Below are 288358 nucleotides of genomic sequence, written 5' to 3' on the forward strand. Positions count from 1 at the left end.
CGATACCCAGCCGCGGCGGCCGCATTTTGATGGGGGCGAATGAATGCAAAAGCGCTCTTGCACTTATATTATTGCGATAGCAATTATATGGACACTCCGGGCTAACTTCTGGTGTCGCCGTCGCCGTGAGGTTCTGTATAAAGTCCAAATGCGATAAGATCTCGGCCGCGCGAGGGGAAATACGAGGGAAAGCATGCGAAGAAGGCTCTAATGCGAGAGAAAGCATGCGAGGGTAAGTCGAGAAGGATGGTGGCTTGGGGGGAGGGGCAACACCTCTCCAGAGGGTCTTGGCTTGGGGCAGCGGCTTCTTCTCTCACTCGCAATGGGGGAAGGTGGGAAGGGAGTGCGCCGACTTTTCGCGCGCGCAAGGGGGCAATGGAGGGAGGGGGCTGCGCTTCTCTGCTTACGGCCGCGCATGGCGTGGCCGCGCGCCTCTCGGAGGCAATATGCGGTGGGCTCGAAGGCTGGCTGACCTGAGATAACTGATGACGTCGTGTGCGCTGTGTTCTCGCGCGCCTAGTCAGTTCGCGTTGAAGCGAGAGACAGCGCGAAAGGGAATTCGTTCGCCGCTATTGCCGATCTTCAGCGCTCCAGCGCTCTGACATGTCAGCGCGTGGCTGCGGTTATCGAGTGCGATGTGCTCGTGTTTGCCTGTGTGCGCGTGACAGCGTGTTCTTTAATTTAGTTAGTAAGCGAACGTTTGCAGTAGTTTACGCAGCTAATAGAACTACTAACCTTACTTCGTATAGCTGTCAAATCGCTTGCTATCGCACTCAATGCTTCGCCTTTCCGTCGAAACTGCGACTTCTTTAGGTGCACGTTAAACAACACCAGGTGATCAAGTTAATGAGGAGCATTCTATACGGCGTGCCTCATAACCCCATGGTTGTTTTGAGAAATAAGACGTTAAGGCCCATGAAGCAGTCAAGTCAATCGTTTAAGCAGCTTCGGCATTGATATTGCTGACTGCTGCAGCAAATGATATACTTCTTTAAAATGTGAGCGTGTGACTGTATGCGAGTTTTAAGCCACGTTCACCTCGACTTGCATGCACTTCGCCTTATGTGTTCAGCGCGCATTTCCGTCCAGTCTCCCCAAAACATCTCATCATGGAGAAAACTCTTTCCACCGAAATGTTGTTGACGTTGAGGTTGAAAACCATCCACCGGCACAGCCTGCTTTTCCCTCACCGTGCCGACTGCTCGTTCGATATAGCCCTTGCAAGCGGTTTTCCGATTGTCCCTGCATCTTCATATTATATTAGGCATCGCAAGCGCTTTTTCGGGCGTTCACACGCAACAGACGACTGAATTTTCGCTAAGGAATTCATTCCTAATTCTTAAAACTTTCGTTAATTTATTAAGTCATTGAGTATTTTTTGTTTGTAGTCAATCGATATACGCCGTTACGAATGGTTTGCAAGAACAGTGGGGATATTTTGAAGTTCTACTAATTGTATATAAGGGTTTTTACAAATTTCAATCAGGAAAAGATTTTACTTGGCCTTTACTATATAAACCTCATCTAGTCAAAATGAAGTTTAGTCCGGCTCGCGGACCGGTCTGTTTACGGACTTTCGGGCCTCGCTGAGCCCCTTTGCGCAATACGAACATTTAATCACCACGTGGTTGTCCGCATCGCGCCTTAAAAGAAATGTGGTATCAGAGAGCGCCAAGAGAAAGAAAACGATAATCAGCTTTGTGAACGCAGTATAGCAGTAACTTTCAAACGAAAGACGTAACGCAATATGCTTTGCAAGTGCACTTGTATACCTGTAGCACTTATTCAAAACTACAATACCGGGGCCGGACGCTTACCCGTCACGGCATTTTGTTGCTGTCAGATGGCTGCTGGTCAGATGGCATTTCACTATTCACAGATTTATCTCGCTTCCTTTTGTATCCCCATGGGTGTGTTTATGTTTTACTACGGTTGATAGCAGCATGCGAAGCCGACGAAACTAACGAAACGACGTTTACATCACCGTGCACAACAGCCGCGGCTTTGCGTAGAGCGCGCGGTGTGCGCTTGGGCAACAATATAATAACTGCATATGGCTCCCAAAGGTGGCATATACAGTACCTATAGGCAACAACTGGCAGCGATGCCGGAAGGACTCTCCAGGTATGGCCTCGGAAATCGGGTGGCGTGCACCTCTTAATCTTGGAGGCCATGTTCTGGGATCTAGTCGGATATGCTCAGCCACGCTCCTTCACGCCGCTTTGATGCTTCAGGCGTCGTGACTGCGAGGCGCAAGCAGCCCGCTACGCTGTCTTTCCGTAGTTTCTTGCTTTTTTTTTTTGTGAAGCTTGCCTTGCGGCATAGATGTTTATTTGAATAAAAGCATGGATGCCCTTATCATGCAAAAATCGTCCACTTATCGTCCACGAGCCGACACCTATGAGTGTATGTCTGATGCGTTTGTAGCTTGGCAGCTCGAAGTATCATTTCACGACTAGCCCCGACTTGCCGTTGTTGCGGAGCGCGTTTATTATATGACATATTCAATTGGTCGTGCCCCAGCACTTAGCTGCCCTGCAAGAGTCCGCGCAAATTAGCAACAATTATCAGGCCTTTCTTTCTTTTCTCTCGTTTTCTGTTTTTTAGAGCGCACCTCTTAGGAGCCTGTTCCTGCGGCGAGCGTCAGCGGCATAACCTAAAGCCCGTGCGTAGATGCAGGGGCTTTAGCATAACCGAGCGAACGAGCACAATAGCGAAGGACGAAAAGAGCGAACGCAGAGCGCAGCGGGGAGTGAAAGGCGGTGATAGTGAAGAGAGCGCGAGGAGGAAAGTGAAGGAGGAGGGTGCGGCGAAAGCGTGAGAAGCGTAGTGTGGCGCGCAAGACGTGTTCCGGGATCACTACGAGCCAGAGTATACCGCGCGTTGTCTGTTCACTTAATCTTTCTTCGATCACTGATTTAATGCCGCACATTGTCCACTTTATCTATCTTCGGTCGCTGCTTTTCACCGGCTAACAAATGTTAAACGTTATCCCTCGACCACGGAGCAAGAAATATTTAGGAGTGGAAACTCCGCTGTTTGCGGCAACCAGTAAAGGTCACACGCCCGCGGATATATTTTCATGCTGGCGGCACCTGGCGGCATGGGAAGAAATTACCGCCGTTTCGGTTGCCAGGGCAACCGGTTGAGCGTGTTGCTCCCGTTCGGCCGCGCGCGCCTGACTTCTACCACGGAGTGGCCGGAGCTGCCGGAGCCGCCGAGCCGCCTGCCGGGCGCTGCTTTTTTTTTTTTTTTTTCCGCTGCGGCTTCTACGACGCGCCGCATGGTGCCGCCACTGCATACGGTAGCGTCGGCGCATGTAACAATTGTGACAAGGTCGATTCAAATAGGTCGCGAAGCTTCGGGCGAAAAGCGGTTCAGTACAGATTGTCACCGACATCAGCATGGGGGGTTATGGGAGCAGCGATTGAAGCGCGACTATGTTTGGAGGGAACAAACATTGGGAAAGAAAAACGCGTTTTTGAATTCAAAAGAGACACAGTTATATTCATTCAACGAAAATAAAATTCCTAGTCATCTTTATATATTCGTGACGAGTTAAGAAAATACAAGTTTAATTTTATTATTATTAATAAATGCATTTCTTTTCAGCGCCCATCGCTACAGGGGGCGTTGACGCCACTATCACTCGCAATGCAATGCACGTCTTGAAATGGGCAGAAAGGCGCACTCGTAAAGTTCACCTGTTGAAATACGCCCCCCTCACAGTTTGTGTTTTCTTGCTTGTCGAAGTTTGTCTGAATTTGGTGACGCGGGTAGCTTCATCGCTTCTTAATCTGTTCAGTCAAAAGGAGTGGGTTACGACCGCCAGATAATTGTGTAGTTGTTTTCGTGAGACTGCGCTGGCCGACGGGCTTGGCATCCGACAATTGGATCATCACTCTACACCTAAAGCTTTCGTCGACCTCCAAAGAAAGTATGTTCTGTGCAGGGATGCGATTTCGACAACCGTACGGCTGGCCTCTTCCTGCATCGCTTTCCACGCTGAAAGCTCGAAACGCCCATCAAGTCGAATGGCGGGGCATTTGAATATATAGCTCCAAAGGAAGGACAACAAAACAAATTTCGCGCCTTCGAAAACAAAATGACGTCACTTCTGCTTTTAACGGACATGGCGTCACATTATTTTTTCTTCCGCCGGAAGTGTTCCCACCACATACAGATGGCGCTAAGCCCCATGAACCGCCAATGGACCACCATGTTTTGAACGTATGGGCTCCTATGAAAGCTTCGCTACCAGGTATATTTACCTTGATTGTGACTTTATCTGGTCGCCCGCGCTCGCTCGCGCTGACGGGAGTTTCACCTCCTATATGTCTTACTCCGTGCCCTCGACGCACGATGTATGTTGTATGTATCAGAACTTTCTCGGATGTCATCGATAGTTCTATCCGTTGGCTGTCGTCACCAAAGCTTTTTGTAATCTGATTGCAGGCGCCACGCGAATTCTGTATAGTACCTTTTGGAAGCCACGCGGACACAAGCGATTACGCTGGAACCTTCGACGAGTCATCTATGAAAGCCGACGCGCTTGACCTGTACATCAAATTTTCGACGATCGCCGTCTCTGCTCGCCGCTATGGTTGTGCTGGAGTTTTACTTGTTCTTCTGGGCACAAGTTCGCCCAATAAACAGTTAAATTTGTAACTCACATTATGGACGCTGTGCTTTCTTCACTGCTACGTGACAATATAATCATAACACAAAATAGTGTCAGCCAGTTTTGTTTCTGAACAATGAGCGACGCAACCAGCTGAATTGCTTCGGCTGCCACAGCTGCTAACCCCGAACAGAGGCCCAGCGCCGCCGCCGAGAGGACACTGTCGTTCGGCATCAATTTCTTTGCCACAATTTATCGCGAATTCAAAGCACCTGAACAACTGCGCCCAAAATTCGCATTAGGGAGTATCGTAATCGTCGGTGAATTTTTTTTTAACTAAAGTTATTTTATTATACCATATAATCAAGCCTGTAATAACTACGTTTAGAGACAGTTTATGCTCGAACTACAATTTGATTGCCGCATCAAGTTTTACCGCTGCCGAGGTGCTCTAAAACGACCGGAAAAAGATGCCAAGTATGCTGTCCCGAGGTAACTTGTGCTGTGAACTGCGCTTGCGGATCACGGCAAAGGTTAAGCAGCGAGTGCTAAACTCCAAAACAAATATTTCACTTCTTAAATCTTAAATGATTAAAAATATTTCATCTTTGAACTGAATATCCTTTTTCGGCGTGATTATGCTTTACTCTTCACCCAAGCGAGTGATTTCTTTAAAACATTCAGACAATCCAAGTGCGTTTGCAATGAGGTTTTTACCACCCATGCAACATAAACCAGCTTGGCGGGACATCACATTTCTCCCAGCTTTTCATTTTCCCAGCATCATTGAGACGGATCACTGCCCTCTCCAATGGCTGCAGACCATCTCTCCCAAAAATGGCCGCCTCCTGCGCTGGAGCCTCGCTTTGCAACAATATTCCTTTGAGGTGCGTTACAAAAAGGGGAGTCTCAACGGTAACGCCGATGGCTTAAGTCGAAGCCCCTAACGTAGGAATCAGCCTCAAAATTGTTTGTTACTGATGTTTTTCTTCCTGAGGCAGGATTTTTTTTAACATATTGCTTTTGTTTAGTGTTTCAAAGTGATGACATGCTTTCTAGTGCAATTTTCCAATTTGTGGACGCGTTCTGAGTGCTGCTAGACTACTGTAAGGAACTAGGCAGTGGTATAAAAGGGGAAAGAGCCTGGCAGGGCTTAGTGAGGGTTGTGCCGTGCTTGCTGACTGAGCGGTTGAGTTTCAGCGTAGTTCTAACGCTTGCCGGGAACGAGAACAAAAATGTGAACTCTCCCGAAGTCACTTTGCAGTGTCCTGTGCGAACCTGAACGAGAGAACGAGGCCTTCTCTGTGCGCTGCGCTAAAGAAACGTCGAGGGACGCCCGACTTCGGTTATGAGCATCATCGAGCGACATCCCTCCGGACAGCGGATGCAGTCCCCTGACCATCGGGATCTCCTTCCCCCGGCGGGGCGGTCTGTTACGTTTCGCCTACGACGCGCGGTTTAGCCGGCGCGGCTGCAACAAAGCGGCAGACATTTTGGCCTGTTCGGCGCCGCCGCTACGCCTCCCCGCCAAGCGCGTCCAGGCATGTTCCGATGCCACGTGTCTTCATGTGCGTGTGTGAGTGTATGTGCATATTGGTGCCCACGCTTGTCGAAGCGCGGCAAGCGTGGGCAGTTGTTGGGAGAGGAGCTCCCAACAACTGTGAAGCAAGGGGGTCTGAGCGGCGCCGACACGACGGCTGCTCCTCCTTCTCTTCCCATTGTGCCCACGCTTGTCGAAGCGCGGCAGCCGGGGAGAGGAGCTCCCAACAACTGTGAAGCAAGGGGGTCCGAGCGGCGCCGACACGACGGCTGCTCCTCCTTCTCTTCCCATTGTGCCCACGCTTGTCGAAGCGCGGCAGCCGCGGAGAGGAGCTCCCAACAACTGTGAAGCAAGGGGGTCCGAGCGGCGCCGACACGACGGCTGCTCCTCCTTCTCTTCCCATTGTGCCCACGCTTGTCGAAGCGCGGCAGCCGGGGAGAGGAGCTCCCAACAACTGTGAAGCAAGGGGGGTCCGAGTGGCGCCGACACGACGCTGCGTCACCTTATCCCATTGTTCCCGAGCGGCACCGTCACGTGCTCGTCTATAGAGGGGTTCCTTCTTGCCCTCAACTGCGAGAGTATAAAAGCAGCTGCCCCCGGACGCCAAAGGGCGGCTCCGATTTCTTCTGTTGAGTAAAGTGCACTCCCGTCTCTCTACTTCGGTCAACCTGACCGCCAACTCTTTGCGATGTTAGAATAAACAAGTTGTTTTGTTGTTACCAGTCGACTCATGCTTTGCCGGGACCTTCGGATGCTTCCAGTTGTACCCCAGGCCGCCAGGCCAACGCTACCCTTGGGGCTTGCGACCCAGGTGCAACAACGGGCGTCAGCGCTGAGTTTCCAACAACTGTCTGCCAGCGGTGAGATCGCGACAACGGAGGCCAGCAGCGAAGATATGCAGTTGACTGTATGCTGAGCAGCACAACGACCATCCGGGAGCAGTGCAACGAGCCCTGTGTGATGACTGGTTGCCTGCAGCGGAACGACTGCGCTGAATTCTTGGCTGCGAGGTTTGGTGAGTGCGGGACTTTCTTCTTCTGAGTTTTGCCAGGCTTTTGTTAGTGTCAGAAACAGAGCTGGTAATTGTGGTTGTCGTTGCTGCCGGGTTAGTTTGCGGCAAGACAACAATAGGCAGTAGAGAAAGCAGCATTCAGAGCAGCCATGGATTTGAAGTCGTTGCGCAAACCGAAATTGCTGGAGCTTGCAAGAGAGTTGGGTCTGGATGTCTCAGACAAACTCAGAAAACCAGAACTGCTAAGGGCTATTCTTGAGTTAGAAGCTGAGGATGACGAGCTGTCGGAATGCCTTGAGACCATTGAGGAGAGGGAGACGGCAAAAAGACAGGAGAGCGAACTTAAAGAACAAAAAGAGCGAGAGCAACAAGAGAAAAAAGAAGAGCGCGACCGTCAACACGCGTTGGAAATGAAGCGTCTCGAGATTGAGATGGAACGCGCTCGTAATGGAAGTCAGGCACACGGTGCAGGAGAACGAGTATTGTTCAAAATGACTGACCTGATGCGGCCGTTTAAGCTTGGAGAGGACATTGGTTTGTTCCTGGTTAACTTCGAGCGAACGTGCGAGAAGCAGGGGTTCTCTCGGGAAACGTGGCCACAGCGCTTGCTCACTTTGTTACCCGGCGAGGCGGCCGACGTAGTCGCTCGCTTGGATAGAGAGGAGGCAGAGGATTTCGACAAAGTGAAATCGAGTCTGCTAAAAAAGTACAGGCTGTCAGCGGAGGCGTTCCGTCGGAAGTTTCGGGAAATGAAAATGAGAAAGGTAGAAGTGAGTCATATACGGAGTTTGCGTACAAGCTTATGTCAAACATGCAGGAGTGGCTCAAAGAAGAGTGTTACGTTTCGCCTACGACGCGCGGTTTAGCCGGCGCGACTGCAACAAAGCGGCAGACATTTTGGCCCATTCGGCGTCGCCGCTACGCTCCCCGCCAAGCGCGTCCAGGCATGTTCCGATGCCACGTGTCTTCATGTGCGTGTGTGAGTGTATGTGCCATTGTACCCGACCGGAGGCGCTACGAGAGTAGAAGTCACCTTCTCCTCCCAGCCATTGTGCCCGACCGAAGGCGCTACGAGAGTAGAAGTCTCCTTCTCCTCCCAGCCATTGTGCCCGACCGAAGGCGCTACGAGAGTAGAAGTCTCCTTCTCCTCCCAGCCATTGTGCCCGACCGAAGGCGCTACGAGAGTAGGAGTTACCTTCTCCTCCCAGTCTTTGTGCCCGACCGGCGGCGCTACGACAGTATGCGTCACCTTATCTCATTGTACAATCACGTGCTCATCTATTGAGGGGTTCCTTCTTGCCCTCAACTGCGAGAGTATAAAAGCAGCTGCCCCCGGACGCCAAAGGAGGGCTCCGATTTCTTCTGTTGAGTAAAGTGCTCTCCCGTCTCTCTACTTCGGTCAACCTGACCGCCAACTCTTTGCGATGTTAAAATAAACAAGTTGTTTTGTTGTTACCAGTCGACTCGTGCTTTGCCGGGACCTTCGGATGCTTCCAGTTGTACCCCAGGCCGCCAGGCCAACGCTACCCTTGGGGCTTGCGACCCAGGTGCAACAACGGGCGTCAGCGCCGAGTTCCCAACAACTCGCGCCAGCGCTGCGACCACAACAACCGTTGCCATCGGTGGGATTCAAACAACTGTCTGCCAGCGGTGAGATCGCGACAACGGAGGCCAGCTGCGAAGAGATGCAGTTGACTGTATGCTGATCAGCTCAACGACGATCAGGGAGCAGTGCAACGAGCCCTGTGTGATGACTGGTTGCCTGCAGCGGAACGACTGCGCTGAATTCCTGCCTGCGAGGTTTGGTGAGTGCGGGACTTTCTTCTTCTGAGCTTTGCCAGGCTTTTGTTAGTGTCAGAAACAGAGCTGGTAATTGTGGTTGTCGTTGCTGCCGGGTTAGTTTGCGGCAAGACAATAGTAAGCAGTAGAGAAAGCAGCATTCAGAGCAGCCATGGATTTGAAGTCGTTGCGCAAACCGAAATTGCTGGAGCTTGCAAGAGAGTTGGGTCTGGATGTCTCAGACAAACTCAGAAAACCTGAACTGCTAAAGGCTATTCTGGAGTTAGAGGCTGAGGATGACGAGCTGTCGGAATGCCTTGAGACCATTGAGGAGAGGGAGACTGCAAAAAGACAGGAGCGCGAACTTAAAGAGCAAAAAGAAAAAGATGAGCGTGAACGAAAAGAACAGAAAGAAAGAGAAGAGCGTGAACGTAAAGAACAGAAAGAGCGAGAGCAACAAGAGCGTGACCGTCAACACGCTTTGGAAATGAAGCGTCTCGAGATAGAGATCGAACGCGCTCGTAATGGAAGTCAGGCACACGGTGCAGGAGAACGCGTATTGTTCAAAATGACTGACCTGATGCGGCCGTTTAAGCTTGGAGAGGACATTGGTTTGTTCCTGGTTAACTTTGAGCGAACGTGCGAGAAGCAGGGGTTCTCTCGGGAAACGTGGCCACAGCGCTTGCTCACTTTGTTACCCGGCGAGGCGGCCGACGTAGTCGCTCGCTTGGATAGAGAGGAGGCAGAGGATTTCGACAAAGTGAAATCGAGTCTGCTAAAAAAGTACAGGCTGTCAGCGGAGGCGTTCCGTCGGAAGTTTCGGGAAAATGAGAAAGGCAAAAGTGAGTCATATACAGAGTTTGCGTACAGGCTTATGTCAAACATGCAGGAGTGGCTCAAAGAAGAGAAAGCGTTTGGTGACCACGATAAAGTTCTGCAGTGTTTCGGGCTAGAACAGTTTTATAGTCGGTTACCTGAGAACGTGCGGTACTGGGTCTTGGATAGGCCAGACGTTTGTACGGTGGCTAAAGCCGCTGAGCTAGCCGAGGAGTTTGTGACGCGTCGGGCTCGCGGAGCTAAGGACGGTCAAAAGGGTGAATTTGGCTCGAAGTTTGAGAGGCCGAAGTTCACACCCATGAGAGAAAAGGGGAACACGCGTAGTGAGGATGCGAGCGAAAGCAGTCCGACCAAACGTAAACAGACGGCGGCAGCCGAAGCCGAACGCAGAAAGCGGTTCGAGATGAGGCAAGCGCGCGTTTGTTATACGTGCCAGAAGCCGGGTCACTTTTCGGCGCAGTGTCCGGAAACAACACCAAAAGTTGTGTTTTTTTTCATTAGGCAGCACTGACGAGAACATGAAGCTTCTCGAGCCTTACATGCGAGACCTCCTCGTGAACGGGAAAGAGTGCCGTGTGCTTCGCGATTCCGCAGCTACAATGGATGTAGTTCACCCCTCTTACGTAGAACCCCATATGTTCACGGGCGAGTGCGCATGGATCAAGCAAGCCGTGGAAGCTCATAGCGTGTGTCTGCCAGTAGCAAAGGTGCTTATTGAAGGACCTTTCGGAGCGCTTGAGACGGAGGCGGCAGTGTCATCTATGCTGCCCCCCCAGTACCCGTACCTATTTTCGAACAGGTCCGATCACCTCCTGCGCGAGAAGGGGCTTTTCTTTGGTGAGGCTAGCGTTCAGGCCTTAACCAGGTCGAAGGTTCGGGAGCTCGCTGCAAAGGCGGTAGTTGCGGGGCCGTCGTTATCGAACAATGAAAAAGGGTCAGAGGTGCAGCAAGCTGACGAACTGAATAAAATTGAGCCTGTAGCGTTGAAGGCGCCAGATACTGGAGAGGAAATGCCCGACACGGGAAAGTTAGAAGAGCTATCTACTGATTTGCTCATCGCGCCTACGTCAGACGGACTTGATAGGTTGCTAAAAGTCAGCCGGTCGGCTTTGATAGCCGAGCAAAAGAAGGATGGTAGCCTAGAAAACATACGCTGCAATGTCAAGGAAGGTATCGCCAGCAAAAATGCGCGTTTTGTGGAAAGAGGTGGAGTCCTGTACCGGAAGTATCTAGACCGCAGAGGAGTGGAGTTCGATCAGCTGATCGTTCCTCAATGCTATCGTCAGGATCTGTTGCACTTGTCGCATGGGGGTTCGTGGTCCGGACACCTAGGAGTTAAGAAAACTAAGGACCGTCTCTTGCAAGAGTACTATTGGCCAGGGTGTTTTCGGGACGCAGACCACTTCGTGAGGTCATGTGACACCTGTCAGCGGGTGGGCAAACCAGGGGACAAATCAAGGGCGCCGTTGAAATTGGTACCTATCATTACGGAGCCTTTTAGACGGCTCGTTATTGATACAGTGGGACCTCTGCCGGTAACAGCCACGGGGTACAGACACATTTTGACTGTGATCTGCCCAGCGACAAAGTTCCCTGAAGCAGTGCCGCTTAAAGAACTCAGCTCAGTTGAGATAGTCAATGCACTACTGTCCATATTTGCGCGAGTTGGTTTTCCTGCGGAAATCCAATCAGATCAGGGCACAGTGTTTACTAGCGCTTTGACGACAACTTTTCTCGAAAGGTGTGGGGTAAAGCTGCTACACAGCTCAGTGTACCACCCACAGTCGAATTCCGTTGAGAAGCTCCACTCCGTCATGAAGCGCGTGTTGAGAGCATTGTGTTTTGAACATCGAACTGACTGGGAGCTGTGTCTGCCTGGGGTGATGTTTGCATTAAGAACCGCGCCGCATGCGGCTACGGGGTTTTCGCCAGCTGAACTGGTGTACGGTCGCTCGCTTCGATCTCCGCTTCGCATGCTTCGAGAATCGTGGGAAGGCAGGGGCGACGACCCAGTCGTGGTGGAGTACGTGCTTAAGCTCCTCGAACGCTTAAGAAGGGCACAGGAGTTGTCAGGTGAAGCAATGGCAAAGGCCCAGCAGAGGGCCAAGGTTTATTATGATCGGACAGCCAGGGCCCGTCGTTTTGAGGTGGGCGATGAGGTCATGATATTGCGCACATCGCTAAACAACAAACTAGACGTGCAGTGGGAGGGCCCAGCACGAATTGTTCAGAAACTGTCGGACGTTAACTACGTGGTAAGTCTGCCAGGAAAGCGGAAAGCACAGCAAGTTTACCACTGTAATCTGCTCAAACCTTATAGACAAAGGGAAGCAGTGGTGTGCATGATGGTAAACGTTCCTGAAGAGCTTCCGGTCGAGCTTCCGGGACTAGGCTCAGTGACGAACAGGGAAGACACCGGTCAAGTCATTAGTGACTTAGTCAGTGGAGCATCGCTGTCGCGTGAACAGAAAACCGAACTACACCAGCTCTTACAAGAGTTTCAAGGTCTGTTCTCTGAGAGGCCTGGTAGGACTTCTGTACTTACTCATGACATAGAACTTACCTCCCCAGAGCCAGTACGATCCAAGGCGTATCGGGTGTCACCCCGCCAGAACGATATTATGGAGGCTGAGGTAAAGAAAATGCTACAGCTCGGTGTTATTGAGGCAGGTGAGAGTGATTATACCTCCCCTTTGATTTTAGTTGAGGTACCGGGCAAGGAACCTCGTCCTTGCGTCGACTACCGCAGGCTTAATTCCATCACTAAGGATCAAATTTATCCGATCCCTAACATCGAGGAGCGCCTTGAGAAAGTTAGTAGCGCTCAGTTTATTTCCACCCTAGATCTTGTCAGGGGTTATTGGCAGGTTCCACTTACAGAAGAGGCTAGTAGGTATGCGGCGTTCATTTCCCCAATGGGAACATTCCGTCCTAAAGTGTTGAGTTTTGGTTTGAAGAACGCACCATACTGCTTTTCAAGCCTCATGGATAAAGTGTTGCGGGGACAGCAAGAATTCGCTTTACTGTATCTAGACGACGTAGCGATATTCTCCGCATCCTGGTCTGAGCGTATGGCACACTTGCGGGCAGTGCTAACCCGCCTGCGCGAAGCGGGCTTGACAGTCAAGGCTCCTAAGTGCCAGTTAGCACAGGCCGAGGTTGTCTACCTCGGTCACGTGATTGGTCAGGGTCGTCGCCGCCCCTCTGAAATAAAAGTGGCCGCTGTGCGAGACTTTCCGCAACCGCGCACAAAGACCGATATTCGGTCGTTCTTAGGTGTCGCCGGCTACTATCAGAGGTACATCCCCAGGTACTCTGATATCGCGGCTCCCCTGACGGATGCTCTAAGAAAAACAGAGCCTCAAACAGTCGTCTGGGACGAGACAAAGGAAAGAGCTTTTAGCGCCCTAAAGAGTGGCCTAACAAGCCAGCCTGTGCTACGATCGCCAGACTATACAAAAGGGTTCGTTGTTCAGTGCGATGCTAGTGAGCGAGGCATGGGCGTTGTACTGTGCCAACGGGAAAATGGAGAAGTAGAACACCCCGTCCTGTATGCTAGTCGTAAGCTGACCAGTCGTGAGCAGGCGTATAGCGCCACCGAGAAAGAGTGTGCATGTCTCGTGTGGGCCGTTCAGAAATTGTCATGCTATCTAGCCGGCTCGAGGTTTATCATTGAGACGGATCACTGCCCTCTCCAATGGCTGCAGACCATCTCTCCCAAAAATGGCCGCCTCCTGCGCTGGAGCCTCGCTTTGCAACAATATTCCTTTGAGGTGCGTTACAAAAAAGGGAGTCTCAACGGTAACGCCGATGGCTTAAGTCGAAGCCCCTAACGTAGGAATCAGCCTCAAAATTGTTTGTTACTGATGTTTTTCTTCCTGAGGCAGGATTTTTTTTAACATATTGCTTTTGTTTAGTGTTTCAAAGTGATGATATGCTTTCTAGTGCAATTTTCCAATTTGTGGACGCGTGCTGAGTGATGCTAGACTACTGTAAGGAACTAGGCAGTGGTATAAAAGGGGAAAGAGCCTGGCAGGGCTTAGTGAGGGTTGTGCCGTGCTTGCTGACTGAGCGGTTGAGTTTCAGCGTAGTTCTAACGCTTGCCGGGAACGAGAACAAGAATGTGAACTCTCCCGAAGTCACTTTGCAGTGTCCTGTGCGAACCTGAACGAGAGAACGAGGCCTTCTCTGTGCGCTGCGCTCAAGAAACGTCGAGGGACGCCCGACTTCGGTTATGAGCATCATCGAGCGACATCCCTCCGGACAGCGGATGCAGTCCCCTGTCCATCGGGATCTCCTTCCCCCGGCGGGGCGGTCTGTTACGTTTCGCCTACGACGCGCGGTTTAGCCGGCGCGACTGCAACAAAGCGGCAGACATTTTGGCCCATTCGGCGTCGCCGCTACGCTCCCCGCCAAGCGCGTCCAGGCATGTTCCGATGCCACGTGTCTTCATGTGCGTGTGTGAGTGTATGTGCCATTGTACCCGACCGGAGGCGCTACGAGAGTAGAAGTCACCTTCTCCTCCCAGCCATTGTGCCCGACCGAAGGCGCTACGAGAGTAGAAGTCTCCTTCTCCTCCCAGCCATTGTGCCCGACCGAAGGCGCTACGAGAGTAGAAGTCTCCTTCTCCTCCCAGCCATTGTGCCCGACCGAAGGCGCTACGAGAGTAGGAGTTACCTTCTCCTCCCAGTCTTTGTGCCCGACCGGCGGCGCTACGACAGTATGCGTCACCTTATCTCATTGTACAATCACGTGCTCATCTATTGAGGGGTTCCTTCTTGCCCTCAACTGCGAGAGTATAAAAGCAGCTGCCCCCGGACGCCAAAGGAGGGCTCCGATTTCTTCTGTTGAGTAAAGTGCTCTCCCGTCTCTCTACTTCGGTCAACCTGACCGCCAACTCTTTGCGATGTTAAAATAAACAAGTTGTTTTGTTGTTACCAGTCGACTCGTGCTTTGCCGGGACCTTCGGATGCTTCCAGTTGTACCCCAGGCCGCCAGGCCAACGCTACCCTTGGGGCTTGCGACCCAGGTGCAACAACGGGCGTCAGCGCCGAGTTCCCAACAACTCGCGCCAGCGCTGCGACCACAACAACCGTTGCCATCGGTGGGATTCAAACAAGAGAAAGCGTTTGGTGACCACGAGAAAGTTCTGCAGTGTTTCGGGCTAGAACAGTTTTATAGTCGGTTACCTGAGAACGTGCGGTACTGGGTCTTGGATAGGCCAGACGTTTGTACGGTGGCTAAAGCCGCTGAGCTAGCCGAGGAGTTTGTGACGCGTCGGGCTCGCGGAGCTAAGGACGGTCAAAAGGGTGAATTTGGCTCGAAGTTTGAGAGGCCGAAGTTCACACCCATGAGAGCAAAAGGGGACACACGTAGTGCGGATGCGAGTGAAAGCAGTCCGACAGAACGTAGGGAGACGGCGGCAGCCGAAGCCGAACGCAGAAAACGGTTCGAGATGAGGCAAGCGCGCTTGTGTTATACGTGCCAGAAGCCGGGTCACTTTTCGGCGCAGTGTCCGGAAACAAAACCAAAAGTTGTGTTTTTGTCAATATGCAGCACTGACGAGAACATGAAGCTTCTCGAGCCTTACATGCGAGACCTCCTCGTGAACGGGAAACAGTGCCGAGTGCTTCGCGATTCCGCAGCTACGATGGATGTAGTTCACCCCTCTTACGTAGAACCCCATATGTTCACGGGCGAGTGCGCATGGATCAAGCAAGCCGTGGAAGCTCATAGCGTGTGTCTGCCGGTAGCAAAAGTGCTTATTGAAGGACCTTTCGGAGCGCTTGAGACGGAGGCGGCAGTGACATCTATGCTGCCCCCCCAGTACCCGTACCTATTTTCGAACAGGTCCGATCACCTCCTGCGCGAGAAGGGGCTTTTGTTTGGTGAGGCTAGCGTCCAGGCCTTAACCAGATCGAAGGTTCGGGAGCTCGCTGCAAAGGCGGTAGTTGCGGGGCCGACGTTATCGAACAATGAGAAAGGGTCAGAGGCGCAGCAAGCTGATATTCAGAGCACGCCCGAACTGAATAAAATTGAGCCTGTAGCGTTGAAGGCGCCAGATACTGGAGAGGAAATGACCGATAAGGGAAAGTTAGAAGAGCTATCTGCAGATTTGCTCATCGCACCTACGTCAGACGGACTTGATAGGTTGCTAAAAGTCAGCCGGTCGGCTTTGATAGCCGAGCAAAAGAAGGATGGCAGCCTAGAAAACATACGCTGCATTATCAAGGAAGGTATCGCCAAGAAAAATGCTCGCTTTGTGGAAAGAGGTGGAGTCCTGTACCGGAAGTATCTAGACCGCAGAGGAGTGGAGTTCGATCAGCTGATCGTGCCTCAATGCTATCGTCAGGATCTGTTGCGCTTGTCGCACGGGGGTTCGTGGTCCGGACACCTAGGAGTTAAGAAAACTAAGGACCGTCTCTTGCAAGAGTACTATTGGCCAGGGTGTTTTCGGGACGCAGACCATTTCGTGAGGACATGTGACACCTGTCAGCGGGTGGGCAAACCAGGGGACAAATCGAGGGCGCCGTTGAGATTGGTACCTATCATTACGGAGCCTTTTAGACGGCTCGTTATTGATACAGTGGGACCTCTGCCGGTAACAGCCACGGGGTACAGACACATTTTGACTGTGATCTGCCCAGCGACAAAGTTCCCTGAAGCAGTGCCGCTTAAAGAACTCAGCTCAGTTGAGATAGTCACTGCACTACTGTCCATATTTGCGCGAGTTGGTTTTCCTGCGGAAATCCAATCAGATCAGGGCACAGTGTTTACTAGCGCTTTGACGACAACTTTTCTCGAAAGGTGTGGGGTAAAGCTGTTACACAGCTCAGTGTACCACCCACAGTCGAATTCCGTTGAGAAGCTCCACTCCGTCATGAAGCGCGTGTTGAGCGCCTTGTGTTTTGAACATCAAACTGACTGGGAGCTGTGTCTGCCTGGGGTGATGTTTGCATTACGGACCGCGCCGCATGCGGCTACGGGGTTTTCGCCAGCTGAACTGGTGTACGGTCGCTCGCTGCGATCTCCGCTTCGCATGCTTCGAGAATCATGGGAAGGCAGGGGCGACGACCCAGTCGTGGTGGAGTACGTGCTTAAGCTCCTCGAACGCTTAAGAAGGGCACAGGAGTTGTCAGGTGAAGCAATGGCAAAGGCCCAGCAGAGGGCCAAGGTTTATTATGATCGGACCGCCAGGGCCCGTCGTTTTGAGGTGGGCGATGAGGTCATGATATTGCGCACATCGCTAAACAACAAACTAGACGTGCAGTGGGAGGGCCCAGCACGAATTGTTCAGAAACTGTCGGACGTTAACTACGTGGTGAGTCTGCCAGGAAAGCGGAAAGCACAGCAAGTTTACCACTGTAATCTGCTCAAACCTTATAGACAAAGGGAAGCAGTAGTGTGCATGATGGTAAACGTTCCTGAAGAGCTTCCGGTCGAGCTTCCGGGACTAGGCTCAGTGACGAACAGGGAAGACACCGATCAAGTCATTAGTGACTTAGTCAGTGGATCACCGCTGTCGCCTGAGCAGAAAACCGAACTACACCAGCTCTTACAAGAGTTTCAAGGTCTGTTCTCTGAGAGGCCTGGTAGGACTTCTGTACTTACTCATGATATAGAACTTACCTCCCCAGAGCCAGTACGATCCAAGGCGTATCGGGTGTCACCCCGCCAGAGCGTGATTATGGAGGCTGAGGTAAAGAAAATGCTACAGCTCGGTGTTATTGAGGCAGGTGAGAGTGATTATACCTCCCCTTTGATTTTAGTTGAGGTACCGGGCAAGGAACCTCGTCCTTGCGTCGACTACCGCAGGCTTAATTCCATCACTAAGGATCAAATTTATCCGATCCCTAACATCGAGGAGCGCCTTGAGAAAGTTAGTAGCGCTCAGTTTATTTCCACCCTAGATCTTGTCAGGGGTTATTGGCAGGTTCCACTTACAGAAGAGGCTAGTAGGTATGCGGCGTTCATTTCACCAATGGGAACATTCCGTCCTAAAGTGTTGAGTTTTGGTTTGAAGAACGCGCCATACTGTTTTTCAAGCCTCATGGATAAAGTGTTGCGGGGACAGCAAGAATTCGCTTTACCGTATCTAGACGACGTAGCGATATTCTCCGCATCCTGGTCTGAGCATATGGCCCACTTGCGGGCAGTGCTAACCCGCCTGCGCGAAGCGGGCTTGACAATCAAGGCTCCCAAGTGCCAGTTAGCACAGGCCGAGGTTGTCTACCTCGGTCACGTGATTGGTCAGGGTCGTCGCCGCCCCTCTGAAATAAAGGTGGCCGCTGTGCGAGACTTCCCGCAACCGCGCACGAAGACCGATATTCGGTCATTCTTAGGTGTCGCCGGCTACTATCAGAGGTACATCCCCAGGTACTCTGATATCGCGGCTCCCCTGACGGATGCTCTAAGAAAGACAGAGCCCCAAACAGTCGTCTGGGACGAGACAAAGGAAAGAGCTTTTAGCGCCCTAAAGAGCGCCCTAACAAGCCAGCCTGTGCTACGATCGCCAGACTACACAAAAGGGTTCGTAGTTCAGTGCGATGCTAGTGAGCGAGGCATGGGCGTTGTACTGTGCCAACGGGAAAATGGAGAAGTAGAACACCCCGTCCTGTATGCTAGTCGTAAGCTGACCAGTCGTGAGCAGGCGTATAGCGCCACCGAGAAAGAGTGTGCGTGTCTCGTGTGGGCCGTTCAGAAATTGTCATGCTATCTAGCCGGCTCGAGGTTTATCATTGAGACGGATCACTGCCCTCTCCAATGGCTGCAGACCATCTCTCCCAAAAATGGCCGCCTCCTGCGCTGGAGCCTCGCTTTGCAACAATATTCCTTTGAGGTGCGTTACAAAAAGGGGAGTGTCAACGGTAACGCCGATGGCTTAAGTCGAAGCCCCTAACGTAGGAATCAGCCTCAAAATTGTTTGTTACTGATGTTTTTCTTCCTGAGGCAGGATTTTTAACATATTGCTTTTGTTTAGTGTTTCAAAGTGATGACATGCTTTCTAGTGCAATTTTCCAATTTGTGGACGCGTTCTGAGTGCTGCTAGACTACTGTAAGGAACTAGGCAGTGGTATAAAAGGGGAAAGAGCCTGGCAGGGCTTAGTGAGGGTTGTGCCGTGCTTGCTGACTGAGCGGTTGAGTTTCAGCGTAGTTCTAACGCTTGCCGGGAACGAGAACAGAAATGTGAACTCTCCCGAAGTCACTTTGCAGTGTCCTGTGCGAACCTGAACGAGAGAACGAGGCCTTCTCTGTGCGCTGCGCTAAAGAAACGTCGAGGGACGCCCGACTTCGGCTATGAGCATCATCGAGCGACATCCCTCCGGACAGCGGATGCAGTCCCCTGACCATCGGGATCTCCTTCCCCCGGCGGGGCGGTCTGTTACGTTTCGCCTACGACGCGCGGTTTAGCCGGCGCGGCTGCAACAAAGCGGCAGACATTTTGGCCTGTTCGGCGCCGCCGCAACGCCCCCCCGCCAAGCGCGTCCAGGCATGTTCCGATGCCACGTGTCTGCATGTGCGTGTGTGAGTGTATGTGCATATTGGTGCCCACGCTTGTCGAAGCGCGGCAGCCGGGGAGAGGAGCTCCCAACAACTGTGAAGCAAGGGGGTCCGAGCGGCGCCGACACGACGGCTGCTCCTCCTTCTCTTCCCATTGTGCCCACGCTTGTCGAAGCGCGGCAGCCGGGGAGAGGAGCTCCCAACAACTGTGAAGCAAGGGGGTCCGAGCGGCGCCGACACGACGGCTGCTCCTCCTTCTCTTCCCATTGTGCCCACGCTTGTCGAAGCGCGGCAGCCGGGGAGAGGAGCTCCCAACAACTGTGAAGCAAGGGGGGTCCGAGTGGCGCCGACACGACGCTGCGTCACCTTATCCCATTGTTCCCGAGCGGCACCGTCACGTGCTCGTCTATAGAGGGGTTCCTTCTTGCCCTCAACTGCGAGAGTATAAAAGCAGCTGCCCCCGGACGCCAAAGGAGGGCTCCGATTTCTTCTGTTGAGTAAAGTGCACTCCCGTCTCTCTACTTCGGTCAACCTGACCGCCAACTCTTTGCGATGTTAGAATAAACAAGTTGTTTTGTTGTTACCAGTCGACTCATGCTTTGCCGGGACCTTCGGATGCTTCCAGTTGTACCCCAGGCCGCCAGGCCAACGCTACCCTTGGGGCTTGCGACCCAGGTGCAACAACGGGCGTCAGCGCCGAGTTCCCAACAACTCGCGCCAGCGGTGCGATTCAAACAGCCCCTCCTCCAGCAATACCGAGCACAGGCAGGAGAAGTCGATCCTCTTTTCGACGAATCCAGGGAGAAGGTCGGGTGAATGACCTCTCCGGCGCCGTAGGGTCCGGCAAAGAGAAGGTGAAGGGGATGAGGTAAGCACACACGATGCCACGACCATGAGAGGAGGGGAAGGGGATGAGGTCGCCCGTGGGCTCCGGCTCAGAGGGTAGGGTGAATGACCTCTCCGGCCCCGTGGGGTCCGGCCGAGAAGGTGAAGGGGATGAGGTCACCCGTGGGCTCCGGCTCAGAGGGTAGGGTGAATGACCTGTCGCCGCGTGGTGTCAGACGCCAACCCTAACAAAGTCCACAACACTGCGGCATCTCTAAAGCCGTGCGTATAGCCCGGTGACTTGTAGAAAGGCTATAATTGCACGTGTAATCAAGGTTGTGCTGTTTGCTTTGGACCAAAAGAAACTCGTCTGTTAGCGGCCTGTTATCAACGGGTGCAATGGAAGAGACCATTTTCTGTCGTTATTGCACGTAGGCGGGACGCAGGCAAAATATGTGAGCGTTTCCGGCACCTGACAGTGTTCATAACTTTGGCTAGTATCATTACAACCTATGGGGCATCTATAACGCCTGGTGAACGTGAACTTGCTGCAAAGTAATAACAGCCTGAAACACTTTGAGTTCAGGGTGATTCACAATATTTTCGGCCATAATTCTAAAATTTCGTGCTATTGAAAGCATTCGTTTCACTTATTTATTTTCCTTTTTTTATTGAGTCTCTAGAGGCGTCGACCAAAATGAATTTTTGCAGGTCGATAAACGATGGCGGCTATCCAAAATGACGCATGAGGATAAAGAGGATGGTGCTGCAGTTGGGCGAGAAAAAAAAATGGGGTGTCCCGGTGACTAAGCGCAGAGCAGCTAGTCTTCCTGCCCTAGTTTGCGATGTTTCATCCTAAAGGAACGAATTGCGCCAGTGACTAACGGAGGTGCTTAAGACGTACTGGTGGGCTAGTTGGTTAGTCATGATGGAATATATGGCAGCGCACTTCGAAACAAGGACGTAACACAGAATAAAGATTAATACAGAATAGCACAAAATAACAGCGCTCGTGGTTGAGTCTGTGTTAGGTCCTTGTTTCAAAGTGCGCTGCTATATATTCCATCATAACAGAGGTGAATGCACGAACAACATTTCATTTCCCTACACGCAGGAAAGCGACTAGCAATTACGGCTAGCTAAGCTTTCTTTTCTGTAGCTGACGTACGGCGGCCTGCGGAAGTAATAGGGGAACGAAGAAAATAATAATAAATAAATAAACAGTCCCGACAAATAAGCTGACAGATCTTAGCAGCATCATAGTAGGAGGTGTGCCCATACGACGGAAACCTTCTTCCTATATATATAATGCTATCAACCGTAATTTTCTTTTTGTTTTCGTGCCATTCTTTGCATTGCCGTGTGCAACTTCGCGCGTCACCGCTTCTTGTTTAATAATTCCGAGTGTCACGTCGTCTGGCGCTCTGGCTCATCACTATGACTGGCAAGTACAACTAACCTAGTTGTAGAGCCACAACCTCTCTCTTGCAAACTACGGCAGCCGCTGGGTCGCGCGCGCCGTCTGTGTGGGGATGTAGTCATCGGCGCGCGCGCGCGAATCCGGCCTTTCGTTGGAGTCTCCGTGCGTAACGCCATGGCGCATGCGCACTTGCGCGTCATGTCATGACGTCACCGAAAGAGATGACGTAGCGGGGTAGTTCTCTTCGCAGTCTCCTCCTCACTTCCCCTGCGTTCTTGAGTGTCGGCGGCGGAGGCTCACGCTGGCCTCTACACGTGGAGAGAGAGAGAGAGAAAGGTGAGTGCGCGTTTGTGCGTGGAAAACTGCGGACTGACTGGCCGAGTAGAGGAGAGACGGCGCCGCCGCTGCCGCCGGAGTTCCCGTGTTCGGCCGACCGACTCACCACCGTCGTTTCGCCGGGCGTAGGCGCCTGCTTCGCACGCGGACACGGTAGCAGAGCCAACTGAGCGCGCGCCTTCGAACAACGCAACTCTAACCCGCAGCTGAACAAGTGGTTGTCAACAGGTGGTCGTCGGCGCATCCCGTGTGCCGGAGGAAATTTGCGGATCGGCGACTCCGACGCTGTGTTTTCGTGACCGGCTTCCGCGGCCGGCGACTGTGCGGGGAAAAACAGGTCATTCCTTCGGCTGTGTTCACGATGGCAGCAGCGCGGCGGTGGACGGTGCTCCTCTTGTGTGCCTGTTTGCGTGCGATTTCGGCGAGCAATTTGGATACGATGCACCCGAAAGTGTTCAGAGGCGCTGCCGGTTCGCACTTCGGCTACACCGTGGAGCTCATCATTAACCGGGACGGAGAGTTGTAAGTCATATATGCCGTTCTTTGTTATACCTTGTTGAACACCGAGCTTCGCTTGTTAATATTTCGTAGGCATTAGGCAGAGTGCATTCCAGTTGCAGATACGTTGGGCGTATTTTTTCGTCGCGTTGATAAATAGATCAGTTCGTGCACGGCGTTGACAGGCGACATATTGTCGAAACAGATAAGTTGTTTGCAAGTGCTCGGTACATAGAAATGTAACCAGGTTTAAAATGCCTGCAAGGGATCATCGGTCGCTTCGAGTTTCGTTTTGAGAGCACATTCGCAACCACGCGCGACGTGCGTGCCAGTGTAAACTAGCACAATTGTGCCGTGTGCTGCGCTCCCACCACTTCGCTGTCTTTTTTAACACTGCAGGTGGTGAACAGGTGTTCTTTTGCGGCCGTTGACTGCTGTGGCGCTTAAGATCATGTTTTTCTAAGCGTCAGAATCGTATAGGGTATCAAAGGAACGCAAAAACACGCACGCGCAAGGCTCACGAAGTGCAGAAGACACCGCGGCCTTCGCGTTTTCAAAACTTTTCTCCTGGTGACCTTGTCGCGGGCAGGCGCCCGCCCGCCCAAGGAGAATATTTACAACCGTCCTGAGTGCGCACGCTTGCTTGCCCGGAAAGTTCTGTAACTGCGAGAACTGATAAGATATGCCTCCTAGCGTCGGCATAAGTACTGCCTGTGCGTTGCCTAACAGTTGTGTTGCTATGTTGAAGTCTTCCTAGTGATTACAGTGTTACAATCCGCTTCCAGAATGAGCACGTTTGTTTTGCGTGGGAAGTTTCCTTTAACAACGTTTTCGCAGCCTTGTGTGTACAAAGTCCGAAGCGTATCGAGGATTTCGTGTGTTGATTCCATATCGGGAAGGGATTGGCCACTACGCTAATAGTGCCTCATGCCATTGTCTCGAAACGCTTGCCGTATAGAGCTTCTATAATTTCCACCGCGGCGTGATGGGATTATTCGCATACTTTTGAGGAGTCGCTATTGTTTCCAGTGACTTATTTTGTTAAAAAAGCACGGTGAAGCAGTGGTCGGCGTTGCCAAACTCCCTGTCGTGTGTGTAAGATGCTCCCCCGTATTGCAAGAAAAAAAAAATTTTCTGAAGCTGTCATGTGCCAGCGGTATCGTGTGGCGTTCCCTGCCACCTGCCCGTTCCAGCAATTCTACTTTGGAAAACGCCGCGTTCTCCACGAGAGAGAGAGAGAAAAAAAAAAAGAAAGAGAAATCGAGGCGTGCTCCCAGGATCTGTAATTACGGCCGTCGATTTGGGCCGTAACCGTGTCGGCCACGCCCCTCTTCGGTGCACGCCGGAGTTCTTTTCAGATCAGCCGCCGTTCTCTCAACGTACCGCGCTCACCCATGATAAGCGCCGAAGCAACAGCTATACGGAGAGAGCGTCGCCATGTGTCAAAGAGTGACCTCTAAGAAGTGCGGCATGGGAAGATGAGCAAAGCAGGCTGTATGGTGGCCATTTGAAGAGATAAGCAGAACGTTACCGCCTGAACCAACCTGGCCAAGCAAACAGTCGGGCGACGCTTACAAAAATGCACGATATATGCTTTATAAAATAACACATTAAAGTTATTTGGAAGCATGTGTGGCTGTTGCTGATTAAGCTTATCGTAGCCTCGTACAATAGCTGGTTGGGTCGCTAGTTTTCGCACGTCGCATTGTTTGTCGTGTGTACTTGAAGGCATGTCTGTGTTGGTTTTCCTTCCGACCTCACTCAACTGTCCCGCCCCAAATTGCTCGCGATAAAATTTGTAGATTCGTTTACGCATCTTCAAACTTCCAGACCTGCAATTAGGCCTGTTATAAGCTGCTGTCAGATTCTCAGTTTGAGCGAACTGGCGAGTCATACTTAAGAAAATCAGCTGCGCAAAACAGACGCGGACAAAGAACACACATGACATGACGGGCGATGATCGTGCTTATTGTTAACTATGCTTAGAGATTCTTCCTTTTTGTCTTTTTTTCTGAATAAACTTAAATTGGAAGTTGGCGTCCGTCCAGTGGTGCACGTGTTCTTCGTCCGCGTCTTTCTTGCACCGTGGATTTCTTGAAGAAGACAGATGGCAGACGCGGCATCACTCTCATTTCTCGCTGTCTCGCAAAATTTCAGCGGAAGGAAACGCAATCACAAGCTTTGGACGATGCATTTATCATACACAGAGTCGTTGTGAACGCCGTCATATGCGCTTAGTCATTCACGCGAGACCAGTTGAACCCTGTTAGACGGCCGATTAGATAGTATATCCGCCCTTGTGCTGTACTCGCAGTAAAATCCTGCGAAGCTCGCCAAAGCAAAAAAGGAGAAACGCAAGTGGCTCGCGGCGCCCTGTGGTCCTCCCGAGTCTGTTTTGTTGCCGCTTCCGCGAGAGACAGCCCACAGATTTGCGTTTAGCTGCACTTCGCGTCGACCCGTCATCGCGTCACGACGCTCCAGATCTCCGCCTCACGAGTCAAGCTCGCCCAGCGGGCTCGAGTGTCTGCGAGCGTGACGGAAGATCCGCGGTTGAAGAGCGGGTTCGCGAGACACGCTTCGCTTCGCTCAAGCCTACATGCGCCCGCGTACGTCATTTTGTATGCATGTATTCAGAGTTCGTGCGGTTTTCTTTTCTTCTGTGCCGTGCGTGGCCGCCGCATTCTCCCACGTCTTCGCCGCGGCTGACGTAGCCGTCGGCGTCCGTGTGAAGAGTTGCTCGCCTTTTTGGCGTTCTTGTTTTCCCATCCGTCAGGAGACGCTCTCGGGCCGCGGAAGGAATTCGCTAAATATGCATGCCGAGACACAACGCGGAGCGCGCATTCGGGCCGTCCTATGACTTTACTCGGGTATTTCCGCTTTGCGCAGGGTGCAACACCGTAGTTCGCTCGTGAGCGTATAAGCGTAACATCGATTCCACGGAAGGGTATTGCGGAAGCTTCCGTACTTCCTCCCCCCCCCCCCCCCTTTGTGCACGCTCTTTGGTCTTTGCCGCTCTGGTGATTTCTCCGTTGCCTGGACCACGTGCACGACTTGTCCCGGAAAGCGCACACACCGGACAGCCGCTAATGCTAATGAAGGCGCGAATGGGGTGCAGTGGTAATTATAATGCAAAGTGTCGAATCACAGTGGACTCCCCTTGACAAATGTTTTAGGGGACCAAGGAAAACGAACGCGTCGTCCGGGAAGACATGACACCCGATAACGCTTGCTACAGCACTGTACAAAAGAAACAGAAAGCTAATGTGACACAAAACAAGCGGGAAGCTGATGCACATGACCCTATACGTATATGGGAACTGAACAAGACTGGTGTTTCAGAGCGTAATGGTCGTGAAAACTTAAACAGGAACGTGTCAGCGAGTTTATACTGTACTACGTTAGTAGAGAAAAATCGCTTAGGTATATAGTGACGTTACCGTTACCGAAAATTGCTGAAACGGCCCTGGCCTGATTTATAAAGTTAATCCTTTCAGGGTAAATCCCATTAAATTGTAAGGTTAAACAACAATGCCGTGGTCTCGTTCCTGTGCGAAAGTTAAAATTTGACAAGTCGATTTCGAATACTTCTCATTGACGAGGCAATCCGCTACCTGTCGCGGCTTTAGGCGTTTTTCTGCCCAGAAGGCTTCAGGCTCCATCGCCGGCTGCACGAGCTCGGGTGCTCCAATCTAACTAAATGCATGTAAAAGGAGAATTCGTTTTTCTCGGCAACGACTCCACCAAACCTGAAGTTTGTTGCATTTAAAAGAAAACCTTAAAATCCAGTGACTGTTCGTTTCGAATTTTCCATTTAGGTCGTCAATATTTACTAAAAATTGGCAAAAATAGCAAATTTTTAGAAAACGAAACTATCAAACTTAGAACTCAGAAAGCATATCACAGTTCTGTGAATTGCATCTAATAGTACATATAAAGCGGGTAAAATTGATATTATGATAAAAGTTAGTAATATGGACATACAGCTTTTGCAGAACCGCTGTACACAACGTAAAAAATTCATGTAATATATAAATTTACATACTGAATTTGTTCGCTTTGATTTATCTAATAGACGCCGTTTAGAGAATCGTGATATCTGTACATGATGGATAGCTATTAATTTGTAATTTATCTCTCAGATGCAACAAATTTCATTAAAATCGGTCCAGGGGTTATCTTAGAAAACCGTTCTTGCGTTTTACATGTTTTACAGGAATTTCTAACTAAATTTCAAACCACGCATACCTACCACTCTTCTACCACCAGAGTTACTCATACCTTGCCTTTCATTCTTTACAAAGTGATTCCTCGAAATTTCGAGAACGGCAACCCAGAAACAAATGTAATAATAATAATAAAAAAAAAACGACAGCGCATATCTTTTATGTTAGCTCGTCTCAGACTGAAATATTAAAAGTGCAAAACAATAACAGGAGATCGACCACACAAGAGCCCGCGTTTCTACCTTCGTGCGTAGCGTTCGCCGCCAGCATTTCCCGATAAACGTTACGGTTACATACGTTGCAGTTGCCGAGAAGCATGAAAAGCAGTCAAAGGTCCTTGAATGGTATCGCCTTCCACTCTTAAAAGGTGATGTTTAAGCGTCCTCCAACTTTTTCGATTTAGGCCAGAGTGCGAAAATTCCACTGCACTGAAGCGCAACGAAGGTGGTATTAGAGAGGTTTAGATTAGGAGACTCAAGCGGCTTGCGTCTGGGTCTATGCATGCGCAGTACCGCTGCGTGCGCGAGCCGCGCCCCTAATCTAAAACTCTCTATTAGTAGTCTTCCTCCGCGACGCTGGCCTGAACGAGATGATCTCGATGCGTCTTAACCTTGTGTATCCTTGTGCTTGTTACTTGGGCGTGCTTTGCGTGCGTGTACTGTCTATGAGTGGATCTTTTCATGCATCACCGATCTCCCCTGGAGTGGCGAGCTAGGCGTATGGCCAGGCAGACCAACAATCATTAACGTCTTTCCGTCTCTTTGGGCCAATTTTGATTAAAACGAGCATCAAAACCGTCTTAAGGCCTCCCTGCAATTTTACGCACGCGCCCGAGCAAGGTTTAAATGTAATCAGCTGCATCGCTTTCAAGGATCGTTGCCGCGGAGCCGTGTAAAACCGCGGCAATCATTCTCGCGCGGTCAGCCGCTGAAAACGGTCCAAGCGTGCGGAGGATTCAAATGTCCATCGGGAACGTAACTGATTATCCTCCACGTCTAGACAAGATGCCTAAGAAAGACAGAAAAATGCGATGCACCAAGTACGTCTCAAGGCTTCCTTCGACGAAAAAAAAAAAAAAAAGAGAGATAGAGAATATTCCAGGAATGTTAAATCTGCGACCGTGGCTAAACGGTAGGGAGGGACGGTCCCCCCGCGTTGGGAAGAGAACTGCGGAGGGGGCCACCATTCGAGCGAGCACGTCGACGAAGCGCAGGTGAGGCGGTGGGGAGCCGCTTCTGCCCGGGCCCGAAAAGAAAACAACATCCAAGACAAGCAGCGGGTGTGCAGGCGGCGCCGACGTTCCGTGCGGTTCGAGCGAAACCTGTTGTGTTTGCCTGTACGGGCGCAGCGGATGACCTCGCTTTCCTTCTCTTGGCTTCTCAATCCATGGCAAGGAGTCTCCGAGAGGGGTGTTGTGGTTCTCGTTTAGCTCGCGCTGGCGCGTTCACAGGTCTGAGCGTCCTGATGGAAGCGCAGCTGCTTCGCTGTGTGTGTGTGTGTGTGTGTGTGTGTGTGTGTGTGTGTGTGTGTGTGTGTGTGTGTGCACGTGCACGTGGAGGAGAGCAGACGACACGGCGAGACTGAACCGTACTGCGCTGTAAAGATGCAGAACTAAATGAGCACATACGGTACAGCGAGCAAGTGTTGGAACTTGGGCGAGTTGGTAACGGTTCATTTTGATGGTGTTCGCAGCGCACACATGCGAAGTGTATGAAAGGACATGGAAAGAGTGAAATAGCTGTGGTTCAGCTTTTTCACTCTTCGGTTGTTCTCTATTTCCTTAGCAAGTGCGCGCTGTGAAAACAGTCGAAATGGTCACGAGACGCAGCATAGAGCAGCGGGCGACTGACTGAGCCGGACTGCGCTACCCACGACAACAAGCAGTGTATGAGCACACGACACAGCGGCCGCCATCGTCTTGCTCCTCGTTAGTTCTTTTTCTTGTCGATAGCGCCATTTTGTTTAACTTTTATCATGTACCAATAGCCCGATTCAACACAGTCTGCCTGATAGCAAAAGCTGCCTGTGCTGATGTTATCACGTTGTTTTTTTGTCTCCGTTTCGGACTGGACGCTATGAGACCTGTAAAAAGGGAGAAGAAAAAGAGAAGGCTAGGACGTATCTCGTCTGTGGCTTTCCAGCGACCAGACTATGCGCTTGTTACCTCGTATCGTCGTATATCGATGTATACGGTTGAAATTAAGCCGAAGTCCCCACTACGCTGTGATGTGTGGTTCTGGTAGGTAAAACTGCCATGATTTAGTTTATTTACTAAACAGGTATGTCATGGAATATGAGAAGGTTTCATAAAAATATAAAAGAAAATGAAAAGCGTCGCAAAGATGTCGCGAGCAGGGCCATACCCAGGGCATTTTTTTCGGGTAGTGAAAGGAGGTGGGGGGGGGGGGGCATGTTGGCGGGAGACAACGGCGGCCATCTTGAAAGCTTTATGTTGTCTTATTTTCGCGTTAAATCAAGCGTACCGCTAACATTTCACAATTATAAATGTGTTTTTAAGGAAATCATGCTTTTTTTGCGGAGCAACTATAGTTGTGCGAAGCAGTATGTCGCCGCAGCGATACATTTCGGAAGGGCATCGGAATCCTCTATTTGCTCCCCCTCCCTCCCGTATTCTGGTACGGCCCTGGTCGCGATGAACGTTCGTCATCGGCGCAACCGTTTCATCGTCTCCAGCTGTGCTGAAGAGAGGAGACCCTTTGCTCGGAGGACAGCGAACAGTCATGAGCTTAAAGGCGGAACGCAACCCGACAGGACGGCGACAAAAACTGCGCCGCTCCGAACGTACGTTAGGCGTGGCTCCGACGGAAAAAGCGCGGGTGCGCCATAGCGACGGACTTCTTTCAGGAAAAAAAAAATGGAAGGAAAGGTGTTGGGGCGCGATAACGCCCTCTTTTCATTCTCTTTGGTCGCTCATGGTGACGACGACTCGCCATCCGGCTTTTGAGCGAGGCTGTACTGTACTGGGTCCAAAGGTCGGCCTCCGGCGGCGCGGTATAATATGTGCGCGACGTGCTGGTACCGTTGTCTGCCGGTCGTGCGATCGGTGCGACTCCGTTCTCGCCGCGACGAGTGATCGGGCTATGGAGCAGCGCCGGTCGAATGGCTGCGCTTGCTCGTTTATATGCGAAGTGGACGGCCGCCGGTCAACGATCCGCAGTCGTCGGACAATTCAAGGTTAATCGCAGCTCGTAGTACAGTGCGCGTTGCTTTACAGATGCAGTGTACACGGTCCGTCCGTATTTTGTAACGTTCCATTTTCGCTCTACGTTATTCTTATAAGTGCGGTCGCGCCGAGTGGCCCATCTGGGTGATGGCGGCAGCGCGGTCGCGTCCCAGCAGCTGACGCAGGGTGGAAACAATGAAGTGTTTAAATTGTTAATCGGAAAACGCGGAAAATGGATGGCCAACTTGGCGCATCCGTCCGACGGACTTTATTTTACTGTTATTATTAATCTACAGCGGAAAGTCTTGTGGTTCTCCTATACCACTATACGCGATGCCAAAAAACCTATCACCCTCACGTCATGGACAATAAAGTAAACAAATGCACTACTAACACTCAGGGAGGCACCGCGTATAGATTCCTACCGAACTCACGAGCCTGGCTGCCGCTTCGTTTCTTGCATGTAAAGCCTCCTTATACAATGTCGGCGCCAACGTCGAGCTTGGCACACTTTGCGAGGCACGAGATGCGCCATTTTAATATGTACCCTGTCACCCTCTTTTGAGCCCTGTTGATACGCAACGCAAGAGTGCCGAATAACTCCGAAGTGACTCCCCTCAGTGCGGACTCCAGAAAGTGGGCGTAGGCAGAATCGTACGTCCGTCACAGCATTTTGCCTGTTTATGTTTTTCCCCCTGCTCTCAATATCCGCCAGCTGAGGCAGACCACAACCGGCTGCCCACCATCGGAGTGCAGAGGATTGGGATCAATCAAGGCGCGCCAGTTCCTTGAAGCGTCTGGCCTGAAAAGGTCGAGGCTTCAGACCGGCTCGCCCGCAGCGACGAACCCGAGATTGGACGCAGATGCCCGTTGCCTGTCCCACCGAATCGAATGGCGTTCGCTATTGCTGTGCGCCGCGGGAATGTTCGCAGGGTCCGTCGGCGCGCAGCCGTTTCGGTCGGATCCGTGGAGTGGATCGAAGGCGCGCACCGCGTCTATTTGGAGAGCGTATCGCGACCGCCTTATCTCGTCGAGGGTCGCAGTGAGGGTCCGCAGAACGCGTCGTCGCCTTATCTATGCGCATAGCAGCAAACGCCTGCACGCGGCACCATTCCTTTGCGGCCCTTCTTTGGGCGTGGCTCCTCGTGCTACACTTGCGGCTTGAACGGGCAGACGCGCGCTCCCGACGGTCTCTGCATGGGGTAGCTCAAACCGCGGTTGCACTTCAGGAATGACGTGTCTCTCTCGGGGTGACGGTCGTGTTCATATTGTCTTTACAACGTCCGATACAGAAATTTAAGAGGCGCCTAACTATTGGACCAATGAAACTTGGGTTAAAGCAGACGCCATTCGAGAAGTTCAATATCATAAGCAAATGAACACGTGTTTCATATTCCCCTCGTGCACTAACACCCTCGCACGCGCAGGTATACGAGTAAAACATGGCTCGTGTTGCGCTGCAATGTAAATACTGCGGAGGGATATGTGTCATTTAGAGAAGGGGGCGGGTATTGGAGATCATGGCACCTTTTTTTTAGGTGCGATGCGGCTCTGTGCAGATTGAACACTTATACCTAGTCGATTCCTGCTATCTCGTTTCATCTTCAGCTCCGCACCCGCCTTTCGTTCATACAACCGCCGTAGGAGTTATACCGAGCCTGAATACTGCGCTTCTGGCGGCCCATGTTTAGTATAAGAAAAACGTCGGACTAATCTAAACTGTGCATTGTATATTGTTTTTGAAGATGCCTAGCAGCACCTGAATGAGAAGCGAAACGACTCGTGTAAGACGTGTGCGTGTTGCCTCAAAACGGCGACAGTACATACCATGTCACCGTAGGAAACGTCGACCCATCCTTTCCTTTGGAGTTGTCTTTCCTTTTCTCAGGCGCTTCGGATTTCATTGTGCAGTTTCATTCTGCTGGCGCTCACTCGTGAGTCGTATAAATCTGGCGTGCGTATTGGCGTGTGTGCACACGCGAGAACGCCTGAAAGTAGGGACCCATGCGCGAGTTCAGAATGGCCTTGACGGGATACTTATGATTTTAATATAAATATCATCCCAATAATGTGAGCCTCGCTAGTTGGAACACCCTCGTTATCCCCAATATCCCAATTAGGTCAAGGTACTCATGCCGACTGCTGAGCGCACGATCTTAGTTGGCTATGTTAAGAAACCGAAGGTACGCTTACACGAACTCGACAAAGTCGGCGCGAGTCGTCTTGTCGGGTTAGTGAAAACGCTAGCTGGTCGGAACGAGGAAGCATGTAAAAGCCGACTCACCCGACTTCTGATTCGACCCTCTCGCGTCTAGTTCATGTATAAACGAAGCTTTGACGAGGGAAGCCGCCAGAGCGTAAACAAACAGGTGACTGAAAGCTGACGGCCACCGTTTTTTTTTTTTTTTTTCTGGGGGGTGGGGGTTGGGGAGGGGACCCGAATGAAGGAGCAACGCGCGTCACTGGCGGCGTTTATTTCTGCCAGCGGAGCCGTTCGCGTGGGCAGTGCAGTCAGGGAATGGTGCAGTATCCTTTCAAGGCAGGTCGCGGCAGAGCCTGCACAGCGACGCACTGCTATATCGGAGACAGGAACCCTCGGGCTGCACACGCTCGCTCGCGAGACGAAGGAGCGGGAAGGCGCTTGTCGGGCGGACGACGTAACAGCTGGCATCACCTTCGTCCGCAGAGCTCCCGGCGGCCGCGGTCACAGACCTCATTTCGTCATCGTTGTTGTTGCGCGCAGCAAACAGCCGAGGCTGCGGAGCTGTTGTTGCGTGCACGTTGCGTGAGCGCCCGGCCTTGCCCGCTCCCTGGCATTGACCGCCCGACAAAAGGGGGCAAGCGAGGCGTCTCGTCGTCACGGCGCCGACCGGTGGCGAAGTGTGCGTGCTCCCGACTCTCCCTCCCTCTGGAACCGGCGGAGTCCTAGCTGGAGTGACGACCGAAGCGTCGCTGTATAGAAGGCTACCTGATCGACGTGACAGCGGACGGTGGGAGCAGGTTGAAGAGGAAAGAGAGAGAAGGCGGTACAGCGGTGATGCGTGGTCCTTCGCGACTAGTCGACTTGCACCGTAGAAGCTTGGAGGACTCTATTTGCTTCCTCGCGGATTGGGCGAGTCATCCGACCCGTTTGAATAAAGTATAACGGCTGAGTTTGCCACCGCATTCGTCGTAATGACTGTGCAGTATTCGAGGACAACAACATCATCAAAAGAAACGAAAGATTGAATGGCATTAAAAACGCACGATTGAACTGAAGTTGATGGAAACTGTGTATTCTCTAAATTACAAACAAGCCCCCTCCGCCTACTTCCATCCCACCCCCCTCCTTTTCTCGTCTCTATTCTTGCGTTACTATCCTACCATCCTTCATACCGAAATCTCGCGAACAAGCGCCGCATTAAGGCGCGTTCACAGTGGCGGGAAAACGCGCAACGCAGAACGTTTTCCGCGCGCCGCTTCCCGCACAATCCGGTTTTTCTCCCGCAGACAGGCTGCTGTGCCGTCCCGCAGAGCGATGGGTCCGGTAGCTATTTTTCCCGCGCCGCTGACGAGAACAGCCAATGGGGGCCGACCGTGAACTGTGACCTCGGTCCCAGTTCAGTGACCCCGTCGGCGGAGGCTGCGCTCGTGCCGCGGGACACTCGGTAGTTGCTTTGCCAGCATGAACATGCGACTTGAGGCGACGGTGCAGAAGCAGCGAACAAGCAAGTATGAGTACGTTTACCGTAGCCAACAGCTCATCGTTCGAACCAGCCATCCTCGTGACAAAAAGGGCGACGGGAGGAGAGCTAGCAGACGATCAAGACGACGACGCGGGAAAAGAGCGCGCTTTCCAGTCCTCTCTGGTGTCACGTGACTATCCCCTTCTCTCTCTGCTCGTTAGGGTCCTCCCTCAACGCCTCCTCTCTCTACATTCCAAGACAACCGCAGTGAGAAAACGCGCGCAGTGTGAGCGTCATTCGGAGGAGCTGCGACGCAGCGTTGGCGTTGACGCTGTGCCGCTGCGGGAAGTCTCCCGCTTGTGTGAGCGCACCTTTACGGTTGTCGCGGAAGCGCTGCTTTAATTGAGCTTATCCAGCGAGTAGCCAGGCGGTGTCACATTTAATAACCCATAAATTATCAGCAGGACTTATCAGCAATGCTCGTTAAGTTTCCTTTCCCCGTCGTGTTGCACTTTTCGTCTATCGGGGAGCCCTTTGCTCAGCTGCAAAATTCCAGACGGCAAAAACAGGCAATAAACTAAAGTGCGCGGGGCACGTCTGCTGCAAATCCTTATCTCGAGTTTCCAGTTAGAGTGAAGCTGGTGTTGGTGGGGAGAGATGAAGAGGTTTACTTGTTCGGGAAGTTCATTCCCGTTACTCTACGAGACTTGCTTGCATTTATGGGGCCCCGAAATCGGTAATGCAATTTGGAAAATGCGGGTGCGTTTGACTTTGCTTTAAACAGTTACGCACAATTTTTCACACGCATCATACCTTGGTTGTGAAGCAGCGCACTGACAAGGACAAGGCGGAGACACAAGAATACACGACACTCGCTGCTTCCGTTATGCTTGTGTGTCTCCGCCTCGTCCTTGTCAGCGCGCTGCTTCACCACCAAGGTACGATGATTAATCACCAACTAGTCCAACTTTCCACATTAGTGAACTTTTTTACACGCAGTTTCGCGAATTTCAAGACTGTTAGACACTACTGCAAATATTGTTTGCCGATCGTTATACGAGACAAAGTGGCGTCTGCTTCACACACACACACACACACACACACACACACACACACACACACACACACACACACACACACACACACACACACACACACACACACACACACACACACACACACACACACACACACACACACACACACAAAGAAGAAGAAATTGATATACCTCCTCAGCCCACCTCAGAACTCGTTCGTGTAGGGTGGGATCGGAGCTGCGCAGGGCAGTCTCCCACAACTCCTCGCGACTAATTAATGGTTTGAGCGTGCGGGGGGAGTTTTGATGGGGCATTGCCACATTATATGGGACAGATCTGCTATCTGGAGAGGGCCAAAGCGACACTCGGGTGTCGGGTATGTGGCGGGAAAGAATAAGTGCAAAGTGCGCGGGGTAAGGAAAGTGCGAGTTTGTAGTTGGCGCCACAGTATTTCTCTCTGGCGCGTTCTAGGCACATAGAGAGGTGGATACATTAGGCGTTGGTGTCTGCAATTTGTGCAAATGTCATTGAATGTGATGAGTGTCTTCATTGGTGTGTTGTTGGGAGTCATTGGGTTCTAGAGTTAGGCCCATATTTGCGGCCACTCGCTCCGTGAATCCTCGAGCAGCTGCATGAGCCATTTAGTTAACGTGGAGTCCTTGATGTGCTGGAGTCCATACGAGAGCGATGTCGTTTTCTGGTGGGTGAGCGACAAGTAGAGAGTGCGAGAGGTTGTTAATGTAGCCGTTACAGAAGTTCCGGATAACAGTCTAATACCCGTGTCACACGGGCGTTTGGAAGGCCTTCCAACCGATTGTCAGTTGACTCAAAGGTCAAGTTCGAGCTGCTACACGGGCGGTTTCGAAGGCCGCCGAGTCAATAGTCTATCGAGTCAACGGAGCACCCTACAACTCTATCGAAATCTCGATGGCCTTTGAGCAACGGAAGCGGAAACAGCACGAACATGCCCTCTCGTTCACAGTGTGCTCGCACTCACGTTTAGAAAGAACAAATCAAATCAAATCAAATGCTCTAACAATACTATATATGAGTGTTATTCATTACTCAATAAAGTGTTTTTGCCACTTGACATGTGCGAACACACACCAAAACGGCAGCCGCATCGAGCGGCGCAAACGTTGCCGCAGTTTCGCTACTCAACAACTTAAAAACTAAGCGTATATGTATGGCAATGTATAAACAAATTTTTTAATGTATAAACAAACATAAAAGAAATTATAGTGTTTTTAAATGGTTTTAATGTTCTTTAACTTTTCGTGACATGAAAACGATAATAAAGATCCGCAGCGCCACACAATTTTGCGAGAAACGCCTGGACCACTCAACGGCCTTTCAAAAGTGCCGTGTAGCAGCGCGACAACTCCTTTGAGTCGATAGAGTTGTGGCGTTTCAAAGGCCGTTGATTGGAAGGCCTTCCAAATATGCCCGTGTGACACAGGTATACACCCCTGTCAAACGGGAAGATTTAATGTCATTCGAATCGAATGGCATTCGATGCATCGAATGCCATTCGGTCTCTTGCGGTGGTACACAGTAATATATAATGTCATTCGCAAATGACGGCAATGACGATCTGGAACAAAATTTGTGAAATCCAAAGAAATTTTGTGCCTATTAAACGTGTTTCGGAACTTTTGCGAGTAATTTTAAGACGGGCGAAAACATTTTGGCGCCAATTATTCACAACTAGAAGCACTTCGATCAACACATCCAATATGGCCGACCGCCGCAACAGACTCACGATGCAAAGAGCAATAGCGCTTGAGCACAGCCCGTGGTGAAAATATCATCGCGGCAAAAATAATTATTCCTTTTTATAAGTCTAAAAAATATCTTCTGACTTTGCTGATGCACGCATTATTTTTTAGCGTTGCGTGTCGCTGTTGTCTATCTGGTGTCAAGAGTATACATTCGGTCATTCGATGGCAAATGTCATTCCATTCGAATGACATTTCTCATTCGAATGACAGGATCTCACGCCCAGCTTCAGTGGTGGTGAGTTTGTGGTATTGCGGTATTCTTGAAGGGTATTTAGTGAGGCCGTGGCCGTCACCCTTTGTGTGGATGCTCGAATTGGAACACCAAGAGGGACTTTGTCTATTTTGCGGATCAAGCAATTCACACTATCCTCTTCCTGCCTAGAGAGTGAGAGATACGGTAGTGCGAAGGTGATTTTGCTTAAGACAAAAGCCTTGATTAGCTGAATTAGCTCCTTCTCTCGAAGCCCTCCGTGTTTGTTGGAAACCCTTTGTTGCGTTTCGCCTGCGACACGTGGTTTTGCCGGCGCGACTGCGGCGGGGCGGCAGACATTTTGGCCCGATCGTCGTCGCCGCAACACTCATCGCCAGGTGTTTCCAGGCGCGTCTGCGGCGATGCGACCGCCTAGGGATCCTCCTCGCATTCCAGTCATTGTGCCCGAAACAGGCGATGCCAAAGCAGGGATCTCATTCCAGTTATTGGGCCCGAAACAGGCGATGCCAAAGCAGGGATCTCGTTCCAGTCATTGTGCCCGAAACAGGCGATGCCAAAGCAGGGATCTCGTTCCAGTCATTGTGCCCGAAACAGGCGATGCCAAAGCAGGGACCAGCCTCTCATTACAGTCATTGTGTCCGACCGGCAGCGCCACGACAGGGTGCTACGAGATCGTGCGCAGCGCCACGACAGAGTGCTACGAGATCGTGCGCAGCGCCACGACAGGGTGCTACGAGATCGTGCGCAGCGCCACGACAGGGTGCTACGAGATCGTGCGCAGCGCCACGACAGTGTGCGTCACCATTAGCCCATTGTACATTCACGTGCTCGTCTTTTGAGGGGTTCCTTCTTGCCCTCAACTGCGAGAGTATAAAAACAGCTGCCCCCGGACGCCAAAGAGGAGGGCTCCGATTTCTTCTGTTGAGTGAAGTGCTCTCCCGTCTCTCTACTACGGTCAAACCTGACCACCAACTCTTTGCGATGTTAAAATAAACAAGTTGTTTCGTTGTTACCAGTCGACTCATGCTTTGCCGGGACCTTCGGATGCTTCCAGTTGTACCCCAGGCCGCCAGGCCAACGCTACCCTTGGGGCTTGCGACCCAGGTACAACCACGGGCGTCAGCGCCGAGTTCCCAACAGATCATACCAGCAGTCCGATCCCAAACACCTTCCTATCAGGCGGAGCGTATTATCTACCGTTGTTTGTAGCGCTTGCAAGGTATGCTGATTTACTCGGTTGCGTTGGAGGTGTAATCCTAGGACCCTTATCCTGTCTACTTGGGGCATAGGGTGCCCTTAAATCGTGAGTTGGATATTCGGGGGTGAAGTCCTGAAGCGTCTTGTGGGGCGCAGAAGGAGAAGCTGTGATTTGGTGGGGGAGCACGTGAGATTCAACTCGTGACCTACTTGTTCGACCTGAGAAATTGCTGCTTGGAGGGTGTCTTGGATGTGCCCGTCAGAACCTCCGGTCATCTACAGCGTAATATCGTCCGCGTACAGTGTAAATCGGAGGTCAGGAATCTTCTTGAGAGTGAAAGCCAAAGGTCGCATAGCCAAATTGAAGAGGAGGACGGAAAGTACTGCACTTTGGGACGTGCCAATGCTTCCTAAACTTATTTGGCCAGATTGTTCTCTACCTAATTGTAGCGTCGCAGTGCGCTTCGTGAGGAAGCTGCGTATACAGCGGTAGATTCGCTCACCGCAGTTTATACTACTAAGTTCACGTAGTGTGGCCAAGTGGGACACGTTATTGAAGGCGCCCTTGAGGTCGAGGCCGAGCAACGCTTGTGTGTCACGTGCGTCGCTCGGTTCGATGTCTTCTTTGAGCCTTAGCATGACATCCTGACAAGAAGGAGATTTGCGAAAGCAAGTCATTTCCAAAGGGAATAAGTGATTAGGTTCAAAGTATTTGGAGGGGCGTAGGTGGATTACGTGCTCCAAGATCTTCCCTATGCATTGGACGGAGGTTATCAATATGAATTGGCTTATTCGGCTTTGGAATGAAGATCACTTTGGCTGCTTTTCATTGTTGGGGTATCTCCCCCTCTTCGAGACAGTGGTTTTAATACTCGGTGAGTGCGTATGGATTGCTCATCGAGGTTGCGAAGCGTTTTGTTGGTCACAGAGTCTGGGCCTAGTGCCATGGTGGTTCGCACTTGGTTGAGGTCATGTCGAACCTCCACTTCTGTGATGGGACTGCAGAGCTCCTCATTGGGTTCACCAGCATAGTCGGGTATGGGTATGAAGCGACCATTACATCCTCGAGCTCCGTGTAGATATTAAGCACATACCGCTAGCCACGAAACCACTAAGGATTACCAATTGGACGGAATTCAGGTAATCTTGCTGCAACACTAACGAAGAAACCATTACCGACATTGAGCAATAGGCGAACGCCTTGCAGGCAGACGTAGAGACCCATAGCACCACCCTCCGGCTAGACACACTCTTGGCCACAATTGATTCCAAGCCCCTACACATGTGGGAAACGAAGCAAGCTTTACTTAGGAAATGGCTAACAGCACGTTACAATCACAAACTCCGAATCAGAATCGCCAAATTATACTCTCAGATCCAACAATACGCTATCAAATTGGCGGCACAGCAATGGGCTCAGGTTTGTGAAGGAGCGTATGGTAATCTCAGCACTAAAAAGACCTGGCAATTGCTCCGGCACCTGCTCGACCCAACCACGTCTAGGATGCACAATAACCACCAGATGAATAAACTGCTGCATGAACATTCAGCTGACCTGCCGACCATGTTCAGCAACCTGGCCTCCAAACATATGCCCCCTCCTACGAAAATACCCATGCCCGACTACGCTGGTGAACCCAGTGAGGAGCTTTGCAGTCCCATCACGCTAGATGGACTCCCATCAGACGAGAAACATGAGCGCACAATAGATATAATTGACGTGCATTAGGCAGCATAAGGGTAAATGTAGGGTGTACGAATGCACTAACTTTAGGAGCTACCGCAGTAAACAAGGAATTACTGGCAGATGATTGTCATAAGACACTGCGCGAGCGGTCGTTGTTGCGCGTACTAAATAATGAATAGGTTTCTTTCTACTGCAAAGTAATAAGATGAGAAGACTGCAAGACACAGTTGAAGCCTGCCGTTACAGCCTGCCGCTAGTGGACGCACGAGGGGAAATAGGAGGGTCGTATTTATGAAGAAACAATACGATCATCTAACTTTCTTATCCTTGTAAACTGTGATCGTTATGGCGTCTTGTGTTGCTGTTTACTAAAATGTATTCCCTCAGCTCTGACACTTCGTGCGCATTTTTAAGTACTGGCGAGCCGCCCTTCCGTCGAAGCTGGTTTGCCTCGGTGGATGTATCTGCGATTGCTTCTAGGCGGGGGGGTGGGTTGACAGCGAGGTCACCTAGGTATAATTCGTATGCGCGGTAGTACACGTCGTACGAGGCAGTTATCGCATCGCGTTTCCGCACGCGGTGCAGGAAAAGGCTATCAGTTCGACTCACGTGCTCTCGGGATTGCACGCTCGAGTGAAGACGATATTCAGGCATGCCAGGAGGTGGTCGCCGCTAGCAACTGCGAGCACGTAAGCAGCGGATGACCTTTGCCGGATTTGGATTCGCCGGTTCCGGCGAGTGTGAATGTATGCGAGCTACACGCTTGTCGTCGTGCATAGGTGGATTGTACGTTTCTCTGGAGCGCTCCCACTTGGCCGCGTACACAAACCTTTATGTCGTGCATTCTTCATTCTATATATATATATATATATATATATATATATATATATATATATATATATATATATATATATATATATATATATATATATATTTCCTAGCGCGTCGCGCTTGCACTCGTCGACGTTGTTCCATAAGCGTGAAAAACCGAGATGCTTTATTTTCCCTTTTCTATAATTTAAATGAAGGCAAAAGAGAAGGTACAAGAAGGCAAATTTACCTTACAGTGGCGACAGCCGTTTGTTTTCACATAGTAGCAATAAATACACGTGTTAATGTCAGAATGGAAGATACATCATTCCTTCAGAAAATTATGCGCTAACAGTGCTGGGGAGAGCAAACAGGGTCCAGATGTAGTCCAAGGTACTATATAAAAGGTATGATAAAAAAAGATATTATATCATATGTCGGCTGTTTCTATAAGAAGACATTAAGGAATATTTAAAAATAGCCGTTCTAAAATAAGAGGATGTTATCTTCCGAGGCCTGCCGTTCAGGGGTGGCGATCACAGAGTGACGAGTGATACGCAGTAACTAGTCGCTCATTAGCAAAGATACGTTGGTTAACTTTTAAACCTTTATTTTCAGTGGGCTCATCGTAATGGGGAAATTCAAGCGAGTTTTCCGTACAGGCGATATCAACTTTTGGATCTGGAAAAATGCGATTACCCGTAGTACGACGGATTTTGGCTATCAGAGCACGCGAAAAACCGAAACTGTGAGGCTGCAGCGAGTGCTAAGCCGCGCCCCTCTAGGCGACGTTCTGCTTACGTCATCTGGACATTCCCCCTGGATCCGCGCATGGTCATACATGTACAGTTCTAACTTGACTAACACGTAGCTAAGCCACAAACGTATACTATATGCACCAAGAAAATGTGCTGTTCATATGATTGGAATCGCTGTGTGGTGCAAACGCCGGGAAACGTTAAATGAGTTACGACCAGGTTCGACGTTCTGCACGATTCATTTCGAATGGAACGAGGACGCCGTCTGGTACGTCATGCGGCTGCCGTTAACTATATATATAGGCCACTGAACTCCTGGAACCCCGGAAATTTCCGCAGCTGCGGGCGTGGCATCGCACTCGGGCAAGTCCACTGGGCCAGGCTGTGTGTGTTGCGGTATGGGCTGGCATGTATAGCTGCGCGAAGGTTTTGCGCGGTGTACTTCCTGGCATTGCAGCGCAGAACGAGGAAGAAGAAAATGACTCGAATGACTAAGCGCGCGGGATCCCCAGGCGTATAGTGCTCGTGCTGGCCAATAGAAAGAAGACGTCAGCGAACGAATAGGTGCAGGCAGTCGGCCGATCTGTCCTTTCTGAATCTTCAGCTACCTCATGGAAGGCAGAGTCAAGTGGAAGAAAGGAGGTCGCGAAGGAGACCCTTACGTCTTCGCGCGAGACGACCGGCGTCCAGCTTCGTTCGAAGTCCTGACGGGTTCCTTGACCTCTCGCACGGAGCGAGCCGGCTGCTTTCAACCCAAGCTTAGGCCTAACGATCCCGGTGATGCCAGCGGCCGTTATAGTGGCTGCGACGGCATCGCTGGACTACGTCAAAGATCCACGCAGTTCCGCAAGCTGGCCCAACAACATTTCCGCGAAGTTAGCACATGCCTGTCTAGAGATTTCGGCGCTTGCAGCCCACGCAGGAAAAGCCTAGTCTGGGGGCCGGTAGTGTGGTATCCAGTGCGCATGCCGTGCAGCATTCACATCAGTGGCGTGGCCCAGGCTGCTCACGGGATTTGGATGTGCTTGCTTCTTCAGACATACCTGAAAACACCTACGAGGCAACCTCGTCGCGACAGGCGGCGTCGCAGCGCGACCACAGATGTCGGACCTCCCACTATGCCAGCTGCCTACAACGATCCCGACGAACACAAGAACGTCGCCCAGGGACTGCTCACCTTCTGAGCCTTGGAGATTTTGCCAGTGCCTCCTGGACTGGGCCGAGCCATGCGTTGTGTGAAGTTTTCAATCGCGTAGGCCCGTATAAGCGCGCAGCGTGTGTACAGTGCGTTGACCAAGTGCCCATTCAACTTGCCCAGCCACGCTCAACCACCGCGAACGGGCGTAGCTAAAGCCGGATGGAAGATAGCAGAATGAGAAAGCCACAGCGCACAACAGTAGAGCGTGGTCGGCTGAGACTTCAAGCGCTGCTACTCGTATAGCCTCCACTTCGGCATGTAGGAGTAAGTGCTGTGTGAGCCAACTGCAGAAAGACCCCGAAATGTGCAGGATTGACACTGGCAAGAAAACTGAAGTATGTATAACAATACTGGCACATCGTACTTGAAGGAACTGTGTACTGACGTAAACATGCGGGCTTCCTCATAACTTTGTTTTATGTGGTATGAAATTTTGGCACTTGGTTCCCGGGTTCTATTGATATACTATGTCGCGTCCCTTTTCTTTTGGAACATGGACGATTGTAGTTTAGGAGCCGCCGCTTTGCTGTTGTACGTGTCGGCGAAAATATACCTGCACTTCCACCAACACCATTTTGTTTTGACGTGGCGCCTGTTGCAAGGGCGGACGCAGCACGAGAACGCCCGCAAAGCTCACCATTCAGCTATAGGCAGTTATTCATGCTTTAACGTGAATAATTGCTCTTGCAGCGTCGGACGCTTCGACGCAATTGCTCTCGCAGCGTGAAATGCTCCGAAGCAACGACTAGCGGCATAGAAGAGGACGTCCCTCGAGCGAGATTATGGCGGGGCAGTTGAAGGTGAATTTGTGGTGTGTATATATATATATATATATATATATATATATATATATATATATATATATATATATATATATATATATATATATAAATATAAATAAAGGGAGGGGGTGGCGCTTTGCGTTTGGCCTTTATGGCTGTGGCCTTTATAATACAATTTAACAAGAAAAAAAGAAAGATGCAAGACCGATGAACGATCGAGAAAAAAAAAGAAAAACATGTGGGTACATGGAAAGGGGTAAGGTAGACGATAACAGACACCGAACATTGCCATAGTTTGCAACGCAATAACCCTTTAGAAATGCGAAAACACCCGTTTACTTAGATTTAGGTGCACGTTAGTTTCGACCCAGGGGGTCGAAATTTCCGGAGTCCTCCACTACGGCGTGCCTCATAATCCGAAAGTGGTTATGACACGTAAAACCCCATAATTAAAAAAAACAAATAACCCTTTAGTTCTCGCGATCGCCACATGCAGTCTACAAGTGGTGCAAAAGTATGGATATATTGATTTTATGATCGTCCTCGACTTTGAAAGGGGGTGTTGGCTTTTGAATTGTCAACGCCCTCCGATTTGACACGCGCAGTGGAAATGAGTGCTGTCAACTACTTTTGCGAATGCAGTTGTGCTTATCTCACATTTAATTTTTGTGAAGAAAGGGGGCTAACCGAGGGGCCCGATTTTTATTAATCATATCACGAGAAGCCCAACAAACAAAGACACAAAGGAAAACATAGGGGAAATTACTCGTACTTGCTGATTGAATTGCTGATTGATTGATTGAATGATAAATTAATGGCAATGAAAGGGGATGAAAAAACAACTTGCCGCAGCTAGGGAACGATCCCACGTCTTCGCATTACGCGTGCGATGCTCTAACCAATTGAGCTACCGCGGCGCCGTTTCTCCCATCCTCTTTCTTGGGTATTTATGTGCTTCTACTACACTCTAACAACAGTTTACACCCTTTGGCGTGCCCCTTCTGCCACACAAAAATAATCGTCATCTGCCTTGATGCGTTTCCTTTCTTTATCGCTGCAATCCCGGAACTAATTTCCAGTGACGAACGGCACGCGTGTTATCAGAAGGGGCACTCCAAAGGGTGTAAACTGTTCTATGCTGATAACGCGCGTGCCATTCGTTACTGGAAAGTTCTGGGCTCGCAGCGATAAAGAAAGGAAACGCATCAAGGCAGATGACGATTATTTTTGTGTGGCAGAAGGGGCAAGCCAAAGGGTGTAAACTGTTCTTATGTAGAACTAACCTTAGTAGTGTTAACCAGCGCCACCACTCACAAACCTTGGCGGCATGTGGTGCATCCTTTCTGCCGCAGGCGTCACGAGTACGTGATCTTTCTGTATCATTTTTGTATAATTCTCGTGCATGCACTGATACCCTCTGATTGCGTACAAGTTGAGTATACACATTCCAAGATGGAAGCAGTCCCGTGCGCAAAAAAAAAAAAAAGAATACAAGGAAAGTATCTGCCACACTTAACTGCTTCTAAAGCTTAGTCGCCATGACGGCGCATTGCAACAACGGCTATAATACATTATGACGGCTGCTATGTTTGTTTGTCGGGAAGACGTGTCGCGATGTTGTCAACGCTGTATAGCAGATTTAAAGTGTTAAGACAACAACAAATTAGTCAACAAAAAAAAAAGCTAGGGCAACTATATATTGCTTGTGAGTTTCCGCACAATTGGAGGTCGCGTGAATTCTCTGTAATATTTCCTCCTTTCTCACCCTTGCTTCCCCTCCCACCCCGCAGAGCAGCGACCTCTGTAACTGGCTAGTCTGCCTTTTATGCATTCTCACTATTTCGTGCCCCGTCGTCGTCTGCCTTGACCTCACGTTCGTTGTCGTAATCATTCTGCAACAAATCGCTGTTCGCCACTCGTTGTTTCGGCGCTACGAAGTTCGGAGTATAGAAGTACTGGCCTTTGTAGTACTACATATGCCGCGGTCGCGTTAGCCGCGGCAGCTCTCGAGCACCGAGCGGGCAGGCGGCAGCGGATGAAAAGGCCCCGCCACAAGCATCGGCCGAGTTCTTGGGCGATGCCAGGTTATTGCGCTGTCAAAGCTGATGGAGGGCGCCCTTCTCGCGTCCTGTTCGCGGGTCACTTCCGCTCAGCGGGCTCGCGTGCCATCCTCCTGTTCGCCGCCATGCCAACCGCCCCATTTATGCCTCGCCCTCATCGCGCGTCGTCGCTCCTCGTTATATTTTTGACAGTGAGTGCATCGAAACTACAAGGATATAGAAGCGCTCCTGCGCTGGTGACGTGCGTGCGTTTAATGCGTGTTATTCGATTGCGACTCCTCTCTTCACAGGAGACGTTTTACTGGCATCACATAGCCAGCTTACGCCGTCTGCGTGGCTGTGGACGGGATGAAATAGAGAATATAAGAGGCTTATATAATTGTACAGGGCTCGTACGCGTAGACGACGTGTGTGCGTGCGCGTCAGTCGATGTACTTTAGATAACTTTAGAAATAGCGGTCAGGAAGTTAGCGGAGGTTCTCGGCCTTGTTAGTGCACTCTGAAGAATCGGCAACTATAGGTTTTTGCGCAGGCGCAGTGCAATTTAATCTGTTCATCGCGTGAGCTAAGACGCCTTGCGCTATATGGCCCGCGTTTAACTGTGTCTGAACGCCTCGTGCTTGCAGTTGGCAGTCTCACCCCCGTATTCACAAACGCTCCTTGACTCGACCCTCCACTTGAAACGCTCCTTGAGGATCGTTTTTCATTTCACAAATCGCCCTCGACTTGAAACGCTCCTCAAGTGAAGGAAATCCCGAGCGCTTTCCTCGAGAATCTCAAGGTAGCATCGAGGCTACCTTGGGCAGCTCCTTCACTCGAGTGTTATGGCGGACTACGCTTCGTTCGTCGATTATGTTCTCCGTGTCGACGAGCTATTCGGCGTCGTCATGGACGACAGCGATATTGCAGACGTACCACGACAGAGGCTGAGGGACCGCCTGAATCCCGTGGAACACTTCACCAACAGCGAATTTCTCGCACGCTATCGGTTCACGAAGTGTACCGTGAAGAAGCTGCTTGACTGCCTGCCTCTTGAACAGAGCGCCAGCAACCGTGGCCACCCTCTGCCACCAATGCTTCAAGTTCTTCTCGCTTTACGCTTTTATGGAGCGGGCACATTTCAAGTTGTGACAGGTGACCTAGTGAACGTGTCGCAACCGACAGTGAGCCGCGTCGTCGAACGTGTCTCACGACTAATTGCTGCGCACTTGTTCCCGGTCGTCGTGAAGTTTCCTAGCACAGATGGCGAGTTCCGTGCGACGATGGTGGATTTCTACCACATTGCCAAGTTTCCTGAGGTGACGGGGTGCATAGACTGCACCCACATCCGCATCAAGGCACCGGGTGGGCCGAATGGCGAAGTTTACCGCAATCGGAAGGGTTACTTCTCCATAAATGTACAGGTAAATTGCTACCTCTTTTCTCTATATGAGCGCAGCATTAATTCTTAAAGAGACAGTCATGTGTTAATGTCTACAAGCTTCAATAAACAGTATACTGGCTAATTGGATCAGTCATGGTAGAAATCAATTTACTCCATTCCGATCCTTTTCCTGCTCCAGATAATGACATAGCGCATTTCGTGATAATGCGCGGTGATATGGCCGAGTAAATTAAGATTGGCGTGGCAATAGTGCTAGACGTTTTATATTAGAAGACTATCGTACATATTGGGGCTCTTTGAATGTCTTTAGATCACCAAAAGGGAAGTATGGCCTTGCAATTCTAAAAAGCAGTGGCTGCTTCTACTCAGAAAAAGACTATCGTGTATGTGTGAATTGCGCGGCTTACATTCACTTCAGCCGGAAAAAAAATGACAATCGATTCTTCTTTTTTTCATTAGGTCATTGCAGGGCCGCAGCTGCAATTTTACGACGTCGTGTCTAACTGGCCCGGATCCGTGCATGACAGTCGAATCTTCGACAACAGTCGTGCACGTGTTCTCTACGAGACAAAACGAATGCCTGGACTTCTACTTGGCGATGCTGGCTATGCATGCATGCCCTTTCTAATGACCCCACTAGCTTCCTCCGGACGTCCGAACAGCCCCGAGAGCAAGTAAGTACCGCTGCATAAAGCAAAAAGCACAATAATCCTTATGTAATGACGTACAGTTTCTTGCGTTTGAAGGTTTCATTAGAGTAAGCGTGATCGATATTTTAGTAGTAATGACGTAATTTTGCAAAATATAGCTTTGTATTATTACGTTCATGTATTTCATGCAATCTGTTCTTGCTACACCGAATATAAGACGCAATACAATTAACATATTAGCTGCAAGAGCTTTGACGACTAACCTGCTTATGATGCCAAGGTATAAAGTACGTCTCAGAGTAGTTAGCATAAGTGTAAACTAACATTGTCTGTTTTGCACAGGTATCAAGCGGCTCACATCCGCACCCGCAACGCTGTAGAGAGAGCGTTCGGTGTGTGGAAGCGTCGCTTCCCATGTTTGGACATGGGGCTTCAGCACTTGATGGAGCGTTCTGCGGTCATTACGACAGCCTGTGCTGCCCTGCATAACCTGGCAGTCCTGAGGCAGGACCCGGAACCTCCAGCTGTGGTGATCCCACAACACTTGAGGCGGCAGCAGCCTGATGTGGCGAGGCAAACTGACACACTGCATGGATCGCAATGTCGAATGAGGCTTATTGCTCGAACATTTAACTAAAACATCATAAAAGTGAATTTGCACCTACGTTAATCCAGATTTCAAAACGAGTACATCTTGGAAACTCCAATTATGTGCAAGTTAAGATAAGGAATGCCATCAAAGTGCAAGCACACTTTACTGCTCAGGACACTCCTTTAGTACTTCTTTCATATGTATATTTTGGTGCTTTTTTCCTGTATTGTGTATATTATTGCTTATTCGCACCAGTAGTTTCAATCATTAACCACAGTTGCAGATGTATCATACTCCTTACATATTAAAGCATAGACGTGTGTGAAAATATAATGAAACATTTAGTTTTATGCCTGCTGGCTTTATCCAAGTTGCTGCTTCTTTGCCTCTAATTCAAGAGACAGCATCTGGCGCTCCACGTCGTCGCGCCACTTTTGCTGCTCCAGCTGCTGTTGCCGCAATTGCACTTCGATTTGGTGCAGTTCCTGCTTCCGTTGTGCGTCCATCCTGTGACGTTGTCGTTGCTGGAGGAGCTGCTGCCGACGCAAGCGCATCTCTACAGAGTGCAGTTCTGCTTTGCGCTCCTCATCTTTCTGAAGCGCCTTCAGTCGGGCAGCTCCTTCAGGTGCGAGCACCCGCTCTATCGCAGCTGTGCGGCCTCGTGCTGGTCTCAGTTGCTGAGGTGTGTCAATGAGAGCCGCAGCGTCTGAAGCTTCCAGTCGAGCAGGTGGCATGTGGCGTGGTCTCAGTCGTCGATAGCGGCACGGTACTGGGACCTGCCAAGACAGCACTTTCCTGAGCCGGCAGTGGTGCCTGAACTGGATTATCTGCACACATAAAACAAACATTAACTTAGAGCCTAGGACACACTGCAGTTGAAAACTCATTTTTGTAAGCAGTGTCAATTCATAGTTTGAACATCTTATGAATACAAATACACATACATGCAGGCACACTAATCAGACAGTCACAAGTAATCAGTCACACACGAAATGGAAAGCGCCAGGGGCTCTAAACTGTAACCCAGGCGAGCAAGTGAAAAGAAAAAGTAAGCAGCTTATCCATATGATGCCCTCCAAGTGTGTTAGTCACAGAAATAAATAGGAAAAGTGTGTTCCAGTCTAGACTCAGTGTTGCCGTAACAACAGACTAAAGTTTCACTACTAAATAGTGGCGCCTGAGTAGCATGTAATTTGAAATAGCAATAGATACAACTTCACTCTGTGATGTTTCTGACAGATGTTAGTTGCACAAATATGCTGTCAAAGGAGGCTCAATTCCACACAGGTTCCAGTGCTGCTGGATAAGCACGCTATTTAGTTTCACTGCTGGCTGGATGCGTCTCAGCTGTAGCATGAAATTTAAGATAACAGGAGAAACAACTTATCTGATGATGCCTGCTACATGTTAGTCACAGAAATCAGCTGCAAAGAAGGCATGTCGCCAGGAGCCGGTGCTGCTGGAGGAGCATGAGCGTTAGGACCGAAGGCGCCCGAGCTGTAGAAGGCAACATGCCCGTTGCTTCTGACAGAGCGCAGACTTCCGAAGCTGGCTGTGGTACCACAGGGGTAGGGCCTGAAAATACACAGGAAGCAGAACTAGTGCCCCACAGGCAGTTGGTGCAATCAAAAGAGCATTCATACATTGCAACTCCACTGTAGAGGCACTTTTGTTTGTGTGCATGCACACTTATTTTTGCACATGTACACACAGAAACCACAATGAATGTCTTCATGTTGTCAGCATTAAAATTGGATAACAGGTTGCAGGGGGCACATTGCTGGCACTATGCAAACACAGAGGCACCTCGAAAAGAACGAGAGATGGAGACAGCTCGTACAAGTGCATGCTAATTTTGCAAGACACAAATTAGAAAAAAGAGGCTGTCCTTCACGAACAGGGGCTTCAACAGCCGCCAAATGTAGAGTTGACTGGCGGAGTGAAGCATTTCAGCCATGGCAGGTGAAAGTTACCGGTTCATTGACAGGCCAGCTATTTCCTGCGCTGGAAGTAGTGCTATGGAAGAGAGGATCTGCACATAGAAAACAACCAGGTTCAATTACAGCTCTAAAGGGATGCAAGCCTATCAAACTAGCCTTGATCTTCGTGTTTACTATGACCCACAAAGACACCTTAAGGTTAATAAATATACTTGACCATGACAATAATTTAGTAAAGTAACAGCAAGATGCTGGCACAACATGGCGTATTGCTGATAGATAGTAATGACAGAAACGTAAATTTTAGTGAAACAGACACACAAGCCATGTGAACACCTGCGCCAGCTGCGTTACTCACAACAATAAACGACACAGAATATCTCAGAAACAGTATACATGCATGCAGTCACATCACAACACAACGGCAGCAACATGCCAATTAACAGTTTTTGCCAAATCTGGCTTCACCAAGCCACTCGTCCATGCTGTCTTGAGTTCCAGATACCATAGCCTCAAAGATGTGCGCAGGTGGCAGAGACAGTACTGGCTGGTTGGTATGGGCTCCGTCGCTGTCGTAGGGGTTTGGGAGCCGTGTTCCAATGTGAGAGGCAGCCGCCCCGACAAGCGCCAATGATGGGCTCATTGGCCGGCAGGTAGGTGGTCCACCCCCTGACGTAAAAAAGTGTATATGCATGTGCACATTCAAAATTACATGTTACAAAACAACGCACAAGCATAAACGCGACGAGCAGCTTATCGAACTGTAACGTCAACATATGCTATAATACATACAGATACTAGCTACGCTTTCTGATTATGCCGATAAGTATTCGCGTGCGCATAACGTGCGCAGAATATTTGTCGTTAACTTGAAACCAGCAAAAGCATTTTTTGCACTTTGCATTACCATTATTGATAAAATTGTGCAGCAGCTCGGGGATACGCAGCGTATACTAGAAGGGGGGCGGGCGGTGGGTTGAGTGGTTCAATGATGCTGAGGCTGCATACAATTATTTTACACCGTAGTTTCACCGTAGTCTTCAGACCTCTGCGGTGCTTAATTTTGCCAAGCAAATGTAAGGTGAAGTTCTCACCTGTTGCGTACAAATCCCGCTTTTCTTCGGAATCTTTCTTCTTCCATTTCGATTTTTCGTTGTCCCACAGCTTCCGCAGCTGCATCACCGTAACGCGACGAATGCCTGGTTGGCTGTTATATTCTTCGGCCAGCTTCTCCCAGGCACTGTCCTTTGCGCGCTTCGATACATTATCAGTTTGGCGGTTTTCTCTAACCGCTCTGTGCCTCACCACTAGGTTACGGAGCAGTTCCCGTTCCTCATGCGTGTAGACGAACCTCGACACGCCGGTCTTATCGCCACGACGATTAACGCAGTTGTCGCTATTGATGCTCATTTTAAACATAAAAACGCGCACAGAACACGGCAGAAAAAGCTGACAGGAGGAGCAGCAGCCGGCAACAGAAGCATGCGAACCTTCTGATTTTTACGGATTCTGCTCTGGCACGGCTTGGCGAAGCTTGGCTATAGCCAGTTTTGGCTACATCAACGTTTGATTGACCAAATATTATGTTGCAAGTGTAATAAATTCACAGATACATTGAAGAAAACTTCATCAATTACAATAAAAAACATGTCGTAAACGTTTAAAGTGTTTTTCGCTCTTTTTATTGCAATATTTGGCCACATACTCTCGTTATCAGGGGCGCTTTCCGGAAGTCGCCCACCGTTCAAGTGAAGGCCGGTTTCTCAAGCAGTCCCTTGACGGAGTAGTGCTCAAGTAGTGTTCACGAAACGCAACGACGCCTTGAGTGAAGGAAAGCGCGTCACCTCGACTTGGCGAAGTCAAGGTGAGGCGCCAAGTGAAGGCGCGTTTAAGAATACGGGGGTCAGTCTGCCACTCGTCAGTCAAGCCGCTGTCAGCATGTGTCTCAGGCTAAGCCCGAGGGCGCGGGATTGAATCCCGGCAACGGCAGCCGCATCTCGATGGGGGCGAAATGCAAAAACGCCCATGTACCGTGCATTGAGTGCACGTTAAAGAAACCCAGGCGGTGAAAACTAATCCGGACCCGGCGTGGTTGTTCAGTGGCTATGGTGCTGGGCTGCTGAGCACGAGGTCGCGGGATCGAATCCCGGCCACGGCGGCCGCATTTCGATGGGGGCGAAAAACGCCCGCGTACTTAGATTTAGGTGCACGTTAAAGAACCGCAGGAGGTCAGGAGTCCTCCACTACGGCGTGCTTCATAATCGTATCGTGGTTTTGGCGCGTAAATCCCAGAATCAAAAGAAAAAGTTAATGCGTCTCGTTACTGGTCGCAGGTTCAGTGAGAGACGCTAATGATGATGCACAGAACTCTAATGCACCGCGTTTTCGGCGCGAAATCGTCCGATTGAGGTTGACGGTGCAATAATTATGATTCTGTTCTGCGACAAAAGAGTGGCCCGCGTAGAGAGGGAGAGAGAAAAAAATTCAGAGCCCTTCCCTATGTAAAAATGGAAGACCGCTGAAGCTGTATTGCTCAATAGCTATATTAAGTTCTGTATGCATGTTTATGCTATATTGGTTGAATAAAGGCACAAACACAAGTTCGTTGGTTGTTTCGTCTTTCTGTATTTTTCTGTTCTTTTTAACATTTTTTTTTACTTTATCGATATACACAGTCGTTTCGATACGCATCGTCATAGACTGGCTGACGACGCTCGAGCGATTCCTCAGGATGGCAGTTCTTCGCTCAATGGAGCCAGCTGAAGAAGACCAACGCGCGAGCAGTGGCACTAGCACGTTTGCACAGTTGGCGCCGAGAATTTTTTAACAGTCCTTTTTGAAAAAAATTGTGCAAAACGTTTTTTTCAAAAACATCTGTTCTTACCCTCGCGCCTGGGACCTCTTTGGGTCCCACGTGTGACAAGGGTAGCTCAAGGGCGCGTTACAGGTCCCCGAGACCACAGGGGTATGTGCCATTGAGCTCGGACCTTTTCTGCACTATCACCAGGACCGGCCCACATGATGATTTGTTTTAGTCAACATCTCGGACAGATTTTTTTCCAGATCCTAGCCATATACAGCTTCGCTGCAAAATGATGTTGCTTCATGCTTATTGCAGAATGCACAAGAACAAATTTTGCGTGACCGATAATTCAAACCGGTCAGCCAGCTGGTTGTCGAAAGATATTTCCGCGTGTTTTCCGTAAGGATTCATGCCGCATACATTGGCCCCGAGGTAGCTGTGCAGCGTCTGATAAGCCTCCTTCGCTACTAGCTCCGCTTTCTAAGCGCCGAATGACTCCGCGAGCCCGGTTTCTTTGCACGGGAGAGACCGTGTACGCGAAGCCGCCTTTTTGTGACCGCCGGGAGTCCCCCGCGGAGTCCTACCGTTAACGGGGCCCCATGACTAAGCAAGCCTGTCTTACGGCTGCTCTTCGTGCAGCTGTTGGCGGCGGCGGCCGCGAGGCTTCCCCGCGTCCTCCGCTGCGCCGTCGTGTAGCAACACGATGTTTCCTAGTTGTTGCCGTCTCTTCGTCGTGGGCCGGTATATCGCTGCCCTGACACGCGCCTAGCGGCGTCGTAAACAATGCAAGAGTACACGGCGGCGGCGTGACTCATTTGGCGAGCCTATACGCGGATCCCGCTTCCTCCTCTACCCCGTTTCTTTTCCATGCATGCCTTCTCGCGACCGCACTCCTTACCCCTCTCTCTTCTTCCAGCACGCGTCGCGGAGTTGACGCCGGCGAGTGGGCGTAGTAGCTGCTAGCGATCGCCGCCGTAGCGGATGTGAGCTCATTCCCATAAAAGTGGGGTGGGGTGCTAGAGGGCGGGAGGGGGGAGGTCTAGGTGTCATGGACGCACAGCAGCGCAAACGTCCCGTACATATTTCGACGCGGCGACTCTGTAGCGCCCCGTCCTGCTACCGAGACCGCGCTGCGTCACTCGTCGGGCTGGGGTCGCCGCCGCGATTTATGGCGCGACCACGAATGTCCCTCATCGTTGTCGCGCTCTCTGGGCCTGCTCTAAATGCAGTAGGCGCATGCTTAGTGGTCTTTCAGCGGCGTCATTTCGCCCGCTTGTGGCGATGCACCCGATTTTGTGGCATGACATGATTTTGGAAGGGCGAGTGCCGCGTCTTTCGAGCCGCCTGTCGTGCATTTTTAAACTCGCGCTGATCGAACGTGTTTATCTCTGCCCGTTATATTTTCTTTTGCCTCGCCCAGGAATCTTTCGAGCCCCGGAAAGGGCGCGTAAACGGGCAGAGTACGGATGGAATGTAGGCATTCCGTACTTTGTTCCGAGGCAGCGTTTTTCTTGACCGACATGGTTTCCTTTTTTTTTTTTTTTTTGCAGCGAAGCTGTTTATGACTATGGTTCTGTGAAATTGTCATGTGTGCGAGCAAAAACTATCGTCAACAGTAATGGCTCGTGTCACTGCTCGCGCCTCCGTCTTCTTCCAAAGCCGGCTCCGTTGCCGCTCATCATGCCAGCGTTCCCATACCGCCCCCCCCCTGTGCGAAGGCGCTGACGGCACTGGCTCATTGCCAGTCGGTGCGGTAATTTCCGCCTCAAAGTGTGTGGCTCAGTACATCGCTAAAGGAAAACACGAATGTATATAATGAATGTGCATAACGAACGTATAACACGAATGAACGCGAATGTATAAAAATGTTTGTACGTTCCTTTCGTCACGATGACCGTAAGACGATAAGTGTGTTCGTACCTTTGTTCAAAATTCGGTGTCATCTCTTTGTCGTGTGTTACACAACTTCGCTTGTCATCCACCGTAACAGAGGGGAGTGGCTCATGATTATTTACTTATTTTTTCTTAATTTTCTGTTTTTTGCGACTCTTGAGAGTTCATGGGCTTTTTTTGTTTTCTGCTTTATTACTTACGTTTGTTCTTTCTTTTCTTTACTGAACGGCTTTGTGATGTTGAGGCGTCATTTACCATAATACCAGTCCCTAACCAGGTTCTACCGTGGCAGTAGAAAAAAAAGGGAGAAAAAGAAGGTATAAGAAACATAGTTAGTAATCAGGCAACACCTACTACTTTTTCCGCTGCTGAGTACTATCTCAAGGCCTCCTGTTGAATCATGTAGGATCGCATGTTTTACTATTTCAGTGTGAAGCGACGTTTTCTTATAGGAAGGCTGCGTCACTTTTAGGGTTGTATCAGCCATGCTGATATCGAGTGAATAATCTCTGTCTGTGCTACTTGGACTAGCAGTTAAGTGTAGTGGACGAAACGAAAGCATCTAGCGAGCATTGATTATCACATGCGATGCCGTTATCAGCGACGAATAGCAAAAACACGATACATAGCACATGTTTCCAGTAACATTGCTAAAGGTCGTGGTATTTAGAAAGCGCGCGAGAGAGAAACAGCACCGGAGATGCGCAGGGAAAATTCGTGCGCGATCAAGTCGTCTGGGATATTCGCCCCTTCGGCTGTGTATAATGAATAGTGAGTGAGCGTTGGAAGGACTTATTCATTGTGCCTTTTCCTTTTCTTTTTTTGGTTCAGTGACTGACAGGCGTGCAGCAAGAGCTGCATTTGCTTGTCTCTCAGGCTGCGCTTATTGCACAGTGTTTGCTGCTTCCGAATTTACCGGCCACTGGTGGCTTATTGGCGCTCAAATCTCCCATGAAAAATTGCACCTGCTAGTTTACGGTGCCGTGCACACTTCGTCCAGCAGCATCGGAAAACCAGTCTCATGTACGTTTGAAAAAGGCAAATGTGGACTGGCGGCATTGCTATCGGTTGGCGAGCTCTGCATGCCAGCGCTGTTTTGTTTGTTACCTGCTTCATTTGCTTGACGAGAAACGCGTATGAGCTGCAGAGCCTCGTTATTCTCATTGACGGCATGTTGACCGTGTTTATCTGGGGCTCATGAACTCGCTCCGCCCTTGATGCAGAAACAAACCGTGTACGAAGACACTACCGAAAATAGAACATGTGTTAAGGCAAAAAAAAAAAAAAGGAAGCAAAGCACACGCATGGGTTCTTTGGGGCCTCTATGTTGGGCTTCAGCAACGGGAACGTTTGCATCGCCATTCATAACTTCTTTCGTGATGCGAGAAGGTTGGCTTGTTGACTTCCGAAAATTTTCTTTTCACAAGTCTTGGTTCTTATAGAGATCATATTAAATTCCGCACTATCATTAAAAATTTTTTTTGCAAGTCGTACGTTTTACTTTAATATGACCACTTACTCTGTAAGTAGCAGCTTTTCTTTATAACTTGTGTTACTTCAGCTTTTTCCATTCCCGCCGTGCCTTGAATAGACTGGATGACGGGCCATTTACAGAGGCAAAGATCTTGGCAGCCTGGCCTCACAGTTCATTAGCCCAGAAAGTAGTTCGAGCGCTTCTTCACTACCTGAAGGCAACAGGCTGGAGTGCCCGGCTATAGACATCCTACACCTAACCTAGTGCATGTGAAAGTGCGATATATACTCATGCTCTCTCTCTCTCTTCATTCCCGCTGTGAACATCTCTGCCAACTTTTGCAGTCGTGCGCGGCCCGTGGAGCTCGCAAGCGGAGCGCGAAGTCACCTTTCTCTCCAGCGCTCACTTTTCAACAGAAGCCTGCTCCTCACTCTTTTCTGTGCGCTTCATTTCGTCATGTATCAGATTGCCATACGCAGCTGCTATTGGCCAATAGCTTAAATCAATCAAGAAGGGTGTTTACATCAGTACGATTCTTCCTACTGTTACTGTTTATATTTATTGACGAAGTCGGTGGTCAAAAATTTATCCAGGCCCCTCTACTACGACGTTCCTCATAATCCACTGTGCAGATTCCGGACGTTATCAACCCTACAATTTAATTAAGTACGTAGCATCTGTTTTATATCGATTGAAGCACCATGATATGCCAGTTTGGAATTTCTGGTAATCATGAAGCCAACGTGAAACGCGTCAGACTCTTATAGCTTGTGCTGTAAAGTGCTAGGTGTTTAGCATGGCGTGATAAAATGCTGACGAAATTGATCAAAATGCCTTCGTTCTGCCACTTTCGGCTCCCTTGCTTTGCTTTGTCGTGGCGGCAGAGAAAATAACCGTGGTCCCGTCGTGGAGAAGGTTAAGCGCGAGTCAGACATGTGCGCACACTTACGCAGACTTCCGGCGTCTGTCTCAGTGGTGTGCAATTTTCCTCAGCTGGTATTTTCTTGCTCGTGGCAGCTACCGCACTAAAAATACGCGCATCACGGAGGGCGTAAGCGTCTAGACCGTGCGGCTTCGTTATTTGCATCGTCCTCGTGTTGGAAAGTACGCTCGGCGCGGAGCGAAGCGCGCAGAACGCCCTGCGCAGACGGGTTTGTTGGAAGGTTGTTGCGCAACATGTTTTGCGCTTATCGGTAAGTATGGGCGCAGTAGTTGATGCTATGTTCGGACCTCGTCTGTGATCAGTCTTTCTGCAGCCCCGAACGCGACACCTCGCTTACGCATTCGCACAGTTCGCCCGCGCAGCTTGCAACGCTCGTGTTGGTGTTGGCAGTGCGCGCTTCACGGTCCAGTTCCAAACATCCTGCATGCGAGAGGTTTTTAATGTGAACTTGTACGCTAGCAGCAGGTGTTGGCGTTGTCTCTCGCGGCTTTCCGGTATAGCGCTTCGTCGTCGCTGGACATCCGGTGTAAAATAAGTAACGCATACGCCATAACAAGTTCGTATACCGATTGATTCTCGGCACCATTCACATTTTTATCGCTCAGCATGATATGAGATCAGTTTTCGAACATGGAATTAGGTATATGTTGCCGGTGCTGACTTTGCACGCAATTGTCGCTTCATCTTAGGTTTCGCCTTTGCCTTTGTACTCGGAATTCCTATTGCGGTCGAAGTTTTACATGAGTATAATGTGACTAAATGTATCCAGAAGGTGCTTTTAGGTTTATTATGTTGTTCTTCTAACGCCATTATAAGCGAGCGAGCCTCACGATTCATTTCACATCATCATGGGTTCACCTAACGCGACCCAGCGCCGGGATGGTGTTGTGTGGCAGAGCAGCTGTCCATCACGATAGCAATCTTAAATGTCATACTCTTATAGTTTCGGCTGTAAACTGCTAGGTGTTTAGCATGACGTGATAAAATGCTGTCGCAATTGATCAAAATGTTTTCGTTCTGACACTTTCGGTTCCCTTGCTTTACTCTGTCGCATCGCCCTTATCAAATTTTGCAACCAGTCTTGCTAGAAATCCGTCATCAGACCGGACTTGCATGTTGCCAACGCCAAGTTACAACAAAAGAGATTGCGCGGGCGCCTTGAAAAGCCCAAAATGTGATCAGGGACGCGTACATTACTTCGTGAAACAGGTAAATACTCTATGGGGTTATTCGTTACTGTGGCGTTCACAGCAATTGTACAGTTACAAAGCTGGGCAGGCCATATTGTCTCCTCTCTCGTACAGGTCATTTCGTAGTAAAATCGTTCGTTGTAAGGACGTTCGGCTGTACTTGGGCCGGCTGGTGCATAGCTGTACCTAGGGCTTGACGGCGCATTGACTGGGTACAGCAACAGCACTACGTGCTGGCAAGCGTTTGGTTTTAGTGCCTAAAAAGAAAAAAAAAAGGACACTAGACTTCAGCGAATACTTTGGCTGCGAGATCTGCTGCGACAGCAGCATCCTTCACTGTGGAGACTGCCATATTTATTTATTTATTTATTTATTTATTTATTGCTCGCTTGTTCCTCAAATTGCGCTCACCCACTTAAGAACGAAATGACCAAAAGCCTGCGGTTATACGGGCGCATTTTACATTGCGGATATGCTTCATGTTCAAGGGTCTTAGTCATCATCATTGTCACGTACGCCTCTTTTGTGCCCTCGATGCTGTTTTCAGCAGTACGCAAACGCACCGCCATCTTGTCAAGAACAACTTCTATGCGATGTGCTTACATAATGCCACCCCCCTTCGTTGTTGTATTGCCTGTTCAGACCTGCGAGATGCGCAGGCGCCACCGCTCTCGGAGTCTGTTTGGAGCGCAAGACCCTTGCACTATAATGCCATGCGCTGTTGCCGTACGACTGTAAACGCGCTTAGCACACCACAATAAGCACTGCCTCACAAGGCAGCGTTCGTGGTGCGCGCTGTACGATCAATGAGAAAACAGCTGTAGCAGAGGTGCAATGACGTGAAAAGGCAGGTCGATGGAGGGAAAACTGGAGGAAGTTTGCCATGGCCGCTTCACAAAGCAAATTTGTTCGCGGGCGCCACTGGCAATTGTTTTGTGCAACCTATACTGCGCGAAACATAAGCGAGTCTTTAGACGGTTTTAGCAATGTTAGCAGCTTTAGCTTGTCGCTCACGCCGCTTACACTCGCGTATCCTGACAATCTTCACCGGTTGCTCAGGCGGAACGCAAGTGCGCATGCGCACAAGCAGCGTTCGTGCGGGCAACGCAATTGCCGCCTTCGCTCCGCTGACGAGACGATTGAACGGGGCGAAACGATGTGTCCACTTCTTGCCGCCTTTGTCGTTTTGCAAGTAAACTGATGGTGCATCGCTGGCGTCTCTGAGAGACGCGCTTATCGAAAGCACAGATTAACGAAGCTCTGTGCAGCGCCTGAGTGCGCGAAATGCAAGTGGAAATGACCGCAAGCGGCACTCAGCTAAAGCTGTTTGATAACGGTCCTCGATAATAGACGTTTCTTTGGCTGAGCTAGCGTCGCCCACGGTTCGCTCCGTTCACATTTCAGGCGCCGACGCACTGCAGAGAACTGCATTGATTTCGCATTGTTGATAAGCGCGTCAGCGTGTAGAAAGTAGACAGTCAGGAGAGATAATTGTCCTGCACGTATGCGCGACACAGGCGCAAAGCAATTGAAGCCAGACGTATCGGCACAGCACGTGATCTTCATGTCAGAGCGCGCGGTAGGTTTCCAAATAGGTGGTGTCCAAACCGAACATTTGTAACAGTGTTTCCGGCTACCGAAATCGTATTCAACCATCAAAAGCATAGCGGCCTTTAAGATCCGCATTTTAAATCCAGAGGGTGCCACCCTATGAGGCGCAGGCAAGGAGCTTGGGCGTGGGTTTGGACATCACATTACCAAAATTGCCGCGTGACTGGCCGCTCGAGGCACTTTGCGTGTATTCGCGGGCTTCTTTCACGCTCGGAAAAAGAAAATTGATCTAACACGTAGTGAGCAGCAGAAACCTGTATCGGGAGTGTTTCATGTTGCTCTACAATTTCCTCATTGACACTTTTCATCTAATTATAATATTTGAGAAGTTGATTAATTAATTAAGACGCAACGAAAGAAATCTGAGTATCTCCAAGCGACGGCAAACAGCATTCCCTTTGTTCTGTCCAGCTAAATGACATTTGTATATTTTTAATGTTTGGCTCAAGTTACATGGGACACCCCGTATAGTCCAAGGTATTTGCAGTGCGCTGGATCGGAAAGAAAGTTATTTTTAGTAGAATAAGGAAAAACCGAGGGCTTTTCTTTAATATTAATTTCATGAAGACGGTTTTGTGATAGGTAATTGACATATGCCATTGTTCACACCAAGTAACTATTTTTGCGAAGTTCTCATTTCATATAATCCGATCATTAGAGAAATTGACTTCTTTTTATATCACACGGTCTCCGCAAAAAGTTTTATTTTTACTGAGACATTTCTATCTGGTTATATGAACAGCATAAATAATAGAGAGTTTAAGGATGGACCCCTCGGGAACACCGTAATAAACAGGAACAATATGGGAAAAATACTGGTTAATCGTAACGAATTGACGTCGTTTAGAAAGATAGTCCTGCAACCATTTTAATAACTGACTATTCTTAAGTATACATCCTGATATATGAAGTAGCTTGTTATGGGAAACCTTGTCGAAAGCTTTACTGAAATCCATAAATATAGCGTCGCATTTTTAAAATTATTGATTGTATTAGGACAAAGTCGTGTAACGTTTTAACTAACCGAGCAGTGGGTATTTCTTACACCGTGCTCGAAAAGCCGGGCCTGCAGATCCATGGCGAGCGTTTTTCAACACTTCTTTTCATCAGGAAAACTACTTATATGCTTATGAATTATGTGTTGTCGTATTTTACACGTTCTTGAAATGAGGGAAGGGGAATATTGTCATCCAACCAACAGTAGCACGAATCTGCAAAGGAAACCCCATACGGATTTATCGGAAAGAAAGCTTCGCACTTGATTCGTCCTGGTCCGCGATTCGAAGCCCGGACCAACGCCTCAGCGGGCGGTCGCTCTACCATCTGAGCCAACCAGAAGGCTAACAGATGGCAGAGCGAGGATGAATTAACAGACAACTCGAATCACTGGGACAATGAATATGGCGAAGAAATTCTGCAGAAACTCGCGAATTGGATGAAAGTTAATGAAAGGGCAAAATTGTCATGCACCCGACAGTAGCACGAAGCTACAAAGGAAACCCCGTACGGGTTTACCACGAAGAAAGCTTTGCAGTTGAAGAAAAATCCGTCCTGGTCTGGGGGATAAAACTGGAGTAAGATATGAAATAAGAGAAATAGGGCGGCAATTTTGAATGGAAGTGTTCCACTTCACCCGGCCATGTTTCTTGGTAACGAACCGCTTTTTAACACCAAAGCAGTCCTCGGTTTCTTGAATGTTGTTGTCCTACATGCTATTAGTCACGTACATCCGTAGCGCTTCCTCTCTTCAGAGGATGCCGCTGCGATAGCATTATTGTATAGCACATGCCTTCAGGCCCTTGTGTTTCAAGGGCTCTGATGAGGCAGTAGTGCTGTGGCTAATCTTGGCATCTGACATGTTTTGTATATCATATCATCTTTCGCAATGCTCTTTAAGGCTCACAGTACACGTCATTAGACATCGCCATAATCTTATTGCTCGTAATTTTACACACTGTATATCATATCATTTTTCGCAATGCACTTTAAGGCTCACAGTACACGTCATTAGACATCGCCATAATCTTATTGCTCGTAATTTTACACACTTTAAAGAGACTATTTTAGGCCCCTTTTGCAGCCACGTCACATCAACTTCATAGAACCCATCAATCCACTGCGAAGTCACTAACACTGGCATGGAGCTCTTTGGCCATCCCTGGCCATTGCGCCACTAAAAACCACACATTCATTCGTTCATTGTATGGTAGTGTTATTCCCTTATTTATGCAACGGTTGTATTCTGACAGTTTTCTGGTGATGGCTGTAGCATATATTCAAACAATTTTTCAATAAGGTTCATAAATATGTTGAGCTCCACTCGGCTTAACGTTTTAGAAATGCATTTGGGATATCATCGGGACCTGGGGATTTTTCAACATCAATTTGTAGTAACAAGTTAAAGGTACCAGGTTCTGAAACATCATCAGAAATGAGGGGGAAGTCTAGTTGAAAGTGAGGCAAGCGACCATTGTCTCTTGTGAATACACTCTTGAAGTGATTGTTGAATGCAGAAGAAATTACATATTCTTTATTATACAGTTGTCACTTGTAACAAATGTATCAGGGAAAGAAGAAGACAAAGCGAATCTCTCGGGAGAAAACTAGGAAGATGCGTGTTCTAGTATACATGCTCACCTTTTTTTAATCATTTCTTTTAATTTTATTGATGCATGCCATTTGGAACTGTTCACTGTTTTTGTACGTTTCTTCAGCCATTTCAGCTTTCGCTGATGTAACGTCTTCTGAGAAATCCATGGAATCCTATGAACCGACTTTTTTTTTTTCAATTCTCGGAACAAAGCACTCTGTATGCTCGACGACAACGTTTTTAACATAAATCTCCTATGCTACAAGTGTTGTTCCTGAATTTATCATAATGAAATTGCGGAGTCAAAGGGGGTTTCAATGCAGTTTGTAACGCGGATCTATATCCTGGACGCAGTGCATATCAAAGGCCTGGGCCGACTGCGATCCTGGTAATGCTTATGTATATGATAACGTATTATAGTTGCTCAGGTGTAGCATCTGGAATTAGCTTCTCGGCCTCTTTTACCAGGTTTGGCGTCGGTGTCTCGCCGTGTAGGCGTAGGGGTGGTTCTTTTTTCACACCGTTGAGACGCGAAGAGGCATAACGCGATGAGCTTTGGACTGAAATAACTTGAACTACGAACTGAGCTTTTTGTTAAATAACTTGAACTACGCATTTTTTGTTTTCTCACACTATTTTTATGATACAGGCGTTGTCTAATTGATTTACGTTATGCTTTGTATACTTTGTCTTGTATTTCAATGTCCGTTTGGGTGTCAATCTTTTATTGCAATGTATATCTTCGTTTGTTAGCTTATTCCTAATTACTTGCTCCATCCCATCCTTCTATGGAAGGATGTGTGTTTTACCTTTCTTTTGCCTTCTGTTTTCCACTGCACTTTACTGCATCCTTCTTCTGTGCGCGCTCTGTACTTGTAACCTGGTTGATTCATTGTTATATAGCATTCGCTCCTTTATATGTTATTTCAATAATGTTTCTCCCTCCCCCCCGCTTATGTAATGCCCTGTTAAGGGTCCTTAAGGGTTAATAAATGATTATGGTGATGATGATGGTAGTATGGAGAGGAATCTTTGAGCAGGGGCGCTGATTTAGACGTGGCAAATTGAATTAGAATGTTTCAGTGTTAGCCTAAAGGGCATTTACCAACCTCTTCATTGGGAAGTCCAGTTTATAACGTCTTTGTAAGGGGTGTAGACGCCTTAAACGTCAATCGTCACTGTTTCTTCTTCTCAGTTCAGGTGGTAACAACTTTATTGAGACTCTGCTCAGTTATGATCTGGCAGGCCCGAGTCCTAGGATGGCCCCTCACGAGGAGCGACCCTTTCGGCCAAGGCAACGAGGGCTTTTTGTAGTTTTTGATCCGGCGTTCTGAGCAGCTCCTCCCACGTCTGATGTGAGGGAGCTGGCAGGGGCTACCTGGGAAGGGAGTAAGCCCTCGCAACCCCAAAGAATGTGATTTTGAGTAGCCAATGTTTGATTTGTGCAGTTCATACACGTGTACTGCGAGACCAACAGCGTGTCGCTATTGAGCGTGGTGAATGCCGTCGGGAAGCTTCGTGTCTGTAAATTCCCCGGGAGTGTGCGTGGGATTCGCGTAATTATTTGTTTTGTCATTCTCCGTGGGACTTTAAGGTTTGCTCAAACTGTGTTACGAATGTAAGTCAGCGGGAATGTGAAACATGGCGAATAATATATTAAAATAAGGGAAACATGACAGAAGAGAAATGAACACTCGGCGACACTATATATGCGTGTATAAGTGAGTGTACACGACCCACAACGAGGTACATTGAGAGATGCAACTGCGGGATGCCTCGTCGGTTTCGCCATTGGGCTTTCATCGTGGCACGAGCCACGCGGCACTCGAGGTGAGCGTCATCAGCGGGCGTTCAGTCACCGCTGGCACGCGCGAAGGACACACGACCGAGGCGCCCCGCAATCACCAGCTCGCACGCACGTAGTAGTATACGCCGCCCTTCGGGGCTGCCGAGAAGAAAACTGTCGCGCCCGGAAGCGGGGTCTGTTCGAGAGCCGGCACAGGATGTCCTGACTGGCGCCCGCAGGTCGCGAGGATGCAATGCACAGGAGTTGCATAGACAGATGACAGTGCGCTTATGTGTCCGCTTTCACTTCTAGGAAAAGTGAAAATTGCGCTCTTTTGCCGCTTTCGAGCAAGTTTGTGTCGTGCGAGGCGCGCATTTGCATGAACCGCATCACGCACAGTATGATTAACCGCCCTCTCGTGGAGAGAAATGTTCTTTTTTTCTTTTTCTTATTTCATCGATTATTTGTTATCATAGTGCCACAGCAACCTCAATTTTTCCGTGTCGCAAGACGTACTATACTATACTGTCACTATACATGTGTATGTCGGCTCTGATGATTCGAAAATAAAACTTAGGGCAGCGGTCATCATTACTTCGAGTTGGTTATTTAAGAATGCTTTAGCATATAGCATTATATTGCTATCGTCCAAATTTTCAATCAATCAATCAATCAATCAATCAATCAATCAATCAATCAATCAATCAATCAATCAATCAATCAATCAATCAATCAATCAATGCTTATTGTACAAATAAAAAATACATAGGTAAGTTTTACAGAAGGAGGTCCCGGAGCACAAGGCTGCATGGAGATCTCCTTGTAAGGCGCTAGTTCGAGATGACCCGACAACGCCCGTGAGCCCGTCTCGGGCGTCTTTTTTCGCGGGTCGGGCCGGCTTCACAATACGTTCACATTGGGAGGCTCAGGTTATACGCACGAAATTCGGCTTCATCCCTGCAGTGACGTGCAAATTGTTCGCGCACCGCTGCGAATGTTTACAGCACGTAGCATATCTCCTCTTGCGATTAGAAGCTGGGTGGGTGAGGAGGAGGGTGCACGAGGTACGACTCCTCGCGTTGACGACACCATCGCTTGTCTGATGCCCCTGAACTCGCCTTCGTTTTGCCAGTGCTGTAGGTTCGGCGTGACCGACACATCGCAAGAGTTATAAGGAGCGGGGTCTTGCAAACTTCTTCGCGACGACAGTCTCGCTCCTGTGACGCACCACTGTCAAAGATGACCCGTCCTCTTGTCAGAAGCGACGAGCCGACGAAGGAAATGCGTGATAAGTTCACGTCCAACACGCGTACTCTTCATCACCCAAGCTTTGTCGTTACTGCGTAGACAGAGTACCCTCAGCCTGAGGCCCCGGCCGCGGCGCCTGCATTTCGATGGGGGCGAAATGTAGAAACGTTCGTGGGGGTGGGTACATACATTTAGTTGCACGTTAAAGGCCGTCAGAATTGTTCCGGACTTCCCCCACTATAAGGCGTGCCTCATAATCAAATCGTGGTTGTGACATTGCTTCGGTATAGAAACTATTCTTAGCACTCTCATCTTATATTATTCGCACTGTCAGTTTTACGGGAGAAGCGGCTGTTCTGCTCTGTCCATCTTGCTAAATCGAGACGAGGCGATACGATCACTCTTGGCGGCCGTTCGCAGCTCCTCCTCGCGTCGTGAGTAATTCGGGCAAAGATCTTGTCCCGAGATTCACGACGGCCCAAGATGGACCAGCAAACAGGCCCGGCATTCGCGGCTGCTCCAGCGCCCTACAACTGGGAGAAACGCGGAGTGCCCTCGCCACGGCCGTCCGCGAGGTTCCTTGTCTCGGCTCCGTGTCATTCCCCTCGCGCCGTGGCAGCGGTGATAAAGCCATCGTGGGCTTCTTTTTGTTTTTGTCTTCATTCCTCGGTCGGCTTGACAGAGCCAGCGTCTGGAGATAGCGCGCAGGACGTGGCTGCTCCCTTTAGCTGCGCTCACCTGTCGTCATCCCAGCAACTATGCGGTGTGCGGACGAGGTCTAGATTTTACAGGCACCACACTTGGAGATCATTTTCAGTGCAGGATGCTGATGGTACGCAAAGATGACATGCGATAAGCGCGTATGCACTTCGCGACGAAACAGGCGAAATGCGCGTGAGGTTATATCTCTGCGCGGATCTTCGATGTCAGCCAGAAGAGGAAAAAAAAAAAAACATTCGAAATGGCCTTGCAATACCCTTCGTCTGTAACTTCGTTCGTACTGCCTTGCGTGTTTCCCTGTAGCTTCAAGTTTATCTGGGAGTATACAGTGGCGAACTTACGGGGAGAGTGTAGTTGTAACCATTTCACCAGACAAAAATGCTGGCTGCGCTAATAAGTGGATACGCTTGCTTTGGCCTCTGTTGCACGTGACCTGTTATTTATAATACTCTAAAGCGTTTTCTATTCACGCAAAACGCTACTGTGCTATGGTTTGTATATCTATAACTTGTCAGCATCGGATCTCGGCGGATATGGCGTTGCGGTTGGGCGTATAAGTCGCGGTAAAATTCTCAGAAGTCCGTGTTACGAATTTCGAGGACACACCTTTGCCAACCACAGAGTAAATGTTTAACAAATTGGGCCCGTTCAGCAAGTGACGTTCTCCTTGGGTCATGACTCACTCCGCGGTGTTCGTACACTTTCCCGACGCGGCTTCGTCAGCGTTCGAAGTGCGTCTGGCATTTCCGTGGTCGGGTGAATACCGGGACCTATGGCGAACTAAAGATCGACCGACGCTTCCGGCTCGGACGCGTGGAGACACCTACTTATCGCTGGGTGGCCACCATGGGTGGCACAGGGATGTCTTGGGGCAAGCTACTCCTTTACTTATTTGTTTCACTTCCAGTTCTTGCTTCTGTCTGGCCGCTTATTGCAGACCTTGCTAGTAGCGGAAACACTCGTTGCCGTTTAGCTGCCGCCTGGCGACCCGACTTGAGCAGCAAGTACCTCAAGAAGTTCGGAAAAAAAATACAGAAAGAAAGAATGAAGCAAAATCGCGGGCGCTCTGGCTCGTCTGCAAAAAGAAATGGAGGTATGCGAGCGCGTTGTTTCATCATAAGGAGCCGGAGGGGAGTCGGCACTAAAGCGATACAGCTGTGGTCAGGTGCAGCGGCCGAGCGCCCACTCGTGGACGTCAGGGCGCTGGGGTTGCACAACCTCGTGCAAACGTTGCGGAAGGAATAGGGGGCCCTATCGAGTGGAGCGAGAAAGCAGATGGCTGCCCAAATGTCGTGAGCGATGCGGGACAGGCGGCGGTGCGTCCTCAGGGTGAATAAAAAAACTTGACCGGGCGGGCCTCGAATTTCTTTTCTTTCTTTCTTTCTTTCCCCCCCCCCCTTTTTTTTTTTTTTGCTTTCGCTTCTCTCGTTCAGCGGTTGCGGTCGAGCGCGGTGACCTCAATCGCGGCGAGGGCAGCTCTTCGCTACCGCGCGGCCTGTAGCGTGGTGCACGCCCGATGCTCCACCGTGTGTCCTCCGCCTTTCTTCGTGGGCGAGTCTTGGCGTGAATCAGCCGGCTGCGAGGCGCACCATGGCGCACGCCGGCCGTGCGGCGGCGGATGACTACGCAGTCCGGGAATTCGAGTCTCCGACTGCTCCGCGCGGGGATAAATACGTGGCTGAGCGCGATTATCTTGACCACAGAGTTTTCGGACCGCGTTCGTCGGCGCGCGCAGAAAAGGTTGTTACTACTGTTATGGAACCTTACGGCACGCTCACTTCCGTTTTTGAGAACCTGTAGGCCGCGCGGGCACAGGCTTGCTGCCGCCGCCGCTGGCGTGCGTCGAATATTCTGGACCACTGTCTCGGATACCTCCGCGAGCACTGTTATGTTTTGCCTAAATTATGTGACGTGGCATAATTATTCGTGCGCACTTATACATGGTGGGAGTTTCTGCGTCAACAATGGACGGAATTATAGCGACATTCATGTCAGAACTTAGGTTTTCAAGGATTGACTGACGGGGTAGTCGGTTTGCGAGAATGATGATGGTGATGCATGTAAGAAAGCGAGAGAGAGAGAGAGAGAGAGAAGAAAATTATAAATGAAAGGAAGGGAGGTTAACCAGGGATGATGTATGTATGTGTGTGTGGAGAGAAGGTAGGGGTAACGTACACAGCTAAGCGCCTCTACAACGAACGCCTCTACAACGAAATTACCTCTATAACGAAGAAATAATTCCTTCCTGGTTCTATTCTGACCTGTGCGGCGCGCGACCGTTACAACGAAGTGTCCTCTATACCGAATGATTTCGGAGGCCGCAAGCACTTTGTTATAAATGCGTCGACTGTAGTTCTTTGTGGTGTTTGTACTTTTTGGTTTGTGCATAACCTTTGAATGGGCATTCTTGTTTTTTAAGGAGCTCGATTGTTTCGACCATCTTTGGGGGGACTTTGCAACCACACGTAGCACAGAGAGTAAGTTGCAAAGGGATACGTGCTGCGTGGCCCCCGCACGCGGCTTACACAGCTCAAAATCAAGTGTCTACAGAGACGTTCGGAGGTCGCAAGATTGATGAAGTAGCCGCGACTTATGCTTGATTGCGTCACTGGAAAGCCGAGGGCCCTCGAGATAACGTTATCAGCCATGATAGGAAGGAAACTGATCAGATCGCGTCGGTAGCTCTTGATATCACGACGTCCTTTTCTGTTTGCTCGTTTGGATCGGGTGCATCATTTACTCAGCGGGAAAACAGCGTGCGGCGAACGAGTACCGGTTGCGTGTCTCGTCCATTGTTCGCAGCCTGACCTCGTGCGCGACGCTGGTTGAGAGGGACGGATCACGCAACGATTACCGGCGAGCGATGCGAAATCACTTTCCTCGCGCGCTCCTCCGAGAGGTTCAGGACGATCTGGTTCCCAGTTGGCTGACTCGACCGATGAATCTGCAGTTCTGCGCGATGTCACCGTGAATTGCTGCGCCCTTGATACTCGCCAGCGTGTCCATGGCGTGCGACAAAAATATAATATGCAGTAGCATGTTAATCGGTCACTTTATTAGCGATGGAAATAGGTAGGAAAGCAATTCCTGCTGACCGCATCGTGAACTGACTAGCGGGGCTGCTAACACCTGAGTGGCAGGGAGTGGAGAGACGGTACGGGAGGCGATACCTCAAAAATTGAAAATGCTATTTACCACTATAACAAGTACGCGTCCGAGCTCACGTTCGAGTGTCATGTCACTGAGCACACCGAGGAGAGGGCCGTGTTGTCCTACCAGTCGACCATTTACCTACTATCATTATATAGCTCCTTGACCGTAAGCGCGGATAATTTCGGTGATTGTAAACGAATAAACCTTCACAGCTGGAAGTGTGAGGTCTTCGCCAAAGAGAGTGTGCGCACGTGTATTTTATACGCGGCTGAAATTACCATTGCTCAATAAAAGAAGAAAATACTTTACCCGTGAGAAGGAGAAGGGAAAGGGTATAGATCAACCAGACGCACGTCCGGTTGACGACCCTGGGAGTAAACGGAAGGCACAGATGTAGTATCTTACGCTCGCCCCGTCCGTGCGCTGTTCACATACATTTATGTTTAGCCGTATATAATACATATGTTCCGACCAGCTCGATTCGGCACTCTTCTAAGGTAATTTCGGATACATAGGACCTCATTTTAGCATTTTTGTTGCTTCGTTCGTTTTCCGGTTTACGTAGCGCTTCGTCTGTGCCGCCCTTGAGTCTCACCCCCAGCCCTGTTTCTCCCGGCTAGCTCTCCCTCTCTACTTAGCTACGATCGCCTCTTGTTAATTGGGCAGCGAAACCGGTGGCCCCCTGCCATCCAACGCTGCGCGAGCCGTGTGGGCCAATGCTAATCGGGGTGTCGAGCCTGGGCGCAGGTCAGCGCGCGTTCGGCGACGGCACACGTGTGCACGTACCGCACCTGTGTGCTGCGCGCACCGTTGGCGGCGGACTCGCGCGTCCTGCCCGAAACCCCTTCTCCGCCGTGCTGAAGAAACCCGACACCGGCGCGTTCCTCGCCGCCCGGAAGTCGCGTGGCGGGCGCGCGCAGATTGCAACGCCGCTGTGTCGCGGCGGCTACCGCCGTCGAAGTGCCCTTGCCTTCTCCGCGCCTGCGCGGAAGTGCTGATTCCGAGGGTTCATTATTATTTTTTTTTATTTGAGGGCCCACGATGGAAGCACGGATTGCTTCTAGACGGCGGGTCTGCGACGGTCTTCACGAACAGTCCGTCAGAATATGCACGTTCCACGCGTGCCCGCGTGAAGACGCTTACCTCGGCATGATTGTTGCCTTCTTGCCAGACGCGGCAAATGTACACGTTATGGGAACTGCTGTGCCCGAAGGTACCGGAAGAAGCAGCCGAAGGCGAGGCCGAGACAGAGCGCCGAGCGCGCGGGTAGGAGGCGAACGAGCAGAAGTTGCCAACGGACATGAGAGTGAGAGTTTAATACGATCGCCCATTGGTTTAAATATAGGCTCGCTGAAATCATAGAACCCTTGACAGTGATAGCATGTGATAGTTGTACAGTGCTCACTCGGTGAATTCAAACGCGATGATCGGCCCGCATGGCGGCCGGCGTCTTTTGGTGGGCACCGGGGACACCGAGCTCACGCATTGCGGTATACATTGAAAGCGAGGGCATTTGTGACGCACCCCAAGCTATCACTCGGCGATCCCCCAGCGTTCACTGGTGGCGCAAGCAGCGCCGGACGCCTATGGCCGCCATGCGGGGCCGATCATCGCATTTGAATCACTGAGCACTTTACAATTCCCAGATCACAGATGAGCTGGGTACGCAACTCGAAACCTTATACAGTACAGCAGGAACACTTTATACTTTTAAGGTCTAAATAGAATGTGTGTATAAAAAAAAAAGATTGCAGGAATTATCGATGATAATTTTAAACTTAAGCAAATAGCCGAACTCTTTTAAAAATTGTTCACAATTAAAGGAACGATGTCCTTGACGGTTTACATTTGTTGTAGCCAGGATATGTAGGTAGCACTCATCATTTCACTTGATAGTTTCGTACAGAATAGAGCCGTCAAGTTGCACATCTGTAGTGGTATATATACATGGCAAGCTCGTCTCTATGAACGCGCTCGGTTGCGCAAGAGCATGCGCCCTTTGCGTTGACACGTTTGTATCGACGAAAGCCATTCACTTCAACAAATTTTCAGATAAATAAATGAAAGTCAGTTTTGTGCGAAGTTTCGTCCGAACTTCATTTCCTTCCTCGATACGGTTGCAAGCATTAACACAGTGTTACAGTGTTGTTGCATCAATTCATTGTAGAATACGTAAACTCGCATAAAATGCAGGTAATGATGATAACAATAGATTGCAAGAAAGAACAGAACACCTAAAATCACTAAGGAATGGCTGTGCCGTAGCCCTTGATGACTGGTTGCTGGAAGCTCCAAGTAACTTAAAGCACGTGAAGTGGCCCTATTGCGAAACAATAACATTTAGAACGCATTGATATACTTTCGCAGTTCGCTAATCGTAGGAAAAAGAATGCTTATCAGCTAGCTAGGTAGCTATATTTTTAAAGGGGCACTAAAGAGAACAAATGATTTGAACTGTGTCGGTAAATTACGATACAGTACAAAATAAAAATAAATAAAAATGCTAGTCTCACCGTTAAATCTTTGGCAAGCCAAAGAGATGCTAAAGTGAAAAACGGGTGTTAACGCTGCTTTGCGAAGTTTTCGCACCAGCTTGACAGGACCTCATGAATTTTGACGGCTTCTGCCTTGGCCTAGTTAATTCTTTATTGGTAAAGATGGAGTACATTGTATTTTAAGAAAGCCAAAGACAATCTGGCAAGGCTCAAGACAATTAACTGAGCCACGAGATTGCAACATCGTGGTACGTCACAGTGACGATGGTGCCAGTGCTGGAGCTCCAGAGCGAAATTTATAAAATAAAGCCTGTTACCGCGAAATTAACGAAAATTGAGTTTTCAAATAATAATTTATCAAGATAAGCTAGTTTAGTGCTCGTTTAAGCTACGTGCAGTTAAGTCGCAGTAAAAGTTACATACTGACTGTAAGGAGAAAGTAGAGAAACAGGGAGCATATGCACTCTCCTCCAGCGTAGGCTACCGGACCACTTCCTGCCTTTCTCCTTTATTTTGTGTATCTCTCTCGCATACTGATTATAACTCCGGTTCCAACCTGAATTCAGAGGCTCTCTTAGCAGTTTTAGGAACTTCGGAACTGCGGCTTTTGTGGTTTTTTTGATGGGCTGACCCGCGGGCTTTTTTTAGTTGACAGCATTGATTTGGACCTTGGCCTGTTAGTCAAACGTTGCTAGTACACCTAGTAGTCGCTAGACAGCGGCTGGCCTTCCTGACCAATGGTGCTATTCTGGACCCTCACATTTCGCCATGTCGAATTCCACCGTGCTTGCATGTTGAGCCAGTTCGAGAGGGCGTACCCGGCTTATGAGTCAGTCCGAGCTGACAAGGTGCAATTTGTCCAGTTCATTTGTCGAAAGCAGACGTCCAATGTTAATAATAGTAATGATGATGTAAGGCACGCGTCTTCAGCGCTGTTGTATTGTGTCGGACGTGAGGCACATTAACATGAGGCAAAAGTTCAGAAAACGGCATGTGGCGATAACCTCTCTAGAAAAATTCACAAAGCAGAACGAACCCTCCCTCCTTTGAATGTCTGGCCGTATGAACTCAACGGCATTTTCTCTGTTCCCGGAAAGCACATGTCGCGCTCAGTCCTTCCTGTATCATGCATGATGCAGTCGCGATAACAATAGGATACTACTATTGCCCGAATATAATGGTGAATCCCCGGATAAATGGTATGCTTGACGAAAACTTTCTTTTTTTTTTCCCCCGCAGAGCCCTGGTGTCGGCCATCAAGGACAACTCGACCACTTTGGGAAACGAAGTTCACCAGCCCGGCGTCCTGTTCAAGTGCAGGCCGCGTGTAGACGACTCGCCGTGTACCGAAGTGCGTGTTGATACCTCGGGTGAGCTGACCGACATTTCTGGGCCATTGTGTCATCTTTGGTGAGCAGTCTGATGGGATCGATCTCGCCTTAATCGTAGCAGGCCGACGCCTTTGCCGCTTCGGTGGCGACGTCCACGTGTGTACGTGCATTGTACGCGCTGCGTGTGTATACCGTATGTCGCGGAGACGGCGCGTTGCGAAATATAGGGAACATGAACAGAACAAAGTGAAAATAGGAGGAAATGAGGGAGAGGAACAGCAGTCTTCAACTTTTTCTTCCGCTTTGAACTCCTTTACCGCAGCAGCACCATTCTCCCACAGCGAAGACCTTATTGTTTTGCTTGCTTCTGAAGTAATTGCGCTTAACCGCGGTGAGAGAATGGCCAAGAAGGCGGCGGCTGTAGAGGTGTTGGTTTGGGGATGGGAGGGGATGCGAATGAAGAATAATATATATAAGTTTATTGTTCAAAATTGAAAAAATAAAGAATATTGCAAATAACATTAAAATGATTCTAAATATTGTGATAGTTTTGTTTAGCTTGAAAAGTGGCTGTTTTACCGGTTGAGGGATACATTGACAAGTGATGGCAAAGTTTAGCGTTGCGATTGCACCCTTTCATTTGGGGTCTCTGGAATTAAGGCAAAGGGATGTTCGTCTGTAGTCAAGAATAGTCCAACCGAGTACCCGCTTAAATTTGTGGTTTTATTTGTGCGCGTGTGTCCTTTTCAACGAATGATTATTTATTTTTTGTACTGTTATCGCTTTCATTTTAACATGTAATTTCATCTTTCAATAGCACTTACCCTTACCCCGAAATTGCGGTTATAACATGGAATAATCCACCCATTCCTTAACCAACAGTGGACATGAGCCATGAGTTGGATGGGCAGCAGCAACAACGGATTCCCGAACAATGTTCAAACTATACGCGGGCGCGATACACAGGGTGATACTTGTTAAGTTATACGGAATTTTTAAAACGTCGCCTGTGACAGATAGGATTTTTCGCTTCCTTGAGCAGCATTATGCGAAGAGGCGGACATTACAAGCACGAAAAATCAAAACACACACTCAACTAATGAACAAATATTCCCTAATTAACTTCTTAATTAATTACTTTGCGGCACATATTGCAGTTTACGAATTGTAGCAGGTGAGTTTGCAAGGCATATCCACTTGGAATGAATTTCCAGAATGACACCAGTTTGGAGACATGCGTCCTCAAACTCGCAGTAAAAGTTCTCTGTTCCACTTGCTTTTCAAGCGACGCTTGTATTGCCTCACTCGTGCCGGCGGCGGTGTTGCCGTACGAAAAAAAATTGACTGCGGCTAAGCTCAACTAACCCTGGATAGGCAAAGCGAAAGCTTTGTTTAGCCTGGTTAAGTCTTGGTTTGCTTTGGTTAACCTTTGATTTAGCTGTAATTGTTATACTTAGGTATATAATCATCGTCAAGCATGACGGCTGTGCCTAGGTCGGTGGCTAGGCATGACTATGATTTAAAGCCCCTTAAACTTCGTAAAGTAGTGCCACGCTTTGAAGAATGCCGCCTCCTCCTCGCGCGCTCTGGCCGAGTCCGACGCCGCGTCGCTATTGGCCTAATAGCATCACGTGGGCCCTCGCGCCGTGCACCAGCACCATTTTTGCTCGAGAAGCGTCTACGGAGTAGCGAGGGGCACATGTTAGCGCCGTTGCTACGCTCGAGCAGTGTAGGTGGCGCCACGGTCGAGGAGGGAGCGTGAAAGATAGGATAAACGAGGAGGAGTGAAGGCGGACGAGGAGTGTCGCTACTTTGCGAAGTTTAAGGGGCTTTACTATGATTAGGCTTGGGTAGACACGTATCGGTCGATGGTGCGACGCCTGTTGTGCTACAGGGAAATCGCAAGTGCTAGACACCCAGAGACGCCGCGAACATGCACAGCGTTGAAGCACAAACGGACGGGGCGCGAACGCGGTCGCTACATTATTGATCTCGACGGTGCGACGCCTGTTGCATTCCGGACCCTCTCCAGAAGCAGTTCGCCGGGCGATATCCGCGGGATGGTTAGACGCCGCTCGGCGACGACGGCTCGAAGCCTCCCCCGCTCAACGCTCAGAGAAGACGGCCCGGCCTCGCTCTCGAGACGTTCATTTGAGGGATCGCCAGCCGTTTGTGTGCAGGCGAGAGCGGGAGCGAGAGAAAATCTGGGGGCTTTTGCTCCTTGATTATGCGTTTGTCCCTAGGCCTGCCGGCATCGCGTAGTGGGGTCGAGTTTGTTTACTTCTCGGACGCTGGCGTCCGGCGCTGTAGAATAGGTGAAGCAGCGGGCACTGACGCCCAATTTGGCGACCTCTGTGTCGGACAGACTGTGTTGCCCCTGTGGCGCTCGTGCTAAGTCAGTCGTGGCGGATCATAGCTTTCTCGCACCTTACGGCGATGTACCTTGTAAATAACATCACAGATGTTTCTGTGGGAGCAGTAGCGACCGTACTAGAGTCCGGGTGGCATATATTGAAAGAAGTCGCGGGGCGCGGTAGTGCTGCACTTAGCGCCACAAGTTGACGGCTGGACGTAATACAGTTATGCAATCGTGTTTTTTACTATTTGTAACAACGCGTCATTATTTCGCTTAATTGGCGGCGCCTCCAGGACACCAAAGCGGCAACGGGGACGCCAAAGATAGAAACCGAACTGGTCCGTGGGTTGGAGCTCGCCGAGGCCTGCGCGTGCCAGGGATGTATAAATCGGCTGTCCGCGACAGCGGACAGCCATTTTTTTTTTTTTTTAGTGCGAACACCCCCTGGCACGCTTCGGCCTCCGCGGCCCAACCCGCGGGCCGCCCTGTTTCCAGCTTTGATCCCCGCGCTACCCCTTGGATGTCATGGAGATCCTGCGCCACCTGCTTCTTATAAGCTCAGGTGCTCTCTTGAGGCCTCCGTTTGCCGGTTACATGTGCCTTACTGGAGCAGTGCTTGTAAAAAATCCAATCTATCGTCGCGACGAAAAAAGCGACCCGCGACTTATACAACACCAGTCAGAACATTGCCCCTTCAGACACAGCGATCAGCAAGGGGCGTCCACGCCCACTGCCTCACGGCGCGGGCAGCCAGCGGCTGAGCGTAAACAAACTCGACCGCACTCCGCAATGACTGCATGTCTGGGCACAAACGAATACAACGCGCTCTAAGAAACTTCTTCTGTAGTGCCTAGACAGAGTCATATATTCAAGAAGTTAAAGCCACCAGATATGCTCTCTCGCGGCGCTCAAACGGCTTTCGATCGCTCAAATGAACGCCTCGTCGCATCCATGGCCAAGCTCGCACCATAGAATAAAGAACCACTCGCACTGACTAGGCGAGCGCGGCGCTCCTCTTAGCCAGGCGCGCCAACGTTACTATTGTAGACTATTTAAGTACATATATTATAATAGCGATGAGGTGCGCGGCGAGTCACGTGGTCAGGCGGCGACCAGCTGCGAGAGCGCATGCGCCAAGCCGGCGGTGGTGCTCGCCGCGGCGCGTTGCCAAGGCTACGGCACAGCTGCCGTCAAATTAAGGTCAAATTGCTGGCGACGGCGAAATTCGGCTCAACGAGGTTAGTAAAGCTTTCATTTAAAACTCAAGCCGCGTGCAAATAAAAATTGCTTGTCAGTCGGCGGATTCGAACCAGCGACCTCCAGGTTGCGAGACCAACACGCTAAGATTCAACCACTGTCGCTTTTTTTCTTTATTTTCTTTCATTTTTATAATATACGCGCCCTTTAAAGCGGTGTTTTGTTTACATGAAATAGTAGACGCAGCTCAATGCGCGGGCCAATCACAAGCGTCCCCTCCGTCCGGAAGAGGGAAAGGGTGTGTCGCGTGTTCAGGCGTGTTCGCTCGTCTCCCCGCCATTTTCCGCCAGTTCAGACCCGGCAGTCAGATGGGAAGGCCGCGTTTGGTTCGTTCTGCCGAAGCAGCAGGCTGCGTTGAAGGAACGGCAGCGGGAGCGGACCGCGCGTCGTGAGTTCGGCCGTAGAACAGATGGTGTTTCATGAGCGCCGCCGGGAACTCGCCCGAGAAAGGGCCCGTAGTCAACAATGAACAACAGCAACCATGTCTCTTTGATGCGTCTCAAACGTTAAAAAAAAAAAAAAGGAAATAAACTAGCCAGCTTCTCCCCTAGGGCTGCACAAGTTTCGTGTGCACCCCTGTCCCTAGTAGGGGAGGGGTTATATTTTTTGAACAGAATGCTCGCTCATGCATTGAAGCACAAAAGTAACTGCAACGCCCATGTATTTCGTCCGTCACGTTGCAAATATCTCAAACTGGTGTCTCCTTGGAAATTCATTCTAAGTGACTACGTCTTGCAAGCTCACCGGCTACAATTTGTCAATTGCCATTTGTCTGGTAAAGCAATTAAGAAGTTAATTAATAAATCTTTGTTGCTTAGTTGAATGTGTTTCAATTTGTCTTGCAAGCAATGTCCACCTCTGTGAATAATCCAGCTCAAGGACTAGAATTATGTTACTTACCACAAGGCGTTTCTAAAAATTTTTTAAAACTTAAACTTGGTCACCCATATTCATGCGACGCAGCATGCAAGGCAACCCCTGCTGGGCAGATGGAGCCCTTGCAGCTACGAAATATATCTTGCATGCAGGAAATTCTTAAGGATGTTCTATTCCACCTGCTGAGGCAAGCGTCGTTGCCCAATTATGAGTGTATTGGGCTTCTGCGGTAGAGTTCCTTTGTTTGAATTCGGCATTCAGACAATATTATATATGTGCGCAACACAACGGCGATGTCGAAAACTCGCCTGGAGTCTCCGTACATACCTCCCTGTGTGAGAGACGCCCACTGCGCGCTGACGTGCATCCTGCAGGACATTTCATCAAGTTTATCCAATCCAATCTCCGTATACCGTGAAATATCAGTGATACGATCACACTTGATACGGATTTCTGGATGATACAAATTTTTCAGAACTCCCGGCCCTAGTTCATTAGTTTACAATGTGCTCAATTTCAAATGTTGCGAATCGCTCTTTGCGCCGTGGTGGGTTATACGAACCGTAAAGCTGCCGCACGAACCCCGGCGGAGTCGGCGAGAGGGCCAAGTGCCAGTAACGCCAGGTACTGGCTGTTGTCAGGCCGGCAGAGTGGCCGCTCCAATGCGCCGGTCGCATTTCTGCTGCCAGGCAATCTATGTCACTACGTAGGCCCCTCCCCTCCCCCCCCTCTAAAAAACATCTTTATATAGTATTATGGAACTTGTTGGCCGTTTTCAAACACCTTGCAAATTTATCAGGAGTCGGCAATCACACGCGACCCATTCTTGACGTGTCAGCCAGCTCGGCGGCATTCGTTTCCATGGGTAACCCTATTTGTGTATTCCACGCCTTTTGGCGTCTTCGACGCCCCATGACAATTTGAAACTTTTCTACCTTTGCACCCGTAGATCGTGTGATACGAAGTCGCTTCGCCGCCGCAAAGTGAAGATTTCCTTATTTTGCAAATCATGTTCTTATCGCCAGTGGGCAGCAGCTAGGATGCAGCAATGAAAGAAGCTCAAGATAACCACGCACATTTTGAAATGTCGGCTTCGAAACACGCGAAGTGCACAGCTGGCTACTGCTAAAATGCACCCGAAACAAGCGCGCCAGCTATTCCGCGTGATCGCAGTAACGAATTGCGATGATAGTTTTTCCTTTTCACGCTCGCTTTGTTGCCTTAATTTATGCATGAAGAAGTACAGCGCTGCGGCTATCCGAATATTCCATCTTCCCAGTGAAAACACTTCGTCCATAGGGCATCCGAACTAGCGGGGTAAAGGCCCTAGTCAGGAGGTTTATGCCTTCCGTTTGCCTTACCTTGCGGGCAAACCTTGTATTTGTTTTGCCCACATAAAAAAACTTGCAATGTCCCTATGTCGACGCACCATTTCAGAGAGAAATAGGACATCTGCGAGATGTCTAGTTTCGGATATCCTACTACGGATGTCCCAAGGTTATCCCATATAGACCTGTTTTGGCATACATGTGAATATTTTCCTTCCAATTGAGGCTTTTTCTTTGAGTTTCCTCGTAACATAATTATGTTTTCTCGCACGTTGTAATTACAAATAGAAGCTGTTGTGTCTGCATCACATTTTCTCATCCAATTCTTTAACAAAGACTAGCCTTGCGTTGGCGTTGCCTATGCCTATAGTATAAAGAAGTTACTCACTTGGAACCACAGATGACCGCTAGGCTTGGACATTTCATCAACTTTAGTCCACAAAGAAGGGCAATTTACTTCGAAAAATTCAGTTAGTTCAATAAGCCGCTTGCGCTTGGCGGAAGCTCTGAAATAATGAGGAGTATGCTGCACATCTGCACACGTGCGTCTGCACGTAACGTGTACATGAAATGTATCTGTTCTTAAAGGGACACTAAAGGCTAATACTAAGTCGACATGGACTGTTTAAATACCATTACAGAAACCTCGCAACGCTTGTTTCATGCCAAGAAAAGACTTAGTTTACAAGAAAATTGCACCTGAAGGGTCTAGACACCTTTTTCGTAATTCAAATCTCCCGCTGCCCAACCGGGGGAGTAGTGATGTTGCATACGCCATCACTGCCCTTTGTTGCCGTGGGAGAGTAAATCGGCGCCCAACAGGCGGCGGCACCGAGCCAAGACAGATAAAGTCAGGGCGGCGGATTCGCCTTTGCAGCTGCTTTTTGGCCAAGTGGCGTAGACCGTTCGGGCATTCCGCAACATCATATGGAAGTTAAATTCTCTGCTACTTGCAGTTTGCGTGAGTTTCGCGAGCCAGCAAAACCAGCGCAGCACTGCGCGATAACTACTGAAACGTGAAAGTGTGGGCGTCGCCGAGTCGAGAAAAAACGAAACTGTTCGACCGTCCGCGTCATTGTCAAGGGTAATTTCATTGAGTTCTTTTGTCTAAACATGAAACAGAACTGGAGAAGTAGCAGTTTATTTCGTCTTATAGTAAAATGCAAGGATGTTTTGCATAATGAGTGGTTGCGTATTAGTGTCATAATTTCACTGAGGAGTGCTTTCGTCATCGGGCAAGTACTTGAATTTCCCGGGGGAGTCTCTGATCATGTCCTGTATTTACCTCAATTTCTCAATTATTAAGGCTCTGTTTGTATTAATATTGACGCCTTAGAGATTCCCGAGCACTAATCTATCACTTTAGCTTGCCTTAATATTTTCCTTTAGTGTCCCTTTAATACGTGGGTGCTCTGCCCGTTGCATCTGTCACCCGCAAACGTAATATGCATAATGGCAAGAACTGCAAAAACTGCAGGCCCTGACAATTGTTCGTAAAATGTATGCAGCATGTCCCTATCATGTCCCTCGCAGACATGCAAGGGATGTCCTCAAAACATGGAAAGTACAACAAAATGGTCAGGTGAGATCTGCAGAATGTATTTGACATCCGTGTCCAGGCAGTGGATGTTCACAGGGTATCCATAAGACGTCATTGTTGTCACTGCGTGGCAACTACGCAGTTTTGAAGGCACGCGGTCCATGCACGAACCAAGTGGACAGCAATGGGACATCAATGACGTGTTATGGATATCTTATTGACATCCACTGCCAGGACATGGATATCCTAGGGATATTCGAATATGTCTTCCGTATGTCCCTCGCATGACCGTTTGGCCACATTTCCCGTATCCTGCAGATATTCCTTGCATGTGCGCTAGGCACATTATGGGGACATGCTGCGTACATTTTACGGACACATTCCAGATTTTTTTGCACTGTGTTCACCACATTGTCTACTATTATGCATGGTCACAGCAGGCGTTGCTTCACAGATGCGACGGGCAGAGCGAGCAAATACATCTTGTGCACACGTTACGCACGTGTGCAGGAGGGCAGCATACTCCCAATTTTTCTACAGTCGGATACAACTTAAGTCTGCAGTGAAGCTCCACCCACGCCCTTATAACTGCCAACCACTGTTCCTCCGTTAGGCTGCAAAGAGTTCGTACTTCAAACTTTCCCTGTTACCTAAATAAGGTGGTAACCACAAAAATGAAATTAAAGAGCGTAATTTTATACGTTTTCACTCATCTATTACAGCAAAATGGTGAAAGCCTAATTCTTTATTGAACTGAAATAAAACGCTTGCTTCGCTGCAACTTACTGGTAAGTTTCACTTCAGTTGGCAGTGAAGTTTAATGAATAAAATGGGTTCAGCAGTGAAATGAACTGTACTGCAGACTTCTCAGGCTCCATACACTTTATCCATGTCTACTGCATACCTCATCGCTTTCGTCGATGAAAAAACTCAAGAAGAGCAGACGCTCGGGAGGTATCAAGTATGACGCTATTTCGAAAAGGTTGCAGGACGACGATTGTGTTTGCATCTGTGATTGGCTGGCTGAGTAACACAATCCTGCACGGTCCGTGTGCCTTGTTTGTCAACTGCTGTTTTTTTTTTATTTGTATCCTACTATAGGCCTCCCGCAAAGTGCAAGTGGCTTAATGAACTAACTGAAGTTTTCAAAATAAATTGCTCCTGGGAAGTTGTAAGGCATCAAGTACATATGAGCTGTAGACATGATAGCTTCGGATTGTTATTCGAACATGTTAGAAACATAATTCTATTTGGAGGAAACTCAAAGGCAAAGCCTCAATTGGAGGACAAATATTCACATGTATGCCAAAAAAGGTCCATACTGGATAACCCTGGGGCATCTGTGGTAGGATATCCGAAACTGTATGTCCGGCGGATGTCCTATTTGTCTCCGAAATGGTGCGAGGACATTGGGAGATGATTCACATGTGTTACACACGAAGTGTTTTCGCTGTGTGCTGTTTGCCGCAGCCACTGTGGACGAAACCGCTGTCACTATAGATGCGATCATGGATGGCAACTGCGCAGTTATGAATGCACACGGTGTTATGCGCAACGGTAAAGGCAAGAATAAGTGCCTTACAGGAACAAATGGAGATGACGCTGTAATTCGCGTACGATTGCCGCTGATAAATGTGGCGATTCGGACTCCGCCGCTTCATTTCGATTATGCTTTCGGTTGAATGCCGTTATTGCACATTTGCGGCACTCTGCGCTTGCCACTTCACGAGAGTTGCCCAAATTAATCAATGTGCGGCCAAATGCGCCCGAATTAAAGATAGTTTGATTGCATTAAATAACGCATACACCTGCCGGGACTACAGGATGTGTCCAAATTAGCCTGTTTTCCGAATTAACGAAGGTCGAATTAACAAAGTTTTACTGTGCGTCACTAGTTCTTTCGTTTTATCTCATTGTCTAAGTCTCATCAAGCCTGCAAACCATATCCATCTGGGCAAGTGGCAGACCGCAGGGCATAGCGTCATCCTCAGAAAAGATATTGCACATGTAGAAACAACTTCTCATTACTGTTTGGCTGTGTCAAATGGCATGAATTATGCACCAAACTGTTTGCTGCGCTGCATAGTTCAGCTAATGTGATCTTATGATAGCCCTATATTTATTTATGTGGTAAATAAACTTATTTCTTATGTTTACCACAGGAATTTGTGTTTATTAGATGTGTGTGTTTTTGTTCTAACAGACAAAGGTGAAGTAGAGAATGAAGATGGAGAACTCTTCCATGACCTGCTTGACAATATGCACCTTGGGATGTCAATGGTCATTCAGCCTGGTCCCGACGGAAGGGTTATTGTAAGTTTTATTTTGAGCTTGGTGCTCGTGTAATATTGAAAACTTTCATTTTAGGCTTCAATTACTGTTGCACCTATATTACCTCTTTCATGTAGTGAGGTTTGTGTCTGTGAGAATACTGAATACTACTTTTTTAAGGGTAGGAGAGATTAACAAAACACTAGTACCTAATAAAACAAATATAATTTTTTTATAGGATCTAAAAAAGCCGAAGTAAAACACCCACATATCTACTATGCTGGAATGATTCCATAAACTTTCAGTAGAGATGTGAAAAACAGTTTTTATGTTTTCTCAAATGGAGAGCAATATTGTAAACTTATATGCATTCACTTGTTATTGATTATCCATATTTTAAAGCAAAGCTTTCTTTGCTGACTTCTCCAGGGTTTGGATTGTCATGTGCATCACTGACTAAACTGAACCAGTCCCAGAGACAGTGAACTGGTAAATTGGGCTGGTCCTGGAAGTGTGGTGGTAGTCAGTGATGGTCCCGTCCTGGGTACTGTGTAAGCAAAGTTAGCGACTTGAAGTACGGATCCTGATAGCAGCATTTGATATATTTCCTTGCCAAGGTTTTAATATTGTTTGTAATGCACGCTGACACTGAAGGCAGTGCAATCGGACATGTGGGTGGGCCGATCATGATAATGCAATTGCATTACAGTCACTCAGGTGTAGCATGTAGACCTAGCTTTTTTGAATTAGTGTCTCGCTGATTAGATGTAGCGAGGAGTGTGCCTGACACCTGAGGCTCGGAGAAGGAAAGCACTTAGAACAACTGTGTAGTTACCGTCAAGCTTGGGTAGAAGTGCTGGTTTATATGCCACAAACGATGTTCATATAGTTCAGTGCAACCCTAAAAGATGTGTACCAACATCATGATTGGAAGGTGTAATTGACCATGTTTTTGCAAGGGGTGTGGATGTGTTAAACACCAAGCATTACATCTCATACTTGTTGGTACGAGCACCTATACTTTCAATGATACTCCCGCCATAAAACCAACAGTATCTTGGTAATGAGAGGGCGATGGAAGCTGCCAAGAAGCCTCACATTCACTGGTTCTCGCAGCGTCTGAGACACGAATAATATTTTTTTTTCTGAGGTATTTTGCTTAATCTAAGAAGTGGTAAAATGAGGGAATTACTGATATTCTTCATAAAGTGGAACTTTAGCATTGCTTGCTTAGGTCTACAGCAGCCACTTTGATAGAAAAAAGAAAACAGAAATAAGTGTTGTGTTGCTAGGCGGTGTGTTTACAGCAGAAGCTCGCTAATATGTTCTACAAAAGCAAAGAAAAACAAAGGAAAATCAAAAAAAAATATATATATTGTCTGGAAAGTGCATGATCTGAATTAAAATGTTAAAATAGGTATACATTGAATGTTCTCCAGCATGGAGAACTGGCAAATCATATCAGTCAGGATTGTATGAGCAATGCTTTTGTATACAGGGTGTCCCACATAACTTGGGCTAATAATTTAAAAATGAAAGGCACATCGGAATTGAATTGAATCAAACGCATACCATTTGCAATGGCCCATAGTAACTTGCACAATTTTCTTGTTTTCCCCATAACTCACTAATTAATTAAATTTAATTACCCAACTTATTAATTATTGGCTGAGGACCCCAAGTATGATACTCAGATTTGTGGAGCACCTTCAGAAATGTTTCCATTACGACATGCCTCACGTAGTCCTTTTTTTCGGGTTGCAAAGAAAGCCCACGAAATATGAAAAAAAAAGCCACGTGATGGAGCGTTTGCGCAGTGGTATTGTGCTGCTCTCAAGCATGCATTTGGTGAACAAGGTCAGCTGCATCGTGACTGGTGAAGCGGCAGGGTGTTCTTCATCTCATCGGCAGCGCTCAGCCAGCAGCATGCATTTTCGCCGTCATCTGATGGTAGCCGACCTTGTTCACTGAACGCACGCTTGAGAGCAGAACTATACCACTGTGCAAGCGCTCTGTCACGTAGCTTTTTTTTCATATTTCGTGGGCTTTCTTTGCAACCCAGAAAAAAGGACTACGTGAGACGTGTCGTAAAGGAAACAACTCGATCGGTGGTTTCTGAAGGTGCTCTGCAAATCTGCCTATCATACTTGGGGTCCTCAGCCAACAATTAAAGAGTTGGGTAATTAAACTTAATTATTTAGTGAGTTATGGGGAAAACAAGAAGTTGTCGAGTTACTATAGGATATTGCAACTAGTATGCGTTCCGTTCAATTTGCTTCCGACGTGCCTTTCATTTTTAAATTCTTGGCTCAAGTTATGCGGGACATCCTGCATATACTGCGGAAGAGCACATCATATTCCTCAAATGACATAGCATTGCTGACCATTCACTCCTTGAAATAGTACTCAATAAAATTTGGTACTACAACAGTTTTTCTTTTTCTTTCAGGTATGTGCCCCAAAGTGGAAAAACCAGCTCTATAAGAGTACAATGTACATGCTTAATGGAATTTGCTATGTTCTCAGCCATGATTTGGATCGCAGTGAGCCACTGCGCCCACTTCTCAGAAGACGTAAGTCACTTGTAACTTCTTATGATCTGTCATACTGAAGAACGGCAGCCTGCTTTATCTGTGAAGAAATATATTTACTAAGGGTGCAAAGGGGCAGCCAGAAATGTTTCTGGTCTTAAACAAAACAGGCTAGTGAGCTACAAATGTTGCGAAATTATATTTAAATTTTAAATGTACTTATCATTGCATCTGCAGGATATAATAACAGAAAAATTTGATATGGTCGAACAGCAGAAATAAAATGCAGGCATAAAGAATGAGCCTTAGCCCAATATCACATATTCTGCCAAATCACCTAATGAAGTACTGTGCTCAATGTTAAAGGAATTGTATCTTTAACGCCAATCAATCTTCTAGACATATTAGTTCATCTTGTATTTTAGTATTACTGCTCCATAAGAAAAGATGTTGTGCAATTGAAATCACATTGATTATTGCTGTTGCCTTCTTTTATTTCGAGCTGGATGAAACTTTTGGAATTGAGTGAATTACCTGGGGAGTTGAAATAAAGGAACAGGCAGAGGAAATTTCCCAACACATTGCTGCTTTTTTTTTTTCAGCGGCATTACCACATTCTAAAGCAACCCCCATATCTAATGCAAACCCAGTTTTTATGTGTTTGAACTAGAAAACAATGGGTGCTCAAATCTAATGCACACTCATTCTTATCAGAAAAATGTAACATGCTATTGATTCTGGCACTCAGAAAAAGGTGAAACCTGCAGAGTTTAACTTTACAGAATGATGAGCATGTGTCTTGACAAGTCAAGTCTAAAGTATCCAGAGGGCCAATTCTGGATTTAAATAACTAAAGTCATGGTTCATATAAATGTGTGAGCACCAAACATGGCATTGTCAGGATCGCACGAACCAAACTTAATTTATTCGAATTTTTCAAGTTGCACTGATTTCATGTTGCTTTAAGTACTACCAGTAATTTAAAAGTTGAAAATCCAAATGTTAGGCACTTCTTACTTTTACGAACTGAGTGCGGTGGGTCATCTGTTTTCAAGCTTTAAATGTTGTGTATTGTTTGTTTGTGAAGGCTTCTCTGTTGCCATTTCATTAGCTATGCAAACCATGATATGCAACCCACGCTTACGTTTTTCATTTCTTGTTAACCTTGTCTGAATTTGCAGTTCAACAAGTGAGGCCGCCAAACTCTCAGCAGCCAGACAGCTACTACTATGCCGTAGCAGAGTTTGGTTTCTCAGCAGACATCTCTGCTGTAAGTGTCATTCAAGGTGTGATATAACATCTGATGTCAGAATAATGATAAAAGAATGATTGGGTATTTTCCAGTGCTAGACTGCTTATGACGAAATGTTGCCCGACAATTAAAACTGCAAATGACCTGTCATATTGTCGGCAGTTTTTAAGCCGAATGGAGTGACTTTGCTTTTTTACAAGCTGCTATATTATCTAGTTGTCTTGTTAAAAATGTGGTGATGTAGATGATACAATAACCCATGCTCTCCAAGTTGCTGCATGTTGTTTCAATGATTGTTCATCATATTTCTCTGACTGCACAAATCGTCTGGCAACTCTAAAATTTCCCTGCACACTGTAACTTACATTCCAACTCATATAATTTAATGAAAATATCAGCTACCTGCTACAGCTCATAAATATTTCCACATTGCAATTTGGGCAGGGCATCTGTGGCATTCTGTTTCGGGACTGACTGAGCAAGTGTGACTGATTGTCTGCTCCTTCTTACTGCAGAATAACGAATTTCTTGCGGGAACTCCAGGAATTGTTGACTGGACAGGTAATGTTCTTACTGGCTCCCCTCTGTATGCCTCGCTACAGCACATTTTATTAAAATATGTTCAAAATCATGTTGGATGTCCTACATGTGTGATTCAGTGTAAGGCTCCCTTTTGTCCTGTGGCCCTATAATGTAAAACAATTCCAAAATGTTTTTGTTCCAACGTCCTGACGTCAAATTTGCGAAACCGCCGACGCAAGCATCAGGCGGTCACCCGCAAGCTTGTATGAACAGACCAATCAAACGCTCTCCTCATTCATAGGAGGTCCCTTTTATTTGCTTCAAAAATGAATAACATTGCCTATGCTGAGCGGCTGGTCTTAGCTGATTGGCTGACAAGAGGCTAGGAGCACGCTCAAGTGGAGAGGGATTTGATGGGGCCAAGCCACTTCAGAGAAAATCGATAACCAGACGAAGAGGGTGGTGCCAGCGTCTGCGATTGGTCTGCTTTCCCTTATTTAACTCGCGGTGGCTGGTCGAAAATCGCGGCGGCATGCAACTGAAGGTTAAGAATGCCGCTAAAATGGTTCCTTTGCAAAGAAGAGTTGGCAAAACGAGGTTGTAAATATGCTGAAGGGGCTCGAAAACGTTATGTGGCCACACAAAAAGTTTTTTTATATGCAAATAAACCCATGCTTTCCGGTAGGTGCGAGTAGCCAGTGCCTGAGCAATCAGCGGCAGCCATCTTTTATTCCTTTCGGAACGGGGCAGCCTGCGGCTATTCAGAAGAAAACTCAGTTTTGTTCGGCATATTAATGCATCTTTAATGCGTACACGTCACTTTGACGCGGTGAGTTTTTGTGGTTTTGTGACTTTGCTTGACAGGCAGGTGAAGTGGGTGCAGCATGAAAGCCTTTGACCAATAGCCGAGGGATAATGGCGAAAATGCGTCGAATCAGTAATAACAATTTTGCTTTTGTTCGGTCAAATCATGCATAATCAGTGTGCACACGTCATATCAGATGGGGAGCTATCATGGTTTTCGTGACATCCCGTGACAGCTAGGCAAAGTTGGGGTGGTCCAAAAAGTTTTCAACCAATCGCGTAGGGCTGATTTCAGAATTGGAATAGAAAAGTTTGGAATAGTTTTACGTTATAGTGCCCCTGATCACAGAAATCCATTTATGCCATATTTTCACTTTTCAGAATGTGTCTTTTGATTCTTCAGCCTGTTTTATGCCTTTATGATGATGCAAATCTTCATAAATAAATGAAGTGGAACTAGTTTTGAGTATAATTCGATTAGATTGAAGCGAAACTGCAAGGGATTGCTTAGTTAATATTTTCACTTTTCAGAATGCGTCTTCTTTTTTCAGCCTGTTTTATGCCCTTATGACGATGCAAACCATCATAAATTAGCTGTAACTAGTTTTTAGTATAACTTGGTTATATTGAAGCAGAACTGCGAGGGATTGCTTAGGTTACATTTGAATATTGAGTGCCAAGGATGTAAATCACTTGTACTTATTGAAACCAGTGCTTATTTTAGTTAGCTTATTATTGCGTATAGTTTTTAATGACAGTAGTGATAAAGTTTCCTTTGGGAAGTTGCATATTTTTTTTTTGTGTGTAACATTGGGAGAAGGTGTAGTACTATATGGTAGATGCACCAAAGTAGGCATATATAGACATAAGGTACTTTAAGCTACACATACTTTTGCTGCTGGGAACCAGCATATGTTATGTAGAAGGGTAGACACTTAACTTTCAAAAAGGTTAGATGTCTACCCTTCTAGAATAGTAATCTGGCCAAGTTGGTATGGTCGTGTTGTAGGAACCAACACACTGACAACACAGACCAAGAGAAGGAAGACGTGACACCTATTATGCGATTAGTTTGGATCTGGCATGAAAGAAAAGAGAAAAAAAAGAGGGTCATTAGACCAGACAATAGGAGCACAGTATGTGTATAGCCATGCCACAGCACCTGTGCGATGCACTTTGTTGATAATCTAAAAAAAAAAGTGACTTTGATGTTCTCTTTTGCAATCTACAGGCTCACTGATTAAATACACTATACCTAGCAATGCATCTCAGAGCTTGAGTCTCAAACTTCGGGGCATCTTGGATGCCAGCAATATTCCGAGAACTCAACAGTATATTGGTGAGTGCTGAAAATGTTTTCATAAAATGGGCTAGTTTGGCACAATAATTGACATTTAGCATGTCACAGTGCTCCAGTAACAGTTGCTGCTCTGAGTTTCTCAATGATGCTCTTGTTGTTTCAGGTTATAGTGTAACATCTGGCCGCTTCTTTGAAAGCATGGGTCCTTCAATGGTTGCCGGAGCTCCAAGAGAAACTGAGGACCGTAAAGGAGCTGTGAGTGCAGCTGAAACACTGAATATACAAGACGAAATGTTGAACGCCAAAAAGAAGTGATGGAATGTGTCGCGTAACCTGAGAATGTGATAAAATGTGATGTGCCACAAGAGTTCCTAAGGGACACTGATTAAATGCTGCTGCTGACAGTAAAGTTGTGGATTTAATTGCCAGCTCTGGTTGCCGTGTTCCAGTGAGGGTGGAAATCAATATTACTCGCATACAACATGTTATAGCTGCACATTTAAGAACGCCAAGTGGTTGAAATTAGTCGGGAAAGCCTTACTATAGCTTCTTTCATAGCCTGAGAGTTGCACTTTGGTATGTTACACCCCAAACTTAAATTAATATATTTATTGTAAAGTGCCTGCACACTGTAATCTGTGCCTGCTGTCTTGTGAGTGTCATCTCAGAGAGGCACATATCCACTTTAGGCTCAGCCTGTTTTATGTAGCGTGCTAGGTGTCGTATAGACAAGCTACAGAGCACAAGGTCATCACGGTAGGAGCCATTAATTAGCTTTTGTGCTATTAATTTCAGTTTACGCAAAAGAGGTAGCCTTCCCCGCTTACAGTCTAATTAGCACAGTAGACCATTTTCATAATTCACAAATGCACTTCTCTGCCTTGCACATGTACCGAACTAATAGTGGAATTGGCATTGTTCAATTGACGGAGTGCTAGCTACACATGCTGGGGCTTGTCTTTTGTGCATGGCTTCACCACAAGAGCCACGCTTAGATTTTCCAGGTCCATAATATAATTTTATTTTCCATAATACAAGCAAATTGTGCTTGTACATTCTGTTTGCAAAGATGTCTATACAGCCATTGGTTTGGCAAACAGCCTCGCAGGAAAGTTATACTGGAATGATCATTAGGGAGAAAGCTGTTAAGAATTTTCTGCCAGAAATTATGGTTCAATGTGATAATGAATAGCTGAATAGCTTGCTCTTTATTTATGTGCACTCTTTCCCACTACGCCTCACAGCAACCTCATTGGTTGGAAACATGCAGCTTGTCAGGAGGTAATCTTCAAGTTTTGACCTTGCATTGCATGCAAGATCAAAGCTCGGGGATTACCTAATTGCATGCATTGGTGCATGCATGCATAATAATTCACTGCATGGCAAGAAAGTTTCTGCCATTCTATGTGCCGTCTGTTGTGGCACCGCAACATTGAAGTGGTCAGGCTTTGGTGGAATACATGCACATTGTTTACAACTTATTATATCATTAGTTACGTATAAGTTATGCATTGCATTTTCGGAATCTTTCTTTCTTTTTCAGGTGTATTTCTTCGCCCAGGAAAACCCAACTTCAGGTAGCCTTAGGGTGCAGATGAAGAAAGAAGGTGAACAGGTCAGTTTCGGATGTCACAATGTGGTGACAATATTGTCATGTGCTTCTTACTACAAGGCTGAACAGACAAACAAATTTTTATGAAAGAAAATTAAGCAGTTTGCATACTGGATTAAACCTATAAGATAAAAATGAGCTTTTCCTTTATTTCTACCATAACTTTAATTTTCATTTATGAAACCACATGTCAGTATCTAAATGTAAGGTCTATGTTGACTGAGCGTTGGAAAATCCATTCGCTTTAAAGGGACCCTCAAACGATTTTGATGATTTTTTCACAAGCATACTGAATTGTTAGGGTAGGTCTTTCTAGTTATTAAGTGACACATTGAAGCGTTCCGCGTAATGTAATGCATGTAATTTATTATAATGTTTAAAAAATATGCATTGCTACCGATTACAGCAGTGCTGTTCCCCCGAGTTTTCAGCCACACCATGACCTGCTACGAAGAGGGGGTGGGGTACATGACATCAGTCTGGCGAGCTATCCAATTGGCTACTCGCATTATATCATCGGCAATTTCTCTAACTTCATGGCAAACAAATGTTGTTCATAATAGGCATATTGGTTGAATTGTTTGACAAAAAGAAAGTAACAGAAAGTGAATACACTACAAGAGTTTATCACTACACTCAAGCACTTCTAGCACACAGCAAGTGTCGTCTGCCTGTGCTAAAACGGGCTCTGTGATGACATGAGCTGCACAGTCAGCTTTGGTCTCGGAAGTTTATTTTCGCAAGCACTGTGAATCTCCCTTATTGCGTTGTGGGCCGCAGATCTTGCAATTAGCGACATGTCAAGCTGCAACATTGTGTTAATATATAAGGCAACAGGTGAGTAGAGTGGCAGCAGTGCATCTGGCTGTAGGTATCTGGTCAGCACGAGGACCTACACGTTTGCGGCCATCACTTCACATGGCAGAATTACTACCCTACATACTGTGCTCATGCAGTGATTGGGTGCTGCCACAGAATGCTAGCAATGCACGCTTCTTTGATAGCTCTCACTGAAGGGGATCAACGAGCGGGTAGTTAGCAGAGAGGCCGGAGAGGCTCTGCATGCTGACTACAAGACACCGGAAGTTGACGACATGACATCACATCATGACGTAAAACCATTGAAGGCAGAGCTTAGCCACAGTTGCTCAGCGAATGGGTTGAGGAGGAAAGGCATGGCTAGGGAGGAGGGTAACTTGTAATCACCCATGGATCTCTTAATATGAGGTGCTTCATTTAAATTATGGTGTGAATGTTTTACTGTAGCTGTACCCTACGTGCCTACAAAATTTCGTCAAACTGTTTCAAACTGTCAAACCCTTTGATGCAAAACATTCATTATGTAGGTTGCTGTTGCATCTAGACTGACATTGTAATAACGACACTGTGGCAACTCTCTTTCTAATTCTCATACAATAATTTGAGGATTCATTATACTCTTCCCATTCATACAAAGTACAAGCAAAATACTTTCTGGATGCATTACATTAGTATACACGTCCCTGAAGCATGTTGCATTGAAATGAATTATGATGTTCTAATGTTTTGGAAAGTGAATTAATGATCTCTACCTTGTGCAAAGCCCCTCACGGCAGAGAGCAAAACATTTGAAAAGAAAAGGATATCAACGAGACCAGTTCAACAGATTAATGTTAGCATTTGAGAGAGTGCATACTCCTTTCTATTTTATTTTGTGGCTTCTCGCAACACGCATGTGATGTTCAAGCAGCAACCACGTGCACACAATATTCAAGCGACAAGCGATACAACAGGCAGACCCTTTTTCACTGTTGCGTCATGCTGTGGAGCAACCAGGTGGACACAACACCATGAAAAAAAGTAGTGACAAATTTACATTGTTGTCCAAATAAATACAATCACGTGCCCATAAAAAATAGCAAGTGTACTATAAGGCCAATGTTTTAACAACGGTGCATTGGATCTAGCTTTAATACGGTATGCTGTCATCGCCAGTGAAAATCCGTTCAATGCAGCCAGTGTGAAATGGCATGGCACCATCTGGTGAGCAACATTCAAAACATTTTCATGGCTCTTGGCGGCGTCTCGGGTCTAACAGCATCAGAACAAAACTGATCTCAATAATAACGACAAGACAATGCCAATACTTTGACCTCAGCTTGAGATGAGATGAAGTGCTATTTTTTCTGCCATGGCAGAGAGCAACTTGCAAGAGCAAATTCAGATTGAAGTGGACAGACCAGGGTGGAATGGTTGCTGGCATGTTGTTGTGCAATCATGCTGACAGAAGTCACCATGTGGACTTCCAGGAGACAAACAAAATTTCCTGGCTGGCCAAAAACCAGCGACAAGCGACAGCAATGGATCACCCTCTGTGATGGCAAAACCTATGACTCATTGCTGTCACTTATCACCGTCTCTTTGAATAATTAAATAAAGATTTGTGTGCAATTAACAAAAGTAATTATGAGAGGATACTTTATCAGTCTAGGCTGATTCAGTGTTCCTCTTTAGTGCCATTTTAACACTATGCACAATAGGTCTGCATTGCATGTGAGAACCGGAAACCCTTCAGTGTAGTAGGCATGTTAGCCTAGTACTTGTGTTTCTTTTTTTCTTTTTTCTTGCAAATGTTGGTGCCTCATAATAAAAAAAAAAGGGAGGAGAACGAGTGAGTTGCAAATAACTTAGCAGGCAATTGCAAGTTACCGTCAAGACGTAGTCCTGAGTTAGAGAACACTGGTTTGTGAATGTATTTAAAGATACCTGTCAAGTTGTGCACAACAGTACTAAAGATTCAAGCTATGTACAAGAATGACAGCTACATGTTTCTTTCCTTCAGATGGGCTCATACTTTGGTGCTGCAGTACTGGCTCTTGACTTAAACAATGACAGCTACTCCGACTTGATTGTTGGTGCTCCTTTCTACTCTGTTAAAGAAACTACTGGGGATGAGGGAAAGGCATACATCTACATTAGCAATGGAGCAGTAAGTATGAAGTTCTTGCGCCTCCTTTTTTTCTTGCTTCAAAAGTGATCTGTCCACTAGCTGTTAGATATGAGGCCTCAGTCACCCCAGAATGTGACAAATAGTTAACGCCTTAGCTTCACTGTGTGGTTTCTTGGGTCCTTAGTGATGTCGGGGTGGGTGCAGCCAATGATTATTCAAGCTGAAATTTAGCCAAGCTGTTACCAGTGCATCTTGGTAGACAGTGGAACTAAACACATGACAAGGAAGAAAAAAGAAACAATATACACTGGTACCAGTGTGTGTCATTTTTTTGCTTGTTCTGCATTCTGTGTTGCACTGTTTTTGCCAAAAGTGATCATGTAGAATCATAGTATTTGCTTTGCATAGTTCGATTATTTAGAGCAGACAAGCACATTTTTGCATGCTCTACTGCAGATCATGACATTACTGATGGCATTTGATTTGGTTGCAGTAGGTGCCAGCATCAAAAATATTTCACTTCCGCAGACAGTTTCTTTTTTTAAGGAATTGATTTTCTTTCACCTTGAGTGGAAAAATATTGGCAAAGATCTCCACTGCCTGTCCTTCCACAGTTGAGGATGAACAAGCTGGCATAAAATTTGCAAAGTTGATGCTGTAAGCAGCACGTTGAGAACTGAATTGATTTATGGTAGGCAAAGGAAAAGCCTTGGACCATTTTGTCTTGTTTGGATAGAGAACCGAAGGCACTTTTGTGCTATCAAGGGCGATTAGCCTGTGTGAATGCTTTTGACTGCATGGTGTCATCTGCATGCCTGCGGAAATTCAGTGTGTGCGATTGTGGCCTAATGCTTTGAGAACTGAAGAAGTGCAGGGTCTGAAGGCATTCAGCACAGTCTTGAAGAATAACATGTTTGCATATGATGGAAATGAAGTAAATTCCAACACAGCTGAGCATGTGGCTGCGACATTTCAGCACCACCCTGAGGCTTATTGTCAACTTATTTTAACCACTGTAAGGCAAAGCTTTCCTGTGTCTGAAAGTTTCCTAATCTCATTGCACCACTGAATCTACTGTCATCCTCAAGTATGTTTTTCTTCCCTTTGTGTTATGTTTATCTTGATTTTGTGGAGTTTATGGTAACATATTAAAAAATTGCTTTTGTGGTGGTACTGGTTGGTAAAAGTCCATGTGTATATGCGTATATTTTGCGTGCATGTGTGCATGCATGCGTGCGGTTTTGTGTGCGGTTTTGTGTGTGTCATCTGTAGTGCAGTATCTGACATGGTAGTGATATGAGAGGAGCATATTTGTTCGTTGAGGGCCATGTCACTTTCCTGGAACAAACAAGCAGCGTCGCTTTAGCTGAAGTATTAATTTGGACCGTTATCACATAAATTTTGTCACGCTATACTTGGGACCATTACTACTTGAAACAAATGTGTCAAGACACAAGCTACTCAGTTTTTAATAATCCCATATCTCTACCGTGGTCACTGGATGGAGACATATAGAAAGGCACAGAAGGAATCTTTTATACTTTCACCCTTAACACTGCACATCGAGTTTTCGTTCTTATGCCACATCTCTCTTCATTAATTGGCAACTTTTTTTCCTTGCAAGGTCAAGGCAGTACTGACATTATGTTTTGCTGCCGTCTGTTAATTGTTTAGACCTGTGCAGTGTCTACGAGTTTTGCTATGCATTAGCAGTTGTACACAACACACAGCTTAAAAGAAAGTGACATGTTTTGAAATCGAATACGTACTATTTTGTTTTAGCCAGAATAAAAAATTCTGCAGAACCTTAGATAAAAAACGAATTATTCTAATTGCATCACCCTAATGCAACTTCAGAGTCTGTCCCTACAATCTGGCCACCTCATGGGCTCATCTGTGCCTGGAGCTCGATTTGGTACTACTATTGTCAACATTGGTGACCTGAACTTGGATGGATACCCAGGTAATAGGTTTATCATCACTGTTTTGATAGCTTCAAGGTTACTCTTGTCATTAGCACAGATGAAATGCTGATTAATATTGAATGCTACAACCATGTAAATGTCCCAGACTTCATGCTGTGGCTCATCCATTCCCTTAACTTATTTACTGCAAACAGCAATTTTGAGCATCTGGCTCCTTGACACATTTAGACAATCCTATGTGGCCACTCAGTACTCCTGGAAGATTCTGTGAAAGCTTGTGGAAGTACACGCAAGATGCAGAGGTGTTCTTGTAAGGCAAGTGCTGAACTGATTAGAATGGAATTGCTGCATTTAAGAAAGATCCAGTGGCTTTGAGAAGCAGAATTTTGATTTAGGGCGTCAGGTATTTTACAAGCACTGCAAGAAACCAGCAAATTTTAACAATACAGAAGCATCAAGTTTGCAACTCCGTAACTCTAAACGAAAAGCGAATAATGCTATTCTGCACAATTTATCCAACAGCACTTGAAGTAGGCAAATATTACATATTTGTTAATAGCTTAGTGAAATTGTTACTTATGTGAGTGGTGCATAATTGTTGGGGTGATACAAGCCTTGTCTTCTTTGAATGACCTTATTGATGCAGTTTTAACTGTAAATTATTTCTGTTTTCATATTGCAGAGTCAGAGCTGCAAGTGTGATGCTTTTTATTTTCCAAATTTCAGCGGTTTCTGCAAAAAACATTTGAATGCATAAATAGGCAATTTGCTCCCACTAGTCAGCAAATAAGTTTGGCTTCCTTTCTTAAATGCAAAAAACATAATGAAAATTGATTCACTGTGCACCAGGCAATACAATATTTTTGTTTTAATTTATATTTATGACCTGTTATGGTAAAGTTTTCTCTACATTTCACACAGGACCAGGTGTATAAAACCAGAAAGCATATAGTAATGCAATCATTCCTTTAGTATCATAGGGGCAAGAGTTTAGGAGTACTGTGACTGGGAAAAAATATCAACAAGGACTGTGTCATAGGGGTCCTGCCTTATTTCTGCAGTTTTTCTTCCATACAAGTGGTATTCGTGGAAGAAAACCCTGCCTAGTTAATACGGAGTGCTTGCTAGAGTGAATTAAAAAGGCTGGCGTCCTCTTCACAGCATCAACTTGGTCCAATTTTTTGGGGTGATACAGTAATAAATCTTTTGATATTGATCCACTTTGGCAATGGGCGCTAAACTAAGAGTGCCTCAAGCTGCAATTGCTTTGGATAATGTGAAGTGCGTGCTTGTTTCTTGCGATTCTTTCATTTATTTATGTTAACAACAATCTCTAACTATTAAACTGTTGCACAATAATTTCAGATGTAGCTATCGGTGCTCCTTATGAAAATGGCTACGGTGCTGTGTACATCTACAATGGCGGGAGATATGGTCTAAAAACCACTTTTAGCCAGGTAAGGCAATGTATATGTTTAAAATGATTATTTACATATTTCTTGCTTTAGCATCATCCTGATTGCATGTCAGGGTCTGTAGCCAGTACACAATACCTTATCAGCAGTTTGTTGTTTTCTCCCATATGGTAGCGCATTGAAGCCAGATTGCAGAGAACTCTGCCGCGGGGCTTTGGCATCAGCATTTCCAAGGCATTGGATATTGATAACAATGAGTACCCAGGTAAACATATATATATGTATTCATATAGTACATTGCAAGCATGTAGTTTGTACTGGCGCATTTGTTCCAGCTCGCTCGACTGTCTTCCTATTCATGTACAGTTAAGCAGAACCTCGTTGATACATTCCCATTACACACATTTTCCCGGCACCAATGTTTGCTTTCGAGAACACACACACAAAAAAATTGACCCAATAGAGGTGCACTCATTTTTTACCGGTTCATACATTCCCAAACAACACTATTTTTTGGCACCAACGTTCAGTACGTCACTAAACTCTGATGGTATGATATGTTTTCAGGCCACTAGATACCACGTAAACAAGAAAATGCACGAGGCGCGCGCGACCAAGAATAATATATAGCTGCCTGCTGTGGCAGCTTCACCACAATACTCGCCTGCCCGTGTCACTTGAAAACACCGGTGTGCACTCAGTTTCTTATTTCAGTACCAGCCAATCTTCTCCGAGGTCATTGCACGTGGCATTCACAGCTGTCACCAGCAATCGTATTGCAATAAGCATTTTCGCCTCTCTGTTTCACTTCGCATATTGCAGTCAGAAATGTAGAGCACAATTTTAATAGGCAATAACCTAAACTCGCTGCTGTTCCCCACTGAGGTGGTGCAAAACATGGGCACCACGTTTTGCTTCAGCATCATCCCCCCACCAGCTCGATTTCGTTTCGGCTTCCCGTCGGCCTCCTAAAACACCACGCAATAGGAAAACTACGAAATGCGTCTCGGGCCGCCAGAGCACCACCAACTCTACGCGCGTTGGCATCTCGTGCCGCAACGACCTGCACGACACTTCGAATTACGTAGATGTCAACTATAATTGAGTGTCAAATATTTTTAGTTACTTCGGATCAGATATATTCCCAGTGAGTACATTTTTTCCCATGGTTTTTTTCCAGAACGTATGAACGAGGTTCTACTGTGTTGTATATTCTGGATTCCATGCCAGATATGCATTGTATATGATGAATGGTTGTAAGCATGTTCTGTGATGAAACTGGCATTGCATTGCAGGAGCTTTTGTTGTTCATCATGCAATGAATGCTTTTCTATTATGGCTTTTAATAATAGTATTGTTCCACTATATCCCTTAGCTTAAAGTGGGCCTATTTCAGGCCTGTATTGCTTTAACTTATTGCTTTCTTTTATTACAGATATCGTGATAGGAGCTTATGAGTCAGACTCGGCTTACCTCTTTAGGTATACAGATATTATTTCTTTCTTTGTTCTGTTATGCTCAAGGGTATGATGACATATCTTGTCATCTTGTAATGCCGACATCTTTGTGGGGCACTGAAGTAAATTCAATGTCATATGTCTTACTTTTTCAGGGCTTCTCCTATTGTACATGCAAAGGCCTGGATTGAAATTCCCATCGAGCACATGTCCAGCAAAACCCCAAAATGCAACAGGAACAATGTTTACTATTACTGCCTTGAAGTGTTAGCGTGCATCACTTTCACTGGAAAATTCATCCCTGAGGAACTAGGTTGGTTTTGAATGCATGGACTCTCAAAGTAGGCACTTGAGCGTGCTGAAATCTGCAAAGCTGCTTGTTTTTTGTTAATTGCTGGTCCACAGCAGTGCCAAATGTTATGTAAATAGTAGAGGTGCCAGTGTGTATGCTTCTTCAGATGAATATAATGGCTGGCTTCTTTGCACTCAGATTTCACTCAGAGGTGGCATTTGGCAGGGAACAAAAAATGTAGATTCTGCAGGAACAGAACAGTAGCGTCACCTCTCATTGTAATGGCAAAATATGGTACATTTCACCTTTGCATTCAAGGGCTCTTCTAAGGCAGTAGTGCTTCTTGTAAACTTTTATCACTGACACATTTTGGTATATTATATCATCCCTTTGCAATGTATCTTTCATGTTCCTAGTACATCTCATTAATCATTGCCATAATATGATTGCCTAGACATTTTACGCACTTTGCTACAACAGTTTTTAGGCCCCTTTATGGCCATGTTACATCTACTCCATATAATTCATTGCTCCGTTGCCAACTCATTAATACTGGCCTGGCGTTCTTTGACCATACTTGGCCCTTGTGCCAAAGAACTCCAAATTCATCATCATCAGCATGACACTTTGTACCGCCTTGACAATGAGAGGCATCAGCACGAGGTTTTACATACCTTCTCTCACATTTTGTCGAATGACATGTACTTGTGATTCATTCTGGACAAAACGGGAAAGTAACGCACCCAGACATAGCGTCAAACTGCATGCCCTGCGAGACACCATCTCTGTACAAAATTTGAGTGCAGTTGACTCTGTGTCATGCGTACCTGGTGCTCCTAATTACGCAACATTCAGCATTTCCACTCTTTGACGTGCAAAGAAGCACTAGCTGTGCAGTCATACAAAAAGAAACTGCACTAGATGTTGTGTATGCAGCAGCTACAACAACAATGAAAGATAAGGTTTCCTGCAGGAAGTCCCTGCTTGCAAATTGTGAGTAACCACATTCTTGTGACTGAGAACTTGCCCAGGTTGTTTCACTCGCTGTTGTAACTCAGTGGCTATGGCGTTATGCTGTTGTGCCTGAGGCCAGAGGTTTGATCCTCACAGTGGCCGCATTTTGATGAGGGCAAAAAAGCAACAACGCTTGTGTACTTAGGTTCAGGTGCTCATTAAAGAATTTCAACCGGTCAAGATTAACTTGGAGTCTCCTGCTACAGCGTGCCTCATAATTGGACCAGGGTTTTGTCATAAAAAAACCCTAGAATTATTTTTATTCCTGGGCTGTGCATATTCTGTTCTGCTTATGAGTAGTTAGTTAAATACAAACGGGCAGTCAAATGAGTGTAGAGCATTGCTAGAACGTAGACACAATTAAAAGCAATGTTAAGTTTAATTACAACTTCTAAAAAGGGAGGAGAGACAATTTATTTACAGGAAGGCTAGGGGCCCGCGGTATTCCTTGCCTTGGCCTGCTAATATGCATTGGGAAAGAGGGACAAACAGAGTGAGGATTATGAACAGGAAGAAGTACATATGTTCAGGTGCACCACATTTCAGCATCTCTAAAGCCATGTGTTCATTGCAGTGCTTACGTCCAGATAAGAGAGTTGCCTCTCTACGATTACAGTTTCAAACTCCCCTTAAAGCAGTTGCAGTCCGAGCTATGCTGTTTAATAAGTTAGTGACAATTAGTTCTTAACTATTGAGCGCAGACTTTGAGAACTTTATCGATGAACTTCCTGAACCCAATATAGTTACAGGAGATTTTAACGTACATAGCACCCTGTGGGGAGATTCTCCTTGTGGTGCAAGAGGTGCCTAATAGAAAATTTCCTGTTCTCCTCAGGTGCCTGCTTACTTAACAATAGGGAACCTACTTTCTACTGCATTGCACACAAAACATTTTCCTCAATAGATCTTACCATAGCGTCGAGTGCGCTTATATCATATCGGGAGTGGAGTGTTATTAGGAACCCAAATGGAAGCAGCCATTTCCCAATTGTTTTAAATTGTATAAAATGGGATGAATGCCATCTACATGTTACCGGGTAGAAGGTTGACTCAGCCGACTGGAGGCAATACAGAGAGCTTCCTATGAGGACTTGAATTGGGATGATATCTGCACACTTAATATTAGTGACGCTGTGGCACATCTAACAGCATTTCTAGTCGATGCAGCATCAGTATGTATCCCAGAAACGAATGGGTCGCCTTCAAAATGTTGTGTTGCCCTGGTAGAATGATGAGGGCAAGGAAGTGCGCAGAAAGCAAAATAAGGTTTGGAGTCGCCTTCAGGACTCGCCAACTACAGAGAACCTTATCACATTTAAGGAGATAAAGTCTCAGGGTAGAAGAATGCACCACCATGCCAAAAGAGACAGTTGGCAAAAATACATCTCTAGTATACATAAGTTTGTATGCAGATGAGAGGAAAGCCTTGAACAGAGTCAATAAATTAAAGGCTGGCAATCTCAACCTCTACCTTTAGTAAATACCCAGAGAGATGCACTCAAAGAACAAGCTGATACTCTAGATGCATATTTCAAATATACTTCTAGTTCTTCCCACTACTCTGAGGCATTCTTAGGATATCAGTGACATGCAGAATGGCTGCCTCTGGATCGAAAAAGCAGGCAGGCTGAACCATTCAGTCATCCATTCAACATGGCGGAGTTTCAGGCTTCACTGAACTGCTGCAATGATTTGTCTCCACAAATCAACCGAGTACTTTATGACATGATCAAACACTTAAACCCTGAAACTGACAGAACACTTATATCACTTTTTAACTCCGTATTCTGTGGTGGCTACATCCCGGCTGCCTGGAAAGAAGCAGTAATAATTCCTATTCCCAAAGAGAGCAAGGACATTACTTCAGCCAGCAGTTGCAAATGCCAACTCTTTGAGAAATGACTAACTAGCACCGATCCATTTTCTTGAAAGCAACAAAACACTAGATCCGTTACAGTGCAGTTTCAGGGTAGGTAGATCCACAACAGATCACCTTGTCCACATCGAGACAAATATACCTGATCCCTTTGTGCATAAACAGTTTTCTTTTATCAGTATCTTTAGATATGGAGAAAGCATATGAGACACCACTTGTTGTTTTGGAATCCTTCGAGATCTGGCTGGAATGGGCGTTCAAGGCAACTTGCTGAACATGACTCAAAGTTATCTCTTGAACTGCACATTCCGTGTTCGAGTTGGTAATGTTCTAGCTCGCCCATTTACGCAGGAGATTGGTGCACCACAAGGTGGTTTGCTGAGCTGTATTTTATTTGTTGTGAAAATGAGCTCTCTCCACGCTGTCATACCATGCACAGTGTTGTATTCTGTGCATGTGGATGGTGTGCAAATCGGTTACAAATATTGTAATCTTGCTATCGGCTAGTGACGGGTACAGTTCGGCCTAAACAAACTGTCTAAGTGGGCGGACGTGAATGGATTTGACTAAACCCTTGAAAAAGCATGTGCATCTTCTCGAAAAAAAGAGGTGTACAGCCGGACTCTGTGATAGATCTCAATGGAGAATGACCATCTATGAGCTGTGAACATAAATTTTTAGGTATCGTCTTAGACTGCAAGTTAACTTTTGTTTCACACATGAAGTATCTGAAAATGAAGTGCCGGAAGGCTACAAATTTGCTTAAGCTCTTGTCATGCACATCACGGGGAAGCGACCGGAAATTCCTCTGTAGCTTTACAAAAGCCTTGTATAGTCGAGCCTTGACTATGGAGCCATAGTTTATAACTATGCTACACCTAGTGCTTTAAAGATGTTAAACCCTGTTCACCATCTGGGTATCCGGCTTGCTACAGGTGCCTTCTGGACTAGCCCTGCAGGAAGTCTGTATGCTGAGTCGGATGAATATTCCCTGCATCTCCAAAGAACATATTTAAGTTCATCCTACTCCCTAAAAGTAAAGGCAGATATAGAACACCTATGTCATTCCACTATAAGAGCCACATCATCTGCCAGGCTTTATCAAAACCGCCCGTCTATGAGGACTCCTTTGTCCCTGCGTTTAGAAGCGTTGGCTGAAGAAACAGGCAGGCTACTTCAAGAGAATGTCCTAACGGATCCCAGTTGGCTTCCACTGCCTTGAGAATGGCAGACTATTGAGTGCGATGGTCTCTTTTACAGAAATTTCCAAATGTGCACTTGAGACTCATACACATTCACACTTTCTAGAACTTTAGGCAAAGTACTCATGTGCGGAATTTTACACGGATGCTCCTGAATTTCTTACCGGTGTTGGTTATGCAGCTCTGGGACTGTCTTTTTTCATGTCTGGTGCACTAAATCTGCATACAAGCATTTCTACAGTGGAAGCATACATGATCTTCTTAGCAGTTAAACACATAAAGCTAATAATGAATGTTACGAAAGCAGTTGTGTTCACAGACTTGTTGAGCATTGTTAGTGCTCTAATGAGTCTACAAAAACACAAGAATTCTGTTTTTAACGAACAGTGCAGCTCGTTATGCTCAGCTTATATGGGCAACCAAGTCATCATAGTATGTTTGTACCTGGCCATTGAGGCTTAAAAGGCTTGTAGCTGCAGATGAAAGTGCTACATCAGGAGTTTTTGAACATACAGATGCAAACATAGCTATCCTTCCCACAGATCTGAAGCCTTTCGTGCACCATGAGTTGCAAAAATATTGGCAAAGGCAGTGGGATACTGAAGTGTCAAATAAGCTACGTATAATCAAACCACGAATACGGAAATGGACATATGAGAAAACAAGATGCAAGGAAGTGCTCCTTTGCAGGTTAAGGATAGGATATACCTAGGGAACACACTCTCACCTCCTTATTGGAAGTTATCGTCTGACATGTGATATATGTGGCGACATCTTAAAATCTTCCATATTCTTGTCCAGTGCCCTGAAATAGAAGCCCAGCATAAAAAATACTTTTATCCCAAAATCATGAGCACATTCCTCTTCACCCAGCATTCTTTCTGAGCCATGAGCCACTTTCTGATTTTAAAACAGTCTTAAAATTTTTAGCAGGCGTAAAAACTGTACAGATCATCTGGCCAGGCTATCTGTCACGCAGCCTTGCCTCGCAAGCTGCACCTGCAGTGCAAAAAGTTTTCACGGCATGGGCCTCTCAGCCCTTGACTTCAAGGACCCTCTTGAGGCACTAGTGCTATTGTATACATTTTACTATATCATCTCTTTCTAACTGAACTTTTATGTTCATAGTTCACGTCATCAGTAATTTTGTCATTACTTTCATATTCATATATTTTGTGCAATCTATAGTGACTTGTTTTTAGGCCTTCCTACAGCCACGTTACACCCACCATTTGCAACTCATTGTCCACTCCATTCATAATAAATTGAGAACCTATCACCATATGTCATGGCGCTTTTTGGCTATATCTCGTCCTTGTGCCAATAAAAACCACATGTTATCAGTCCAGTGCTTGAAAAAAGGTTAGGGCTGTTCCTATAATAATGGATAGGCTGTTTGCATCAGACTGAAGACCCAGAACAAAGTTTATTTCTAACACATTAAATAAATGTAATGCTTTTGTGTCCCTCAGCGGCATGAAATCATAATGAGTAGAACATTGATAATTTGTGTAGCACTTATATGGCTTTGTACTATTGCATTGGTGTACAGATACTGCAGTGTCTTTAAAATCAATATTTGCGAGGAAATAACTGTGGTTTGATCTTCTGTGCAGCACATGTCTTTTGTTCATAAATTCAACTTTGTACTGCACAGGGTTTTCCTACGAGTTAGAAATCGACAGCAAGAAGGCGGAGATGCAGTCACCCAGGGGCGGCTTTGAGCTGCCTAACGGAATAATTGCCACAAGTATCTCTCTTGAAAAAACTCTTCGAATGGGTGTCGAGAACTGCTTCTCAGAGACAGCCCTGATAGACGTAAGTGTTTGTGTTGCCACACTACAGAAGCAATTTCTGCTTTTTAATATCTTCGATGTCCGTGGGCTGTTCAGTATTGCTGTCTGTGGGGTAACGGGTATTGCTGTTCACCTCTTGCATATATCGTGCACACCAATAGTGTAGCTTGAGGTCATCTCATTCAAGCTGACAAAATTATCAGGTGCTATAGTAAAAGATTTGTCACCTCCTTTCTTTGAGGGACTTGGATCAACAGTGTCGCATCTAGTATTATTTATATGGTATATAGTGTCTCTAAATGCTGAAGATGTCATTAACAACTTTTTTCGCAAGTGAAGACACTTTTACCGATAATCAGAATGGGGTGCATGCATAATGTGACCAGACTCCTCTTGGACCCCAAAGCCAGATGACAGGGATGGCTGGGTGGATGGGGGGAGGCATTGAAAATAGAAACAATATTCAGTATTTGTTTCAAGTTTTGTTTATGTGTAGGGAGACTCTTTTCCAAACTATAAAGTGAATTTGCATTTGTGTTTTGGCATTATTCTACACGCTTCCGATACCACATGCATGGCAAGAAAGACGGCATGATAACGGTATGGTCAAGTGTGCTTTGACTTGGCTAAGGCTCTTTAGCCGACAGATTGAGAAATCCACTGTAGCTGAGTCAAGAACAGGTACAAGCCATAAGCAGTAATTTATTCTAGGAGGGGTGCAATCTAATAACTTTTCAGAGAGATAAGCGTTTGCTTGCGCTTTTGCTCATGCTTTCATGAGCAAAAGCGCCATTCGGACTAATCATGCAAGGGCAAGGTAATGGTTCACTTTCTGAATTGTTATAAAATTGCAGTTGCTGCTGCCTCACTTCGGGAAGTGTTGTGCTTTGCTGACTGCCTCTTGAATCATTTTGAACATGACGCCACCGCACCAGAGAGTGCGAACAGCTAGCTGATTTGACACCAGAGGGCAGGCATCTTGGGACAACTCGGGTCTGGGGAGGCCAAAGCAGGACAAAACACCGACCCATGGGTGAACCGTGGGACAGCCGAATGGACCACAGTGGTAAATGTGGACGTGTCCCACCTAAATTGCGACGTCTGATCACCTTATGCATGCATGGCATTTAAGAGTGCTGCTCATAGTGGCAGCCAGTGATATAGTTAAATGACTGGTGCATTACAGCTTTCACGCCAGTGCAAAATGCTGCTGTGGAAGGAAAGTGCAAAGACTGAAAAAAGAGGAAGATAAATCAAACTTTTCTCTCTTTGTCATGTAACATGGCTACTGAATATCACAGTCAATGCAGTAATGCTCTTACATGTTTCATTTATTTGCCATGATTCCTGTCCTTGTCAGAAGTGTGCCTAACATTTTAGTAATAGCACTTGGTGTTTTCTCTCTCCCCTCTCTGGGCAGGGAAATGTCACTGATTTACTGACTCCATTTGAGTTTCGCTTGTCATTCAACTTGACGAAGGATCTGAAAAGGGACAAGCGTGAAAGCTTTTGCTCTGATTGTCCCATCTTGGACCCAAGTACGGTACAAGTGGTCACTAATAGAGTAAGTCAACTGAGCACTGTCTATAGTAAGATGTTGGTGTCGCTTCGCGAAGAGCCAACATCTCTTCGCGGTTGCAGCAGCGCTGCCGAGCATTGCATTCCAAATGCCACACACAGTAGTCAACAGTAGACCCATGTCACGTGCCAGCGCTGACTTCTTCGTGTCACGTTCGATAGCACGAACGGTGTCTAATTTTTCTTCAATGCTGAGCACTCGGCAGCTTTTTTTTATCCGAGCTTCGGCAATAATGCGAGTTCTTGCTTGCACGACACCACAATACTCTTGGCATGGCGCTGAAATGATGTTGATGTGCCTTCACGCACAAACACACAGGGCTCTTGGGGGCCGTTCTGATCTCTGAGGCTTGTTGTTCTGCCAGGCTGCCCGATGGAGACGACGTACCACCGCATTTGCGCGATGAAATGTTTTAACCAATGCGTACGCAATAAGCTGGTATGGTTTATGCGGATACAAAACACATTATGTTCAATGGCCGCTGAGTCGGAAATTTGACTTTACTACTTTTAAAATGAAACTTCTGTTTAAGCGGGTACGGTTTAACAAGGTTTTACTGTACGCTGTTGTCTGGTATTAGTGGTGAAATGAAGCCAGCTTAAGTAATAAATGCAAAGGTTGTTCTATTAACCTTCTGACAAACACAGAAGACATTAGCATACAGAGTCCACAACTTTTTCTGTGGTAGACTCGTCTTTCAAATGTTGCACATCAAGAGCTCACACATGTGTGGCGCATACATTGATTGTGGCAGGTGCCGGTAGGTGGCGGTGTATGCAACCAAACCAAAATGAAGGGCTTGAAAGCATGCGTGGGGATTTATTTTAAGTCCATAGTATGGCTAACTCTGGCATCCATCAGGCATTGGGAAAGGACGCCCCCTCTTATAGCAGAGTAAAGAAGTGGACTGCCACAGTTAAGCAAAGGTAGACAAATATCAAGGACGACTCACGTTGCGGAAGGCCTACTGAAGTTGGGAAGCTAACATGACCTGTGTATACACCGCGTGTCCCACATAAATTGTGGCAACATTTAAAGATATGTAAGTGTCACATAACCAACATAATGTCGTTTGCAGTTACTTGGAGCAAGTTGGACTATTTTTTGTATTTTGCCTAATTACATAACTTATTATTATTTAATCAGCTTGTCAAATATAATCAGAGCAAAGGTGTTAATGAGAATATTGGAGACTATCATCAAAAATTCACAATCCAGCTTTCTGTTGCAATACGTGCTACATAAAATTTTTTTGTGAGCCTGAAAGAAAGCCCATGAAACACTAAAATGCGGGTATGTTACGCGGGCTTTCTTGGTTTCTTGATTATAGCAAACCAGTTCTGCAGAAATACGCAAAGTGGAAGGAAGTTCATAAAGTGAAAAATTATAGTCCGCCTGTAAGTATTGTGAAGCTAATGCAAATTAAACAGAAATGGATTTCTCAAATCCAAGGCTTCACAGTTTGAGAATAAGTTGTCCTGGTTTGAGGATAGAATCTGGGGTGACTGCCTTTTCAGGGCAGTCACTTTACCATCTCAACTAACGGGCAGGTTCGGTGAGTCCAAATTAATCGATAGTTCGAAATGCAGGGGCACTGAATATAGCAAACTGGTTCTGGATTTCATTTCATGATTGATTTGTTTTGTTAGAGAGTTCTAAGCTATGCTTGGATGCTGTGACCGTGTTTAATTAAGACATGGTGCATAAAGCTGTGCCCTTTTGCATGTTGCAGACTGCTTTCCAAGTGGCATGTGGCCCCGACAACGTGTGCAATGCAGACTTGGAATTGAAGGCTAGCATCGAAGGCCATGAGTAAGTCTTATAATTAGCTTTAAAAGGACACTAAAGAGAAAAATTAGATGAGCTGTTATTGTAAATTAGCCTTTTCCAATACCACTAAAGCCACTCTTACCGCAAAAAAGGACTTCGTAAGCGAGAAAAGATCAGGTGGCAACTCCATCTTGAAGTTCCCACACCAGCTTGCCATGACATCATGTATTTTGACGGCGGCTGTTCATGTACAGTTAATATTTTATCAGCAAGCATGGACTACATTGTGTTCCAAAGGGTGTTCCAAAGGAGCTATAGACTGAACTCTGCAAGTTTCGATAACTTTTGCCAAGCTACACTACGAAAAAACCCTTTGAAATATGTGACATCACACTGACTTATTGGCATTGGGGTGTTTAGCAAGAAATGCAAAAAATTAGAACTTTGACCTTTGTTTCCTTTGTTTTTATAATCAACACCTTACTGTGAAATTAACAAAAATAATGTTTTAAAAGAATAATTTATCAGTTTAAACTGGTTGCATTACTCTTTAGTGGGCCTTTAAGACTTTGCCATGGCACTTCTCATAGTATATAAAACCATCACAAACAGAAAGTTAGCCTAGTGCTTTCATTTGAGAACAGGCAGTTCATTGGCATAAAGGCATTAACATACATATATTTCAAACAATTCAACGTAATAGAATAAAATAGGGGAGAGAAAGAAAAACTAAGTGTTTCTAATGATCTAGGCAACTGCACTTGTCATGCTGAAAATGATCTGTGTCTTGTATTGTTGTACCTGTGATTGCTGTTGCTCTGCAAAACTGCTGGTACTTTTCATTACATACTTAATTATTCCAAAACATTGCATTTATCAATTTATAGCTTATAACTTGCATAGTCAATAATAGAGGACACGAAACAATATCTACTGCTTGATTCTAAATGCTCACTGAATACAAGAAACCGGAAGGCATATTTCTTCATGGGCAACCTGTTTTTATGGCACTTTGCTGTGACTTGTTGCTATGAAGGTCAATTGCCTTTAGTCACCTGTAGAGATAATAAAAGACATAATTTTCATAATTTTAGTAATAATGTCAGCTTTGGTAAATTTTTTGCCATTACAATATTTAGTCAAATTCAAGTGTAGACATTTATTCAGAATGGGCAGCACAAAGTTCCTAGGTCAGTTTACGTTTGGAAATAGATCAAGAGCTGTGGGTACTGTCAAGTCATACTATTACAAGCAGCCGTCACAAGCCAGAAGACTTGCTTCACTTAAAAGCAATAGCTACTGTGTGCTATGCGATTGCTGAAATTCCTGGAAAAGAAGGCAGCATGCAGTAGGTTGCTGGTGAATGAGAAAGATTTAACCTACGTTGTCAACCCAGTGCGCAGCTCAAAACAAGTTGAGGAGGCAACTGTCATTAACGGGGGCACTGAGGTTCTGTTTCCTGCACCCTTAATAATTTTTTACTGGACTGGCTCTAAACAGTATGTGTGCTATGGTTAGTTTGCCCTTCTAGGTCATTGTCTTATAACATTCATTATACAGTCATTGCATTCGATTCAGTTGGATACGAATATTCGAATCGAATCCAATATATTACTGGCTGCGCATGAGCAAACATGGTTCTTAACGTTTGTTTCTATCGTATCTAAGAATATTGGGGCAATATTGTGCTGAATTTTGTGATTTCGGGATGCTAGCGAAATTTTGCTTGTAAAGCACACTTACCCACTAGACATTTAAACTGTGTGGGAAAGCCAAGGGGGCCAAACCAAGGGGGCGTGGGTTTACAAACAAACAGCAAAGGTGCTTTTTTAAAAATTATTATTATTGCTTGCCAGCGAGTGTGTGGAGTGACGACTGGCACAGGGTCAAATGCCTCTGATTTTACGGGCATTTGATGTGGTATAATAAGGTGCAGATTGGCAAGGACAGCTAGTGGGAATTATTAAATCTTCCAAGTTAACATGATCCAAATACACAATATTTTTGTATAACGGCTTACTAGCCTAGTTTTTAACATTGCCAATGTAATTGCAATTTTCCAAAATAACAAATTAGCCCAGCTTGCTGATAAATGCGTGTGCATATCATTATTCAATATTTTATTCGATATTTTAAGCTATGTATTTGTATTCGATTCATATTCAAAAATTTTGAAATTCATACACCCCTAATTAATATCACTCTTGAGTACCATCACTTTGAAGTCGCCTGTTGGTGTCTCACTTCGATAACTTATATGATGATGATACTGCTTAGAATGTCAAATATAACCTGCCTTGTGGTAATGTTGATAACAAGTTCAAAGAAATCCTTCTTTACTAAAATAGTTTTTTAAATCTCTACTGTTAGTCCTTTGAGATTGTTAGAAGTTTTGAAGAAATAGTTAGACAACTTCATGCAGATACCATAGCCATGGAGATTGTGTAGAAAGCTAGTTCTGTGGCACAATACACAGGGAGGCTTACAAACATTTCGAAGGCCGAATGCTCATAGCATATACTATTGGGAATCGTGCAGCTTTTTTCCAGAATTGTGCATGTCCAATCAAGTGTGATACACATCTGAATGTGTGGCTTTATGCGGATTATCTAGAACATTGCTTTTCTGACAGGAACAACTCGCCTCTGGTCGTAGGCAGAGACAACTCGGTCACCCTGAACATCATCGTGAAAAACCGCGAGGCTGAGCCTGCCTACCTCGCTGAAGTTGAGATTAACCTACCTGAAAATGTGGACATTGTAAACATCGGCAGTTGTGTGAAAAAGAACAGCTCGACCCTAATGTGTGACGTTGGAAATCCTTTGAACAGCAATGCGGAGGTAAGCATACATTATGGTTTATAGGCTCGTATTGTTGGTGTCAATGTGTTTTCTGTGTCTGCAGTTTATTTCACTAATATTAAAGAATTATTAAATAACATGAAATATAATTACATGGTCATATTTAGTTAGATACAACATGGTGGCAAAAAGGACCTTAGTGTCAGGAAAATGCAATTGGCTTAATTTGCCTTGGTGATACCCTATCTGCATGAACTCAGATATGGCAGTAGAGGTCTGCTTTTTATACTTGGAAAAGAGACTTAATGACAAAGATTATTGATATTTATTGTTTTATTCTCTCTTGTTTTCAGACTCAATTCGCTGTGAAGTTGGGCCTTATGAAGCTCGAAAAGAAACTTGAAATCAAAGTCGTTGCAAGAACGCTTAGTTTGGATGTTGACCAGAGCAACGATCATGTTCTTATTGCCCTGCCACTTATCCATCGTGGTGACATTGCACTTCAAGGGTCAGTTCACACTTCTTTGCTTTCTGAAATGTACCATAATGTGTACAGTGAGACCGCGTTAAACCGTAGTTGACTGGAACTTAGAAAAAGTACGTACTAAACAGTAGTACTGCTTAACCGAAACAGCGTGACATCGCCCACTTACTTGTCAAAGATGGAACACTGAGAAAGTGTGATGGAAAGGCAAAAAACATGCAGTATTTATTCTTCTTGCACGAGAAAAGTCTGTTATTTTTGTTTGATGCCGCGGCAGCCTAGCTGAGATGACAGTGGCCTCAAACTCCTTTAAGCTGCACGCCAGCTTTTCTGCCAGCCCCTCCTTTTCAGCAAATGCCCGCATGATGCTGACATAACATGCAGCTTCTGCTACTGTCAGGCCTGGCTCGCCTGTGCTGTCACTTTCCATGTTGTCCTCGTCACTGTCGTTAGGCGACACTTCAGCAATAACAGAGGCAACAATGGCGAAAAGACGAACCTCGAAAAGTTGAACCTCGTAGCTGACATCTTTTTCTGGTCCCAGCAGCACTGCCGAGCATCTTCTACTTTGCATTCCAAATGCCACACTGCAGTCAATGGTAGATCCCTCTCACATGCCAGTGCCGACTTCATGCCACAGTCGAGCAGCCGGTTTTTGTCCGAGCATCAGTATGACGTGAGTCCTAGCTTGCATGACACCACAAGACAGGCCACCACTAGCCAGCCACAACGCTCTCTGGTTCAGCGCCAAAATGATGTTGATATTATTATGGCTTCACCCTTCCAAGCACCCTCTGCATTTGCGCTTAGAGGCCGTTCTGATCTCTGAGGCTTGTTCTTCTGCCTGGCTGACTTACTGCCGTGATTGCGCTATGAAAAGTGCAAACACTGCTTGCTAACCGATATGTATGCAATAAGCTGTCACGGGTTATCCGGATACAAAACATATTATGTTCAATGGCCGCTGATGCAGGGAATAGACTTTGCTACTTTTAATATGAAACTACTGTTTAGGCGGGTACAGTTTAATGAGGTTTTACTATACTTTCATTCCTGAGTGTATGTACTGAAAGTGTTTAATTGAGTCTGTACAACTAGGTATGATTACTAATACATTGTGTTCGTGTGCAGGTCTGCTTCTGTAAGCCAGCTAATCTACAACAAGTCTACAGATATCGTTCCTGTGGTTCACACCTTTACGGTGAGTGGAGGAATATGAACATTGCCATAACAAACTGAAAATTATAGAAGTCCATTGTGACAAAGCAAAACTTGACCTTACAGATGCTAACCCCTCCAGGTACCATTAGGTTTTCTCTTTCTCTCTCCCTTGTAAGGTGTTAAATATTTTAATTATGAGCTTCTTTCTGGGAACTAAAGCATACTTAAAGTCATCTTGCACACATATTTCTTTGTGCTGCAATATAACTTCATTGAAAGTATGTTACAGAATTTATTTTCTTTACCATGGCATCAAAAATTGGTGTCTCATGTATATCTGTATGTTCTTGATCTTTTTAATTAAAGCACGATGCATGCAGTAGCTGTATTCCTTGCTTTAGGTGCACAATGTTTGCTCGCTAGACTTAGCTAGGTGGTGACTGTTCCTTTTGGAGACATGTATTCACTCATGTTGGATTTTTTTTTTTCTTCCAGATGGTGAAGTATTATGACAGTCCAATTGACAAAGTTGCTATTACAATATCTGTACCACTCAGGATTGTAGGGCAGAAGGCCAATTTTATGACCCTTCTCAGTGTGACGGTGAGTTTTTTTTTAAGTTATTGATAGTCTGCTCACTTGCTTACCTGCTTGTGCAATAGCTATTTGTTGCTACATGTCTTAATTGTACATTCAGGATTAATTGTGCACTAGCTTTGTGTAAAAAGCAGTGCCTCGCATGATGGTCAATATTGTGCTAGTAGCCTTGTAGAGCATGTTTTGAAGGAGCTGGCAGGTACACTAAAGTCCACCTTTAAAGGGAACGCTAAGCCAGCAGTAAAGCCAATAGAACTGAAACATCTCTTTACCTTTATCAGAAACCAGCGGCTGATTTTATCTATCAGACATACATTTGTACATAAAGTGTCATTCTGTGGGCCTCTATGCCGTGTCTCGGTGATAATCGAAGGCAGAATACTATTAAGTCTGTGTTCCCTTTAACAGTGGAACATACTGGTGCACAATGATCTGTGGGACTGATTAGCTGTGATCGCAGTGTGTCGTTTTCTGCAGTATAGAGCTATTGCTGCCTTTGTACAGGACAGTGTTTGGTGATGGCTCCAGCACCACATTCTCTGTCATTGTGTTGAGCAGTCTGCTGCCACTGTTGGCAGTATGACATGCTTCATTCGCTTCTCTTAACATATGTATATGAAAGCTGTAAACCTTTTATTCCCAGAATTTCAATTAAAAGGTGCAAGGAATTGTTTGTGTGCATTCTGGCTTTCTTTTAGCATGTGTGAATTGAATGGATTTATTAATATACTTTGTAACAAATTTAGTACACATGGAAAATTTTTGTTTACTGCATATTTGCAATGTCTGTAGCTTAAGCTCAGATGTTTGGTGACAGAAGCTGTACTAACAAAAACGTTTCATGTGGCATTGGAAAAAAAAAAAAAATTGGGTTGCACAGCTCAAGCAAAAAAAAAAACAATTTTTTTGTTAGGTTCTTAACATGTAATAGTATGATTCTTCTGTGTAGTCTTATGACTGGTGAAACTATTTAATGCATTTTGCGTTCTTATGTAAACGTAAATGTGCAGGGCTATAAGGACCTGCAAGGAAACAAAATAACACCTTGATAATGTCCATTCCACTATAACTTCAACATTTATTTTCCTAAAAAAAGAAACAGAAAACAAATGAGCAGACACCCTGCTGTGCATATATTTGTTAGTGAAAAGCTATTCTGGAAATCCCTATGCCAAATTTAAGCTGTTATAAGAGTGCTAGCATGTGGGGCAGAAACTTGGAGGTTGTCAAAGAAACTCGAGAACAAATAGAGGACCGTGTAAAGAGTGCTGCGATGAAAAATGTTAGGCGTAACGCTAAGAGATGGAAAGAGAGCAGTGTGGATCAGAGAGCAAACAGGGATAACCGATATTCTGATTTACATTCAGAGAAAGAAATGGAGCTGGGCGGGCCATGTAATGCGCAGGATGGATAACCAGTGAACCATTAGAGTTACAGAATGGGTACCAAGTGCCGAGGACGGCAGAAAACTAGGTGGGGGGACAAAATTAGGAAATTCGCAGGCAAAAGTTGGAATCGGTGCAGGACAGGGGTAATTGGAGGTCGCAGGGAGAGGTCTTCGTCCGGCAGTGGGGAAAAAACAACTGATGATTATGATAATGATGAGTACGAATACTAACGAGAATGTTGCCCTCAGGCTGAACAATGCTGTACCCATGCTGCATGGATGGAAGTGGAGTAAAATAAGAGTAAGAGTTGCATAGAGATTTTCTGCAATTAATGCAGCATTTAACCAATATTTGACTACACACTATCTACGCCTGGAGGAGGATGTGGCCTACATGTCTCATGACTGTTGAGTATTTTACACGACCTTTCAATTGAGTTCAGTCTTTTACTTTGATCCAGGCTGATGATGGGAGTCGAACTAAAGTTGGCGGCAGCTGCAACAGCTCAGTGGCAAGCCTACGCAAGCGCTCCTCATCCACCACAGAGCCACCTACCACAAGGCAGCGCAGGGAAGCAAAGCCTATTGCAATTCTAGGGAGTCCCTTTCCAGTGGCTCAAATCAAGACACTGACGCTGGTGAGCATATTGTGTTGATCTTTCTTGGTCCCCTCTAATACTTTGTGATTGTGTATGGTGTATTTTAATTAGGCTAATTTAAATTAAGTGCATGAAAAACATTACAAACTCCTGATAGATCTTCACGAAGATTATGTTCAGTGGACGTAGACTTACTGAATTAGCAAAATTGAATGTGGCTGAATGGACTAAGCATGCTTGTAGGCTGGCATATTTGAGAATTATTTTTGAGGCTGCATTAATTAATTAATTCATTCATTCATTCATTTAGCTACGTGCAGTGCTTTTGTTGGCACTTATCTAGGGACAGCAATAGTAGTACGATACACTTGCATAATGTAGTGGTCTGGGATAACATAACTTCTGTGTACTGTGCATTGGGGGCACATTAAGGGGAGACGTGGGTCGAAAAATCGCAGTTTTCCTCTGGTGGTCATAATTAACCCGGAGTCCCCCACTACATCATGCCTCATAGCCAAATCATGCTTTTGGCACGTAAAACCCCACAATTCATTCATTCATAACATAACCTCACAGCTATAGCATCCATTACCAGTCTCGTAATGCCACTAATTCACTGACCTCACCAATTAGTTGACACACTATGACGTTTTGTTGGACCAGCCAGTATTGTGGAACTACACGCATGTTGCAAATGACATTGCCACTGTTCTTTAAGTAGATAGTGTGTGTAGCTGGAGGGCATGTTGCACAGTACTTCAGTATGGGCATATACTTTCTTTCTTCAATGCCATGCACTATGCCACACTGTAAAATTTGACACCTCTTTGTACAACAAAACTGATATGAGATCCACAAATTTGTTGTATCAGATCCACGAATTTTACAGCAAGAAGTGGCTGTTGCTGCACCAAGATACCAATGTTGTCTGTCTGCCTCAAAACTGTACTCCATTCACCCTCGCGTTCATTGAAGTTCATGCAGTGCTCACTTATTTACCGAAGTTAAAGAAGTGCAGAACAGTTCTCTCTCCTGCACCATAGTGTATGGGGCAGTCATAAACCATGAGGAGGTGAAGGAAGTGATACTGGCAGCTATTAAGAAATTAAGGAAAGCATGTGAGTGAGTGGATTCGCTTTTTCTGCAGGACTGCTCGGGTGCTGAGTGCAAGAGCTTCACCTGCCAGATGGGCCCATTCGCCGATAAGAACAAGGTGGCTAAAATTGAACTGAACATGATCATTAATGTCACCCGAATTATGGAGCAAGTGGTGAGTAGAACTACGCTTTTGTGTTCTCTTTTGCATTGCTTTATGTGCTTTACGGGCTGGCCTTGTGTGTGTGTGCATGTGCGTACACGTATGTTAGTTCTAACTGAAACAAAACCAACATGAACAAGAATGAGCTTCCTGGACTTGTGGTGCATTTAGCTGGTTACTGCTGGGCTCCAACATGGTTTGCAATGTTGTTAGTGCCTGTAGATTAGAGCCAAAGGAAGGCCTGCTGGAGCAGAAAATTGGGCTGCTGGTAGATCAATCAGAGCAACCACGTCACTGGAATTCTGTCGGACCTCATTCACGCTTCCAGCTATAAAGAGGGCACCTCTGAGAGCTCTGAGCGGGAGCGTGGTGCTCTGAATAAACCAGACGAATGTGTTCCGAGCACTCGATTTCTACATGCCAAATGTACAATTAAGTGCTTGGTGCAAGCTTATTGAGCTGGCTCTGAGGAATGTTTAGTTTGCAGTATATGTACACTGCACAGCATGAATCTGTGCGCGAGTTATTGCTAATCAAAGTGGCCAGGACTACCTGCTGATAATCATGTAAATGTGAAGTCCAGATAATTGCATGTTTAGTTTCGGTGAGCTGGCCAGAGCTAAGTAGCTTACTATGATTTATTTATTTATTTATTTATTTATTTTAAGACAGTGAGCCTGGTTGCTAGGTGTTATAAAAATCAAAGTTATTAATGGCGGTCAAGTTTTTATGTGCACTGCCCAGGTATTTTTATTTTATTTTTTTGCAATTCTTGCATAGGCTAGTTTACTGTAGGATGAGGAAAAGGGGTCAGACATGTGTCATGTACATTTTTTGTCAGGTTACCTTGATTTACTCTGGCAAAATTGACATGTGAATTATTTTACATAAAAAATTTATCTGTTTAAGACAGATTTTGACTGTTATGATAATTGTTTTGTTTCGTGTCATATTTTTAACAGGGAATTCCAGACACCATAGACATTATCTCAGATGGTTCCCTAACCATCTTGGATGAAACAGAGTTTACACACTATGTCAAGCAGCAACCCAAGCAAGCAATGGTATGCTGAACTGTCATTGTTGTCTTGCATGAACATTTTTTTATCGACTTGTTGCCACATGATCTGTGAACAGGTGCAAATTACCTTTCACTGAGCATTATATGTTAAAATCTCCTCACTGCTAAAAAGAATGTTTTTATCATTGAATCAATGTGCTACTAAAATCTTGGAAACAAAGGCCCTGCCTAGTATTGAACATAGTAATGCTACGACATGACATAGAAGCAGTAGCTTAGTTCCTAAGAGCTTTGACACCACATCTTTTTACAAGACTACTCATCTTAATTGATTGAGGGGCAATGAAAGTAATATAACTTTGTGTTTTAATAATGACTATGTGCACGAACAAATGCACACTAAAATATAGTTTTAATTTATGGAACGCTATGGTTATGTGTTTATAACATTATGCAGATTCACTGCCAAGGAATTTCAGTTTTATGTACCATGCAGTGTACCTTATCACTTATGTATCATCTGCTAACTGCTTTTGGCTTGTTCTTCTCTATATTTTCATTATTTGTGCAGATTGTCACCTCACTCGTCAAAGAAGGCCCACCTGCAACGCCCTCCTTGGCTTGGTGGATCTACCTTCTCATAGTGCTGGGAGGCTTGCTTCTGCTCTTGGTCATCATTTATGTTCTCTACAAGGTCAGTACATGCACTCTTCATCTCTTGCTTCTAAAACACAGAAGGTTGTACAGTGTGCCCGGAAAACCATGCCTATCTTAAGGACTTCAGAAATGGTCCATTGTTTCAGTAATAAAAGCCTTACACTATGGACGAGAAGGACGTCATAATTTTTTTGCCATGCAGGTAGCGGCACCATTCTAAGCTGAGTGCAGACTCCCAAAATGAGACTACACCTTGCCGTATGAAAACATGTTCTCCTAGCTTCCCGGTACAGAGCATTGCTGTCATGATTTGTCATCTAGTGACTTCCTTTGTGGGAAGAAATGGGAACAGACAGTCTTGATTATTGCTACTAACAACCATATGATAGCCTACACACGATGAAGCCAAGGGAAGCATAGCAGTAATTGACAGTTTTTTTTTTTTCAATCTAATCTTTCTTCACGTTTGACCGAACTTTGTGAGTGCTGACTGCTGTGTTGCACAATGGGTCATGAAGCGTCAAGGCTCTGCTGGCCACTGTCTTGCATGGAAAGGTCACAAAGAGTCGGAGCTTAATCCATCTTTATTGGTTATGCTGTAGTAGTAGTTATCAGGTTGACTTGTTTCGTTGAAGGGTTTTAGAACTTGTTGTTTACAATGTGAGTGCATGCGGGCTCAAGAATGCAACGAGGAGCAGCATTTAGTCGCAGTGATGAGCACTGAGGAGACTGTTAGAATATTTTTAGCAGAAACTCGAAGTGGAGCAGAGCGAATAGCAAAGAATGGCTTCGAATACGAGTGCACACTCGCTCATAACAAAGCTGAGTGGTGTCGATACATAGAGACAAGACAGCAGCACAATTAGACTGTTTTGTTCACAGGTGCAAACAAGTATGTTGAGAAACACATTGTGCAGAACAAGTTTGGTGTGGTGTGTAGTGTGCGCAATTAACTCTAGTTTCTGTCAGGTATGTCTAGGGTGTTGGAGGGTCACAAGTTTAGTTTATGCTAAGCAAGTTGCTTCCTGGTGAGAACTTGTCCAAATTCGTTGTGTGATTTATACTTAATCTCGTCAATTTCATTCAATTGTGCCCCTCTCAGTGGCAGTTGTCAGCTTTATCCCTCCCTGTTTCCTTTGTGTACTTGTATGTTTTCATATCTAATAATAATAATAATGGTTGCTGAACAAGAACAGCATTCCATGTAAACACCAAAGAATGCTTTGCTTTAACTGGTTATTGACAGCATGTAGAATCCACATAACTACTTTTTCTATGACACATACAAATAATTACGGATGAAGAATAACTTTGTCATAAAGCTAGACATGTCTTATAAATAAAGTATAGAGAAATGACAACAGAAGGAATGACAACTTGCCACCAAAAGGAACTGTGTCCCTATTTGGCTTAATTGTCTGTTGGCCTTCATATGGATTCCTTGTGAGGCAGGGGGAAGGAACAAATGAGTTTTAGAGAACCAATGCATAAGCCCTGCATCCATAAGACAAAGAAATTGTAGATGGCCCCCTAGCTACCTTAAAGATGTGCATTAGCAGTTTCTGCAAAAATTTGTGGATGATACACCAAAACGTTAGTACAGACCTCGCTACAACATTGGGTCCTGAATAAATTTTAAGGATGACAAAAACCTCTCCACTTTTGTGATGCAAGATAATACTGGCTTCATTAATAATGACCCATAACTATTTTGTTAACTCTTGTGAACACCCCGTGTAGCACAGCATGTTTAACTACCCTGCAAATGTACTTCAGTGTTACTGCAGCAACATTTCATTTCTACCTAAAGATGAGAGTACTGTGCCTGTAGGATTGAGGTACAGTTAGCAAAATGTACGTGTTGTAGAGATGGGGTCTGCATGGGGCGGCTAGGCAAGGGCACAATGCTCCTCCACTTCGTAATGTACAGAGGCTCAACTGCAGGGTTCGTCGATTCTCCAACACAGTGAAGGGAAGGCTCTGGTATGGGAACACCAACAAAGACAGTTTATTAACCCAAAATACACTACAGTGTGAGAGTCACCGTGTTCACGGGCAAAGGCTCACTGCAAAATGTACTACTGTCCACTGTGCTAGGGCTTTCCGGGTAGCGGTCCACTGAGCACGAGACTGAGAAGTCAGGGGAGCCAAGGGCTCATGTAACCAACTTATGGACCTCAGCATCTGTTGCGACATGAAGCGCTCAATGGAAGAGAGCTTTGATGGAGGGGCCGCCACTCGGGCAGCCAATCGGGGTGCATCCTGGTGATGTGTGCTCGCATTGTGCCTTGATACTGGGAGAGAGAAGCACAGTTTGCATGGGAAAGTAGCTCCAGCACACTATTCATGTCTGCCATGTTACCACCAAGGCAGCAGTTCCTGGAGATCAAGCTATGCACCACGCATGAGCTGGGGGATGAGGTGTGTGAAGGGCATCTGAATCCCCACAGTATAGCAGTGCAATGCAAGCTCTTTTGCAGTAACACAAACTTAGGCAGCTACTAAGGTTTGTAGAGTTGATTGCCAGTTTACCTGGCAAAGCAGAGTCACATTGGTAGTGCAGAAATGACACAGGACAAAAAGAGGAGGGAAACACAGGAGGTCCTTTTTGGTTCTGTTATAATTGTCCTACATCATCTCTATGCTACCATATTATACAGAAAATTTTTAGCTGTTATGTTGCTAACACAAGTGTGTGCTATCATGTTTCATTTCATAAATCACTGTATGCATAGTTCTTGCTGCCAGTGAGAGGCAACTGAGGTTGCACTTCTCGTGCTGATTATGCCACGCTCGCTCATATTACAGTATGCTATGGACATTGCTAGCATTCTCCTGGCATAGCGGAGTTTGCTATATTGTGTACTCAGTTCTGCTAGTTGCAAAGTGCCTGAATAATAAAGAAAAAGAGGACGTGCATTGTTCTTTTTCCATGCAGTCACTGTGAATTAAATGTCTTCACATGCATCGTTCAACTTTTGCTTCTGTGGTGCTGGTTATCCATTCACTCAGCAAAAACACATTGGCATGCCAATACTTCACCTCACTAGTAGCAAAAGCTATGAGCCATGTCGGTCAACCAAGAACGAAAAGCAGAAGAGAGGACTGTCAATTGTTGGGCTCTAATTGCTCTGTGCGTGACTTTGGTTGAATCAAACAGTTAGCAGCTTGCTATCGGCAAACCCTTGCCCACATCCTGCAACATGCATTTAGTTTGCATTTTTGATTTGCTGACACGGCTCATATCATTCACTGTACGGAATTAAATTGACGAGATGAAGTGTTATTATTGCCACTTTAGGAATGTTGTATGAACTTCCTTTCTCTATGTGCAACTTTTTGCTGCAGTGTGGCTTCTTCAGGAGAGAAGCCAAAGAAGAACTGGAACGCTCGAAACGGGAGTCCTTAGCAGCTAGCAGTGCACCGCATTCACCCACAACAGAGGCTCTGCCCAGCATTCCATCAGATGACCCCGAAGCCCGTACAAGTCTCCTCAGCTCGGAAAACCCCTGAGACAAGCCTAGCTGGTGGTTTGCCATTCCTAAGCATGCTCAAGCATTGCATCTGTGCTAGTCACATTGTCGTCATGTTGCCTGGGGAACTTCACCTGTGGTATCTAGCTATGTTGTCTGCCTCCTAACGCACTGTTCTGTGCTCTGCTTTGACATGTTGCCCTTAGCACACAGTACAGCCTTGTTTTAGGATCTTGGACAAAGCTGACAATCTGCATTAAATTAGGACCATTAGAAGTCAGAGCAATAGGATAGTTCTTCTGACATTCCAGTTGGTTGTACATGGTTTTCTTGGGGAATATTTTCTTTGGTTGTGTAAGACAGATGATGGTGTAAAATCGGTAACACGGAAGTAAGGGTACAACATTAAAACACAAATGGCTATGTTTGGAAGAGCTTCTTGCATTTTGTGTTGCTGCTGTTTGATACATGCAATTTTGCTTGAAATAACAGCTTTGGAGTGCTCCAGAGCATTTGAAACACTGCCAGATTCTCCTATTGTCACTTCTTTATAGCAACAACTGCCTGAATATATAGCATCTGCAGGCCCTTAGGTATCGAATGGTAAAGTAATTGGAGCAATCAAAGAGAATATTTGATTAGCATGGCTCAGGGCATTTCAATATTTTATGGCACATCTAATGGATGCATCATGTAATATATGTCAAGGTATCTATTTTATGAGGTCTTTATGAAGAAGCAGAAATTCAAACCCGAACGTAGGTGCACCGCTGGTCTGTGCATGCATTTAACTCTTGCTTGTAGAATAGCTGAACAAATGCTTTTGAGCTGTCTGATGCTTTAAAAGGGCCCTGAACCACCCCTCGAGCTTGGTATAATAACATAGTCTGCAGGTCGCATGTGCTGCTGTGAACATCTCAGCCAAGTTTTGCTGTCGTACACGGTGCATGGAGCTCGCAAGTGGATCGCGACATCACGTTTCTCTCAAACGCTCTCGTTTCAGCAGAAGGCCCTGTCCTCACTCTCTTCTGGACACTTTATTTTGTCATCGGATGCTTTATTTTGTCATTCCTTTAGACCGCTGTTATTGGCTGATAGCTGACATCAAGCTGCGGTTGGCTACATGGCGTAGATATGGCGGCCGCTGCAGGGTGCCGCCACGAGTCCACTGGCTAAGTGCACTGCGGCTCGCTGAGGACAACCGCGTTCGGATTATGTTTTTCGCGTCGTAGGCACCAAAGGCGGAGGTCGTGGCGTCTACGTTAACATCCAAAATAAAATTTGAACTGTGCACTCCGGTGACATATAGAAGGTGACATATAGAAGGTGGGCACGCCCAACTGCGCCATAGCCTTCGCAGTGCAAGGCATTGAAGAAGGAACAGGAGCACAGCAGAGGCCGTATTTGATTTCCAATAACTCCGCGTCTGCTTGACACATTGAAGTACTTTTTGCGGCAAAGTATTTCTGAAATAGCCTATTTTCACTTCAGCTGCCTTTCTCCACTTCAATAGAAAGTGGTTCAGGGTCCCTTTAAATCTGCTACTGTGTATCTGCCATCCATCCATAGTTGCTACAGTTGCTAATGAAGCTTGTCTTTCTTGGATGAACACAAATGCAACAAAGTACTTTATGCACGTAGCAACTTGCGGTCACAGATATACATCAAGAGATGGTTTATGTAGTACATTGTATTGCTTGGTTTCATAGGGATCACATTGTAGTAGTATTTCTACAAACGAGGTTATTTCTAGTTCTGTGGGAAATAAGGTTACATTGTTGTACAGTATGTAGTTATTTCCATTGTTCCATGGGGACATCTTTGTTTTGTTCCATTCACAAAACTAGCCTTGACTATGTTCATTTGCAGTGCATGGTGTACATAGGGTATGGATACAGAAAGTGCCATGTCTGGTTGTATTCAGTCTAGCATGACTGCATCTGAGGCCTTTGATCAGCATCATCTTGAATAGAGGCACACCTGTGTTGCATGCTCGATTAGCGTAGTTTTATGATGTGGCTACTTCTTCAGTCGTTCCTTGTAGAATCAAGTCTATCACTGCCAACAGTGAACTGAAGCCTTTGACACATGCGCAACTATGGCTGATTGCTAGAACAAGGTTGTGTATGGTTGTACTGGTGTTTGTGGTTTCGTGATGATATCCTGTGATCTCTACTTAAATAGCTGATACCACAATTGTGCCTTATAGAAAACTTCTTGATGAGCATATGTGCTAGAGGTGCTGGCTGTATTTGGGACCTGGGCTGGAATGTTTCTTTTTCTTAACAGTTCCGTTTCACAAATTTCAAGGTCGCTTAGTTTGTTTTCTGCTGAGCTGCTGTTGTATGCATGCGTGCAGGACTGTAAACATACCAACCACTTGTCATGGCAAATATAATGAAAGTTAATGCTTCCTCAGAAAAAATGTCATTCCAGCCCTAGTCCTCTCATTACGCTTTGTTTTATTTTTTTTTAGTTTGACCTGCATGGCATGCAGCAACCTAAATTTTTTGGCTCATATTGTACAGAATATATTTATCATGAAAATTATGATACGGCTGCTTAAAAACACTTTGTTAACAGCTGTGTAAAGGGGTCTTCTATATTGTCCTAATGCGGCAGGCATACTTGGAGCTGCTGTGTTCTTGTGTCCTTCTATTGTTGCTGCGAGTTAAGTTCCTTGAGAAGGGTGCTATGTTTTGGCTTTTTAAGAAGCTTTGTGTGAATGATATTATTATTCACTATTGTGTCCTTCTACATTTAAGCAGATAAAGATGTATATAGATCTTGTAGAAGAAACTGGTGTATAGATTACAAAAAAGAAAGAAGAAAAACTCACGGGTGAGTATGAAAACCATAGCCATGTTGATACACTCGACATTTTGAGAGATAGGCTTGATACAAAAGAGAACACTTAGTCAAAGCTTTCTTAAACTTCATGGTTTAAGAAATGGCAGTGGTAATCATGGTCTGTGGTGCTGGACACTGTTGATTTGCTGCAGCAAAGAGTGGTGGTGTGAGAAATGGGCTGTACTGAAGACTTATCCAGAGAAGCAAACATGTGTGAAGTTATGGACTGGAAACTCTACAGACTGCCTCAATAAAAAGCATCTTAAGTGCCCCACAAAACACATACTCATTCGTGCCGTATAATCATGTGAGATTTTACATAAATGCTTCTATATTCTCTCACGCGGTCATATGGGATTGTTAGGTGTCTAACCTATGGTGTGCATATGTTTTTTCAGTAAGGTGTCGGGACTGTATAAGCAAATCTCATGCATAAGTGAAAGCAATCCAAAGGTTGTAAAAGTTGAGTGAAAGACAGTCAGAAGTAAAGAAAGGTAACTGAAGGCATTGTGGCTAGGTGCACAAAGTTTCCACAAGCTGTCAGGTATTCCCCTTCTATTCTGTCACATGTAAGTGCGAGGAATATATTTATTTTACAACAATTGTGAACAACAATGTGCACCAAGAATGGGCTCCATGTATGCAGCAATGGTATTCAGCAAAGAATTAGTAATCAAATATTACTTATGTTAACTTTACCTCACTGTCATGTGAATCTGTGTGCTACATCTGGTAGCAGTATCAACATGGCTCTGTTAGTGTCAAACTTCACCTCATGTTTTATCATTTTAAGATATTGCAATTCCTCTGATGCTACACACCTTTTTCTGATACTTCTGTGTAGTTTGATACGTTATTAACTGTAGTAACAGAGAATAGCTATGTGGTACAGTTGCTTTTATAAGATATTTAGGTGTTTAGCTAGTTTTTGAGGCAGATGTCCAAGTTTTTTGTTTCACATCTTCAGGGATCAAGTGGCATAGCTTAGGAGATTTTCGAGACTAATATTATTCCTTTTCCTTGTTCTAATAGGTCATGTAGTAGATTTATTGCTGTCTGCATTTTGTGGTTGCTGTTTTTTCTAATTTTGGACAAGGGTCTGGTATATCAGTGATTATGCCCAACATCATGTAATCATGCATGTACACAAAACCATGCATGCAGCCATTGTGCTGCTGAGTTATGACTTAAAATTCATGGATCATATATGTGGGGACAAGTGTACAGGGTGATTGATCATCTGTTATTTATGACAGTTCATACGATTGTCAGTGTGTTTCTTGTGTTCATTGCTCATCATGTATTGATTTCATTCTCATTGCAGCCAGAATATGTTGCCTTGTAGTTGAGCGCTGTATCAGGCTTCTCAAATTTGCCATCATGCATAGATTTCATGTAGCAAAGTTCAACATGAAAATATTGCAGTTAGGTCTTTCTACAATGCTGTTATATTCACACACCTTTTTGTAAGAGTATTAGAGAGCCAGAATAAAGTCTACTGTTTTATTAAGAAAATTTTGTCATGTTTGTTTTGGCAGTCTACAAGAGTGCAGTACATTAATGGACTGATTTTGTTTTTAGTGTTGTGTTCATTACAGTGACATAAATTCACTGCGATAAGCAGTCAAGTCCTATGAAACTGGTTTGGTCTCTAAGTAACATCCTGCTGATTGCACCAAAGTTCAGTGGTTGTCACCAGCAAACGGGAAGATGTACAGAAAGTTTGGAATACAAAGATTCGAGATGGGGGGGGGGGGTGAAAATAAGAATTGTAAAATTTCAAAGGCGTGAGACAGTCCTAACTGGTGCAATTAAGTGCCAAAATGTAGTAATTGAAGTTGAAGGTTAGCTGAAGAAGAAGATTGTACTACAGAAGCTATGACTGAAAATCAGTGCTCAATGAGTGAACATTCAGAGAACACCTGGGTGAGGACCAAACCCTTGCAGAAGCAGTGAGTGAAGTGGAGTGAGTGATGAGAACTTCAGGTCAACTGCTTATTGCGGTAAATGACTCAAGTCTGTGAAGAACCTTGAGACTATTGGTATTTTTTTATTTGAAGTAACGCGTAGACATTATACCTGTAACAGCAACAATTTTGATGCTGCAACATTATCTCATAACTTTTGTGCCCGACTAAAATAGACCTGAGGTTGATAGTGCTATTAATGTTATGATTTACTACCCCTAAATGAAAGTCATTTTAGCTCAATTAAAGATTCGTGTCACACTGTGTCTCAGACCTCATTTTACCTGGAGGAGCAAATGCTGCAAAATATAGGTGGCCTAGTCAAGTGATTTGTAACTTTATTTACATATCCACAAACAGCTGGTTCGCCCTCTTTCTTGTGAACAGTTGCGCAATTTGCAACTAGTTCCAATTGCATTGAATGGTTGTTGTGAACATACCATCACAAAGTGCATGCACAAGTGGCAGCTCAAAACCAGTTGGAGCATCCAGGGGAATCTTCAGGTTCTCTAGAATGAAAAGACTACTGCACCACTCTTCTGTAACTTGTATTAGATTATCACTAGCAGGACATGGTATGAATGTGACATTCATGTTGTGGGCCATGTGAAGGTGGCACTAGAACAGGGTAATAAATATCTGTAATCATCATGCAAAGTTGAATCTGAAGTTCACATTGGTGGTTTGCATGATTGCTTTCTTAAGGCATAAATGACTCATTACATGGGCAACATAAGTAAGCTAACAGGACATCACAGAACAGGCACAAGACATGTTTAGTGTGTTAAAAAAAATTGTGAAATACAAATCACAAAGTTAGCACAGCAAGAAAAGATGACCATTGCTCTTGAATAAAGCTGTGCGCACACATCACAGATACAGTGCAATCCTGTTCAGCATATCACCACTCACTCTAGTTATGGGGAAATGTGAAAACATGAAGATCCATAAAGATGACTTCTGATACAAACTTGCAATTGTAACAGAAAACAAAATAATGTGGAATGCTTCCAAAGGCTGTTAACATGGTCTATTGTTTGGGGTATGCATGGTTATAAAGCATTGCTTGGTGTTAAAAAATATGACACTGTTGTAAGGGTAAAAAAAAAAAAAAACTATGACCACCTAGCATGTCTTAATACTGTAAATAGCACTAGTGTCTTGCCTCAAATGACACACAGTGTTGTCTTCTACTTGTGATGAAATTGGCACATAGCACATATTTATTCAAGCGAGTCTGTTATGGCAACGTTGATTTGGTGCTGTATGATTCACCAAACTTTTGCTAGCAGTGGTAAATTTTCTGAATTATGACCCAATGATCATTCTATGGGCACTCAAAGAGCAGGTACTTTGGCTTTTCCCACTTGCAGATAACACTACTGTTAGTATATAATTCTCGCAGGACTAGTTACTATGGAACGCATTCAACTAGACTTTGCATATAGAATGAACAAGGAAAGACCATTACTTGTTGCAATCAGTACATGACCACATACAATACATGAGCATGTTCGTGTATATTATATATACTATGCAAATAAATATTACTATCATTAACTATTTAATGCTTAGTAAAATGAGACCACTGCAGTAATACAGACTATAAGTACACAGCATGAATCATCACCCATCCTTTCATTAATTATGTACTGCCTGAAGTCAAGTGTGTTCATCAACTGATTAGTTGTGGATCCACAATCCTTGCTTGACTTATAATGGAATTATTATGCACAAACCACATATTCTGTTACACATAGCAAAGGCATTCACTCATACCTGCATACAGGGTGTCCCAGCTAATATTAGCCAAGATGCTTAACAAAAAAAAATATTCAGAGGACACAGTGCGAGATAATATTGTAAGACCTGCAGTGTTCAGTTGTTAGACCTGTGACTGCCAAATACCGTAGCCCTTTTAATTGTATCTTGCACCGTGTTTTTTAAGTAGCTTTCTTCATTGAGCAGCATGGATAACATTAGCAGGGACATATGGTATAATGAATTGCAATACGCACAAGGGTTGTGTTGATAGTGTCTTGATATTGGTGAAGCCTATTCAATAAATTTTGGTTTATAATTCACCACGTGAGCACCACGTGAGCAAGTGCCACACTCGCACGTCAAAAGGGGCACACCATATATTGCAACAGCATGTTGACTGCCAATTTTATCCTTGCACAGCTACCAAGCACAGCTCCTGCTTCTTTAAGGAATTAAGCGGCACCGTATGTGAACATAATGAAATATTACTTCCAGTAGAAAAGCTAAAATAAATTGACTTTATGCTCATGGAACAGCAGAATTTTGCACATGAAGTGCATGGAAATAAAGGAAATTAAATTTTCTCACAAACTGCCTCAAAATTATTTTTGGCTGCCTTTAGCATTTGCTACCTGTCAGTATGTGTTTGTTAGGCTACTGCATATGCGCACAATCACGTATGGATTGCAGGCAAAAGGAAGATAAAACTAATCATGTTGTCATTCAAGGCCTTGAGAGTGTTAAGCACTCATGAACTAATGAAATCACTGCTGGCAAGCACTAAGTATTGATAGTGGCATTCTTCCTTCTGCATGCCATATATCTGATATCAAGCTTGGTATGAGTAGTTGAATTACGTTAATGCTTCAATCATTTGTCCTTGCACTTTTATAATAAGGCTGAGAAGTAGAAAGTGTTTATATGTGCTACTGGTTCACCATATCTCGTTCTGCACTACAGTTGTACTGTTTCAACATGCAAGACTGGTAGACTAACAAATATTTTAGCCATAGACTATGGAAAATTATTCTTAAGTATAGGTACACGTTCATAGTGTGTTCAGGTCACTGTTACCAAGGTTTTCCATACAAACTGGCAATGTACAGTTGAAACTTGCAAAAATCACAATGTGGATCTGCAGGCTTGAAGAGACATGCATCTTGTCAGTAATGAGCACTTTGGGCTATTTTGAACCGTGGAAGCATTTTATATCCATTAATTTGTATACTGCAATGTACCTTTTACTCTTATGCTGAGCTCGCATTGAGGCCAACAGGAAAGCACTCCGTCAGAGTAATGTTCTGCACTGTCATGACCTAGATTAAATATTTTACAGCACGTTCCTCTTATAGTTCTGCATCTGTCTTGTTTTTTTTTTTTTTTACTTTCCAAAGCAATGGGCACAGAGCAAGAAGAAAGGAAAGAGTAAGTCCAACAGAACATTGTCACCACAAATCGTACAGGTAGCAAGCACACCACTGAGCTTGGTGCAGTCTCCTGTGTGCATCGCAGGGAATAGTCTCAAATGAGAGGCGCAAGGTGTCCCAGAACCGTCGCCGCTGGACGACGAAAAGTTTAGAGGTCACACTTTGCACTTCACTTGTTGCCATATTAATACAACATGTGCTGAATCGTTCAAGGCCTTGATGTGCCGCTTTTCAACCAGCAGTTATGCTAGTCATGCTCAGCCAAGATCCTTGACATCTTCGGTACTGCCTTCTATCTGTTCCTGGAGCACTTTCAGGTCGGCGGCACCCATCATCATGCTCTTGCGGAAAAACTCCTTCTCAGCCTCCACGTCGGCTTTCGTAACAGTGAACTCGTTCCACTCATTGTCGTTCTCCTCCTGCAGAAGCTTCTCCAGCGCCTCGCGCTGTCGCCGGCGGAAGAAGCCCAACTGCAGGGAAATGAGATGTACAGAACATTTTGAGCCTTTCACTGCGTGCAAAATGCGATCTCTGAGGCTGCCAAGCAAGTACTATGTACCTGTGAAGTTGTAAAAAAATACAGAGGTTTACTTGGTATTCACTGAAGTGATTTTGATAAATTTTATTGTTTAGAGGGCCTCTTACCATGATTAAGCATTGCCAACAGACAGAGCGCAGTGGTAGAGCATGCATGCTCACGATCGTGTCTGTAAAATATCAAACTGCTGCACGGCGTGAAAACAGCTGAAAATTTTCAAACGAAAAATCCCATGTAGAATAACTGTCAGTTAGATGTGTTGGTTCATGATGGAAAAGCGCTGCTAAAATGAAGGCTTAGGAAAAACACAGGACAAAGCGTTTTTCTTAGCAAAGTGTTATTAACAGATGGAAAAGGGCCCTTTGTACTAGAAAAAAAAAATCATTTAGAATAGCTGTCAGTTGGGCGTGTTGGAAAACGTTCATGATGGAAAAGCGCTGCTAAAATGGAGCCTTGGGAGTGCTTTGTGAAAGTGGATCATCCACTTCCATATCAATTAATTTATCACTTCGTTAGTTCAATTAATAAGTACAAGGAATTTCCCCTGTGTTGTTCTTTGTGTCTTTGTTGGCTTCTTATGATATGATTAATAAAGTCGGGCCCCTTGGTTAATCCCCTTGTTTCTTGTTCGTTACATAACGAGGGTCTCAAATCTGGCAAGATTGACGACTTCAGGTAGCATGTGTCGGTTTATCGACCAATTGCTTTCACCCAAGAAGATAACGTACTTGTGACGCCTGCAGCAGAAAGAATGTTCCACATCCGCCGCCAAAGTTTACGAGTGGTGGCGCTGGCTTACACTCTCAGGGTTAGTTCTAGTAGTAAGACATAAAAAACCCAGAAAAAGGATGGAAAATGGCGCCTCGGTAGCTCGTAAGTGAAGACGAGAAATCACTCCCCACCTGCGGCAAGTTGTTTTCGTAAGTTGTTTTCGTAAGTTGTTTTCGTTTTCATTTCCATCAATTTATCATTTCTTTAATTTAATAAGTACAGTGTCCCCTATGTTGTCCTTGGTGTCTTTGTTCATTAACTTCTGATGATATGATTAATAAAAATCGGGCCTCTCGGTGAACCTCCTTTCTTCTCGTTCATATATATATATATATATATATATATATATATATATATATATATATATATATATATATATATATATATATATATATATATATATATATATATAAAGAGGCGAGGCATTTTCGTCTCTTGTAGGGGTTCAAAACATGAATGTTCATTAAAACACTTCATTGAAAACAACCAACAAACCCGACAAAAAGTCATTGTAAAAGCTGTAAAAGCTGAAGTAGCAGGGTACTTGGTGCATCTTGCGAATCTGGAAAGCTTTCGGTCGCGTACGTGTGTTAGGCACCCACCTACATTACCAAGAAAAAGAAATGCAACTTTGTCCCACAGTAAAACATTGGTAATTTGAAAGAAACACACCACGTGCTTCGGGCTCGTATGTTTAGCAGTTCTTGTTTCTTTCGTATTAAAATTTACCCATAAAGCTATGATGTAACTGTGCAGAAAGCTTCTGTTCGTTATTTGTTAAATTTAACCGGGTGTTCCGAGGGTTTTTAACAGTGTAAACATTAAAGGTATCAATACCAGTTATTGCTGGTATGTTGATGTCGAAGCTCATTCAGGTTAGTATATACATACGTGAACCAGTCCAGCAATAATCAGAGAGAAGAGGATGAGGCCAGAGAAAGCGCTTGCTGCGATGATCCAAGTGGCCACCTTTTCCGCCGGTGGAGGGCCTTCCTTCTGGAAGACAGTTGCCACCTGACAGAAGAAAACAAACAAATGTGGTTTTATTTTATTTCAGCAAAACACTGCTTATGCCACCGCATCACAGGCTCGCAAGTGTTTTCGAGGTGTGGGAATGCGTCTGCCCGCAAGATATCATCTGCAAACTTTATATGGTGGTGGTGATGCAGCGCACATACAAGGACAATGTGAAGACACACTAGAAAACATGACACTACAAAATAAAAATAAAAGAAGCAGCGAGTGTTGTGTTTTCTTTTGTCTTTGTCAGTGTGCTGCTTCACCACCAAAGCTCATCATTAGCCGCAACAATCAATATAGCTAGCTGCTATATGGCCTCCGAAATTTCTGGCGTGGCGTGTTGCTCCACGCCGGAGATCACGGTGGTCCATGATTATGCTGAGTAGTGCCACACTGTCACCAGGTCGCTACATGCACTAAGGTCCCTAATTATAAAACACACTACCTCTCACCAGGCGGCCGAGCACATAATAATTCAAGCCATATGTCACCGTTTTAGTGGTAGCTTTTAGGAATTAAAGGGGATGAAACAAGCCAAGGGACAATAGGTGAAATTCAGTGAGTGGAGGACATTTGAGGCCCAGTGTGTTAATTTTGTTCAAAGTATGCACAGATATGCGTAAGTTTCGTTTTTTATTTCTTTTTTGACATTGACACGTGCATGTGCAGTTCCTGCTGTACAGAGCTTACGAGACCACATTGCCACGTAGTTAGGCATAATGCATCGCAACAAGTGGTTTAGTTTAGGAGGGAACAGGGGAGTCATCTGAAGATAGTGTTCCTGTATATATTACGTGGAAGTTACTATATGCACGCCTATCTGTGTTATACCCAGTAGCACTCACTCGAAAGTATGCGAACAGATGTGCAAAGACATGTACAGGTGCACATAATAATAATAATAATAATAATAATAATAATAATAATAATAATAATAATAATAATAATAATAATAATAATAATAATAATAATAATGGGGTTTTAAGATGGCAGAACAGCATTTGATTGTGAGGTATGCTGTAGGGGGAGAGGACTCCAGATTAATTTTGACCACCTGGGGCACTTTAAGGTGCACGAGCGTTTTTGCATTTCGCGCCCGTCTGAAAGCGGCTGCCGCGGCCGCGTGCGAACCCGCGACATCCCCCATTCTCAGCAACGCACCGCCATAGTCACTGGGCTATCTCGATGGGTCACCTATAATAGATTTAGCGCATAGCGATGGTATACTAGTGTATATATGCGACATAAGCAGAGCTGGTGATGAGATCTTGAGACGCTGAAGCTGTCAATGGCACTGAATGCGGACACCATAATTACGTATCAGCATGGTGTCATGCGCCATAGACAATGCCTTGCCACATGCGTGTGCTTACACGTCATACTTCATAAAACCTGACTAAACCTGGCTAAATAGGTATCGAACCTGGCGAGAAGAATAAGCCGCTCTTTTGTAACTCTCTACGTTTGTTCAGTGAGGAAACCTGAGTCAACACATCAGAGAAGCGTAGCAGTAGACACCTGCTTACGTAGCCAACATCTCTTTCTCACATGCTATCCGCTGGCTGTGTGCCGTAATTTAGTGACATACTGCAGATTTTGTGAATGATAATTCTTGTTTTATAAAAAGAGCAGCCCTACTCCATCGCATGGCAAGACATTGCGAGGTTTAATTCAAGATTATTTACAAATTAGCCATTAAAAACAACCATAAAGTGTTGGTCATTCGCTGAAATATCAGTGACTTCACCGAATTTTCTTTGTTATAGCGGTGTCGTCACCTTAGCTGTCAGATTATCGTTGCTTTCCTCATTGTAGCACAGATCGATGAATGTAACATGCACTCAGAAGTTTGAGCTTGACCTTGACTAATTGAAACAATTGCACTTATTTCAATCAAACAATTTCAAAACAGAGTAATTTAATCACACGGATTGACAAATGGTGCGCTCCATGACACGAATTGTGTCCGACCACTGCGTATCAAAATTTGTGACGAAACTGAGACAAGTAAACAGCGCATAGTGTTGAAGCCTAGGAAGCTGCCTTTGTCTTTGCTTACAAATGTACACAAAATTATCTCAATAATCACAGAATATTTAGCAAAACAATTTGACATACTGACGAGCCCAGCATTCAGTACTTTTAAAGCAACATGACTTACACGAATCTCCTTGCGGGATTGCGGGTCAGTCAAGAAGGTTGTGTTGTCCAGGATCTTCAGGTAACCTTCAGAGCCAACACTGAACGCATACCAGGAGCCCTTAAAGTAGCAAATGAAAGGCAGGTGGCTAATTATTACATATAAAACATCAGCGTCGTGTGACATTGAGAGGCTCGTAACCAGGTAGAGGGTTTTCAAGCACCAAATTTGTTGGGTGACACTAACTTTCGCGCACTGCTCTCTCTCTCTCTCTCTCTCTCTCTATATATATATATATATATATATATATATATATATATATATATATATATATATATTTTCCTGTCGTTCATGCGGAGGCACGCGTGATCGCTTATGTTATACAGTGCATACTGACAACGATAGAATTAAACAAGAGAGGAGGTTCGGTTTGTGCATACACCACTTTGATTAAATGTTAAACCCACTACACAGAGTGCGGGCAAGGGATGAGAACACGACCGCGTGATTCAATCATGGTTAACTGTTAGACGTCTGTTGTTGGTTTCCTGTCGATTATGGGCGCATTTTCTGTGAACGAAACAAATGGCATGCTGACACATGCTGTGCCAGCCAAACGATCATCCGACCTGTTGCCACTGTTGTGCTTGGCCAGTTTGCATCTGAAGTGTGTAAGAACGCCAGCATGTATAAGACATCGTGCGAAGTTTAAAGTTGTATTTTCTCATTTGCCTAGACGCCCAGTGGTAAAGTCAAATGCATGTAACATGGGCGAAGCGCATGAATCCCGCGGCCACCGTCTCATGCTGTCAAAGAGAGTTATGATGATGATGATGACGCCGTGAGTATTCCTTTCGAAATCGGGCGCTGGTACATGTCCTCAAGTCAATTCCTTTAATATTTATGGTGTATTTAAAGATTTAAATACTTTGGGTCCTGCAGAACAACAGTGCCCTCAGACGTACTGCAAATGAACCATACCGATTCCTGGTCTGACCCAGCAGCCCTACCGTATCGAGAGGACGTCGATTACGCTGATGGTCATTGAAGTCCGTACAGTCGGTATTTTAGCGTGACGTGAGAGTTGGAATAGACTCAGTTGAAAAAAATAAAACAAAGAAAGTTTCACCTGGTTTCTCCACAATGCTTAATTTCCCAAAGTACAGGAGTTGCGATATTATAATTTCACCGTTGTTAAAATTATGACCCGGTTGCTTTCTCGTTCAGTGCGCTTCTGTGTAGCATTGACCGACTGACCAACCGGCCGATCGAATGAGTGAATAAATGAATCTTTCAGTTTGCCATTGTCCATGAGACAAAATTAATCATTATATGAGGTTAGTGGTGATCATGTTGAGTGGTATCGCGTGCTGCCAATATAGTGATTGTCCTTTTGCTTTGTTCTGATTGCCTGGTATTTCAGAGCATGGAGATCGCTTGGAACGAATTAGTAATAATGATTGATCGTTTGTTTACTAGAAAATTAGAAACTGAGGCTGCTAACGCCTCAGCAGCGGCTAGCGTAGGGAGGAAGGGGTATGGGAATAATGGACAGGGAAAGAGGATAGCCGAAATGATGCTATAAAGGAGGCCAACCTTTGCGTGTTAAACATCGTATCCGCTTTCCAATACGAAAAAAAAAAAGACTAGAACGGTAGCTTGGTGGGGCAGTCTAAATTTGCTTGCAGCAACGGTCTGTAATACCAAGGAATTATAAAAATATAAAAAATGCGTTGAACCACCCACGGTGACCGCGAACAACACCATTCCTATGGCCCACACAGATCGTGAGAGTATTGTTGGAAACATCGGCTCAAGTTACGTACTACTCCCTGCATAAACGTTCAGTGAATGCGATATGTGTCTATGGGTATCAAGTGATGTTTGTATTTCACCGCGAGTATCCTGAAGTGTATTAAACCGAGAATGTAGGTAAAAAAATTATGGGCTTTTACGTGCTAAAACCACAAGATGAATATGAGGCACGCCGTAGTGGGGGACTCCGGAAATTTGGACCACCCGGATTTCTTTAAAAGGCCCCTCACTAGGCCCCATAGCAAATTTTGGTTATACGCTGGAAGTTGTTACATGTCCTCAGCGTTCTGCCACAAAAATTTTTCAAATCGGCTCCCCCCCCCCCCCCCCATTAATAGCCGAGATATAAATATTTCAGTGCCGCGAACCCATAATTTCAGCAGGCGGGCTCCACTGCCAAGCAAGACGCTCTCTCCCCTCACCCCGTCTAGCCTCCACAAGCGCAATTCCTTCCCTGCGTTCTCCCATACCGGACCTCGAGGATCGCGTGACGCATATGTCACAGGCCTCGCCTTCATTCTTTTTTCTCCTCGATTTTTTTTTCCTGCGCTACGCATTTCCGCTGACCACGCCGCGCACGAGCTCTTGCCTCGTCCACGCAGCGCACGAGTTTGCGCACTGTGCACAAGGAAACATGACTAGTGGTATAAGTCAGTGCTACACGAATACTGAGACAGAATAAGCGGATCGCAGAGCCTGATCACGCGCTGGAACACGGTAGAAAATTGCATAGTTTCGGTACCTGCGCACGTGACCGTGCCGTGACCGTATCTGCGCACGTGACGGCTGGATCGGCGCGCCGACGGCGAGCCCTTTCACGGGCGAGTTCTCGCTGCCGCTCGCCCAGCGCTGCCCGTTCCTAGGGGGAACGCAGAATGCGTGGCCGTCCCAGCCGTTTTCCGAGACTGAACTGAACGGAAACGAAGCCGGCACAGCGCGCGCGACACCCTGTCCTGCCCTTTCCCTACTCGGTTGAAGGGAAACGGCTCTGAGTGGTTGCGCGCGTGGCGTGAGCGCGCGCCTATGCAGCTGGAATCCTTACTAATGACTCACACTCCGGCGCCGGCGCGGCTGTCAACTAATCAAAACGCCCTTTCCCACACCTGCTCTGCTCTAGGAGCAACTGGGTTTTTGCGTGACTACAACAACGCCACCTGTGAACCAATAATAGATGCTTCGCTTGAAAAGTGATAGCAAGCCATGGTATATCAGCCGACTGAACGAAAAACACGAGACCTAAGCTTATACTCACAGCTTGTCTCGTGAACTCTTCCATGTTGACGACAACAGACAGTATTATCTGGGCAATCTTCTGTCTGGTGAGAAACGGCCCGAAGTTGCATCTGATTTCGTGACAGAGTGAAGTCTTGCAGTTCTGCAAGGAGAGAAAGCTCGATCATGTTACCCAAAGGATGTTCGATACATGTGCAGCGCGTTTTCCTCCCGGACGACTGTCTCAGTTCAATAAAAATACGGAATGCGAGAAAAAAAAAGAAATGTTGATATTTAGAGACTGTGCTTCTAGCAGTGGCGGAGTTCGAAATTTAAGCGATAATCGTCAGAATCAATGTTAGTTAACAGTATTCTGCTGATTAACTTTTCATGTAATTACTTAAAGAGGCATTTTATGTACCTGTAACTTATTTTAGACAATGTGGATCAATCTTAATTTCCTCTGCTGGTAATCTTTTCTATCCATAATTTCTTATCTGTATAAAACACGGTGGAATTACTGAAGCAGAAACACTATCTCATTTAAAAATTCCAGCAAAAGCCAGTTCTTTGAATTTGTTTATTTATCGCTGCAAAGAAGAAAACCACCTTTGAGTGAAGTTTGAAATGGTGAGGTTGTCTGTAGTCAGTGGTACGCTAAGACCGCAGTGGCCAATACATCACTGTCAAACTAATCTAAAAAAGAAGGTATGAATGCGCCAGCCATGCATTTACGTTTGCTTATTTCCGTGACGTCATGTCAGAAACCTCCTTTAATGATACCAAAAGAAGAAATAAGTTCACAGGAAACTGCAGGCATGAAGTGACGAGCAGTAGTTCAACAAGGAATGTCGCTAAAGTCAACATATAGACTTGTTGAAACGTTGACTTCAGCGACATTCCGCCAGCTAAACTCGACGTTTCTTACCAGAGGCGGCACGTTCTGGTAGAGCAGAGCGGTGAGTTTTTCGGAGTGCGGTGACTCGGGTTCAGGCACCGACCGCTGGACGCGGCCGCCCAGGCTGCCGTTCCGCGTGGCGAGCACGTCGGGCCGCGAATCGTCGTCGCTCTTTCGTCCGGCCTGGTCGCCCTCGATGCTCTTGACCACTCCCTCCATGTTGCGGCAAGTGCCGGGCACGAACAGGTCACCCTGCAACACCTGCACAGCACAAGAAGAATGGGACCAGCGCTATCAATCAATCAATCAATCAATCAATCAATCAATCAATCAATCAATCAATCACACACACACACACACACACACACACACACACACACACACACACACACACACACACACACACACACACACACACACACACACACACACACACCGTAATCAGTATTAAAGCCCCTTAAACTTCGTAAAGTAGCGACACTCTCCTCTTCCGCCTTCACTCCTCCTCGTTTCTCCTCTCTTTCACGCTCCCTCCTCGACGGTGGCGCCACATACACTGCTCGAGCGTAGCAAAGGCGCTAACATGCGCTCGCTCCTCGCCACTCCGTAGACGCTTTTCGAGCAAAAATGGCGCTGAAGCAAGGCGCGAAGGCCCACGTGATGCTATTGGGCCAATAGCGACGCGGCGGCGACCTCGACCAGAGCGCGCGAGGAGGAGGCGGCATTCTTCAAAGCATGGCACTACTTTATGAAGTTTAAAGGGCTTTAATCAGTACATCTAAGCAGCGCTTCCTGTCGTCGCTTGAATTCAGTATATTGTCTCACACGATTGCAAACGTTGACGGAGAATCGCCTGGTCAGGGTAGAATATCAACTCTTGGCTTTGCCATTGAGAGTGTAGGAGAGGGGGCCCACTGGCTGTGACACCTATTAGCTTTTTGCTAAGCGTTTTGCCGAAGTGAAAGATGGAAAGGGTGTAAAGTTGTCTAAGAGTGCAAACTGCACCCTAAAAAGAGTTGAACTCTTTGGGGTGTATATTTGTCACGCAGCGATAATCGTCTTCAGTCTTGCGCCCGCATTTCCTTTCTTTAACGCTGCGAACCTGGTACTTCCAAGTCACGAACGGCAAGTGCATTATCAGCATGACATAGCATTCTCGACAGGATAGTAGCGAGCACAGCGTTTTCAAGAAAAAAAAAAACGCAGCAAGACAGATGAAGATTATTGCTGTGTGGCAAATATACACCTCAAAGGGTGTACATTTGTTTAAGAGTGCAGTCGAAGTGAAGCATTTTCATCTCAATGAACTGTCAGGCATGCTGGCCACTTATCAAGGGCAGCATCTTTCAAAAACATTCAGGCTCGTTAGACCTTCTGGCATATATATATATATATATATATATATATATATATATATATATATATATATATATATATATATATATATATATATATATATATATGAATCCTGAGTAAGCTCACTGAAACAACCAAACAACCGACATCGATGGAGCTAAAGTTAAACTGATGAATTGCATTAAAAAGGAAAGTAACACTTAAGGATGTGGCAACTATAGTTACCTGTGGCTTTTCTCTTTTTGTGTGAAGGAATGATCACATGAATAGATCGGCGCTTAACAGAATATGCCGTAGAATACCGTATATATTACGAAGGCTTCCGAATTTTAGCACGTTAAATTTGCTTCTTGTATTACATTCAGGTACTAAGGTTCGCAAAAGATTTTATAAATGTTTCTCGTTTCTCTTAAATCAGCAAAAATAAAGTGTTCAATATAGTCTTATTAGGTGTGGATAACAATATTCTTTGCCTATTTAACAGCTCCGAAATTGTATGTTATAAGCTAAGTTTAGTATTATATGCGACACTTTAAGGCAGATGGCGATATACTCTTCTTTTAAGTATGTGGTAGCCGTAAATACCCTAATTTGCTTGACGAAGGCGATGGGTTTCTCCAATTCGCTGAAAACGTAGGGCACACGGACAGATAGCTGAACTTGCTGTATTGGACTTGCGTACAGCTTGGCGAGCTGGAAGAGAAAGAAAAGGAGACATGAATGGGTCAACTCTGTGTTATTTCTTCTTTGTGTGAAATACAGAAGTGCTGTCATTATCAATAATAAGTAAGTAAGTCAGGTAAACAAAGGTAAGCTAAAGTAAGTAAAATGAGGTAAGGTAAGTAAGTAAGGTAAGAGAAAGTAGCGTCAGTAAGTACAGTAATGTAAGTAAGTAAAGTAAGGTAAGGTAAAGTAAGTAAGGTAAGTAAGTTAATAAATGGAACCTTATTATCAAGGACACAAAAGTGCATACAAAATTATTTGGACAGATAGCCTAATGTGGTTCGTGGCCTGCCCAATAGAATATACAACAAAATATGTGCAAGTCAGCTAAGAGGGGGCGAAAAATATGCCACTACCGAGTCGACCTGAATAAAAACAGTTGAATTTAAAAGGGACCTTAACCATCCCTCGAGCTTGGTGAAATAACATAGTCTGCGGGCAGCATACGCTGCTGTGAACATGTCGGCCAAGTTTTGCTGTCGTGCGCGGTGCGCGGAGCTCGCAAGCGGATCGCAAAGTCACCGTTCTCACCGTTCAATAGAAGCCCCTGTCCTCACTCTACTGGACGCTTTATTTCGTCATTCCCTTAGACAGCTGCTATTGGCCGATTGTTGTATTCATATAGGAGGTATTCATATATGGGCATGGGCAGGACATGTAATGAGGGAAGGGAAGCGTAGCAGGGGACGGCGGGAAGTTAGTTGGGCGGATGAGATTAAGAAGTTTGCAGGGACAACATGGCATGGGAGCATGGGAGAGGCCTTTGCGCTGCAGTGGGCGTAACCAGGCTGATGATGATACTTATTATTGGCCGATAGCCGACATCAAGCTGCGGTCGGCTACATGGCGTGGATACCGCGGCCGTGGCGGGGTGCTGCCACGAGTCCACTGGCTAAGCGCACTGCGGCCCGCTGAGGACAACCGCATTTGGCTTATGTTTAGCGCGTCGTAGGCACAAAAGGTGGAAGTCATGGCTTCTACATTAACGTCCAAAATAAAATCTGAACTGCGCGCCACGGTGACATTTAGAAGGCGGAGCGCTGGGAGCACGCGCCACTTCACAGTGCAAGGCATTGAAGAAGGAACGGAATCACAGCTGAGGCTGTGTTCGATTGCCAATAACTTCGCTTCTGCTGAACGCATCGTAGTACTTTTTGCGGCAAGGTATTTCTGAAATAGCCTGTTTTCACTTCAGCTGCCTTTCTCCGCTTCGACAAAAAGTGGTGCAGGGCCGCTATAAGAGGTAGTACAAATGCAAGTGACAGTTGGCGGCAGATTTAAAAAGAAAGGGGGCAGTTTGTAGCATACTCTAAATGTTACAAAAAAATCCCAGGCTGAATACATGTCTGAAAAAATTTAACTACGCCTAAACTTCGTACTTCCGCATCAAAAGCAGATATCACAACCTTGTCAACTGCATGTACTCTTAAGTGGACAAATGAGATGCATTAGTTTACAGTTTACGTAAGATGGTTACTTTGCTAACAAATTTTTGGACATTTCCAATTTACAATATATTGGTAAATTTGAGAGCGAATTGTATGCCCCTTCGGTCAGTGTTAGACCGCGTTAGACGCTCTGCAATATAAACATTATTATATTTAATATATACCGTTATTGCGGACTGATACAGCCGGTAACCCGACGTATCACATCGAGAAATTTTTTTATTTTTGGCAAAAATCGAAAGTCGCCATGCGGATTTTAAATCTCTTATAAATGACAGAAATTTTATTCAGAACATCTCAGCGGTGTCCAAATCAGAACGTTTTTGTGTTTTCCATGTCGAGCCAGAATAGTAAAAACTATTAGTAAGCGCAAGCGCTATGCAGAGTAACAAAGGTGCCAAGGACACCGATAAAAAGGATACTTACGACAAAACCATGTTCCAGTTGAATAGCCTTTGTTTGTGCATTGAAAGTGACTACTTCGGGCTTGGCTTTCCTGCGTAAGCACGGCGAAAATTTGCTTTAGTAGTTGGAGCGGTTGGATCTGAAAGCATGCTTGCATGGTGGTACAGTTAACAGTGAGTGCATTAGACGAAATAAAAATTCTTAGTTTACAAGGACGAAGAAAGCAAGCAAGATAAAATTTATACCCTACATTTCTATGCAAGCTTGCACATGTACAAAGGTTTCCAGCGAGGACATTATGCAATTATTAAAGCAATGCAATAAAGAGGTAATTTTCTTGGCAACATAATATCATGTGTGCGGAAATAAAAAAAAATTGTGATACATGTACCCCAATAGCAATTCAAGCAAACGGCTAATTAACATTTTGATTATCTAGGCCCTATGACGGAACTGGGGAATAAATCCGGTTAATGTTCAGTGCGCGTACACTTAGTATAGGAATCGTGAGAGAGCACCAATTTTTATGTACAAGTATCCATGCCCAAGCTCACGACGAAATATATTGGTGTTCCAGTTGTTTTTCTAAATAGAGCCTTTGTTACGCATTGCATGTAATAACGCCGCACATTGTGGTAGGCATTATGGTCGAGTGATAGCCTCAGAATATCCAATAAATGGGCCTACTGCAAGCACTCGCCGGCTTTAGCACAGCGAAACTTTCACAGGCGTGCTAGCATGCGACTCGAGAACAAAATAGGTCGCGGGGGCAGTGCCTTCAAAAGCGTTGACAAAGGCGGCATTTCTAACTGAACGTCCTTTCATTAGCTTGAAACATACGTCTTGCAGACACAAATGCAAGACGCCCTAAAGGCGTCTACACTGCATCAGTTCCATTTAGCCCTAGCTGGGTCTACTTTAGCCAAGCTTTATCAAACTGGCTATAGTAGCCAGTTTGCACTTCACGTGCGTAGCTCACTGGCCGACTCACCCCAGCATGGAGATGTCTGCCTGGTGTACGAAGGGCAGTGTGATCACGACCTTGTTGTCGTTCGGTGTTGCTTCCTCACTGGTCGTCGTAGCTTCGGCGGTTAGGTTGAAGGTGTCCTCAACTTGACTCATATCAAGTTTCAGCAAGAAGAAAGCCTGCAGTAACGCATGCAGCAAGTAGAAAGAGCATAGCTGTAGTACGCACTGCCACATGACGATCTTGCCTAACGATTGCGCCAATATATAGCCGTCCTTGCGGCTCAGTTTCATCATACCTTTAAAATGGGCTCGTAGAAAGTCATCATCATCGTCAGCCTGGTTACGCCCACTGCAGGGCAAAGGCCTCTCCCATACTTCACCAACTACCCCGGTCATGTACTAATTGTGGCCATGTTGTCCCTGCAAACTTCTTAATCTCATCCGCCCACCTAACTTTCTGCCCTCCCCTGCTACGCTTCCCTTCCCTTGGAATCCAGTCCGTAACCCTTAATGGCCATCGGTTATCTTCCCTCCTCATTACATGTCCTGCCCGTGCCCCCATTTCTTTTTCTTGATTTCAACTAAGACGTCATTAATTCGCGTTTGTTCCCTCACCCAATCTGCTCTTTTCTTATCCCTTAACGTTACACCTATCATTCTTCTTTCCATAGCTCATTGCGTCGTTCTCAATTTAAGTAGAACCCTTCTCGTAAGCCTCCAGGTTTCTGCCCCGTACATGAGTACTGGTAAGACACAGCTGTTATACACTTTTCTCTTGAGGGATAATGACAACCCGCTGTTCATGATCTGAGAATGCCTGTCAAACGCACCCCAGCCCATTCTTATTCTTCCGATTATTTCCGTCTCATGATCCGGATCCGTCGTCACTACCTGCCCTAAGTAGATGTATTCCCTTACCACTTCCAGTGCCTCGCTACATATCGGAAACTGCTGTTATCTTCCGAGACTGTTAAGCATTACTTTAGTTTTCCGTAGATTAATTTTTAGACCCACCATTCTGTTTTGCCTCTCCAGGTCAGTGAGCATGCGTTGCAATTGGTGCCCTGAGTTGCTAAGCAAGGCAATATCATCAGCGAATCGCAAGTTACCCAGGTATTCTTCATTAACTCTTATCTCCAATTCTTCCCAATCCAGGTCTCTGAATACCTCCTCTAAACACGCTGTGAATAGCATTGGAGATATCGTATCTCCCTGCCTGACGTCCTCCTTTATTGGGATTTTGCTGCTTTCTTTATGGAGGACTACGGTGGCTGTGGAGCCGCTATAGATACCTTTCAGTATTTTTACATACGGATCGTCTACACCCTGATTCCGTAATGCCTCTTATCTCTTATCGTAATGACTCTTATCAGCCCTTATCAATCTAGATGTCCAGCGAAGCTGCTGCAAAACCACCACTACAATTGCTGAGGGGGGTATGCAATGCTTTGTTAATGGTTCGGATGCTTGTTTTGATCTTGTATACTTTATTGAAACGTAAACTGTTCTGTCTGTTGTATAGATTATTTCAATGAATGTATGCACCATTCGCTTTACTTTTCTGACCGCCTGTAGCCTCTGCCTTACGTAGGTATGAGTCACTGTTTACGGGGGGTATGAACCATTGCATTCGTCTTAGGTGACGGGCGGACAAATTTCTCGTTGGGCAGGCATAGAAATGCTTACGCATTAAAAAAAATGACAGAAGGTGACTCTATCGGGTGTAAATAGTGACAACACTAGTTGTAATTTCACGAAGGTAGGCGGGGCGCCACCTGGCGTCGGCGTGTTCATTTCATACGTCACCGCGGGGTAACCATGCTGTTTTTATGGCAAATTGGTGTGTCATAGCGCATAAAATTTCCTCTTAAAACTTTTGCATAAAGTTATGCCATGTGGCATCTGCTTGCGCCACTAACCACGTCGAACACACTTTGACCGGGACAGCGCCGCGGTTATCGCGCAGAGTAATTAGAGACGCGCCGATTCCGGGCAACGAGGAAAATGCGTTGTATAAAGCGTGATTCCGGGCAACGCGGCAGGGCCAGCTTTCCAGCTTGTCTGGAATACGCACGTTTCTCGAAGGTCGGAGCGGGTTCCCAGCATCGCAGACGATGAGCGACCTCCGGTGGGCCGGGTCCTGCTGGACACTGCAGCGGTCCTTGTTGACCACTCGCACGCGGTCCGGTAGAGTGACCAGCACGCGAGCCAGATACGCAGGGTCCGTGGCGCCGGCGTTTTCGAGAAAAAGTGACACCGAGAGATCCCGACGCTCGCCGACCATTAGCGGGGATCCACTGGGCAGTCGAGGTGGTAACGGAAACGTGCAGGCATTTATAGAACCGTTCTCTGGCCAGTCCCGCACTGCCTAACACGATACGACACGACCATTTTATTTACCCAAGTGTATACAGAACACACTTTCCTATGAAACTGCTGAAAGCGTAATATGCCGGACATATAGATCCGGTCCCTACACGATTGTTCTTCATTGACAAAGAACGTCATGAATTACACCGATGAGTGTCAAGAAACGTGAGGAAATTTTGACAAAATTACGAGAGAGATAGATAGATAGATAGATAGAGAGAGAGAGAGAGAGAGAGAGAGAGAGAGAGAGAGAGAGAGAGAGAGAGAGAGAGAGAGAGAGAGAGATGAGATTCGAGGTAACGAAAGGCTGTTGAACTATCATGATATAGGTAGGCACCAAAAAAGAAAAAAAGTGAGCTCCGCCAAAATATTGTATTTCTTAGAACACCTACAAAACGCTGTCGCCGGTAAAATGAAAATCACAATTACACTGAACGAGTATTAGCCCCTGGTTATTATCACTGCGCACCGAATCGCCTCCCTCGGCGCATAGTTTCCCCAGCTTTTCTGATTTCACGGTATACTTACTCGTAGCCGATGATATTGAGGTCCAGCTTCAAGTCCGCCCGACAAACTTCATCCGACCCACAGCCATGCTGATACGGAATCTGCATACACAGACACGACGGCAGCGCGTGTTCAATAGGAAATACAATTCAATGTATTTCGTCTCTATGTTGGTTTGGTGTGTGTCATCTTGCTAGGTAATAGAATGAAAGGACGAACGACTCACCGCTTTTGTGACGGCAAGCGGAAACCCCCTGTCGGGAACTGGGCAAGTGGGGCACCAGCGCTGGTCACCGGTGTCACGCAGCCGGTACTCCATCCGCACGGCGAACGGTATGAGCGGATCGACGAAGGTCTCCTGTGTAACCACGGAAATGGAATTGAACGAATGCTCGGCGGTTGCGTGTAAATTTCGCCTTCATTATGTGCCTGCTTATCCCTCCTGATGATACAATTTTTCGATTTTATTCAAGTATAGTAGTAGGTAGTGATAACGGTGGCAGCAGTCATATAATTGAGCCGAGCTTGTTCGCTTCAGTGAATGTTGATGCCTATCTGCGATGATAAACGGGCCAACTTTCTAAAGCCACTGCTTATCGGGTGGCTACAGGTTGCCTTTAATACACTCAGCAAATTTTTAGAGCTCCTTTCGTTTTATCGCGCTGTTGATTGTGCCACGGTAACGTTCAGCGGCTGTGCCGCTGAACCTTACCGCGTATATATGTGTGGCACATAGGTATATATTTAAAAACTTCAGCGTCGAAGCGAACTGAGTCACATGCGATAACATTCCGACCAATCAGCTTGTCTTTGTCAGCGCTGTATTTTCTCGCGCTGAATTAGTTGAGCCAACGCCGCCTACACGAACTAGTCTAGGTGGTGTCGGTTAATTCCGCTTGCTGACGAGTTGGTACCAATAACGGATTCCGCAGATTGTTCAGTTTTTTTCACTCTCACTTTTTCAGCCTCTCGTGTTCACCTTCATACCGTGCGTGCCCTGGAATACTTGTAGACGGGAAGCAAAACTTACGTCTAGATAGACGAGCCTGCTTTCGCATGTCGTGTGTCCTTTCCTCGCCTGCACCAGAGAGCTGTACTTGTCGACGCGGTCTTGGTCGCGGAACATGAATCCCCGCACGGGACGGCTATCCGCCTTGCGGTTCACGTCCAGCGTCAACTCCGCCTCCACGTCTGCGAGAGAGCAGAACAAACACAGCGTACCAAGTCAGAACTGGAAGTAATATTTTCGAAGGCTCTGGTGTGTCACTGTTAGCGCAACATGATATTAGAACAGGACGTTTTATTTTCGGTTAACCTCCCTGCCTTTCCTCTGTCTTTACCTTTCTCCAAAACAGTCTCATCATCGCGTGCCGTTTTCCTTACGGTTTCCACTGTAACGTGACCTTTTCTTGTTTCATGACTTCCCTGAAACAAGTGCACTGCGATATTCCTCAACTATACGAGTAACCTTCCTGATTCAGAACTTTTGCTGTTTTGTTTTAATTTGTTTTCATGTCACAGATTGGGAAAAAGCCGTCATACAATATCTTAGCGTTTTTTCTTGGAGGCTTTCTTTTTTGAAGCAGCAGCAACCGAGAAGTTGCAGTGGCAAAGGAATCGCAGGAGAAACGAAAATGCTACAGGAATTCTGAGAATTGTCTATACTGATGAGTAAGCATTCTTTGGCTAGGCTGCTGCTTCGCTTTTGCTTACTTATTTAGCTAGCTTATGCACGTCTACAGATCGCTACCAATCTGCTATTACACTATTATAATGATTAAATGCGCTAAACTGACGAATTATGCATTTATAATGCAGATAGACGGCATCACGAGGCGGACATATCTTGCAGGGGTACTCGCCAATGAATTCTCACGCATTAAAATATAGAAAGCCCACATTTCGAAGACCGAGCGGACTTAACAATTCGACATCACTAGCTTAAACAGTAGAAGTTTCGCAAGAACACACACATTTTCTTCACACTCTTCGCTTCGCTTAAGCCCTTGTAATGCTAGGCACTTAATATATTTATATGAAATAAGCAGAAAAATGTGACGATCGCATCTGTACGAATCGCGCCTGCAGCTATCTGAACATACACTGTGCACGCTAGCCCTCGCGATAACTTCAAAAGGCAAATTTGCCTCGTACTTTTAGGGTTGCAGGAAGACTGTGCAGCAATGCACGATTTGGCTTTCCCACGAGTTGGCACTGCGCTGCCTGCAGCTGGTTCTAAGAGCCGGTTCGGTTTTCCGGTGTAGGCTTATACTGCACGCTTGTATTTGCAGAGAGCAACGAGGCCACTGTTGCAGTTTTTAAAGGCAACAGAATTGGACAAGCTGCTGTAGCCTGAACAGACGTTTATAGTGCTGCAAGTGCTACTGTGCTGTGCGGTGACAGTATGCGGCGACAGTGACCGACTGTGAGTGTATGTCTATGCTCCTTTCTTTCTTTATCTTTACTTTATTATCTCTTAACCTACCCCTTCCCTCTCTCCCCAGCGTAGGATAGCAAACCGGATCTTCCCCTCTGGTTAACCTCCCTGCCTTTCCCCTTTCTTCTGTCTCTCTCTTGTATTTACCACCTATTATATTGCTCGTTTCGTGACTATTACACTCATTTCACATCATTGCATCTTTTATTTCTAAGCTAATATTACTTCTACTGTCATTACTGCTTAATGTCACGGGCGGGATGATCTTTTGCACCGGAAAGAGCCTCGCCTCGCTCTCGGATGCACCAAAGTGCGAAAGAGCCCATTGATGCTTTCAGTGTTTAAGCGCATTGATGAACCCTGCAGGCAAATCTAACGACAATCCTCACATTTATATACAAGTTGTAGAGCGCGAATGCAGGGAAAAAAATAGTGGCAAACTTTACCTTCACGAATATTTCCCTGAAGGCAAGAAGAGGCGGTGCATGTGAGTGTTTTGATGTGTTTCACCTGACGACGTGGTAGGTTGGGCGCAGGAAGAAGTTGTTTCCTATAGTCTTCGGCTTTGGGACGCCTGCGCGCATGGTCTGTGCGCAGCGGAACATGGTGCGCTCAGCGGAACTAACCAGCACAAGATTTCCCATTCGGCTTCACAGCTGCTCGGACGCGCTTCCGTTCAATGAACTGCACCCGCGAACGACTTACTTCTCGGTGTCTGGCATGAGTGAACATTATTCGCTCAGTATTCTTGCGTGGTGAGTCTAACTTCAACGATTCCTCGGCATGTCGCCATCGAATACCTATTCTTTGTATGTATTTCAGCTAGCTGGTACGATTTCGTAAAAGGAGCAATAAATGCCTTTTTTTTATGTTTGTACATGTGTGCATTGCGTCCTTTGTTCCTAAGAGCAACTCGGACCCCACAGCCTGCGTAATGCGTCGCAGTGTCTCTCTGTTTAAAAGCATACGGCTTACGTATACGAACGACACACTGCAACCTCCGCCATGATGATCAACTACTCTTTATTCGTCCTTCTGCACTTGGTAAGATGTTAGAGGCACAAATCGTGGCCTCTGCATCGATATATGAGGCAGTAGGCTATGCGCACGGAAGGTTATCCGTGAAGATTTTAAAGCGACATAAATATGAAGAAGGCCAAATGTTGTGAAAGGTGGCGGGCACTAAGCTCGAAAGAAACTTAAATTTGTGCGGTATGATCGACGTGCCGAAGATGACATACTCACCGGCAGTATTATTGACAAATTTCCCAGAGTACTCGATGCAGGTCTTGAGCTTGAAGCACGAGAATTTAGATCCGCCGGAAATTTCGCATTTACCCATGTCGGCAGTGATCATTCCGACCTCGGGCGTGATGACGCCTTTCAATTGCGCGATCGGACGAGATCTGAAACGAAAATAAATGTTTAGAAAACGCCACTTATAAAGTATCTATAAATAGCAACTTTCAATCTTCCATTTTGTCCGTATTTAATATCGTAATCAGCGGAAAGTAAACACTCACCTAAACAGAACGGCATTGTCCGCCATGTAAGACCCGACAAGAACGTCTGTGGCGCAGAAAAAGAAATCAAGTGCCAAGTTAAGGACTGATTCTTCCAAGCCATTCAAGTGAACTAACTCATGCAACAGCAAAAATTATTGGATTATACTCAGAAGAAAACACTGAACAGTGTTGGTCCGCATTTCTAATAAAAAGAAATGGTGGTCGTGCGGCATTTCATTACACTCTAGTATATAAGAGACATCACAGACATTAGTCTCATGTTGGCGTTAGAACGACGGCAAAGAATACGCTGAAGTCCGGTATGATATTCTACATTATACACTTCACGTAGCAGGTACGGTCGGTCACAAAAGTTTATGGGACAAGCGATTCGCGGAAAAGTTAAATTTTTTGGGCGATTCAGCTTATGCAGGGGCACATCGTGTTGAATTCAAAGTTTCAGTCTTGTTAATTAACAGAGCGCAAATTCACATTTTTCGTAGAACCTGAGTCCCGAAAACTATTGTGTTCATCTGAACATTCGTTCTGTCAGGCAAAGACTATAGGAAAAGCCGTACCGCTCTCACTGCCAGCAACAAAAAGCGGTTACACGTCATGGATGAAGATGATCTCATTTTAAACATAAATTAAATATTCAGTGGCGATTTAGCGGTAAATGCTAGAGAAATGCCTTAGCATTACGTCGCACTTTTGACGTCCCGAATTTCCATGATTTAAACCGTGTTAACCACAATGCGAAGTGTTGTTCAGGAGTCAACAACTGTTTGCCGCTTTCCAAACAACCGACGAATACCTGTAACACTTTAATGCCGCAAGGAGGCCGAAAGTAACGCTCAAGCGTGCGCAGAAGGTCGCACTTACCGTCGTAGTGGTTCGCGTCGACGTCCAGTCCCTTGGAGATGCTAATGCCGAACCCTTTCAAGGGGGCCCCGATGCGTGACGACACGGTGCCCGCGTCTATTCTCTGCGAAAGCAGAACGGAAACAAGAGAATGAGGGATAAAACTTGCCCGTTCGAGGTAGCGGCGTAGTTTCACGTTTAGACCTGAAATGACGGTCGGAGGCACGCACGAGGACCTCGTACAATTGGGAGTGTGATTCTTGCCGTAATTATAGATCCAAGAGCATTTTTTCATTGTATAGCGGTGCACGAGCAACACGAACAACAGCGTAAGTTGAAGGAATGTCGTTGAATAAAACTGCCGCGGCAGTTTCACATTTGAAGGATGCGTGTGCCGAAATGGAACGAATAGAGGAAAAACGAGCGTCGCACGTAACAAGATAATGCGGTTGCTCCGGGCGTTGGAAGTTCGAGGCGGATTGCGCCACGTGTTCTCGCCTGAAATGTGAAAGTTTTGATCGCTAGCAAGCGGGAGTATAGTAATAGGAGCAGAGTCTAGCTGGATAGCGCCGTGGAATTAACAGGAAGCTTTAGCTCGCGGGGGGCTCCCATCTAAACACACGGGAAAGGAGAAATCGTTTTCCTCGGCAGCCAATGCACCAAATTTGATGAGGGTTGGTGTATCTAAAAGGAAAAAGCTAATATCTTGTGACTGGCAGCAGCGAATTTTTTATATAGCCCATCAATCTTTCAATATATATAGTAGAAAATCGGACATTTTCAGGAAACGGAAGCTCTGTAACTCGGCGATGAAATACCATATTACAATTATGTAAATTGCACCTAATAGTACACGTAAAGCGGACAAAATTGGTGTATTCTACATGTCTCTCAAGCAAACCACTAATATGTGAGTAAACGAGAGAAGAAGGGGAACCGAGGGGCTCGATTTTGTTAATCATGCACATAAAGCAAACAGACAATGAAGCCAAGGAAATATGTGACTAGGACTATTGCAATACCCTTATAAACAATGTAACAAATTTAAGTAAGATATAAATTGATATCTTTAAATTTGTCCACTTTGGGTGCTCTAACAGATGCAGTTTACAGAACTGCGGTATGTGTTCTTGGTGCAGAGCTACGAGTTTGTGAACTTCGTGCTTCTATTTTTTTCAAGCTTACCAATTTTCGAAAATTCCTTTAAATAATAATTCAGACCACAAATCAAGATTTCGCTTCCAGCAGTCACTGGAATTTAACTTTCTCTCCCGAATGCAGCAAATTTCATTAAAATCGGCCCAGTCGTTATCTCAGAAAAGCGCTTCTGCGTTTTACATGTATTTGAATAGGCGGCAGCGGAGTTGGGCCCGGGAATAAGCTTTCTCTTAAGACAAGACGCCCTTTTAGTAAACAGCGACAGTGAATAGGTGATGAGGATCTACGCTTACCAAGTAATGCCCTATCTTTCCTTTGTACCCGTCATGCCTCACCCCTTAAGCTCGGCAGGATGCACAGCAGTTTCATGAACGTATTTATTTATTTATTTATTTATTTATTTATTTATTTATTTATTTATTTATTTCATCAGGCACGATGCACTGAGCGCCACCGCTTAAACCGTCGACACGATGGTGAGTGGCCGGCCAGCTCACTACAGTAACAAACTAACGGGAAGCTACAGTTCGCTTTCATTGTTCGCTCTAAACTGATTTACTGATTTGTAACCTCAAGATAACTTCGTGTCTATAACTCACACCCTTACACCCTTGAAAGTGTAAGTGGGTTTACAGTGAATTAGCTATACAACTTGCACAAACACTCCATTTGTGGCACATACGGCAACAAGGTGTAATTCGACTCGCCCTCCTCCCATATTGTCATCGCGTTAATTATAATTAACATTTCCTTGCCTCTTGGTCACGTGTCAGTGTTCCTCAACGCGACAATTATATACATATATATATATATATATATATATATATATATATATATATATATATATATATATATATATATATATATATATATATATATATATATATATATATATATATATATATATATAGTCCAGGTTTGAAAGGAGTCTCCGCGCATAAGCCAAAGCCAGTCCGGTGCATAACAATGAACAACCGTGCGTGAATATTCGTAGACATTTCCTTCACTTTTTGTGCACGTTTATCTAGCGTATTTTGTCCGCAAACTTCTTTCTTTGATGCACAAAAAAGAAATAAAAGTCCCCATTCCTTCACTCCCTCTTTTTCTCTCGTCTCTCCTCGAGTTATGTGCGCAGATATGACGCACAGTCATGCGTGATACCTTTTGCTCTCTCAGTGCAGTACTGGTTGCGATCACTAGCGTGACGTTCTTTAAAAAGCAAGCGCAGGATACGGTTCGTATAGCTGAAAGGAACAGAATCGCCGAAAAAAAAAAAGAACGCACGCGCAGTGAGAGTCTGCGAACTATAAATCTGCACTAAGCGACTGAGTCAAGTGCTTACCATATCAGACTCGACCAAAAACATCATTTTAACGTTTACTTGAAGAGGACGCTTTAACTCGAGGCCAACCACCGTAGGGACAACTGCGATTTCTCTACACCAATGTATGTGACAGGCAGGAATGCTCGGATTAGGCGTCGCTAAATCGGTTTGAAAGATATTAATTGCGTTTAAGAGACAAAGTTGCATTCTACGGACTATTGGCTGAAAAAAAAAAGCAGGGAAGAGATCGATACCACCTGATTCGTAAAGGCATGCATTAAATTTAATTCTGGGGTTTTACGTACCATAACCACGGTATGATTATGAAGCACCGGTTACAGGCATATGTAGCGGTACATTAAGGTAGACAGAGAAGCATTGAGGCAGAAATAAAAGAGATTAAGGAGATGTATGCAAAAATGCTAGAATGACAAGCATATTGACCACACCTGATTAAATAAAGCAGGCTAGGTGACTATTTGTCGCCGCCTCGTTTCAAATGGGATTCCAATAGATCCATCATTAGCACAATAATAAACACCATCACTGTCACCGGCTCCCCTGTTTAACATCAAAAAGTCCAAGATAGCATCTATATATGCTGTTGTAGTGCATGGGCGGAAAGCACACTTTTCAAATGTCGCTAAGGCTGAGAGCGGATGCACATCAATCTCAGAAGTGCGTTCCGTCTACGTGCAACTTCGCATGGGGTCATCTACTCGAAGCACTTGATTAGCATTCAAGCACTGTTATCAACCAAAGTTTGGAATAAAAGTCCACAGATTTATCTTTTGTTATGTAGTGTCACGTTGTAGACAAGATGAAGAATTAAACACTGCCTTAAAGTTAAGAACCTAACTCTAAATTGGGCCCACTTATTTCCAGAAAAACAAGCAACACGCGAATCACGACGATGGCGGCGAGAACAACCATCCGTCGTCAAATCTGACCTCGCGGACCAATTACATTCGCTATTTATACATGTACCATGCAGTGAACTCTACGCTGCGATGTTGTAAGTTTCATTATTGTATTTCTTATTTAGTTAATTTAGCATTACCATTTAGTCCATTATTCTTTCTGCATAACATGGAGAAAGGTACTCTTTATCTCAATCTCTCCGCAGCCGCCCCTGTATAACGGATCAGAACGTATGTACATTCTGCAGAGATAAGCACTGGTGCTCGTGTGCATTCGAGACGGTACAACACTATTCACGTGGCGTGCGCAATCTGATAAGACAAGACTCTTTTGCTGTAGAATCGGCGACAGCATTCTAGAGAGAAAGAGAGAAAAGAAGAGGGAAAGGTAGGTAAAGCGAGGATTTCGAATGCATATGCGGGTGCCTCTTGCACCGAGCGATAGGTGGATAACAGTGATAATTCGGTAAAAAAAAAGGTCGCTAGTCAAACAGAAAGCAATGTATGCGTGGCTATAAATATCCGCCTTCAAAGCCATATCGGCCACATTTTTTTTCTAAAAGAGTAGAAGAAATGTGGCAAGCGATAAGACCAAAATGTGTTACGCCACTATAGGTGGCAGCCACATTTTGCACGGGCTGCGCTAAGTGGCAAACCATCGAGGAGGAGGCTCGCTCAGCATGCTCTTGGAGCATGCGCAGGCCGTGCCGACAGGTGGTGAGGGGGGGGGGGGGGAGGGGGCGAGTTCGAGATCACGTGCACTTTCACTAAACGAATGTTCGAGAGTAAAAGATTCTGGTCTATACCGCAATGAGTACTAATGAAGTGTTTATCCTAAGAATGAACGAATTTGTACGTGAGCACGAAATATGTGCTTCAGACGTACTGACCTTAATGTCTGCGTTTTCGCCTACACATGCAGTGGCGATGTAATCTGCCCCAGCAAAGATTAGGAGGGAAAAAAAATTTCGGCTCTCTCCTGCATTTACATCTCCCTTTCAGTAAACTTGAACATACATCGTTTCTTTGTAGAACCTACTGAATTTCAACGCGAACTTTTGTACTATGTACACGTGCCACATAGCCACTCGAAGAGAAGACGCGCTTGCCTCTTAGCTCACCTGCGCGTAGACGGTCCTTTCGCCAAGCGTGGGCGACCCGTGGTAAATATACACGGCTCCCACGTCGTTCTCGTAGGGTGCGCCGACAGCCACGTCTGCAGGCATGAGCGATGTAAAGGTTAGTATCCCTCGGGTGACACACCGCGAGCCAATATACCGGAATCCGTGAGTCACGGCCGCCTTACGAAACACTCGCGACAGCCTCGAAGAAAGCTCACAGCGATCACTGCTCCTTTAAAAACATCAGCTTGCTTTACGTGTGTACTGCTACTTTCAGTGCTAGTTTCGTTCTCTTCCAGAGTAGTGCACGTATGTCCTGGTTGGCGTGAACTTAATTGATATTCTGGGGTTTAACGTTCGGTTTGGCCTTCGCTTTGACACAGATGTCGCACGCTGCAGCATTAACTGCGATAGCTCGCTCTCATACTTACACAGAAAAGAATTAGACCTAGAAATAAAAATGTAGTTTCGCGCAAAGGGCGAAACACTGACTGCATTAGCAAGGTTTATCTTTGCGCTTGAACTTCTCGGACGGTGTTCTATATATACGCAGGTCCGACTAACGCGGACTCAATATACACGGATGCGCCAAAATTTATGGCACCTTTAAAATCTTTACCACGCCGTTTAGGGCCTGCAATGACATCGCAAAAACGCCACAACGCTGCCGATAAAAAAAAACAAAAAAAAAAACGCGCCAGCAAAATTACACCACTTTCAGCTGGAACGCCTTTTTTGTGTGTGTATCTCCATGTGTGGGTGTTTTTTTTCTTTAGCGTTTTCCTCTCTGTCATCTTTCTAACCCCTATCTCCCATCTCCAGTGTAGGGTAGCAAACCGGATACTGATATCTGGTTAACCTTGCTGCCTTTCCTCTTCATCTCTCTCTCTCTCTCTCTCTCTCTCTCTCTCTCTCTCTATATATATATATATATATATATATATATATATGTGTATATATATATATATATATATATATATATATATATATATATATATATATATATATATATATATATATATATATATATGCATGCGCCGTGAGTGTTAAGCTTCATGACATTTGTTTACGGGCTGCCACTCATAATTTTGAGGTAAGAACGTAAGATCTGTTATCAACAACTTTAGTGGTCGAATAGTGTAGCAATATAACCCGGATATAGAGCATGTCATATAGCATACATAAAACATGAGCGGAACCTCACGGCATGTGTAACTGTGCTTTTCCGTGGGTCAGTGTGGTTGTATGCTAGTGAGCGAGGACTCGGACACTGCTTTGAAAACGTGGCGTGTGTACGATGCTTCGTTTTTTTGTATAGGTTATCGTCTTGGTGGAATTGTGCCGTGATTGTGACTCAGTGTTCGTGTCGCCTCTTGTTGAAATAAACGTTTTCGAAACGGCAACGCCAACACCGACAACAATCGCGACGGCGAAGCCGCCGATAATTCGCTTGGAGTGTCCATGTAATTGCTATCGCAACAAATTGCCCTTATTCAAGAACAGCGAGACCGTCATACTACCCTGCCAACTCCATCCAGCATACCAACCAGAAAAAGAGCAACGATCATAATGAATGAACAAAATTATACACTGCTCAGAAATATATACATATACTCAAGCAATGTTTCTAAATACTGTTTCTTCTACAAGGTATACTAAAGTGCTCGAAATATGGAGTATACCTCTATAACATACACACTTTATGGAAATGCCCAGCCACGGAATATCCTTCTATAAACTCACGGGAAGAGAGAATCGCTCCCCGACGATTTGGACCTGGGAATTCTTTCCTTTGTCAGCTTCATCAAGGAAATTCTTAATGAAGACTACAGAGTCAAGGCTCGGACGCTGGGACCATTTAATAAACGTTTATTGTCTCTCTCTTATTTCTCGTAAGAAATCTAACCAGCATATTCTGTTAGTTTTTTCCCAATATATTCAGCTTCCACCAGACGTTAAATGAGAAATTATTCGAAGTTGCCAGGACTAATTTGCTGCGCACTGGTGCTACCAACATTTGTCACACGGTGAAGTGCCCTGTAGGGAATACGCGTCCGTCTCTCTTCCCTCAAGAAGCCGCGAAAATAGGAATAAGCGACGACCAGCAAACCGTTGCAACAAGCGTCTCGATTGTCGGCTATTATTAGACATTTGACGCGCTCACAAAACGAGAGAGACGAACGGAAAGAGGAAGTCAGGAAGGTAAACAGTAGAATGGAAAATGCGCCTCACGAGAACGCTTGGCTTCGCATTGAAGAAGAGCTGCCGACGCGGGTACTTGATTGGTTAGTAAAGTCAGCTACTTCGCCGCTTTCTCAAGTCATATCACAACTCGTCTCCTCCGTGGCGATATATTGACGCACCTTGAATTCCGTCCAGGTTGAGGTCGCCGACTTTGGCGATGCTGGTTCCGAAGCGGGCGGCCGTAGCTCGGTGTCCCTCCAAGTGACCAGAAGCGTACAGTCCCTTTGAAGATGAAATAAACAGCAGGCGGATGTTGTGCGCTTTCAGACAATGACAACATAACCATTCAATGACCAGCTTCAGAGCTTTCACGCTGCCCCTATATATGCAACCTCAATGAACTACGATGATAAATACGTTGTTATTTTTTTTTCTCCACAAGAAAGAGGAGAAATGAGAAAGAATAATTAGCTATGGGGCCGAAATTTGAAGGATTACAGATAAACTTGAAAGAAAGTTCGAAGCTTAAGAAGAAACATGAAATGATCGCGCTGTTGAGCAACAGCAAGGAAAATAGTAGGCGCAACGTTACCAGTTATAATGACAGCAGTATTGATTAGAGATCAGACGCAGATGGATGACATCCTAGTTAAGAAATAAATAGAATCTGGCAGGTCATTCAATGCGATTAATAGACCGGTGGTCTATTATCGTGGCAAAACTGGCGTATAGAGGGAAGGAAAGCACATCTAAAAACGGCAGAGGGAATAGTGTACAAAATTTGCAGGCGAAGGATGGGTTCTGCTGAAGCAGGACAGACGTAATTGAAGATCTGTATGAGAGGTTTGTATCTTAAAGTGTACTTAAGATAGGATGATGATGACGACAGTTCTATTTTCAGCTTTTCTTTATCTAACGAATAGTAAGTAAAATAATGTCAGAAGACAAAGAAAACTAGTGACATGGGCGGCTTCCTGGGTCCGTAGGCAACGCAGGCGAAAATGTCAAACGGATGGGAAATTATAAAAAAAGGAAAAGAAAGGACGATCTTACTTTTAATGTGCCGGTATAAGTCACTTATTTAATCATTTCGTCACGAAATAAGAAAATAACTATGGGCGCCAAAATGTCTACATCATTCTGTTTCTAATAAAGAAAAGAAAGAAAGAAAAAGGAAACGAGGTCCAGCCATGAGTGCACAAATGTGAACGGCAGTAAGCCCGCTGCTGCTTGATCATTTGAGCAGTGGCTTCTAGTGAGAGCGGATCGCATGGAATTCTGTCCAGCGTAACCCGACGCCCGGCAGCACTTACCACGCCGGTGCTTCGGTAGACGTAGACGCGCCCTTCGTCCTGTCCGCCCGGTATGCTGTGCATTGGGGCGCCCACGAGCAAGTCGTCGATGCCGTCGCCATCCAGATCGGTGGCCAGAAGCGAAGAACCGAAATACTCGCACATCTATGGACAGCGAGAGAAGAGCAAGCCAGAATGTGATTGCAATAAGAGCAACAAATATATATATATATATATATATATATATATATATATATATATATATATATATATATATATATATATATATATATATATATATATATATATATATATATATATATACTGCAGGCGGTGAAAAGCAGGCAAAACCTGAATGACAACATCTGCGGGACCACCGCGATAAAAAAAAAAAGCGTTGGTGTCGTCAGATCACTGTAGCTAAGCAATGCTCAGGAAGGAAGGCCATGCACCAGGCAGTGCTGAGTGCTGATGCAGAAGGGCAACGCCTCCTCCGCGCCACACTGCAAGCACTGCATTTTAAGCTGTTGATGCAGTCCCAGCTTCCAGCAGCAAGAAAGAGTTGCTGAAACCCACGCGTGGATACAATGATTTTTTTTTTTTGCAGGCACGACGAGACGTTGTTGTGTCCGCTAGGCAACTTGACACAGATTGTCGAGGCGCAGGTGTCGAGGTGTAACGAGGCGCAGTGCATCCGGGAGCGCAGGCTAGTGCAGTCGCTGCTGAGGGAGAAGCTCACCTGCGATCCGGAGAGGCGGCTCTTGATTACGACGCCCCTGTCGTTGCCCGGGCCTTCGATGCCGAATAGGAGCACCTGCCAAGTAGAAGACCACGCTTTCAGTGCGTGCGAATACATTCACAAATGCAAGGCAAGCGAGGGCGTTTCTGGCTGCCGACACACCCTGTCTACCACTCTTCAGATGGACAAAAAAGTACTATTGATTGATTGATTGATTGATTGATTGATTGATTGATTGATTGATTGATACAACCGCACAGGCAGCATGGCATGCAAGAGGGACAGCAAATATACGGGATGTTCATTTCTAATTTTTACGCAATTTTTAAATTATTGCCTGTTGCAGATAATTCTAGTCCTTGAGTTAGATTATTCAGGGAGGAATATTCAGTTAATTAAAATAATGTTGACTAATTAATTTCCTAATTATATTACGGCGCATATTGCGATTTACGGATTGTAGCCGACGAGCTTGCAAGGCATATTCACTTGGACTTAATTTCCAGAATGGCACCAAATTAGACATGTGCGCCCTTAAACTCGCCGTAAAATGCACTGTTGTTCCATTTACTTTTTTTAACAACACTTTCTTTTATGCACTGAAACACAAAAGTAACTGGAACGGCCACTTATTTCGCCCGACATGTTGGCAAATGATATCTCGAAACTGGCGTCCTCCTGGAAATTAATTGCAAGTGAATACGTGATGGCAACTTACCGGCTACAATTAGTTAATTGCATGACCTGGCGTAAGGTCATCTATTAGGATGTCAATTACTGAACTTCAGTTCATTACTTAATTATGTGCTTCCGATTCTCGTGTTAGTAATGTCCGCCGCTTCGAATAATTCAGCTCAAGGACTCAAGGGCAAGAATAATACTATCTACTGCAGAGGTGACTTTGAAAAGCTCCGTAAAACTTAAAAATTATCACCCCGCATAGCTTCATGTGAAAGCTACGGCGCGAAACAATTGGAAGGTTGACATGTTATCGTCAAACATGCTTCATCATCATCATCATCAGCCTGGTTACGCCCACTGCAGGGCAAAGGCCTCTCCCATACTTCTCCAACAACCCCGGTCATGTACTAATTGTGGCCATGTTGTCCCTGCAAACGTCTTAATGTCATCCGCCCACCTAACTTTCTGCCGCCCCCTGCTACGCTTCCCTTCCCTTGGGATCCAGTCCGTAACCCTTAATGACCATCGGTTATCTTCCCTCCTCATTACATGTCCTGCCCATGCCCATTTCTTTTTCTTGATTTCAACTAAGATGTCATTAACTCGCGTTTGTTCCCTCACCCAATCTGCTCTTTTCTTATCCCTTAACGTTACACCCATCATTCTTCTTTCCATAGCTCGTTGCGTCGTCCTCAATTTGAGTAGAACCCTTTTCGTAAGCCTCCAGGTTTCTGCACCTTAGGTGAGTACTGGTAAGACACAGCTATTATATACTTTTCTCTTGAGGGATAATGGCAACCTGCTGTTCATGATCTGAGAATGCCTGCCAAACGCACCCCAGCCCATTCTTATTCTTCTGATTATTTCCGTCTCATGATCCGGATCCGCCGTCACTACCTGCCCTAAGTAGATGTATTCCCTTACGACTTCCAGTGCGTCGCTGCCTATTGTAAATTGCTGTTCTCTTCCGAGACTGTTAAGCATTACTTCAGTTTTCTGCAGATTAATTTTTAGACCCACTCTTCTGCTTTGCCTCTCCAGGTCAGTGAGCATGCATTGCAATTGGTCCCCTGAGTTACTAAGCAAGGCAATATCATCAGCGAATCGCAAGTTACTAAGGTATTCTCCATTAACTTTTATCCCCAATTCTTCCTAATCCAGGTCTCTGAATACCTCCTGTAAACACGCCAAACATGCTTAGCATGCAACTACTAATTCCGCGATACTCCTTTTTTTTTTTCATCCGTATTTCTATGTCCCGTGAAATAGAGCAGCAGTTTCCACGTACATGCACTGGCAATAGGCTCGGAAACCTGCGATTTTACCTAGTCGGTTGGTCTTTTCAAATACGCATCAGCGATGCTTGGAAGGTTCATGCACTGCGCGCTGTGCACTGCGAAAGTATAGGGCCGCACGGGAGAGGGCCTCCATTCTGTTGCTCACGCGTCGCCGATTTGCGCTTTTTTTAGTATTGTATTTAGCAACTAACATTCCCGGGGAAGGCCGGACATTCTCAGAGGCAACATAATTTAACTATCCTTTCTTCGGCAGCATGCTGATAAAGCTCTTCTCACCGCTCCTGTAGGTTCTGCGCTCACCTGTCCTTTGTAGTCGGCGCCACGCGGTGATCCAGCGGCGACGGTTAGCTCGCGTTCCTGGAATAACCTTCCCGTTGTGACGGAGTAGCCTGCGGAGATAGACGGAATGTAGACATAAATATGATGCCTGACGCGTATCATACCGCGTATATAGGCTAAAAAAATCATCAAGGAAAGTTTAATCATTCTTTTTGCTTTTAACGCAGCATGAAGCCGCCGTTACAATTGAAGATTTATTTTGTACGAGTAGTTCTCTAAATGGTCGATTTCTAAACCCCCCCCCCCCCAAATAAAAAGGTTGACAAAATAATTTATTAGGTACCTTTGTACGAATCTTTCTCCTTTCTACCTAGAAGCATGTGATGACTTGTGAGTTGATGTGCTTGGTTGTAGCGTGTTATTGAACCTGCGGAAAAAAGCAATATACATATTTAGTATTCTCGCTGCCAAGGAAAAAGACAAGAAATGTGTTGTGACCGTATTCTGTAAGATATTTCCTCCATTTCTTTTCTTTTGTCCTACATCATTCCTCGCACTTAGCTACCGTCGAGATTGGCCACTCTGCGCTACAAACAGTGATAAAAATTTAACATAAGTATCACAAAAATCCTTACAAAAACGGCCCTTGTTCTGTTCTATTCGAATTTTTTTGTCTTCTAATTTCTATAGACATTAGTCTCAGCTAACTTTAGCCAGAGTCTAAAATATGCCGATGCACTCTCAGACGACACGACCAAAAGTGAGCAACATGCATTTTGTCGCAAACTCTGGCTAAAGTTAGCTGAGACACCCTGTATACATAGAAAAAAAAAAACTCCTTGACGCACCTTCCCAGTTGTAAAAGCCTGGTATACCGAGGACTAGTCTGCCGTCCTGATGGAAAAGGAGGGGAAGAAGAGAGAACAAGAAGAATGATTAAATTCTGGTTGCTTTACGTGCCGGAAAAACGATATCATTACGAGGCACGCCGCAGCGGGGGGGTGACTCCGGATTAATTTTTACCCCCTGTGGTTCCTTAGCATGCACCCAATGCAAGGCACACGACCGTTCTTGCATTCCGCCCCCCATCGGAATGCGGCCGTTTTTGTAACCGGGATCGAACTAACGTCATAACCATGGAGGTATACCGCGGCGGGTAACAACACTAACAACAAATAGTGAGTCAAGCCCGATAGCTCTTGCAACTCTCAACCTTCGTTTGAACGGATGGTGCAAAAAATAAACAAAAATAAATAAATAAAACCGACGAAACGCCGAACTGCTACGTGAAAGACTGCCGATAAGCAGGAGAGTATGCCATCATTCGTTCCCTTTAGTTGAGCTGTTTTTATAAACAAGACAGTGCTAATTATTTACGGCACATTGTTTCGCCGAAAAAAGAAAAGAATCTGGCGTAAGGTGTTCGCAAAACAGTTAAATTTGAAGCAATTACAAAACAGACATTTCCCATTTCTCAGATTCAGCAGCTCAACGTTGCTTTCACCGGCTAACGTAGCGGCAGGACGAAAGTAGGTCGCATCTATTCGATGAGAGCTGTCAGGCAAGACTGACTGCGTAACAATCCCTTAGGCATTTGGGCATTGCGTCCTGCACTTTGGAATGAGTGGCTCATGGAATATAACTCGCAGTGGAACTCGTCTATAGCCTACCGCTACGGCACGCCATAGCGGTATAGCCGAGGCAAAGAGCGACACGTTCTCTTGAAGAGAAGCCGAATCATTTAATGTATCAAGGACAACACCATCGGACTTGGGATTTATCAGTATGTTTCACTAAGCAGGATTATCTTCCGAGAATAAAGAGATGGGTGGCAGACGTGGAGACAGCGGACCTGTGCATTACTGAAGAAACCCGAAGCGAGTGTTCGGCGTGGACAATGGCAGTAACAACGGCGCAAGGTGGCGAAAACGCGAATTTCCAGGAAACATCACAAGATTTCCCGCATCTCTATTCCAGTCCTCGTAAGCTTGGCGCTCTAAAAACGCTGTCACACGTAAATATATGCAAATAAGCAGGACGTGGCGGGAAGGTCGGCCCCCGATCCTTATCATTAAATGTAAGTTGTCGTGCAAATTACCTGTGGCTGATGCGCTCCCGAATGACATGTCGTGCCTTAGTGCACAACGTCTACAAACTCGCGCGTCATTCGTGCGATCCGACGTCACAGAGCGAAGGATAGTTACAGATCAACGAGTAGGTGCATTACATGGCGCAACCGTATCTCAAGGCTTGTGCCAAATTCAGTGAAATTGTTCAATGTTGCATGTTTGTTTTCAATGGAATCTAGCAAACTCTCATTTAAGTACGATTACAGTGCTAAAACGTAGCTGAGACATAAAATATGACAGTTCTTGTTCTTGCGCCAAAATGATGCATACAGGCCGCAGGACTTACGTAGTAAAGAAGCAACAGAAATTGCGAAAGAAAGAAAAGGGAAAAAAAACGAAAGAGAGAAAGAAAGGAACAAACAGCATACGGGGTGCGGCGACAATGTTATCGGCCTTGGACTTTATACGGAACAGCACGGCGACGGCGACGGCGACGGTAGAAATGCGCCTGGAGTGTCAATATAATTGCTGTCGAAATAAAAAGAAAGAAAGAAAGAAAGAAAGAAAGAAAGAAAGAAAGAAAGAAAGAAAGAAAGAAAGAAAGAAGGAAGGAAGGAAGGAAGGAAGGAAGGAAGGAAGGAAGGAAGGAAGGAAGGAAGGAAGGAAGGAAGGAAAGTATCACATGCTCACCTCCGTGAAGGCCGCCGAGAATCCCAGCTCCGCCGCGTAGTAGTAGTAGTCGTAGTTCACCGACTGCTGGGCTGTTGAGGTACTTTGATTTTGGTCTATTTGGTCATCTGGGACACAAGTCACGCCGACACACCTACTAGCACTCCGCTCGCTGTGAACGCCGCACTCGGACATTCACTGTACCCTCTGCATGTCTGTCAGGTAACCTAATTGCGTCTGTCTGCTTAGTTAGTTATTTCTCGCACTTTCCTTGTCCACTGCTTGAGGAATGATCTTACGAAAGCTTACGCCGCCAGATCGCTTACGTTCCTTTCCCAGATTTTCCCCTCCAATTTAACGATGCAGAGACACGCACCTGAAGTAACAAGAAAGACTAACGCTAGATAACGTTTACACTTGCCGAAATGTTGGAGCATTACTTCCTTGTTGCTCTATAAGAGTGCGTCCCCTACTACGGCGTGCCTCATAATCAAATCGTGGTTTTCGCACATAAAGCCCCATACTTTTTTTTATAAGAGCACGGTGTTTAGAATGTTGATTGAGCAACATTCCTTTAAAAAATTACAGCGGTTCCAGTGAAAGACAAAAGAACACAGGCGCTGTGTTGTTTTGTTTTTCAGTGGTCCCGTTGCTGCGCTGTTTTTCTCGGAATGTTCCTTGTTACCGCCTTTTATTGTTTCCAGAGAGGACAGCAAGATGATTATTATTTTTTTTTCTTCTCAGGGCTCATCAATTTGGCTCAGCAATTTACCGATTGATTTTTGAAAACCCGTCAAAGCATGGGTAAACAGCAAGCAGCGGCCGTTCTGATTCCAGTAGACATATAACTTAAATACATGACTGAAGGCAGAACATGCAATGACAAAAAAAAAAGAAAGATACGAGCAAATAAGAATGCACGCCATGTTTAACGTTCGCTTTCAACATGCAGACAGCCGTGCACTGGTACAGCGAATGGCCGGCAGGCGTTCTGAGAACGGAGAAACGTGACTAACCACTTTCTGTAGCAAATGCTCGCGGGCGCATTCAACGAGGGGCAAGCCTTATTAGTAACAAGGCGCCGTGCGTATTTCGGCGTGACCTGTGTACATACAAGTCGCGCACATTCCATAAATGGCGCCAGACTCATTCAAGGGGCCTGTAAGCCTACTAGCAACAACAAGACTCGAGGATGTCGGCGTGACTTGCTTACATAAAGGTCAAGGCAGCATGCAGCGGGGACCTTAAGCGCATTCAATTGGCTCTTATTAACGAAGTCAAGACACCAGACGCGAGGTGTACCGTACATGCACAGAAGCTCGTTGTTTGTGCGCACAGTTTCCTTTGCGCCAGAGAGAGGCAGAGTTCTCGCGTAAGTTTATCGCGGTTAAGTGTTCCCAGAAGCAACACAATGGTATAGTCAAGGGTTGCAGAAAGAAGGGAAACTGTAATACCTTGTCAAAACAATCCGTTAACTATCACGGGACGGGACAGAGGCATTCTTGGCATTAACACGATTATTTTCCTCAATTTATCACCGTAAGCACATTCGTGCATTCTAAAATAGCTCAAGGTATTCTGTGCGGGCTTGTTCAATACCTTTGTCATGAGATTAGGCGCGTATTTTTGTTTTCCTTGGCAGTTATATGGTTGATAAAACACTGAGGAATGCACCGCTCAAAAATTATCATGCATATTATTTAAATTAACAAGTCCCTTTCTAATTCGTCCGGCATTTTTCTGCAGAGGGCTACCGAATCCAGTACCTACCATCTACCACCTAAGACGGGCGTACAGAAAATAATGAACAAATGTGAAGGGGACATGTTAAAATTTGTTACTGGAAAGTGAAAAGAACCACGATGCGCATCATGATGCACTATCACGCAGGGACGGGCACAGGCATCGGTAACGAACGAGTTGGCTCTGGTAAAAAAAAAAAGTCAATCACAAAGGCAAGCGAAATGACGATGTGCATGCAGCCAGTAACAACAGGATTGACGAGAGCAAGCATGAAAAAAAAAAATACTCACTTCTTTTGACTAGTGGGACCAGTTTCTTAGGCCGCCTAAGGTTTCGATCGAGCACGTAACAAGCGCCATTAGCTAGGTGGACTCCGTACCATTTCTGGTTTTTCCACAGGGGTGCACAGACCTGAACGGAAGATGGCATGTTATTCAGTGCAAGTCCTGCGCATTCGTTACCCGTCACACGAACAAGCGTAACAGACCAAACTCTCGATGCAACTGAAACATGCTTTGATTTAAAGTCTTCCATTTGCAACGAGAGTTTTGTGTATACGAAACGCGTGCGAAGAATAAAAAAGGCGTTTTCAATACGTATTTAGTTTTTGTGTTTTTCGTTTTATCATGTCCCCTAGCAGGTTACAGAAGGGATGCGTGATGTTCAATCGCATATCAACAAAAATTCAATTTGAAGAGAACAGAACGCAAATAAGAGCACGAAAGCATCTTTATAATACTTTTTGTAAGGGAAAAGGAAGCGCAAGAAGCTGCATTTTGTAGGTCGCAACACTTAATAATTGTGAGCAGCTTTTCGTTAGCGTTGTTTGGGCAACATCGCTGCCAGCGCCGTGGATCGAAAGTCGTACGGTGTTCGAGACAATCCAATTTTTAATTTTCACTTGTGAAAAAATGTGTCACTAGAAGCACCCACAAACCGCGAATTCAAACCGAGGGCAAGTTGCATCCGGGAACAACAGTGTCTGGATCAGCAGTGCCGCCAAAATTTTAAACTTCTCGGCTTACGGGCACAGCCTGAAACTGACATCGACGGGCACACTGCGCAAGTCCGTGCCATTAAATTCTCTCCAAACGCGTCAAATCTTAGTTGCATGCAAAAGCATCAAGATGAGAGGGAGCACTGAAGGTTTGAGAACTAAGCTTTCTTCGAGTCATCAGTGGCCCACAAACTTTTGTCTTCAGCATCGCGCAGATTACGCTGGCTGTTGATGAGCGCGAACAACCTTTAGTAAGTCCGGATCACCCAGTGACGTAGGCGCGCTGACGCGATGAGTATGTCAGGAACATCCCGCCAGCCGACCTATATATACTGTGCCGAGGAAAGCAACATCGCGTCATCGCGTCACAAACCGCTTCACCAATTTCCCGCCACGATCACGCGACATCATACAGCTTCGCCTCAAACGTCGTCATCTTCGCGTAGAGGCTATTTATCATAGCTTTAAAGTAGTTATTACAGAAGTCGCCCGCGGTACCTAGTGCCATACTGATCTTGCAGAGATTTACCATATTATTATGTTATTACCAACTATATTATTAATATATAATATAATAGTAAGTAATATAAGTAATATTGCCATATTACCAGGGACTTACCAATTCAGCACCCTCGCCGCTAACACACCAAGTCGCTGCCTCACTTACCTGCCTTACTCCCTCTCCCCTTTAGAAGAACCCTACCTATATATACTGTGCCGAGGAAAGCATGTGTCGCCTTGAAAAAGACAAGTCCACTTGCCGAAACGTTGGCTCCCGCTTTTACCTTGTTCTCGTTTTGCTCATTACCATATTACAGGAGCTCACGGCTTCCGTGATAAATTTACACCTTCAGGTGTCAACAGCTGGTACGTTAATATGCAATCCAGAACCAATTTTACAAAGTGGAGTGGCACTGGAGGTTTAGGGTTCGACTCTAAAGCTCGCATAAATTCACTGAACTCGGTGAATTAGCGGTATAATTGAGTAAAATCAGGTAAGCATCCAAGTAATATTTGCACTTTTTCATGCAGCTTGTGCATGCTGGAAGCAATGATTCAGCCATAAAGAGTGAATCGCACAAAGCGTTACAGGCGAAAGTCAGCCCAGAATAAAACATGCACGAAAGTTTTGTATGTGTACGCCGTCGTATTCATGATACTGCGGGATATACGTATTACATTTTGAAGTTCGTTGTAGAGCCGGTAGTCAACATATAAACAACCACACTTCACAAAAGCTGTGCAGAGCGCAACAAAAGAAAAATCCTAAAATTTATCGTGTAATTTACTTCAGTGCATTGCACTGACGCTTGGAGAAAGCTATGTTAAGAGAAGGGAGGATTATATGCAACGCATGCAAGTGCGACCTGTCTTTGATTTACATGTTCGCACAGACATGCATTGTCATAAATATAAGCATATGGCATACGTGCAGGTATTACACATGTAGACAAACACGTGAATGCGTCTCTTCTACAAGACTTGTATACATCCAACATATCCACGTAACAGCCCGGAAGGGCTTACAGTATTGTGAATAAATAAATAAATAAATAAATAAATAAATAAATAAATAAATAAATAAGTAAATAAACAAATAAATAAATAAATAAATGAAACACATAACTATTGGCAAACTCACGCACACTGTGACCAGCCGGCTAAACGTATGTAGGTTCTCACAATGTAAATATCTACCTACGTAAAAAAAATCACGCAATTTGAACCTCAATATCTACACACAAAGCACACAAATGTAGAGGTTATAAGCAAATGGCGGAAAGATCAATATAATTTTGTGCCATAAGTTCATCCAGCGCACGCTTCAATATATAAATCTTGCAAAGGGTGCACAGGCCAAGTGCAGGGCTTTCCCGGCAGTTCAACGCCTCGAAAGACTGGGAATACGTCTCGGCGGAACGAAGTACGTCGAAATCACAATCATTTATTACAATCTTGCTCGGGTTCAGGTGAAACTGAAAATATCGCCGCCGGAAACTTGCCTCCGGTCCGGGGAGATTCCCCAGGCAACACGGCAATGAGTTCGCGAACATCCCCCCCCCCCTCCCTTCTGTGCTTGCATTCATAGGCTTTCCGGTTTCTGCAGGATATCTCGTCGTTAAGGTCTCAGATAACGCACGGCTGTTGGAGCACAGTGGAGAGTCGAAAGGATGTGCTGATTCCGGTTTGCTTACGTCGTACAGCCCACGTGACGCAGTTCCGTTACTCGATGGGGAGTTGGAAATAAGTGTTTTGGCCTTGAATAATGACGTTGTGCACTGTAACATCTCAATGCATTTGAACCTGTCCGGGTGGATGTTGGTTCACCGATTTTGTTGACGCTGAAACGTGTTGAATAACTGAGGATCCTACTTTAAACACTGTAGTTGCACACGATACAAATAACAGCAAAGTTTTCTAGAAGCTGTCTAGCAAAGGCACAATGCCATATGGAGATGTGATATGGAAGGGGGCAAGGAAAGCGACCTATGTAGGCTCTGTTCACAAACAGGGACACTCAGACACATAATGTGGGAATGCACCCCGCTCCCGTTCTCTCATCCCCCCGTCAGCAGCGAGACTGACTGGACAGCCTGGCTCAGGTCCGGAGACGCCGACCGACAGCTTGAACTGGTGGACCGGGCGGAGAAGGGCAAGCAGGCCCAGGACCTTACTTGAGCGCGATCCCTCAGCCAGCTCCCCCTTTCCCCTTCCCGCTTTCAATAATGTTTACTACCACCACCACCACCACCACCACCACCACCACCACCACCACCACCACCACCACCATTAAGAACGAGTGCATTTGGTATTCGAACAAAGATAGAACGAACCTATGAGATTTGCGGGTACAGAGCTCCAACAAGAAACGCAGAAAAAGTAAGACTGTAGGTAGATACGATCATGCGTTGCCATCAATAAACTTGACAAGTTCACCCACCGCAGAGGCCGCGGCAGAAAAGCAGCAAGGACCCAGTCGGGCAAGAGCTTCCCCGAATTTTCCGCGTAGCCCTCTCCCTCTTAATTTCTCGTTTTCGTCGCAGCGGAATCCCGAAAGAAAACACACACACACACACACACACACACACACGCATATATATATATATATATATATATATATATATATATATATATATATATATATATATATATATATATATATATATATACCATCTTCGGTTTCTTTCTGTCTAAACCGGTAACACAAACCAAGGGTTATAGCAGCCCCAATCCAACATAAAAATTAAAAAAAAGTGCTAACAACTTTAGGTTCCAAGCAAGGTAGGTCTCCATAAACAAATTCATACGTTTAAGCACAAACCTATGTATCAGGGTGGTGAAAGGAAGCGTGCAGGATGAGAAGCAGACGAGGAACGTCGGCCCAGTGTTGTTCATACTTTTCGCCCTTGTGCCTTTCTATAAGCTCTCTCTCTCTCTCTCTCTCTCTCTCTCTCTCTCTCTCTCTCTCTCTCTGTGTGTGTGTGTGCGTGCGTGCGTGCGCGCGCGCGTTCACTGACGTTAGGTTAGAACATGCACAAAGAAGAAAAAAAGAACACGACCGCTACAATCTTGCAAAATCGCGGACGATCGAAAACTTATGCTCATGTAACGCAAGATGAACATAAATGCGTTAAATGACCACCCTCCTTCATACTGAACTTATCAACATGATTGCAGGCTTGGAAGGTATCGGCGTTCTCTGAAAGGATACGGAAGCTGCAAAAGCCGACAAGATGTGGCCTTTCTTCTTTTCACTTTAGAGGTTCTTTGCTGCAGTTTCTTAAGTCGACAGCGACTATTTGACCTACTGACTGTATAGGTAAAAATCTTGCTTTCTTCCACTCGCCGTGGTTGCTTAGTGTCTGGGGCGTTGCGCTGCTATAAGCACGAAATCACGGGATCAAGTCCCGGCCACGGCGGCTGCATTTCGATGGGGGGGATAAATGCAAAAACGCGTGCAGTGAGTGCATGTTAAAGAACCCCAGGTGGTGAAAATTAATCCGGGGTTCCCCACTAAGGCGTGCCTCATAACCAGACCATGGATTTGGCACGTAAAACACCATAATCTAATCGTTTTTTTTCTTCGTTGCGTTACTAGTAAGAAAAGAGAGAAATAATCGAGAGAAATAAACATAAGGCCACAAACTCTTACGAGTGGCTCCCCTGCTGGTGCATGGTTCCAACCAATGCCCGGTTCCAGTTCAACACATTTAGACCTCATTTGCGCTGATATATACATTATAACCCTGGAAACAGCGAAACGTTAAACGGACACTAAAGTGAAACATCATATCAGTGTAGATTGATAAAGTATTCCTAAAACACTCTAATTTCGTTGATTTCTAGGTAATAGGTTGATTATCAGGACAGGAAATGACGGTCAAAGTACCATTAAAAAATTTCGCCCGAAGCAGCCGGGCCGGTACGTCCATGTGACGTCACTGATTGCAACGTATTCTTTCCCATTTCGGCCGAAGAGGTTTTAAAGAAGCGGAGACGATAAGACTCAGGCAAGCATTCGTTATAAGCAGAGTGAGATATAGCCTCGCCGTTCAAAAACTAAATAGGGCCGAAACGACCAAAGTGAACGCCATCATCCCAGGGCAGCGTGTAACGCTGCCCTGGGACTGCAAAAAAAAACCCGAGCACCGGGAGACTGGAGGCTCTTGGTATTTATAACACTTATGAAGAGCACGTCACGGTAGTGGTCGTGGCAGAGAGAACGTCTAAATTCGACGGAACAAGGAAGGACCATGCTGCAAAGAGTGAGATAAGCCCTGAGAGCGCGGTACGGCGGGGAAGAAGCAATTTTGCTACCCAAACAGACAAGAGAGATAATTCTAGCTTCACCAGTTCCAATGAACATGAGCGCTGAACACCACCAAAGAAGAAAAGTACGATCAAAGGCCTTAAAAAACAAATATAGAAGAAATCCAGACATATATACTACACGGACGCGTGTAAAGTGGCAGCAAACAAATTCAAAATAGTCGCACTCGATCAGTATACAGCGATAACGGCCTCCGTTCGGACCCCTTCGGCCTGCACAGTGGAGGTAGCAGTCATAGCGCTGTCTCTTGGAGATGCAAAGCAAAAGAACAATCTGCGTTGGTCATGACGGACTCCCAAGCAGCGTATATACTTTCGTACATGACGGGTACTGTCTCACACAAAGTCCACGTAATGCTAGGCACCACCCTAGAATGTCCCCACGCGATAACGTGGTGCCCTGCGCACTCTGGACTCGAGAGAAACGAGAGGGCGAACCGAACTGCTCGATGAATAAGCAACCGAGCACCGGCAGGTCCTTTAGAGGAACCCCCGAACCAACCGCACGACATCCTGGAAAAACAAAGAATAGAAACAAATATACAGCCGCCCACACTTACGGAACCTTACGGGGGAATGGGACAGGGACTGGCGCCGCACACAGACAAACACATATCCACAACTCCAAAATACTTAGTAAGGTACACCCTGCACTCTACGGGAATATCTGTCCTTGGTGCAGGGAGCAGCCAATTCTTGCCGACGTAAAGTGGACGTGTAAACTACACCCTCCAAATTCCAATGCGCCCCTTACGGTGCAAATTCCGGGTAACATGCAGTGGGATGTTTGGTTTGGTAGCGAAAATCTAGAGATCCAGAGAGCTCTTTTCGATCAAGCCCAGGGAGCCGCAGAGATAAATGGAGCCCTGAAGTGAGCGACCAGCCCACCGCCCAAAACCCCCAAGAAAAATAAAGTTTACACTACTACTACTACTTCCATGTTCATTTTTCAGCTTTTTTAGAATGCAAATTGCAGTCCATATTTAACGCCTTGGCTACAGGCACGGACAGCCGGCATTTGGGACGTCACGGCGAGATGGTGAGAGAACTTCAAGTAGGCGTCACCAACAGTCTTTCGTTGTTGCGTCTCTTCCTGCTTACCAAACATATTCGCGCGATGAGAGTGGCTGATCTGGTATCATGGCAGGGTAAGTTATCAACACCACTCAGATAATTTTTTTTCTTCAGGGTACATTTAAAGTAAAAATTGTGACGATGGCTGTCAAAGACACTTACCACTACGCTCCCGTCGGGTGAAACGTCAAGGGACATGCCAAGGGTCATATTGTCCTTCAGGTCTCGGTAGCGCATATTTTCAATTGCATCTTCGTGGTCCTCGTTGCCTGAAATAGTCCTTGAATTAATCATTTGACTACTGAATAAGGCGGCGGCGCGGACGTCCTCGGACGGCCGCGTTTCCTGCGCAGCGAATAAGCGTGGCTGCACTGTTATCTGTTCATCATCCCAGACTTGTAAGTGGTACCACCGGAGAGAGAGAGAGAGAGCAAGGACAGGAAGGGCAGGAAGGTTAACCAGACGAGCACCCGGTTTTCTACCCTACACTGGGCGTGGGGGAAAGAGGAATAGGAAGAGGAAAACAGGGAGAGGGTGCCACCGGAACTCCTCGTGAAGTGACAGATGCGCATTAAATATGAACGAACTCGGTATGCTGAGTAACACACGCAGATCACACATGGCGCGCACACACAAACGACACGGAAGCTCCACTGTGACACCAAAGTGAAAATAAAGACAAAGAGTAGTGGGATAATAGAGATGGATAAATTAGAGAAAAAAAAAAGACTATTCATGTGGGGAGATAACCAAAAGGTTTCAGGTTAAACACAAAGGAAATAGCACACAAATCGTGTGCATAGTTGTAGAACAACCGATGAACGGTACATTAGATAACTGTCATACTGCGGGCGCAAACATGCATATATTCTCGTATATTCCGTGGCATAGTTTGTTATGCTGCTTAAGGCGACATTTATAGATATTCGCATACGTCGATGTTCGTTAGCGGAGCAAAGGCATAGAAAGTAACAACCAAGAAAATTTCATGCTTTCGATACGTTGAAAAGTAGCGGCGGTCGCGTTGAGTCGATGCTCCATTATACGCGTGAGGCTTCACATAAGTAAAAAAATAAAGACCATGCACGAGTCAATATCTCCTTAAAGTGTGGCGTTGGCGCTTTTGTGACATAAGAGAACGTTCCTAAAGGCGAGAGCTTCCGAAATTACCAAACAAGGGGCACTAAAATGTCTTCCATACGCATGCCAAGATATCGAACTCGGCAAATGTATATACGTATACCGCTCGCGCGCGCCGCGTGGTCTATATACGCAGACTATTTTAGTTATTCTCACGTCACGCTTCAGAAAGATGTGACAAATGATCCAACAGTTTCGCTTCCGTCTTACTCAACGGTAGGTATCAAACGTGCTGTTTTGTACACGGTACCAGCAGTGAAGACTTGGGAGCGGACATATACAGCGTATTTAAGTGTTATGCGTATTTAGGTGCCATCGCTCGAAAAGAAAAAAACAACGACAGAAAAACACACACACACATCGACATGTGCCACCGTCGACATGCCTGAAGGAAGGAAGGAAAAAGTGGAGAAGGAAGGCAGGGAGGTTAACCAGTTTAGCTTAACCGGTTTGCTACCCTACACGTGGGAGCGGGATGGGGGATGAAAGATGGGGAGCAGAGATAGAGAGCACATAACACGGCACACACATCGTTAGTTACAGTCTGTCACTCTTGCGCGGTACGTAACATCACTGTCCCAGCCGCTTGTCCAAGCCCGTCTCCTTCATAAACCGAAGTAGTCCCTTCGTCGCCTTCAGCTGCGATGTCTTCTGTCGGCGATATGTGAAAATAGTTGCAACTGAAGAGCTCTGCTACAGCATGCCACGTGTTCCTCACTGCTTTGTGCAATGTCTTCATTGCTTCATTAAGCTAGCCCTCATTACAGCGTTCAGAGCAGAAATTCAAGATGTTTTATTAAAGTAAACGCACGCGTTTAATGGTCACCGGGCGTGACCTCAATTCGGTGCAGTGTAGTTCAGCTACGGAGTGAAATTGGTTTGGCACTGGCGAAACACGCTCACTCACCCGTAGCGTCGACGAGCAGCTCGACGCAGGGCCGGCCTTCCTCGAGTAGCGGACAGCGGTAAAGCACGCCAGGTTCGTGGATTCCGTGCCAGTTGCCGTGCGACGAGTTCGCCCGAATCGCACCTACGAGAGCCCTGCGCAGTCGCAGTGCAAAAAGAGCACCAGCCGGCTAAAGGACACAATCCACAAATATGAAGCAAACGCCAGCATGATCATTTCCTGATTACTGTAAACTATAAAAGAAGTACGCACCATTGTTCTTTGTTCAATCAAGCTATAAAAATATTTAAGAGAGAGAGAGAGAGAGAGAGAGAGAGATTAAATGAAAAAGGCATGAAGGTTAACCGAAATAGAGTCTTTTGGTGTGCTACTGTATGCCGGGGGAGGGGTAAGGACGAAAAGAAAGACAGAAAGATTAGCGGAGAAAGTAAACAAACGCGTGCAAAAAAATAGAGGAAGCTGAAACATCTCAAACAGGCCTAGTAATGGACTATGTCTCAGTGTCTTCAACGTAAGAACTTCAATAGCGTCTCGACCGACTTGTGGTGTGACGACCGCATATGCTAGCATTCCAGGCTGGTCGTCGAGACGAGCCAGCGCGATCGCGAGTGACTGCCTGTGTGCCCTGTAGCAATGACATAGGCAAAACAATTATGCGGATCCCACGCACTGTGGGAATAGACGTAAGCGAAGCATTCTGGGCTGTTTGCTTTGATTGATGATAATTAGCGGTAACGTTGACGGTGAATGTATGATTTCTTCAGCGTTTAGTGCAATGCGAGAGTGGTGAGATGATGGTAAACGTTACCTTGCGTGTAGGGCTGCTGTTTATCTGCGTACTACACAGAACACACACAGCAAAACGTACTTGCTTGAGGCGTGGTTGTGCGCCATTCTTCATAATCTCTGAGAGGGTTGAGCATTATCACTGCCTCACGTGGTAGGCCACATCGTGGCAGAAGGGCTAAACTTTAATTGAATCATGGGGTTCTACGTGCCGAAACCTCGATCGGTATATGAGGCACGCCATACTGGCGGACTGCGGATTAAGGTTGACCTCCTGGTGTTCTTTAACGTGCACCTCAATCTAAGCGCACAAGCGTTTCTTTATTTCGCCCCCGTCTAAATGCGGTTGCCGCGGTCGGGATTGAACCGGCGACCTCGAGCCACAGCGCAAAGCTACCGCGGTGGGCACAGAAGTATTGATTTGACATGTGACCTCTTCCGTAGTGTAGCCTAGATCATACGGTGCGCTTTAATGCGGCTCTGCTTCTGCACGCCCTGCGTAAGTTGTTCGCTTCAATCAATCAATCAATCAATCAATCAATCAATCAATCAATCAATCAATCAATCAATCAATCAATCAATCAATCAATCAATCAATCAATCAATCAATCAATCAATCAATCAATCAATCAATTCATCGGCAGATTACTTTCACGATTCATTCCCTCATACAAGGAGCCAAAACGATATTTTGTTGCATTCCGTCGTGGATATTTTGAGGCAGTATTGTTACGACAATAGCGACACCACGATAAAGGTGTTACACTTGTCGTTTCATGGCTGTAACATGGCGAAGTTAAACACAGCGGTGTCACATCTGTCGCTGTAAAGCACAACACGGTTGCGTATGGCTGGCTGGCCGAGAATCGCGGAAGTTGCATGTACTGCTCCACCCGACAAGATCCTGTGTCACCTAAAGCAGGCTTTCACCGACTACCATTAAGGAGGATCGAAGCCTCAGAGAAACATAGACTGCCGCATATATCAACTAGTACGGTATGTGATAACGTTTTTATTTGTGCATATAAGCTGCTTTGTACAGACAGGTTGCAGGAACACGGTGCATTACCTACCGAATGTGTGAAGAAAAACAAAAGCCATCCGGTAAGATAATCATTGTCCCAGGCTGGAACGCTTAGAAAACCAAGGTAAGGATGTCTGAGGCCAATCATGCTGTGAAACTATCGTGAAACATTTTGTTTTCCGAACTTTGCACAGTGAATGATCCATGCATCTGCGGGGATATCTGCATAGTTCGCATATGTTTCCGATGACCAGACAATTCTTCCAAACAACATTTGAAAGCTACGGTTTCTGGAGCAAGGCGCCTGCTGCTACCTCAGCCGATTTTGCGTCCTGTGGCGCGTCATCTCATCTGTGAAGTGCACACGCGGGGTGATCACCACATAGATTTACGAGCGAGCCTTCCCCAGTGGGCCTGCAGTTAAGCGGTCGTCCGAGGTCTATGAATGACTTGGTTAACTTTCACGTGGCACTGCTGCATTTCGAAATCGTTCGCAGCGGACGAGGCGAATACATCACACAGCGTTCTTTTTTCCACGACCAGTTTAAAACACATCCACCGACACAACAAACCACGGATGTCGTAAGGGAAAGGGCGTGAGAGCAAAGTCGATATGTACTACACATACACCGTACAGAATAAATTCGCACTGCCACGGAAACCGACCGCGCGAAACGGGCATCCAAAAGCCAGGGTGGGAAAAGGGTGAAAAGCTCAGCTTTCCTTTTTTTTTTTTTGCCGGTGGTGTTGTGCGCAATCGCGTCACTCTCGTGGCGAGCAGCGCGGCTGTGGAAATCGCTTGTCCCGATTCGGATCGGAGGAGGAGGAGGAGGAGGAGGAGGCGCAATGCACTTTCGGGCGCGTTCTTTGCGAAGTGCGCATGCATGACTGACTGCCTCACTGGACCGCGTTATCCTTGCGGCTGAACATAGAGCAGTTCTATGCATTCTGGGTGCGCCTGGCCACTCTGACTTTATTTACTCCGTGCGCGGCTTGGTTTCCTGCCCTCGAATGGAAAGCGCCATCGCTCCCCTCGTTTTCGCACGCAAGTGCACGCCCGCGGGGCCAGTAGGTGCGGGCCAACGCAAATTTATGTCTTTATTCATTTTTTACTGGAAACGTTTGCGAAAGCTTAACTGTGTAACAACCGGCACCTAACCCCCTCAGCGCTCTATTTAGGTGTGCAGTAATGGAATAGCCTTTACGCAGCAAAAGGGCGTGGACGGCGACTCCTTTGCTTTCAAGAAATTTAAGGCTCGTCTTAGAGGATAATGCAGTTGCTCTTGAAAGACTTTCGCTGTCCCATTAATTGTGCGGTGATACAACTGTGCTGACACCAGTATGCTGATGTATAATAATTTGGCACAAGTGGAGCATAGGACAAGTCATGTAATGTGTTAACAGAGTGGGTGCTAAGGGAAGGGAAGAGCAGTCGAATACGGCGCGAAATAAGGTGGCACGGTGAGACCTGAGACAGTGTAATATATCGATGCCTTCCGCTCGATTCCTTCCCCTCTTATCGTCCACCGTTTATTATCCCGTTTATAACGCCGGTGGAGCTCCGCTCTGACCACTGACAAAGAGCAAAAAGGAATGGAATTGGCATAGAACTATTACATTATCCCGACCTAGGATGTATGCAGGCTAGGGATAAGTCGACTGACGCAAGTCACCGCTTACGCCTGCAGGTTGCTTGCACGCGCGCGCGCGCACGCACGCACGCACACACACACACACACACACACACACACACACACACACACACACACACACACACACACACACACACACACACACACACACACACACACACACGCACGCACGCACGCACGCACGCACGCACGCACGCACGCACGCGCACGCACGCACGCACGCACGCACGCACGCACGCGCGCGCACGCACGCACGCACGCACGCACGCGCGCGCGCACGCACACACACACACACACACACACACACACACACACACACACACACACACACACACACACACACACACACACACACACACACACACACACACACACACACACACACACACATTCTTTAATAGGTGCTGCATTGCGATGCTTGCCTGTCCATACGCCTGGCATGCCACTCCAGGTGCGATTTACGGTGCATGACGCCATCTGAGCGACACGAACTCTGCCACCGGGGGGGGGGACGTTCTGGTGAGCACTTCCTCCCTGAGAGCCACAACATGACCAACATCGAGAGATCCTTCGAGGTCGCCTTAAAGCTTTATATTCAGGGTGTTCCAATTATTGTGCCCCAATACTGAAAAATATGTAAATGCCACGTAGCTGGACAGAACAAAGGTATAATGTTGTTTGCCGTCGCTTGGAGCTACACAGATTATTTTTTTTTGCATTCCGCATAATTCCATAATTAATCTTAATTAATAACTTTGTCAAATATTACCTTACGCAAATATTACGGAAAATTGCCGCGCGCGCGACAATTTCGCGAGTATTCGTGGGCTCCTTTCACGCTCTGAAAAACTCTTATGTAACACTTATTGAGCAACAAAAAGCTGTATCGGGAGTTTTTCACGTTGCGCTACAATTTTCTCATTGACATTTTTAATCAAATTGCAATATTCGAGAAGTTGATTAATCAATTAAGGCTAATTATGCAATTAGGCGGAATACAAAAAAGAAATCCAAGTATCTCCAAGTGACGACAAACCACATTACCTTGGTTCTGTCTAGCCACGTGATATCTGTATATTTTTAAATCTTGGTGCATGATAATTAGGACACCATCCTGTAAAGGCGCCCTTCTTTCACTGTGAAGACCATAGGTCCTTGGACCCATGGTCATCTCAGCCATCCTCGAAGAAAGAAGAAACAGAGATCAGCTCATGGAGTAACTTGATGAATTCTTTCTGAAAAGTATTTTATGTGGATTTTTTTGCTGACATTTCTTTCTGTCTTCCCATGATTAGTTCACGTTTGTGTTGTATTTAAACTTATTCAACGTTTCTTTCTCTGTCTTCTTTTCTTCGTGATCATCAGACTTGTTTCGGTAGCGTCTTGTTATTTTGTTACTTATTTTTCCTCTTTCTGTATTGTCGTCGTAGTTGTTTTTGTTTACAGCAGGCCTTCTCAGTGTACGTATACCTGTGGTATAGGTGTGGTGAGTTCCTGTTGTGAGCACGGGGTCGTGATCTCGATTCTCGGTCGCGGCGGCCGCGTTTCTACAGGCCCGTAATGCAAACTCATTCGTGTACCATGCTTTCGGCGCACGTTAATTAACCCTAGGCGGTCAAGATTATTCCGTAGCCTTCCACCACCTTTCAATGGCCCAGTGATGAATTGGGACACATTCGCGTGTGGACATAAGGACGTTGCGTAATTTCAGAAGGGTGGCTTCCTGCGCGAGTCCTCCGTCCACCTTGGTTCGCGCTGCCTCAGTCAAGGTTATGTAAGTTTGTGCTACTCTGCAACAGGCTGAGCAGAGCACGTGTCGTGCATCCGTAAGGACAGAACACGGTGTGTGTACCGCACATTGGGGGGACTGATTACTAGCATTCACTGTATCATCGCGTCACCTCATCTTTCACACTTCCTTTCCCTGTCTCTCGCTAACCCTTCACTCGGTTGTGGAGTAGCACGCTAGAGACGAGCTTCTCCGGACGAATTCTACACCTTTCTTATCATTAATCTCTCTCTCTCTATCTCTCTCCCTAGGACGTTAAACCCCCATGAACCATTCAAGGCACGGAATTCGGTGCACAAGTTAGCCAGAGTTCAGTTATCGACTTACTATCATTGCTATCGCGAGGAAGCATATACAACGACCGCGAGGCCGTGAGTTTGCATTTTGTCTGCGCCGACAGCCGCCGACCCACAACAGCCGTACACATTGCTGCAATGGCCGATGGAGGATGTTCAGGCGGGCTGGAAAGCGCTCTTCCGCTCCGAAATCCGGTGAAGAGGGCCAGAATGAAGCACAGAAAACGGGCGTCGGGCAACTCCCCCGCACTCCGAGGTGCACTCCCCCTCCGGCGGTGTGTCGCTGTAGCTTGCACAGCCTTTGGAAATCGAGGCCGAGGGTGGGGCGCTTCCTTTCCGTGCTCGCTGCGCGTGTGATACACACGACGCACAACAGGGCGTCGCGATTCAGACAGCAGGACGACGACGACGACGACTAACCGGCTCGGGCGCGCGAACGCTTGCGTGGGGCCTCGCTCCTCCGCCTCTGCAGGGTGGGCCCGTGCAGCACCCAATACGCTGGTATCAAGCGAAGACGACACCCCTGTCCCCCCCACAAACACACAAACTCTCTTTTCCTTTTTCCGCGGCGCATTTCTTTCGCTACAGCTCCTTATCAGGCCAGCGCGGAGTAAACGTATACTGAAAGAGCGGCCTGCCGCTGCTCACACACAGGGATGTATCTCGAGCTGTCATTAGGTCAAAACTCGCGTCCTGTGTTCGGAAGATGTAACTCAGCTTTCAGTCAACGCCCGTTAGTACAACACGGCCGAGACACCCCCCCCCCCCCTGTTCCCCCCCCACCCGCTCTCTCCCTTCCCTGTAGTACTGACGCGTGGTGCGGTTCTGCAAGAAAAGTTAAGGGATCATATACGCACCCGTACGGCAGACGAATGCAGTCAACTTCGTTTTGTTTATTTACTTGCACATTATTTGTCACACGTGAACATTCATTGTCTTCCATCATAGTAAACGCGGTAAATCGTATTGCTGTTGTGTCATTAATTGTAGCCTGTGTGAGTTGCCCCTCTTAACTTGTTACTATTTATTCGTAGTTCACTTGAAAAAGTGGCAGCCGCCTCACCTTCAACGTTCATAAAATGGCACCAGCTGCAATAACGTAGAGATTTATACGATGTGCATTGCAGCCCCCCCCCCTTTCTTCTTCTTTTTGGGGGGGAGGAGGAGGAAAGGGAGATTCAATTTATTGTGCAAACCACGTATATCCATAGCAACGCAATTATTGTTGCATGTCGGAGACTTTGACTCTGGAACGCTTGCTTTACAGTAAAATTAGGCACCTAATGACTCAATCACATTCTGATAAGCAAACGGTGCTGATACGAGTCCTTCAGACACCGCGGTCAGTCCTTTAAGAGCATATATACCCTCTATTCGGTGCGCGATTTCATGCAGCCCCAAGGCCTGCCGTCAATGGCGTGAAACGACCGGATGTGATACGCTGAGTAAATGTCAAGCTCCACCTGCAGCTCAGCGAAGCTGCTGCTGGTGAGAAGACACGCGCATTGGACGGTCGATATTAGCTGTAGTATATTATGTTTTCTTGTTGATTCAGGCTAGGCGCATCCTAATATACCGAAAGATACAGGAGATCTCGCACGAAATATACTGAACAAACGTCCATTATCATCGGTGGAGTGGAAGTAACCTGTTCTAAACTGGCGAGCGGAATTCACCAATACTTCGTGCTTAACGCTGAAGTCAGGATTCAATTTTTTTTTTCACACTTTACACTTGGCATCTGTAACGCAAAAGAACAGGTTCGCCCAGGTAATCATAGGGCTAAGCCGTAGTTTCTTTACACGCAGAGCATATATACTTCCAATGTTGTAAGAAAGGTTTAAAAAAAGAATACGACAAGAATCAGTTATAACTATACGATTTTCTAGTCATTATAGTGACTCTTTATGGCCGAATATTGTTATAAACGGACTGTATTGGCCGCATTCTTGAGTAACCTCTCACTTAGTTTCGGTTGCAATCTGAAATATTTTTTTATTTGACATACGCTTATCACTGATTAAAAGAATCGATTCGCGTATTCACACGAAAGTGCTTAGGCTATAGGACTGTTCGTAAGAGAAGGTGCCAGCCAATGGTTCCGGTGGAGATAATATAAGCGAAGGCCGGCTGGACCGTGATAAACGCTCCTCACGAAACCAATCGGCGCCATGTAATCGGCCTCATATAATCAGGCGTTCTCTCTCTCTCTCTCTCTGGGATGGCTGCAATTGAAGAGCCCCCATTACTAGCTTTGAAAGGATGACACTTTGCACCGAATTCCCCCATTCATTTTTATCTCATCTTCCAGCATTCGTTTTTTTTTTTTTTTTTGTACGCGCAGTATAGCGGTCCTAAACAGTAGGTACAACCGAAAAGCACGAAGGGCGGAGCGCACTAAACTTTACTGCGCGATATTCTTTCGCCAAAAAACAAAATCCGACTTCGTCGAAAGTGACTGCTGCTTTCTACGAACAAAATGGCATGGCAGCTACCTTTACGCTGCCGACGCTGTGTCTGGAAACAACGCAAGCGTGATGATGCACACAGCCCGACCACTTGTTCAAGTATTACACAGGACCGCTTCTCAAGAAGACCGCCCGGCGCAAGGTTTGTATAACGCCTCACAGCGCTATAGCATAGCAACATCAACCAACAATCCTCACAAGCTCTGGATAGTGCCTACAGCCCTCAAGTAACGCGCCCCCGCCTAACAAATCGAACGAAGTTATTTCGGACATGGAACGCGATAAAATAAATAGCAGCACATTTTCACTCTCCTTTGCTAAAGAATTGGACGTGCCCCCTGCCTTGTTTTCAACAAATATCGGATCACCTATGCCATTTTTTTTTGCACTAACTGCTGCCGGCATTCCACGTGAGAATCCAAACTTTGATTCTCATTCACAGCTCGACATTACGAACGAGAAACTATTAAATAACCTGAAGCATACTTCAGCAGTACATTTTTTATGTAATACCATTCGTGGCCAATTTCCACAGGTTGCATGCAGAAGGTCCTCCCTGCCCTCGAATATACGGCAACAAAAACTCGTCACTTAACAACTGACCGATCTCTTTGAGAGCAAGCTTTAGCTCTCGCGTTTCGTGTTCAGGTGCGCTTGAGAAGCAGAAATCTTCTCATTTGGCCGTTTTTAAAATAATTCGACCGAAATTTACTACATTCAAACGACAAAATTCAAATTTTAGCGACTGCTGGGAACATTTTCTTGACTTACGCCTTCGATCACTTTAGTAAAACTGTCGAAAATACTAAAATAAAATAAAAATATACTGACAGGAGAAGACGAAACAATAAATTAAAGGCAGGGAGGCTAACCAGGATTAAGCTCGGGGGCCACCCTGATATGGGGTAAGGGGAAGAACAGATTAAGCATTCAAGAGCTGATGTGCGAGGCAGTCACCGACACATACACTTTCCTTTGTGAGTCGTAATAAGAACAGATGACATTTCCGCAGACTGACTATTATAGCGTCTAGAGCAGACAATGTCGCTCTGAAGATTCTCAATAATTTTTAAATACAAATTTTACGAGGCTCACGTCCCGAAGGCAACGATTTCACGCAATCTGTCAAATTAATTTTAGAAGTTAATCTATCGTAGACGACGCAATAGATACAGTTTATTGAATTGGGGTATGTTTTCCTGATTAGGAACTGTGCGATCGGGATTTGTACATATTCGGTGCTTCCGAATTCTTGGGATTCAATAATTTGTGGCAACGTTTGTTAACATCTTGAGAGCCCATATAAACATATTTGCTCGGTCTGCAGAAGGTAACTTTTTCTTCGAAATGCAACAAATTTCATTCGCATCGTTGCAGCGGTTGCATAAATAAAGCACTTCGCCATTTCGCGAGCATTTGAGTAGGGAAATTGGAATTAGCATCTGGTTACAGCCTTCTCGTAACCAGCATACGTCGTTAGCACTCAGGGCACGTGATTTGCTCTCATATATGTGCGATCTTGACTCTCCTCTTGCAGCCATCCCCAGCCTTCCCAACTTTCGCACACTTCAAATTTCGTTCACATCTGCCAGCGTAGGTTTTATACGCGCGTCTCTAGAAACCCGCCCGCCCCTTGTGCATGTCCTTCAACTGAAGTTGACGGCACCTTACTGAAAGACGCCCCTCTTTCAACAGGCCCTCCTCCACCATCGTCGGCTACCCCAACCTTTATTTTTTCAGTTCAATTTATTTCTCTAAAGACCAGTTTGCAAGGGTACTAAATACTTTCTTCGGAGTATTATGTTATTTACTTGGCTAAGGGAGTGAGTGAGTGAGTGAGTGAGTGAGTGAGTGAGTGAGTGAGTGAGTGAGTGAGTGAGTGAGTGAGTGAGTGGGTGAGTGAGTGAGTGAGTGAGTGAGTGAGTGAGTGAGTGAGTGAGTGAGTGAGTGAGTGAGTGAGTGAGTGAGTGAGTGAGTGAGTGAGTGAGTTAGCATTGTATGCAAGTGAGCTTGCCCTGGCGGTGCCGTCGATGCTACCGCACGCCGTGCCTGGTGTGCGTGTCACCGGTCATTAAAGTAACGGCAAAGGTTTTCGATCAAACCAGTCGCCAATGTATATGCTGCTAAAACCGTCAGACTTAATCGTTCGCGATCGACCTTCGTAAATTGCCAGGGCCCGCATTCACAGAAAGTTCTTACGCAATAGAATTGTTAGTAAGAGCAAATTCCAGCCGATCCTGATGCTGGAAATTCTATTAGTGAAGGTGACCAGCCAATGACCAAGAGGGCACTCACGAGCGAAAAGCTTCGTGAATGTGGCCCCAGTTGTAATCAACCCTTTACCAATCAATAGTGGTCGCGAATGAAACCCTCTACCTTTTGCTCAACGACAGAACGCCATATAGTTCAGAAGGGTGGCTCGCCGGGCGAGTTGGGGTCTTCCTTGCACTCGTACTACGTCTTCTTTCACACCGTTCGCATCAGGAGCGCCATAAAGATACTAAACCACCACGGCTGGCCGAGTTCATTCACTCCCCATATTCACATGACATCAGTGTTCCGTCCTTGAAATCAAAGCCTACCTTATCACCTCTTCCTCCTCGTCACCGCGAAGAAGCTCTATGTTTTTTTAAATAAAATGCTCCATCCTAAGCTTAATCGCACGCCTTCCATCATCCTGCAGGACCTGCATATCTCAACGCACCGCCCACGCATGCTTCAAGTTTGTCGACCCCATGTTCTTGCTGGCTTTTTGTTTCTTTCTTCCCCAGAGCAATAGAAGAGTGGGTCGGCCATCACATCGATGTCTTCACGTTACAGTGATGCACTCACAAAACGACTCGTAAAGTGCCGTCCGCGATTGGCAATTTGCCGCAGCGTTCATCTTGTTGCGATGGTCGGAAAAGTGAGCGGCGGGCATCTTGTGAATACTGCGGGCCCTGATCAGTCTTGCGCACAGAGTATCATATCATATTCATTGTTCAATTAATGTCTAAATCACACCGCTTTTAATTTGAAATAAAATACTTGTGTGATATCTCTCCAGGAGTCTTGAGGGAAATGAAGTGAAATGAAATAAAACGTGGACATCGAGCTTCCGTCCAGTACGCTGTAAGGAATCGGTCTTGGTCGCGGTTGATTGCGTGAATCTTTTCTATCATGTTATCTTGCGCTACAATGCTCTTTACAATGCCTGACCAAACAAATCAGCAGTCAAGTTTTTCGATCAGGTGTGCCGAAATTGAGTTTGAGCACGCGGGAGATCAATACTGATAAGCAGTGATATAGCGTGTTCTTCGCTGCGGGGGGAAATAAAGAAAACGAAAAGAAAGGAAATTCGTGCCAGGTGGGCACGGAGAATCTAAAGTCCTTTGATGACACAATGGCCAAGTTAGAGCACATGCTGTCGCTGAACGGTTTGGGACCGCCAGGTGAAGCTTCCTCGCTGTTGTTTCTTATCTCTGCCTCCCACTGGCATGGTGTGCGTTTTGGGACAGACAGAAACAGAACTGCCGGGAGATTTCGGACTTCGGACACAGCAGCGCAAGAACACGTTGGCTTGTAAATACTTCCACAATTTCTGAAGCGAAGTTTTTTAAAGTTCTTTACAGTGAAGCCCAAATCGGCGCATCTCGCGCCTGTAAAATATGAACTCCGAAACAATACAACCGTCGCCGGACTTTCTATGTGCTGCCGTGAATTTATTCGCTTTTTCCGAAAACTGTAAAAACCACGACTGTCGTAGCTTGAAAGCAGTGTCATTCTCAAAGTAATTCCTTTTGTACTAACACAGAAGCATGACTATAATGAACGTGTGGATGCAAAAGTTGCAAATTGAGAAATTAATTCTGGCTACTTCATTATACTGAAAAACACTTCTGGACGACGATGTGTTCAGCGTTCGTCTAAAGCTAGTTATCCTGACAAGTATTTCCGGCTGGTAACAATAATAAAAAAAGAGCGTTGTGATGCTTTCTGTGCAGATAACTAAACTAAAGCCAGAAAGCATGAAAATAACCTCAACGAAAAAGCCTGCACCGGTAAGCTTCTGCATCGAAGTTAGCCACGGAAAAGTGACAGTAACTAAAGTGATCCCGGCTCGTTCTTCGGGTATACACCAATAAGACTTGTGCGCAAGCACTATTTAGTCAATGATTACGAGCTTGCTGACGTTCCCCTGTCAACGATTCATCAGCTTACAGAACTGCGAGGAAGCACATAGGCCATGCGCTTACAACAGTCGAAAGCATGCGAAAGTGCACTTTGCTGGCGCGCGCGTACTCACTGCATTCCAAGCTGGCCGCCCGCATGCAAAGCCACTGAGTATCCAAAGTGACTTCCAGCAGCTCCGCGAAGCACCACAGGAAACTGAGTGTCCAGATTGAACGCGGACGTCAGCGAAGTGGTCATCCAGAGGAAAATCAGGAACAACGGAAGCAGAGCGGGTTGCGCAGGAGATGCCTCCACGGTCGGAGCCACTGGTCGTTTCTTCGAGTGGGCCATTGGTGCCAGTTCCGGCGGTTGAACCGCGCTTGCTCCAGACACGACGCGCCGCTCCTGACGACGGACCACCTCGGCGGCGTGCGGCGGCAGCCCCCCGCTGTTACTCGGCTGCCGATCGCTTGGCGAATAAAAGAAACAAAGGGAGCGATAATAAAGCGCGCTTCCTTGGGGCAAACATCCGTCGCGCGCCGGCATCCGGCGACGGAGTGGTGGTGGCGGCGGTATGTCCCCTTCCCCTGCGCTAGTCGCGCACGTGCGCACCACTCGGGGCGCCTCGGAAAAGAGCGCACCGCAAAGCGCGTCGCCGAAGCAGCGTGTGACAGCCGCAACACCAGCGACGACGCCCCGCACGCGTCGCAACTCCCTCCCTCCCTCCGTTACACTGCGCGATCGGTGCAAACTGCAAAGCGCGGTCGGACCGGCGGCTCTGGCGATGATGTGGTGGGAAAGGAGTCGGCCGTCTCAAGCGCGGCTCGCTTGACAATTCTCCTTTCGCACCGCTCGCGTTTCTGGCGCGCTGCAGCCACGCACGCGTCTCAATTGTGCCGCCGCGTACCGCGGAATCGGGTGGCTTGAGTCAACTTCCCGGTGACGACGCCGTGGGCCGTGCCGGCGGACGACCGGTGTCCTTGGGGGAGGGTTGCGCCTTCCGAGGAGGCGAAAGCCACCGCCGGTGATTCAAACAGGTGCGAGCAAGCGCGAAGCCGTGCCGGTCCGTGTGCGTATTGGCTGCTCAATGAGCAAGCCCCGTTTGCGGGGCGAGTCTGTACTACTTACACCTGTGAGCGCGCGCGCCTAGAGCAAGAGTGTTTACTCCGCCGGCTCTTGGTACATCGAGCCTCCCCACGTTATAAGACGGGCTTTCCCGGCGGCCGGCAGTAAAGTGTGCCCCAACGGAGTCCCGTCTGTTCCGACGTGACGTCATCCAAAGCGCCCACACGGCAGTTAATCAGGAGCCTATCGGGGCGGCTGCGTGATTGAAAATGCGTTGTTCGCGACTCCTCCCGTAGGAGTGAATGAGCTGGGCTCTTCTCTCCTTGTTGCGCAACTGTGCCGAGCGGCGATGAGTGGCTCGTGCAATTGCTTCCAGCGTTGATATCTTATGGCCGAGGAGTCGTGTTTTTCTTATACTTAAACAGGTGTTACACGAGCTGGTTTAGCGGGTGCGGAGGTGTCTAATGAACGGTGAGCGTGCCGTGCGAGGCCGTTGCATGCGCATTGCGTAAGCGAATCGATTACTTTCGCTTTCAGTCTTAGCCACGCTGGATGACGCACGTTTGCTGGATTACGTGTTACAGACTTACGAGTTGCCCGAGGATAAAATTAAAAATGGCCGTCGGAATTAAGATATAATCATGAACCTTGCCAACCCGTGCACAGAAAATCCAACGCGATCAGATCGTTGTCATTAGTCAAGCTGTGACGTGCACTGTGGGGACAGCGTGGCATCTTTTGACGAGTATGAAGTCGGCAAAATTCCCAGTAAGCAGATTCCCAGTAAGAGGACTGATCTGATTTTTCTGTTCTGCTTCCCATCCGACTGTGACATCTGCTTGTTTATAAAATTATTAATTACTTTTTGTGTATGTGTCAATCAAAGTGCTGGCTGGCTATAGACCGGTACGACTATCTCTATTATATTGTCGAAGTGTGGTGTGCTTATTCAACGATTCACAGTGGCGTTCCCTAATAGGTCACTTATGCAGGCAGTGCACGGAGCCGAGAGGGATATCTTGTTTACAAACGTTCACCACGTCCAGTAATGGTCCCGTGTACCGTGCATTGAGGGGCCGTTAAAGTTTCCCTAGTGGTCAAAATTAATCCAGAGTCCCCCACTACGGCGTGCCGCGTAATCAAATCGTTGTCTCGGCATGTAAAACCCCAGAATTCCCAGTAATCTTACTAATTGCATAAGTGCCCACCGTCTGACCACGAGTAAAACACTGAGCAACGTACGTGCTTGTGCACCGGAATGTTGTTCAGGGGGAGCTCAGCATCGGAAGAGCATTGTTGGGAACCCGTCGGAGTGAGGTCGTTGTGAAACAGTTCTGCAAGCTCTTCAAAAAAAAAAAAGAAAGAAAGAAAGAAAGAGAGAGAGAAACAAGACGGCGGCGTCCGAGGGAATGCGAAGGACGGACTTGTTGCTGAACAAAACAGCAGGTCCCGTCAGCAATACGGAAACGGCAAAATGCTTGAAAGACCTCATCAGTCCATTGTAGTCATGTGACACGAATGTGCTTTTTACGTCAAAGTTTTCCAGGTCACTGCTCACGTGAAGGGGACTGACTCAGAATCGCGCCGCGATGCTTGACAAGCTGCATATGTGTGTAGTAATGGGAGCGCTGCTACGCATAGAGCAAAAAAAAAATAAAGAGAGAGAAAAAGAAAGAAAGAAAGAAGAAGAAAAAGAGGCAAATGTTTCACAATGTGGATGATATTAGATTAAATGTGTCGATGCTGTCTGCAAGTCAGAGAGAAACGAAGAATGAGAATATCTTAATGAAGTACAATTTCTATCAGCCCTAATATACTAGGCGAGCACGGATAATTCGATATGCACTTAGTGAGATTAAAGAGCTGTATCCACAAGAGATTAATAATATGCTCATGGTAGAGGCGATAGGTAGGTTAAATATTGGTGAAGACGGGTGAAAGCATAGATCAGCCAGGGCGCGAAGAAAACAGTTAAGAGACAAAGCCGGCAATATCATTACTAATATGGATGAGATAGTTCAAGTGGCTGAGGATTTCTATAGAGATTTATACAGTACCAGTGGCACCCTTGACGATAATGGAAGAGAAATTAGTCCAGAGGAATTCGAAATCCCAAAGGTAACGCCGGAAGAAGTAAAGAAAGCCTTGGGAGATATGCAAAGGGGGAAGGCAGCTGGGGAGGATCAGGTAACAACAGATTTGTTGAAGGATGGTGGACAGATTGTTCTAGAGAAACTGGCCACCCTGTATACGCAATGCCTCAGGACCTCGAGCGCACCGGAATCTTGGAAGAACGCTAACATAATCCTAATCCATAAGAAAGGGGACGCCAAAGACTTGAAAAATTATAGACCGATCAGCTTACTGTCCGTTGCCTACAAACTATTTACTAAGGTAATCGCAAATAGAATCAGGAACACCTTAGACTTCTGTCAAGCAAAGGACCAGGCAGGATTCCGTAAAGGCTACTCAACAATAGATCATATTCACACTATCAATCAGGTGATAGAGAAATGTGCGGAATATAACCAACCCTTATATATAGCTTTCATTGATTACGAGAAAGCGTTTGATTCTGTCGAAACCTCAGCAGTCATAGAGGCATTACGGAATCAGGGTGTAGACGAGCCGTATGTAAAAATACTGAAAGATATCTATAGCGGCTCCACAGCCACCGTAGTCCTCCATAAAGCAAGCAACAAAATCCCAATAAAGAAAGGCGTCAGGCAGGGAGATACGATATCTCCAATGCTATTCACAGCGTGTTTACAGGAGGTATTCAGAGACCTGGATAGGGAAGAATTGGGGATAAAAGTTAATGGAGAATACCTTAGTAACTTGCGATTCGCTGATGATATTGCCTTGCTTAGTAACTCAGGGGACCAATTGCAATGCATGCTCACTGACCTGGAGAGGCAAAGCAGAAGAGTGGGTCTAAAAATTAATCTGCAGAAAACTAAAGTAATGTTTAACAGTCTCTGAAGAGAACAGCAGTTTACGATAGGTAGCGAGGCACTGGAAGTGGTAAGGAAATACATCTATTTAGGGCAGGTAGTGACCGCGGATCCGGACTATGAGACGGAAATAATCAGAAGAATAAGAATGGGCTGGGGTGCGTTTGGCAGGCATTCTCAGATCATGAACAGCAGGTTGCCATTATCCCTCAAGAGAAAAGTATATAATAGCTGTGTCTTACCAGTACTCACCTACGGGGCAGAAACCTGGAGGCTTACGAAAAGGGTTCTACTCAAATTGAGGACGACGCAACGAGCTATGGAAAGAAGAATGATAGGTGTAACGTTAAGGGATAAGAAAAGAGCAGATTGGGTGAGGGAACAAACGCGAGTTAATGACATCTTAGTTGAAATAAAGAAAAAGAAATGGGCATGGGCAGGACATGTAACGAGGAGGGAAGATAACCGATGGTCATTAAGGGTTACGGACTGGATCCCAAGGGAAGGCAAGCGTAGCAGGGGGCGGCAGAAAGTTAGGTGGGCGGATGAGATTAAGAAGTTTGCAGGCATGGCATGGCCACAATTAGTACATGACCGGGGTTGTTGGAGAAGTATGGGAGAGGCCTTTGCCCTGCAGTGGGCGTAACCAGGCTGATGATGATGATGATGATGATGATGATGATGATGATGATGATGATGATGACATCAGTTCCTCTTTATCGCAAGCTCACTCTATTAAACGAATGTTAAAATAGCATACTTTTACTATCTATAGTTCATACAAAATGGTGGGAGAAAATACTTTTAAAAATATTAAATAAAGCTATATTAAACGAAAGGGTAGAAAAGTTGTTCCCATATTCAGAAAACACTTCACGCTACGACTGTTCGCCAAAGCAGATTCGAGTCAATCCTAATGCTGTATTGACTCGAATTGGCCGGTCAGTCGATTGGCCGGCCACTTGATTAGCGAAAGTGGCCGGCCAATGACAACTTGAGCACGTACAAATGAAAAGTTCACAAAGCTTTTCGCATGTGTAAAGGCAGGTCGTCGTTTTGAAAAGCTTCGTGAGCTTTTCATTTGTACATGTTCAAGTACAAAACTGCACAGGGACATGCATGCTCATCCCTTTCTACGCGTGCGTATGCAATGGTTCCAGGCCATCAAAGATTTCGAGGAAATTTAAGAGCACGCCAGCTCTCCCGCGCAGAAAATTCGGGACCTCCTATCCTTTGGCCTGTCGAAGACACAACCTACAAGAAAAGAGCGGAAGTCACAGCGCAACGAAAGACTACATATTTTGAAGTCTCGCAAGGAAGCATCAACACTCCTCAACACACCATCCTATACGCATTCGAGAGAGGACGCCTCAATCATACCAAAAGCACACACACATTACTCATACCACACTATACGCATTATATTAACAGAGACCCAGGCTACCCCACTTACAAACAGTGTGGGGCCTATCCATCAAATAAACGCACTTCTTGAGAGTGTCCTGCCAACCCCCCCCCCCCCCCCCCACCATCTTCAGAAAGACGATACTTTCTAAACGACCACTCAACCAACGACCCGGCAGCTGGGAGGAGTGGACCATTCCTTTCATGGAAGTTTGAAAAGCTATGGTGGCTGCTTCTGGTGCAGCATATCAAGAAAGTGCTAGGCCAGGAGGCATGAGCCTACCACGAGGCCCGGACTTGTGCGCGCGCGCGCGCGCGAAGCTTTTCTTTCGTAAGTTTCCTTTGCGATCGGCTGGAAGCTTTTGCTTAAACTCGCGAACAATTCCAGCCTCAGGTTTCTTGTGAATAAGGGCTGGAAAAGAAAGAAACGTGCGTAATTAATTAGATTGGGGACCGAATTCCCAAAGCTTATTGTTCGCAAGTGTAGTTTGTCATTGGCCAGCACTGCCTTCATTAACGATATATCTAGCGTCAGAATTAACTAAGGTTTACTCTTACGAACCGTTCCAGTGTCGTAAGAACTTTCTTTGTGAATACAAGGCCAGCGGCCAAATTAAAAAAAGAAAGAATTACGCAAGGATTATTCGTGAGAGAAAACTCCAGCCGATCCTGCAGGCTGGATATATTATTAGCGAAGACAGGCAGCCAATCGCAAACAACATTTACAAAGAAAAATAGTTATGAATTCGACAGCTCGTTCGTAAGTGTTCTTCGCCACTGATCGTTCACCTTCGCTAACAGTATGCCCAGCGTCAGGATTGGCCTGGCAAGTGCTCTTGCGCTATAACCGGTCACAGAGAAAATCCCAGCCAATCCTGGGCCCGTATTCACAGAGGTATTCATTCGTAAGTACTCTTTGCCATTGGTCGTCCGCCTTCGCTAATGATATGTCCAGCATCAAGATTGGCTGGAATATTCTCTTACGAGCAATTATAGCGTAAAAGTTTTTTGTGAATATGGGCTATGGTGTGTGAATTCGGCCCCAAATTAATGACGATGCGTGATGTTTAGTGTCCTACTGATGTTAATGCACACGCGCGCCTCGCGCTAAACCAGACAAAAGCTGCTTCTAATTAGGATACCCGGTGCTGGTTCGCACGATCCAGTGTATTCTCTGTAGGTCGGACGCACTGATGAGCCCCACTTTCAACGTATTTAGCCTAACAAATAGACGCAAGGAATAAGCAGTGACCACTTATAGCTCGCACGCCATCTCTGAGCCCCCTCCCCACGCCTATGGCGGTTCGGCCGCTGCTGCTCCTTCCCTCTTTCTTCCACCACTCTTTTCTATCCCTTCCCCCCTGTGCAGCACGGTTGAGGTGTCCTAATCTGAGAGACAGTTACTGCGCTGCACTTTACCCCAATTCTTCCTTCCTCAAATAAGAATCTCTATCTCTCGACGGAGACAGCCTCTCTCCGCTGCTTTACCATTCTGAGTGGTCCGTACCGAATTTGAATTTTTGTCCACGGAAGCTTATGCGGTTGCCGGTAGCGCTGGGTACGTCCGCGCTATGAGTGCAGCGCCGCTTCTGCTGCTCTTTTGTCTCTCTTGGAAGAAGCTTAACAAAATTTCTGCTCCTCCGCGTAGCTCCTAGATAAAGTTATGTAAATTGCAAACAACCATAGTTTCCAACTGCTAGACGCAAATTCGATATGTGGGTGCGTTTCCCTGAGAACGTATCGTAAACACAAATAAAAGCAAATACAAATGAGGACAAGCGTGGAGCGTTATTTGTGAATGTGCGACCCGCAGTTTAGGAGTCGTAACTGAGCTCGCACAGTTCCTTTTCCTGGTCTCTTCAGTATGGTAGAGCTTTTTTTTTTTATTTTCTGTGTGCAGTTTTACTGTACAGCATGGGTTGGGTTGGAGCAGAACCGTGGTAGGAAGATACTTCTGGGAGGTGCCTTTGTTTTTTAGTACACTCAGGCTGCTGCCACTTATTATATGAACAGAACTCCATTCTAAGTAGCTATAGTTTCAGTGTCCATAGAGTACGCAAGTTTTCGTGTTATGTCTTTTATTACATATGCGCATGAGTATTTGTCCCATTTTTCTTTCTGTGTGTGTATAGCGTGCGGTGCACCATTGAATCGCTCTAGGTGAATACTTCTCAAACTTTTCTAGTGTGTGACTCCTTTTAGCAGCATCAAACCTACCATGACGCGCCCTTCCCCTCCGCTTTAATAATAAGAACAAGCCTTCCGAATATTTAGCATTTAGTTGTGTTTTTTTTTCAGTGACGCAGACACATTTACGTTTTCAGTTCATACATTGCTTATCGATCTGCACTAACCATTACATTTTTAAAATATGTGTTGGTCATCGTTTTCTCGTCTTTGTTGTGAATACATCAGCAGCGAGATTGAAAACTTGCTCGAGGAGAAAAAAGAGAAGGAAAGACAGGAAGGTTAGCCAGTTCACTCAATGTGCGCGTTGAGGGGTAGAACGGTGTTGCTGTTGAGCGCAATATTGTGGTTACTTCGCACCTGTGCCCTCTACGAAGCGCAGCGCTTCATCCTTGTTGGGACTTGGAGGAGACGCTCCCCGTTGGGCGAATGAACAGCTGAAAAAGAATGGTCCGTCCTGGACCATCTACGTCGTAAGTGACCTTCGCTATCGAGAAGTACCAACACCTATTCTATCCATCGGCCAACAACCGGCGGAGTCCGTCAGGATGCGGAAACAAATACTGGGCCCCCTGGTTTAGCTCCCGCCAAATTCAAGTTCTTAAGTTTGCGTCGCTTTTTACAGCTTGTCTCGTCACTAAAGTAACTGGTTACGTGCAATTCGTTACTGAAAATATAATTGAATTACAGTGAGCTTTACCGAGTAAACAAAGTAATCGTCAAATTACAAAACTGCAAGAAAAAGCGATCGATCACGAGTACATTATTACATGTCATTCGTTACGTATAAGTCTGATTGAGACTCAGCCAAAGGATTGAGTGCATGACTATTTTTGAATATCTTCGTTACGCGAGGAGAATACTAAAGTAATTTCAGAAAATAGTAATCTGATCCTTAACAGAACTGCTTATCATTTTCGAAATCATTACCTTAAATTTTGCTGTCCTTTTGTAAATTATACCATATTATAGCTGGAGTTGCTTTTTTAATGAAAATCCTAGCTTGAGTGCAGATGTGGTGGCCTTACGCCCATCCATCTCAACATCATCAGGTCTATCGTAGAAATATAAAGATTAATTACCTGCCCCTACAGCTTAAAATCGCACTATATATAATGTATACTGTTCCCTTATATACAGTCCCATTTGCAATATTGCCTCCTTGTATATTGTTTTACCTCACAACGTAATCTTCATCTATTACACAGGCTGCAGAAACGTGGAAATCGAAGTAATTATAGGGGCTGCGAAGACCTGATCGCACTGTGCCATAATGTATTAGAGCTATATTATTGTCCCTAATTGATTGATCTTGTACATGTTAAACTTGCATTAACTGTTCATAAACAAGTGCGTTATGACCCTGTCGCATTTTAAAGCTGTAACAAGACGTTTACAGCTTTAGAACTTCACATTTTTTGTTACTCCTCATATTAGATCGTAGTTATGAATCTTCTAGCTGATGACAGCTGACACAGTATGTCATCGCAGTGTTTCTGAACACGATACCGCTTATTTTTCTCTTAGCACATGATGTCAAGACAGTCCAAGTGTTTAAACACGAAAATATGCTTACGATTATGTATGCAAGCTGAGCAATGTTTTGTGGTGGTGTCTTTTTCTTATGCTTACATTCATGTACATTTGCCTCTGTTTCTGCGTGAAACGGCAAGATCATATTGCTCGCTTGTATAGCTGCGCCATTGCTGTTTATGTCGCAGTTGATGTATGTCACTTTGACTGTTATTATAGTTACATTTATCACCGCAGCCTTTGCCTATGCACTTAGATACTCTTAGCAAAAAAACGTGTTGTGGGGATGTCTTTCGCATTGAAAATTTATTTATCTGTATCACACGAGCGTCGACAGGTGCCAGGGACCACGTCAGGCAGGTATGATGCCTTTAGTGCCGAGCTCTTGGACAGTGGCTGTCCGAAATAAAAAAAAATTGAATTGAATATCAAGCTTTTTGTAGTTAGTTTGTTTCAACATTATTCACATAATTTTCACGTCACCCTGTCTTACCCTATCTGAACTTCTTTCTCTCTCCTGCCCTTGAGCATGGGTTTATATATAGGGTCGCTGTTTTAGTTTACTCCTCTCCTAGGTCACGGACGCTTGCCTGGATCTTTTCATGTAGGTCATGGAGACCAACCTAGGCCTGAAGGCCAATATTTCAATCGTAAATGAAGACGCTCACTCCAACCGTCCATCATGTTCCTTCACCCATTCGTAATTGCCGGCTTAGCTTCTCGGCACAATAACAATTTTTAGATTTTATGTCTCTATACTTCTTGTCTAGTTCCCCTCTCTGAACATTGTTTTCAAACGGAATAATTAATTAATCAATCAAAGGTGTTCATCAAAGTGCCAGGGACAACCTCAAGGGTCTTGGTGCTGGCGCACACGGCAAAACAATGCACAGGAAGAACAATGCAAGCCCACACACGCATACACACGCGCGCATACATAAAAGAGAATAATAATTTAGCGAATACAAATTTTAACCGAGCATAAAATGTGTACTACGAAGAGAATACAAAGCAAAAGGGGAGAAACAGAAGAAGGGATTACAGAATGACGGAACACACAACAGATATGAGAGCTTTTGTTCAGTTATTGAAATATCTCTACAACTCCTGTCAGGAAAATATTAAAATTGGGCATGAAGATATCCAGGCCCTCTGAATGGGCGTTATACGTCGCCTGCACTCTAGATAGAGGGTTACAAAAATATGAAGGCTGGAAGGCGCGCTGTTTCCGTGTGCCTTTCTGCGGAACCTAAAAGCGCACATCAGAAAGCAAGTGCGAACAGCAGATTTTTCCATGTGTTAATTTGTGAAGAAAAAGAACATCCGATTTATCGCGTCTACAGGTGAGGGTATTGTTGCGTACTCCAGGGTAGCGTATCGTGCTGCTGCCGAGAAGTAGCGACGCCTGCCTATCGAAGCTCGACTGACGTTACCTATTGGGTAGCGTGGCGTTGTCGGCGCGCTGCAGGCATCCGGTAGACCATGGCGACCAAGCAAGGGCGAGACAACTTCTAGTGCGAAACTTGCACGGTTTATTGAAAGGTAGATGAAAGAAAATGAGAAGATCATGAAGTGATCAAAAGTACACTTCGGAGCCCCTTAAATAGGCTCTCTATAATCGTGGGCGGGATCTTGCTTCCGTCGACGTCATGTGACCGGCACAGAAAGAGGGCCCCTCCTCCTCTGGTTATATCGAGCCTGCTGAAAGGAAGAGGTCGTACCGCCTCCTGGAATTGTAGACGCCTGTCCGCCTCCTCTGCGCGTTGCGGGTTCGTGGAATTTCTCCTCTAGGTCCAATTCGAGAAAAGGGTCTCTCTAAACTCGCACACCCCCACACACAAACACACAAAAGAGGCCTGTACACTGCAGGGATTCCGGCAGACAGGCAGACACTCGAAATGGTCATGGCGAATTAGAAAGTCACGCTTCATTTCGACAAGGCCTGGTGGAAGAAGGTCGGGTGAGAGAAAGTTCTTTCTGCACGTGGAGCGGGACGCCAACAATAGCAGCCGAAATCACGCCTCATTTCGACGAGGCAGAGTGAGATGGTCGGTTGAAATTCTTTTCAATACGTGGTGCCAGACGCCAACCCTAACAGTAGGTAACGCGAGTGTCTGTGTTAGCTCTATGGAGATGGAAGGCTTTTGACAGAATCGATGTTTAAATATAGATGTGAACTTTTTTTCCCCCCATTTTCGAGAAATTCCCAATTTTACCTACAAGTGCCTACCTACAAGAACTGGAAGGCATACGCTCTTATATAAAGTTGCAAATCGCACAGATTGTTTGAAGTCCCTCATCACCCGACATACTGTGCCGAGCGTTCCAAGTGCACGCTGCCTCATCAGTTGAGCGTGGGAGGAGAAACCCAGAGAGCTATCGAAGAACACACCAAAGTCCTTCGTTACCCGAGCTCTTGACAGGAGAACATATTTAACGCTATAGGGAAATAAAGTCCTGTTAGTTTTCCACGGAAAGCTTACAACTTTCGTTTTTGACGCATTTATGACCAGCTTGTCTTCAGCGCACCATGACGCAAAATTTGCAATGTCCTTCTGAAGAGCGGCGCAATCATTAACAATTTTTACCGCTTTGAAAAGTTTCGCGTCATCAGCATATGACAAAATTGAAGAGTTTTGAGTGACTGTCGAAACGTCGTTAATAAACAGCGAAAAAAATAAGAGGGCCCAGGACAGGCCCTTGAGGAACTCCCCTTGTAACTGCATAAAGTTCTGACGACTAACCATTTACGCTAACGTAGCAGCTAACCGGTCGCATAGGTAGCTTCTTACCAGCGCTGTGACAGAGTGGTGCAGATCAACTTCTGTCAACTTTTGAAGGAGTATTTTGTGGCGTACGACATCTTACTGAGGTGAAAATAAATGACATCAAGATGTCATTTCTTATACTCTGCTTGAGAGGCATGCATCATGAAGCTAACGAGATTGGTAGTTGTGGAGCGTCCCTATATGAATCCACGCTGCCGAGGAATGATAGTATCTTCAATAGAGGATGAAATTATTGAGTGCGGAGTTGACTCGAATAATTTAGATGCTGCGCATAGAAGAGAAATAGGCTCGTAGTCAGTCGCAGCAGCCGTTTCCCCTGTCTTAAAGACAGGAACCACCCGCGCTGTTTTTCCAAGCCTTTGGGAATGTGTTCGTCTTTAAAGCAGAATTAAAGATACAACAGCTGGAACAAGCAAGGCCCCGTGCGTCTTAATCAAAACAGGTGGAATGTCATCAGGACGACACGAAAAAGACGGTTTTAAGCGTTCGATGCTCTTTAAGACAACTTCCTCTGAGAACGATAAACTTGAATCCAGGGAAGGGTGATTGGAAAGCGCACTAACTCCGTCACTGTACTATTCAACGTACACGGACCCGAAGTGTAGGACGAAGGCGTACGCGACATCTGGAACAGGTTGGCTGTCGCCGCTAAGTAGAGATATATCGTGTTTCGTATTGTTGGATGAACAGCGCTGTTCACGAACGTGTCTCCAGAAATATTTAGCATTTTAGAAGAACTAGCTTCCACATGTGCTATATAGATTGAATCATCACGCTTGTAAAGACGTTTAGAGAGTGCATTGTACATTTTAAAATCTATATGCCAGTGTTCCTGATTTGTACCCTGTGCCTTCCTGTGAGCATGGTCTTTAAGCTTAAAATTTGTTGTCAGCTCAACAGAAAATTAGTCGGGAAATTTAGCGCGTTTATCTCTTTTTAGTGGTATAGAGTTCTTCATTCCATCGCGATTAACATTCGTGAATGCCGTGACTTGGTCCATTAACATCTCTTAGTTCTACTACTGAAGACCAGTTCGCATCATTAAGATAGTGGTAAAGACCCACGTAATCTCCTCTTGAGAAGTTAAGACTAAGGTGTTGCTGACTCCTTTAATCTCCTGCTACTAGGTATCACGAATTGTAATGGAATATGAAGTGGGGGATGATATTTATCTGGCTTAACTAAGGGAAAATCGCCACAGGACGCATTCAGAGCTTCTCCGTTACTAAGGCACAGCTCCAGGACATTGCCACAAGAGTTCAGTATAGTGTTAAATCGGTTCAGAGATGTAAAAGATCTATTATAAAGTCAAGTAACGTGTTGCACTTGACAGATATGTAAAAAGAATGGGTTGAAATTTCACCGGTTTGCCAGGAAATGCTAGGCGTATTAAAATAAGCAATTATGAGTATTTTATGGTTAGCATGGGCCAACATAACATTTTCAATAGTGGCTAGAATAAACATCTCAATATTCATATCAGGCGCAACATAGAAGTTCCCTAATAATAGCCTATTACTACCAGCACCAAAAATCTCCACCCAGACACATTCCGTTGCGCATTCTAAATCAGGGTGCCGAACGGATCTGAGTGATTGATTGATAGGAATCAGGACGCCACCGCCCTTTGATTTCGATGAATAAGGATCGCGACCTCGTCGGAAAACTTAAGTGTGCGGTAAGTATGAACTAGATGGTATTTCAGGGCACAACCAGGTCTCTGTTAAGGCAATGATAGGAAAGCAAGATGAAATGACGTTGGAGAAAAATTCGTTCACCTTTGTGCGTAATCCACGAACATGCTGATCGAAAACTCTCACATCACTGATCCTTCTTTTCATCTCGCTGAACTTTTTTCAGTATCATTGTATCATAAAGTTCTCCTCCGAAGGGCTTGTATAAGCAGGAACGCGGCCATGCACAGTGAAGGATACCTTAGACGCTGATAGCAGTCCTCCTTAATAGACACATGAAAAGACACGTAGGAATCGTACTTGGTTTTTAGTCTAGTGCAAGACAGGGGCTTTGGACCAACTGCTTATAGGTGGGCGGAGAGTTGTAAGGGATGGGTGTCAGGCGCAAGCTTTGTCAGAAAGATAGCCCGAGAGCGCACAGAGCGAGAAGTAGCAACAATCCCAGCGGTGTAAGTGCAGCTAGCATTCAGTGCTGACTTTCGCTTGAACGTTGGCTGACTGTCAGGTGACAAGTCCACTGAAGCAGGTAGGCAGAGCAACGGGTCAGCAGCGGGAGCCTTCGACGAAGCAGGCCAATCCAGTGCAGGACGTAAGCGCGGCAGATGGCCAGCGGTCTTCGGTGAAGCCGTCCGCGCAGCATACGTCGTTGCCGTGGACGAATGTGCCGGCGGCGCAGCAGCAGAAGTGGGCGATGACGGCTTGCCCTCTTTGGCAAGCTTGTCTCGTAGAAAGTGCACCTCGACTCGAAGAACGCCCATAAGCTCGGCTTGCTGTGCGTATGGCAGCGCGCTTTCCCTGCGCAACCGTGCGTTATCATTCCGCAGCTGCGCCACTACATCGCTGAGGTAGGATATTCCCTCAAGTGCCTGGAGGAGAAGGCCACGAAGGGTGGTCAGGTCAACAACCACCTCGGAGCCGCGGAGGGCGGTCAGCTCAACGACGGCATAAGAATCTGTCAAATCGGGAGACGCGGCCACTGATGGGGAGGCTATCGTTTTGACGCCGCTAAGCTTAACCGCGGAAACGTCGGCTTTCTGGCGCAAGTTACAGATGAATGCCATACTCACCCGACTTCAGCAGCTCGAGGTCGTTGTCCGGCCACGTAATACACTTCGACTGTGCACGTTTTCCCTAAGAAATACAGCGAGGGAATAGCTGTTTGCCGAAAAGAGGCCGGGAGCACAAAACACAGGTTTCCTTACTCGGCGCCATCTACAACCATCTCACACAGTCCGAAACAAAGCAGGCCGATACGCTCTTGAGGATGGCTTTCAAGACTGCTCTTCGCCTGCCTATCAGTACATCGACTGAAAAATTATTGGCGCTAGGGTCACACAACCCCGTCAGCGAACTGACAGAAGCCAAATTACGTCTCGCAACAGAGACTTGCGCGGATTTGCACGGGCCGGCAGGTCCTACAAACATTGGGCTTCCAAGCTATAACAACACGAACCCAAGAAATCTGCTCGATACTCCGTCAAGTCCGGAACCGGTATCACGTTGCCCCGATACCACGCAACATGGACCATAACCTACACTCCGGCAGGAGCGGAGCAAGGGGCCAGTACATGGAGAAAACATTCAGGTTCCATACCACAGCCTGTTTTACTGACGCCGCCGTGTATGGGACGAAGAACAAGGGCGCAATGGCAGTGGTATGCGACTGCCGAGGCCACATTACCTCCGCTGCATCGACCCGCCCCTGCACGATCACGGAAGCCGAAGAGCTGGTCATCGCGTTAGCCATCCGCGAAATCCAACACGGAAACAAACTACTGACGATGCTCACGGATTCCCATCAGGCCTGCCGCAACTTCCTGCAGGGAAGGATCGGAAGACCTGCTGCACAAGTCCTATCCCAAATACTCAAGGAGGATCCTGAGGACATCACCAACCAAATCATCATTTAGATACAGGGGCCACACTGGCATCACGGGTAACTTGCGGGCCGACAAAGCAGCTCGAGGATTCGTGCATAACCGAGCACTCATCACGCCGGCTGCAGAAGACCCGGATCCTGTCGACCTAGAGTCAGCCATCCTGAACCACCACAGAGGGAGTCGTTTGCGATATTCACCACCCCATAGAAATCTAAAGACAGAGGATGCCGATGCCTGGCGTCGGCTCCAGACAGACACTTACACGAATCTACACACATTACATCGCATACATACCCCACAGCCTACAGGGACGAATGCCCGTGGTGTGGGGCCACACCAGCCCTACACCACACTGCGTGCGAGTGCGCGCTACGCAAGGTAGAACACCACGACGCGAACACCACGAGGGAGCAATGGAAGACACTGCTGTCCAGCTCAGCCCTCGACGACCAGCTCAAGCTGATCCAGAGAGCTGAGAAGATGGCAAGAGCTAGCGGAGCCCTGGGCTAGGGGCCCCGACCGTTAGCAATTATTCTGAATATTCTTTAAATAAAGGCTATCTATCTATCTATCTATCTATCTATCTATCTATCTATCTATCTATCTATCTATCTATTAATAATAATAATAATAATAATAATCACGATAATCATAACGATAATATCAAAGGACGCCTCAAGCACAGTAAATAAAGAAAGAAAAAAAATGTCAGCGCGCGCCCACTTACAGCCACGTGCCGCTTCCATAGTAGAAGACGACTACAAGAACGATGGAAGCGCGAACCAGGAGCCCCAAGTCGGGTCTTAAGTCTAGGTCCCGCACTCCGAAATCGAAGGGTGAATCAGTGACCCGAAGTGACGACACGAGCGAAGGAACCAAGTCCAAGGAGCCTCGCAGAACCGGCTCCCGTAAGAAGACGTCGCAGCAGACCAACAGGCAACCGGCTTCCAAGAGGCTGGCCAAAGCAAGCGCAGTTGAAGGTTCATGTTTTGGTGAGCGGATCATTCTTTCATGAATTTTCGTTGAACCGTACAGACGTAAGCTTTTATCAAGTTACGCAGAAGCGACAAAAAATAAAGATAAAGCTATCAATTGAAGCTAGACGCACGAACCAGCGTGTATTAATAGCTTAATCACTCACAAGTTTTCGAGATAGTTAACGCTATTCGAGAACATTTTGTCATCATCGACGTTTAGAAATGCCACCGTAGTACAGGCAAGCAGGGGCGTAGCCAGGGAGGGGGGAGGCTTATGAGGCTTCAGCCCTCCCCCCCCCCTCCTCGAAATTTTTTCGTGCTAGCTGTCAATGCACCGCCGACCAAAGCAACCCCCAGCGCCGGAAATAATTCTGGATTTTGTCTAGAATGTCTTTTTCATGCTCGAAAAGACATTTCACCGCGAAAATTGCAAACTCTGGCTGGATTTCGTGACAACGCCCATGCACCGGGAGTCACATAACGCAAGCAGCCGCCTCCGAGCACAAAGTTTCAATGGCGTTTTGATGACAAACGGGCTCACCGCGGCATCTCGCAGAGGCCGCGGAATCTACGGAGCGCATGGATATCAATTCCGACTCTTTATGGGTATAAATCTCAAACTTTTGATGTGAAATGTGCATTGACATTTCCAAAGTAGTGCTTTAGGTTTTCAATTGCGGAACTTTGTGGGCCTAATGCTGTTATAAACATATGACGCCAAAGTTGCATTGACTTTTCTAAAGTCTTGCATTGGAACATACAACGGGACAAGCCAAATCAACACACTATTAGACAAGTTGACAAAGGACGCAGCGAGGTCCTACGAGACAAAGCGTTGTGGTGGTTCATTTGTGCCGTCATGTCACATACAAAATATCAATTTTTTTTTTTCACCTGCGCCAAAGCATTCATGTTAAGACACTAAAGCCAGCCGATGTAACTATGTTCTTATTTATTTTTCCTACTTTGACTTTTATTCGCGAGGACACATTGAGCGTCTTCAATTCTTTTTTTTTTTTTTTTGTCTTGCTGCCCTACCCGCGGGCTGCCAGAGCCAGCCAGAGCGCATACGTTTTTCTCGTGGTGCCCTGACCACCGCGCGGCGCACTTCGGTGCGTGTTCGGTTTGCTCTGGCCGAGTGGATTTTCGCCTGGCAGAGTTTTAGACGCTTTCTGGCTAGCAAAAGTGAAAAAAGTAACAATGGTCGCTCGCCGCCATCACTGCGGGGACTCAACGGATTGCACCACGTTCGCCTGAGGGCAACCTCTCCAGAAAGTCTTGGCTCGCCGGTGTAGGTTACCGAGCAGTATGCGTATGGTTCTCTGTGGACCAAGTGTCTCAGTTTTTTTTTTTAAATATTGTGGCAGTGTCGTGGCTTTTGGGCCACGACACTGCCACAATGGTTCGGAGCTCACCAACTGCTTTCCTACAGATGCTGCTGCTGCCTGTCCTGGGACAGTTGCTGTCGCTGCCTGCAGTACAGCCGTCTGATACCCGTGCGGACAAACAGCGCATGAGTACGGTGGACTGCATGGACAACCCGCCAATCTGCCGCGACTTATCAAGTCTGCTGCATCACCCGCCGCCGATCCTGGACAATTTCATGCTGCTCGTCGGGCAACATGGGACGGCAATATCTACAGCGCCTCCTCAAAAGCGCGCCCATTTCGACGAAGCTTCGGGCCACGACACTGCCACAATGGTTCGGAGCTCACCAACTGCTTTCCTACAGATGCTGCTGCTGCCTGTCCTGGGACAGTTGCTGTCGCTGCCTGCAGTACAGCCGTCTGATACCCGTGCGGACAAACAGCGCATGAGTACGGTGGACTGCATGGACAACCCGCCAATCTGCCGCGACTTATCAAGTCTGCTGCATCACCCGCCGCCGATCCTGGACAATTTCATGCTGCTCGTCGGGCAACATGGGACGGCAATATCTACAGCGCCTCCTCAAAAGCGCGCCCATTTCGACGAAGCTTCGGGCCACGACACTGCCACAATGGTTCGGAGCTCACCAACTGCTTTCCTACAGATGCTGCTGCTGCCTGTCCTGGGACAGTTGCTGTCGCTGCCTGCAGTACAGCCGTCTGATACCCGTGCGGACAAACAGCGCATGAGTACGGTGGACTGCATGGACAACCCGCCAATCTGCCGCGACTTATCAAGTCTGCTGCATCACCCGCCGCCGATCCTGGACAATTTCATGCTGCTCGTCGGGCAACATGGGACGGCAATATCTACAGCGCCTCCTCAAAAGCGCGCCCATTTCGACGAAGCTTCGGGCCACGACACTGCCACAATGGTTCGGAGCTCACCAACTGCTTTCCTACAGGTCTGTTACTATCAAACTCGCTGTTACCGTAGCAATAATGTTTGTCTTCTGGCGGTGTCGTGGCCACCCAACCATTTCAAACGGTCTTGCACTGCTCTTGTTTATGTTTTGCGACTGTTGCTTTTGAGTGGGGATGTTGAGGAAAACCCCGGACCTATGACAAAGGCTCAAGAAGAGAAGTTAGATGGTGTGGCCGAGGCTGTAAAGCGTCTTGAAGCCAGCAACGCAAGTCTTCTCGAATCAATAATGAAAGTTCTAAATATGCACGCAGAACTCAAAACAGACCTCGAAAGCTTAACCAAACGTGTGCAGGAACTGGAAAACAAATTAGAATCTGCTCCATCTGTTCATGCCTCAACATCTCTCGATAGTGGTTTTTCTAGCATCATTAACAAAATCGATAACCTAGAAAACCAGTCGCGTAGATCAAATGTTTTGTTTTATGGTGTTACCGATACTAACGAATCCGAAAGCTGGGAAAGTTCAGAGCGACTTGTGCATGAGTTCTGCCGTGATAAGCTTGGTGTCACTGTAAATTCCATTGCTAGGGCACACCGTGTGGGCCGTTTTTCAACTGTGAAAAAACGCCCCATTATAGCTAAGTTCTTCAACGATAAAGAACTTGAGGTTATCTTAAGTAAAGGCAGCAAGCTGAGGGACACAGGTTTCAGCATAGGACGCGACTATTCCCAAGCCATTCGTGACAAACGCCGGCAACTTCTGCAGTTCTCTCGATCAATTAAAAAGCAAGGTGACCGTGTGCGCCTAACATTCGACAAGCTGCACATCAATAATGACACCTATGTGTGGGATGTCGCGGGTAACCGTGCTGTGCCAGTTCGTCATCCCACCACAGTATGACATGTGCCGGCTGATAAGTCATCTACAGAATCTACGTCATTCTTGCCCAATGTGTGTCATAATTTAAAGAATAATACACACTTCCTGTTCACAAACATCAGAAGTGTTCTTTCCAAAACTGTCGCCCTTTCTTCGCTCATAGATTCTACGTGCGTTTCACTTCTAGTATTGACTGAAACTTGGCTGGACGATACCGTTCCGGATGATTACATTCTTCTGAGTGAATCTGAATTTTCCTTTTTCCGGTGTGACAGAATAAATAGAAAAGGAGGAGGTGTCCTTATAGCCACAAAGAAACAATTATCTGCTGTTCCCCTCGCTGTTGATACTTTCCTCGAATGTGTATTGATATGGTGTAAATTCGGAGTTACTGATGTTATTATTGGTGCTTTCTACCGGCCACCCGATATGTCTGATGGATTCTCGGGTGAATTCCATAGAATACTCAGCGACTTACATGTGCGTTTTCCTAACTCTATTTTCCTCGTATTTGGCGATTTTAATTTTCCAAGCATTGAATGGTCCACTCTCTGTGTTAATTCCAGTGATAAAGAAGCCCACACCTTTCTTCATTCCTGCTTGGATTTTTCTTTTGCTCAACTTATTACTAGTCCTACCCGTCGCTCCGCTACCACGGCTAATATCCTTGATCTTGTCCTAACAAATAACCCGGACGTTCTTTCTGATATACTACATTTAAATGGTTTATCCGATCACGACATTATCACTGGTTGCATCACGCATCCATTTACTGAAAAGAAAACTACCATTAAGCAAATTCATTGCTACAATCGCGCGAATTTTGAGATGATTAACTCGGAACTAAACACCTTCTCTGAAAGCTTCCTGGCTCAGTATTCATCACGCTCAATCGAATCAAACTGGCTGGCATTCAAAACCACCTTGACTCACCTTGTTGATAAGTATGTGCCAATAATCACCATCCGACATCATAAAAATTCACCTTGGTTCACACATCGTCTTCGTCGTCTTAATAATAAGAAAAAACGTTTGTACCGCCAAGCAATGACCACACGTCTCCTGTCATCATGGAACAAGTACAAAAATTGTGATAAAGAGTATCAGTCCCTGCTTAAAACAACCCGTCGTAATTTCTTCACTCACGACCTGTCTACTATGTTAACCAATAATTCTCATAGATTCTGGCGCATTATCAATCCGAGTTCCTATCCTGATATAGTACTAATTAATGCTGACGGACAACCAGTCACTGAAACTGAGTGTTCGCAGCTTCTAAACGATTCATTTTCATCAGTATTCACCAATGAAGATATAACTTCTTCGCCTATATTAGAGCCATTGCCTAACATTTCCATGCCAGAAATTGTCATCAGTGATTCGGGTATTCTTGCCCTGTTGAATAACCTCAAAACTACTACTAGCTCTGATCATCTTGGTTTCAATAACAAGGTACTTAAAAACGCTTCTTTAAACATTTTTCAAGTGTTATCAGCCATGTTTTCACAATCATTATCATCTGGCATTATTCCTCATGACTGGCGAATAGCTAAAGTAATACCAATATTTAAATCAGGTGATCGCTCTGTCCCACTTAACTATCGTCCTATCTCATTAACTAGCAACATATGTAAACTTCTCGAGCACGTCATACACACACAAGTCATCAACTACCTAGAAGACCATGATATCATCTTCAAGTACCAGCACGGTTTTCGCAGGGGTTATTCATGCGACACTCAGCTCGCCGGATTTACTAACGATATATTTTCCGCATTTAACGAAGGATTCCAAGTTGACGCAGTGTTTCTTGACTTCTCTAAAGCTTTTGATCGCGTTCCTCATCACAGGCTTCTAATCAAATTAACACACTTAAACATTCACCCAAACGTTCTTGCATGGATTAAAGATTTTCTCTCCGACAGACAACAGTTTACCTGTGCTAATGGCTGTAACTCTTCTTCTGTTCCTTTAACATCTGGAGTCCCCCAGGGCAGCGTCCTCGGTCCCCTACTTTTCTTAATTTTCATTAATGATCTACCTAAATGTGTCTCATCTCGAATTCGATTATTCGCAGATGATTGTGTTATATATCGTAATATTAGTAATGACGCTGACCGACTTTCCTTACAAACTGATCTTGATGCTGTGACCGCTTGGTGCTCTTCGTGGTTAATGTCTTTAAATACATCTAAAACCAAGCTAATGTCATTTACCAACCATTCCACTCGACTTCCTACCACCTACTTTCTCAATAATGCTAGAGTAGAACTTGCGCCAACTTACAAGTATCTTGGCCTTCATCTTCAGTCTGACTTAACTTGGCATTACCATATTAACACCGTCTTAGCATCAGCTAACCGAGCACTCGGTCTTCTTAAACGTAACCTCAAGCACGCACCTTCTCACTTAAAAAAACTTGCTTATATCACGCTGATCCGCCCAAAAATTGAATATGCTTCTGCCATATGGGATCCCGATCAAGCATACATAATCAACAACATTGAATCTTTGCAAAACCGTGCTGTTCGCTTCATCTTTTCCGATTATTCACGCTTCACCAGCGTCACATCGTTAAAACAACGTGCCGAGTTGGAATCACTATCACGTCGACGCCAGTTTGCTCGCCTAACCTTATTTCATAAGCTTTATCACCATTCCACGCTTCACGAAGACTTCTTTTCACCACCCCCTGCAGTTTTCCCGCGCCGTGACCACGCTAACAAAGTAAAACGCATAATGTGCCGCTCGTCGCTCTACGCAAAATCTTTTATTCCTCGCACAATAATAGAATGGAATAACCTACCATCACACATAGCTACTGAAGTTAGCCTACCATCTTTCCAAACTTTGTTGCAAGAAAACGGTTAGTGGTAGCAGATTAGATATTACTTATGCCTATATGCACATATTAACATATGTAAAATGTTCTTGTGTTTTCATGACTAAGTGCATTTACCCCTTGTTCATATCTATATATTTTATGTTCCTTGTGTGTATGTTTATTTTATGTAGTTTTATTTCTTGTGTATATTTCATGTTTGTACCCCCCCCCCCCCTATGTAATACCCTCATGTGAGGGCCCTTAGGGGTAATGTAAATAAAATAAATAAATTCCTTCGGCAGCCACATTAGTGCGCAAAGTAGGCATTCAATTGTGGCCAACGTATTTTCCTTGTGGTTTTTAAATTTCGGTGCCCCCGCCGCACAACAGGAAAAAATAAATGTTGCGGCGCAGCGAATTGTTGCATGGTGAAAGTTCGATTTTGTTACCTTCATGTTTCGTATAAAGTCCAAGGGCGATAACATCGCCACCGAGCGCCGCATGCTGTACGTGCTGATCCGGTAAGACAATGAGGGTGACGACTTCTTGTCTGCAATTGTGATCGGGGACAAACCACGATGCCACTACTACGAGCCTGAAACACGACGGCAAAGCTTACAGTGGAAACATTCGAATTCACCCGGCCCAAAGAAAGCAAAGGCCATCATTTCCGCCGGAAAGGTGTTGTTGACTTTTTTTTTCGATCGTCAGGGACCATTACGGATAGAATTTGCTAAGTCTTGAGAGACTATCAATTGTTTCCGATAGTGTGAAACGCCGGAACGGCTGCGTGTTGCAATGAAGAAGAAACGATGTGGAAAATTGACGAATGGGGTCATCTTGTTCCACGACAATGCCCGTCCCCAAATCGCTGATGTATTTAATACAAAACTGGCAACGTTCAAGTGGGAAACGCTGCAGCATCCGCCACACAGCCCAGACCTGTCGCCTTGCGACATCCACATTTTGGGGCAACCGAAAGAAAAAACAGCTCAAGGGAACCACATTCGTGTTGGACGATGACATGAAAGAGTCAGTAGCAGACTGTTTGAAGCAGGAACTCAAGGAATCTTATGAGGCCGGAATCACGCGACTCCTTAGTCAATGGGACAAACGTCTAAATGCTCATGGAGATTACTTTTAAATAAAGTACCCTGTTTGTCATATATTCGCATTGGCTCACTTTCATTTGACTCGCCCTCGTATACTTTGCAGAACCCCTGCTTTTTATACGTGCTCTCTGTTGCGACTATAATTTCGGTGCAATTACTCACAATACACGCCCAGTGACAGCTGCTCCTGCGTAATACATTGGAACAAATGCCAGCGTCATTGATATTTTGCACTGTCCGTTGCATACGCACATGAATGTAAACACGGTTCTTGAATGACAAAGTTTCATTCACATATTTCTCCTCAACTTGTTCATTTCATGGCCTTTACATTTTTCATATCAGCGGCATGCACTGCTGTGCTGGTTTCGAACTGATATAGTTCTAGAGTTCGTGTGATATTTTCTTTACTTATTAAATAGGCAAATAACATGGACGCATTGATATAAGTAATATTGGACACAATTTTTGGCACATACGAGTATATTCTTTTATGAAGAATTATATATTTTACTTTTTTACGGTACGTAGCGTTCAAGAATTCGTTTGCAGCATCTTTGGCAATGGCATGATGCAATTATTATTCATGCATTTGATCCCTCGACAAATTGTTTAAGAGGAATCTTTAGCTCGGGCCCTATTCCGACGCGGCATATTCAAATACATGTAAAACGTAGAAACGCTTTGCTGAGATAACCTCTGGATCACTTTTAATAAAATTCGTTGCATTTGAGAGAGAAAGTTAAATTGTAGTGACTGTTGGAAGCGGAATTTCGATTTAGGGCCTCAATTTTGGTTAAAATATTTCGAAAAATTTGAAAGTTCGAAAGAAATAGAAGCACGAATTTTGCAAACTAACAGCTCTGCATCAAGAACAGATATAGCGGTTCTGTCAACGGCATCTATTATAACAGTCAAAGTGGACAAATTTGGTATGTCAATTTGTATCTTACGTGAATTGGTTACGTTGTGTACAAGGGTTCTGCAAAAGTCATGTTTCCATAATACTAAATTTTTTAGATTCATGTGTAACATATCAATTTTGTCCGCTGTATATGTGCTATTAGATGAAATTCACAGAATTGTGATATCATTTTTCATTGTTGAGTTACAGAGTTTTAAACTTGATAGGTTCGTTTTCTGAAAATTTGCGATTTTGGCCAAATTTAATAAAACATGGACGACCTAAATGAAAAATTCGAAACCAGCAGTCACTAGAACTCCCCCTCCCCGCCCCCAAGTTTTTCTTTTAAATGCAACAAACTTCGTCAAATTTGGTGCCGTGTTTGCCGAGAAAAACGAATTCCCGTTCTATATGTATTTAGATAGGAACACCCGAGCTAACATTTCCTCTTTAGGAGGAAGAAAAGCCGCTCAGTGTAGGCAATGTTATTCGTTTTTCAAGCAAACAAAGGTGACCTCCTATGAACGAGGAAAGCGTTTGATTGGTCTGTTCAAACAACCCTGCGGGTGACCGCCCCGTATGCTTGCGTCGGCGGTTACGCAAATTTGACGTCAGGAGACTGGAATAAAAACATATTGGAATAGTTTTACGTTATAGGGCCCCAGAATGCATCGAGAACAGAACAAACCGCCGCACAATAAGCTCTCAAGTAGGTGTTAAGATGAACAGCAAGCGGTTTTTAACTGCAGAAGGAATCTTGAGGAAACAATCACCTCGTACTCTTCCAAGAACGTGCTATTGTACGCGCCTAAAAGTTTCGTTCCGGCAAATAATGAGAGGGACAACTTGGGATGAATTTTAAAGCTGACCCAGTTTCGAGGTAAGTGCCGTCAAACTGGCGGCAAACCGCACTTTTGTTCCACATACCTCTTCAACAATATGACTCTCCATCCCGGCCCTGCGAAAGTGGATGTACAGCGAAGCTCCGGAAAACCGCCACTACTGCTAAGGGGGGCATTCTTTATAAATACGAAATCATTATATGGCCCATGAAGTGAAAAATTCGGCGTTAACATCCCGTGGTACTAAAACCTGTGACCGAGTGGTGACGTCACGTTTGACATGATAACGAAGCGTGATTATGTAATCACCTCAAACGTCGAATGATGACGTCTTCACGCCAATATCACGTGATTACATCACGTCAAACGTTACGTTGCGTGATAACGGCATCGTAACGTCAAATATCGCCTGTTGACGTCATGTGATGTCATCACGTCAAACGTGACGTCACGCGCTGACGTCATCGTCAAATGATGTCACCTGATGGCGTCATGTGATGCCTCTTGAAGCAGCAGCCCACTGCACACTTCCTGCTTCTTTGCACTGTCTCCGGGGTCGACCCGTGATGACGAAACGTGATTGCGTCATCACCTCAAACGCGGTCGCACGTGACGATATCACATAATGACGTAATCTGGTGACGTCACCACGTCAAACGTGACTCATGCGATGATGTTTTCGTCAAGTGATGATGTCACCTGATGTCTCCATGTGATGCCTCTTGGAGAAGCAGCACACTATGCACTGCCCGCTTGCACTGCCTGGGATCACTGCCCTGCCCTGATCACTATGCACTGCCTCCGGGATCGACCCACATTTTTGTGTGAACAAAGGTCTCGCATGCGGACACGCAAAAGCATTGTTCAAAAAATTTCCATGGAACACCAATGCAGTTCGTGGCAATTTCGGAAGGCATTTATCAAAACTGGCTCCAGCATCAGAATTCCTTACAAGTTGATATGCTTTGATAACACGCTGGTTTCAATTCATTAATTGCATTATGTATCGTAAGTCCTCTAGAATTAAACAATTAATTCGTGGAATATTGTTAATTTTGTTCAATTATGCATTGCTTTCTCGTGCTAGTAATGTCCATCCCTTGTATATCAAGAGCAAGGTGTAGAATTGTGTTTTCTATTTCACGCAGTTTGTTTAAACTTTTGCTGATAAAAAAAATACTGGTGTGCACTGGAGAAGACTATCAAAATTGTACGTCATTGTAATTAACAAACGACATAAAATCAAACCTTCATACCACGAGTGAAACACGAATGCAATATAATTAGGGTTGTGCGAATATTCAAAACTTCGAATACGAATCGAATAGGTTTTGCTATTCGGTGCGTATACTAGTCAAGCATTCACTATTCGAAATTGTAGAGAATTTTCGCTTCTGTTCGGATATAAGCAAGATTTATGTGGGTCTACAGAGGGAATCCCCAATGCCATTGAGGGCTGTTCCGAACGTTTCTGCTTGGTTGTTAGCAGAAGCATTAGAGTCCGAACTCACAAAAAAAGCCCTTACGCTGCATTTTTTTTTTTCGTAACAGCAAATACTAGCCAGTCCGAATGATGGAATTTTCATTAGGGAAGGCTGCAAGCCAATAGCAAAAATGACTGCGGCCCGAGTTCCTGAGCGAATGCACGGATCGCTGATAATTTCCAATCATTCAATAGAAATTCGTCACATTTAGCAGCCTACACGAATTTATTGTCTCGGTTTAGGCAAAGTACCTTATCATTCAGCCAGTCTCACCATGGTTTGATTTACTTCTTTAAAATAATGAGCAGCGCTGTCGCTTGCTCGGCACAGCCGGCCAAGCGTGAAGTTTTTTGCAACAAATTGCACATTTGTAGGCGTTACATCCTGATCAACATCAGTTTGAGCTTGATAAATTATGCCTGCCATGCAGTGAGCTCTATCAAACGCGGGCATTCATGCTCGGTTGAATAAACGTACTGTCGAGCTATGCCTTTCTGAACGCCACGCGCGAGACTAAATTTTGCTCCTATTGCGTCATGCGCGGCGCAACGACAGCGCCATCTGCGCACACGACACATGCGTGGTCAAGTAATGGCTTCTTTCCTCTACAAAACGACACCGAAGTAAGGCGCGTGGGTAGTATGGTTGCAAAGATATGAGCGATAATGCACGTTTTCGTTATGGGGTTCAGCAAGCGGCACTCTTTGAGCCTTTTTACGGGCATTTCACGTCAAAAGTATCACACGTATCTCCTTCAACGAAGACAATTAACACACTGCGTGCATCAAGGTGACGTGTCTTGTTCCATTGGTGCCAATTTCATGGTGCACCGGATGACTGAAACGGGCGAGAAGAATTGGGAGACCTGAGGGGCGCAATTGTTGTTTACTCGTAACCACACGAAGTAACAGACAACGAAGCCGGAGAAAGCATGCAGAAATAGACAGCTACAGATAGAGAATGCAGAAATAATGAGGTAAAGGAAAACGAAAGCGTATACGAAAAAATAATCTGCCGCAGGTGGTGACCGAACCAACGTATTCACCATTACGCGTTTGCCGTGCGCCGGTTTTTACCAATCAAGCCACCGCGGCGGCCATCTTCGCGCCCTCTTTCTTGGGTGTACGTGTGCTAGATTAGCCCTGGGAGTGTTTGTCACACGGCGCACTATATATCGCGACCGAGTCTGATTCGCAGCGAAATTCTCGACCGCGATTGGCTCCCTCCCGCAGCTTGCGCAAATGAGCCAATTGCGGTCGAGAAATCTGATCCCGATCGGGCTCGACCTCGATCGAAAGTGCGCCGTGTGACACACGTATTAGCAAGGGCCGCTCATGGCCAAGGCGCCGGACGTGGAATTTTAGACTGTATAGGCTTCACATCGTACAAAAGTTGAAGCATGAGCCAAACTGAAAGCACTTAATCATTAACAAGCTCCCCGTTGAGTGTACATCCAGTTGTGAAGGGCATTACATGGGCGTGTGTCAAACAATGTTAATAAGCGTTTTTTATACGTGACAGTCTTCACGCAAGAAATAAGAAAATATTCGGTTTTCAGTTCGATATTCGAAGGCCGCTTTTCTCAAATATTTTTATTCGATATGTTCTGTTCGGAAATTTCACTATCCGAACTCCACTAAAATAATAAAGAATTGTGCAGCCATGGGCGCGGCTATCATTGTCGCGCTCTCTGTGAAGTCGCCCCCATCGCCTTTTCTCTCTCAAAAAGTCGGCCCAACACGTGACTCGGAGCTCGCCGAACTCAGCCAAGTGTGCTTGGCTGCCGGCATAGCTATAGCTAAAGGACTCGCACTTGTTCGGATGCTTTTTCAACCACTCCGTGCACATTTTTCTCCCCATATTTGAGAAACTTCGGTCGTTTATTGTAAAGTAAACATTTATCGCCTTCGTTGTAACATGCGAGTGCGGCAGCTGCACGTTGCTATTGCGCCCGTTGTATTTTCGGTACAGCATTCGTTAAGCGCGGCGGTAAAAGAGCATAACTTACCGCGACATGATCGCGTAGGCATTGGGCCGACTTTCCTTGGCTTCACGTTTTTTTTTACGTTATACTCCTTCATAGTTATTTACATGCTCCGTGATTAAATTCCTGTTTGGTCGTACGGGCGCCCAAACCGTTCTCACAATTATGTATTGCACGCACAGGAGGAAAAATGGCAGCCAACTTTGGGTCCAACCAGGCCCGACCACGAGTTCCAGGCACAACTCGACCTGTCACAACTCTCCGGTCGGTAACCAAGCCCTCTTTCACAGGCGGCTCGCAAGCATTCCGTGACGTCAATGGCAGCACCCCGCTCGGAAGATGTGGAGGGCTGGACTTGAATACAACGCAGAGCAGTGGCTTGACAGCGACGCCACCCAACGAATTGTCTTCGCACCTATCTCAACGACTACCCGCCCTGAGCGTAACGAAGGTTTGTTTGCAACAAAGGGATGTTCAACTCATTATAGTTTAATGGCATGTTGACATACACGCAAGCAGCCGGGGAACAGAACCTGTATAATTTTCCTCTGTTAATCCACTCCTGCTATAGCGCTTATTGCGCTGCAGTATGCACAAATAAAATAAATAACAGAGCTGGTATAGCGCTGACGGATCCGGAGGGCGACCTCGCTGATTGGCTAAGCCAGACGTCCGATGCTCCAGCGAGGCGTCATCCTGGATGCCGCGTCACGCAAGTGAAAGCATTGCCGAAAGTGATCAACCGAGAATACAGCCCGTATGTCTTACTTCGTCGTTGGCATGCTGATGCCTTCAGAAGGGCAGATAAAGCGCAGCCGCTCATTGCCTATACGTGACCTGCACACATCTGCTAAGATGCTCATTTGCGAGAAGTACTCGTCATTGGAAGTCGCCTTAGGTAAACCTTCGTAGTAACTATTAGGCGGCGCCTGTTCATACAAATAAGTTTTGTATTAACTGTTTTTTTATACATGCCGCGAATATGAAGAGGCCGCCGCGTGACCGCGTGATATTTGGCGAGCAGATACGATACCTGGGACTTTGCAATGCTGCATCGACGCCATTTTTATTGTGCTTGCAATGCCAAGAGGAGAACACCGAATTCACAAGGCTTATACTCACAAAAACGTTATTGCGCTAAAACTGTTCGTAAACGCATATTACAGCCAATTGTGATGTCGGACATATCATTAGTGAAGGCGGCCGACCAATGGCAAAGGGCACTTATTTGTTGCGATAGCAAATTATTAGATAACTAGTAGTTAACTGGCTAGTAGTTTTAGCAGCTGTAAAACTGCTGTATCCATTCGTTTACTAACTTAAAAACACAATGTGTCACGCGCACACAGACAAATATGAACACACCTCACCCGATGACCGCGGACACCCGCTGTAAGAACTCTGTCGTGATGAAGAGCGGAAAGCAAATTCCGCTTCGATCACGCCACGGCGAGCGAATTCCCCCCCCCCCCCTTCATGCAACTGCTTCAACGCGAAACTAGGCGCGCCAGAACACAGAGCACAAGGAGCCATCATCTATCTCGGGTTGGTTGACCTGTGAGCCCACCACAGATTGCATCCAAGATAGGGCGCGCTCGGCCGCGCTCAGCGGCGCCACGTTCAGCCACGGCCAGGGTAGAAGCGGACACACGCACTACCCTGCCGCTCTGCCATACTCCCCCCATTGCGCGCGCGAAAAGTCAGCGTGTACCCTTCCTGGTTTCTGCCCTTACGCGCGCGAGAAGACGCCGACGCACCGAGCCCCCACCCTTCCCGGCTCACCCTCGTATGCTTTCCCTCACACCTACATAAAACCCCTTAAGCTTCGTAAGGTAGCCACACTCTCCTCCTCCGCCTTCACTCCTCGTTTCTTCTCTCTTTCACGCTCCCTCCTCGACCGTGGCGCCGCCTACACTGCTCGAGCATAGCAACGGCGTCAACATGAGCTCCTCGCCACTCCGTAGACGCTTCTCGAGCAAAAATGGCGCTGATGCACGGCGCGAGGGCCCACATGATGCTATTAGGCCAATAGCGACGAGGCGTCGGCCTCGGCCAGAACGCGCGAGGAGGAGGCGGCATTCTTCAAAGCGTGGCACTACTTTACGAAGTTTAAGGGGTTTTACACCTACAGCATACGGCACGCTGCCGCGATATTATCGCACTTGGACTATATATGCTGAGCATCACGGCGCCGCCGAAGGCTACGGCTGAAATTCGCCTGGGCTGTCCATATAATGTTTATCGCAATAAAAAATTTGAATTCGGTCCCTTGTTTGTAAGTGCTCTTTTGAATTGACCGGCCTTCTTCGCTAATAAAATGCCCATCATCCCGATTGGCTGACAGTTGCTCATACTCTAGGATAGCTCCAGAATAGGAGCTTTTTTTGTGTGTGAATATATGGACCAAGTTTCCAAGTAGCCGTTGAAATTCCGTCTTTCACGTTTGACCTAAAGCCGATGTCGGGCGTCGCAGGATTCCTTGCTGCTGAAGAGCCGACGCGGCGTTCGAAGACGGAGTAAGGCGAAATGCAAGCGGGTCGCAGCCGAAGCTGCAGCAATCATGGCGGTGATGTGCGCTCTTCTCATCTACCTGATGCAGCGCCCTACCATCACGTGGGCATTCAGAGGCAGCAAATTATGCGCCACGCCAGGTTGCCGCTATCAAGCTGAGATTATCGACGGCTGGGTGAACGTCAGCGTCGATCCGTGCGATGACTTCGAGGCGTACGCCTGTTCACGCTGGACTCCAAACATCGAAGGCCACGGGACTGGCTCAGCTATGATGAGTCATGCCAATTACTACTGGATTCACTATTTTCGTCAGCGACTCGAGGAAGCCTCGAGCAGGTTGCGCATCGCGAAACAAATAGCGGCACTTTTCGACTCTTGCAAAGAGAAGCGGACCGCGGAAGAAACCAGAAAAGGAATTTACGAGATTAAAGAATTCATGCGGGACCTTAAGATTCGATGGCCAGAACCACCTTTGCCAGGAGTCGAACCGCTGGGCGTCATCCTCGATCTGGCGTTCAACTGGGGCATCGATATCTGGTTCCGAGCTGACTTTTCGCCACACACCACTGACATTGGTGGCAGAAGAAACCTGCTCCTGCAGCCGGCAGCAGATCTCAGTGCACGATGGAGTAACGTGGCTGGCATCTTACTCACGGACAAGTTCATAGAGTATTGGTTGGGCTTCTACCAAGCTTTCGCTCCCGGTGAAGAGATGAGGCCCCTTGATGCCATTCTGGACACCAGGAGTATGCAAACGACGATTTACGCAGACTTCGTTCAAGTTGAAAACAGCCAGTTAAAGCATCCAAGGCACACTCGACTCGGAGACATCCAACGTTATACACCTCATATTTCTGCCCATCGGTGGATTGACGCTCTCAACGACAACTTGGTCGGCCACGGACAGTTCATAACTTCGGATGGCGTGACGACCGCGGACACAGAGCTTCTCATGGTCGTGGACAGGCTGTTCGCCAATTTCAGCCGCGAGCAACTGCTGGACCACATATCGTGGGAATTCGTACAGCTAATCGCTCCACTCGCGGGCTCGAAATTGCTTCTGGCCAAGTACGGAACTGAGACACGTGCTGAGATGCAAGGGGACAACTTCTGCTCCACACAAATCGAAAGAGCATACCGCTGGCTTGTCACAGCAGCACTATTGCTCCCGCAGTTTGACCCCAACGCGAGGGCATTTCTGGACCAGCAGCTGGCAAACATCACTGAAGCTGCTATTATGAAAGTGTCCAGCGTCTTGTGGGCCGACAACGGATCAGTGGAATTGGTTGCAAACCAGCTACGGAATCAGAGAACCGTCATCTGGCCGCCGTATGAGCCGCTTAGCGACAACGCGCTCTACAAGGCTTTCCACTCCTGGTTCTACGAGAACGCTAGCTTTACGCAACACTGGATTCGATCGGTGACAAGGTGGCGGAAGCTGCGCAAGAGTCCGATCTACAGGCGCAGCGACGACTCTCCGCGATCGTACGCCTTGCCGCACTTTGAGTACGACCCCTTCTCGAACGCGGTTCGTGTGTCAGCGGCGACTCTGTTCATTCCTTGGTACCAAGCCGCGGGCAGTAAAGCCGCTTTATATGGCGGCATCGGCTTCACGTTCGCGCGAGAAGTGGTCAAGTCTTTCGACGGCGTCACGCCAGCGTTCGACCGACGCGGCGAGTTCCTCGACACGTGGCCTACAAACATATGGAAGGAAGCCTCGGCAAACAAGGCGTCATGTCTGCGGCCCGAGTTCGATACGGTATTTCCCGAGATTCCCGCTCTGGAGATTGCGTACGCGGCATTCCTGGCGTCGTCCGCCAAAGACGCGGATCTCTCTCTGCCGATTGCCAAGGAATGGAGCCCAGAACGAGTGTTCTTCGTCACCGCCTGCTTCACGATGTGCAACATGCCGAACACGCTGAGACGCTTTCGCGTGGACTGTAACAAAGCGGCAAGAAATTTCGCTCCTTTCGCGGCGGCCTTCAATTGCCCGGCGCATTCGAGGATGAACCCTCGAGAAAAGTGCTCGTACTTTTATTAATCCACTTACTGCATGTCATTGAGTGCATCTTCGCGCTGAGACAAACGTGTTGTCACCCATTAAAACTGCCATACAATGGACAGGTTATCTGTTGTCACTTTTAATTTGTAGTGCAGCATTTACGAAAGTATACATGGGTAGATTATTGCTTTAATAAATTATTTTGGGCTAGCGAAGTTCTTTTACAGTGGCGATAATTTTTTTTTTCGCAGACAAATGATGCAGTGAACGGTAAACCGAAATATATTATCAAGCACTCCCAAGGATTTTGGCGCTCCTCCTCTAATTTTTCTACGTGTGCAGTTAGACAACACCGAGGTGCGAATGTGACAAGATTTCAAAGACGAGAAAAAATGACAACGCCTGGAGTCACAAAATGCACTTGACGATCGTGACGATGACCCCGAAACGTACGCTGTATATATGTGCTGCTTTGTTCTGCTGTTGCCCTGATGGTGACGGGGCTATCCTCTCCCCTCGAAAGCCTGTATAGACAAATATTCCGCATCCAACTTGAGAGAAGCGACCATGTCACCATGGGAGATCCGAACACGCTTGTAGCATTCCGTGACGTTTCTCCCAACGATCTGTCTTGGTCCGTGACTAGAAAGATGTACAGAGACACGGTGCAGGTATTTCCCGAGATTCCCGCTCTGGAGATTGTGTACGCGGCATTTCTGGCATCGTCCGCCAAAGACGCGGAACACTCACTGCCGATTGCGGTACTCGACTGTGGCATTGGTATCAGGACAATAATCTCTTACGTCAAAATTCAGGTCATCCTACTTTTGTTAGAGGTTTAGCTACTTCTGCTCTAGATTTGGCTTTTCTCAGGTTCAGGTCTTTTCGTATCTTCTTGGTCGACTGTTGATTATGCCACAAATAGTGACCACATTACGGTGATTTTTGAGATTATGCGCCTAGTAACATTATCAGTGCCTTATGCTCGAACATGCATAAATTACAGTAAACTCCAAAGTAGATTGAGATCATCATTGGCTAGTCTATCTGAAGTGAACTCTAAACAAAAATCATTAAGCATTTGTTCACTCTTACAGGACCGCCGTAGAAAAGCTGAATTGAGGTTCACTCAGTTAAAGACAAATCCTCTTCGCGCTGGTGGAATGATGACTGCTCGCGGGATTATAGAAGAAGAAAAGCCGCCTGGAAGAAATTATTACATATATATAACCAATGCCCGAAAAATTGCGCAGACTATAAATTTGTTGCAGCTACATTTAAACGTACTTTGTCAAAAGCAATAGATGAATACGACATAAAGCATTTTGATTTTCTTGCCAAGCCCACTAACAAACGAGCGCCATTTGGCTTTCTTAGATACAAGACAATGATTGCGTTGCCGGTAAACGTGGGATCTAGAGTTTTATCCCCACATGACATGATGGAGTCTTTGGAAGTTCTAGCTAAAGGGTTGGAGCATCGCTTTTCTTCTAGTGTTAGTCCCCCTGAATTGATTTCCCATATTGATGATGATTTTAGGGATAGATCTGTGGATGAATTGTCAAGCGTTTGACGTAGTTCCTCACCAGGATTTAATCGCAAAATTATCGGCTTTCGGTATTAGTAATAAAATAATATCCTGGATCAACAGTTTTCTAACCAATCGTAAACAGAGCGTTTCAATCGATAATAATCTTTCACAACCACTCGATGTCTACTCCGGAGTACCTCAAGGATCAGTTGTGGCACCACTTTTGTTCTTGATGTACATAAACGACATCCAGTTTTGCGTTAAAAACTCAATTCAGATGCGCCTGTTTGCTGATGACTGTGTCGTGTACACAGTCGTACACAACCAAGAAGACTAGATAGAACTTCATAATTCACTTCAAACAATTCACTCTTGGTGCAACACTTGGGGCATGAAACTGAACACATCAAAAACACATTACATGTCTTTCACAAATAAGAAACTCCCGCTTAACTTTTCATATTCGATCGGAAGGTCAACAATCAACAAAAGCAACCAGGTAAAATACCTTGGCATTAAACTCACGCCTAACCTTAATTGGGAGCCTCATATTTCGACCATGTGTCAAAAAGCCATAGGCAAACTGTCCTTTTTGAAAAGGAGACTGCGCGCTGCACCACCACACCTCAAACTAAATGCGTACAAAACACTAATAAGACCATGCCTAGAATATGCTGATCTAATCTGGAGCCCTCATCAAAAATGCCTTATAAATAAAATAGAACGCATACAAAAATTAGCAATTAGGTTTGTATATTCGGACTACAAAAGGCAATCCAGTGTCTCGGGTCTGCTAGCAAGGGCTAACCTAAAACCCCTCTCGCAGAGAAGAGCAATTTCGCGACTAAAATTCATCTATCAATTATACCATGGTCATTTCCAAATAGCACGTTCTCATTACCTGCAAGATCCTCCAAAACGTTCAACCAGACTTAATCACTCCAAAACAATCTATCTTCCCCCAAGTCGTGTTAATGTTCACAAGCATTCCCTTTTTCCGTCGGCCATTTCCCAGTGGAACAAGTTAACTAACGATATTGTGTGTTGCAATAACATCGACTCTTTTATTAACCGCATTCAGTGTATTGACTTGTAATTATTATTTTTTTATTGCATCTATGTACCACTCCTGCACGGGCCGTGAAGGGCCTGCAGTATATTAAAAAAAAAATATGTCTTACAGAAAATTCCGACTGCGGCTCCAGGCTCTGATGGAGTCACCTCGGCAGTGTTAAAAATTTTATATAAAGAGTCGCAAGACAATCTACTAAACACAATAAATTATTCAGCCGGAGGAGCTTGGATTCCACTAGAATGGAAGATTGCAAAGATTATACCGTTACCTAAAAAACCGGGAAAGATTTCTACCTGAGACAACATTAGGCCAGCTGCCCTAACATCAAATTTTCTACAGTTGATAGAAAGAGCCCTACATGTTCGCGTTATGAATATTACTAATACAAGGAACCTTCTTAGTCAATGTCAACTTGGATTCAGGCCGGGGTGCTACATATGGCAGGCGCATATTGACGTGGAAAGTCGTATACAACTTGCACGGCGCCAAAGTGAGTATGCGGCATTAATTACGCTCGATATCTCCAAGGCATACGATGACGTCGAACACGATATATTGGTAAGCTGGCTGTGAGAACTTATGTTCCCCAAATATATGCAAGCATGGATTACTCAATATTTAAGTGACATACAAGTTTATTGCTTCCAAAACGGCTTTTCATCGAGTACATATAGACAGGCAAAACGAGTTCCACAGGCTACGGTTTTATTCAATATTTTACTGAGTTCCATTCCATCCCAACAGGACGCGTACACTTACGTGTATGCGGATTACATTACATTCTTCTCATCGGCAAGGGATATTCAAACACTTTACGAAAACCTGCAACGGTATTTATTTGTTCTAAAAGCTTGGCTAAATTCCACTTGTCTTGCTTTATAAACGTGAACAAGTGCTCATTGCTCGTATTTGCTCTGAAGGACACGGTACATATATCTCTGTCGTACCAGCTCGAGTTTATTCCACAAGTAGATGCTGTTAAGCATCTTGGTGTTACATAAGACAGCTCTATTTCATGGCGTGCGCACATAGATTATATTGCAACTAAGGGCGTTCGAGCGGTGGGTTTGTTACGTAAACTGACAAACAGTCGATCAGAGATGCGCAGGGCCACCTTGTTATCTATCTATAGTATATCTTGTGGGGATGCGCGACTCTCGCGCGTCCCCTGATATGTTTTTCCCGCGGCTAATATGCGGCTAATATGCATTTTCTTACCCTTATTAATGGGAAGAAGAAACATGAACTGACTCTGAGATACAATATAACCTTAGCAAAATGCCATTATTTTCCCCTGACATTGCATCAGCTTCAGTGTTTGTTGCACTAATACGGCCACTTCTTCAATTAAAAAAGAAAGAAGAAGAGTTAGCGACGCATTCATTCTTTGCAGATTGACGATGTTAACGCGATTAGCAATCTAGCGCATGACTGGTGCGTAATTGGTGATGGTGTGCTTTATATGTTGTGATGATTATTATGAAGTGCGGCACGTGTCCATGGGAACCAAAGTTGGCGTCGAAGAGTTTCGTTGAAGAGTGACACATACCCAGTGACCCAAGTTGGCGTCAGCCGCGAAGGAGGTTCACTGACGAGTGACACATACCAATGGCTCATACCGAGCGACGCATACCAGTCCTTTTAACTACTCGGGATGACGACGGCTGGAGCATCACCACTCCCGGAGTAGCTGAGCTGATCCATTCCACTCCCTCAATTCCAGTAAATTAAACGCTCTTCTTTATAGCTGTTTACTAGCGCTTGCGCGCGCCTCCTATGAAAAACATATTGTTGCGCGAACGAGAGATCAATACACTGAAGAAAATTTACAAGGTATGCAGGGCGTAAGGGTCAGGGTCAGGGCTAGCCAGGGCCAGAGTCAGCCAGGGTCAGCAGACACGCGAACTCGTTCGAGCCCGATTGTCCGGAATGCGGAGATCCCTCCTGCACTTTAGAACACATGCTCTGGCGGTGTCCCTCGTTACGGGACCACGATCATCTCATCACGGAAGAAGAGTGGGAGAAGGCGCTCAAGAGCGCTCCAACCTCGCCGCTCAGCTATACGGGCCGTCCGGAGGTCCCGCGGCGGTCAGGCACGGCCGGCCCGTCCCGGCGTGGGAGCGGCCCGCAGCGGCTCCTCCTTCGTGAGGGGGTTTCGGAGCTGCTCCTCAGGACCTAAATAAAGTTCACTGCCTGCCTGCCTGTGGCAGATAGCACAATCGATTAATTAACATAAATTCACTAATTAAGCTCTAACTAATTACATTATGTAATTTGCAAATTCTAGATAGTGAGACTGCAAGGCATATCCACTTGAAATTAATTGTGAGGATGACACCATATACAAGATATGCGTCGTCAACTTACGGTACAGCACAAGAGTAACCGGAACGCCAGTTCATTTCTCCGCAAAGTTTGGGAATAAAAAAATGACATCCATTCCACTCTGTGAAGATGGAATGGCAACGCAAGCTGACGACAAAAAGCAACTTTCGCTGCCATTGTATCTTCACAGAGTGGAATGGTTGTCATTTTATTGCGTTTCGAGTCTGGCGTCGTTGCTCGTTCAGAAGTGCCCGGTCTCGCGATTGTCGTTTCCGTTCAGCATCGGGGAAACGTTCTTCGTCGGTGGTCGTTTCGCGCCGGCGTCGCTTACATTCTCGTTGCTGTTCCCTCCGGCGCTCCTCGTACGCATGTTGTTCTTCGGGTGTATACGAACTATATACGTCCGCCCCATCGATAACGCGGCTGATTTTAGAGCCAATATATACCTTTCCTGCTTGTATACCGCGATAACCTTGACGTCACGCTCTTGTGGATGGCGAGCGTTCTAATCTGTTCCGCATTTTTACATCTGCGCCGCCGCACTGCACCTGTATCGGTTTGTTAGAAATCGCTAAGTCCTTTTCTGTTGCCGGAGGCCGAAAAAACTACGGAAGGTTATTAACATACATATTTCGCTGTAACAGCTATCAACTGGTGTCATCTTGAGAACCCGTTCCAAGTGAATCCTCCTTGCGAACTACCCGGCTAGAATTTGTAAATTACAATATGTGGCGTAAGGTAATTAGTTAAAAACTTAATTTGTGCATTTTGTTAATTAGTCGATTATGCATCTAAATTTTTCGTGAAAGTAATGTCCGCCTCTTCGAGTAGACCAGTTCATGGTCTAGAATTGTGCTATCTGCCACAGACAATCTTTTTTTTAATTTGAAAGTGTTCCCTGAAATAACCGGTATTTATGAGAACTGCAGCGCTGATCAGTTCAGCCGACAGCCCAATTTTGATTTGGATTGGTACCATGTGGGTACGGTTCAACCCTGTGGGGGATCGGCCATGAATCGGACGGCAGTAGGTAAAGAGGGAAGAACACTTCAATGGAATTCTGTAAATTTAGAGCCCGTGGAACAGCTCGACTTCGTCGTCCTAGCGCCCGCGCGCATCGTCCTATAAAGAAACACGAAATGTGCACGTAGCCTCTATTGAATCCTTAACAACGTTAGCAATAATGTTACGTACTATTTTTTTCGCGCACGTGCTGTTATATTCTGTCACACTGAGAAGCAAAACACATTGTTATAGCAAGTTGATCTCGGTGAGTCAGTTCATCTTGAACATACCTTGAAGCAGCGCTTAGGGAAGAGGACAGGAACAAGAAAACAACCTTGACAAGGCGAGCACTCGCTGGCAACTGAACTTTATATGAGAAAGCACCAGCCATTCATATCTGCCGAAAAAAGAACAATTATCAGGATAGAGTGGCATGTGCGCAGGGGCACTACACGAACACGTGTTTATATATATATATATATATATATATATATATATATATATATATATATATATATATATATATATATATATATATATATATATATATATATATATATATATATATATATATATATATATATATATATATATATAGTGATACCGCTCTGATGCACTTATCTTCTGCTTTAGCAATGATGCTTCTCCAATGTCTCTTTTATTTCTTTTTATTTTCTCTTTTACAGATTAGAAATTGCTTCCTCGAATAAACTTCACTTGGCAGTCGGCGCTCGTCTTGCCGTGGTTGTTTTCTTGTTCCTAATACTCGATCGTCCCTTCACGCTGCTTCAAGTTATATTCGGATTGTTATGCTTTGCAGGGCGATTTTTCTTGTTTCTTATTTAATAGCACATTTCAACCGGCATCTTATTTTTCAAGCACACCTCTGTGACCGCCAGCTATCGCGCTTTCAGGGCAGACAGTGTGCGAAAGAAACATGGCGCATGCTCCAAATCACCTTGGACTGACGCAGGGTGCAACCGTTTGCGACAGCGTTTAATTTTAGCCTAAATCTGTGTGTCGTAAACCAAGCTATGCTCTTGCTAAATTGAATTAGTATTGAAAAATTAATTTTACTGTCCTTAAATATGGTTAATCCTTGTAACGCAGAAAAGCTTCCGGGCCTTCATAAATGCAGAATGTCGTTTCGTTTCTAGTTACAGCGGTATAGAGGCCGTGAAAACTGAGATGTAAAAAATGTGTCATGTCTAGTTTAGGGTAACTGGCAAATTTACTGGTTTTGTAGTTTTATTTAAAATGAACGTTTAGCACTCCACGATTGTGTGCCCATTCCATTGCAACACGATTCCGGAACCTTGGACTTTCATTCCATTCCTATTCCATCTCTCCGGCTGGTGCCATCACTCAATTCCATTCTGCGTGTTTGGAAATATAGAATGATTCCTGAATGATTCCAACTTCGAAGTTCTCACTCCAAGACACCGGTACCCGGTGAGCCGATTTGGCGGGAAAGGAATGTGGTTCAATCCGTAGATCAATGCATGGACAGCCGAAAGTGTCAGAAGTATATCCTAAGAATGATAATAGCATTCATATCGAACATCTAGGTTCTTCCAATTCTTTTCGCGCATTTCGTCACAGTCGGTCTTTCATCGTGCGGTTACGAGAGCGTCGTTTTAATCTTTGCAGTGTCGGTATTGTTCCGCAGTTGCACTTGAGGAACGGTCACTATATCCCATCGCAGCTAATGCACGCGAGTAAATTTGTGGTTTTTCCTGCCCGGTCGTCAGTGTTCCGCTTCCGTTTATTTCTCGTTTAACGGAAAGCCGCCCTTAAACACGCACCGCGTCTTGCGCCAAGTGCGTGTGCATGCTTCCTGCGGAACTTCCCGAGATTAAAGCGATATGTCCTTGCACGAGCAACTCCTGCTTGTCTAAGCAGGCTACACAGTAAGAATGTTAAGGGCGCCGGTTTGCCGCTTGGGCAAGACCTTCAAGTTTAAAGGGGAAGATCGAATAGTTGGATGAGGGACCAAAGAAGTTTTCTTTTTTGGCGACTTTTTGCGCAAGTAAACACGACTATACTCGAAAAATGACGACACGATAACTGCATGAAACAGTAAACAGACAACACTAAAGCTACACGAATTAAGCTTTCATAGATATCAAGCTCTTCTGTCAGATATTTCGGTGAGTCCATGTGGTCAGAATTAGAACGTAGTATTCAACTATGGCTCCTCTCATCGCAATTGCAGTTAGAGTTCGTGGTGGTGTAGCAGTAGTAGTCGTAATAAACTTTATTTATCGAGAACGCCACCCGCCTCGAGTTAAGATGTCGCCTGTTCTTCTGATAAATAAAGTTTAAAAAATTGGAGGACGCTTGAGCTTCGCCTTTATGAATGGAACGCGATAGCCTTCAAGGATCCCCGACTGCTTCTCACGCTCCTCGGCAACTGCAGCTTAAGTAACCGTAATGTTTTGCTAAAAACGCCGGCGGCGGAAAACGCTATGCACGAAGGCGAGCTCTCTGGTTCTTTTTTTTTCCTCCCCCCTCCATCCCCGGCGAGCGCCATCGCTGCCGTGAAACCCCTCTATCGCCCTAACCCGCTTCGCGCTAGTTTCTCCTCGCGCACTCTCGCTCCTCGTTGTTGGCGCCCCCTTGTCCGATGCAGCGTAGCAGACGACGCCGCACATTAAAGGGCCCCTCACCAGGTCTGGCCATTTTGAGCTGACAAGCGCATATCGTACAATGCGCGATAGCGATCGTGTTTGCAAAATATTACATCGCTACGCGCCGCAGAAAGATCTGAAATTTCAAACCAAACGCTGTTTGCCCTTTTCCTCGCGGCCGGAGAGTGACGTTTCTCGTGCCAGTGCGCTTAGCTGTGACGTCGTTCGTGGTGACACATGACTTCGAGAATTATACAAGGCAACATCTGTTATTGGTGTAACATGTTGCTTGAATAGACTAATAAAGCCTAGAGAAATAAGTGGAGAGAGCGTACATGTTTGCGGTGAAGCCCGCCTCTTGAAATAATGGGTTCGCGGCACTGAACTATTTCTATCTCGGCTATTAGTGAGCCGATTTGAAAAATTTTTGCGGCAGAACGCTCCCCACAGGGCACGTAACATCTTCCAGCGCATAACCGAAGTTTGCTGTGTGGCCTGGTGAGGGGCCCTTTAATGCGAGTGGGATGACGGCTTGGCGCTTTTGTTTTGGCTCCTATTTATTTCCTGTGGCACTGAAATTACATTCGATAGCCTTATTTCAACCGTGGGAAGAAAAAGCGGTGCTAACGAAATTTTAGGGGAAAGCACATGTAAAATATGTATGCTTTGGAGTCACAACAGGGATAGCGTTGGAGCACACGTCCGCGTATATGTACAGGTTTTCGACGAGTACGGTTTGTGAATCGTCACAATAGCCGTGAAGCACGGCTGCCTCAAAGGGTTCATCAGAAACAAAAGAAACCGATTGGAACTGCCCAGTTATATAGCTACGTCGTTAAGGCGAACGGAAGCGGTGACTGAAGCCACATGAGCCATTCGGCCATGATGTGGCTAGAGCCTTACAATAAAGATTAAAATGTATTACGTTGCCACTGAGTGTGCGCTCGGCTGATAACCTTAGTGCATGCTGGGTACAGCGTCCGGCTCCAGCTTTTTGTCCAAATCGCGCATGATCAGAAGCTCAAATTGGTCATCCGAAAAATGATCATACACAAAAGACAGAAACGCCCTACATGGATTAAACATATACGCCCCGAAAACAATTCGTCGTGGACAAACATTAATGAAAAAAATTCAGTAAGTATAGCGTAAATTTTTATCGAATGAGCAGCGTTTCCCACAGAATTTTCAAAGCTGGAACACCATTCTTCTTTTTTTTTTTTGCGAAGTTTTATCGTGAGCAAGTCTGATGTGTTTCTTGACTATACCAACAGTTTAATTGACGCTGTACTTTTTTTAAACACACATGCTTAAAAGCGCAAATTTTAGTCTGGGCATCCCTCCTTTTTCTTATAACAAAAAGCATGCAGAAACTCCACTGGAGTTATCTAATGGCGAGTTCACCAGATCGCACCGGCGCGCACCAGGGCGCCCCAGTACGATTTGCCGAATTCGCGATAAGTATGCGCAAGCATATCCCCAAAATTCAAGTTGCCCCCGCCACCCCCCTACTCTTAGCTTCGATATTCATTTTCTACGGAGCCCTATGTAACCGATCCTTTTCATTTCTTTTTTATTTCAATTGTTCCATATCGCTTATAAAGCTACCAATTATCTACATTTACACTATTACAACGATCAAATGTCTTAACTTCGCGAATTACGCATTTTTGTGCAGGCACAAGGCATTACACTTTTCGCGTGACGGACAAACTTTCATGTGGTATTCGGCAAACAATGCTTACGCATTAAAAAGAAGTGCGCACTACTGCTCAAGGAAGAAAAACTGCGTCGACATGGTGCCCAACCAACGAGCGCACATCCATGGTAGCATCGCGCGGTGTGGAAGCTTGGGGAATGAATACCTCGGATACACCGTGTGATTTAGAAACCTACTTACCTCACAAAGGCGCGCGGACGGCGGCCCGTCAAAGTTTGCGCGACCGATCCGGTGCATCCGTATCTTTCTTCGCACCACGTCACGCTTGCCGGGCGGCAGCGTAAAAAGCCATTTTTCTTCATTGAAGCGATTACAGCAACCACAGGCACAGCAACCCACGACGAAGAGTACAAACAGTGCCGAGGAAGCGCCCTGCTCTTAACTACGCACTCCCGACGAAAGCTACCGCCACCACAGAAACCGCATACTACGCACACTACGGCGCGTATTCATTCATTGCATCGAAAATGGCGCGGGAAAAACGCCTGAAAGCGCTCGCTTTCTTCTCGGATGAAAAAGGAAAAGCGCGCGCTGCTCCTACTAAGGCCTCAAACAGCAGTTCAAAAAGGGGTTTGTGTTTGAGTTCCCGCGCAATAGAATTATGTTTTCTCGTATATTCAAATTACAATCCGACGCTATCATGTCCGGAGGTTGTGTATTGGTAGCATTTTACGAATTTTCTGACGCATCTTGCTTTGAGAAATTAAATTAGTTGCAACGCGTATATGCACCACGCGGAGGGCCTGCGTGGATCAGGATGCGTGATTCGGGGAGGTTTCGCCCATACGAACAACGTCACCGCTGCCGACACCAGAATTGCTGCGACACGGGGCCCTTAAGGGGCAACTCGGGCGTCTTTTCGATGTCCACCGATTTTAATAAAAAAAATCGCAGTTCCGCCCGAAAGGCGAACAACCGATTGCAATAGCGAATTAGTAGATAGCTGTACGAAGTACGGATAGTAGTTTTATCGGCCGTATAAACTTGTAAACATTCGCTTACTAACTGTGATAGAATATATAACCGTGTGTCTGCTTCTATCGTCCTTGTTCAGTCGCGCTTACACATTCTATTATGGATTCAAACCAACTAGCCCGCCAACGTGCTTTAACTAAAGTAAACAGCACGGTGTCACGCGCGCACAAGCACATCTCGCTCGATGAGCGCAGAAACTCGCTGTCAAAATCCTGGAGTGAGGAATCGCGGCAGCAGCAAGCGAATTGACCTTCATGCATCTCTCGCATCAACGCGAACGAAACGTAGAAAACACAGCGCATACGAAGCTACCGGCACTACGCGCACTTTGGCCACGTCATAGATAGCTTTCAAGACACACGAGCGCCGACAACGCGTCCCTGCGGCGCCCGCGATTCGCGTGGCGAACACCGTAGTAGACGCCGCGGTTGTCTCCGCTCTGTACGGAGCGGCGGGCGAGGAGGACATCGAGGCACCCTAGCAGCCGCCAGAGAACGCCCCTCCTCCCTCACCTGACCCCGCTGCCTCGCGGGCGACAGGAGAGGGCACGTATCCAGACCGTGTTCCTTGCTCGCGCACGCGAGACAACCGCGTTCGTTGGCTCACCCTCACACGCCTTCACTCATTCGGAACATCACGGCGACGCCGACGGCAGAATGCGCCTGGAGTGTCCATATGATTGCTATCACAATCAAATATTGCATTTACATTCTCTTTTGCACTCCGATTATATGTGCCGAACAATATGGCTGCAAGTCATTTAGTTTTCCTGAGATTGAATTTTAAAGATTAGTTGCGTTCTCGACTTTCTACTGACAAACTTGCTTTGTGAAGTCGGAGACTACACTGCAACTGTCACTGAAATCGCCCGTCTAGTTCGGAAGATCTGTAAAAGCTCCCCGTGTTGTCAGGAGACATGAGCTTTGCTTCCTTGGCGTGAGCATCATGTGTCCAGAGTGTTTACCACGCATTCTGCGTGTTTACATCATGGTAGTGTGGCAACTGATGTCAACTCATTGCGACTTAACACGAAATAGCTACCCATTACGGTTTTTGTATCTCATTTATTGGTTACTTAAAATCACTGATGTATTTCTTAGCAAGTTGAACCACCCTACCGGTGACAGGACTGTCAATGTCATTTGAAAATGACAATATCCTAATATAGTTAAAAAATGCCGGAGTTGCCCTTTAAAGCTATATATATATTAAGCAGAAATAGCTGAACTTTCAAACGAAACGCAGCGCCTTCCCTCTCATGGAAGATCATTCCCAGCCAGATAGCCACGGTCACATGCACAAATGCCTCTTCACAGTGTGTGTTATGTCACTCACATAACTAATAATCCATTTGTGGAAGGTGCAATGCCGCAAAGAAAGGAGGCAGGCCCCAACGTCTCGCTGCTCCGGTATGAGACCTATTGGGTACGCTACAAGAGGCAGAGGGAGAGAGTGTCTCCGTTGCTAAAACCCATTGCCAGTGATGCCTGCCTCCTGGCAGCATGTTAACAGGACGGTTATTTTCTAACACACACACTATCTCTCTCTGTCGCGTGCACATGCACGCCTGCACTGCAAGAAAAGGCAAAGCACCTTCGAGGGCGCAAAGAGGGGCTGACGCTTATCGGCTTCTGCTTTCCTTAACGAGCATGACACCAGGTGAATTCCCATTGCCGTGCTCGTTACGTAGTACACTAAACTAATTAACGCTGCAAAAATGCAAATAAATGTTTCGTTTACAATATAATGCAGCAGTTTTCAGTTCAGAAACCTAACTGCCATTTGCAGATTCATTTGTGAGTGGAAAAGCTTGGAACACTTGGGCATGTGGGGAGCAACAATGCACTTTTGACACTCTCACTTGCACCTTTCCTTTTCTGCTTTTTGCACTGCCATGATGGATCCAGTGGAATAGGATGTGGAAAATGTGCCCACTGCGCTGCTTCGGGGCATAAATGTGACAGAACACGTGCTGCACCATGCACAAACCTACCCCAAATATAAACCAAAAATAATTTTAAAATCTAACCTCCTTGAAGTGAAGACCAAGTTGCATTTATTGATGACAATTCTAAATTAGTTCATTTTATGCTAGCTGCCCCGTTCCCCTATCTATGAATGGCTCCTTAAACCAACAATGCCACCCACTGGGCAAATCGCCGGTTTATGGCAGTATGGCCCCAATTCTCATTATGCCCGGCAATTTGGCAACTTTGGAAGCCAATGGGTTAATGTACAAGTACTAGAGGAACACATGTACTGCAGTGAACAAAAAAGCTACAATATTTTGCATTTTGGGTCATGGAGCTAAACTGTGAAGACATGGTTCTGTTATGCCAGACCATTAGACCAGGGCAACAGTCTCTTGGAAACACACTGCCGTGTTACGTTTGTCACACTGCATAGCCCATCTATTATGAATACAACTTGTGTAGTTCAAGAATGCATTAAAAGGAAACTATACACAGAGCTGGAAGAGGCCAATTTTCAAAAGCAGTTATGACATGTAACCAGAATGCAACCTGTCCTACAGGAATCCATGTACACAAATATGGTGATGCTGCCATATCACACTGCATGTGATAAGATTGGTGCTAAGTTGCATGTATATATAATGGTGCTGTCCTGCTCATATGCATTTGACATCAAAAGCTGTGTTGCCTTAGGAGTTAATAGCAACAATACAACCTATCACAAAGATGTGCCTAAATGTCAGCTTTTTTCTAATTCAGTAATCTTGACACAACTCACAAGTGTGAACCAATCCACATGTATATTTTCTAAGGTAACTGGAGTGTGCTTGAATCCTTTCGTAAAGCTCCACAAATTGCCAAAAAGAGGAAACATCCCCTTACATTCAATTTGCAAACGGCTATTGTGCACCATACAACATTAAAAAAATGTATGATACAGGAGAGAATAGCAAGCGAGAATTGGTGATTGGAGCTTCATTGGTGGGCCCGTGACTGCTCCTGGAATCCTTTTTCTAAGATTCATTGAACGTAATTACACAGGAGAGGGACTCAATTATAAAACTGATCCTGATGCAGCATTCCTACTCTGGCTGCATCCGTGGAGGTGCAAGTCGAGCCGGGGAAACTGAAGCTCTAGCTCCAGTCTCTTAGCAGCAGACAGCAGGTCCCGTTCTGCAAATCTGGGAGCAATGAGCTGCAGGCTCAGCGGGAGACCAATATGTGAGAGGCGACAGGGCAGGCTGACTGCAGGAAGCCCAGCCATGTTGACTGGTTGTGTGCAAAAGTCTTCAACAGAAACTCTTTCCCTGTTGTCCTTAAGTGCCCAGCCTGAATACTTAGGCGCTTCGGTGAGAGTTACTGGCGTTAAAATTAGTTGAACACCAGATTCGAACACCCTCTTGAAGTCATCGCATATCAAGCGACGCACTTGCAGAGCTTTCATAAAGTACTTGTCGTAGTTTCTTCGCAGCAGGAAAAAGTTTCCAGCCAGTATTCGGCTTCGAACGACTTCGTTAAATCCTTCGTGTCTCGAGGATGCGTACAGGGCTTCCGTTGAAGAGTCGATGTCGGCGCGGTGCCCGTACTCGAGACCGTCGTAACGAGCGAAGTTCGATGCCACCTCGCAACAGTTGAGCACCGAGTAACACTCTGTTGAATACTGTGAGTGCGGTAATGACACCGAGGATACAACGGCGCCTAGAGAATCCAATTTATCGGCCACGTAGCGCCAAGTATCTACTACTTCGGGCGCCATGCCGGGACAGTGGTACTCCCTTGGAACGCCAACTCGGACGCCGGAAAGAGAGGGCTCGTCGTCCAACTCCAGATTCCGCGCGTGCTCTGGAAGATGCACACAAGTGGAGTCGTTTTCGTCGACGCCAGCCATAACATTAAACAACAAGGCGGCATCGTCGACTGTTTTCGTTAATATGCCAGGGACGTCCATGGAGTTTGTTAGCGGGACGAGTCCATGCCGAGAAAGTGCTCCATACGTGGGTTTCAGTCCGATAACGCCGCACCGTGACGCTGGGTTGCGCGTGGAACCACCAGTGTCAGAGCCCAAAGCAGCAAAAGCACAACCCGCCGCCACAGAGACGGCACTGCCGCCCGAACTGCCCCCAGCAATATACCACTCATCCAACGCGTTCTTACCCAGGTACTTCCAAGGATTCCTAGTCGGTCCAAAAGTGGAATCAGTGGCACCGGAGCCCATTCCAAACTCATCCATGTTCGTCTTGCCAAGGATGACCGCGCCTTGTTTTCGGAGACGCTCGACGACAGTCGCAGTGTAAGGTGGGTGAAAATTGGCGAGCATTCGCGATCCACATGTTGTCCTTACACCAGAAATGCAGAAGTTGTCTTTCACAGCAATTGGAACGCCATCCAAGGGCCCTAACGGTGCATTCTCGGCCAACCGTTCGTGGCTCTCCTTTGCTTGCTCTTGGGCACTCTCAGATAACACCGTTACAAAGGCGTTCAGATAGCTGGTTGCTTTGATATCTTTTAGACAGGCCGAACATACTTCCAACGGTGAATATCTTTTGCTCCTAAAATGCGCAGCAAGCTCTCTAATGGTTAGGGAAAGCATTATTAACGCGCAACCAACGAGCGAAAGTGCGCGTTGCTGTATTCTGCCATGTGCAGCAACGGATGTTGAATGCAGCGCTCGCGCCACCTATTTCCTTTCAAACAACAAACGCCACTAGAGGGCTGAACAAAAACGAAACTGAAAGCGAAACTGCAATTGTTTTTTGAATGGCCCAAAGAGTAAATCTGTGGCGCAAGTTTGTGACAATAGCGTGCCTAAATAAACTTATCACTGCAAAAGCTTCATCACGAACAATATAGAAACCACCGATGGGAACAATTTTGAGGCGTGCTGATAGCCATGGCCATAATGATGCAGCGATGCCACCGCAGCGATGCCTTTTAAGATGCCATTCGTTTTCGCGCTTTGTCAGTGGTGATAGCTGGTCAGATCGACACTCTGTCCGTGTTATCTATGGGATCAGCCACCCGTGGACTGCAGCAAGTAAGAGTGGCATAGAATCGAATGGAAGGACTTGTTACAAAAACGCGGCCATGATTTGGACAAGAGGTCATTTCGCCTGAAACCTGCTCATCTGATTAAAAGAAGACTCGCATGCACATCGTAAAACTTTATGGATGTACTTGAGGGAATGTCAGCAGGGATGATGTTTTTGAGCAATCACTTTCAGAGATAACATGAGTCACATGGAATCTTGTGAAAGTAGCCGCTCAAAGCTCAGGCTGTCACGTTATCGCAGCGCGACCAGTTGCACTACTTATCCACCGACCACAGTTATTACGCAGACTGCATTAGTTATTACACAAATAATACCATCACTGATGAAACAGCTTTTTGACCATATACATTAAAACTTATTTCTTTTACCCGTCTCCCTATCCTACTCCCTTTCACAGCTACAATAGGAGGAGGAGAAACATTTAAAAAAAAAAAAAAAATCTCGCGACCTCGTGCTGCTGAGCACGAGGTCGCGGGATCGAATCCCGGCCACGGCGGCCGCATTTCGATGGGGGCTAAATGCGAAAACACCCGTGTACTTAGATTTAGGTGCACGTTAAAGAACCCCAGGTGGTCGAAATTTCCGGAGTACTCCACTACGGCGTGCCTCATAATCAGAAAGTGGTTTTGGCACGTAAAATCCTATAATTTAATTTTTTTTAAAATAAAAGGACAAGCAGGTGTCTTTCTGCTTGTGCGGTAGGCGCCTTTAGTTCAGGGGTCCATAGCTTCCGTGGGAATGTGTCATGCTGGTACATAATGTTTATGTGCCAGCAAACACAGTGCTTTTCTGCATTCAAGAAACACTGTCTGACCTGGTGTTATTACTACAGCATTTCATAAAGCAAAACAATAAGGAAATCACAACCTTAATTTGATGCATTTGAAAGCTTTTGGCTGCAAGTTTGTTAAATTGAGGTCATAAACTGCAACCGAGCTTTAACATCAGTTTAAAGGGAGTGACCACATGAAATTAAACAGCTGAGCCGCCTTCATTGAATATACTTTGTACCAGCACCTTGAACCTGAATGCGTAGGGGCATGCGCTGTTATCCCCTTCACTTCTGCCCGTTCAGCGCTCCACCGCACCTAGTGTTCCATGGCACATTTTCTTGCTTCGTTGAGTGTGTTCCTTGTTGTAGGAAAATTACTCTAAGATCTGCTACAGGCATCGTATATACAAATTATCTGATTTATTTCATTCACAAAAGCCTTCCACATCAGATGCATAAAACAAAACAAAACTAGAAGGTTAGAACAGAAAAGTTTCAAATGTGCAGGAACACAGAGCGTACTTTTGCATTTTTGCACTCTGAACTCCTCTTGGACTTTCGAACTTGGCCCTCAAAACTCAAGCACTGTGTCGAATGGTGCTGCTTAACAGTTTTCGGTGGTATGTGCTGAAAAAAATGAGCCCGCTTGGAAGCCTGTACGTTTTTTTTTTTGAGCCTCATACTCCGCTTGCAACGGCTACAACAGAGCAGAGTCTAGTGAGCAGGAAGTTTTCCATCTTTTTACAAACTCCTGCTGAAAGTGTAGACAAATATATCCATCTAGTGTAAGAAACCCAAAATAACTAAAAAATAACCTGCAATATGGTGCCACCTATTAAATATAGCCAGAAGCCAGTCATGCATTGAGTGGCTGGCAAATTGCCGGTCACTCCAACTTTGGCGTTGGTCATTGTGGCTGGCAGATTGCCAGTGGCTTATGCTTTAGAAGTTCATTGGAAGTTGGAAAACTTTATTGAAAGTAGATACTGACAGGACCAGACTGCAAACAGTTTTGCTGCAATGATAGTGCAGCAATGTAGTTACTATGAAGTCAGACTGCAAACTGCATGATATTTTAAATGTTTATTTTTGGGGTATAGCAACAACTGGTGAATGCACAATGAGTAAATCTACAAACAAAAAAAGAAGGCAATGTGAAGTTCATGAAACATACCGTGTCGCTAAATATTATATGACATTAGAAATGCGACATGATTAGAACCAAGCTCTGCCACACAGATGAGCGAAGCCATAATGGTGGTGCAGTTCTCGTCTTCTCCTTTTCTGGCTTTCCGTATCAAGCATACGTGCACAGTATATGAAGGAATATGTATGGTAAGCTATTTAAAATGGTCTTTGAAGTATATCACACCACTGAAAAAAAAAAAAAAAAGAAAGAAAGGTGTCGACCTAACAATCCCAGCGTGACTTCCTGTTCTTCCGCCTTTCCTCTTTAGATGTGCCACTCGGCTGCTGTCCTTGTTGCTGCAGAGAGTCAGTGCCAAAAGATCTAGGCTGGCTCAAACTGTCCTGAGAATGAGGACGAGTGCTCGAGTCATTCCCTTGTGAATCTCGATGTGCCTCGGTCTTGGAGGCTGGTGACGTGAAATGCACTGGCGAAGGTACGGCAAATGGAACAGGAGGAGTGAACGGTGTGTGGCGTGGTGGCGAAGGTGGTCGACGGGGTGGTGAACGTGGCAGTCCGAGCTTCCACGAAGTGTCTGTAGCTGCTGTGAACTGAGACTTGTACTGAGCCTGTAAAATACAATGCACAGAAGGTCATTGCATGCAATGTGTTGCGAGTCAACACATAGCTGTATGTAGGAAACCGTGACATTTCTGAATTTTACAACAAAAATGAACATAAAGGCAAATGCTGGTATCTGAAACAACAAAATTTTAGTTATATACGCTTTGCTTCATTAGGAATCTTGCATATACATTTAAACGAGAAATGCAAGGCCCATGCAGTAACCACTGTAGCTAGAGCAACACAAATTTTGCACACAGCTACAAAGTTTATTACAACTGACATAAACGTTGCTCCATAATTAATGCAATCCGAAGATGTATTGCAGTTCCAATATTAATCTTGTATTTACTGATATGCAATACCTGCAGCCACAACTGGGTGCATTACATTCTGTATTGTACCAGAATGTCTTGGGTTGTTTGGTTTAAAAGCCAAAAGAACACTGCAGTAAAGTATGTCAGTAAGAATTGGTTAGACATGCATTCCTTACACACGGTTCAGCTGGCTTGACTGCCTTGAGAATATTGCTGTAAAATGTACTAAATGATTCATACTATTTAATAAATGAGATGTCTGCAACAAGATAATGAAGAAAGTAATTTGGGGATTCCTAGATGCAGTGCTGACAGCCATGCGCAGCCATGACTTGGCTTGGCTTGGAGGAGCCACAAGCTCAACTGCACCCCATTCTCCCACCACCACTGCACGCTTTATCATGCTACCACCTTTTAAATTTCATCACCTCACCTAATTTTCTGCCGTTCTTGACAGTGCTTCCCTTCCCTTGACACCTAATCTGTAACATTAATGGTCCACCAGTTATCTGCCCTACACATTAGACAGCCTGCCCAGCTCCATTCTTCCTTCTTAACGTCATGTAAAAAATCGACTACACCTGTTTGCTCACTGACCCACATTGCTCTCTTCCTGTCTCTTTACATTATGCCTAACATTATTTGTTCCCTCGCTCTTTGTGCCGTCCTTAACTTGTTCTCAAGCTTCATTGTTAAACTCCAAGGTTCTGCTCCATATGTGAGCACAGTACAAACCTTGTTAATTCGGATTTCATGAGACCAAAAAAAGAAAAAGGATTTCAGAATTAAGCGAATGTCGAATTATTGCGGGTATGAAGAAAACAATAAATAAACGATTACGTCAACACACTTTTATTTACTGAATGAATCAGCAAATCCTGTTTCTATTTTGCACAAAAGCAGTGCGGAAGCTGCAATTCTCGTCATCTCATGACTGATTAGCACTGGCAGTGGCAAAGGCCTCGCGGCTTCCTTTGCAGCGAGGCTGCGGCGCATGTCTTCACATGAGACACGCTTTTCACAACTGTGCAGAGATTGCAATTATTTCTTTGCCAGTGAGCTTGTTGCCAACAGATCATCTGTACATCGAGATGTAGATGGTGCTCTTCATAGTGGACAATTTTGCATCGAGTCAAAATGAAACTACCGTTTGCTGCAACAAATGTGGACAAAACCACGTTCACTATGAACACAATCATGAATGGAGATTACACAGTTCTGAAGGCAACGGGGCACACGCATGTACAGAGTCAAAACGAAACTACTGCTTGGCAGTACCGCTGCGAGTGAAACTGTGGTGGCTACTCACGCGATCATAGATGGCGAATAAGCAGTTACAGGGCTCACGGCCAACGTAGTGTTATGCACAACATTAAACGCAACAATAAAGGCTTCAAAGACACAAAGAGAAAGAAAGCTTTCCAGCATTGCTGTCATTCACATACGATTTTAGCTTATCACTATGGCGATGTGGACTCTATCGCTTTGTTTTGGTTGTTCGCTAGCACCATTATTGCTGTATTGCGTCGCACATTTCAGCTGCTTGCCGAACTTTGAGGGTTGTCCAAATTAAGTGATGCACGGCCAAATACATCTGAATTAACAAGAATTTGATTGCATGAAATAATGCATATGGCCTGCTGAGACCAGGCGACAAGTCCGAATTACCAAATTTTCCAGATTAATGAAGCTTTATTGTACCGGTGAATGCAATGACTGTACACCTTTGTTTTTAATGACAGTGGTAAATTCCCATTCATGATTTCGAAATGCCTGCCATATGTGATCCAATCTATTTTACTGACATGTAGTAAAAGCAAAGTTAGTCGTTGTGCAAAAATTCTGGAGAAAGAAAAGGTGCTTACCTGGAAAGCTGCCCGCATGGAGGACAGCCTGTCTGTCTGAGGACCAGCCCCATGGCGAGGCATGGAGCTGAATGAGGTCACATTACTGCTGGCACTAATGTCAGAGGAAGTCTTGTTTCCTGAAGCAGCCACAAACCTCGGTCCTGAGAGTACACTTGCAGTATAGCTGCCCAGCCCAGACATAGGTCCAGCTGCAGGAGCCTGCCTCTGGAGTCCACCACTCTGTTCGGATAGGCAGGGAACAGAAAATGTCTAAAAAAATGTACAGTTTTACATGGAGAGGTTAGCAAACAAAATTACATTTCTGCGTACTATTCCATGATTAATTGATTCCCGAGCAAATTAGGAACCTGCCGGCAAAAAAATGTTGTTATTAGTGTTCGGGGCATCTTGCAGGAAGCATTGTGCCCTATGAAGAAGGCATCCTACGACTTCTGCAGCGCTACCGCGCCCATGCACAAAGAATATACAATGCCAATGAAGACTCTGCCATGCGAGTGTTTGCCGAGAAGAGAGGACTAGCTGAAAAGCTGGCTCGCAGCTTCAGTAAGATTGAGGCTGCTGTTGTCGCTGCAAGGCCACCGTAGCATCAAACAAAAATAAGACTTTTGTTGCATGAAGTGAATAAATCCTGCATGTTTTTGCCCTTTCATCGCACTCTCTCCGAGTTCCGTTTTAGACAGGTAAGTGGGTGATCTTGTGCTATTTCTGTTAAGCAGTAATACCGTTTAGTACATACTTTTCCTGAGCTCCGGCCAACTACGGTTTAACGAAGTTTCACTATCACACAATACAGCAACCTATACTGCACAGGTCACGTGTGACTACTGCTGGTTGCTGGCAGTCTGTCTTGTGACATGTTGGGAATCCTGGTAGTGCAGAGACAACTAATGTGTGCTCACCCAAGTAAAGACTTGCAGTTTGCTACCTTTGAGTGATATCTAGAAGACAAGCAATATCAGAGTAGTTTAGGAAGCAGGTCATAGTGTCGGTCAAGTTCTTATCACTGTGCAACTTCACTGCAGGATGCTTGCAAATTGCTTTATGAATGTGCCATTTCAACCACATTCAATTTTAGGAGATTAACAGCCACAGGTGGCAAAAAAGAAACTGTGTTAAAACTCCGCACATTTTGGTGTGGAGTTAGTCATTAAACTTGGCAGCCACATGAAATGGACAGAGTTAAGAACACTGTGTCATTAACCACCTCTCCTTATTATTAAAAGTGAATGCATGCATAAAAATTGCATAGCAGCAACTTTGATCATGGCAGCACTTTTCAACACAGACAGTTTATGCGTATCACGTCTGGAAATTTGAGGCAAGTTGTCTCTGGCATCCAACATTTTGGTCACTGTTAGACAATGGCCAATGCGATGTGCAGGCATGCCACAATGCTTTTTCAGATGAGCATGGAATAAGTTGCCACACTTTGATCTTCTATTTTCACACATAACAGAGGCATGGTGCCTTCTGTCTGAGAAGCAAACACACTCACACTGTTGGCGCAGCCAAGGCCTGGCCGCTCCCTTGTTCTGAAACCAAGTCCATGGCCTCCCACGTTGAGTTTCTTGCCACTGCCTTGTTTGAAACGCGATTTCTTGAACCACTGGCTCTGTAAAAACGAAAAATATTCCAATCCAGAAATTACTGCTTTGTACATATAATGGTCATGGCGCAATAATAACTCCTACTCATACTTCACAGCCTAATGCAAACATTAAAAGTACTTCACGACATAACGACAGGCTTTCTGCTTGTTCGTAAATTTGACAAGGTGTGAACTGTAAACAAATGAATGAAAAAGATGGTGTTCAGAAGTGAAAGGAAACAAACCCTGAGTACTGTTTTAATTTGAATATATGAGGGCTCTACTGAAGATATCGGCCTAACCTTGATTTACGTGTGAGGCATCCTTCAAAAATCACTCCACAATATTTAATAGACTGGTGGTGCGCAGGATGATTGTGCCAGCCTCTGGTAGGTGCTAACACTGCGCTTGTCTGTGGTACCATATTTACTTGCATAATGATCGCACTCGCATAATGATCGCACCCCTGAATTTTGTCGTCAAAATTTGATTTTTTTCTTTGCCGCATAATGATCGCACCCCAAACTTGCCGCAGTGATATGTCGTGTGCCAAGTCTAGCTAATTATGATAGCGCTTGCTATCTGTCAAATGCTATATGAACGACTCTTCAAGACATACCAAGCGGTCTGCACGCACCAAACAGATTCTTAAGCAGATGCCCCATTTCATTCCTTTCATCACTTTCCGCACTTCCATGAAAAGAAAAAAGAAGCTAGAATCAAACTTTCCTTGCCTTTAATATTTGTAGGCTTTATAATGGTTGTAGTCAACAACAACAACAACAACAGAAAAAGGTGCCTTTCGGTTCCTCTCGTCTGTACTCGTGGGCATGCAACAAATCGCGAGCGGCAACAATAGTAGACACGTTTACACTGCTACATTAGAAGTGTACCCTATTTATCTGCCGACGCTTGTAACACAGCTAAGATATTTGCCCACCCTTAGCAGAAACGTGCTGTATTAGGATAGTAGTGAAGACAAATGCCGCAGTTTTCGCAGCATGCCCGCCATGTGTTTCTATGCCACTGGCAGCTAAGCGTGCCCATCGCTGTTTCTGTCCCCTCAAAGTGGACATGGCTACGATATTGCCACAGACTTGCCGATATTAACGATATTATTCATTATTGATATAGAAGAAACTGTTTCAATGTGCACAATGTACTCGTGAAAAGAAAAAAATTGCGTTTGGCACGTTTGGCTTGCTCCGTCAGCTGCCATTTTTGTTTTGGTGTCCCACACTGTTACAGCGGCAGCCGGCTGTTTGCTGATCTGTTGTCATCTCGTAGCAAATGGGGGATGAAAAAAATTTTTTTTTTCTTTTCGTGGAAAATTTAATCCACGTAATGATCGCACCTTTGAATTTCTGTCAATTTCTTTGACGAAAAAGTGCTATCATTATGCAAGTAAATACCATATTTGTTTCCTTGTGTCCCTGTTTCATTCGCACTGTTCAACCTCAGCTTTAAATATAACCCAACTAGCCCTCATCAAGATCTTACTAGCGCTAATACAAGCAATCAAACCAATACGGACAGCTTGAAAGCATGTGTGGTTATGGAATTCTTGACCCGGAAGGTGTTAACTGCAGCTGAAATACAGTTAAACCTCGCTATAGTGAAGTCAGTAAAATCGGCAATTTGCTTCGCTATATCGAAATTTCGTTCTATTGAAAGTTGACATTTTATGCAAATAAGTGCAGTTGCCAATCGATTTTCCTTATACAGGAAAGGGCCGCAAAATTTTCCGAATTATCGGGCAATCACAAAAAGCTAATTTCAGTGAGAAAGCAATTCATCTTGATAAATTTTGGAGTCAGCAATGAATGATATGGTTTCATGCCACTACATCGACGATATCTTCTCAGCAGTACGAATTAAGCGACTCCAGTCACACATTCGCGTGCACTTTGCCCCCGCGGGGAACGAATGCTTTGTCTGCCTCCCCCTCAAACGGGCTAACGAAACTCGACGTTATGCAACCTCCAATACCAAACGCACGGTAAGACAGCTTAAAGTGATTGTGCCATGTCGTCTCGGCACACCCGCTATTAGCACACACAGCAGATTACCTCTAAAGCAGGGTGCGAGGCTGCGTATGCGCTCAGCCGCTTGCTTCTACAGCCATGCGCAGCCAGGGCCGAGACGTGCGCCAGAAATCGAGACGCACGCCAACCTACCCCCACTGTGACATCAAACTTACTTTTGTGGGTGAGACACCCTTCAAAAGCTGCTGCATAAAAATTCCCCAAAAGGTAGTGCACAGGACAATTCTGGCAGCTGGATGCCCTTTTCTACAGCACAGTACAAAAATGGACTGCTGTACTCAAGCAAGGGCAGAATAGCATTGAAGACTGCAGGGTGTTGTTTTATAAGAGAGATAGTAATATGCTGACAACTCGTCGGGGGTTACTTAGTGGCTATGGTTTCGCATAAACACGAGGTCGCGGGATAAAATCCCGGCCACGGCGGCCATATTTCGATGGGGGCACAATGCAAAATTGCCCGTGTACTTAGATTCAGGTGCACGTTAAAGAGCCCCGGGTGGTCAAAATTAATCTGCAGTCCCTCACTACGGTGTACCTCATAATCAGATCGTCATTTTGGCACTTAAAACCCCATAATTAAATTAATATGCTGACAAATTCTTGTTGGATAACAACACATGACACCCCCATCTGGCTTCCTCTCACTGTTCCTGTTCACAGTCCTCTCACAGTCCTGTTCCAATTCAGGAGCTCTGAGACATGTTACAAAATTGCAACCACTGGCTAGATGACGTTACTGTAAAAATCCACATATAATATGAGGATTTTTTCCTATTATGAGTGTCCGAAGTTTCCGCCTTGTACTATCTGTGGATCCAAACCAAAATGTCAGCCAGGAACTGGGCTCAGAGTTATGGTTTCATTATTGCTGCATGGCTACAGTACCATTATCCTCAACGGTTGAAGCAAGCATCGCCAGCCACACTGTGCAAGTGGATTGCGGACGTATAGGCAAGTATCCCAGAGGAGCTTGCATGTTGCACTTTTAAGAAGTGCGGCATTTCGAATGCACTAGATGGTGCAGAAGACTACTATCTCTGGGAAGGGCTCTTCGATAAAGAACTGTCTAAAGACAGTGCAACTGAGGACAATGCTTACTGAAGCGCGAAGTCCAATGTAAATAAATGTTTTTGCTGAGCTTGTCTCACTCGTATCATATGCCGACGCAACATTCTTGGGCTTTTCACTATCTACAAATCTTGCTTCGTATTGATATGGATACTTGCTTATCTTTTTCCGGTGACTGTATTTCGCTGGTTAACAAATGTTAATTAGTTATCGCTCAGTGCAAGACGTGCATGTGCCAGAATATTCTCGACTGCTGTTGCCGATTCTATCCATTGTCTAAGCCATCGCCGGACCTTGTGTAATCAGACTGCATGCATGATGCGAACATTGTTGTACATTCTGGAAGGCATGCAAGCACCAGCGGTTATGCTGAAATTTTTGACACATAATGCATAAATAGCCAACATGCTTGACCCGCAGATCAGGTTTCGATGATTGACACACGTGTTCGTCACTACCGTTCTGTTGAGTGCAACTTGTTTTTGTAGGCCCACATTTGCTCAATAAAGAGTTAATTTTGTGACTCAACATCATGCCACGGTCTGATTCTTCATCATCATGAAAACGTTAGTGTTATATGCAAGTCCATATAATATGTGGGTTTTTACGATAACTGCATGTAGTTCCTCTTACTTTCACATGCTCAGTACAAATGTTCTTGGTGCTTGTTTTCAGCAGACACAATGAGGGCCTGTTTGTCTGGCAAACACAGCCAACTACTAAGAGTGAAAAGCTGTCACTGTCGTCTGTTCTCACCTGCATGGCAAGGTCCATCAGCTGCTGAGGTACGTGCTGGCTGGCCCCTTCCAAGTTACGCACGAGGTGGCCAGCAAACTCTTTCTCCTTGTCCATGATCAGTGTGTATGCCACCCCTTTTTCACCTAGAAAAGAGAAGACAATGCAATGAGCAGTGCTCAGCAAATCTAGACAGGAGTTTCGGCTTAGCTATAGCTCCGGTAGTGACGAGCTCTTCTAAACTTAAACATGCTGAAGCACAAGGCTAAACAGAACACCCATTAGCAAGACATTAAAAATTGACTTACTAATTGAAATGCATGCAGAAAACAATGACACAACATGAAGTGCACTTCTGATCTATGCTCATGATCTCGTTACCCTATTTAGCACACTGCTCAAAATATAATTTATCACAAAACTTCAGAAAGCAACTCTGCATGAGACAACTCCAGGAGCTGATGAAAAAAAAGAGAAAAAGGGGGGAAAAAGTTAAGAAAAAAATTGTGAACCAGACCACTCTAAGAAGGTGGATGACCAGTGAAGCTGTGCAGAACACAACAAAGAGGTGACACAGAATACTGAACAAAGGTACAAACACATTTATTGTCTTGATCAGTGGTCATCTTGATGAAAGGTACGCACACACATTAATTTTTACACATCTGCGTTCATTCGTGTTATAATAGTACATTTGTTATATACCTACATTTGTGTTTTTCATTTCGCGATATATTGAGGCAATGAAATTGACATTGGAGACCGAAATCACTGTACTGACTGGCAGTGGCCCAGTGCCATCAACGCCTCCGCAGAGGGAGGGCAGTATGGCAACACCAGTATGACGAGCGGAATCCGAGTCAGCTGTGGAAGACGACGACGAAGGCATGAGCTATATAATGAGGCAAAGAATTTGAGATCGAAATCACCCCAATGACTGGAAGTAGGCCAGTGCTGTCAGCGCCTTTGCAGAGGGAGAGGCAGTGAGAGAACGCTAGCATGATAAGTGGCAACGGAGCCGGCTGTGGGAGAAGACGACGACAACGCACACGTGAGCAGTGGCACGAGACATTGCTGATGATGATAGTTTTTGCTTTCGCAGATTTGTTGACGGAGACGAAAAATGCATGGAACCCTCGCCATAAACAGCTTCGCTGTAAAAAAACACACACACACACACACACACACACACACACACACACACACACTTAGACCAGAACTTAGCTCGACTAACTCTCTAAGTATGTGATAGGATAATCGAAATGTGATGGTTGTAATGGCTCAACAGGCACACATGTGTGCAACACGAGCAATCCTTGCACTCTCAAATTAATCAGTGATGTTTCTATACCTTGTATCTCTTACAAACTTGCAATTTCATGCACATTGTGAGGGGCCTGCATGTGCTCAACCCACCTCGAGTTTTCTGTTGAATAACTGGTCATGTCCGTGTTAATGCCATATAGAAATGGTTGACCAATGGTGAGATTGAACCATTCTTCCAACAAAGCAGTCCAATGCTTCAACCATTAGGCCACGATTGCACATGTGCTTCTTTCATGCCAAAGTCACTTTCTGAAACATCTGGCGTGTGCGTCATACCAGTTTCTCGCATTTTTCCCTTGTGACAGCTAGCGTTTTGAGAAGCTGTTAGACTGCACTGCCTTTGAGACTGGCCCATATTTTTCGTCAGACGAATACTTACAAAGTGCATGTGGTCTGCTTATAATGCTATTGCACTAAGGCTGTTTCCTCAAGTATGAACAAGCAGTTAAAATTATATAAGCAAACATTAATAATCTTATATCTAAACATACTATCATGTATAAGAACTTTTCCTAAGAGTCTTCTCACTTTAGTTGCAACTAATGCTTAGTACAATAAACAAGTGCATAAGAAAATGATGGGCAAAATGCAGCACAGAAGCAACAGAAAGCTTGCAAAGCTGTGAGGAAAAAAAGTTTTTTGTTACCTGCACGGCCAGTCCTGCCAACTCTGTGCGTGTGGGTGTCGATGTCACGAGCGATGTCATAGTTCACCACAGTCTTCACATGGGGGATGTCCAGACCACGTGCTGCACGAGTAGGAGAAAATAACAGCTCGAAGAAATGCATTTCCAATAAACTTTAGCAGCAGTTTGCCATGCCTATAAGAGAGAAGCTACCATGGTGGCCAACAGTCATCAGGTCTGGTTTAAGTCGCAACAGAATAGCTTCACCAAGAAAGAAAGGCAGTCTTGGGGTTGGCTCTATTTACAGTGATGCTTCCATGGTGGTGTTGCTGAAGATGTGAACAGGCATATGGATATTTACACAGAGGGAAGTACGTTTTGGACACAGAGGTGCCAACGTGGGAGCCACAGATACCTACCTGTTCAAGACAAGATGGCGCACTCGCAGCAGTAATTTGATTTACCATATTCAAGGTTACTACAGTCAAATCTCGATATAACGAACTACGCAGGGCTTCCGAAAAGTGTTCGTTATTTTTAAATATCACTGTAATGAAAAACTTATAAGCCAGTGGACAAACCTAGGAATGAAAATGATGTACCTTGGCCGTAGATGTGTGTGCAGACAAGCATATTCTCAAATAAATAGGTTTCACTCACTTCAAAGCTACTTTATTGAAGAAATCAGTGATTTTCTCCTGGCACGTGCAGCATGTACGACCGATTAGGAATGCGCCTACATCTTCCACTTTGCGCAACACTTCATCAGGTACGTCATTGCACCAAGCGATGAGGTGCGGGCTTTGTTCAAGTGCACCAAAACATCAATGTTTCACAAGATCTCATCTTCTGTGTTTGGCGACCCACAGTCATCTTCCTTTGGGTTGTCATCGTCACTGGAGACGTTGCGAATGCAGTTAATCTCTTAGGTTGTCAAGTCCGCAGCCGTTAGTGCTGTGCTGTCACTCTCTACGTAGTCGTCGAAGGAAGAGACAGCGGGCAGCAGTTCCGCAATCTCAGTCCACAGGTCTCCTGGGTTGATGTCGGTCGCCTCCAGGTCATCTTCAAGCTGCACAGGCACTTTGACAAGCCCTGCTTTTCGCCAGCAGTTGCTAATGGTGGACACCTCCAAGTTCCCCCAAGCTCCTGTGAGCATTTCCGCTGCCTGACGAATACTGATTGCAGTCAGCTGCTTTAGGCGGAGGTTGATAATCAAACGCTGCACAAGGCACTTACGAAATTCTGCTTTCACACTCTTTATAATGCCTTGGTCTAAGGGTTGCAGCAAGGACACGTTGTTTGGTGGCAGAAACTCCAAGCAAACACGCGTCAAGCGAACATTCACAATGTGAGCAGAGCAGTTCTTGACAACCAGTAGAATTCTGCGGTCATCCCTCCTCATTTGGTCGTCGAGTTCGACGAGCCACTCGGAAAAGAGTTCTCTGGTCATCCGGGCTCATTTATTGGCGGGGTAGTCGTACAGTAACGACACAACATTTTTCATGCAGCGAGGCTTCGTGTATTTGCTGATGACAAGTGGTTTAATTTTTTTCATGCCTGTTGCATTGCAGCAGAGCAGGACTGTCACGCGAAGATGCGACTTCTTCCCTCCTTTACACTGCTGCCCTTTGAAGTGCATCTTCACGTCTGGCAGGAGCTGATAAAAACATGAGTTCTCATCCACATTGAAAATATTGTCTTCAGAGTGCGATTCAGCCACCTCTAGAAAACGATCACTGCACCAGGAATCCACATCTTCTCTGTCAGCAGCCTCTTCCTCACTTGAGACTACCTGCCAAGTTATTCCGTTCCTTTGGCGGAAAGGAAAAAAGCCAACCCGTACTGACGTCGAACCCAGTTATTTCAAGTGCACCAACAAATTTGCGGGCTTTTTCTTGGAGAATTGGGCCGGACACGGGAACTTCTTGCAGTGTGGCATCTTTGAACCACGTGAGAACAGCTTAGTCCACATTTTGAAAGTTTCCCAGTTCCAGCTGTTCCCTCATAGGAGCGAGTTGCAATTCCAGGTGAAGCTTGACAATCTTGTCTTGGTCTTTCAAAATTGTCGTGACGGTCGGTGGGGCAAGGCTGCACTGTCTGCACAGGTTGATTTGCTTTTTTTTCTGTGTCGATTTCCTGCAATACGTCCAATTTGTCCTGCAGCGAAAACTGCTTTCGGTACTTCTTCTTGGTGCCGTCGCTAGATGCATTCATCTTTGGACCTCGCGTGGACATCGCTAAACCTTTGTCGTGAAGTTCTTGGTGAAGTTTGTGGTGAAGCAGGTGGCACTCGTTATGGTGATGATGACAGCTACTGCACTCGCGGTTTCTGTTTCACACGAGAGTTGCGGCGCTGTTACTTTTAGCCGAATTCGTAATACTGATGTTCCTCGGTTATAAAGAGGGAAAATAAACTATGTGTATTATTCTGAAATATGCACTGTATTGAAATTCGTAGTTTTGAAATATTTTTACAATAAAGACATAGGCAATCTGGTGGGGATCTTAAAAATATTCGTAAATTTGAGAAATTTGTTAATGTGAGGTTTGTAGTAACTAGATTTGATTGTACAGCAGCCTGCTACCCACAAGCAACCAAGTTAGAGAGTTTTAGCTGAGTGTTTATGGTCTGCTCCATGCACACCGATGTATTGCAAGAATTTGCAAGCATCCACTTAGCAAGAACACTAGTGTGTATGCACAAAATGGTGATGCTGGCAACAGAAGGCAGAATGCTACCCTTACACCACTGTAGAGCCAGTCCCGTGGGATGTGCCGATGTGTCCACTTGGTTTCGCAGCCGATATGACTGTATGTCGCTTGAATCTCTGGGACAAGCTAATCAAAAATGGGAAATAAATGCAGTTCTCTGCAATGCCTCAGTGAGTGAAATGTGAGTGGAGTGTACCATCAGCAATGTTCAACTAAGACTGTCTATTATTGAACGAGACTGCACAATTTACTAAAGAATGACTAAATGACTAAAGAATGGCTATGGGAGTCATTTAGCTGGGCACTGTAACAAGTGTGACTGCACCCCCATATTTGAAAAGACATAATTCATAGGGAAAGGAAAAGGTAAGAGGGAAAGGGAAATAGTAGAGGCTTATCACATTAGAAAGGAAGGAGATAATTGTGTAAGCACTCCCTCTCTTGCCTTGTCGGGAAAAGAAATAACATTTTTGGATGAAAGATTATAATGTTGCTGGTTTGCAGATGTTTTTGCGACTGGTGTGCGCATGCCTATGCTGAAAAAGGTATAAATGTCCGGTGAACTTCAAACAAACTTCCAGTTGGCAGTCAGCGCTTGTCTGTGGTATTTGTTTCCTTGTGTCCTTGTCTTTTTCACACTGTTTAACTTCAGTTCTAAGTTAGGATGAGCTCTCCGTAGCAAGCAGCACGTGTATGATGGGGTAGGTGAGCCTCAGCTAGGCAATTGGCCAAGGCTGTCTATTGTTGAGTGATCGGGCAGCGACGAGGTGCTCTCCCTATGTACATAATTATCTGCCAACTTCGTCCTTGTCGCCTTTTATGCGTGCAACACCCCCCCTCTCCTTGTATCTATCACCCCATTCTCCCTCTTAAAATTCTTTTAAGTCACTGCCACATTCTTCAACATTCACAGGGTTGTTGAACAGTGCGGCGGCCACTTACATTCCTATATTTATGTTTCTGCGTGGACTTCAAGGCTGCATAGATGGATAAGGCTGACACTATAAATTGGGTGACAGCACAAGCCACCTAGCCATGACAGATAACATAATTTGTACTTAGTGGAGGGTGAAATTTCCCTCTGGCTTTGATGTTAGACACCAATCAGATAGCCTTCGTTGGATTATTTCTACCTGCTTAAAGTCTATTTTGCCTCCATTATCTCTAAGCCCTAATGCCCTAAAAAAATCAGCTCCATTGCTTCGAAATGTAGGGCAAAGCCCTTTACAGAAAGGTATCAGGTGTTCATCTGTTTTTTCCTCCTCTTCACTCACACTGCCTAATGTGTCTATCCCTTGGTACTTGACTCGGTATGTCTTAGTTTGCAATACTTCTGTCCCAGCTTCAAACAACAAAGAGCTTCCCCTAGAATTATGTTCCCAGTGCTGATTTCGTTTGCATCCCTTTTTTCCCACAGAACTTTCTCTGTTTCATTAACCTTTTTCTTAACTTATTTTTCTTGCTTTTCCCTCCCAGTGCTGTCCAAATATTTGCTTGACAATTTTCTGGTTCGCTTCTACCAGGAGTGGGGGGTAGGGGGAGATCGACCCCCCCCCACCCTGGCTATGCCAATGTCGATGGCAGTAAAGGACAGTGATGGCGTATGCAACATCACCACTTTCCGCTTGAGCGCGGTCGATTTGAAATGCACTAAAGGTATGCTAAAAATATTCAGACTAAAAAAAAAAAAAAGAAAGTTATGCAGACCCTTTAGATGCAATTCTCTTAAAGTCTTTTCTTGGCACGAAACAAGTGCTGCAAAGTTTCCGGAACGGTATTTTAACAGCCCATGCTGACTTAATGCCTTTAATGTCCTTTAAAGTTGAGGTCCAAGGTTCCGTGTTAACATTTCTTTCATCATGGATGGGACTGTTCTACAATTTGGGGGCTCGAAGTACTCATACCTCATATAGAATATGCTTAAAAAAATATGGTGGAAGCTATGTTGAAAAGTGGAACTTCATATGTGTAACTGGAAAAAATAGGCTATGTTGAATATCACGTCATTCTATTTATTTATTTATCTATCTATTATATTCAAGTGGAACTTACTTCCAAGATATGCCCCTGTGGAAGGCTTTGAGAAAATGTGCTATTATACTTGTTCATTAATTAAGGATGTCACAAGATGCTGTGGTGGTGCAGCTTGCAGAAATTAAAATTGATAAATATTTAATATAATATTCTAGGACAATGATTAGCAAAAGTCTAGACATCACATTTCTCATCTACCAGCAGTATGAACGATGCTGACTACAGCACATATCTGCAGAAGATATTTTAATTAAGTGCCATTAATGTGTTTCATTACATGCGTCTTAGGATGGCTTTATGTACCATACCTGTACGTTGAAGGATGCCAAAACCGAAGCATTCGAGAGGATGATTAAATGTTAAACTATATTAAACTAGCAATCTCATAGCAGATGATAAAAATGACAGCTAACAAGGTGAACTACTTTAGCAGGTATAACATTTATTTCACAATACTGTCAATCCCGATAGGGATTATTACAGGAGTGGGCACATGGTCATCAAAAAAGTACACTATAACCAAAATAACACTGAACAAACAAGTAGTTACCATAGAAAAACATGGACACTTACATTCATTGAGAAACACATTGTTCTTATAATATGCAGTTCTTTTAGAGCTCCCTAAGCATCTGGCAGAATTATGATTATTTTATTGCTAGCTCAAAGTGCTTTATTTGGAAATTAAATACAAAGATCCTCTCTAGTGCATATTGAAATGACAGAGCTGGTACTGCAAGGAATTCCAGAATCCTCTGCTCAATTTTTCTAAGTTCAATGCAGGAATGTTCTGGGAAATAAATTGTACACCCCAAGATTGTTCTTAACATCTTAATTAGAACAACAGCAATAAGAACATCTTTTGGTAGAATGTTACAACTTACCAGCAACATCTGTAGCCACAAGAATAGGAAACTCCTTTTTCTTGAAAGAAGCAATCACCTTGGTTCTGTCATTTTGTTCCATGTCTCCATGTAGAAGACCCACTGAAATATGGAAAAGAAAGTGCTTTTGTATTCTGGGAGCAGTTCACTGCAACTTGTTCACATTCTCACAGGCACACAAGGTTGAAATGTTATAGTGTCGATGTACCAGGAAGTGTGAAGAAAGTGGAAGTAAAAGGCCAACACACTAACTAAACTCAGCAAAATGTTTAGCTAGTCTTGCTACCTGCTTAAACAGTGAAGTGTAAATATAAAGCAAATATAGGCAGCACTGTTTTACACACATAAACATGCATGCACAAATAGCAGCTTGAATAACTTTAAGTGAAGCTTTACAAACAATTTTTTTCACAGGCTAACATCAGGCACCTTTCCCAAATTCAAATGACCCAACCTCAACAATGCCTGGTTTTGTTTTAGCTAGTAGCAATCCAAAATTACTTTATGTGCTTGGGTTGTGTCTGTCTTTTCAAGCAGAAAGCAATCATGGGTTCCAACTTCTCTGACAAAGAATTCACTACTCGGTTATGAACAGCACTTACCATTGTGGTCGTGAGCTTTGAGATTGTTTGCCAGCTCCTCTGCATTGGCCTTCTTGGTGACGAAGATGAGGACACTGCCAACTGTGCCACGGTGCAAATGGAAAGAAGAAGTAGATGAAGAAAGAAAAGCCTATTTCATAGAAACTACACAACTGCATGCATGCATGTACAGGGGAATGAAACAGCAAAGGGAACACTTAATCAGTATTCGAGCAATGATTAAAACAGATGCATAATTTCAAACTCTGCTTTACTAGCTGGTATATACATAGTAAGTGTATAAAAAACTGTAGCGCTGAGTAATGCACACTGTAGTACTTTCCATATTTTGGCACAAAGGCAAGGACAATTAACGACCTTAAAGAACAAATTATACAAGCCCTTTCATGATTGTTTACACTGTACACAAACAAAAATGCACCAGTACAAAGGAAAGCACCAATGAAAGCACACGCATATTGCTATTAAGAAACAATGACATCCAGATGTACAGATGGACTGTTACTCATGTGATATTTTGCAAGAAAAACTTGATTGTGAGCTTGTTCGATATTGTACTTTGAAAAGTCTCACAAAAGCAAGAGACAAAAAAATATTTACAAAGAATGTAAGAGTTTGCTGGTAAGAGCAGGAATAATGCTTGCAGCTCGCTTGCCTACAAGACTGACCTGCAAACTTTCACATTTCACAGTAAATGCATGAAATGGGAAGCAGTGTATGTGGTAGTACTAACAAGCTTTAATACCATGTTCTATAAAAAGTACTACATTTCGCCCTAATAAAAACATGGGCACTTTGATTGAGGACTCAAATGGTATTTTTTATATCTGGAATCGCGAGGACCTGAACGCCAAATCTCTACAGCCCTTTAACAAAAGGATTCTGCATACTATACAAAATAACCTCTGAGTATAAGCAACTCCTGCTTATCCCATTACCAGCTCTTTTAAAGTGCTATTGTTAACAAGAGAAACTACAGAAAGCTCATGAACAGCAAGGTAAGATTTGTCCCCACCTGAGGTGAATTCCACCAAGTGTGTGGTGAGCCAGTTCCATTTGGACGTTGGTGGGTTACTGGGCATCACAAGCACAATTTGTGTCACATCTTCGTTAGCTTCTCCCACATCACCCTGAACCACTTTGATTGGGTCTGTGAGCACATCACGTGCAAGCCGCTCGACCTTACGCTTGAATGTAGCACTGAACATGAGAGCTACAAGAACAAACAAGAAGGTCATCTTACAATCTGTAAATCACTGACACACACAAAGAGATAGCAAAAGAAATGCCAAGGTGCACTACAAACATCAGGCTCTTCCCTCAGAAGGACAGCTGGTTGCCATGTGAGTATGTCTCAATGCTCAAGTGTAGGACCTAAATATAGGCTGCTCGATGTGCAAAGATGATACTGTATAGCACTCCTGGGACTGATGGAGTGCAGTAATGTAAGTTTGGGGCACTGCTGCACTATTGCATGGTGAGAATTGCATTCTCCAGGTCCCAATTACTACCAGTTTGTGAGGCACAGACCACACTGAATAACCTTTAAAGCTACAAAAATGAAAAATGCACCGTTTTATTGGTTTCTAACTGCATCAAAAATGCGATAAGAAATTAGTATGAAACTTCAAACGCGCCACGCTAAAGGTCTACATAGGCTGCACACATCTCTTGACAATCGACACAAATTTAGTATGTACTAAGAGAAACTGAGAAGAGCACCATAACCAATCATTCCACTGTTGTAAATCTGTTAGTTTTTGCAAATCTAAACTGTGAAACAGTTTCCGTGCACAGGTGCGGCCACTGCTAGCGGGAACATAGAGCCCATGGAATTGCTCTGCAGAGTGCCACACTACCTGTGCCTCACGAAATCTAGCACTGCAGGTGCAATCAAAGTGATTGGCAAAAAGCATGGGGAGTCATCTGCTATGGTGAGTCGTTTGCCAAGATTTCACGAGGTGCCAGTGGCGGTGCTCCGCGATGTGCTGCCACGTGCTCTCAGGTTCTCGCTACCAGTGGCTGCACATGTACACGGGCCTTAAGGCACTTTCAAGCAGTTTGTTACTGCTTTTTGCCTGAGGGACTCCGAACTGTCGTTGGGAAAAACGTTTTGATTAAGTGATTGATTACATCCCTCTCCATTGCAGCAATGTGCATACCCTTGTGCTTTCTGCTTTCTTCATGACGCAATAAGAAACTGCCAGAGGCACATTTAGCGGCATTTGCTTATTGCCATGGTTGCCTATAATCTTTCTCAAATACCGTTGTTGATCCATTGTAAAATGAGAGAGAGAGAGAGAGAATACTTGTGAAGCTAGGGCAGCAGTGCGTCATGGCAAATCGCACTGCACTAAAGGCTCAGGACGTTGCACTTCTCGCCATGCCAGATGCTCCACGAAGAAAGCAAATGACAAAATGCATAGGGTATGAGAATTGCTGGGATGGTGGAACCATCTCCACTTCTTCTCTAGAAAGCAGTACACGGTAATGCCACCTGCAGAGAGAGTGCTCTGGGCACGGCTCGCGTGTTGAAGCTCATAATGAATACTAGGGTTCTCCTCAGGGTGGAAATGCTGCCCACCGCTAAGGTTTACTGCCCTCTACTCCAGGATTACCGCCCACTACTCCACGATTACCACCCACTACTTCAGGTCTGAAGACTAAAATTTTGATTGGTTGAATGAAGCGGTGCAGTAAGCCCATGCTGAACTGATCAAAATTTCTAATTTTTCTTTTTTCGTATCCTTGGCTGTTTCTTCATCACTTGGGGTACTATTAGAAAGAAAAGCAATTTACAATTGAGAAAATCATGCTTTTATAGTGTGCTGTCACAAAGCTTGGGTAGAAATGTGTCGGGAGGTGTCATCTTTCTGCTAAGCACACGGCGTTCCGTAGATGCAACATCACCATTTTGGAATCATCGTGAAGAGGACAGATATAAGCTTCAGACTGCTGCAGCAGCATATTTCACCCAGCAAAGTTAAAGCAAGATAAGCAAATTAAAACTGGGAGAACTAGTGGTGATTTTTTGCTCCCATGCAGATAGTGAAGTACTCCAACTGGCTGACACAGATTCAAATTGCTGGCATGTGCGCATTTTGACAGTGGTGAGCTGTGCATTCTTTTTTGTCGTGGCGAAGTTTGTAGACTGTGGTAGGATGCACCGTTGGTTTGTGTTAGTGTTGTTATGGCAAGGTACTCACTCTGCCTGTCAGGACGAACATGGTCACAGATGGAACGCACTTGGGGCTCTGCAAGGAATTCACAGATAGCACAACTCACAAGATGGTCAGGAAAAGAATGTAAGCGGTAACTGCTGTCATTACATTGACAAACCACAACAATGACTGCGACGTGGCTCCCACACAAGTGAAACATTAGAGTACAGTCAACTTCTGCTAATTCGACCCCGATAGAACTGATGAAATTGATTGAATTATTGGCGGGCCAAATTAAAAATGTTGTAGAAAAATCGCCAAAAAACATCCTGATTCATTTGCCAGCACAGTTACACCTCAACAAACCCAAGTTGGTAATAGTTCCTTTACTTTGTTAGAATGAAATTTGACCTTTTATGCAAGTGAGTATGGTTGCAAACAGATTTTTCCTACATGGAAGGGGCGGAGAAATTTTTTTATATAGAGCAATCAGAAAAAAAAAAAAAAAGAATTCACACAATAAAAAATTCAGTTTGTTGAATTTTAGAGTTGGCAACCAAAGGTACGGTTTCGTGCCGTGTTGACGATGTCACCCCTTCGGTAGTACTAAGTGTGTCCTGAGAAGCTTTCGCGTCCACTCTGTCACTGCGGCTGATATCATTGCCTGCAGTCGGACGACACTATCATGAAGAGTGCAGGCAGGAGGAAGCGAACGATTTGTCTGCTCCTTGCTTCAACGTGTCCTTGAAAGTTGAGAGTGTGACCTTCACCAATAAGTGCATGGGAAAACTGAGCACATGAAGCAAACAGCTATTCGGCACAGTGTCGTTAGTGCCGCCAAGTGAAGAGGAAAACTAAGGTAGAAAAGCTATGCAAGCATTGGAACAGCATGTCGTAACATCCTTTAGTTTTCTTCATTGCAGTCATTGAACGAAATTCAGGACTTTTGACGAGAGGCCTCAAACCATTGGTTACCCACAACCCAAGGCAGGCTGTATGGCAATCATAATATTACAGAGTTCTGAATAACCCGCAAATTTGCACAAATATCTGCACATGAACATGGTCTATTTCAGCTCACCCAACCTCTGTACCCACTGTGGATTATCCTTAAGATAGAGCACATGGGCTGCATATGAGCTCAGATGCACTGAGTCACGCACAGCCACGTTAATGCTAAACGAGGAGAGGCATCTTCACTTGAGAAGTGGGTTCGTAAGCAGCCGCATGCAGTTCAACGATTTCACTTTCTGTGCCCGTAGCAGGTTTCACTTGTCTTTATATTCTTTCGCAGCGGCAGTGAAATTGAGTTATATTGAAACCATTTATAAACACACCTCTTTATATTTGGTTCAAAATACATGTTCTTTTTTATGGACAAGAAATAATAAAAAGTTAAATGTTTCGCTATATTGAGAATTTTGTTACTTAAATTTGTTATGTTGAGGCTTAACTGTATTTGATTCTAACATGTCCCCAAATCAAACGCACATCTACTTTCTATGTGCAAAAAGTAGAAAACTAACGTAGAAATCTCACGTGCACCCAATTTTTTTACCAAGAAAAATGAGCCTGGGTCTAATTTGTATTGCACGACGGCGCCCGGTTGCCAAAAACGCAGTCTGTTTCCTATTCGATTGCACTGCACAGGTAACTGTCGACCCAGTTTTGTTGTAACCCCCCCCTACCCCCCCTCTCACACACACACTGGAGGGGTCAAGTGCATGCATGCTCACTGGTAAAGCTTAAGTTTTCCAGCAAAAACTAATTTTAGGATAAAATTATGAAAGCATATTTAGCGCCAGCAAACAAGGATGGGAGGGAGTCGTCCCCCCCCTCCCGTCCTTGTTTGCTGGCGCTACATATGCTTTCAGTTTATCAACACGCCCAACAAATGGCAATGCTAAAATTATGAGTTTGAGCCCACAGAAATGCATGGGTGGCGGCTGGGGTCGAATTAACCGAAAAAAAAAAAAAAAACATCAAACTAACCGGAGCCCTATTAATGGAAGCCTACTGTATTCTCTCTGCAGGCATACCCTTAATCAGCTGCTGCTGCCCATAGTAAGCAAACAGCCCATGAATTACTGCTGGTTTCTACATTCTTACAATTCAGAGAATCCCATGTGCTCCTGTAACAGTCATTTTGGATAGCATATTTTGAATCGTAATGTTTAAACAAGACGAACAGAAATTTCGATGATAAGTACATGACTGGAATGTTCAGGCTCAATATGCACATCTACACAAACTGTACAAATGAAACTAAAACAAGGCTGCTGAAGTGTGAGCACAGTGCTCGACAGTACTCGGGAATGACCAGTTAAGGTTAATACAGTATCATTAACCATTTTGTTACGCTCTTATTTTTTTCAAAGAACACTTGGAAATTCCAGCTATTCTTGCTCATACAAAAATATAGGCTGTTACAGTAAGCAGCTTACCAAAGCCCATGTCAAACATGCGGTCTGCTTCATCCAGCACCAAAAATGTAACACGCTCCAGGTTAGTGGCTTTCATTTTGATCATGTCAATCATGCGACCCTGTACACGAGAAAAGCTCATGTGAATACATGTCACTTACTAAGAAAAAAAAAAACTGCACACAGTATAAACAGTGAAATACATGTAATGCCAGATTGACACCTGCATTAGTGTGAACAAGAATGCTAGGTCAGAATGCCAATTCTCTGGCACAGGTAAAATGCCATAACAACCAAGAAACTCAATGCATGCTGCCCATTGTTGTTGTGTTATGGTAAACACAGTGTCTAGATGATTGTTCCATCACTGTAGTAGCCATGACTATGGAACACATTGCTTCAAGCATCCGGTATGTGCTACCAAAAACTTCTTATCCAGATATTTCAGACTCCTTACCATACCACCTCCCCCAATTTCTGCCCCAACACGAATGCTCAGTTCTTCCTAAATGTTTTTTCTTTTTTGCACCACATAATACAAATCAAAAATACAGCACAAGGTCAAAAGTCTTACAGGGGTGGCGACAACAATCTCAGCTCCTTCCTGGAGTGCCTTGGACTGCTCCCACTTACTGCCACCACCAAAACAACAGGCAGCACCTACACCATACACCTTGCCGAAGCGCTTGGCTTCGAGATAAATCTGCAAGTATAGAGTGCACAAGGTAGTCACATGCTTCAGAGCTTCCAAAAGAGGGGTTGGCCTCAATGGTAGGCCGCACGCATGCACACACACACGCACGGACAGACAGAGCTTGCCCAACACCTCCTACATAGTACTTCACAGGGCCTGCAGTTAAAATTCTGACATCGCAACCCGCCGGCAGACAGCACAGCTCCAGCAGCAACGACATCACTCGCTTGCTTTCAACGCGGTTACTTCGCTTGGCTGTGGGTTCGTTGCTGCCACTGAAAATGTGGTATTTTTTTATTGTGTGTTGTGCTGTGCTTGTGCTCCATCCGTAGCGTCTATTGTGGATATATTTTCACTTCACTTGGCTGTTAGCGTTTGTTGCTGCAGCTGAAAACGTTGTGTCTTTCTTATGTGTTGAGCTGCGCTTGTGCTGCATCCGTAGCGTATACCAGGGATATTTGTTTGCATTGTTATGTCTGGCAACATGCAAGAAGCCGAACAAGTGCTGTGTGCCGGCATGCTTGGGCAATTTCGATACTGGGAAAAGCTGCAAGTAATTCTTTTCCCCAAAGATAAGGACAAGCGAACGGAGTGGATGAATGCCATTCCCTGAAAGGATTTCGCATCAACTACATATACTAAGATAAGACATTCATATCAATTGTAATTCGTGGTGCTATTTTTTCTCAGCATGCGTTTTTGTTTATAGGTGAATGTAATACGTGTTCGTGCTGTTAGCAAACAATACAAACCATCACAAACTTATCGTATTCGTGGCATCGCTATTTTTACCATCACTGTTTTTCTGCATGCAAGCGAATATTTTTCTGAAACACATAATTTTATCTGTGCAGGTATTGTGTAGCAGTTAGCCTGTGTAGGCTTTGTGTAGTTATCTGTGTAGGTACCTGTGTAACAGTTAGCCAGTTTGCTAGCAAACTGTGTGGCTAACACACTTTTGAGCATCTTTTGCAAGCGGAGGAATGACCTTGCATGTGTTTCAAAAGAAGAGAGCACAAAAAAGAAAAGGAAAGCTCGTTTCTTTATTGAGAAATGAATGTTGGCAATTCACTGTCTTGCAAGGCTAAATAGCATATTTCATGCATTTTGGTTGTTGAAAAATCATCATTGTGAATTTGATGCCCTTACTGCATTTTTCTGACTTGCTTGCTTGTGTTATCTGTATTGTGTGCTCCTGATGGCAACTAAAATGTGTGCATATTGTGTGCAGTTGAGTGCCCTCATATTTTACCTGTATATAAACTGTTTTTCTTCTCTGCTCTCAGTATTGATGCACTCTGTGTGAACACTACTATGCTTGGGTATAGTGTTCAAAAATTGAACGCATCTGAATGTTACTCTGACAAACTGATAACTGAACATTATTCATTAATGCACAATGTATCTAATTTATATCACGTATACTTGTGAATGTTTCGGATACATTCAGATCCTCAATCCTACCTGAACAGCCTTGTATGCATGACTTAATGAAGTAATTTGAATTGAATTTGATATAGAGGAACATTTTAAAGCACTAATTCTTTGGTGCTTAATTTGCAAATTGTGCCATTCTGAATACTCTTGTTGCACTGTGTTGATGTTATTTTCACTAAAGCATTGTGAATAATCGAAATAAATGCTATGGACTGCAATTGTGATATGAGTGTACTTTAACGAATGGGTCGATTATTCCAATAGTTAACAATGTCATTGCTAAAGGGCCCCTCACCAGTTCTGGCCATTTTGAGCTGACAAGTGCAGAGCATACAATGTGCGATAATGATTGTGCCTGCAAAGTATTACTCGCTCCGTGCCATGGAAAGATCTGAAATTTCAAACCGAATGCTGTTTTCCCTTCTCCTTGCGACCACCACGCTACAAGCCGGAGGATGACGTACACGTGCTAGTGCGCCTACGTACACGTGTTCACGCTGCGACGTCACTCATGATGACATGTGATTTCGAGAATTATTCTAGGCAACATCTGCTATTTGTGTAATATGTTGCTCGAGTAGATGAATTAAAGCTTAGAGAAATAATGAAACACACAAACCGAATGTCTGCACATTTTTGTTTTACTTCACACCGCAGCAAGAGAGATGTACTTCCGATTCATCTGCTTGTTCCCATGTCGTGCAGTCACGCGCACACACACTGAAACTATGTCATTTTCTACCGTGCTCGAGTGCGGGATCATGCCCTATGATCAGCTTGTGTCTGCCTCGGTATTTGTGTACCACAGACTTATACCGCTAGTCAGGTGTCCTTGTGCACAGCGTGCAAAATCGTGCACTGCACGAAACGCGACAATCTCAACCGCTTGTGCGCGATGCCAGCAGTGGAAGTGCGCTGTGCTGCAAAAAAGCGAGGAGAAAAGAAAAATGAAGACGAGGCCCGTGACATATGTGTCACGCGATCCTCGAGATTCAGCATGGGAGAATTCAGGGAAGGAATTTCGCGAGTGGAGGCTAGATGGAGCAAGTGGGGAGAGTGTCTCGCTTAGCAGTGAAGCTCACCTCCTGAAATCAAGGGTTCGCGGCACTGAAATATTTCTATCTCGGCTGTTGATGAGCCGATGAGAAAAGTTTTTCGTGACAGAACGCTCCCTAGAGAACACGTAACAACTTCCAGCATATAACCGAAACTTGCTGTGTGGCCTGGTGAGGGGCCCTTTAAAAGGTACCTCAGTGAACCCCACCCGGTTTTCAATCAAGTAGAGCACAATGTCTTAATGCCACAAACATCCTCTCCAGCTTCCATAATTGAATATCCTAGCCCCACTCAGGCACCTTCCATGCAAGTATGAATTGTTTTTATCGAATGCTAGTGCAGAACAGAACGGAGAGACTGAATTGTTTATAAAGAGAAAAAGAAGACCCTTTATGAAACTGGGCAGTATCACGCATTCAACACGTGAGTTGCAATGCACCGTGCTCAAGCAGGAACGAGCCGGCCAGCGTGGCATGACGTAGCCTATGTCATCTCATGTGACGTGCAGGCCTGAAAACCTGTCTAGGAGGTGTTGTGTTCCAACTGTTGTTGTTTCCACGCTCTACTCATACTTTCTGAGAAAATGTGCTCACCTGTTGGGCCAGCTCCCTGGTTGGTGCTAAAATTAGGCCAATGGGACCTTCCCCTGGTGCAAGCTCCCTCTGTTTATAAAAAAGATACAATACGACAAGATATTTGTCATACAGGTTTATGTTGTTGATATGAAGTATTCCTCCAATTTTCATTGAGGTGGAGCATGCAGTTCAGGATATGACATATCTTGCAACCACATTTCCTTCTCGCCCTTTCAGCATTGACATTACAAACAATCAAAAGTACTTAATTAATCAATGACAGCTAAAAACTGTTCTCGCTGGCAAGACAAAAATTTTCAATTATACAAAGATATGCAACGTTAAGAAAAACATACAAAGGTCTAGCTTATAAATTGACACCACTGCATGAATGTTCTATGTATTTTATTATTACTATTTTTTCGTGAATTTAAGACAAAGCATTGCAGTGGCATGTTTAAGCTGCACATGGGTTTTGTAACTAAACATTTCCTTGCAGCTCCCCCCACTCCATTAAGTTTAAAAGCTGGCTAGCAAATATCAGGGGTACTCATTCCGGTGTTGGTAAAATCGAAACTGTATAGAAAAGATAGCCAGCAGCAATGCTGTTCTTACGACACTGCGTAGACAACATGCAAGCATGCACACCAAGTGGCATGATGTCATCTTCGAAGGTCAACTGCACACCAGTCATATGCAACGTCTGCAATGCTTGGCACATTCATATAGTATTAAAGCAGCAGCCACATGCACACAACATTCAAGCGACATCAATGGGTAGACCCCATTGCGCTGTCGCGTTGCAGCGTGAGGAAACCACATGGACACGACATCGCGAAAGAAAGTTGCAACAAATTTTCATTGTAGTTCAAATAAATATGTGCATGCGCTCATAAAGAAATTACAAACGTACCAGAAGGCCAATGCTTTAACTAAGCTGTATTAAGGCCAGCTCTAGTACGCTACCATCACCAGTGGAAAGTTATTCCATGCCACCAGGTCACCAGCGTGAAATGCCGTGGTGCCCTCTGGTGCACAAAACTCAGAACACTTTCATGGCTCACAGTGGTGCACGATTGTATTTATTTTGAGAACAATGTAAATTTCTTGCGACCTTTTTTTGTGATGTAGTGCCTATGTTGCTGCTCCACGCTGCGACAAGGTCTGCCTGCATGTGTGTTGCCGCGTCAAAACATACAGTTGATCTCAGTAATAACGACAAGTCAACAGCGATACTTTGACTTCTGTTTCAAATGAGACGAAGCGATGGCTGATTTTACTATTTATTTTTCTGATGTCATGGTAAAGAAAAAGTTGCAAGAGTGAATTCACTGCGTAGACAGAAGTCGCTGCGTAGCCTTCCGGGTGACAAGCAAAATTTTCTGGCTGGCCAAAAGCTGGCAACACGACAAGCAACAGTGATGAATAACCTCCTGTGATGGCAAAACCTGTCGCTAGTCACCAATGCTCAAAAACTGTGCGCATGTGACTGCAGTGTAATGCATAGCTGGAATGGAGAGCCACTGAACCTGCCAGATGATGTCATGCTACATAACAAGTCGACTTAGTTATTCAAAAAGGCTGTCATTAATAAGTTTCATATATACAGTGCAATGCTATGGAAGCTATGGCTACTTTGTGCCCTGTTCACATCTGCAAACTGAATGTAGCACTGCAGATGTTTTCAAACTTGGATAAACCTATAAGCAATAGGTTTATCCAAGTTTTTAATTACATATATCTAAGTATAGCAACAAGTTAACAAGTTCTAGTGTAGGTTGTGCCTAATTATGCTGTATATATTTAAGGCGCAAGCTTTAGACAGCTCATGGGATGAAAACTTGACTGCCCGGTGTTATGGCACCAAAATTGGGGGCCACACCTTAGTCCTTGTGGGAGTTGAACCCACGACCTTTAGTGTTAATTATGGCAAAGTGAATTAAGTCACAGTTCATTAAGGTAAAGTTAAGGCACTCGAATCCACAACCTTTAGCGAGAGTTGCACCCATGACCTGTGGTGTTAAAGGAAGGTTAATTATGGCAAAGTTAATTAAGACAGAGTTAATTAAGGCACTCATAATGAGAACCTTTGGTGGGAATTGAACCCACTTGGAGATATGGGCAAACGGGCTGTATCTCCAAGTTGGATTCCAAGTGACATCATGAAGGTCGAGAAACGGGCTGTATCTCCAAGTTGGATTCCAAGTGACATCATGAAGGTCGAGAGCCGAAACCACAACTTTTGGTGGGTGTCGAACCCACGACCTTTGGTGTTAATTAAGGCGAAGTTTAAGGCACTTGAACCCACGACCCAAGATGGAGATATGGGTGAACTGGCCATACCTCGAAGTTGGATTTCAACTTACAGCGTGAAGGTCGAGAGTGGAACCCACTACCTTTGGCCTTAATTAAGGCAATTTTAAGGTACAGTTTATAGTTAATTAAGCCATTTGAACCCCTTACCATTAGGGGGAGTCAGACTCGTAACCATTGGTGTTAATTAGTGCAAAGCTAATTGAGCTAAGTTAATTAAGGCACCCACACTCGCAACCTTTGGTGGGAGAAAATAGAAGTGACAGCTCATTAGAATGAAAATGTCAAATAATGTAATGAATGTCTCATGAGTGTCCAGGCTTCTGCCTTAATCACCTTTAGCATATGCTAAAGAGACTTGTAACTTTTAATTTTTCATTGCTCTATTCTTCTCAACAGCATTGCACCAGCGTTTCACAACAGACAACACAATGGCTTCACAAACTACCTCGCCCAAATATAGGACCAGTAAAAGAAAGAGATGTAAGAAAATGGTGTGATACAAGCACTTTACCACATGATTTGAAGCAGCAGACTCCATCAAATGTCACTCACCTGATCCATGATGTGTGTCAAGAGGGGCCAGATAAAAGCGGCTGTCTTTCCTGAGCCAGTCTTGGCAATGCCAATCATGTCTCTACCACTCAGTGCAACTGGGACTCCCTGTAATGCACGTGACCATTAGGATACCCTTTAAAAGTCAATCTTTACTCAGAACTATACTGCTGAAAGCCTCAAGGCATCACTTCAGAAGAAGCATCAATGAAATAGCACTGGTGCTAAAGAAAGAAATATGAGTTTGCTGAATAACACACAAATGTTCAGCCACAACTCTGTCTCTAAATTTTACAAAACATACGTAAAGTAAAGCAAGCAGAATGAATTACATCTTACCAGTAACACGGTACAGTAAGAATTTTGGTGTTTCTCACGTGTTCTTCTAAGAACAGAAATGCAGTGAAACCTCGTTAAACCGCAGTTGACTGGAGCTTGGAAAAAGTATATACTAAACGGTAGTACTGCTTAACTGAAATAGCATGAGATTGCCCACTTGCCTGTTAAAAACGGAACTCAGAGAGAGTGTGATGCAAGGGGAAAAAAACATGCAGTATTTATTCACTTACCTACATGTGAGAGAACAGTTTTTTTTAGAGGCGCTTATTCTGATACTAAAGTTATTAACCAAGGTGTACCACAAGGCTCCCCCCCCCCCATGTTAGGTCCCTTAATATTCTATATATATGTTCATGATTCACCCATGTGTCTTAAGTCGGCACATTGGATACTATACGCATACGATACTACTATATAGATGCGTGAAAATTCTTTAACTAACTTAATTCTTAAACTAAACAATCAGCTTGACCTTGGTGTTCGTCCAATCATTTAATTATCAATCCTTCAAAAATTCAATTTATGATTTTCCGTTCTAGCCAAAGAATACTACCTGGCTTTCCTGAGATAACTCTAGATGGTCATCACATTCCCATCTCTGACTGTGTATCATTTTTGGGCATCAAATTAGATTCTAACCTTAAGTTTCCTCAACACATAGTCTTCATTAAGCAAAAGTGTGCCTTCAGTATTAGAGCATTAATCAAGTCAAGAACATATTTCTCTAAAGACACATTATTAGCATTATACCTTGCCTTCATTAACAGTCATTAATTATAGTATTGTTTCCTGGGGAAACACATATAACTGTCATATCTCGTTTATTCAGCACTTACAAAACCAAGTAATACGCATTATCACTAACAGTAGGTTTTTCACGAGTGCTATTCTACTACTTCGTCAAAATAACATCCTTGTTGTAACGAAGTTGTTCAACTATCATCTAATTTATATGTTTTATAAATTACTTACTAAACAGCTCTCATACCAATTCATCGATTTCAGGCACCTCATCAATAACAATAATACCAGGTTTGCATGTAACTCCAATTTTCTACTACCTATGGTTCATTCTAACTATGGAAAAATGACATCATCATTCGCTGCTATAAAACTGTGGAATGGTTTACCCATCAGCATTAACTTTTCATCCTTTCATACATTTAGTCACGCCGTTAAGCTGTTTTATATGTGTAACTAAGTTTACGTCATTCATTACACTACATTTGTCAATTGTGTATATTGACAGTTTTTTGTTTTGCACTATAGGCTTGTATACATTCAATTTGTTTTCATTTATCTTTTTTTCTATGTTGTATTTTTGCGATTTTGTATTTCTTTTAGTTAGCTTGCTCTTCTTTAATACATCTATACATTATTATTATTAACCGAGGGCCCCGTTGCAGTCTTTGACTTTGGGACCCCCGTCTGTATATTGTCTCTTACCACTCCATTGTATTTAAAGAATAATAAACTAAACCGAACTGAACTTCGCGTGACAAAGGTGTTATTTTCGTTTGATGCGGCAGTGGCCTAGCAGCAACGACAGTGGCCTCAGACTTACTGAAGCTGCGAGCCAGCTTTTCAGCCAGCCCCCTCTTCTCGGCAAACACTCGCATGGCAGATACCTCGTTGGCATTACATATTCTCTGTGCTCGCGCACGGTAGCGCTAGAGAAGTCGCGGTGCACCGTTTTCATTGCGGGGTGCTGTTCACATCACTACGATTGCAATAGTGAGGCTGATGTAACATGCAGCTTCTGCCACTGTCGGGCCTGAATCGCCCGTGCTGCCGCTTTCTGTGTCGTCCTCATCACTGTCGCTAGTCGACACTTCGGCAACGACAGAGGCAACGATGGGAAAAAGTCGAACCTCGTAGCCGACACCTCTTCGCAGTCACAGCAGTGCTGCCAAGCAACTTCATCGCATTCCAAATGCCACACACTGTAATCAACAGCAGATCCCTGTCAGGTGCCAGCGCCGACTTCTTAGTGTCACGTTTGATGGCAAGAACATGGCATGAACAATGTATAATTTTTCTTTTATGCTGAGCACCCGGCATCTTTTTTATCCAGGCTTCAGCACAATGCGAATCCTTGGTTGCACGACGCCACAACGCTCTCTGGCACGGCGCCGAAATGACGTTGATCTTGATGTGGCTTCACACGCAAACGCACAGGGTGCTTGGAGGCCGATGTTCCGACCTCCAAGGCTTGTTGTTCTGTGGGGCCGCCCAATGGAGATGACGCAACAATGTGTTTGCGGGACGAAAAGTGAAAACACTTCGTGTTAACTGATACGTATGCAATAAGCTGGTACGGGTTATGCGGGTACAAAACAGATTATTTTCAATGGCCGCTGAGTCGGGGATTTGACTTTACTACATTTAAAACGAAACTACTGTTTAAGCGGGTACGGTTTAACGAGGTTTTGCTGTAGAATGTATGTCGCCTTTGAAATGCCCTTTGCTAACAACCTCTGATGCATGTACATGCTGATGTCTGCCAGCTTTAGTTTCGATGTAAACTCCTTTTAAGTCAAGGACTTTACATGGCATGTTTCCCATGAATGTGATTTAACAAAGGTCAGCAACTCACTGCACAGGAGTGCACACAGTTTCAGTGGCTCTAGCGAAGGCAATTCATTAAAGACACACAAGGGCAAAGCTGCATGAAGGTAGTGTTGCTGCACATGACAGCGCACCTGTGCTTGGATGGGTGAGGGTTGGGTGTACTCTGCCTTGCGGATAGCCTTGAGCATCGCTTCGTCAAATCCCAGGTGACCGAAGCTCGTCACGGGTTTTGGTGGAATAGCTCCTGTCACTTTTACGCCCAACGTTGTGCGTAACTGATCCACTTCAGCATCACTGAGTGCAGCTATTTCTTTATGTTCCTCATAGAAGTTCTTGGTGAATTCCTTGTACTCGATGGTTGAGTGGTCGATAGGTGGCAGTGGATCGATGTACTGAAAGAGGAAAAGAAAAATTGAGCCTTAGAAAGAGCAAACTGAGTCATGCATGTAGACGAGAATGTGTGTCAGCTCATTTTCATTAGGCACTGTCCTTATAAACAGTGTGGTTTACTATTAGCTCTTGAATGAAGTAATATTACTGCCGTAACAGACCAATGCATAAGTTTAGTAAACATGTAAAAGACCCTTGCAGATAGCCTTTGAATTCAGGTGAAAATTTGAGAACATACAAGAAAAAAAAAAAAAACATGGAGGAGTCCCACAAATTGTCGACGAAAACCAATACCTAAAGTAAGATGTTTAGGCTTTCAGCTTAATCCTTTCAAATTTGAGTTCTCCTTCTGCATTTGTGTACTCCCTAAACTGCACTTTCACAGCTCTGTAAATAAAATTGAAACTGAAATTTCACAAGCTAGCCAGTGTCTTGAACCCAAAAATCGTTGGCCTGCTCGGAATGAGTATTAATTACTGCATGACAGTACTGCATTAATTACGCATGGCTGATATCTAAACAGCACAGCAATGCCCATATTTGTTCAACATTATGTCTGACATGATTTATACACAGTGGGCCATACGGTTACTACAATGGTAAGAAATTTGCACCCTCTGTGGTGCATACATCACACTTCTTTTGCTGTAGCTCTTAATCCAAGCTACATAATTAGGTACTCCACAGAATAACAATGAAGACTATGCAGGCACATGCTACGGCATGCTGCTGTTCTGTTAAATAAAATGCTACCTCAAAAGAATAACATGCTATAATCAATTCTATATATATATTTGGCAACAAATGGAAATACACCAGATAGCAGCTTTAATGGTTGGTAGATATCATGGTTTCACATGTCTTGTGATGAGACCACATCAATCATTTTTTCCTTCTTTAACAGCACAGTGGTGTTCAGAAAATGAGAGATGAGTAACCTTTCCGAGGTCATATCACATTGTACTGATTGGATATTGCTAGGAAAGCGGGTGTGATGTTATGCACATAGTCACAAAACAGTTATAGCACTTTGCGTGAGCAAAATTTGTCACCCAAGACCACTTGCAAGCTCTTGTGTGAATAATATACGTAATCACAAAAAGAGACAAGAGAGAAAGATATACAATAGCAACCTCTGAAAACCAGGCTTTTGGGTTAAAACCAAACCGATAAGTTCATTTTACATATGAAAAATAAAAAATACTGTTAACAATAAATCCTACATGTTACAGAAGGGCACAATCAGTTTCAACACAAAAGAAACAATGCATGTGGCTTCAAGAAGCTGTACCTTTGACTTGACAGGGGCAATTGGATTGCCATCCTCATCATACTCCAGCTCAATGTCACTGTCGTCCTTGTCTGCTCCTGCATTAGGGTTCTCTTCAATGTAACGATAGTAGGATTCTTCATCGTCTTCATTTTCTATGTCATCACGGACACCCCTAAGAAAAGGAGGCACGAAAGTGAGCGGGAAAGTAAATTACAACTCACTTAATGACAACAGCACTACAGAAATACACACATCACCAAATTCTGCCTTCAACCCACAAGAAACTGTATTCTAGTTGTTAGCATTCATTGCGCTACTAAGAAGAAGTCTGCTTTATTATACATTGTACACTAAGAAAAGGGCATGCAATACATCTGATTATGCTTACTTCAGTTCATCCTTTGATTTGGTTTCCTTTTCAGGCATCTTGCTGTTCTTGGATAACGATGGTTTCTTATCTTTGCTCAGTTTTTTCTACAAGAAGACAACATGGAGGAGTGATTGTTACACCCTGCACCAAAATTACCCAAACTTTTGGGGCAAAATCTAAACAGCCAACAGCCTGCAAAGATGTGAATAAGCTCCTGTATTCTTGCAATATGCTCCTGCCCCCATTCTCAGTTATACATACAGTGTGCCATGGTACGATAATAAGCAGTTATATCAGGTTTACCAAATCGTTACTCAGATATCACTATAAAGAAACAATAATGAAGGCAACATATACAATCAACCTACATTAATTATTGTTTGGCTTTGGTAAACCTATAAAACTAGAATTCGGAGTTCTATACAAACAGTTCTTAAATGCAAAAGAATCTTATGTCTGCTTCTACATATTCTAAAGTGAAGTAAGCTGCAGACATAAGTCTAATGGACACTTCATGAACAAGGACAGAAGGAAGAGTTTTTCACAGGTACACATCCAAGATAACATAGCCATAAAGCTTGACACGGGAGCACGTGCTCATGATTCTAGCATGATTGGGTCTGTGGTGCCCACATGTTGTGGTCATGTTAACCCTTTAACTACCAAGAATGAGTTGTATTCATCCAGGCCACAACTTCTCCTGCTCTGCTTGCCGGAGATGACCCACACTTGCCTGCTCAATTCCCGTTGTGCATTTGAGTTCATGTCCTCGAAGGCATTCTTTGATGCTTTTGATTCATTTCATTATCTGTTCAGATAATTAGATTTGAACCTTACATGTGTGCTGAGGGAAGATTCTTTCAGGCCAGACGTCTTTCATTGATATTTCAGGTCATAGGAGATAAAATGCACACATATCTTTAATTCTGCATGTAACGTGTAATAATTTCCTAAAATAAAGCTTTGTACACATGTTTTTAATGAAACAACTTGGGAGATAATTGGATACCATAGACAGCAGCCTGAGTGCGACCGTGAGTGCAGCTTGATTACTCATGCCCTTTTGACTGTCCATCTCACAGCTATTCCTGGCTGTAGTATTCTACTGTGGGAAGGCAAAGACTGAATTAAGCAAGAGTGCAGACAAAAATCTACTCAGTGCAGCAATAGTAGCATTCTGTGGCTTTCTTTTTAAAACCCAAGATGTGCTATTAAAATTGTACATTTAACAGCTCTCCCCATGGTGACAGCTGTCCAGATGAAGCTGATGGCTCAAAATTACACACTAATCAAAACTGACCAAGTGAAAGTCACTACAAGGACAACTTCAAATCTAATTCCCACGAAATGCAAATTGCCCAAAGTCATTTTGAATGTAATAAATAGCACTCGGCTATGTGAGTTGCTGCTTGCTATTGCTGAACTTTTATACTTGTTTCGATCATGCTATCGCTTGACATGAGTTCCTTTACATGGCTGTTCCCATCATGCCATACGGTTCTGAAGTAGCACATTCAACACAGGTGATAATGCAACACATGCACACACACATGTGCAAAGCCTGGTCATATAAAGTACCAACAAGCCCAATGTGCAACCCTAGTTGTTTCTGCAGCCATAAGTGTACAGTAACAGTCCTCAAGTCCACCAATAATCTTTTTGATGTTGCACTTTTTAAAGGAATTTGTCACGACACTAACAGACAGCCTTTTATGAGGGTTTTCATGCTCACTTCCCCTTTTTCGAGCAATGTCCGACTTTCCCAACCAAAGAAAAAGGAAGAACTTAGACCCAGAGTTGCTTCAATTTCAGAAAATACATATATATTGCTCACCTCAATATCAGCCATGAAAGCATCTAAAGGGTCCTCCTCGCTCTCAGAGGAATCCTGCTGTTTCTCCCGACGCTGCTGCTCATCCCATGTAGGGCTTCCAGGGGCAGGTATATATGCCAACTGCCCTCCACGGCCATCCTCCTCATCTTGTTCAAAGTACCTGCAAGAATAAACACAGTCTCAGCCACTGAAGACAACTAAACAAACAGAAGCAAACCCAAGAATATCAGCCAACGTTAACGTTTTGTTTGAGCAAGTAGTTTGCTTTAAGCACACATGAAGTAGCATCGTCATTGTCTAGGTTTATGATTTAAAGTGGATGATTAACTTATAGAATCCTGCTGCAGATGCAAATCATTACACGAATGAGCGTAGATTAAGTTTTTAATGTTTGCGCTGACCGGTGGTGTTGTAACGCTGAAATTATTTCGGCAAATCGCACAAATGGCGCATCGAACAAGTAATCTCGACACAATCCTGTTTAAAAATGCAAGATCAGCTACGAAAAATTACCGCGACATACTAAAACTCGTTGCAGTTTCTAGCGTGTAATTTGCCGACAATCCCGCTTACGTACAACAAGATACAGATAACTTTGTTGCGCGCTCACGGCAGCCAAAACCCGCGTCCACGCCGGCAAAAGGCCCGCGTCGGTGCTTTTACCTGCTCGCGTTTCAGTTCTTCCACTATGCATCTCTCTCAGAGTAGTGACAGCATGCTTCTTGATAGCGACAATGCGTCCTCTTTTGGTATGTCTTTACAGTACGGAGATAAGACGACACGATATTTAAAGCGCAGAGTGAGATGAACACTTACTCTTCTTCGGTCTTCGGCCGCTTGCGAAGATTTCCATAGTTGATATCCAAAGCGTTTTGAGTTATGGTGCTCAAGCCAGTGTAGCCACGCCGGTTAACAACCGGCAAGGCGGGCACAGGTGTCGTTTCTGGTTGCAAAGCGCTGCGACCAAGCTGCGAATCGGGTTTCTTCGATGAAACCGCGAAGCTTCCGAAGCCAAAACCTTTCGGCCGCCCTTCGCCGCCTTTGTGAAACATGCCGCTCAGTCGACGCAGCCAAATACTACGAACCGTCGATTACGCTAAGACCGTCGTCACCTGCGTATGAGAGCAAAACTAGCAGCTAGCAAAACAAGAGCATGACAAAAACACAAGTCACAAACATCTGTCCCGGTGCTTTCGCTTTAACACACGGAGGAACAAGCTGTATATAGCAAAATAGTGTATTGTCTTACCTACAGTGTCGTAGAGCTATCGAGCATCATGCGAAGTGATATCGAAAGCAAAAATGCGAATCTTGTCCAGACATTGAGATTTGTCAGCAATCCGGCAAACCCCTCAACGCCGCAAGCTTTACGGATTGCTTTGGTTCAAGTTGGATTGGGCCCGTCAGGGAGACTTGCAGCGATGACGATGGGGTTGATGCTAGTGCTTGTGTTTAGAGCGGTTTGGGGCTTGTGTCTTATAATGGTCTTACACTCTTACACTCTTAAAACGGTTGCACCCTTTGGGGTGTAAATTTGTCCCACAACAATAATCGTCATCTGCCTTGCTTGCGTTTCCTTTCCTGAAAACTCGGCGCTCGCTACTTTCCTGTCGAGAATGCTGCGTCACACTGATAACGCGGCGCCGTTCGTGACTGGGAAGTACCGGGCTCGCCGCGTTAGAGAAAGACGGATGACGATTATCGTTGTGGGACAAGATAAACCCCAAAGGGTGTACATTTTTGACGTAGCATTCTCGACAGGAAAGTAGCGAGCGCCGAGTTTTCAGGAAAGGAAACGCAAGCAAGGCAGATGACGATTATCGTTGTGGGACAAATTTACACCCCAAAGGGTGCAACCGTATTAAGAGTGTATAGTAACCTATACACTCTTCACTCTTCGAAAAATTTGCACCCTTTGGGGCGTATCTTGTCCCACAACGATAATCGTCATCTGTCTGGCCCGCGTTTCCTTTCTTTAACGCTGCGAGCCTGGTACTTCCCAGTCACGAACGGCATGCGCATTATCAGTGTGACGCAGCTTCTCGACAGGAAAGTAGCGAGCGCCGAGCTTTCAAGAAAGGAAACTCAAGCAAGGCAGATGACGATTATTGTTGTGGGACAAATATACACCCCAAAGGATGCAACCGTTTTAAGAGTGTTGAGCAAAATTGCACCCTTTTGCAACAACGATAATCGTCATCTGTCTTGTCCACATTTCCTTTCTTTAACGCGGCGAGCCCAGTACTTTCCAGTAACGAACGGGATGCGTGTTGTCAGCATGACATAGCATTCTCTACAGGAAAGTAGCGGGCGCGGCGTTTTCAAGAAAGGAAACGCAAACAAGGCAGATATGGGAGGCTTTAGAGTGTATATCTGCCACGTATACAACGATAATCGTCATCTGCAGATGGGAGGCTTTGGGGTGTATATCTGCCATGTATACAACGATAATCGTCATCTGCCTTGCTTGTGTTTCCTCTCTCGAAAACACCGCGCCCGCTACTTTCCTGTCGGGAATGCATGTCATGCTGATAACGCGCATACCGTTCGTTACTGGGAAGTACCGGGCTCGCAGCGTTAAAGAAAGCAAATGCGGACAAGACAGATAACGTTTATTGTTGTCTGGCAAGACACAATCCAAAATGTGCAATTTTGTTTTACAGTCTTAAAACGGTTGCACGCTTTGGGGTGTAAATTTGTCCCACAACAACAATCGTCATCCCTGCCTTGCTTGCCTTTCCTTTTCTGAAAACTCGGCGCTCGCTACTTTCCTGTCGAGAATGCTGCGTCACACTGATAACGCACATGCCGTTCGTGACTGGGAAGTACCGGGCTCGCAGCGTTAAAGGAACACTAAAGCGAAACAATAAATCCGTTTAGACTAATGAAGCATTGTTTGAGAACCCTGCAGGCAGTCACTTCAAAAAAATAGTTTATATTATTAGATGATAAAATGAAGGTCCAAGTATCAGTATTTGAATTTCGCGCCGAAACCCCAGCTCCGGTACGTCAGCGTGACGTCAGGGATTCCAAAGAATGTTTTCGCATTTGGGCCGCGTTGGATGAGTAAAGGTTCCCGAAACTTGCCATGTTTAATATTTGGTTCCTTTAGAACACAATGTAGTCAATCTGTACCGCTATATACATTTAGTGGGCCCTAGAAGATGCCATCAAAATCCAAGACGTCACAGCCCCCAGGTGCGGGAACTTAACACTCTTAGGCAAAGTTACACCCTTTGGCTTGCCCCTTCTGCCACACAACAATAATCGTTATCTGCCTTGATGCGTTTCCTTTCTTTAACGCTGCGAGCCCGGAACTTTCCAGTAACGAACGGCACGCGCGTTATCAGAAGGGGCACTCCAAAGGGTGTAAACTGTTCTATGCTCACCGCTAGCGTTGCCCCAAGTGAGCATGATTTCCTACTTGTCAAGCAGTCGACACCTTCAGAAATACATCTAGCTTTTCCTTCCGCATCTGCAAATTGCCTATGGTTGGGAAAGTTGGGCAATGTGCAGATGCGGAAGAGAAAGCTAGATGTATTTCTGAAGGTGTCGACTGCCTGACAAGTAGGAAACCATGCTCACTTGGGGCAACGCTAGCGGTGATCAAAACTATTCATTACCTCAGGAAGAATAATCTCTCTTTGCTGACTGCTGATAAGGAGGGTGGTTTCGTCGTGTTGCCCAAAACGATGTATCATGAAAAGGCTAAGCAGGCTATTGAAAAGAATTTTGTTCCCTTGGAAAGATCTGGCAGGAAAGTAAAGGCAGAGGCACTAAAACTGTGTGAACAGATCAATTTGACAGGACTACACAAGTTTGTAAAAGCTGCGAAAATGCCGGGGCTGAACGTATTTTTTTCTGCAAAAACCCACAAAGAAGGCATGCCTCTCAGAGCAATTGTATCCGAGAAAGAAGCCTGGCAAGGTCTGGTATCAAAATACCTACAAAAGCATCTTAGCCAAATAGACGTAGAAGATCCTTTTCGTGTGCGCAACTCAAAGGATGTGATTGAATTTTTGGGTGAGCGAGATGGTGCTTCACGAGCCAATTTTGCCTTTTCAGTTGATATTGAGGAGCTCTTTTATTCCATTCCCCAAACAGAGTTGTTAGACGCAGTAAAAGAGCGGATTGAAAACTGGGGGGCTGTCCAGTTCCAAAATAGTAGCGGGGTTTCCGTAAACGACTTTGTAGCATTAGTTGAGTGCTACCTCTCTTCCACCTACATTTGTTTTAACGACAAGTTGTTCGTGCAAAAAGATGGTATTTGCATAGGCTCCTGCATAGCTCTTATACTTAGTGAAATTTTTTTAGGCCAATTTGACAAGCGCGTGGCAGCGTGCATAAAAGAGGAAAAACGTGTTGTGAGGTGTTTTAGATATGTCGATGATTTTATTGTGTTTGTGAACGTTGAAAACGAGAGCGACAGACCACAGGTTGTAAAAAGTGTTTTAGAAATTTTCGGTGATTGTTCTGGCAAATTAAGGTTCACGCATGAAGTGCCGATGAACGGGTGTCTCCAATTCCTCGAGCTGTGTTTGTACTTTGGCACAGGGCACATCTGCTGGTCGTACCAGCCTCGCACAAAAAAGGAAATTCTAGCATATAATTCGACTCACTCAAAATCGCTTAAGAGCGCATTGCAAGAAATTTCCTGCGTGGTGCTCTCGAAAAGTCCTGCCACCATAAAACTGAGGTTAGCTTGCAGATGCAAGTGCTCCGGTTGCAGAACGCCGGTTTTCCGAAAGATATCGTGACGGCTGTGGCGGAATGCCTCCTGAAAGAAATCAGAGCAGGTGGACGCCCTGGCGTAGCAACCGAAAAAAGATGCAAGAAGCTGAAACGTACAGCTATACCGTACGTGCACCAGCTATCGTACCGGCTGAGAAAAGTTGGAGAGAAGTGCGGCGTGGACGTGATGTTCGCTGCCCCCGAAAAGCTGGTGCGCATGTGCAAAGCCGTAAACGGGAAGAAAAAACCGGTCTGCGCCATAAAACATGCATGCAAGTTTGTACCCTGCATTGTTGGGGTCGTATACCGCATACCTCTCTCATGCGGTAGGTGCTACGTGGGGCAGACTGGCCGCTGCCTAAATGAACGGCTACAAGAGCACCGAACGCTGGTAGATTCATTAGCGGGGGGCGGCCATTTGGCCATGCACTATAAGCGATGCGGGTGCGTGCCTGCGTTTGACACCACGTGTGTGCTTGGTATAGTGGAGGCACAAGGTGGGGGCGAGAGATTTGTGAGGCATATCACATTGACAGGGAAGGTGATAACTGTGTCAGCATGGCTTCACTTGCCTTGTCCAAAAAAGAAAAAAGAATGTACTTACAGAACAGTATGCCACATTTTGATTAGAATGTGCTTGTACTGTTTTAACCCTGTGTGCGCATGCACCAACGAAATGTATATATGTACCTTCGCTCGCAGTAAAAACCAGTTGATGTTTAGCGCTCGTCCTGTCGTCTTCTCTGTCTTTGTCCCTGCTATTTTGCGCTAGTCTTTTGAATAATGAAGAATATGCGCATTTGACAGTCCACAAGCAACCATTGTTGCGTGGACCTTATCAGAACTGTTCAAAAACAATTTCGTTTTAACAAGGGACTTCGACGCCTACGGAGACTGTGATGTGCCGTCGCGACGATTCAATAATTTCTTTCTTCTTAATTCTTGAACGCTTCAATATTATTTCTAAAGTTGCGTCGCACTGTATGCACTCAGCAAGCGATTTCGCGCTGCTTCTTTTTCGTAATCAAGTGCGGTAATTCATAACACAAACATGATCATATGACATGCCTTTGTTTAATGTGCTTCTTACCACTCCATTTCCATTCCAGTGAACTTGCCAGTGCCTAACATCAACAAGTTCATAGACCAAACCGTCGTGAAATTAGCCGGGCAGCGAGCGCGGGCGAACGTCTCAGTGCGCGTTTTCTGCTACTCACCGAACATCGCAGTCCCGGCGCCATAGCAGAAACATTCCTCGCGTCTGTGCTTGCTGCATACCCGAGTTTTAGCCGATGGCTGTCCAAATTTTTTGTAGCCGATGGCAGTCCCAAGTTTCGCGAGCCAAGCTTCACGCAGCTTCTTGTCCGACGGCTACGTGTGAATACGGCTGACACCGGGTTCCGTTGCGTACGTCCGGCGCTGTGGCACCGAGCAGTAGCCTACCATTCTGAACGCCTCCGAAGGCAGCCACTACCTATTAAGTGCTTTCAAATGTTGTCAAGCAGACGCCCTAGGCGGGAAAGCCTCACCACTTAATCAGAACCGCAGCGCAGGTGGGACTTTAAACTTTCGCTTTCAGCTCGCTTCGGCGCTTCCGAAGCAGCCGACGCGGCCGCTGTGTCCACGTGATCCCTCATGTCGCGTCACGCCGACGGTGGCGCCAGCTTTTCCAGTGGTGGAGCTCGCCCCCAATAAAGTAAGACGCCATTTTGAAAAGGTCGCATGACGAAGATTTTATTTGCTTCTGTGATTGGCATGGCGGAGAAACACACTCCGGCTGCGTGGTCCATGTGCCTTGGGCTGCAAATTGCTGTTTCTTTAAGTTGTATCCTACTATAATAAACAAGTATAACTATAAATAACAAACCCAAATAGTTAAGCTAACGAAGCTAATAAACTAAGCAATGTAATTAACCAATATAACAGGCTAATGAAATAAGCTGTCGAGGTAAACTAACTATTTATTCAACTAATAAATGATTAAGTTATTCACTAACTAAACTAATAACCAACCTACTTAACTAAAAGTTTAAGCAAATATCTTTCTACCTAACTTACACTAACATTTCAGCTATGAAAGCAACCAACTGTAGCTAATTTATTTAGATAACTAGCGAATAGTGCAAACAGAGACAGCTGACCGAAACATTTCGTGCGTGGAACGCTACTAAGGGTGGGGGGGGGGGGAGGTCACGTCAATCTCACAACGCTGCCGTGTATAATTTAAGCACGAACGCATAGCACGTCAAATCATTTTGCTAAATGTTCCCGTTGCATGTTCACTCTGCAAAAAGGTGCTGAAATAAATGTGCGCGACGTGCCTGTCCTAGTGAAAAATTTGTACCTTTATCGCGGACCGACGCAGCCCAACACCTAAGCAAGGTAGCGCACCGTATGACATTACAGAAGTGGCACACACCTGAATTCATCCAAGAACGATTGCATTCCCTCGACCCCTCTATGCAACTGCGGCTGTTACCAGGACTTCTGCGAAATGAAGAAACAATGCTGTGCCGCTTACGCTTGGGCGTCGCATTCACCAATGCATATACGTTTTTGATTGGAATGACTGATAGCGCCGACTGCAATGCCTGCGGTGCCGAGGAAACTATAGAACATCTACTGTGCTACTGCCCATCTTTTCAAAACGAAAGACATGACCTCTGCACAGCTCTCAATCAGTTCGATAGAACACCGTTCACCTTGAAGAAGATCTTGGGACCATGGCCTCGCATATCGCAGCTACAAAAGGCCACAAAAGCTCTGCTGCGATATTTGAAGGCTACTGGATTGAGTCAGCGACTATGATCCAGACTGAGTGACTGAACGATATCACCGGTGGACTTTCTCTTCTTCTTTTAATCTTTCCGTCCCCTTTTCCCTTTCCCCAGTGTAGGGTAGCCAACCGGGCTCAGTCCTAGTTAACCTCCCTACCTTTCCTTATCATTTGCTCTCTCTCTCTCTCTCTCTTGCATGATCACGGAACCCGGCCATCTGGCACGGCGTATTGATGCCCGATGATATAAGGATTTATTGGCATCCCCTTGAAAACGGGGCGGTGACAATTCGTCGCCTAGATTGTGGTCACGTCATAGATAGTTGATTATAATCGATAAATATATATTTTATTTATTTATTTATTTATTTACTTGAGTACCCTAAGGGTCCATTAGGGCGTTACTGGAAGGGGGGGAGGGGAGGGGAGGTCAAGCGTAAGTGCAAAGGAGATTATAGAAATACGTCAATTTCAATTGCATTTCAATTCATCCTAATGTAGCCAAAAACTTAATTCAGCCCGCCACAACGGGCTAAACACGAGAAAATACGTTGAAATGATGTCACCCTGACGCACCGGCGCAGTGGTTTCGGCGCGAAATTGTAGAAAACGAAACAAAAGAGGCTAGTTTAAGCCTTAGTTTCCTATTCTCTAACAAACCTCTCACCGCGAAGTTAACGATAATATATAGAGTTTTTTAGGGAAACATTATAGTCGAAACTGATTTAGTGTTTCTCTTTTGTGTCCCTTTAATACCACGCAGTTCTTTTTTTCATTCGCGCGGTTTATTTGCCGAGTGCACAGAGAAATTAAAGCCCACTGCAAGCGTAGTTCACCGCACGTATCTATGTCTTTCTGGGTCTTTGTTATACCACGCCATACGCTACTTTTTCTTAGCAGTGAGTGCCCGATGGACATTAATTAAAAAAGAAAAAAAAATGATCTGATCGCGAGGCACACCATAGTGGGAAACTGCGGGATAATGTTGACCACCTGGAGTTCTTCGACGTGCACCCTTTGCACGGTGCAAAGGCATTTTTGTGTTTCGCCCCCACCGAAATGCGGCCGCCACGGCCGGGTTTGATCCCGCGCCCTCGGCCTTGGCCGCGCAACGCCAAAGCCACAATACGCCACTTCGGCGGGTGCTTTTGTGCGGAGTGAGCGACCGTGCATGAAGCTTTTCAGCTGAAAACAGCACTGAAATCGAAGAGCACGCTCTTCTCCCCGTCATATACATCGTGCAGCACATTGCTGGCTTCGGGGCGGCCATTGAGGTATCAGGCCTCGTGAGCTGACTTCCCGCGAACGGAGGCTCGTTCATGGCAAATAGAGTTGTCGGATCGTCGTCATCAAGGTCTCGGGTACACCGTCAATGCGCGAAGCCATACAGAAACTCGGAAAATTAAGTCAGCCTCGGCCGAATTTAGAACGCCGCGCATCGGTACACGGCGCGTCTCGAGACGGCTTCTTCATTTACCTTTCACGTCGAGCTGAGGGATCAGCGGTGCTCGTGCCGGGCCCGATGTGCCCATGACCTTGAAAGTCGTGGAGAGAGCGTAAAACAGTTTCTGCCATCCTTTCATGGCTTCGCCCAGAGTGGGCTCTGTCGCCGCCGTTGTTTATATATGGAATTGCACTGCTATCGACTCCAGAAGTGCAAGGGTAATCGCTATCGGGGAGTGTGAATGCAGATCCAGGCATTCTTTTTCCCCAACAAGAACTGAACTGGACTTCACAGTTGCATGGAGCTTCAGCATACGGCTTCATACAGCATACAGGAAGTAACCATACAAAGAAAATATACAATGAAACCAGGAAAGCATAGCGTAGATCATGTTTAATCGAAGAAATTATGAAAAAGGGGAAGTGAAAGTGGACGAAATAAAAACCCTTGATGATTATATATTTATTAGCATTCATTTTCTAACGGGGCGGCATCGAATAGTCACCTAGCCTATTTGATTTATCCAGGCCTTACTACATCTATCGCCATCTAACTTTTCGCCTATCTGACCTCGATGCTAATTTGCTCATTTAAAACCTCTATCACTATACGGTGTCGTTACCTGCGCTTGCAATGATTCAGATTCTATGAATCTCTTTCCTGCTTTTTTTACATGAGTACTATAGACGTATGCGTTAAGAGACAAAGCCGGCAATATCATTAAGAAAATGGATGAGATAGTTCAAGCGGCTGAGGAGTTCTACAGAGATTTGTACAGTACCAGAGGCACCCACGACGATAATGGAAGAGACAATAGTCTAGAGGAATTTGAAATCTCTCAAGTAACGCCGGAAGAAGTAAAGAAAGCCTTGGGAGCTATGCAAAGGGGGAAGGCAGCTAGGGAGGATCAGGAAACAGCAGATTTGTTGAAAGATGGTGGGCAGATTGTTCTAGAAAAACTGGCCACCCTGTATACGCAATGCCTCACGACTTCGAGCGTACCGGAATCTTGGAAGAACGCTAACATAATCCTAATCCATAAGAAAGGGGACGCGTAAGACTTGAAAAATTATAGACCGATCAGCTTACTGTCAGTTGCCTACAAACTATTTACTAAGGTAATCGCAAATAGAATCAGGAACACCTTTGACTTCTGTCAACCAAAGGACCAGGCAGGATTCCGTAAAGGCTACTCAACAATAGACCATATTCACACTATCAATCAGGTGATAGAAAAATGTGCGGAATATAACTAACCTTTATATATAGCTTTCATTGATTACGAGAAAGCGTTTGATTCAGTCGAAACCTCAGCAGTCATGGAGGCATTGCGGAATCAGGGTGTAGATGAGCCGTATGTAAAGATACTGAAAGGTATCTATAGCGGCTCCACAGCCACCGTAGTCCTCCATAAAGAAAGCAACAAAATCCCAATAAAGAAAGGCGTCAGGCAGGGAGATACGATCTCTGCAATGCTATTCACAGCGTGTTTACAGGAGGTATTCAGAGACCTGGATTGGGAAGAATTGGGGATAAAAGTTAATGGAGATTACTTTAGTAACTTGAGATTCGCTGATAATATTGCCTTGCTTAGTAACTCAGGGGACCGATTGCAATGCATGCTCACTGACCTGGAGAGCCAAAGCAGAAGAGTGGGTCTAAAGATTAATCTGCAGAAAACTAAAGTAATGTTTAACAGTCTCGGAAGAGAACAGCAATTTACAATAGGTAGCGAGGCACTGGAAGTGGTAAGGGAATACATCTACTTAGGGCAGGTAGTGACGGCGGATCCGGATCATGAGACGGAAATAATCAGAAAAATAAGAATGGGCTGGGGTGCGTTTGGTAGGCATTCTCAGATCATGAACAGCAGGTTGCCATTATCTCTCAAGATAAAAGTGTATGACAGCTGTGTCTTACCAGTACTCACGTACGGGGCAGAAACCTGGAGGCGTACGAAAAGGGTTCTACTCAAATTGAGGACGATGCAACGAGCTATGGAAAGAGGAAAGATGGGTGTAACGTTAAGGGATAAGAAAAGAGCAGATTGGATGAGGGAACAAACGCCAGTTAATGACATCTTAGTTGAAATCAAGAAAAAGAAATGGACATGGGCGGGACATGTAATGAGGAGGGAAGATAACCGATGGTCATTGAGGAATACGGACTGGATTCCAAGGGAAGGGAAGCGTAGCAGGGGGCGGCAAAAAATTAGGTGGGCGGATGAGATTAAGAAGTTTGCAAGGGCAACATGGCCACAATTAGTATATGACCGGGGTAGTTGGAGAAGTATGGGAGAGGCGTTTGCCCTGCAGTGGGCGTAACCAGGATGATGATGATGATGATGATGATGATGATGACTATAGACGTCTATTATTTATTTCGACTGCTAATCAGTTGTTTCTTTCATCTTATTTGAATCGCAGCGCTTCTGGAAGGCGGACACTACGTACGGGTCTCGCTAGGTGAATCTCTTGGCATTCCATTACGACGTGCCGAGTCGTCTCTGGAATTTTTCTTTTTGTTGCTGCACACATGTGGCTTATTCTGTTGCGGATAATTGCTGCGGCATGTTTGTTGTCCTTAGGCAACCAGCTTGGGCCTCAATATAGCAAGGCACTTGTTATTTCGGCCTTTTGTGTTAGCCTTTGTTGTGAAATACTGTTGTTTGCGTTCGTTGCGAAACCTTTTGTGCCTTCTGTGTCTTTTGTGCTATCGTAAAGACTTTCCTTTCTAATTTCTTTCTTGCCTTTCGTGTAAAATCTCCATGGCCTTTTTTTGTCTCCATCATTTGCCTTCAATTTACCATCTTTGTTTCTCTCACTTTATTTCTTTTTTGGGACTTCTGGTTGTCTGTTTTCATTTTTAATTATCCTCTTCCTCCATTTCACGTCCACGCTCTTGAGGTACACATATTTTCGCATTTTAGCCTCCCCATTTGTTTTCATCCATGCTTCTTAGTCTTTCTTCAAGACCAATTTTGCTCTGCGCTTCTCTGACTACAAAAGAAGCCCAACCCATCTCACTGTGCACTACCCCATTTGTGGTTTTGCCGTGTTCTCCCAAAGCCAGTCAGTTCACCGACCTCTGGTTAATCTCCAACCCCGACAAGAGTTTTGATTCAAAGCAAAGAATGGCATTTGCGAGCATTAGCACTGGCACCATTGCAGCTTTCTATTATTTTTCCATTGAACTTTCCCTTACAGGGCTATAGCCAGCGCCTCTTTCGGCTACGGCAGCGAATGAGTATTTGTTTCTTTCTTTTCTTTTTTCCATTTTTTTAAAATCACAGGCTTTACGTAGTACGTGAGTACGTATTATGTTTTAAAAGATAACGATGTTCCACATCTACTGCCTTGGCTGTGAACTGTGTTGGCTAAAAATCCCAGGGTAAACATCTTCTCCGCCTCTCTTCCTCAACTCCCCCCCCCCTCCCCTGCCTCCTCCATCTTTATAACAAATAAATAAAATAAAATCGGGGAAACTACGATGTTCATTCAAGTATGTGAATAGCAGCACGGGCGACATGGGGCACTCCGGCGCTGAATTGTTTTGGCGACACAGCGTTGATGGTCGATGACTCGTTCTTTCTCCTAACGGGAAGCCCTTCCGGCGTCCGTTTTGGTAGCTCGACATTCACGCTCAGCATCCTGAATTTTCTGTTGGCTGTCAGAGAGGGCCTCAGCAGTGTTATCCGCATAGCGGCGGCAAGCGGCTTCGGCGCACTGACGCTTACCTTCCTGTTTCTCTACGCAGTGGTGTTGCCAGGAATTTATTTCGAAGTGTGGGGGGCGGGGGGGGGGGGAGGGCAGCTCAGCATGAGGCTTCCTGGTACACAGAAATTTCGGGGGTGGGGCATGGGGGGGGGGAACGTGGCACAAAACCGCGTGCAAAAAGGAGAGAGAAAGAAAAAGTAAAAAAAAATTCAGTAAGAATTAGACAAAAACAACAAACAAGAAAATGGAAACAACACAAGTAACCCTAAAACGCACTCTTACAAACAAACTGGTCAAAGTTAGAAGTAAGAATAGCGACTTGCACAGGAAAAAAACAAATCTTCAGCCATTAAAGTAATGTCGATTAGAATGCTGAAGTTTGAGAAGGATAATATTACAATTTCAGAAAGTTAACGTAGTAATCTCGTGTCGCAAAGAAAGTCGCAAGTGGCCGTTCGCTTCTTCCCCCATCTCGCCTTCGTATCGCCAAGATTCTGCCCAGGTTCTGGGTGTAAGACGTAGTGAGTTACATCTGTTTTCAAGCACAAAGCAGAATAAACATCTGTAGAGTCATCAAATTCAACTGTGGGTTATAAACGTATGAGAAGTCTTAACGAAGGAATGTAGCTTTCATAATAAAGACGACATTATGGCCGCGTTTGCGCAGATGCGTTGCATCGAGTTTAAACGTTATCGTAATGCACTCCCGGGAGCGGACTCTCTGCGAGAAATTGATAAGAGGGGCCGCCCTTGTGAAAGAAATGTATAAGCCGTTTTTGGCGGAAACAGGTTTCGTTCCATTCGAGGGTTTGCGTAACGCTCTCTGTATGCGCGAGAATTGGGTAAATGGCGTTGTTTGTGATTTATCGCTCGTCTTCACGGCGAACCAGAGAGCCATCGAATAAATTACGTTCGCTAATTGGGCCAAGGGACTCGATCTGCGAGAACTGCTTACGGTGAGAATGGGAGAGGAGCAGTCAAGACGTATTTTAACGAAGGACATACGCAAGAACAAGAAAAAACCCTTCGTTTATGACGGTATATACTGATTTCTATATCTGCATAGCTTCCCAAGGAGCTACCTTTTTGAAGCCTAGCAGATAGGCACTTTACAATGCCGAGTGACTAGAAAGCGTGATCGCATTAGTTTGAGAACTGCTAATGCAAATGAAGTACGTATAGGATCATGAACGGCGCATATAGCTATACGCGCATCGCGCCTGCAGCCATGCGATCGCCTTCGAAAGAAGGACTTGCATGCTCAGGTGCGGTGGCTTATTGTACGGGAAACGCGATCAACGTGGCTTTCGGATGGTTGTTCCGTACGTTGGCTCTTACTGCAGTGTCATGACACGCGCACGATACAGGTTAACGCGTGCAGCGCCTAACTGAAGTTGATATGATTGATTGACTGATCCAGGCACCTGCAGGATATACGAGTGACGGCATTATGGAGGACCCCTGGTTGATTATGACCAGCTCGATTGTTGCACAAAGCACAAATACTTTTGAATTCGGCCCATGGCGTAATGCAGATGCCAGTATTTCGAGTCGAAACCTCTACCTCGTGCCTATAGCCGCAGAACGCCATCGCCAGAGATATAGTGTGGCGCGATTCCCTATCGAGTGCAATATATGTACAAAGGGCATGCCATACATGGTTCGTATCTTGATTTCAACAGCAATTAACCAGAAAAGCCAAGTGTTAGTCCAGCGTAGAAAATCAGAGGGAAAACGGAGCCATTGACAAAAGCGTGAAACATTATCCCGCTTCTCAGTCTACTCTTAGCTTAATTTCACAAGAAAACGGCCTTGGATTTCCTGAGCTAGCGTAATGGGATAGCTATTGTTTCCCTTTACTTGTTTCTATCGCAGTACCGCCATTTGCTTCTTATATGTCACCGAGGTGTAACGCACAGTATAGATCCTTCGGACTGTTTTAACTCCCCAGTTATTTTCTAGAAAAAGTGGCCGAAATTTGCAGAATTTTGTTATTTATAATTTTTCTTGCTCGTAATGTTCTCATACAAAAAAGTATCGTGTGATTTATCTCTTGTATTTAATGGAAATATTGAGTAGTACCCCAGGCG

General features: G+C 45.5%; 6 protein-coding genes across 7 annotated transcripts; 2 read left to right on the forward strand and 4 right to left on the reverse strand.

Moving 5' to 3' along the window:
- Nucleotides 1-21829: 21829 nt before the first annotated feature.
- On the forward strand, nucleotides 21830-125472 carry LOC142571682 (integrin alpha-9-like). The gene is made up of 27 exons (XM_075680215.1): nucleotides 21830-22393; nucleotides 72674-72804; nucleotides 82326-82435; nucleotides 84843-84966; nucleotides 86106-86194; nucleotides 86692-86737; nucleotides 88734-88841; nucleotides 88966-89057; nucleotides 90346-90417; nucleotides 93236-93382; nucleotides 95201-95306; nucleotides 96634-96725; nucleotides 96858-96948; nucleotides 98119-98164; nucleotides 98296-98453; nucleotides 104182-104342; nucleotides 105741-105884; nucleotides 107632-107711; nucleotides 110302-110509; nucleotides 110824-110978; nucleotides 112086-112155; nucleotides 112611-112718; nucleotides 114561-114737; nucleotides 115846-115968; nucleotides 116919-117020; nucleotides 117549-117671; nucleotides 120983-125472. Exons 1-27 carry the CDS (start codon nucleotides 22233-22235, stop codon nucleotides 121145-121147), a joined length of 3189 nt encoding a protein of 1062 aa, XP_075536330.1. The 5' UTR covers nucleotides 21830-22232; the 3' UTR covers nucleotides 121148-125472.
- On the reverse strand, nucleotides 47918-51024 carry LOC142573325 (uncharacterized). The gene is made up of 5 exons (XM_075682991.1): nucleotides 50623-51024; nucleotides 49971-50197; nucleotides 49562-49620; nucleotides 49004-49163; nucleotides 47918-48547 (listed from the first exon to the last, which is right to left on the reverse strand). The coding sequence occupies exons 1-5, from the start codon at nucleotides 50945-50947 to the stop codon at nucleotides 47951-47953; spliced, it is 1368 nt and encodes a 455-aa protein (XP_075539106.1). The 5' UTR covers nucleotides 50948-51024; the 3' UTR covers nucleotides 47918-47950.
- Nucleotides 125473-126245: 773 nt separating the features above from the next.
- Nucleotides 126246-187906, reverse strand: LOC142571681 (integrin alpha-9-like). Of its 2 annotated transcripts, none has more exons than XM_075680212.1 (27): nucleotides 186816-187906; nucleotides 174516-174649; nucleotides 172631-172737; nucleotides 165858-165978; nucleotides 163846-163952; nucleotides 161935-161980; nucleotides 161430-161513; nucleotides 161108-161196; nucleotides 158829-158903; nucleotides 158111-158254; nucleotides 156977-157079; nucleotides 154614-154708; nucleotides 150112-150214; nucleotides 149248-149293; nucleotides 148970-149130; nucleotides 146318-146478; nucleotides 145514-145645; nucleotides 145309-145388; nucleotides 144485-144707; nucleotides 142433-142587; nucleotides 141463-141532; nucleotides 139451-139558; nucleotides 137540-137770; nucleotides 136652-136774; nucleotides 133606-133704; nucleotides 131316-131438; nucleotides 126246-129585 (listed from the first exon to the last, which is right to left on the reverse strand). In XM_075680212.1, exons 1-27 carry the CDS (start codon nucleotides 187226-187228, stop codon nucleotides 129373-129375), a joined length of 3546 nt encoding a protein of 1181 aa, XP_075536327.1. In that variant the 5' UTR covers nucleotides 187229-187906; the 3' UTR covers nucleotides 126246-129372. The 2 variants fall into 2 exon arrangements, with proteins under 2 accessions (XP_075536327.1, XP_075536328.1); XM_075680213.1 differs by having other exon boundaries at nucleotides 163846-163916; nucleotides 186816-187905.
- A 30141-nt stretch (nucleotides 187907-218047) lies between these two features.
- LOC142570308 (endothelin-converting enzyme 1-like) lies at nucleotides 218048-220039 on the forward strand. The gene has a single exon (XM_075678699.1). The coding sequence runs from the start codon at nucleotides 218048-218050 to the stop codon at nucleotides 220037-220039; it is 1992 nt and encodes a 663-aa protein (XP_075534814.1).
- A 13976-nt stretch (nucleotides 220040-234015) lies between these two features.
- On the reverse strand, nucleotides 234016-235875 carry GatA (glutamyl-tRNA(Gln) amidotransferase subunit A, mitochondrial). Its single transcript, XM_075680216.1, has one exon. The coding sequence runs from the start codon at nucleotides 235822-235824 to the stop codon at nucleotides 234289-234291; it is 1536 nt and encodes a 511-aa protein (XP_075536331.1). The 5' UTR covers nucleotides 235825-235875; the 3' UTR covers nucleotides 234016-234288.
- A 2249-nt stretch (nucleotides 235876-238124) lies between these two features.
- Nucleotides 238125-274989, reverse strand: LOC142571684 (ATP-dependent RNA helicase DDX42-like). Its single transcript, XM_075680217.1, has 19 exons — nucleotides 274851-274989; nucleotides 274418-274713; nucleotides 273602-273761; nucleotides 271786-271871; nucleotides 271416-271569; nucleotides 269866-270126; nucleotides 266825-266932; nucleotides 263975-264043; nucleotides 260769-260897; nucleotides 260216-260315; nucleotides 257817-257864; nucleotides 255626-255823; nucleotides 254611-254691; nucleotides 254009-254110; nucleotides 248400-248501; nucleotides 246449-246573; nucleotides 242487-242603; nucleotides 240989-241210; nucleotides 238125-238811 (listed from the first exon to the last, which is right to left on the reverse strand). The coding sequence occupies exons 2-19, from the start codon at nucleotides 274651-274653 to the stop codon at nucleotides 238467-238469; spliced, it is 2643 nt and encodes an 880-aa protein (XP_075536332.1). The 5' UTR covers nucleotides 274654-274713; nucleotides 274851-274989; the 3' UTR covers nucleotides 238125-238466.
- Between the last annotated feature and the right edge of the window lie 13369 nt (nucleotides 274990-288358).

This window comes from Dermacentor variabilis, chromosome 2, assembly GCF_050947875.1.
Source record: "Dermacentor variabilis isolate Ectoservices chromosome 2, ASM5094787v1, whole genome shotgun sequence".
In the NCBI taxonomy this organism is placed as follows: Eukaryota; Metazoa; Arthropoda; class Arachnida; order Ixodida; family Ixodidae; genus Dermacentor; species Dermacentor variabilis.

Bases quoted from the DNA above. Each gene is read 5' to 3' on its own strand.
- LOC142571682 (XM_075680215.1), top strand. From the start codon at position 22,233: ATGGCAGCAGCGCGGCGGTGGACGGTGCTCCTCTTGTGTGCCTGTTTG. The intron at 93,383-95,200 runs GTAAGTATGAAG...ATGCAACTTCAG, and splicing joins TCTACATTAGCAATGGAGCA to AGTCTGTCCCTACAATCTGG. The intron at 114,738-115,845 runs GTGAGCATATTG...CTTTTTCTGCAG, and splicing joins AAATCAAGACACTGACGCTG to GACTGCTCGGGTGCTGAGTG.
- LOC142573325 (XM_075682991.1), bottom strand. From the start codon at position 50,947: ATGTTTAAAATGAGCATCAATAGCGACAACTGCGTTAATCGTCGTGGC. The intron at 49,621-49,970 runs TAATTGGCATGT...TTCTATGTGCAG, and splicing joins CCAGATTTGGCAAAAACTGT to ATCCTCTCTTCCATAGCACT. The intron at 48,548-49,003 runs GTGACTAACATG...GTGACTGTCTGA, and splicing joins CTTCTTTGCAGCTGATTTCT to TTAGTGTGCCTGCATGTATG.
- LOC142571681 (XM_075680212.1), bottom strand. From the start codon at position 187,228: ATGCCGGCGCGCGACGGATGTTTGCCCCAAGGAAGCGCGCTTTATTAT. The intron at 161,514-161,934 runs GTGCGTCAAGGA...TTTTTTCCGCAG, and splicing joins AGGCTTTTACAACTGGGAAG to GTTCAATAACACGCTACAAC. The intron at 146,479-148,969 runs GTGAGTATGTCA...GCTCTCTCGCAG, and splicing joins ATTTGTCAATAATACTGCCG to ACGTGGAGGCGGAGTTGACG.
- LOC142570308 (XM_075678699.1), top strand. From the start codon at position 218,048: ATGGCGGTGATGTGCGCTCTTCTCATCTACCTGATGCAGCGCCCTACC.
- GatA (XM_075680216.1), bottom strand. From the start codon at position 235,824: ATGCTTTCCCTAACCATTAGAGAGCTTGCTGCGCATTTTAGGAGCAAA.
- LOC142571684 (XM_075680217.1), bottom strand. From the start codon at position 274,653: ATGTTTCACAAAGGCGGCGAAGGGCGGCCGAAAGGTTTTGGCTTCGGA. The intron at 260,898-263,974 runs GTGAGCACATTT...CTATACTTGCAG, and splicing joins CCAGGGAGCTGGCCCAACAG to ATTTATCTCGAAGCCAAGCG. The intron at 260,316-260,768 runs GTAAGACTTTTG...TCTCGTGTACAG, and splicing joins AGATTGTTGTCGCCACCCCT to GGTCGCATGATTGACATGAT.